At 50.2% G+C, this 285,937-nt stretch overlaps 4 protein-coding genes and 1 long non-coding RNA gene across 7 annotated transcripts; 2 read left to right on the top strand and 3 right to left on the bottom strand.

Moving 5' to 3' along the window:
* Positions 1-100,542: 100,542 nt before the first annotated feature.
* Positions 100,543-185,651, top strand: LOC114699722 (zinc finger protein 862). Of its 3 annotated transcripts, none has more exons than XM_028878985.2 (8): positions 100,543-100,996; positions 135,613-135,737; positions 136,065-136,168; positions 136,645-136,907; positions 156,588-156,655; positions 170,003-170,190; positions 175,218-175,832; positions 176,846-185,651. In XM_028878985.2, the coding sequence occupies exons 1-8, from the start codon at positions 100,808-100,810 to the stop codon at positions 179,008-179,010; spliced, it is 3,717 nt and encodes a 1,238-aa protein (XP_028734818.1). In that variant the 5' UTR covers positions 100,543-100,807; the 3' UTR covers positions 179,011-185,651. The 3 variants fall into 3 exon arrangements, with proteins under 3 accessions (XP_028734818.1, XP_028734821.1, XP_028734820.1); XM_028878987.2 differs by lacking the exon at positions 100,543-100,996 and adding an exon at positions 134,769-135,044; XM_028878988.2 differs by lacking the exon at positions 175,218-175,832 and having other exon boundaries at positions 100,544-100,996.
* LOC114699724 (myb-related transcription factor, partner of profilin-like) lies at positions 156,670-164,179 on the top strand. Its single transcript, XM_028878989.2, has 2 exons — positions 156,670-160,816; positions 163,788-164,179. Exons 1-2 carry the CDS (start codon positions 160,370-160,372, stop codon positions 164,088-164,090), a joined length of 750 nt encoding a protein of 249 aa, XP_028734822.1. The 5' UTR covers positions 156,670-160,369; the 3' UTR covers positions 164,091-164,179.
* A 6,460-nt stretch (positions 185,652-192,111) lies between the features above and the next one.
* LOC114699721 (40S ribosomal protein S13-like) lies at positions 192,112-192,646 on the bottom strand. The gene has a single exon (XM_037205028.1). It carries the CDS (start codon positions 192,603-192,605, stop codon positions 192,150-192,152), a length of 456 nt encoding a protein of 151 aa, XP_037060923.1. The 5' UTR covers positions 192,606-192,646; the 3' UTR covers positions 192,112-192,149.
* Positions 192,647-193,408: 762 nt separating this feature from the next.
* Positions 193,409-234,577, bottom strand: Syt13 (synaptotagmin 13). Its single transcript, XM_028878984.2, has 6 exons — positions 234,278-234,577; positions 208,177-208,402; positions 205,904-206,038; positions 202,916-203,217; positions 198,105-198,234; positions 193,409-196,100 (listed from the first exon to the last, which is right to left on the bottom strand). Exons 1-6 carry the CDS (start codon positions 234,458-234,460, stop codon positions 195,796-195,798), a joined length of 1,281 nt encoding a protein of 426 aa, XP_028734817.1. The 5' UTR covers positions 234,461-234,577; the 3' UTR covers positions 193,409-195,795.
* Positions 234,578-239,733: 5,156 nt separating this feature from the next.
* Positions 239,734-242,071, bottom strand: LOC119087777. The gene is made up of 3 exons (XR_005091258.1): positions 241,882-242,071; positions 240,999-241,285; positions 239,734-239,786 (listed from the first exon to the last, which is right to left on the bottom strand). It is a non-coding gene; the product is annotated as an uncharacterized LOC119087777 (long non-coding RNA).
* Positions 242,072-285,937: the final 43,866 nt, after the last annotated feature.

The raw sequence follows: 285,937 nt of genomic DNA, 5'->3' as shown, positions 1-285,937 counted from the left end.
TTTACAAGGAAGATTGCTGAAAGGACCAGGAGTCAGAATTAGGAAAGATGAGGTCTCTGTTTTGCTGCTCAAGGTCATTAATTTCAAACTGCTGTTCGGAGGAGGATGTCCTCCTCCCAGAGACCAGAAGCTGAGAGGCGCCTGTGAAATTTGCCGAATAGAGTCCTGAGTGTTGCAGGGAGGAATCTTTAACCCTCTATTGCAGGGTTGGGTGTGAGGGGGGAAATATCTGAATAAAATGGAGACGCATTCAACTTTCTAGAAAGGAAGTCCCTAATGGAGAGATGCTAATGTCTTAGTATAAATTAGCAAGCAGAATCTCATTCCAGGGAAGGTAGCAGGGGGACTGTAAAGGGTGTTTGGAAGAGAAATTGCTGGAGGGTAGCGACGGAAATGAGGGGGAGAAAGATAATGGAAGGGTAGTGAGGAGCCCTTCCCCACCAGGTACCGGGCATGCTGTAGAAGGACAGGAGAAGGAAAATGGGCCGCACTGGGAACCCTGTGCCTCAGACTGGAGGAATTATTAATAAACATGATGCTATGTCCTTTCCGCTGGGTGCTATAGGGCATCAATTCAGAACCATGTGACCCCTGTTTCTTAGGGGTTCTCTGCCTTCCCTGGAAGGCAACTGCCCTGCCTGGCTCTTTCTGAGGTGCAGGTCCCTAACATGGGAACACTCTGGAAGGAACAGAGCTGAGGTTTTCATGGCCTGCAACGGGGTGTCTGCAGTCAACATGGACTAGTTGACTATTCTCTTTCCCAGAAATGATTCTAAGTAGGCAGGGTGCTCATTGGCTTCTGGCCAAGGGCAGCCAGTTCGCCTTCTTCAGTTGCTGGCTGATGGGCTCAGAGCAATGGTGAGCAACGGTGGTAGAAGCTGAGCAGGCGGGGGGGGGTGGACCCTTTGAATACTGAACTTGGACCAGGTTCCTCAGCCCTCAGCTCACCTCTGGGTGGTTTTGTGGCGGCCTTCTGACGGCTTCACGCCTATCAGTCTTCTCACACCTGCTGGGTTCCCAGCTGTGGGAGAATAATATTTTCCCCCAAACAATCTGTACAGTGTCAGGGAAAGCTCCTGGGGAGTGACCTTGGGGTGGCTTGGGAAGGACAGATGCACAAAAGCATGGCATGGCCTTATGAGCACTGGCAGGTCACATGGGGTAGTCATCACAGCCATGCCTCAGGTAGGAGAGGGTCAACAGTTGGGAAATGTCCTAGAAGAAAGGTGCTCTGGGTGGGTAGGGGGATGGGTAGAAACTAAGTGTTACTGGCCAGGAGTCAGAGGCCCATCTCAGCCACTCCACCTCTTGGAAGCAGAAGCAGCATGGGTGGATTTTGTTACTAGATGGTCCCCTACTGAAGGGCACAGTAAGGTCCTGCTTCTCCAGGTCTCCAGGCCCATTAGGTGCCTTGTAAGCCCCCTCAGATGCTCCTAGCATTGAGAGGATGATAGGCAGAGGGACTTGGACCTGGGCAGAGTGACACCCACCTGACAAGCGACCATTCAGAGACACTGAATAGAGTCCGCAGCCCCTGAAGCTGTCACTGATTCATAGTTACTTGGAAACTGAAGGCACATGTTTCTGCATATCAGCAAAGCCAGAGCTTAGAAACTAGCCAGGGACAAGGGTTTATCTCACTGGGCTCTGTGTCCACTAGCCTATTAAAAATGTTGTGGGTTATCCAGTTGCCTGATGGCTTTCCTCCTTTCTAAGATACCTGTTCTGGTTCCCATGTCTCTCACCTGTACTGATAGACATCAGCATCCCCCGCCCCACCCAGGCAACATACACAGGAGATACCTACTTTTCTCTCTGGCCCCTTCCCCCATCCAGTCTATCATCAAACTAGTATAGCGCCCAGAGCTGTCTGGATCTCCTCTCGCAGCTGCTAGTGGCTCAGGCAGCCTGTTCCTGGCAGGACAGTGTCCCACACTCCAGGCAGGGGCTCCTGCTTGAGAGATTCTGGGGTTCACATTTAGGAAGTTTATTTTTTCATGGAGGTAAGCACAATTTTCTATTGTCAGCGTTCTCTAGTAATGGTAATATTACTGTCTTTTTTCTTAGTTGATCCAGAAGTCAGAGAAAATGGAAGGCATTTGGAGGACCCCTGAGAAACATCAGTGTTAAGGTTTTGTTTTTCTAAGAAAAAAAATAAAGTATTTTCTTAGTACAATATATTCTGATTATGGTTCAGTAATCTAAGTAAATCTAGAGACCAACCCAGCTCACCCCAGCTTCTCCCCACTTTCTTACTCACTCAAATTCACACCTTTATTTTCTATCACTCATTTGGATTTTGGATACAAACAGATAAATAATAATCATAATTAATAATAATAATAAATTAGATAAAATAAAGACAAATCAGAATAGGAGAGGGATTTGATGGAGACATTCCGTTGAGGACTGAGTGTTCTGAGGTTTCTCACTCTCTGCACATTGTCGAGCTGTGGGTCTCTGTGTTAGTTCCCATCTACTGCAGGAGGAAGCTCCTCTGATGAAGGCTGAGTGAGACACTGATCTGTGGAGATAGTGGAATGTCACTAGGAGTCATTTTATTGCTGTGTTCCGTTAGCAGACAGTGGTAGTGCTTCGTTTCTCCCCAGGTCCCTGAGGTTGTTGGCCACCCGAGCAGAACTGGGGACAGGTCCCATCTCATGAAGTGGGCCTTAAATCCAGTCAGATAGTGGTTGGTCAGTGTCAAAGCTTTGTGACGCCATGGCACCAGCACGTCTTGCAGCAGGTCACCGTTGTGGACTGAAGTTTGTGCCTGGGGTGCTGTTTACTTTCCCCCTTTGTCACATACAGAGTGCCTTCCGGTGCCGTGAACCAGTCAGCGGAGATGAAGGCTCTGGGTCGGCACCAGCCCGACTCCTCCTAGTCTGTGAGTTATGTAGGTGTTGTCTTCAGCAATAGGGCCTTACCAACGGCTTTGTGGAGAGCAACCATAGCCTGGGCAAGAGCCTCAGTTGTTTTGAGGTTCCCAGGGCCCCTTTGGCCAACAGTTCAATTAGATGTAACCCATTCCCAGAACTGGAGCCTTCATTTGGTAATGAGAGATGTCCAGTCCCCCATAATTTGGTGATTCCATTTAGATCACCTTCACATATGTATACATTTTAAGAAGCTTCTACTGTGTTAGATTTCCATATGACCCCTCACATGGCCCTTAGTTTTAGCTGTCCCTTATCCCTCGCTTCCATTCTCACTGTTTGATCCTCTCATTCCAGTCTTCCCCCACCTCCCATTCAGTATACTTACCTACTCTATTCCCTTCCTCAGGGTGATCCAACCCTCCCCACTGGTCCCTTACTCTGTACCCAATCTCTGTGGCTATATGAGTTGTAGCTTGCTTATTGAAGACTTAACAATCATCAGTATTAAACTTTGATGTCACTTTATATGTCAAAGATGTGTGTGTGTGTTTGTGTTTGTGTGTTGTATGTGTGAGCACACTTGAATGGAGGCCAGAGGACACATGTCCTATTCTAATTTTCTGTCCCTCTCCCTTGAGACAAGAACTTTCACTGAACCCGCAGCCAAGCTGGCAGGCAGGAAGCCCCAGCATTCTTCCTGTCTGTTCCTCACAGTGCTGGGGTTAGAATTGCTCAAAAGGCCGGGCCTGACTTTCTCCATGGGTGCTGGGAATCAGAATTGAGACCTCCATGCTTGTGTGGCAATTGCTCTTACCCACTGAGCCATCTCCTCAGTCCCTGAGCTCAGTTCTTACCAGCGCAATGTGGGGGAGGGAGGGGACAGGCCGTGTGGTACAGGTACACAGGGGACAGACAACATGAAGCAGTGGCAGCTTTTCTTGGTGGGGGACTGATGAGAAGGCTCAACAGGGTGATGGGAAACGTCCTACTTCTTGATTGGAGTGGTTGTGATGCCAGCCTGTCCATTTGTGGAAAGGCACAAACCTGAGCTTTGGGATTTGTGTATTTTATTACCTAGAACGTGACCCTGAGCGATAAAAAGGAGGGAGGTGGACCTGGGTGTCACTGGGTAATATGTTAACTCTTCCTGCCTCAGCTTTCTTGGTTGTGGAATGAGGAGAGCAACAGTCCTTGTTTCTCGAGTGCTTGTGAGAAGTAAAGGCATCAGTCCAGGCAAGCACTAGAAGCAGCATCTTGTGAGACACCAGTGAGCTTTAGGATGGTCCCTCTGGATTCCAAGAGCTGACAGGTGTCCCCACAGATGCTCAGAGCTGGGTGAACACGAATTCTTCCTTCAGCACAGCTGGGACCCAGAGAACAAGCCTCCCAGAAAGACTCTGGGGAAATAAACACACTGGCTCTTCAGGGCAGAAGTAAACCCCAAGCCGGGTTCCTAGACCCTGCTGTCTTCTGACTGGCACTAGGTTCGTCTCTACATGGAGACCACCATTTTATTGTTCACTCAGTGCTCACGCCCCAGGTCCTTCTGAGGATGTCCTCTTTTGGGGCAAGAGAAGGAAGCTCTGAGCCCTCTGCCTTCTACTTCAGCCTTTCCTCCTAGTTCCTGTCTGGGAGCCACGTTGCCCAGGTTGCTGTCCAGAAATGGTCTCATCGCCTGGGGGAGGCCCTGCCTCCTCCCTCCTGCAGGGGTTTAGCCTGGCAGACAGGGCTGTAAAATAGAAGTCTGGGCAGGGGCTGTAGGTTGCTGGTTCTTCCCAACCAGTTAGTCTTGGATAAGATTGGGCTGATCCAATCAAATAAGGAAAGGAAATAGAAGTTATCCATGAGGCCAAGGAAAAAGAACTTCAGTGGGGCCCAGAGCCCACTCCCTAGAAAGAGCAAAGGAAGAAATATTCTACAGCTTGCTGGGGCTGGAGCTAGCCTCAAGATCCTGAAGGATTAGTGCTTGGAGTTAAAATACACCTATCTCAGGCTGCCAGGAATAACGGGGCAGGAGGAAGGCATGCTGTCCATGCCAGTGGACTCACAGCTGCAGAGCTTTCCACAGAGTTTCCATGGGAACTTCTAGAAGTTTCCCAGCAGAATCCTCCAGTTCTCTGAAGCTTTCTGAGAGCCAAGAAGCAGCTCAGGAAGCCTTTGGGCATGGGAATGAAGGCTTCCATGGAAAAAGTCCATCTTTTCTCCATTGATTTGTCCTCCATCCATCCATCCACCTATCCATCCATCCATCTGTCCATCTATTCACCCATTGAACTATCATCTATCTGTCTACCAATCTATCTACTCAGCATCTATCTATCCACTTGACTACCCACCCATCTACCCATCCACCCATCTACCCATCCATTTACCCACCCACCCCATCCATCCACTCATCCACCATACACCCACTGGTCTACCTCATTCATTCATCCACCCACCCATTTGTCTGCTCATCCATCTATCACTCTACCTAAAAGGATAAATGGCACTGGTTGTTCGGCAGAAGAGTCACGAGCCATGGCTACCAGAGTTAGAATGGGCTTTATTTGAAAGAAGAGGGGATAGGACGGAGAGCCAGGCCTGGCAGAGAGGAAACAGAAAGAGAGGCGCAGAGAGAGAGAACATGGGGGTGCACGTCCAGCTTTAAGACTGGGACACAGTCACCCGTTGATGACATCATAAGGCACCAGACAAGACCCCAAGCTGCACATATACAAAATCCTTACACCACCCACTTCCACACTCATTCACTCACCCATCCAGTAGCTTATTATGCCATATACCATGGGTGCTCAGGCAAACACAGAATTCTACCTCCAGGTACTTCTGCTCTGTGTCACCACCCAAAGGCTCAGTATCCAGGCAGTTACAGGGCAGTACAACACCAAGAAGGATGGGATGTTGAATGCACAGGAGAGGGACATCTGACCATTGTGCCTGGAGGCTCAAGGCAGGCTTACTGGAGGAGGCAATAGTGAGCTTGCCATCTGAAGGATAAAGTGAAGCTAGCCAGAAGTGGTGGGAGTGGTAACTGTTCCCTGAATCCAGGCTCCCTGTCTATGGGTGGGAGTTGTCACAGGAAAGGGGTTCCGTAATGCAACCCACCCTCCCCCGACTGGTGTGGGCCAATGGCAGGATCTTGTTGGGGGATTTGAGTTGATCTGTGTGGTCTGTGGGCTGGGCTTTTAAGAGGCAGGTGTGTATTCTCCGACACCTCCTCCCTCTCCCCATCTGGAGGCAGATGATCACAGGCGCGGCAGAGATAGGCTGGAAGAATCCTCCCCGCCCCTCACCTCCAGCACTACTGAAGGACCGGCCACCTGCAGGGTGCGAACACCTGCTTCCTGCCGGCTGTGAGAACAATCAATAAACTGTTATCTTCAACCAAGGGTGTTGGGAGTTTATTTGTTCCAACTCTTGGTATTTCCTTAAAAATACACCATGAAGAGGAGAGATGTTTGTCAGAGGGAACCACAGTGAGCATGTGCCCCCAGGAAAGAGGGGGGGGAGCTGCTAGGGCAGGCTGGGAGGTAACTGAGGACAGCTATGGGGCTCTTTGGACAGCTGGAGCTCTAGCCTAGGTAAGTGGGTCTAACCAGGCTGGATGCCCAGGGATGAGTCTGTAGAGAAAGTAGGTTCTTTGATCACAAGGTCAGTGAACAGCGGAGCTGGACTTCCCCCAGGTCTTGCTGCTTCTCTGTCGAAAGCACAAGTCACAAGATGCCATACAGCGTAGAAACGGCAGCTGGGAGTCTAGCCCCTGCCAAGAATGCTGTTTTTCAATAGCCCCCAACAGGCGCCACAGGCAATCTCCACGTAGATGGAGGCTTTGCTTCCTCCAGGAAAACCAAATGGATACCTTGCTTGGTCTGGTCCCACCTTCTTGGGGAGCCAGGATGGATGGATGGGAAAGGCAGGAGCTGAGGCTGACCACTTCTGCCTGCTCTCCCATGCTCTAGTAGATAACGCAGGGGCCTGAGTTACCTGTTCCTCTCTGCAGCACCATGGACTGAGTAAACAATGGAGCAAAGCTTCAGATAAGGCCCAGCTCACCTCCTGCCCACCGTCAGGAGGCTCCAGCCACACTCCCGTGGACCCCTTGCCTGCACACCAGACAGCCAAATGATGCGGGTATATACAGGGCTTGTCTAAGACCTCCTACTTCCCTACCTTCCCTCCTAAAGATGTCTGCTCCTATATGTGAAGACAGAATGTTCCAAAAACCCCTTTGTCCATAGCCTTCTTGGTTTTGTAGAGTGTCTAGTTCTGTTGCAGAGAATGAGGGCTTGGGCTTGGCCAGAGCTTCTCGTACTCCACCTGTGTCCTTCCCTGATGCTGTCCAGAGCATTTCCTCTCTCAGCATGGTCTGTTGTCCACACCAGGCAGCTTCTGAAAAGAGGCTTTTACCACTCGGCACAATGGTTTGAAAACAGCAAACTTCAGACTTTCTGTATGGAGACTGTGAGGCTCAGAAAACCAGGAAGCTCCATGAAAATGTAAGTGCCTATGTTAGAGAAAATTTGTGTCTGTCTGTAATCATCTCTCCATCCATCTGTGCATCTATTCATTCATCCACCCACCCATCCATCTAGTCACCCATTCATTTATTTACCCATCAATCCACCCATCTACCCATTCACCTACCTTCCCTTACACCCTCCATTCATCCATCTATCAACTGATCCATCCACTCCTCAACCCACCTATTCATCCACCTACCAACCCATCCACCCATCCATTCACTAGCCTTCACAGCTATTGTCTATCTCTCCATCTACGAATCTCTACCCAGTATCCCTCTGCTCAACCATCTATGCATTCATTTGCCCACCCATCTATCCCTGAATCTATCCATCTATCCTCCCACTCAGCCATCCACCCACCCACCCATCCATCCATCTACCCAGCAATTCATTCATCATATATCCATCCATCACTCCATCTATGTACTCACCCACTTATGCATTCCTCCACTTACCCACCTATCCATCCACCATACATCTGTACATTCATTCACCTACCCACTCACATATACATACATACATTCATACATTCATACATTCATACATACATACATACATACATACATACATACATACATACATATATACAATAGGTACCTTAGGCTCCCCTGTTTTACTCTCTTACTTTTTAGCCTAGGTAACTACTCTTAGCTTTTTTTTTAGCATCACAGAAAGGAAGGCACCCGAGTTCTGCACAGATTGGAATTCAGGCTCCTTGTCTGGCAGCTCCCAGCAATGAGCTAATGTCAGTTTTCTTATCTAGAAAATAGAACCAGTGTTTTCTAGCTCCAGACCACCATGGGGATTTAAAGAAGCAGAGAGCATCAGCCCTGAGGAGCATCTAGAACACACCAGGGCCTCTGTACCTCAGTAGGCTAGAACTGGAACTCTGTGCTTGGGGTGGATAGGAAGTCTCTGCTGCTGCCTCACCCAGAAGGGTTCAGGGCCACTAGCCAAGGACAACTCTGCTCCTCTTGCAGAAAGCCTGACCCTGACTATCCCTGGGCTGTGACCTAATTTTGGTCTGGCCAGATCTGGCGTCTTCCTTTTCCCCTTATTGTCTCAGAGACTTCAAGTGCATTTGGCCCGGGCCATTTCTGCAGAAACAGCAGATGTAGGCCGCAGGCCACATTGTCACCTGACCTCTACATTGTGTCACACTTCCCTCAAGCAGCACGTGTCGCTCTGCAGTGCGTCCCCCAGAACTCACCCAGGCACACGTCCTGCCAGCCACACTTCAGCTATCACGTCATGGAGGATTCATCAGTGTCCTCTCTGCCACTCTCCTTTCCTTTTCTTCACATGATTGGAACAACTTGGCTCTCAGGCCAGCCTCTTACCACCCCTCTGTTCATTGCTTGCCTTATCTCACGAAAGCAGAAGCTTCTGGATTTTGTTATGACTGAGTCCTCAGCCCCGTCACTTTAAAAGGTCACCTCTCCTCTCAGAGGGTGCATAGACTCCTAGGTGGGAGTGGTGGGTGTCTGAGACACGGGAGAGGAGGAGAACAGGGCAAGGCCAAGCTTGCCTGGCCACACGAGGGGCTTGCCTGCGGGTCACACCTGCCCTCTGAGAGGACACACTAGAAGAGGCCAGAGCCAAGTTCGAGTCCTAGTTGTACCCCTTTCTCCAGACTCTGAGTCCCGGTTCCTTTAGGAGACAGGGCTGATGACTCTAACTGTGGGACTGAGCCCCTGACACAGCAGGGGAGCACTCCAGACACAGCTGGCCCTGGGCTTCATGAGGTTGTGGTCGTGAGCATGAAAGCCGCTCTTGCTGCCCCTGCTTCCTCGTTTTAGGATTTGTGATGTCTCCATGACTCACACATGTAAAGCATGAGGACCCGTGAAGGCCCTGGTGATGCTCCAGTTTTGTGTTAGTTCACCACAGTGAGAGACTCAAACCCAAGGCCTTGTGCACGCCAGGCAGGCCCTCCACCACCGAGCTGCAGGGTGGTGAGTTTCTGAGACAGTGTCTTCCTGTGCAGCCTAGTTTTGTTTGAAATCGCCATCCCCTTGCCTCAGCCTCTCGAGTTCTCAGGTTATAGTCTGAGCCACTCCTGTGAGAGTTTTACATTGTATTTACTCTCTGAAAATCAAGGTATGTTTTATGTACCATGAAATATACAATTATATGTATATATAAACTGCAAATTGTATAAGGCTTTAAAAGCCAGTGAGAACAGCCTTGTGCAATTATATGCATTACACATATAAATGTATATGCACCTATGTGAACATATGTACAAAGTATATAGTCTACATATACATTACATATGCATACAAGCCTGTTACATGTGTATAGATTATGGTTTTTATATATGCACATATTGTTTATGTATACATTATGTTTATATAGGTAAATGGTTCACATGTATATATTACATACATATAAATTATACTTATATAGGTATATATTATATTTGCATACATGTATATATTAACATCCACCCATACTGTATATTGCATGTGTATATATACATATACATTGTCGTTATATAAATAGACGTGTGTAGTGCATGTTTTATGCATGTATTATGTATGCCTATCTTGTACGTATTTATGCTATATCACATTATCTATGATGCACATGTATATAACCTATATAACTGCTGCCCTCTTTTCTCCAAGAAGCAACAACGACTCTGATACCTGTCTGTGTCAGTAAACCTTGTTACTGTGACATAACACCCAGGAGAAATCCACTTAAGGGAGGAAGGCTTGCACTGTGCTTTCAGATGTTTCAGGCCATGGCCACCTGGCTCTGCTGCTCCTGGGCCTGTGTGGTACATCATGTGGGGGATGTCCAAGTGGCCTTTCTAGCTATAAACAGGAGGCAGAGAGAGGAAGAGGTTGGGGACAAGACATGTTCTTTGAAGGCACACACCTAGCGGCTTTCATTCCCCCAACCAACCCCGCCTTTTGAGAGAGCCTCTGGCTAGGAACTCACTCATCCCTGAGGTCAGCACCATCATAACCTATCAGCCCTCTGAAGAGCCCCCAGCGGAGCCAGGCCTTCAGCCACCTGTCAGACCATGACACTAGCACTACACATAAGTGTCACCTGTGTGTGGCACTCATACCAATGGACTCACACCGTGCATATTCTATGTCTGAGTTCCTTTGTTTGGCTTGCTGTAGCTGATCTTTATGGGTTCAGCTATGCACGTCCACAGTAGTATCTCATCGTGTCCATCCATCTCCTTTGCCTCTCTCCCTCCTCCTCCTCGTTTGGTTTTGGGGTGTTTTTGTTCGTTCATTTGTTTGTTTGTTTTTTCAAGACAGCATTTCTCTGTGTGGCCCTGGCTGTCCTGAAACTTGCTCTTGTAGACCAGGCTGGCTTCGAACTCAGAAATTCGCCTGCCTCTGCCTCCCAAGTGCTGAGATTAAAGGTGTGGGCCACCACTGCCCAGCTTGCTTATCTGAGCTCTTATTGACTGACATGTGGGTCATTTACCCTTTGGGTTAATTAGAAAGAAAGCTACTAGAACATTCTTGTGTAGAAGTAACCGTCTTATTAAATAAGAAACACAGAGCCAATGTAAAGATAAAAGCCCAAGAGGTCAGAGCTAAGAGCCTTACCCTTCCTGCTTCAGTGATCCTTGTCAGCCAAGAGAGCCCTACTTCCTGTGTGTTTGTCTTTATATAGACTTTCTGTTCTGCCTCCTCATTGGTTTTAAACCCAACCACATGACCACCTCGTCACTACCTGTCTGTACAGACCTCCAGGTCTTCTATGGCTGGTGTTCAAGGCATGTGTCTCCAGTGCTGGCTGTATCCTTGACCCCACAGAGATCTACCTAGCTCTGCCTACCAAGTGCTGGGATTAAAGGCGTGCACAACAAACACCCAGCTCCGCTATGGCTTACTATTAGCTCTGACCCCCAGGCAACTTTGTTTATTAACATACAAATAAAATCACAATTCAGTACAAATAAAATATCACCATATTCTTGTGTCTTTCTCTCTGTACAGATGTTTCATTTCTCTTGGGCTCACAGGAAGAGGAACTTGGCTAAGATACAAGATAAATGTATGTTTAACTTTGTAGGAAGTGACTGCAGTCCTTGGAACTTGAGGGAAGCTTGTTCTTTTCAAGCCCATAGTCTCGATTCATGTTCCACACACTTGAAAAAGAGGTTGTCCTGCTGCAGTTAAATGCGGCACTCTATAAGCATCAGTGAGCACACACTGGCTGGTTGCGTTGTGGAAATCTACAATGTTTCTGGTTCTTCGTGCCCGGTTTATGGAGAGTAGACTGTTATATTTATTTCCTCAACAGTGTGATTCTTCGACTTCTCTCCGTTCTGTCAACTCTCACCTTACACGTTTTCCGGTGCTGTCAGTGGACATGCACACACTCAGGACTCCTGCATCTCTTTGACAACTGACAATTTAATCACTAAGAAATACGCACTAGTGTTTCTCACCCTGTATTTTGGGCCTGGTCTTCAAAAGGTCCTTCAGTTACCCTGCTGAGCATTTGCAAGGTTTATCACGGAAGTTCTACTTTTATGGGTCTTTATAACTATAATAGATTCTTTGTGGATGGCATATGGTAGGCCTTGCTTTTTTGTACAGTCTGATAATCTTCACTTTAATATGCGGTGTTATGAATCTATATTTAAGGTAATAGTGACCTTTGGGGAGTTGGGACGTCTGTCATCTGACTGTTTCCCTTACGAATATCATCATCTGAGCTTTGTTTATCCTTTCCTGCTTCTTTTTTATTACTCAGAGAGGTCTTCCAGGATGCCATTGTAGGCTTCCCCTCCCCCTCCTCTTCTCTCTTTCTCACTCTCTTTTTCTTCCTTCCTTTCTTTTGACGATCCTGGGGATCAAACCCAGGACCTCGTGCATGCTAGGCAAGTGCTCTACAATTGAGCCACATCTCACCCTTTTTTTTAAAACTCTGTATTTGGAGACAGTGTGTTGATAAGTTGTCCAGGCTAGCCTCGACTTGTTCTGTGACCCAGGCTTTGAACTTACTCCTCCTTCCTCAGGAGCTGGAATTACAGGCCTGTGCTACTGGACCTGGCTGGCCTTAGGTTTTCTAATGATCTTTACGTTATATTTTTGCTTGTTTAATGTTAAGGACATCTCTAAGGATAAAAGTAAAAGTTACATGACAAACCTCACAAACACCAGGGATAAGAAAGCTGGAACTGGGAGCTGCCGAGATGGCTTAGTGGTTGGAATGATTGCTGCGTTTGCACAGAATCTAAATTTGGTTCCCCAAACCTGTATCATCAGGTGGATTACAACCTTCTGTAATTTTAGCTCCAAGGGACCTGATGCTTCTGACTTTTGCAGGTGCCCAAGTGCACATGCGTGTGCTATCTCTCTCTCTCTCTCTCTTGCTCTCGCTCTCGCTCTTACACACACACACACACACACACACACACACACACACACACACACACACTGAAAAACAAAATAAATTTTCAAAACAAAAGAAAGCTAGAACTGGGTCAGTGTGTTTTGCTTACCTACCCACTCATCATTGTTTTTGACAGCTTTTAGCTTGTTTCTGCCTTTTGGATGTTAAGGATGTTGCTGCTCCAGACATTCCTTCTAAAACCATGTGTTTGTGGACCTGTTTGTATCTCTTTTGAGTAACTGCCCTTAGCAAGGCAATTGCTGGGTTCTGCAATGAGTGTGTGTTTAATACTTCAAACAAACAGCAAAACAAACTTACCAAACTGCTTTCAGTGAGGCTTGGCCACTTGGTTCTCTCATTTGCAAAGGACCGCAAACTTCAAGCTAGTTACAGAGAAGGAGATGGAGGGAGGCGGTCTTTCCCATTACATAGATTTTTTTTTTTTCTGGTGCTCTCTGTTTCTCTCTGTAGATCACCATCTTTTCCCTTCACCCTGAACACCTCATTCTGTAGTCTTGCAGCTGTGGAGTCCTCTCCATTTGGATCATCTTAAAGTGTCTTTATTTTAGACTGATTTATTTGCTGAGTGAAGTGTGTGTGTGCATGGGTGCACACTCAGGTCATGTGCAGAGGGGAAAGGTCAATGAGGTGCTTTAAGTAGGAATGCCCCCACCCCCACCCCCCCACCCCCAAGGCTCATTGATTTGAATCCTTGGTCATTAGGGAGTGGCAGCTGTTTGACAGGGATTAGGAGGTAGAGCCTTGCTGGAGTGGGTGTGGCCTTGTTGGAGGAAGTGTGTCACTGGGGGTGGGCTTTGGGGTTTCAAATGCTCAAGTCAGGTCCAGTGTTTCTCTCTTCCTGCTGCCTGCCTATCCAGATGTAGAAATCTCAGCTCCTTCTCCAGCACCATGTCTGCCTGCGTGCACCCAGGCTTTCAGCCATGATGATAATGGACTAAACCTCTGAACTGTAAGCCAGCCCCAATGATATGTTTTCCTTTATAAGAGTTGCCATGATCGTGGTGTCTCTTCACAGCAATAGAAACCCTAACTTAGACAGTTGACATCAGGAGTGATGGCTATTTTTGTTTGTCAACTTGACAACATTTGGAATTAACTAAAGCCTTAAACAGTTGAGCATACCTATGAGGGATTGTTCTTGGTTAGATCACTGAAGATCAGAAGATCCATCCTGAACCTGGACCACACCTTCTGGAGGCAGCCTATACAAAGGACATGGAAGAAGCAAGAATTTTCTCTTTGCCTGCTTTCCCTCACTCCTCTTGGCAAGTTCAGTCCTTCACTGGATCCCACTTCTTCAGGATTCTGATGCAGACTGAAAACCAGCAGAGACATTCAACCTTGTGAATGGAACTATAGGACTTTCATGGGGAGACAGCCACTGTTAGGCTAGCCAGGATGTAAGCTATATATTCTATCAGTTCTGTTTCTCTAGAGAATCCTGATTATATATCTGGTGATTTCCTCAGTCACTCTTCACCTTATTTTTTGAGGCAGAGTCTCTCACTGAACCTGGAGCAAGTCAAATCAGCTAGACTGGCTGGCCAGGTAGCTCCATGATTCTGCCTACCTCTGTCCCTCTGGCACTGTGGCTACAGATGCATGACAAAACACACACCATTTAAGATGGGTGTTGTGACTCCCAAATCAGGTCCTTGTGCTTATGTGGCAACCATTCTACCTACCATCTCCTCAGTCCCTACTTTTATTTTTAAAATGTAATTTTAATGTATATAAAATCCTAGGCGAATAGGTATAGTTGTATCAGCATTTAAAAGCTACTTTTCAGCTGGGCCTGCTGGCACACACCTGTAGTTCCAGCACTTGGAGGGTTGAGGCAGGGGATTGCAAGTTCCCGGCCAGACTACACTACATAAAGATCCTGTCTCAAAACATAAAAGCAAAACATTAGGCAAGCTCAGTGGTAAAGTGCTCAACTAGCAAGTGAAGACTGGGTCAACTCCCTGTCTCCTTCCTCCCTTCCAAGTTGTTTTCCATTGCTTATTGACTTTCACAGTTTCCAACTGTCAATCAGCAGTCATACTTGTTACCTTGTTCCTGTATGGCTTTTAAAAAATATATTAAAGATACAGCTATTTATTATTGATTTAAAAGTCAGTGTTAGTATAATATACCTTACCACAGGTTTCACTGTGCCTATATGGTATATTATATAGGATTATATAGTATTCCTTCTAGGATTCTAACTAGATTGAAAACTAGCTAATGCCAAAACCAGGGGGCTAATGCTCCATTAAGTACCCCCTCCCAGGTTCTTCCCCTGTTCAGAGCGGAGTTCCTTCAACTTTCTTCAGCCTTGATGACCCCCCCTTTTTCCCAATTTGAATTCTGCTACTTACCTGTCGTATTTTCAGTTCCATGATTTTAATTTTTATTTCTAGAATTGTCATTTTGTTATTTTTCCAAGTTTCCCTGAATAATCCTGCAATATCACTTCTGCACACAGTCCACCTATTTTTGTCCTATAAATCTCCTTGTAAATATTCATGCACATAGATGGCTTCATGTCTGCTTCCATTATCTGCATTTGCTCTTGGTCATGAGTCACATTTTCCCAGTTAGCTTCTAATGTCTCCACTGTCTCCTTTCATTATATTTTTGAGAGCTTGTATTAAAAATACAATGCGGTAGAAGTAATACAATTTCCCCTTTATTTTGTGCTTTGTTTGCTAAAGGTCTGACCCTTCCACTGCCTGGTGAGTGGATGGAGAAGCTGGGCACTGTGTTTCTCTTCACCTGTAATTCAGCTGGGGTTGAGAGCCAGAATTTACCGATAATCAGCTCCCCCTGGCAATTTCGGTCTTCTCTTGTCAGTACTGAGCTCCAGTTTCAGGTAGGTTTCATTATTGTCCAAGTTCAGCCGCTTCAGCAAGCCAGTCAGTTTGAGAATCTGGGTGACTCTTCTGGCCATCTCCATTTCTGTCCCTTTCCTCCACTGCTGCCTTCTAGGAAACCTTGAGTGGGATGGGTGGGAAGCTGGATGACAGAACAACACCTCTTGCCTCAGAGCATCTCCATCCTGCTGGCTTTGCTGACTTCCTGTATTCCAAACTCTAATTTGCCCTACCTACCGGAACTCCACTCCAAGGCTAAAGTGATTTCCGGTTGACCTTGCAGAGGCAGCCCCTCCCTGGGCCAGACATATCCAGTTGGGGCTTCCTTCTAGAACTCAGGTCTCTGGGGGCATTTGGATTCTACTGTCTTTTACTAGCACATTAAAGCCTGGTTTGGGGCAGGTAAGATGAGTCAGTAGGTGAGGGTGCCTGCCATCAAGGCTGACAATTTGAGTTCCACCCCTGGGACCCACAGTTTAGGAGAGCTCCAACTCCCATGGGCTGTCCTCTGACCTCACATGTGCACGTGGCATAAAATTGAAAGTCTGGTTTTAAAGTATTTCTGGGGTTTTTGTTGTTGTTGTTGTTACCTCTCGGACCTCTACATCATCACTAGGACCACAAGTCTCTGTAGAGTTAAATACCACGATCAGTAGACAGTTATTAATATGATAATCAGAGGAGAATATACTTACAATATGAACTAGTGCTTTGGCACAGGTGCATGGTTCTCTTAGAGTCTTTTCCGGCAAGTGACTGTGTTAGCCACTTTCCTTATTCCTGTGGCAAAATGCCCAAGGGAAGGAAGCAACTTTAAGAAGGAAAGATTTATTTTGGCTCATAGTTCAAGGATGCAGTCTGTCACTGTTGGGGAAGTCACTGGAATGTGAGATGATTGGTCACATTGTATCTGTAGCCAGGAAGCAGAGAGAGAGGCATGCTGATTCCCAGCTCTCTTTCTCCTTTTTATTCAATCTGGAACCCAGCCCATGGGGTGCAGCCCACTCCCAATTCCAACTTAATCTCTGGTGTCATCTTAAAGATCTCGAGACACAAAGGGAGACGGAGAGGTGGCCGAGTGAACCGCTGGTCTAGCATAAGGAGGCTGGCACCAGCTACCCTTCCTCCAGGTCAGGGAGCTAGAGACCCTGGACTCTAGATGGGAGAGTGGCCGAGCATCCTCTCAGAAATGAATGGACAGGGAGGACGGAGCTAAGGACACCATACTCCTACCTGCTCTTGGCTCTGGCTTCTTATAAAGAGAGGATGGTGAAGGGCCCTGGGTGGCTCAAATACGAAGTCCTAGAGGGGAACAGAACTAGAAAGGTAGACAAGACACACTTTTAATAATCATATGATCATAATTACCCAAACCCTACAAGAAAAGGTTATAATAGTCAAGGATTCCATGGGAACAAATGGGGAATTGGGGGAGGAAATGTCAATAAAACAGTAGAGAAGATCTTCTCAAGTGAAAGATGTGCATCTTAAGGTTGAAAGGACCCGCTTGGAGAGGAAGCCAGTTTCCCACTACAGAGTGTCAGTAGAGATGCAAGGGACAGGAAGCATGGGGGAGTCTGTAAGCTTCCAGAAAAGTAAGAGTAGCCTCAGGCAACTTCAGACTTCTCAGCGCCCTATGACTGAGAACATGATGGAACAAGGTCCCTAAGGTCCCAGAGGAACAGCACTCCTAACAGACTTCTTTCAAGAAAAAAAAAAAATGCCCTAGACATTCAAATATGATTTGCCTCCAGCTACATTTCCCCCCAGGAAACTACTGGAGAATGCACACTCCTAAATGAGAGAGTGACCCAGAAAGGAAAGATATGGATCGAGGAAACAGGACATGCAGCTGGGGCCTCACACAAGGAAGCCATGGCCTGCAGGTCCAGGCTGGCCCAAGACGATCTTAAGATGATGAACTGGAGAAAGGCCAGTGTGAACAAAAGTACCAAGAACAGTTTGGGCAAACTGGCGGAGTCTAGACAGTGAGTGGTTCACAAGCAGAGAAGCAAGCAAACGAAATAAACAGCGGTCATAACACCAAATGCCAACCGATCACCCACGTCATGGAAATGATGCCTGGAGAGGAGGCAGGAAAGGAAGGCAGAGGTGAGAGAAGGGGAGGTCCTGGATTGGGAGCTGCATCTCCTGAAGATGTGGTCTGAAGTGGGGATGTGTCATTATCTGAGCATGAGTGACAGGGAGCTGAGCAGACAGTGAAAGGTGATAAAGAAAGACGTGGAAGGTGAGGGCTGGAGACGGGATTGCTCTGAGTCAGGCGCTGGGGGAGACGGTAAAAATTGAAAATTAAAAACAGCATTGCAAGAGCGTGTGTAACCTGAAGAGATAAAAGCAGAGCTTGAGTCTGGTGTTTCTGAGGGTAGATCTCCAGATTCCATCAGGGTCACTGAGGCATTGGGGTGAGGCATGGGGGTGAGGGTTGATGGAGTCAGTGTGGGGCAGCAGGTGAGGGTTGATGGCATCTGTGAGGGACAGCAGGGGGAGGGTATCTTTGCAGGAATTTTCAGTATTATTTTTGCAACTGTTTCAAATTTAAAACCATCTCCAATTTAAAAGTTACATAAAAGACTGTTGTGTCACTCACTGGCAGAACACTTGCCTAGCATGCAGGAGGTCCTTGGTTGGAGCCTCAGCACTGCTCAAATGTATTAGTGACTATCAGGGGCCAGAGAGATGGCCTAACACAAGCTTTCAGGCCTAAATCTGAATCACATCATCTGTGTTAGAAATCTGGGTGTGGCTGTGAGCATCCACAACCCCAGTGCTGTGGGACTGGAGACAGGAAGATGGCTGGGACTTACTGGCTGCCAACCTTGTTCCAAGTTCAGTCTTGAGAGAATAATAGATATTATTAAATTATTGGAAGATGGTGGAGTAGGATACCCCACCCTCCTCTGGAATCCATATGTGCACACAGGAGCAAAAATTATCACACACACACACACACACACACACACACACACACTCAAAAATATGTAAATAACACAACAAACACCCATAGTAAAAGAACATCCTGTTCCCAAAGCCACACCTTGCCCAGGGAAGCGCTGTAGTGGCCACCTGTGCCCAGGTCCCCCAGTGGAGGTCTTAAGGTCTCTGCTGGCCCTCATGGGACACCTGATACAGCCACCAGCTGATCTTCAGTAAGAATCTGAGTCAAGGAGCACATGGTAGGCTAGCCCAGGCTAGCCCAGGCAGCCCTGCCCTGTGAGCCTCTGCAAAGGTCCAGGCTGCTGCCCTGAGAGATGGCTGTCTCCAGGATTAAGGGAACAGTTGCCCAGGCAGAGCTGTCCTTCCCCAGACTTTCTGCATATTTGTGGTAGAGAAAATAAAAATTAAACCATAAACATACCACAGATGCTAGCCTCTTAAAAGGAAATAAACGCCTGCCAGTCACTGCCAGGAGAGGAAGCCAGCCTTCATCACGCCCTGGCAGAGCGGCATCTGGACAGAGCCCAGCCCATTTTGTTGGCAGCCACCCCAGAGGGCTGCAGGGCTTGTCAGCTCCCTGCTTGGGCCTCGCCATCGGGAGGAAGAGCAGAAGGTACACCAGGGTCGCCAAGCTGAGCTGAGCCTGCCAGATCTTCTCCTTCAACTGAGTGGAACAGGCGAGCAAAAGGTGGGAAGGAAGAGAGAGAAAGTATGACTTCGGAGTCACATTAATCTGCGCTTAAATAGTAAAGCAACCTTCAAATTGTGGCTTGGAGCAGGCAAGACCCTTGTATTTTTCTGGCCTCTTTGTCTTCAGCTGAGCACAGATGTTCAGTCCCTGGGTTGAAAGTCAAACCCCAGCAAGGTGTGGTATCCCACACCTTTAATCCTAGTATGCAGGAGGCAAAAACAGGTGGATCTCCATGTTCAAACCCAGTCTGGTCTACTGAGAAGTTCCAGGTCAACCAGAGCTATACAAAGAAACCCTGTCTCACAAAACAAAACAAAAATAACACAAAAATTTAAAAAAGGAAGAAAGAAAAAAGAAGGAAGGAAGGAAGGAAGGAAGGAAGGAAGGAAGGAAGGAAGGAAGGAAGGAAGAAAAGAGAGATTTTTAAAAAACCTGGCCCTTTGCCATTTTGTGTAGAAAGACTGATTGCCTCAGATGCCACAGCTGACAGGGACCAGCTGGGATGGAAATACTTTGGTGTGGGTTTGAAGTGTGACTAGAGAGCCACTTGGCCAGTGTGGTATGGCTCTACACCTCCTGAGGACATAGACGGGAAATGGCCTGCAGAGCCCTGCACAAGTGGGTGAGAGAGAGGAGGAAAGGGGTGGTAGTCTGTTACTGGCATTGAGGAAACCTTGACTAAGCAGGTGCCGAGCCTAGAGCTGCAGGAAGCCATCCAGCCACAGAGTGATCACCAGGACATGGACGTCTTTCTTCACTGTGGGACACCCAACTTCTCTCAGAGCTAAAACTTCCAGGAAGGACTTTCGAAGGGACATGTGAGCTTGGATATCCGTGAAAAACATTCTGATTTATGTAAGTCTAGGCAGTGTAAGGAATGGGAGAGAACAGAGCCTCCTGGTTGGAGATCCCAGGCCTGGCTTTCTGACACACTGAAGCCTGATCAGCAGGCTGGAGAGAATGCGCTTCACAGAGTGCTTGCCTAAGATGGGAAGCCCTGGGTTCCATCCCCAGCATAGCGTGAACTGGGTGCAACAGCCCACATCTTTAATGCCAGCACTTGGGCGTGATGGCAGAATCAAGGTTTTCAAGGCTATCGCCCACCTCCTAGAGAGCCTGAGGCCCAACTGGTTTCCTCTGAAGTATCCCCAGTGCCTTCCAACCTGATGTTGATGTACCCCAGGAGAAAGGTAGCTTTTTGGGAGTGGCTCATATCATGGTCCTTCAGTGAACACTCTCCCTCCTGCTTCAAATTTCTTATCTTCCAGAGCTGTATGTCCTGTAAGATGGTGACCTGTTGTGAGAATGGATCAATCCTACTCACCTGGAGAGGGATGACCAAGTTCAGTCTCAGAGGGAGTGGACAACAGTTCTGAGATTCTCCCCAGCGTATCTCTTAAACCTGAGAAGTCAGTGAAGGTATGCGAGGCCACAGAGAAGGAGATCAGAGTGGACAGTGAGGTCCCTAACACCCGCTCTGTGGGGAAGGAAGGTGTCTCTATAGAGAAGGAATGCAAGGTGGTGCTTGACTCTGAGGCCTGGGCTTGCTGTCCACAACATCTCCCCTGACTGCACTCAGGACTGCATTTCTTCTCTGTTGCTGCAATAAACACCCTAACCCAACTCACCGAAGAAAGCATTTATTTTGGCTTATGGTTCCAGAGAGTTACAGTCCATAATGGCAGGGCAGAGGCGTCGAGCAGCAGTTCACATCTTGGACCACTACACGATAGAGAGAGAGAGAGAAAGAGAGAGAGAGAGAGAGAGAGAGAGAGAGAGAGAGAGAGAGAGAGAGAGAGAGAGAGAGAGAGAACATATAGGCTTTGAAACCTCTAAGTCCACCCCAGTGACATACTTCCTCCAGCAAGGCTGAACCTCCTTGACTTCTACAAACTGAGAAGCAAGTATTCAAATTCTAGATGCTGTGGGGAATATTTCTCATCCAAACCACCGCAAGGACCCAGTGGTCTCAGCCCTTGGCCCAGACAAAGCCAATGAGCCCAACCTGAAGGGAAAAATGAAGGCAGGTTGATGGGTTGCATCCAACAAGGATGGTCCCCAGAGTGGAGGGACAAGGGGCTTCTCCTCGGAAGACCCCTCAGGCTGCTCATGGTGTCACCTAGAGGCCAGCATACAGCTGTACGTGGTGCTTAGGGGGAGCTCACACTTCTTCAGACACGCCGTGCTCCAAGACCGAGCAGAGAACTAACGAGCGTTATAACGAGATGACAAAGTCAGCTTACACTAGGTCACCTGGAAGTGGGGAACTCTGGTTTAGACTGGTTTAATCTGGTTCCTTATGGTCTTCTCTCCGGTGTCTTACCTGAAGCAAACCACTGTGGCCTACAGGAGACCACAGACACAGTCGCTCCTACACCGTTGCCTCCCGACTTGCTTGTCTCTGCAGGGACTTTCCTCATAGCCAACTGCTTAGCTTCTTGGCCTGTTCTGAAGAACACATTGAAGACACGAAAGAGGAAGAGGTAGTAAGGGGTGAGGAGGGGCTAGCCCCAGCTCCTTGGAGCCAGGGAAGGATCCAGCTTCTGTCACAGGGACAGCCTGTGTAGATGCAGGCAGATGACACAGTAGCAAGGAAGCAAAGAATCCTGTGTCCCAGGGGCTGGAGGACCCAGGGCTGGAGGACCGAGGGGCTGGAGGACCCAGGGCTGGAGGACCGAGGGCTGGAGGACCGAGGGCTGGAGGACAGAGGGGCTGGAGGACCCAGGGCTGGAGGACAGAGGGGCTGGAGGACCGAGGGCTGGAGGACCGAGGGGCTGGAGGACCCAGGGCTGGAGGACCGAGGGCTGGAGGACCCAGGGCTGGAGGACCGAGGGCTGGAGGACCGAGGGCTGGAGGACCCAGGGCTGGAGGACCCAGGGCTGGAGGACCCAGGGCTGGAGGACCCAGGGCTGGAGGACCGAGGGCTGGAGGACCCAGGGCTGGAGGACCCAGGGCTGGAGGACCGAGGGCTGGAGGACCCAGGGCTGGAGGACCGAGGGCTGGAGGACCGAGGGCTGGAGGACCGAGGGGCTGGAGGACGGGGGCTGGAGGACCGAGGGCTGGAGGACCGAGGGGCTGGAGGACCGAGGGGCTGGAGGACCGAGGGGCTGGAGGACCCAGGGCTGGAGGACCGAGGGCTGGAGGACCGAGGGCTGGAGGACCGCTGGAGACCGGGCTGGAGGACCAGGGCTGGAGGAGGGCTGGAGGACCGAGGGCTGGAGGACCCAGGGCTGGAGGACTGAGGGCTGGAGGACTAGTCTTTGATCTAGGACATAGAAGTCTGAGCCTGTCTAGGATCTTTTCTCTGTTGTGCCTCCAGTGTTGTTTTCAGGGGAGGAGGAGGAGGAGGAAGAGGAAAAAATGTTACCCCTGAGACCAGGGCTCTGGTTGTTCTCAGGGGTGTGTGACTCTCTATCTAGACGCTGAGATAGCAGCCTGGACTAGGACTTCCGGAGTCCTGACCCCCTTACCCCATCCCTGCAGGAGTCCTCCAGATAATCTAGTCACTCAGCTTCTGAGTTTCCCTGTCTGTAAAGTGACGACATGCAGATCCTTCTCCGACTTCGAAGAGGAAAGGCTTGAAGCTCAGGGGCTGCACCTCATGCTCATACACTGGACCCAGACAAGCCAAGAGGTAGGGAGACACGTGGAAGAGGATCTGTGTCCAGAGTTCCCTACAGGGCTGCAGACTCCAGTGTCAAGAGTCAGGGAGGCTATAGGTCTGTCTAGGGGATGACTGTACATCTGAGTCATAGTTACGGTCACCAGAGACCTGTGGATTAAATATGACCTCCCTGCAGTCTCACACCCAGACATGATCTCTTCAGATGACTCTCGATCTGGGTTTGGCCTTGCAGTTTGGCCAGTGGTTGTAACAGATGTTCCCCTCCACTGCTGGTGGGTGGGGATCCAGTAGTCATATGGAAAAGTTGGAGCTAACCTCTGGAAAGGATACCGAGAGGTAAACTAAGGCCCAAGCCAGCTGCCAGACTTGTCAGTGGAGTAGTCAGCAACAGCCCTCCTACCAAGGGTCCTTCCCTCTTGTGTCCACGGAGCCTACCAAGACTATGGGAAGCAGAATGAGCCAGGCCAGCCAAATCCTGCCAAGTAGCCAAGCCCTGGAGGCAAATGGCCAACACCCACTATTTAAAAACAACAACCACCCAGTCAAAACAAAACCACTTGATTTTTTGTTAATTTATTTTTGTGTTATGGGTAAGCATGTTCTGTCTGCTGGTATATCTGTGTACCACGTGCATGCAGTGCCTACAGAGGCCAGAAGAGGGCTTCAGATTCCCCCGAAACTGGAGTTTTAGACCGCTGCAAATTGTCATGTGGGTGCTGGGAACTGAACTTGGGTCCTCTGCTGAGGCCAAGCTGCAGGATCGCCATGACACAGGACAGCAACAAGGATATCCAGAGGAGTCCCAGTGAGGGTCCTCGACAGGGTAGCAGAAACTAGAGGCCTCAAACCAAATCAATGATTCATTGCAGTAAATGCTTTCAAGTAAAGACCCTTGGCTATTTTAAGTCGCTACATTTTAGTACTTTGTTTCAGAGTGGCAGATGACAGATGGCTGTCACCTGTCTGCCAGCAACTGAGTCAGACTTTTCTTATTCTAATTGTCTCCTGACCCCTGGGAAATACAAAGACCATAAGCTGTGCTAGACACACCTGAGACAATCTAGACTCCCATGCTGGATGCTGTGTCATCCCACATAGGTCTCTCAACCGCTCTGAACACCGTCTTTCCTCGTCAGTAAGAGAGCTCATAAGAGCACATGTGTTTGGTGCTCTTATCATGAGTTTGAAATAAAACTCCATTCCTGATGCGTTGCTTCATGCTCAGCGGATGTACTAAGTCATTGCGATCTGTTGAGCAAATACTCCATATGGACCTTGGTCATATAACAAGAAGACATACAGGGATTACCTGGACAGAGCTTGTAGTTCAGAGAAAACAGGACAGTGTGGGAAAATAAGATAAGGGCAGAGAGATGCCTATAGGTGCCACAGAGCATGATGTGACAGAGATGTGGGATAAAATGGTGTAATAGTCAGGAGTCTCTAGACTGTAGAGTAACAGAACTTATAGAATGTGTGTGTGTGTGTGTGTGTGTGTGTGTGTGTGTGTGTGTGTGTGTGTGTGTGTGTAAAGGGAATGACTTACAGGCTGTGGTCCAGCCAATCCAACAATGGCTGGCTATGAATGGAAGGTCCTAGAATCCAGTAGTTGTTCAGTCCATGAGGCTGGATGTCTCAGCTAGTCTTCATTGTGTGCCAACATCCCAAAGAAATAGGCTCTAATGCCAGTGAGAGAAGGACTTGCTAGCTAGGCAAGAGCAAGCGCGCAGAGTGAACTTCCTTCTTCCCTGTCCTTAAATAAGCCTCCAGCAGATGGTGAGGCCCAGATGAGAGGTGGGGCTTCCCACCTCAAACATCTGGATTAGAAGTGGATCTTCCCTCTTCAAATTAAGCAAAAGCCCCTCCCAGGTATGCCTTTTCCTTTGGGGGTTTTAGTTAATTCCAGATGTAGTCAAGTTGACAACCAAGAATAACCATCACAGAGGGCTACCAGGATGGGAGACATGAAAGCCCGTGGGTGGCTGGAAGGAGCCGCCTTTAGGAAGAGCGGGAGTCTAAGAAGCGAGACTGCAAAGGCCTTGGGGTGGAGCTCTGGAACTCAAAGGAAGCTAGAGCTATTGATGCACCTTGGAGAGAGAAGAGTGGGAGGAGCCAGCCCTGACAGTCTGACGGGTGGCTGCAGGGTTATTCCTGTGAGTGTTCCTGACACAAGAACTGACTCAGAACAACGGCCAGTGTGTGAGGGCCTCCGAGCAACCGGCAAAACCCTCACCCCTCCAGTCCATCATTCGATCGTTCTGCATTCTCCTACCTCCTGGTCTCACTTGGGAATGTTCCCCTCAGCCCCATGTGCTGGGCCTCCCTTCCTCGTCCTCTCACCTTGGGCCCCAGCTGTTTAGGAAGACGTCCAGACAGTGGCCCGTAGCTCCTCCCTAGTGCTCCTTCCACACAAGGAGCCCAGCAGGCCAGATGGCCTGGGGCCAGGCCTTGCTGTGTCCTGACCCACGTCAACCCGAGCCACAGGATGCAGCTGGCCACCTTGGGCCCTGCAGCAGGAAGGGTCAGCTGGCTGACGGCCATGGACAAAGACGCTGTTCCAAATACATTCCTAGTGAGACCAAGTCAGCAGCTTGGGTTGTCTGTCCAGTGAGCTAAGGCTGTGTGTGTAGCACGGACCTTAAAAGTTCTTATTAATAAAATCAAACCTGGAGCCAGGTACTGAGGTCAACACTGGAAGACCAGAGAAGCAGAACAAGCCACAGCCACCTCACCTCACCAATTCCTCAGCTGATCCTGTTTCCCCAGACTGGAAGCCTCTGAGTCCTTATCCAAATGAATCTCAGCTGAACTGCGGCTAAAAGCCTAAAAGCTTAACCAGCCTAGTTCCGGGTTTTCACGCCTTATATACCTTTCTGCTTTCTGCCGTCACTTCACGGGATTAAAGGCATGAGTCACATGCCTGGCTGTTTCCAATGTGGCCTTGAACTCACAGAGATCCAGAGGGATTTCTGCGTGAGTGCCACAATTTTCTAGCCTCTGTATCTAGTGGCTGTTCTGTTCTCTGACCCCAGATAAGTTTATTAGGGTGCACAATATTTTGGGGAACACAATATCACCACATGTGTGGCCTAGAACCAAGACCCGCAGTTCACTAACAGCTGATGATTCAGGCATGGAAAGTGGAAGCCTGCAGCTTTCACACATGAGCACACAGGTACACGCATGTATAAACACAAACCCCGAATACCACAGACATAGCCCTGTATGCTTACAATGAACTCAGACACACCACACACACACACACACACACACACACACACACACACACACACACACACAGAGGTGCACGTACCAGCCAACCAGCAGGGCGGATATGCTGTCCCCTGAGGCCAAGCCACTGTGCACAAAGACATAGACGCATGCCTGCATCGCTGACGTCCCTGCTCTAGCCTCCTAGATAATTGTGCCAGAAAATAGAAACACCTGCGCCCACCAGGGCCCACACCACAGCAGAGCAGTAATTAAGTCCTAGCAGGAGGTACCATTTTCCTGGCAGCCTGCTGCCTCTCCCTGCCAGCCGGCCACCGCCTCGTGGTCTTTGTCATGAGCCCCAAGGGCACAACTGGCCCTTCTTGGGCCGTCTCTTCTCACACTGGTCACTGTAATGATTTCCTGCCTCACTCTCCCCAGGACCCTTCCTCAGCCAGTGACCTGCCAGTGACACTGGCCACTGCCTCGAAAGCCATCCTTGTGGAATTTCTAGTCCTCTGCCTCAAGGACATTTGAAGGACTTCTGTCAGCTGTGGGCATGAGAGAGGGCTGTTCTCTACCTGTGCCAAGGACTAATTTAGTTCTGGCCAGAGAAAGAAGCAGTTTCCCATTCTCGCCCTCCTGAGGCTGGGGCCCTTGGCTAGTTACACACAACTTTCTCCCACCCCAGGCTCCCTGATGCTTTCTCCACACACCAAGCTCATGCCTGCCCCGGGACCTTGGTACCAGCTCTATTCTCTGTTTGAACCCCACTGCCATCAATTTCTGCCTAACACCTGAACCTTAGCTCAAATATCACCTCCGGAAGGCTGGGCTGGCTCAGTTAGAATACCTCTCTAGCTAATCTAACTCAGTGACTCTCTCAGACCTGGCTACTTATTATTATTTCCTGCAGCATTAAAAAAAAAAATCTCATTGGATGCCAGGTCTCCTGTAGACCAATGAAGGATCTGGATGTGGGTATTGAATAAGACCCCCACGTGGTGCCGATGTGCAGTCAGGACTGAGAACTCTTGGCCTGGAGTCTTCACAAGTGCAGACACTGAACTCTGCAGTCCCTGTTCCTCGATGCTGCTGTTGATAAAGCTCTTGTCTTGGATGAAGTCCAGCCTGCCATGGATGCTCTCCTTCAGTATCTCAGCACATGCTGCCATCACAAGGCTGTCCAAACACTGCCTACAGCTGATCCTGGTCCTTGGTTACAGCTCACCACTCATCACACACACACACACACACACACACACACACACACACACACATCTGTGCACTAAATTTTAGACCAAGAAAGTGAGGCTCAGAGAGGGGAAGTAACTTACCCAAAGCCACACGGCTGCACCTGTGACTTTAACCTAAGCTACAATGGCTATGGAGCCCAGCTCCCAGGGTTGCCACCAAAAGCTTGTTCTGTGTAATCCTTACAACCCTGGTAAGTCACCATTTTCAAGGTGAGGTCCCAGCGCTTCAAGTCAGGAGACCTGACCAATGTCGCCCTGAGGAATTCACACTCCGGCCGGGCTGGTCCCACTGGATGAAGTGCTTGGCTATGCAAGCAGGAGGCTTGGCCTTTAGATTCCCAGAACACATGTAAGGCCGGGCACTGTAGCTTGTCTCTAATCTTAGCGTTCCACGGTGAGGTGCAAGGTGGCCTGAGTGCTCTTGGGCAAGCTAGCAAACAACAAAGAAACTCTACCTCAAACAAGATGGATGACAGGAGCAACTCCTAAGATTGTCCTCTGTCCTCTGACCTCCACACCATCACCACCTCTGGCTTTAAAAAAAATCTGGGTTCTAGGGGTTAAATTGGGGTCCTCATGCTTGCCCAGCAAGTGTTTATTCACTGAGCCATCTCCCCAGCCTCCTAAAAACAAACAAACAAAAACAAAAAAACAAAACAAATAAAACCCCGGGGTCTCACTAAGTTCCCAGGCCATCCTTGAACCCTGTGGGGCTCAGGCTGGCCTTGATTGGATGATGCTCTTGCTCCAGCTTTCAGAGTAGCTGAGCTCCAGGCCTGCACCAGGCCCAGCTGGAAGCAGGCACTGGCTGTAGCGTGTACCAGCTCACACCCCAGTTCTGGTCCCTCAGCAGCTCAAAGCTGGCTTTTCTGGACTATGAAATGGGGGAGAATTGTTTGCAAAGAAGGGGGTGGACATCTGTAAGGTTCCTGTGAGGTTGCAAAAGCCTCAGAACAGCCAAAGCCATTTCCCACCGCCGCTGATGCCTTGAAATGGGTACAGCCAGCCCTCCCTGGTGTGGTCAATAAAGGGAGAGGAAGGAGGCGAAGCCCCCATCAGGGATCCTTCTCGCAGATGATGGCTGAGTGTGACGTCATTCCTTCAGGGCCCCAAGGAGCCTTGTCCATGGGGTGTGTCTATGTATATGCCAGCTGAGGTGCAGCAGGGACACAGGTGGCCACATTTGGATGCCTCCGGCCTGCACTTACCCAGAGGGATTCTGCGTTCAGCCTACACTTGGATGCCTGGAGACGGCTGTGCGTCAGCATCATCGCTATTAGCTGGTAATTGAGACATTCTCTGGGGTCAGATCTGCACTGAGCAAGAAACAGTCCAGCAAAGGGCTGCAGAGGAGGTGAAGAGGGAGGAATCAGGCACGATGACGTCTCCAAGAGAGAAGCTGGGTTCTGGGGAGGAGGTACAGGGGCCAAGCAGGCTCCATCACTGCATGGGCAAGGCAGGCCCCAGCCTCCGAGCCATCAGGTCGGCAGGGCAAGGCAGGGCAGGGCTACAGACTCTGGATGAGTCTGCCATGCCCCCTCTGTGTGTGTATTGTCACCAAGACTCACTGGCGCAGAGGGGGAGAAGACCTTTTAAATCTGAAGCCCTCACCTCTCTCGGGGTCGCTGAGACCCCAACAGCAGGTCCTTCACTCATGACATCTGCTCTTCCAGAATCTCCAAATGTGTAAAGTGAGCTCTTGATGAGCTCCCCCTCACCCTCTCAAGTTGTCTTGGGGTGCAGGAAGATAGATCAGTGAGGGAGGAAACGATGGTATGCCACTTTCTCCTGCTACTCCCCTTTGAACTAGCTTTCTGTTCCTCTGCTAGGGATGCTCTCAGGGGCTAGCCTGCTGAACTCCCAGGCTTCTTCTCACTTAGCTGGAATAATGTTGCTCTGAGGAAGCCTGGCATCCCTGCTCCCCAGTTCTGGGTCACCCCACAGGAAGCCAGGTCAGCACTCTTCCAGCCATCTTCTTGTGTATCTGAGTTCCAAGGAACTTAACTATGATCCCTCCCTAGAGTCCTCCAGCATCAGCTCAAGCAAGAATTCTTCAGATTACGAACCTACTGAGCAAGGCAGACGCTCCCCTCCCTGACCACTGACATCCCTGAACAAGGGCTGCAGTGAACTCTGGGGCATGCTCAAGTTTGGGAAGCAGCGTGGCCGGGGTGAGTCAAGTTCATGGCTGTCGGATCCAGAACAAATGGGAATACACACAAACAGCCACAGAAAGTGTAGCCGAGAAAGAGCTGTTGATGTTTGGGAAAGAACCCAGGACCTCACCAGTCAAGGCAAATGCTCTACACTGAGCGATATGCCCAGCCTTCTACTCAATAGATCCACCAGTACTTTAAAGGAAAAGTACACTCCCAGGCTGTGGGGAGGGCTCAACCATAACCGGCATGCCTATCCAGCATGAGGACCTGAGTTCCATCCCCAGACAGAACCTATGTAAGAAGACCAGACATAGTGGCAAATACGTGTAATCTTAGTTCTGGGCTGAGAGGATCCAACCAGCCAGCCAGCCAACAGCCCTATTCAACTGGTGACCCCGGGTCCCCTGGCATCCTCGGTACTCAAGGCTTAGGTACCTCTTCATTGGCTTTAGACCTTTTGCATTGGTTTCTGTTGGACAGGAGTGTTTGCTCCTGTGGATCATCTGAAGACAGGCCTAGAAGGCTCTGGAGTCACGAGGAGGTCTACCACTCCATAAAGAGTTCTCCCATGAAAGTCCCCCAGTTCCAGCTTTGAGGACAAAAGACTATGTGACTCCAGCAACATCAGCCAAATCAGTATTCCAGCTTAGGTGTGCTCAGATTTAAGTGGCTTATATAAGAGAACATTTTATTTCTTGACCTTTCTTAACTTACAAAAATTTAGGACCAAGTCTAGGAAAGATAGAAAAAAATCCAGGATGGCCAAAGTCCCAGGCTGTGTCTACCTTGTTTTCTACTATTAAGGCTCTCAACTCAGGGTTCAAAATAGCTGCTTGAGATCCAGCCATTGTGTTGACATCCCAGGCATTGGGAGAGAATTCTCACTTCACGTAAGGACATTCCCGATAATTGCACACTTTGATTGATAAGCCTAACCTTAGTCGCACAGCTACACCTGTGGCATGCCACCCTTGCCTAGCTGAGAGCACATCATGGCTCCCCCAGTGTCTCTTCCCTCTTGCCTGTGTTTGCTGTGCCCTGGGTACCTCCCATTCCTCCACTGCAGGGCTCTGAGAGCACCCAGCCTCCTGGGAGGAGCCCTCCATTCTCATATGAAATGACAGTTCTCTGAAGAACAGTCATGGCCTCTCTGATGGTCTCACAGCCTTTGGGTGGTCTTCCTCCTGGCACCTGTTGCCATGGTAACCTGCTACTAACTTGAGTTTTTCATCACCCATCACCCTCTGTTGCTGATGCCGAGCTCCCAAACACGGTGCCATACCACGGGGCCATCTGAAGCCTAGGCTGTGTCTGTGTCTGTGTCTCTTCCTTCGGGGAATCCTCAGCATGTGAGCAGTGGGTAGCTGAACCTGGCTGCAGGAAGCAGGCCTGGGCTCTATGAGGGAAGGGCACATCCAAACCTGGCCCCTCCTGTCTCTCTGATCTGCTTCCTGTCACCTGGGACTTGAACAGCTCTGTACCCCATGCTGCAGCTGTCAGGACATCCTGCCTCACTGTGGGTCAGGAACCAACAGAGCATGAGAGTAGAACCGGTACTGCTGGAAGTCTGTGTCAAAACAAGTCATTGGAAAACTGTCCTCTGGGCGCATGTGGGTGGCTGGCAAACACAGGGAGCATGTCCCAGCTTCCCCCTTCTCCCCCCCCCCGTGTCTCTCTCTCTCTCTCTCTCTCCTCTCTCTCTCTCTCTCTCTCTCTCTCTCTCTCTCGGTTTTTCAAGAGAGGGTTTCTCTGTGTTACAGCTCTGGCTGTCTTGGAACTTGATTACAAAGACCAGGCTGGCCTGGAGCTCACAGAGATCCTTCTACCTCCGCCTCCTGAGTCCTGGGATTAAAGGTGTGAGCCACCACAGCCTGGCTCCCAGCTCCTTCTTAAACCTGTCTGACAGGACAAGACTTCTGTGTCCCTTACCATTATGCCCGAGAACAACTTAGAAAATCCAACTCTTTCAAAGGCTCATGTTGTGGCTTTGGTTCTCCGTGTGACATGTGACACCCAACCTTAGCCTCTTTGTCCCCACCTGATGCTCTCTGATCTACCTTCTGATGATGCAACTCTCTCTCTCTCTCTGTCTGTGTGTGTGTGTGTGTATGTGTGTGTGTGTGTGTGAGAGAGAGAGAGAGAGAGAGAGAGAGAGAGAGAGAGAGAGAGAGAACTCTACCCTGCATGCTTCTCTCCTTGGGCCAAGGGCTACAGTCCCTGGGGTTTTGTTTTCCATTCAGAGATCAAAGGAGTAGAAATGCTGGACTCTGGGTCCACAGGCGAAACAAAAGGAGACGGGTGTGGAGTGGAGGCACTCCTATTAACCTGGCACCAGAGCTCTGTCACGGGAATGAGATACTGTTTGGAAGAAAATATTTTGACAAGTGCTGGGGACGGAGGGAGAGCTTGTGAGCCGTGTGCCAAAGTCTCAGAGCACAGGAGGACAGGACTCTGAAGGGAGAGGTTTGCTGCTGGCCTAAGAGCAATACTGATATTTGCTGATAACCTGCGCTGCTCTAAGGGCCATGTGAGGAGTATCTAACATCCCCGGACAGTCAGTGTTCTTGATTACAGAGGGAACACACTAGGCAACTACCTCTGGCAGTCGACACAGGAGAAAACTACTGGCAGGCATGTGAGTGGGATCAGAGGTGCCCGGCTCCCAAAAAGCCCAGAGATGGCCATTGCTTCAGCTCTTAAACATTTCCCTTTCTCATGTGTTACTAAAATGTTAGGCTGGCAAAAGCTGGGGATGCCCCTCAACTGATAGAGTGCTTCCACGGCATTCACAAAAGGCCTGGGTTTGATCCCAGCCCTGCATAACCACAGGGTGGCACACAACAAATCCAGGAATGTAGGAGGTGGAGATGGGAAGATCAAGAGTTCAAAGTCATCCTTCAGTACTTGGTGAGTCTGAGGCCAGCCTGGGGTATTCAAGGCCCTCTTTCAAAAAGGAAACCAAAACGAAACATAACAAAAAATTAAAACATCAGGTTGAATTTCTTAGTCTATTTAAGTAACTATAACAAAATGCTTTACACTGGGTAATTTATAAGAAGCAGAAGGTTTTCTTATTGCTGTTGATTTGGGTTTTTGTTTTGTTTTGTTTTTTTCCTCCAAGTTCTGAAAGCTGAAAGTGCAAAATTTCAGAGCCAGCAACTCAGTGTCCACAATGTGGCACCCTGTGGCTGTGTCCCCACATAGTGCAAAGGCAGAGGGGTACAAGAGGTCAGACTGAGTCCCTTAGACGTTTTGTGAGGTCCCTAATCAGTACATAAAGTACCCCAACTGTTGCCACGGGTATTCTGCAGAGAACAAAGAGCTATTAAACACTGTGCTGGTGTTGTTAAAGCGTAACCACACACCTTTACTGTAGCGCTCGCTTTAACTTTTGTACTTTTCTCTTAAATAAGCTGTAGGGGCACTAGGGTACTTTGACTCCCCGGTTGACGGCTATGAGACACTGCCCTGGGTCCCAGCTGCCTGAAGAAGGGAGTCAAGCTAAATGGCTGCAGCTATAGGGCTGCGCTCACACCAGCCTGGCTGCATCAGGAATTGCATGGATGCCAAGAGGAAGCTACCCTACAACCCCAGCTTCCCCCAGCCAATGCATAGCCTGACTCCAGGAAGCCCCGACCTGCCTCTGGCTGTTCCACACAGTTTGCACTGGCTTTTTGCCATGACAAGCACAAGCTTCTATGAATTCTAGCTGCCAATGTCACCTAGACCAGACAGGGAGCTGTTGACCCAGGAGATGGCCTCTGGCTGTTGCAAACACATTTTTCCCCACTTTCATGACCTTGAACTTCTGATCCTCCTGTCTCCACCTTTGAGTGCTTGGATTACAGGCATGCACCATACCCTGCTTATGTAATACAAGAGATCAAGCCTAGGGTAGATGCTGTCAACTGAGCTACCTCCCTAGTCCCTAGTAGAAAGTTTAATGACTAACTTTTCCCATTCCAATTCATGCACCTGTTGGCTTTGTGGCTCTATTAACTCTCCCATTTAGCATAAAATAAAAACAAATAAATTAAAGAAAAAAACCCACAATGGGGATGGAGAGATGGCTCAGTAGTTAAGAGCACTGACTGCTCTTCCAGAGGACCTGGGTTCAATTCCCAGTACCCACATGACAGCTCACAACAGTCAGTAATTCCAGTTTCAGGAGATCCTAAGACCCATGGCAAAACACCAATGCACATAAAATAAAAATAAATAAAGTCTCCCACCTAGCAACGATCTAGTTTTCCATCTCTTTTGATCTCAGCAGGCCCAAGACTCATCCCACCAGTCAAAACTGGCAGATGTGAGATTATATGGATTTTGGAGATGAGGTTCCAAGAGGCCCTTGCTCTCTTAGCATACACATGAGGTCTGGAGCTGTAGCAGTCATCCTGTGACCATGAGACCTCAGGCATAATGAGGAGGAGGAGGAGGAGGAGGAGGAGGAGGACGACAACACAATAAGGTAAAGTCATCTAAGGAGAGACTCTGCAGCTCCAAGCAACTACTGACATTTTTTGAGGGCTACATAACCACCCTATCACATATTGTAAGATGAAAAAAAAAATTGTAGTGTTCTAAGAGTTTAAATTTCAGACCAGTGGTTCCTAGTGTGGGTCCCAGCTTGGGCCACAGCCTCCGCTTCATGGAGGAACTTTTTGGGGAAGCAGGTGTCTGTATCTCATCGAGGTGTGTGGGCTTAGCACCTCTGAGCTGTTTAGATGACAGGAACCAGAGACAGACAGACAGACAGGGACACACAGAGAGAAACAGAAACAGAGAGACACAGGGAGAGAGAGATGGACAGAGAGAGAGAGAGAGAGAGAGAGAGAGAGAGAGAGAGAGAGAGAGAGAGAGAGAGAGAGAGAGGAAGGGAGGGCAGGAGAGAGGTTTAGAGATGCTTTGTTTGGGTGCCTGTGAAACCTGGTGCCTGTCTGCCTGCATCCGAGCACAGAATCCATTGATGCCGCTTCTCTGAACTCCTGCTCAGAGCCATCCCCTGCCCAGCATGCCCATTTTCCTTCTTCTCTGCCAGATTTTCATCTAGCGAATTAATTTCCATCGCCGGAGCCCAGCACGGCAGGAAGTTCGGCGGTGGCAATTTGGCGAGGGAAATGACTGTTTTCCAGCTCAGGTCTCAGCAGTACCAGTGGGTTGGACATCAGCAAAGTGCTGTGAAATTGCCCCATTTACAAGTGCACTCCTCCGGTGGAAACCCTCCAGCGGTGTTTGATGCTGTCCTGCCGTGTGCCGTGTGAGTTCTGGTGTTAGTTCGGAGGACTGGCCTGTGGGCTTCAGGTCCTCCTGCTCCTGTGTCTGCAGACTTCCCAGGGGTCCTCTCTCCCCCAGTCACTAGCTGAGCATGGGGGTGGGGAGCTTATCCACTACAGGAAGCTAGGAGGTGATGCAGAATTGTGGAGAGTCCACTGCACACCAAAACAGCCCAACTCTTGGCAGCTTATAACACCCAGGACTTGTTTGTGAATTGCGTAGGTGGCTAGCTGAGCCTTCAAGGGTCTGGCTTGTGCATACAGCAGGAGGGTCTGCAGCTCCTGGGGTAGACATGATACTGGGCCCTTCTCTCTACATATAGCCTCTCAATCCAGCCAGGGTCCTAGCAGATCATGGAAGAAAGGACAGTAGATAGCCCACGAAGAGGGGAGTTTGAACTCTCCCTGGAAGGACCACTTTATTGCCCACTGTGCTTTCTCCCATCCCCCACATTAGCAGGTACATACTATAGTGATGGGATCTGGGAGACAGGCTGGCAAATCCAGGGCCCAGTATTTCCACTTCATGGGAGAGGCAGGAAGGGGCAGAGGAGTTATGTGGTGGCTGCAAAGGTCCTTGTCAAACAACCTTGGACCCGTATCTGGAGCCAGGGTTGCTGAAATCAACTCAGGACCCAGTGTGTTCTTAGTGAGTGTGTAATGAATGACTGTCAGAGAGTATAAGAACCCAAGAACCAGAACTCCCATGGCCATGATCTTAGGGGTGCAGGTTCACTGCACCCCACATCTCAATCTCTCCTCTCCTTCCTTCCTTCCTTCCTTCCTTCCTTCCTTCCTTCCTTCCCTCCTTCCTTCTTTCCTTCCCCCTCCCTCCCTCCTTCCTTCTTTCCTTCCCCCTCCCTCCCTTCCTTCCTTCCATCTCCCTCCCTTCCTTCTTTCTCAGGTAGCCCAGGCTATCCTTAAACTTGCTATGCAACTTGGTCGGCAGAGGCTCTGCATAGCCAGATTGGGAACGAGTGGACGCTAGTCCCTGTGAGCCTTAGCCAGACTGTGGTTCCCGGCAGGAGAGGAGCTGCCAAGTCCACTTCCCCAGAATCCAAGTGAGCAGGCAGCAAGCTAGGGTGTCCCAGCAGGGCAGGGACAGCTTGGGGGTGACTTGGGTATAGATGGGAGCAGTTCCCTGAATGACAGGGCCGCTGGGCTAAGGGATGCTTAGAAAGAACACACCAGAATATGCCACCACCAGCACCTCTCTGAGGTGAGGTCACCAGCCAGGCCCCCAAACAGACAGGATGAGGACGAGGGATGCTGAGGTCCAGGAAGAGAGGACAAGACCTTCCCCAACCTGCCTTCTCTCTCTCTCTCTCTCTCTCTCTCTCTCTCTCTCTCTCTCTCTCTCTCATTTATATTTTACATGTATGGGTGTTTTGCCTGTGTGTGGATATGTACTGTGGCCATGCAGTCCCTGTGGAATCTAGAAGGGGGAGGGTGTAGGTTTCCTGAAAGTGGAGTTGCAGGTGGTTGTGGGCTGTCCTGTGGGTGCTGGAAACAGAGCCAGGGTCCTCTGCAAGCAACAAGCACTCCTAAACGCCTGAGCCATCTCTCCGGCCCCGCCTTTCCCTTCCCTGTCTTTGTTCCGTGTTCTTCAGAAGCTTAGCTGTGGGAGCAGTCAGAACTGATGGCCCTCCCTGTCAGTGGCAGCAGGGACAAAGTCACAGTGCCATGCTGTCTCCTGCAGGAGCCTGAGGGGCTCCTTAGATCTTTTAGAGATGTCGACTCAGATCAGCACCCATCTTCAGCTGCAATATAGGGTTTCAGTCCAGGCCAGTGTGGCTGGGGTTTAGAAAAAGATGTTTTGACATCATTCTAGACCTGAGAGTTGAGAGAGAGGTGACCTAAAGGAAGCAAGGCGTACCCAAGAGTGGGGGTTTGCCGAGAGCAGCCGTTCACACATGCCGTAGCTGTTCGGTGTTCGCCACATACGTACTGTTTGGTGCCTCTGGAGCAACGCCTCAAACAAAGCGTTGCTGAGAAGCTGTGTTCCTCTTTTAGATAAATTGGAATTGTAGAGCGGCCCTGGAGAGTCCTTGGACAGGATCCCATTCTGATAAGATGAAGCCGGGAGCTGCAGGCTGCACAGGCAGGTTAGACGTGCCCTTTTACGCTAAGGGGGATTTCTGATGAGATTTTTGGAAAATGGGAGGTTTTTCCACTGGGAAGGAGGAAAGGTCGTGCACTCTCGGTCCTTAAGCAGGGCTCGGTGTGTTCCTGTGGGAAACCGTGCTAGAGAAAAGTAATCTCATCTCTCTGTTGGCATCTTCCGGGCCTTGACTGCGTTAAGATTCTTGACTCTCATCTGGAAAGGCTTCAGTCACACTGTGGGGTGAGTGGCTCCTTCCCTTCCAAGTTCCCACAATTTCTCTGTCTTTCTGTCCCACCTCAGGCTGGGCCAGTGATGGTGGTAGGAGCACTCTGCAGCCTAGAGGAGCAGCCTCAACCTGCCCTGCAGGAGAATTGCAGGGGTGTGGTTGTGTGTTTGTATGTGTACAGATGTGTGTGTGTGCATGTGTGTGTGTGTGTGTGTGTGTGTGTGTGTGTGTGCACAGAAACCAGCATTGAGTGCCTTCCTCTATTGCACTCCACCCTGACTTTGAGGCAGGGTCTCTCACTGAACTTGAGGCAGGGTCTCTCACTGAACTTGGAGCTTATCATTTTAGCTAGGCTGGCCAGACCAGCCAGCCACAGGGCTCCCTCTGTCTACCAGGAATTCGATTACAGGAAGCAAACTGCACCTTCCTTTTGATGTAGATGTTGGGATCCAAACTCAGGTCCTCTTTCTTGCACAGCAACCACTTTACTGACTGAGCCAGCACCCTCCCCACCCCACCCCTCAACCCAGACTTTAACAACCAGCATCGCCCCTCTGCAAATGCCTCACCTTAGTTAGCTGTGCCCTGGAGCTGGCAGTCACTCTTTAAGCTAGGAAAGCTATGGTGCCCTCTTGCCACACACATCCTTCCTCACACCCTGGAGCTGGCAGCCCAGACACTGACTCATGCCTTCTCCCCAGAGCGGGCAAGGGAGGGAGCAGAGTCTCCCCAGGCAGTGGGGCCAGACTCAGGGGAACCCCCATCTGGCAGAGGCAGTCTGTCCATCTGGGACAGGTGGGGCCTGCCAAACCCTATAGCAGTTGCCCGATGGAGGTGCTGAAATACTCAGAGACGGTCCTGTTCTGCGTGAGAGAATTCAGGAAATGCTCCTCTGAAGAGTCAGGCCTACAAGCGCAGAGTGAGTGCTGGGGCCCCAGCTTAGCTGGTACAGTGAGTGCTTCCCTAGCACACGCAAAGCCTGAGTTCCATTCCCAGCACCACATTCACTGGCCGTGGTGGCACAAGCTTATATCCCAGGACTGAGGAACAGGAGTTCAAGGTCATCCTCGGCTACATAATGAGTTTGAGGCCAGCCCGGGCTACATGAGACCCTGTCTTTATTAAATTCCAGGGTGAAAAGGCCTTGACTACCCCAGTGTTCTCTGTAGGACAGTCAGGTCCACCTTGGGAAGGACTGTCATGTATGAGACCCTTGCTTACCCCTACCAGGCTGGCCATGGTCATCCTGCTACCAACAGTGAGCATCAGGAAAGAGTGGAGCCAGGTCTGCAGAAGGATCCCGGAGGCCTCAGGGGCTTCGTCTGCCATTATGGATGATATCCTTCTGTGAACTCATCAAAACCAGTCCCCAGGCAATTCTAGAGCCTTCCTCCAGTAGGAAGGAAGGTGTGGAGCCATGGCTCAGCTCATGCGCACTAGAAACAATTCTGCTGTAGACGGTAGGTCTGTGGCACTCTAACTCACACCATGAAGCCCCACACAGATGTTGACACTAGGGGGGGCAGGACCTGTGGGAGAGGGTGGGGTTGGATGAGTTACATGGGAGAGGCCACTGGATTGGTGTTCCTGTAAGAAGAGGAAGGGAGCCCACCCAGATTTAGTCTGTCTTCCTGCCTCTATCTGTATCTCTTTTTTATGTATTTTATTTGTTTGTGTGTTCATGTATGTGCATGTGTGGGGGCCAGAAGTCAATGTCTAGGGTCTTCCTTAGTCACTCGCCTTGCTAAAATTCTGTTCCTCAAGACCAGGAGCTCACTGAACTTGACTTAGGCCCAGCAATGTGACGGGGCTGGGGCTGAAGGCCTGGGGACTGGAGCAGCTTCCAAGCAGAGCCTGGGGAAGCCAGAAGGGCCATTGATCCCAGGCTCCACCAGAAGGTTTCCTCTAGGGCAGAAATTCCTCACACACTCCCGGGCCATAAATGGTGTGACTGGAGGTGGCCAGGCAGGCATGCAGCTAGGCAGGTGTGCTGTCCTGTGAATACAGTCCAAACCCCTGTGGAAAATGGAAAAGACAGTCAGCCCACACAGAGTCACCCTCCCTGAGGCTGAGGCTGGAGGATGAAGTGTGGATGAATAGGGTTTCAGGTGGGGCCGAGGTCACCTGACCCCGGGAAGCTACGACATCCAAGCTCAGTATAGAATGAAAAACACACAGCCTGAAGGTTGTAGCGGCGAAGGCCAGGGGTCCTGGGTTCCCCAACTTTATATCACTGCTGTGATCACCTCCAGAGCTGGTGAATGTTCGTGTGATGGGCTCCCCAACCCATCACAAGCCAGAGTGTGCACAGTCCTGGCTGGCCTCTGCCACTCACCCTGGTGAAAACCAGCTGTCATAGCATCCTCCCAGCTAGCCTTCTACCCAGCATCTAGATGATTCCCCAATCTGAAAATCAAACCCTTCCCTTGCAATTTGGCTCCTACCTGAGACTTTTCTGTCACACCCTGAATCTTCCTCAGGCTGGTCAAGGCACCAAATGCCCTCGTCCTCTGTCACATGCTGTGTCTTATTTTTATCCTGTTTCTCCAGGCCAGCCTACCTTCTCACTTGCTTCCTTCTCCAGGAGAGCAGCCTCGCTAGCCCCTCAGGGCCTTTGCGTGTGCTAGCTATAGCTCCCTCTGCCTGGAGTAGTCTTTCTCCACATTTCTTCCTGGGGAGCACTTCTTTCCACATGCCCTCAATGCTCAATCCCCCTCCTCACCGACTCTTTTGTCCAAATAGCACCCCAGCCCCTTCTGCTTTTCACTGATCTCCAAGTGCCCACCTGATGCTCCCTGTCAGCCTCACTTCCAGCAGTGCTGTCTGGACATGCTCTGTGACCACAGTCACCTGCCACCTACTGCCACCGGGCTCTTGACGTGTGGTCACTGTGACGGAGAACTTGGGATTTACAATTTACTTCCTTTTGTAGGTTTGAGATATGAACTTCCATAGGTATCTGGCGGTTTTCACAGTGATGGTCCAGCTGTTGTTGTTTCTCCCCCAGAGGACACCAGGGTTACTAGGAGTTGCTAGGGAGAGGATGCCCTGTGTCCATGACTATAAACTACACAGTTGAAAGTGGTTTCTGGCACACACAGTAGGTGCTGAAAAAAGACTCATGGCGAGTAACTATTATCACGCCATTATGTTCCTATCACCCTTCCTCTTTCTCAGCAAATTCCTGTTAAATAAGCTCCCCCTGCCGCATTCCCATTCTGCTTCCTGGTGACCAGCAGCAGGGGCCCAGCCTGGTGTGTGTGACCAGCAGCAGAGGTGAGAGAGGAGCCAGAGCTTCAGTAGGGAGACTGGGATCCCCAGGGCATTTGAGTCACAGGCTGAGCATCCCAAATTGCTCTGTAGCAGCAAATGGAGCAAAGACAAAGAAAATCCAGGAGCCTGCAGGCCATTAAAGCTTTAAGCAAGAATGTTTCCTGGTGTTCAGTGGGCTAGCCTTGGGAAATTGAGGTCCAAGAAAGTCCAGCTGGAGTTTGGTGGGGAGCAGTAAACGCCTCCCAGTGCTGGTCAGGGACAGTGAGCAGGAAGTGTTATCTTTAAACAGGGAAGGGGAGAAAGGGCCCTGAGGCAGGTGATTCAACCAACAGCAAGCACACTAAACCAGGCTGCCAGGTCAAAGATGAATTTCAAATAGGCTGTAGCTTCTCAGTAAAGTGTACAGAGTGCACACTTTTTTTTAAGTGAGTGGTGGAGCTTCTGGGGGTAAGGGTGAGGGATGGGTTAGTTGTCGAGCTCTTGCCTAGCATGCACAAAACCCTGGGTTAAATTCCTAGCACTATGTGAACCGGATACAGTGGTACATGACCATAATCGTAGCTCTTGAGAGATAGAGGCAGGCTGATCAGGAACTCACGATCATCCTTGGCTACATAGAGAGTCTATGGTCAGCCTGGGCTATATGAGACACTGTCTCAAATCAAACAAATAAGCAAAAAGTGACCATTGTATCTGGAATATAAAGGCTGACTGACCTGTGATTTCACAGTGTCAATCAGACCCAAGCAGCCATGACAACTCAGGCTAGGCCTGACACTACCCAGAATCCCTCACGGTGAGCCCATTGCTTCATGATGGAGTTCAAGCCACCTTCCAGTTTTCCCAGCATCCTGCTGCTCCAGAAGCCACCCAGATTCCTGTTTCCATACCTTCGTACTAACTGTGGCTGAGGCTGGGGCATGTCTCACAGTGGCATCCTCAGTTGGATACTCACTCTCCTGAGAGGCAGTGCCCACCTCCACCCTCATTTCCCTGCCTCCCAGATGGATTCCTTTGCGATGTCAGGGTTTCTCCTCCGTCATATGCAGACTTCGTTTCCCATCATTCTCTAACCGCAAAGTCTGTATTGGCTCCTCATTATGCTCAGAGTCCAGCACCAGCCCTGCCCTGGTAGATACTGTGTAAGCTATATGAATGCATGAATGAATGAATGGATGAATGAATGAATGAATGAATGAATGAATGGAGAGTTAGACCAGAAGAGGCAAATTTGGAAGCACCCTGAAGTCACTCCCATTGCCTGCAGATAACCCAGAAGCCCATGGGCATGGCGCAGAGAAGGCCTGGAGGCTAACAGTAGGATCTTGGAGTGACTCCAGCTGCTCATTATGGACAAGGCCCTCTTGCTCACTTAGCAGACATTAATGTCCTTCCCAGCTCTGCCCCTGTGTGAGGAAGTTCTTCCTGCCCTCCACCCCCAGGAGGTTGCCACTGTGTGCGGCCTAGGATGTGGCAGGCAGGAGGAGAAAGCAAGAGAAAACCAGGAAGTCACCGAAGGCGCTCACCCAGCCGCCAGTTCCTGAGGATTCTCATAGTGCAGCAGGGGGGGCGGGGGGGGCAGCTGGAGGGTGCAGCACCGCCAGAATGTGTCTCTGGCACCTAAGCAGGGACCAGATTCCACCCAGCATCCTGGGTGGTTGGCAGTGTGTGAAAAGGAACCAGGAGGTGAGAATCAGTGCATTTTGTGGAGCAGGATGGAGGCTGGGGAGCGAGTGTGCCAGGCTGGGTGCAGCTGTTCTCTAAAGAAGAACTATCTGTGGCCCTTGATCTGGCCACCTGGAGGACTCCTGGTGCTCCTACTTCCCAGAAATCCATTCCCCCCATCTGGGAGCATCCTCCTGGACCCCCCTTAGCATCTACTTGACTTCACCCTCAGGTCCCCAGCCCGGGCCTAGACTACTGTCTGAGCTGCAGGCCTGCTGGGGGCTGGGTAGTCAGCCAGTTAGCCCTCAGCCTTTGGCTGGGATCCCTGGGAAAGAGGGGAGCACTCCCAACTGGGGGAAGAAGTCCTGGCGAACAGACTCTGTTTTAGGGAAAGGCCAGAGCCCGGCCAGAGCAGAGCGTGGGGCTCGCATCCCGAATTCTGGCACTTGGGAGGCTAAGCCAGAAGGGATGAAAAACAGGAGAGGCCAGAGCAGAGTGAGGAAAGCAGAGCTGGTGTGCACCTGCCAGGTAATCCCAGCATCCAGGAGGTAGAGGGAGGTGGGGTCTAGGAGTTCAAGGCCAGCTTCACCTATATGGTGAGATGGAGACCAGAGTGGGCTGTGAGACTCTGTCTCAAATAAAAACAAAAGGGTAGGAAGCAGAACAAGAAAGATGGGAAAGAATGGACCCAAATGACACGGGCTGAGTGCTTGGATCCACAGCTCCTGGAGCTGAAAGCCTGGCTAACATAAGTGGAGCTTTGGTGGCTCGAACCGATTAATTCTCTTCAGTGCCGCTCAGTCAGACAAGCCTGGTACAAAGCTCAGGACCCGTGTGACTCGTCCCACTCTAGACAGTTGCTAAGGTGGCACCCTCACCCAGGAAAGCCCCCTGCCCCATCTTGCCTTCACCTCTCCCTCTACCCTGTGATTAGACCTGCTCCTGGGAGCACCCCAAGATGCTTCCTCTCGCCCCCCCCCACCCCACTGTCGCTTTCTGGGCTTTTGTGATGGGCTCCTGCAGGGGCACAACTGTGGCTCCATGCTTGTATGCATTTAACCTCTCTGCATTGCGCCCAGGGCAGGCTGGGAGGACTTCTCTTCTGATGCCAGAGTCATTTATTTCCACCTCCCTCCAACAGGTGCCAGGGCCAGGCTGAGTGCACTTCCGGTCCAGAGGAATTTCCAGTGGCTGAGTGGCTGACCCAGTTTTACTAACCCGCCATGACCTTTCCCCGCCTTTTGCTGCAATGGTTGTTGGGAAAACTGTCAGGATAAAGCAGGTGCATCCCTTAGTCACCCCTGTGGCTTCCACTTCAGAACCCCCTCCCTGGCAGCTGTTACCCCTGGGACAAATTGCCCCTCTGCGCTCTTTTTCTCTGTGATGAAGCCACTTACCACGGCATTTGCCACTTGGAGCGTCTGTAAGTGTCCGGTTCTGTGGCGATAAGTGCACTTGCTCTGCTCTGCCGCCCACAGCGCCGTCCATCTCTAGAGCTCTTGTCGTCTCCCCGAGCACAAACTCAGTCATTGGATAATCCCCTACTCTCCTCCCTCAGCCCCAGAGCTTTCCCTTCCAGTCTCTGTCTCTATGTACTCGACCGCCCTCGTTCCTCAGAGAAGAGGAATGTCACAGCAGTTGTTCCGTGACGGGATAATTTCACTAAAGGTAGTGTTTTCAAGATCGGTGGTGCCATCCTTCATATCAGAACCTCTTCCTTTTTAAGTCTGAGTAATATTCCACTGTCCAGGTTCCACTTTGTCCTTTAAGGAGAGGTTGGCGCTGACTTCCACAGCAACTTGAGCCACTGGTACCTGGGTCCTGTGCAACCCAAGCCTCCTGCACCCAAGTGTTTTGCAGTGAGAGGGAGGGTAAGTCCTTGTTAAGTCCTGCGTCGTCGTCGTCGTCGTCGTCGTCGTCGACTCTGTCCCTTCCCAAACAACTGCCCACTGGGGAGAAGAAAGGGAAGGACTTGAAAGGGAGGATGGCTCAGTGGTTAAAGTGAATTTGCACCCCCAGAACCCACACACATGCAGAAACATGAGTGCGTGAACACACACACACATATACACACACACACACACACACACACACACACACACACACACGCGTGCGCGCGCGCGAAGGAAAAAGGCAATGGAAGGGCCAGCCTAGGCTCATGCTGCTGAGTCTCTCTCTGCTAGCTTTCCGCTTCAGCCCCTCCACTACCTGCTGAGAGCCGGGAGCTGAGCTGGGAGCCCACACACAGGCCCCCAGCTGTCCCCCTCACTGCCCAGGTGACTCACAGGGGAAATGGCAAGGTGGAGACAGGAAGAAAGCGACCTAGGTGACCACGGGAGATTGCACCTTCCCAGAGGACCCGCAGCGTTCCTTCTGCAGGGAATGAAATTAAACACCTGTTTAATTTCCAGGAGCAGCCTGCTGGGCCCCCAAGGAATGGATAGGCCGGAGGTTGCTGGGGCTGGAGAGGGCAGTGTTCACACGTGGCTCGGGACTCCTCGTGTTCTGTGTCCCGCCTCTGGGACTCCAGACTCTCTGGCAGGCGTGGGAATGGAGCAGGCACCTGGCTGAGTGCCTTGGAAGGTAGGGCAAGGGGAGGAGGGAGCTTCTCCACCACCAATCTCCCGGGCCCTATTTGTGGGGAGGACAGGGTGGGGGTGGGGGTGGGAGTGAGCTCAGCAGGTGCAGACACCTGCAAGATTCTGGAAACCCGAGGACCACTCAGAAGACACCTGCCCTCTTCAGAAACATTCTAAGGAAATCCTGGAAGCCAGTCTGCTTGAGGAGCTGCTGAGGACTGGTGGCTGTGGACAGTCACACCAACAGTGAGGGGCAGGGAAGATGAGCCCACACCTCTTCAGGCCACCCCTAGAGATGAGCAACCTCCAGCCACAGGAGACAGGACTGTCTCCGCCTCCCCACGGCTGCCTCTCTGGGTAGTATCCCAACCAGGCACTCAGCCCACTGAGCTGGGGCCATACCTGGTGACCTGCTTAGACTGATGTCTAAACACACACACACACACACACACACACACACACACACACATCACATCACACACCACACACCACACACACATCACACAATCAAATATACAAACATACACACATACACATACACACACACACACAACACACACACACACACACACACACACACACACACCCCTTCCCTCAGGATCAGTATCTCTTTCCTAACAGCATATAAATAGGTCCTGGTTTCCCTGCCTTAACTGGAACCCACCAACGCCCCACTCCCCCTGCACACCTGTGTCCTCTGCTGCCCTTTACAGCAAAGGCCTTGGAGAGCAGCCAGGCTGTCTGAGGGCAGTCCGTCCTAGCCTATTCTCATCAGGTTTTCTCTCCCCCTACCCCCTCCTCCAGCACCCTCCTCCCACCATCTACTTCTTCCTCCCCCCTCCTCCATTCCTGGCTCCCTTCCAGCCTTCCATCATCAGCTTCGATTCTGACACCAGAGTCCCGCAGCCCCTCTCTGGCCAGTGGTGAACAGCATTCCGGACTGGGCACTCAGCCAACTGTTGGCCCTCTGGTCTACGGTCCCTCCACCCCTATGTGGTCCAGCCCCGCCCCATCCCTGTTCTTTCACAGTCCCTTCCTAATCCACAAACCTTTCGCTTCCTCCCTTCCCAGAGTCATCCTTGCAAGTCATCTTGATGCCCTCAAAGTCCACGTCCCCAAACCAGGCACAAGCCTCTGTGCTCAGAATCCTTCATCCCCATTCCCTCTGCTTATTGCCAATTCTAGTCCCTCACCCAACTCACTCTTAACCCCACAAGGGGTGCCCTGCTCCCCTCAAGGGCACACCCCACATAAAGCCTCCTTGGGACTGTCTGCTTAGCTCTACTCGGGCCTCCTGACCCGAGTGCCAACCTCCTCCTGATGACGTGGTCCTCACACCCTTCACTCAAGACCCTCCCCACACCCTCCACCTTCTTCTCAACTTGTCTTTCTCTATATACAGTAATTATTTTTTTAAAGATTTATTTATTTTATGTGCATTAGTGTTTTTGCCTGCTTGAATGTCTTTGTGAGGGCGTCTGATCCCCTGGAACTGGAGTTACGAACAGTTGTGAGTTGCCATGTGGGTGCTGGGAATTGAACCCAGGTCCTCTAGAAGAGCAGTCAGTGCTCTTAACCACTGAACCACCTCTCTAGCCCCTACAGTAATTATTTTATTCCTCCTACCTCCCCACCCCCGACCCTCAGGATGGAGCCTGTGAATGTGTTGGTCATTGTTTCTGGTTTGTGAACGCTCTAGTCAGTCACTGACTGAATCTGAGCTCACACAGCCCAGAGACCCATGGTTGACGACTGCTGCTGCCATCACCTCCGTCACCTCCTGTGCCCAGAGGGAGGAAGTGGGTTTCCAGGGGCACAAGGCCTGGCTCAGGTTTCCAAGGACCTGGCAAACAACCACGGATCTGCCCACTTGGCGCCCTCTACTGTAAGACCCCGTACAGCAAGGAAAGTTCAGGAAAGCCTGTGGCCAGGATGGAGCCATTGTAGCTCTACTTAGTGGTTCAAACTTTTTTTCCCTCTGCTGCAAGGATCCTGAACAAACATGAGTCAGTCAGAGGGAGATGTTCCATTGGGTTCTAGAAGGGGCTGTCCTCAGCACACTAGCCCATGCCCTGGTGGCTTTGCCAATGACCATTTGAAGACCCAGATATTCCTCTTGCTCTCCCCAATGTGCAGATAAGAACCCAGAGAGACTGAAGCCCTGTCCCTGGATGGCAGGGGAGGACAGCTCCCACGGGGCTACTCACACCTTCATTTCCACCCGGTCCACGTCCTGTGCCTCCACCCAGCCCACTTAATTGAAGCCAATTATTTCCTACAAAGGGACAGAGAGGGATGCATCTATTCATGTCTTTGTCCCAGCTGAACAAGGAGCTGCTGTCTTTGTCTCTGGAGGTGCTCATTAGGGAGCAGCTGAGATGAGTCTGGGGTGCGACAGGGCAGGACTGGTCCCCCTGGTGTGTCCAGAGCCAACTGTTAGAGACTTCAGTCTGGTGGCCTGGAGGTGGGCATAGAGCTTTGACATGGCACAGAGCCTCTGGGGCATCAGCAGGCTGTGAACTATAAGAAAATAGGCAGTTGGCATATTGGGAAAGCCCCAATGTCCTGGCCTGCATGTCTGCGGCAAAAATGGGACGCGTAGGTTGATATCTACCGAGTGCTTGTAGCACTTAGCACCTATACTTGGTATATGCTAACAGCTACTGTGATTCATTGGTGATGGCTACACTATTATCATCACGGAAACACAGTGCAGTTAGCTGTGGGGACAGCAGACGAGGGTTTGAACCTGGCCTTGCCATGTCTAGGCTGTGTGACCTCTCAGAGTCTCCTTTCCTCACTGTAGAGTGGTACCAGGCTGAGCACAAAGCCTTGCCAAAAGGGGCCTGAAACGGACCTGCACTATCTGTGCAGGAGACAGCCAGGTAGAAGCTGGACCAGGCAAGATCCCGCATCCACGACCATCCACCAGGGAGGATTCAGTGCATGTTTCGATGGAAGACTGTAGCCCTGCTTCCAGGTGACTCGGGGATGCTCACACTCTTTGGGCTTCGGTCCCTGTTGTAGAAGCCAGTCCTCTGAGCAAAACAGTCAAAACTGTTGTCAGCAGGTGTTCCTGATTGCAAGAGGCCATTGCTAGCAGAGCTGGATGTTCCCTCAGAGAAAGAAGGTGTGGGCAGGGTCATGTTCCCTCAGAGAAAGAAGGTCTGGGCAGGGTCATGTTCCCGACCTTCACCCAAGAGTCAGGCTCTCTCCTATACCTCCCCATCATGCTTATGCAATTCTGCCCTAATATCATGTGGTCTTGGTATTAGGATCCTGCCCTCACCCCCGCACATGCGCAGCTTGGGGTCTTGCATCTTACATCATCAGCGGGCACAGGCGTACCCACCTTAAAAAGCGGGATGCGGACCCCCACCCTCTCTGTGTGCTCACTCTCTGTTCCCGCCATCTTTCTTTCTCTCCAGGCCTGGCTTTCCTCTCTGCTCTTCTCTACTTCTTTCTAATAAAGCTCCTTGTAACTCTGGTAGTCGTGGCCGTGGCCCGTGACATTTCTACCACCAGCGCCGTTTAGCATAACCATCACTTGGGGCCTTTGGAAGGTACTGGAGTGCACAGAGTGTAAGAGGTTGGTTGATGGATGGCAGAAGATCTATGCAACCATAGGGAAGCCATCATCCATGCTGGGTGAAGACGTTCCATGTGGCTGCTTTGGGGTTCCCCCATGCTCCTGTAAGCCCAACAAACCTATTGGTTCCCCAGGTTGAACTTCGGAGAAACTATGGGTTGGTTTGACTTTGGGGTCTTATAAGGAGGGGATACAGATGCACATCACTTACATTTCCTTATGGAACAAATCCTCTAAATTGTCCTTCATCTGGAAGGTGGGAACAGTGTTAATACCCACAGGAAGAAAGCATTCAAAGAGCTGGACCCAGACATGTTTACAAATACCTAGCATGGCTTCACCTCGACGGACAGCCCCCAGCCTCCACCCTATGCTGAACTTAGCTGACGCGCAAGCATCGAATCTTCCTGTTGCATTTCAGATAGAGAAACACGTGTTTCCCAGGAGGCAACTGAACTTACCCCAGAGTCTAAGAGGCACAGTGACAGGATGCCAACTGCCTGGTCAGGAGCGGGGGTCCGTTGCTCAGCCACAGCCGGTCTCCTCCACCCCACCCCACACTGATCCAGTTAGCAGGCTGTTTGCTGCCTGGCCCAAGGAAGGAAAAGAGTTTATCCACACTGGAAGATGGGGAATAAATCAAGCAGGCTTTCTGCAGGAAGTGGCACTTAAGCCTTTAAGGATGGGTCCCCTCATAACTAGCAGAATGGAAAGGCAGGGGACAGCATACAGAAAGCAGGAAGGACGGGAGTGTGGGGCATGCTTACAGACGAGCTTGCAGTCTCTATGGCCCGGTAGGATGGATTGACAGTGGGACAGGGGCTCACCCCAAACCAAGAGATTCTAATGAACCTTGGCCTGCAAAGCCTTAAATAGAATTGGTTTAGAGGGAACTTCTCCAGCGGCTTCCCTGCTCAGTGTCAGCTGTCACCAGCAGCGCCGGCATGGGAGCTGGGCTGTTTCCTTACCAGGGCCTTCACTACCGCCGGAGCCCCGGAGCCTGTGGCACAGTCTCCAGGACAGGGCTTCTCCATCGTCCTGATTTGGGCAAGAGTAACCTGCTATCCTATTCCTCTGATCTCTCAGGTGTTAACCCCGATATCTGGCTCCGGGCTTTTGTTTAATAAGACCGTTCAGCAATCCGTCTACAGGAGTGGTGGTCCTGCTTGTCCCGGGACTCTAAGTAGCATCCTTGGCCTCCTCCACCTACTAGATGCTAGGAGGACCCTTCCCCAAGTGGCCTTGTCTCCAGACATATTCAAATGTCCCCCCAGAACTTCACATCACCCCCAGTGGAAAGCCAGCACTCTCGGGCCCCCTGGACCCTTGGTGTGAAGAATCGCTCCCTCACCTGCTCTGCGGGCGGTCCTCCCGACTCTGCATGGCTCCTCGGTACACAACCAGCTGAGCTTGCACCCTGGGTGCTGGCAAGGCCGGCTACAAATGGCCCGTAATTGCCTCAGTGCAGTACACCCTGCTAAGATCGCCAAGCTTCCCTCCCTGAGCTTCCAAACACCCTCTTCCACGGCTCTGCAGAACACACACGCACTGGGGGACCTGTGGCATCAATTTTGATAATGACGATAAACATAATGATTTTCCAGAGGGTCAGCAGGCCCTGGGCAGAGAGGCAACTTAGCTGTTAAACTCTGATGTCATTTCTGTCGCTGTGGCCGGGGGAACAAAGCTTTTTTTTTTTTTTTTTTCTTTTTCTGTCACAAAGGCAGCAAAATCACAAAGTTTAGCAAGAGAAGGGGACGTGCGCCACCATGTCACTAGCTCTGATTCTTCGGCAGGAGTCTTAATGTTTATTCATATCTGTCATTGGGAGTCTCATCCTGCACAGCTCTGATTGTATTTCTGTATATTTGACGAGGCGACCAATTCTCCTGTTGACACAGACACAAGGCATGCATAATGGGGTATTCGGTCTTACATTTTTACTTAAATTTTATATAATGCCTCTGTAAGTCACTACACAAGCCCCGTCAGGCCAGAGCGACAGTGTTGACACAAAGGGCATCCCAGGCTAATAGGGGACCATCAGCAGGCATGGGCCCCTTGTAGGTCTTTGGCTTTAGAGACACAGGATGGAGTCTCATACAAAAGTAAGTTTTCCATGTGATCGGATCTTTGTGTGGACCCTGAAACTCTGCTGTGCCCTCATGAGAGGATGGTGCTAATCTAAAGGAGCACTTCAGGAAGGTGGTAATTTCCCTGAACCATGCCCTTGAAACTCTGAGGTTTTGAAATTATAAAGCGATGCAGGATACTCAAGGCGTGTGTTTCAGAATTTAAGAGCAGTAAGTCTTCTGACAAGAAGGAGTTGTTGTTTTGCTGTTGTTCACATCTTTGTTTTATTCAGGGTTAGACCCCCGCTGCTGCAGGACCTGGGATATCAGGAAATCCTGATGGGGGTCAGGCCTGGTGGCACACACCTCTCATCCTAGCTACACAGGAGGCTGGGGAAGGAGGATCAAAGGTTCAAAGCCATCCTGGAGTGCAGAGTGAATTCAAGCTAAACACTGGCTGGGACTCTAGCTCAGGGGCTAGAGTTCTTGTCCTGTGGGCACAAGGTCCTAGATTCAATCCCTAGTCTCTCTCTCTCTCTCTCTCTCTCTCTCTCTCTCTCTCTCTCTCACACACACACACACACACGCACACACACACACACACACACTCCTGATAAAAACACATTTCTCCCAGCCCCCAGAAGGGACTGTAAAAAAAATGTGTGGACACACCACCCTGGAAGCAGGCAGAGCACCTGTGTAGGGAAAGGCAGGGTGCTAGGTACAGATGGCCTCTTCAAGGTGGGCAGACAGCTGTGGGAGCAGATGGACTTGGGGCCCTCTCAACAGGTTCATAGGCCCAGACCCTCCTCCTGCAGCCCCTCCTCCTGCACACTCTCCTCCTGCACACCCTCCTCCTGCACACCCTCCTCCTGCACACCCTCCTCCTGCAGACCCCTCCTCCTGCACACCCTCCTCCTGCAGACCCTCCTCCTGCACACTCTCCTCCTCCTGCACACCCTCCTCCTGCACACCCTCCTCCTGCAGACCCCTCCTCCTGCAGACCCCTCCTCCTGCACACCCTCCTCCTGCACACCCCTCCTCCTGCCCCCCCCCCCCCCCCTCCTGCACACCCCTCCTCCTGCAGACCCCTCCTCCTGCAGACCCCTCCTCCTGCACACCCTCCTCCTGCAGCCCCTCCTCCTCCTGCACACCCTCCTCCTGCAGCCCCTCCTCCTGCACACCCTCCTCCTGCAGCCCCTCCTCCTGCACACCCTCCTCCTGCAAGCACCCTCCTCCTGCACACCCTCCTCCTGCACACCCTCCTCCTGCAGCCCCCTCCTCCCCCTCCTGCAATGCACCCCCCTCCTCCTGCACACCCTCCTCCTGCACACCCTCCTCCTGCACACCCTCCTCCTGCACACCCTCCTCCTGCACACCCTCCTCCTGCACACCCTCCTCCTGCACACCCTCCTCCTGCAGACCCTCCCTCCTCCTCCTGCACACCCTCCTCCTGCACACCCTCCTCCTGCACACCCTCCTCCTGCACACCCTCCTCCTGCAGACTCCTCCTTTCAAGGGGTCAGAGTAGTCATTTTCAACAGGTGAGTGGAGCCAACACTTTGAAGCCCTTGGAGAGATCACTGCCTAAAAATAATGCGGCTAATAAGCCATTAGGAATTCTACGCCATGGTGCACAAGAACCAGGAAGGTCGGCCTCTTAAAAACATGTCTGCACCACTGCAGTAGGCCAGGGACATTCTGCCTTCTTGTTTCCTGCTCTATAAGCATGAACCCTTTTGACAGGTATCCTTTCTGAAGAATATTTAGTGTCGTATTTTCCAGATGTTTATGCTTCAGGCTGGTGATTTCCCTGTTTAAAGTAGGGCTGAAGGGTCACCAAATGTCCTGGCCAAGCTTGTGCTTCAGTATTGCCGGCCAAGAGTTCACTTTCACCAAAATGTCTCTATACAAATGTGTACACAAAACAAGCTGCACACAGAGACTGGAAACACTGGGCAGGGCTTGCAGGCCCCTACTGCACTCCAGCACCATAGGCCAGTCTAGGCCGGGTCACTGTGTAACGGAGATGAAGCATTCCTGTAGCCTTCCGTTTGGGCCGGATTTAAGGCATGCTTTGACCAATAATGCAATAGGAAAACGCTGTGCCAGGGCTGGGGAGATGTTTCTGTGGGTAGGGTATTTGCCATGCAAACCTCAGAATCTTGAATACCGATCACCCATGTGAAAGCCTGGTGGCCATGGTGGCCCTCTTGCGATCTCAGTGTTCAGGAGGAAGAGACGGAGGATCTTAGGGCCAGCTGGCTTGTTAGGCAAGCCAAACTGGAAAGCCCCAGGTTCAGCTGGAGACTCTGTCTCACTCAGTAAATGAAGTAGAGAGAGATTGAGAAAGACACCAAGTATCAACCTCTGGTCTCCACACCCATGTGCACTCACACATGTGTAAACACGCACACAGCACATATACATGCAAAATAATAATAATAATAATAATCATAATAATAATAAGTAGAAAGCCATTCCTGTTCTGAGTTTTTCATTCCTGTTTCTGAGTTCTTTCTCTTGAGCTCTGTCAACTATCATGTAGGTAGCTAGAGCTACCCATGTGAATAGCCTGAGCTAACCCACTGCAAAGTAGGAAACTCTGAGGGGCATCTGGCAATCAGAGCCAAGTCAGCTCTGTCATGTTAGAGAACACCATCTGTGAGTAGCCAGCTGGTCCACTAACTGCCCGTCACTGAGCAAGCCCTGCAAAACTTAGCCAGGTGGAATCCAGAGAAGCTGAACTGCCTGGCCAGACAATACACTTAAAGAGTTATCATTCTGTCCTTTAAGTGACTATGTTTGGGGTTGCTTGTTATACAGCAAAAGCTAGCTGATACATTGAAAGTTTTAGAGCTTAACGTTGGGCCAGTATCCACCAGATTTGATTCCAACATTGACGCTCTGAGCCATTATGTTCTCTCATTCCCTTCTAGCCTACACTGACACTTAGAGCTCTGGGCTGAGATGGGGAGAACCAGGCTTAATGATGAGGGAGACGTCATCTCCCCTGCCAGCAGTATGAATGGCCATCCCATGCTGAGTGCCTTCAAACGGACCACCATCTGAGCTGTCGGTGCAGGATGAAACATTAATGATGGAGCTTGGCAGTGCCTTCCTCATTAGTGTTGATTACCTTCTTGCCTGTGTCTGTCTGAGGTCCCAGGGAGGAGCTGTATGTGGCTCCTTCTCAAGCAGCTCTTTCTCATTCCCCCGCTCACCAGCAAACTGTCTGCTACCTGTCCATCACCCAGATCATTAGATTTGCTCTAGGGACGAATCTGAAAGCCACCCTGATGACCTCACCAAACACATATGCCCACTTTCCTTGCCTCCCTATGAGCCAAGTGGGTGGGAAGCACTGGGCAGAGAGAGGCCAGGCATGGCGACCCCCCATCTCCACAAATGAGATCCACCCAAAGACGTTAGCTTGCTCACTACCACTCAGTCCCCATAGGTTCAGTGATTTCCCTGTGGACACAGACCATATCTCTCATAGTTCTGTGTGCAGCTGAGTCTGCTTTAGGCCATTAGGTCCTTCCCCCCCCCGCCCCCCGGCTATGAAGGAACACTCCTGACATAAACCGTTGGAAGGAGGAAGGATTGATTTTGGTTCACAGTTTCAAAGGGTTTGACCCTTGGTGCCTGGCCTCATGCACTGAAGCAGAACACCTCGGTGCTTGGACCTTGGGGCAGAGGTTGCTTTTCACTGGATAGCAAACAGAACTAAACAGAAAGGGACCAGAGACAAAATATTCCCCAGGACCTATCCCCAGAGATATATCTCCAAAGTCTCCAAACCTCCCTAATAGTGCCACCAACTAGCACCAAGCCTCCCACCTAGGTCCCTGTCAGGGATGCTCCGTATTCACACCGTGGCAGTTCTCACTGTCAGAGGTGGCCAGGCCTGCAGTCTTGACGGTTGGGGCAGAGTTGTCCCTGTGGCTCCAGGGCTGGGACGACAGTTTCCTCGTTGACACTTTCAGCTTCTTGTAGCCGCCCACCACATGGTCACTTCCATATGCCTGTCACACAGCTTGGTGGCTTGCTCGCCTAGCTCTGTCAAACAAAAAGAGAGCTACTCTTAAAAACCCAACTTTTTAGTAATTACATTTCTTTTTGTTTGTTTGTTTTTGAGACAGGGCTTCTCTGTGTAGCTTTGTGCCTGTCCTGGAACTCACTCTGTAGCCCAGGCTGGCCTCGAACTCACAGAGATCCACCTGCCTCTGCCTCCCGAGTGCTGGGAATAATTACATTTCTTTATTTAGTGTGTAAGTATGTGTATTTGTGCATGTGTATGTGTGCACGTGTACGTGTGTGTGCATGTGTGTGTGCATGTATGTGTGTGTGTGTGCGCGCATGTGTATGCCTCAGCACACGTGTAGCTGTCAGAGCACAGCTTGCAGGAGTTGATTCTCCCCTTCTGTCATGTGGGTCATGAATTGAGGTCGTCGGGTCTGTAGAAAGGGTCTGTGCACAGTGAGCCATCCTGCTTGTCTTCTCTCTTCCTTCTTTCTCCCCCCCCCCATCCCCAGTCAGACAAACGGTCTGTTAGCACAGACAGCAGGACAATGGAGTCTCAAGGATGCGCTGAGCCCACGCAGGGAGAACAAAAGGTGTTCTTTGAAGGTCCTTTAAGAAGAAGGAGGTGCTGGGGGAAGGGGATCCAAGGTCAGTGGGCATCACCAGAGAGGGCCTTAGCACCACGTTCTTTATGGCTGAGGCTGTGTTTGGAAATCCAGGGACACATCTAAAAAAGTGGAACAAGTAGTCTAGTTAATATGCAGCCTCCATAATCCTGGCAGGAAGTCAGGGAGGCTGGGGTGTCCCTATAGCGCCTGCAGTCTTTCCCGCCTTGCTACCTGGAAGGCCTGTTTCCAAAAGGAACAGGCTCCCCACTTGCTTGGCCTGATGGCCGGCACCGATCCTGTTGAACAGTAACTGGGAAGCCCTGCTGCTTTTCCTGCAAAACCCCCTCCCTGCTCTCAGCTCAAGTCTTTGACCAAATCAGGCCCAGGGCAGAGCCAGGCTAGACCTGCCGTGTTTACATGAAGGAAAGCCCAACTTGAACCTGACACATTTACTGATGGAGGAGATGCAGGGATGAGGACACAGGAAGCCACGGATGGGATGTGATGCCCCAAATGGACACAGGTAGCCCAGGCTAGATTCAGACATAGCAAGCTCAAAGGCCTTCAGCTGTGTCCTGTGAGGCTTGGAGTGGAGGAATTTGAGGGCCTCCAAGGTCTCAGGAGGGAACCAAATCAATGCAGTGTTCTCCTGGGGTCGACAGTGCAGAAGTCAGGGGACAGACAAGTGGTATTCCAGGCACAGGCCACCGTGCCTGGAGCACCAGGAGGGGAGAGGACCAAGAGGGCTAAAGACCGGCAGCCCTCACTGGAGGAGGGAAAGGCGCAGTTCGAGGAGGGTCAGAAGACTACGGCTGCTACAGCTTGAGTGCTCACATCAGGCTGAAGGCTGGAGCAGGCAGGAAGGGATGGGGAAAGTGAGCCCCGGTCCTGGACAAGAGAGGATCAAAACTATGCCACGGGAAAGAGTGCGGAAGGGAGAAGAGCGGGGAGGAGAGGGAAGGAGAGCTGGGTCCTTCGAAGTCTAGTTCAACCACTGCCTCTGCTGGGAAGCCCTTGGTAACTCTGCCAGACAGAGCCCTGTCTACAGCTGTCCCTGCTGAATCACTGGTTCATGGGAACTAAAATGTTCTGTCCTCTAGGGAAGGATCCTGAGACTTGGGAAGATCACAAAGTTAACAAGACTCACAAGGCCCCCTCCTTAAGGTTACAGGGAGTAACTGACGCCTGGGACGGAGGGACTCTTCAGTGGAGATGCCTACACATGGGTAGGAAGGTCTGGGGATGCGATTTTTGGCAAGTCACATACAGGGGTGGGTTTTTCTGTGAGGCAGCCGCTTGCCCACCCTCCTGTAAATAATCCCAGTAAACTCACTGGTTCACCAAACTGGTCAAGAATGGATTGAGCCAGGCAGTGGTGGCACACACCTTTAATCCCAGCACATTGGGAAGCAGAGGCGGGCGGATCTCTGAGTTCAAGGCTAATCTGATCTACAGAGCGACTTCCAGGATAGCCCAGGGTTACACAGAGAAACCCCGTCTCAAAAAAAAAAAAAAAATCAATTCTTTGGTCTATGGTCAGTTCCCTGCCTAACAAGGAGGGCTGCAGCGTGCTGAGCGGTGGCTCTGGGCCATGCCGCTCGCTCTCCTTTCTGCTGGGCAGACTGGCCCAGCTAGGCCCCTTCTGTGTCCCTGGAACAGGAACACTTCCCCCACTTTTGAGCTCAGGTGCTCAGCCTAAGCACTAGGGGAGCTCAGAGCCTGTGGATCGGCTGGATGACAGACCTGTCGACCTAGAGTCCTAACTGCGGCCCAGGAGGCTGGCCCCTCCCTGCCAGGTAAGAAAAGCTCAGAAAGCCGTCACCACCTGCCCAAGACGGAAAGCCTGAGATCTGCCTTGGTATGTCTCCTCTGTGTACTCCATGCGCAGCCCTGCCGACCTTGCTGAAAACAGTCTTGTTTAGGAAACAGAAGTCACTTCCTAGCTGCTGCGGTGGGAGCAAGCTGGACCTTACAGCTCAGAACCCGTGTGATCCAGTGGTGTCTGGTTTGAGGCTGAGCTGTGGCTCTTGCGGCAGGGAACACAGGGGTGAGAGAACGCCCTCCAGGGTTTGTGCGGGGAGGCTGTTGTCTCTGTGTTTTTGGTGGGGCCATGGAGGGGGGGGGCACCAGGGACAGCATGTAGTCAGCAGTCTGAGGCACGGAGAAGCTAATAACACATAATCACAGCGACACCCCATCTGGGGCCAGAGGGTGATTACAGCCCAATTATGCGCAGAACAACTAATGACAGCTTGGCTCACAGGATGACAGCCCCCCGTGGGACTCTCAACGCCCCAGGCCCCAGGCCCAGGACCCTGCCCGTCAAGCTGCCCCCCACAGTGGGGCCAGGAGGCTCCATAGCCCCCTGTGCTCTGGGGCCAGAGCCTCTGCAGCTGTGGAAACATTGGGAGCTGATGGTTGGCCGAGACCCAAGCTGAGACCTCATCCACTGCAGAGCCGGCCAACCAGGCTCCCTGCAACCCCAGGACCCCTTCCCACACCTGGGCACGCAAGGGGAGCAAGGCCGGATCACCCTGTTTCCAGCAGGGAATTCAGTTGGTCTGTGACCACAATGAATGACCCCCAGAACAACTTGGCCAATCTCATTTAGGGTCAGAAGACATGGGGAGAGAGGCTGAGTGGCATGGCCAAAGTGACACACACAGCCAGAGAACTGAGGGAAGCAGATTCAAACCAGGCCTTCCTGAGCCCAAACTTAGAGTCTTTTCCGGGTCCCCAGTAGTGGTGCCTTTGAAGATTAAGGAGTTCTCCGGAGAGCTAGCAGAAACAAGGTCAAGTGAAGAGCCCAACCCTTTCTCAACCAAAGATGGAAAGGTGTGCATGCTGGGGTCGGAGTGGCTCCTGGCATTGGCACAGGGTGAGAGGCCAGATGTGGGGCTCCTCCGCTCTTTCCTCCCAGAGGCAGGACAGACTCTGTGTCAGGAGGAGCAGGGCAGGCATGAAGGGGTCCTGCTCCTTCCTTCAGCTAGGAGGCCTTTGCTACCTCCCCCACTGCTGGGTTCTGCGGGCAGAGCCTGTGACATCACCTCCAGGACCCTTAGCACTCAGGTTGCTGACAGTTCCCACTCTGCACATGCCCACACTCCCTGCCACCTTCCCCACCTTGTGAGGCTGGGGTCCTCTCAGGAGCCAATGCCAAGCTCCAGGCTTCTGGTTTGTCTGGGGTCTCAGACAGGAAACTCTGGCAGTGACGACAGCCCAATCTCCCTGTGGGGCCACTGGGTTGGAGGGAGGGAAGCCATGGAATGCTGGACAGAACCATCCCAGCGTAGGATTGTCAAAAGGCCACTTTGAGTACAGTCTAGACCATTCTAGGAGGTTCGGAAGAAGAATCAGGAGTTCAAGGGGACACCGGGCCGAAAGGAGGTGTCTTCTGCCAGGCTCCAGGTTGGGCTGCTTTACCAGTGAGGGAAGGAGGGAACAGAAGGAGACCCAAGAGTCACTGAGGCTGAGCAGCGGGTCAGGGGACTGAGATACTCACCGCACACACGAGTGGCCTGGGACTAAAGAGGAAGAAGGGAGCGAGAAGGGATAGACGGGGTGCGCAGAAGCAGGGGCTCCCTGGTTTTGAAAGAAGGCATTCCTTTCTTTTCCTTTCCTTATTTTTAGACAGGGGTTCTTTGCGTAACTCTGGCTCTCCTGGAATGCACTCTGTAGACCAGGCTGGCCTTGAACTCAAGAGACCTGCCTACCTCTGCCTCACAGGATTAAAGGCGTTCACCACAATGTCTGGCTGAAAGAAGGCATTTCAAAAGGACCCCAAGAGGAGTCACAGTCCCCCACCAGTTCCTGGACGCTGCTAAGATGTACCTCTGCAGGCAGCCAGGGCTGCAGGATGCTGTTGAAATAGCAAACAAACCACCTTAGCATTAGGAGGGAGCAAAAAGGGACCCACTGCCACTCTCCAATAACGAGCCATCTCCCCATTCCAACCCTCCACTCCAGCCTGCCAGGTCCAACAAGAAATGGGATTAGCCGGCAGTGAGGCCCTGAGGCCCTGAGCAGCTCATCACGGAGGACAGGGGTGCTGGGGCCCACAATGCAGGGCCTGGAGCTGAGCCAGTAAAACTGGCCATTTCCTCAGGCAACTAGACCACAGGCAGTCCGGCAGTGCCTGTAGCATCTCCATCCAATGACCTCGTTGTTTACACAACCAGGTGCACCAATGAAAAAGCGTTTTGGTCCCATTATGCAAATGACCAAATGCTGATTGGAGATAAGACCAGCACAACCCTCCTAGTTATCCCTGTGAAGCCTGGGTTTATTAATCTGGAAATGCCAATCTCTGAAATGTGGGATCCTTGGCCATAACTGGCTATCCTAGAGTGCTGATTCACAGTAACAAACAGGATGGCTACAGCGCCCCGCCCTGAGGTTTCTCAAGTACTACCCATCAGCAGTTCCACTCTGACCAAAGAAAGAGCAAAGTGGGTGTGGTAGTGACTGTCTGTAATCACAACACTCAAGAGGCAGAGCCAGAAGGAGGGTCAAAACTCAACACCAGCCGGGTCTACAGAGTGAAACTTAAAAAAAAGAAAGAAAGAAAAGAAAAAAGAAAAAAATGAAATGAAAAGAAAAATTAAGGCAGGACAGGACAAGGGAGGGAGGGAAGGGAGAGAGAGTTCAGAACAAAGAGCACTTTCTGTGAAATCATGAGGACTGGAGTTCAGATTTCAACATCCATTTAACAAGCCAGCATCCCATTCATACCTGAAACCCCAGGTCTCAGGAGTCCAGAGATAAAAAGACTGCTGGAGCTTGTTGGCTTCCAGCCCAGCTGAGAAAACGAGAGCTCTGGGTTTAGGGAGAAACCCTGCTTAGAAGGAATAGACAGAGGGCAATAGAGGACAATAGGAGACACCCGACACCCTCTTCTGGCCTCCTTAGGTGCTGCACACACATGGGCACACACACTCACACAGACACATATACCACAGACACAAACAAATTGTAAAGAAAGAAAATGAGAGAAGGTTGGCAAAGCCCGAGGCTTTGAACATGACCTAGTTTTGGGATACTGTATGAGGGTTTTTTTTTTTTTAATGAATCTCCTTTAGGACTTTGGACCTTGACTCTGAACCAGACTTGCATGTTCATTTCAGAGTCTTGGCAATTTTATTGGTGGTTGCCAGGCCCCAAAAAATGACACCGAAGTTTACTTTGAGTTTAAGCAATTATAACTCAATTATTTTTTTTTAGATGTGTTGTCTTAGTTACTGTTCTATTGCTGTGAAGAGACACCATGACCAAGGCAACTTAGCAAGCATTTAATTGAGACTTGCTTACAGTTTCAGAGGACTGGTCCCTGTCAGGAAGCATGATGGCAGGCAGGCATGGTGTTGGAGCAGTAGCTGAGAACTTACATTTGTTGTTGACACACAGAGAGACTGGGCCTGGCATGGGCTTTTGACACCTCAAGCCCACCCCTAGTGATACATCTCCTCTAACAAGGCCATAGCACCTAATCCTTCCTAAACAGTTTACTAACTGGGAGTCAAACATTCAAATCTATTAACCAATGGGAGCCGTTCCTAGTCAAACCACTACATGGGATCTCATGCAGCCCAGGCTAGTCTGTAGCTCAACATGTAGTCAAGGATAACATTGAACTTCTGATCCTCCTGCTTCGACCTCCAGAGTTCATGTCCCACCACCACACCTGGTTTAAGTGGTCCTGGGTATAGAACCTAGTGCTTCATGCATGCTGGGCTGGCATTCTACCAGTTGGGCTTCATTCTGGGCCTCTGGAGTTCAAGCTATTAAGTAAAACTGCAACCTTGATTCTATCTTAAGCTTTCACGTTCGCTTACAAATCTTTTTCTGTTTATAGTAAGCAGGTTCCCAGCAACCGCTTGGAGGAGGCCTTGGAAGGAGATTCAGTTCTGTCTACAACGTAATGAATTAAACCTGCCTCTGACAATTTAGCTGGAATTTTTCATGTCAGATGTTTTGAGGCAGGGAACCTTGCAAGTTTTCAGTTACTGGCATGCTTCTTGCATTCTGGAGGGTCATGATATACCCCTTGTAACTCCAGGACTTTTCTGGGTGTGTAGCCAACCTTGGTGTGAATGTGAAAGCCTTCTGATATGTCTTATTGCCTCAATTGGCTGTTTTAAATAAAATTTCCTTCCATCTAGTAAATGAACCATTCCTGTGCAGTGGAACTTACCTTCTCCCAGCTACGTGGTTAGTGACTGTGAGCCTCAGAGGATTTCAGCGGAAACTCACACATCTAAGTTAATTACTCAATTGCGTTTTATATCAGAATAATTAGGTCTCTGTAATAGGATAAACCATCTCGGCATTACCAGTGAGCACATAATGAAAAAATAAGATCCTCTCGTTTCAACTCCTACACACCCAACTACTCAGAGCTCAAAATCTTCCTGGAGTGAGAATGTGCAACATGCCGCTAGGGAAACCTTGCACCTGGGAACTAGGGTCCTAGCTGCCCAAGGAGGAACTGTGAGATGAGGTGCTGTGTTTGAGGCAACTCAGAACAGTTTGGGTGTGTGGGGGTGGCCTGTGGAGCCTCCCTAGACCTTGTTTGATAGTTCTGACTCTTGGGCTCCAAAGGAAAGTATCTCCCAGCAGCTGACTCATTCTCTACCTACTGGTGAAGGGCACGGACCTTCATTCTGTCATGCACGTGCCCTGTCCTGTGAACTCTGACCACAGGAACTTGTGTTTGCTTTGGTTTTATGTTTCTGGGGGTCAACCCCCAGGACCTATTGGGCCAGTACCACCGTCCCTCATGCCCCAGCCTGAGTTTTTACCTCTTAATGTTTTTGAAAGCATGATACCCTGGCTGGTCTGGAACTTATGAACCCAACTAATCTTTTTCTCTCAGCTTCTCATGTACCAGCTGGTCATAAGACCAGCTACATGGAGGGCTTTTGGTGAGAGTGGAATCCTGCACCCTTAGGAGTTTGCACCCCTTGTAGGCTTTTAGGATCTGCTCTGAGTGCACAGGGAGCCCTTTGCTGCTGCCAGATGGAGTCAATGGACTGGGAGGCCCGGTGGAGAAGCAGAGAGCTCTATTATCAAGGAGGCAAAGAAGACCACAGACTCTGCCTTCCACGCACTCACCCTCCCTATGGCCCAAAAGGGGTCTTTCTTATGATTTTTCCAAGAGAGGTTTTGTGGGCTCCCAGGCAGGTGGGCAACTCAGCTCTTCAATGTTTTTAAAAGTAGACAGGTGCTGGGTACGGTGACAGACATCTGTAAATCCAGCCCTTGGAAGGCAGAGGCAGGAGGATCTTGAGTTTGAGGCTAGCCTGAGCTACATAGAAAGTTCTCAGCTAGCCTGTGCTACAAAGAAAACCATTTCCTTAAAAAATCAGCAGTCAACAATGAAAATGAGGAGGAAGAAAGGAGAGGGAGGAGGAAGGGAGAGGAGGAGTGTGACCTCAGGTAATTTGGAACTGGGGAGTTTCTGGAAGGAGGGCATGTAAGTTCCAGGCTAACTTCAGTGTGAGGTAAATCTGTGAGCAGTCCTTAAGCAATGGCAAGCGAGAGCAAGAAGAAACTTCTTTCAGTCAGGGCCAAGGAAAGCAGAGAAGAATCTAAGCCTTTCAAGGGCTGGATATGTTTCCTCTGCTCCCCTCCCTGCAGGCCAGTGTCCAGCTCAACCTGGAGTGGTCTGTCATGGAGACCTGCCTCCTCCAAGGAGCCTTCCCTGCTCATCCCCACACCCGCTGTCATTGCCCTGCCGCCACGCCCAGCTCTCTCATTGCAACAGGCTCCTGAAGCCACAGAGTCCCCCACACAGAAGATGGCTCAGGCAGCATCGGCAAGTGGCCAAGTCCGTGACAACCTGTGGGCCCAGCACAGCTGAGTACACCCAGGCAGGCTCTCCCTGGCAGGCTCCTCTCTCGCCTTTCCACCACAGGCAAGCCATGTCTGTTTGGAAGGCGCACTCCCAAGGCTCCTCATCATTTGCTCCCACGGTTTCCAGAGCCCATGAAGCCGGCAGCCCTGCCAAGGCAGGGAGACAGAAGGCAGGGGGACTTCCAGCCAGCCTGGCAGTGTGCTCGCTGAGCACTCACTGTGGGCTCAGAGTTTCCCATGCGTTTGCTCATTTCATCCTAACAGGAGCCCTGGGAAGTGGGCTGGCTAGTCCTTTCTAAAGAGGAGAAAGCTGAAACACAGAGAGGCGAAGTAAGATCACGCAGCCAATGAGCTAGCTGCTAGGCCTACTGGCATCCCCCCCACCAGTTTGCATCCCAGCATACTGCAGATGTGCAGTCGGAGCCGTTAGATGGATTTGAAAACCTTCAGGCTGCGGGCTCATTCTCATTTATTCTGCCAAGCTTTTTTCTTAATTAAAAAGGATAAAAAAGAAAGAAAGATAAAGAACTGATGCTACCACCTTACAAACAAGGACTTAACATCTCATGAGTACCAGAAACCCAGAATCTTCTCTCCAGGCCCTTCTCTGGCAACCTGCTTCCTGTGCCAGCCACAGCAGGTGGCACACCTTTCCACGCCGCTGTGGAACCAGCACATCAGCCAGGTCCCTGGATCTGGAGCCTTTGACAGCCTCGCTTCCAAGGTGGAGTGGGATGAGACTGTGGAAAGCAGCCCTTTAGGCCTGGGGACTTCCGGCTGACCAGCTGACTGTGAGCACAAATGGGCCCACGCCAGCAGGATCTCCTCGGCAGCACTGTGCCTGGGACTCCATAGGGAGGAAGAGTCTGAATAGGCCTGGCCAGACTGCTAGAGGACCCTCGCCAGGAGCAGTGTGTTCTTCCTTCTCTAGAATGGGTCTCTTCTGTGAGGGGCCTTTGGCAAGAGCTATGGGGTGAAGGACGGGAAAGAAAGGTATTTGAGTCGCAACCTAAGCCACATTTGAACAGCCCTGCCTGGATCTCTGAGGATTACAGGTGACTGTCACAGGCTGCACCAGCAGAGAGCCTAACTCAGTTACCATGCAGATGGACGGGGGATGGGTGAGTGAATGGAGCCGGAGCCAGAGGTGGGAGCTGCAGGGCGTGGAGTCTCCCTGGGGGAATATCTGGAGCTCCCGCTCTTTGCACTTGGCATTTAATAATCCCAAGTTGTGTCTTTTCTTTCTTCTCCTCCTACCTTCGTCTTCCAAACCAGCACGGCACAACACTACACCTCCGCATACTCACACACACAGACACACGCCCACGTGTACCAGGAACACCCAGACAACTGCACGCTCGCTCGCTCGCTCACAGACCCCATCAGCCTCCGGGCGTGTAACACTGACGTACAGTGACACCGTGTCCCTCCCGACACCACAGCACACAACATGCCTGCACACACAGACTCAGAACTTACATCTGCTGTGCTTGCATATGCACAACCTGCCAAGCAGGTTGTAAACATATGCTCACAGGCCTTCAGGCACCCCAACACCCCCAAGAACCTGCTCATCAAGACTCTTGCTTCTCGAGAAGCTTGTCTAGAAGGGTCTGTTTCTTTCCTTCCCTTGTACTCCATCACTGATGATGTGCTTGCCTTTGTGTACACCTGTAAATTTTCACTTCCCATTGAGACAGGCCAAGCTAGACTTGAAGCAGCTCAAAGATGACCTTGAACTCCTGATCTTCCAGCTTCTGCATCCTAAGTGTTGGGATTACAGGCTTGCACTACCATGCCTGGCTTATGTAGTGCTGGAATAGGAACCTAGGGCTTCATGCACGCTAGGCAAACACTGGGCCACACCCCCAGGTCTCCACCTAAGCATTTTGAGCACGTCTCAGGGGCTAGGTCACACTTACCAAGATAAAGAGGCACCGGAGTGTGGTGGTATTGTGTATTCTAATAAATTTATCTGGGGTCAGAGAACAGACAGCCACTAGATACAAAGGCCAGAAAATGGTGGCACACACACCTTTAATCCTAGCATTCCAGAGATAGAAATCCCTCTGGATCTCTGTGAGTTCAAGGCCACATTGGAAATAGCCAAGCATGGTGACATGCCTTTAATCCCAGAAAGCCAGCCTTTAATCCCAGGGAGTGGTGGTAGAAAGCAAAAAGATTATAAGGCGTGAGGACCAGAAACTAGAAGCATTTGGCTGGTTAAGATTTTGGCTGGTTAAGCATTTGGCTGGTTCAGTTCAGCTGAGATTCATTCCGGATGAGGACTCAGAGGCCTCCAGTCTGAGGAGACAAGACCAGCTGAGGATCCGGCGAGGTGAGATAGCTGTGGCTTGTTCTGTCTCTCTGATCTACCAGCATGGACCCCAATAACTCGCCTCGGGTTTGATTTTATTAATAAAAACTTTGAAGATTCATGCTACACCGGAGGCTCTTGATCTGCTAGAGGAAACATAGAAAGTGATGAAGAGAGTCCAGTGCTCACTAAACTCAAACGCTGTGCCCAGCACCAGTGATGCTGGGCCTAGGGACACAGAGCTAAGTAAGGGCTAGTGTCTCTGGCCTCTGGGAACTTTCAGACACCAGAGGAAGGAGACAGGTGCTAATATTCAGATTTTACCGAGTGTCATCATTTCCTGATAGTGGGCCTGAGACAAATTGGGCCGTGCCTGGGAGGTTCTTCAAAAAGGCAGGATGCTGGTCAAACAAAACAGCTGGCCAAGTTTGTCCCCAGGAGGTTCTAGTGAGATCCAGCCTCACCTCTACTTCCCAGGAGAAGGCTACAGACAGATTATGATGGTGTATGTGATGAGGTGGCTGTCTGAGGGAGGAGACAAGCTACAAAGTCATGGAGGTGGTTGGGGAAACTGAGGCTCAGAAATAAAAGTCACTGACTGTGACCTCTGCTGGTCATTCCCAGGCCCTAGGACCAGCAATGCATCCTAGAGTATTCCCTGAATAAGGCCAGGCTGCTGTCTCCTAATTGGGAAGGTAGGAGACCTAAAGGGTGGGGAGGGTGGGAGGGGATGTCGTGGTACCATGGCTGTACTTTGAAGTCTAGCTCGTCAGGGCTTCTGCTCTGGGGCCCAGCCAAAGGGGACTTGAACTTTTGAGGCTGAGCCTTCCCACCCTGGCCTAGCTCCTACCCTGCAGCTGCCTGGCAGGCTTCCCCTGCTGAATCCTTGCTTGGATTCCTCAGGTCCCACCCCAGCTTGTTTAGAGGCTATCCTTCCCTCTACCACCAATGAGCTATCCTCCGGCAATGAGGGGCTGGATCCCAATCTCCAAGCTTCTCCCCATCCGAGTCATTTTCCTAAAGGGAGCGGCCTCGGAGGAAGTAGCTGTGTGAGCTTGGCCTCACCACTCACCACTCTGGGCCTCAGTTTCCCTGGTGTGCTCAGGCACGTGGGTCCACAGCCCTGTGTGGGTTGGACTACACTCCTGTCCCGTCTGCACTTCCCTTTCTATCCCCGGAGCAGAGGAGGAGACCACAGGGATCACACCAGCAGTTTCTGGAGAAAGACCTGCTCAGCTGTACTGCTTGATCAACACCCTGTTTTCTGAAGGATCTGCCCCTCCCAGTCACACCCCATTTTTTCTCAGGTCCCCGCTGCCTCCTGCTGTTTGTCCCCAGCTACCTGAATATGGCACCCGAAGCATGTAAATCTGAGAGCCCTGGACTAGCTGGGTCCAAAGCTTCCATTCAGTCTTTCATCAGGGCTCGGTGGCTGGGAGTAAGAGGACAGGCCAGGGAGGCAGCAGGGCCGGCACACACACACACACACACACACACACACACACACACACACACCACTCACTCGGGGCCTTGCTTCCCAGCTGGCTGTCTTTCCTCAGTTGCTGGCCTGGGTCTGTCATTCAACTGTGTAAGCATACCCCCTGGAAGAACTGGGTTGGTTGGGGCTGGGCTCTTCCTGGCATTCAAGAACAGCCAGAGGCCAGGCCCCAGCTGGGGGCAGCCGCCCTGACCTTGTCATGGTTCACCTTCAGAGCCCAGACAGGAGGCTGCTCAAGGCGACTGGGAGAGGCTTCTTGTGAAAATACACAGCAAACAGATGTGCTAACCGCATTCTCTCCTGCTTGAACCCTCAGCCCAGCTCAGAGTCAGGAGGAGGGGTCTCAGCAAAGCCAGCCTCTCAAGGACTTCAACTCCTGTTCGCCAGCGTCTTACTGCTGACAAAATTACCAGAAGTCCTGGCCCACAACTCCTGTGGGCAGCTGCAAACATACATACACACACACTCACTCATGTATGCACATACACACACCCCAACACTCATGAATGCAAACACTCACTCATGCATGCACACACACAAAAAAAAACCTCATGCATGCATACACACACTCACACATTCTTTCTCTCTCTCTCTCTCTCTCACACACACACACATACACACTCACATACACACACTAGGAAGGACGTCTGGAGAAGCAGGGATCTCGGAAGCTCAGCCTCTCTCAATACGCTGGTCCCTCTGCCCTGACACTGTGGGGCCACCTCCCTCTCTCTTGGGTTCATGTCTCTGCTTCCCTCATGCTACCCAAGAGGAGTGAGCTGTCTGTCTGCTTCTCTGACTGCCTTTGTTTTTCTCTCCCCCAACCCACCTCATCCCTCATCCCTTTCTTCTGCTGCTCAGATCTCTGTCCACTTTCTCTACACTCAGTCTCTGTCTCAAGGCCCCATGGGCCATGGTGTGTGTGAGTGTGGAGTGTGCCTCAGTCAAGGAAGAAACTCTCTTTGTAGCTGCAGAAAATGAGCCAATTAAAGCCAGAAGGCTGCTCCAGCAACTGAACAAGAAGAAAGTAACAGTAGCTGCAGGGGAGCCTCCCGGGGAGAGGAAAAGGCAGAGAGGGTGGATCATTCCAGGCTGCAGTCTTCCTAGCCAAGTGGCTGCTAGGCCCAGACCTCTTGGTTGGACTCTGTTGGCACTTGGCAGGGTGTACCTGCTTCCCCTCTACCCCATTGGAGCCAGCCTCATGCTAGCAGACCTGCCCGGAGTCCTGGAAGTCGAGCTCCGGGGTCATCTGCCCTATCATGCTGTCCGGAGGGTGGAGGTGGGAGCTGCCAAGTACACAGGAGTCTCCCCACTGTAGAGAGCAGGGTAAGGGCACCTGCTCCACTAAGGCCAGCTGTCAGCCACCCTTTAATTTCACATGAGCTGGGGACACAAAGACAGTACCATGGTGAGCTGTGCAGACACCGTGCTGGTGAGCTGTGCAGACACCATGCTGGTGAACTGTGTAGACAACGTGCTGGTGAACTGTGAAGACACCACACTGGTGAACTGTGCAAAATAGCACACTGGTGAGCTGTGCATGCAACACCCTGGTGTGCTTGCAGACACCAGCTCCTGCTGAGCTCACAGCCCTGAGTAATCTACAGAACAGGAGACAGCTACAGCCTGAGTCACTCGGGGGTGTGGGGGCAGGGGTATGCTGGTGCTCTTAACACAGCTTGGGTACGCTGGGCCAGTTTTTTGTCAGCTCGACACGAGCTTAAGTCATTTTAGACGGGAGAATATGAACTGAGAAGATGCCCCCGACAGACTGGTCTGCAGGCAAGGTTCTGGTGCATTTTCTTGATTGATGATTGATGTGAGGGCCCAGCTCACTGTGGGTGGCGCCACCCCCGGGCTGGTTGGTGGTCCTGGGTGCTATGATAAAACAGCTTGAGGTTGAGTAAGCCATGAGGAGCAAGCCAGTCAACAACATTCTTCCATGGCCTCTGCATCAGTGCCTACCTTCAGGTTCCTGTCATCACTTCCCTGGATGATGGACTACAAGCTGTAAGATGAAATAATCCCTTTCCTTCCCAAATTGCTTTTGATCATGGTCTCTTACCACAGCAATAGAAACCCCAGCTAAGGCACTGGATGTGGTGGTTTGGATATTAATGGCCCCTGTAAACTCATTTATTTGAATGCTTGGTCCATAGAGAGTGGCACCATTAGGAGATGTGGCCTTGTTGGAGTAGGTATGCTCTTGTTGGAGGAAGTGTGTCACCGTGGAGGTGGGCTTTGAAGTCTTACACGCTCAAGCTACGCTCAGTGTGACACATAGTCTCATTCTGCTGCCTGCAGATCAAGATGTAGAACCCTCACCATGTCTGCCTGCACACTGCCATGCTTCTTGACATCATGATAATGGATTAAACCTCTGAAACTCTAAGCCAGCCCCAATTAAATGCTTTCCTTTATAGGAGTTGCCATGGTCATGGTGTCTCTTCACAGTAATAGAAACCTTGACTAAAACACTGGGGATCCTGGAAAGTGTCATCGGGAGCTAAAATCCATTCTCGACATGAAGTCTTAGAGTGGGCCTGCTTACAGTAAGGCAGAAGGAAACTAGGGACCCTTTGTGTTAGGAATTGTACTTGGCAGGACCCCCAGATGCAGCGGTGGGCTGGCGGGCGGCCCAGTCCATGTGGGCATGGTGGCAGGGCAGTGGGTTGAGATACACAATCCAGGTGCTGCATCCACGTAGAAATGGTTTATTATAATGGAGAGATGAAGAGGCAGAAAGACAGAAGGAGAGAGAGGGAGAGGTGGGGGAGATGAGGAGTTCAAGAGGTGCACACCTCGTGGGAGGAAAGTGGAAGAAGAGAGAAGAGAGAGGAAGGGGCAGAGATTTCCCTTAGGAATAGGTTTCTACGTCAGGGTATAGCATGGTACCAAGGGGGCGGGATCAGAATGTTAACACTTTGAGGACTTAGAAGACCTTCCCCATGAGACTTTGGAGACTTTGGATATGCATAATTAAGGGTCAGAAGCTTGGAGTCTATGCCCAGAGCCCTGGGGAGCCATGGAAGGTTTAATGCAGAGGAAGGGCCTCACAAGGGGCTTCTTGCTGGTGATTCCATTGCCCTCTGGTAGAGGACAGAGGCTGAGGCTAGGGCAGGAGAGCTGGTTAAGTGCTATGGCTCAGTGGTTAAGAGCACTGGCTGCTCTTCCAGAGGTCCTGAGTTCAATTCCCAGCAACCACATGGTGGCTCACAACCATCTGTAATGAGATCTGGTGCCCTCTTCTGGCATGTAGGCAGAACACTGTATATATAATAGGTAAATAAATCTTTTTTTTTAAAAAGTGCTACTGCAGACCTCCAGGGAAGAGGACACAAGCCCAAGGTGGTGGCAGCTGTGGAGACAGAGGGGGCCCTGTATATGGAGATTACCTGAAGTAGGGAACCTAGCCCATGCAACCAGGCCCCTCCTCAAGCTCAAACCCCTGTATCGACTCCTGCACAGGAGTGATGGCAGCCTTGTTGTCCTCTGATAACAGATGTCCGTCTTTCTCCCCCAGCTCCCCATTTATAGCCAGAAACTGGATCTTGGCTGAATGACTAAATTACTCAGTTGTTCCCCCACCCTGGCTCTACTCACCCTCTCCATCTCCTTCCGTCCCTTTCTGCCCTGCAGCTGGACTCACCTGGATTCACACTGTCCTGTGTCTTTCTCCTTTGATGGCTTCCTTCCAGAATGTTATCTCCTTGTTCTATATATCCAAACCCCACCCAGGCATCAAGTTCAAATGAGCCCTTCCTCACTGCAGTCCTCCTCCTTCTTCCTCAGGGGATCAGAGCATATTGTCAGAACCTCTACTGCAATGCCTGTTTATCTTCTGGATAGTTCTCTGTGCCAGTCCCAGAGCCCCTCTATAAGTAAGTAGTGTCTGTAGAGCAGAAGTCCCCAGAACAGGGCTGGGCCTGGGAGAGGGCCATGAGAAGACTCCATAGAAGAACAGTGTTGGGGGAGGGGAAGTGAGAGGAGACACTGTGGGCTGCAGCTTGAAGGGGAGGCTCAAAATGCCTCAGCTCCTGCTGATGACTCATCCCACCCTCATCTCCACTCCCTGCCTCAGTGCCCACACGCGGCTCTGACTTTGGAGATTGATCTATCCCCTCACATCAAATCTGACGTTCACACCAGAAATCCTTCTTCCTGAAATTGTGACTTACTATTGCAAGTTCAGTCTCACCATATCCTTCATGCTGCAGAATTGGCTGGACACAGACAGATGGATGGACACATGCATGCATGATGGTTGGAGGATGAGTGGATGGATGAGTGGGTGGGTGAGTGGGTAGATGGATAGATGTGTAGGAGGATGGATAAATAAATAGATTTATGGATGGGGTAGGCAAGTGAAGTGACTGGGGTGGGCAGGTGAATGAATGAGTAGGTAGATGAATGTGTGGAATGGGTAAATGGGTAGATGGATGGAGAAGTAGGGGAATGATGAATGGATGGATTGATGAATGGATGAATAGATGAGCTAGCTAGGTGGATGGATGAGTGTATCTATGTATGTGTGGATTGTGGGTGAATGGGTAGATAGATGGACTGAGAAATAGGTGGGTTGTAGATAGATGGGAGGTAGATAGATGGGAAGAAGTGGTAGTGAGGCAGATGAAAGAGTGGATGGATGGATGGATGGATGGATGGATGGATGGATGGATGGATGGATGTGTGATGTGTAGGTGAGTGAGACAGTGGTTGGAAAGATGAATGGGTGGGTAAACTGGTAGGTAGGTGAATAGATGGATGAATGGATGGATGGAGGGATGGATGGATGGATAAGTGGGTGAGTATATAGATAGGTGGATAGATAAGTAGGTGGCTAGATGAGGACTAAATGGCTGACTGGGTGGATGTGTGGATGTGTAGGCGAGTGGGAGGGTGGCTGGAAAGATGAATGGGTAGGTAAATTGGTCGGTAGGTGAATGGGTGGATGAATGGATGGATAAGTGGGTGAGTGAATAGATAGGAGACTAAATGGCTGACTAGGTGGATGGTTGCATGAATAGATGACTGGCTGGCTGGCTGGAAGAATGAATGGATGGACAACCAGGTGGATAGATTGGTGGACAGGTGTGTGGATGAGTAGATGGGTAGATAGGCGAATAGATGGCTGGCTAGGTAAATTGTTGGATGGATAGATGGGTGGGTGGGTGGACAGATGGATGGATGGATGAGTGGATGGTGGAAGAATGAAGGAGTGGACAGATAGATGATAGAGGAATAGGTAAATGAATGGATGAATGAGTGGGTGAGTAGATGATGAATGGCCAGGTAAATGGGTATGTGGATGGAGTAACTGACAAAGACAATGACTAAGAGGAATGCGTCCTAGAAGTGGCAGTGACAGACCCTGGATGACAGACTGTGAATGTTCTGCCACAGGGCCTGTCAGGTCTCAGTCACATTCTGCCCATGCATTGTTTTGCTCCCCTGCCACAAGCTGAGCACCTATCACCCTCTGACCTATGTTGACCACAGGGACCCCGCATCAAGCAAGCACACAATCTCAGCATCCCAGAGCAGACAGCACCGGGAGAAGACTGATAGGAAGTAGGTTCTCAGCTTCCAACCATGGGCCAAGTATTCTGACAGACAAAAATGGTGGGCAGCTCCCAAGCAAGAAAGAACTTGGCTCCTCCTTCAGGAGCACAGAGGAAGGCTTTCTGGAGGAGGAGGCCACATCACAATGTGTCAGTTGAGAAGCAGAAGGAGCCTAGCATAAGGCTGAATCAAATGACAGCTTTCAGGTGGGAAGCAGGAGTCACTGATGGGCCTGGAGCTGCAATGTGAGTGTAGGCAGCAGACAGGCTGGGCAGGAGGCAGGAGACTGACCCTGGAGAACCCAGGCCTCGGGGCCAAGGGTCCCTTGAGAGCCTTGAGCAGGGAGAGGTCTGATTGCAACCCCAGGGGGCCTTTTAACTAAGTAACAGCTGTGTAAATTTCTTCTGGAGATACAGAAAGATGTCTTTCTCCCGACGTCTTTGTAAATAGTGTCATGCTAAATCTGTATGTCATTGCAGACATTAGACGGCATGGAGTGATTTGAACCACTGTTCTTAGTGATGGCAAAAGCTAAGAAAGGGGCAGCATGGTCACCTCTTAGCCCACCCTGCATGTTCACGGTGACCAAGCTGAGACGCCTCCCCTTCCACGCCTTCTAAAGGTGACTGCAATTTTATTTATCAGCCCAAAGGTTACAGAGCCAGAAATCAAAGCTCACGACTGTCAACTATTCTCAAACTTCATTGAGGAAAAGTAAGCAGAGTGTCGGAACTTAAGTCTCCTGGGTAAATAACACATTGTCTAGAAAAGTTCTCAAGCGCTCACTGGGGTTGCTGTGAACTCGGTGAAGGTCAGGTGGCTCACATGGTATAGAAATGACAGTGAGAAACAGCTCAGGAGAATAAAGCCCAGGAGGCGGAGTTGCTTTCTCTGATGCAGCCGTAAAAGAAAACCGAGAGAAGGAATTTCCACATAGAAGGACGATGGCGTGTCCCAGAGTGTGTGCCATGCTGCCACTCTGAGGGTGACCTGGACAGCAAGCAGGTATCCACACTGTGGGTGCATCTCTTACCCCAAGATTAGGAAAAGCCCGGCTTGGGAGGTGAGAAGAATATGGACTGCTGGTCACCAGCGGAGCAAGAAAGGGTGTTCCTGCCAGGCACGGTGGCACAGGCCTTTAATCCCAATGCTGGGAAGCAGAATCAGGAGGATCTCTTCAAGTTCCAGGCCAGCCTGGTCTACACGGTGAGTTCCAGACCAGCCAGGGCTACACAGACCAGTCTCAAACAAAACAACAAAAGAATTGAATCCAGCAGGTGTCCGACCCACTCTGGGGATGCTGCCTTGCCACACACTCTGTGTTCTGTCACTGTTCAAATTGCAAGATGCACAGGGTGAGGGGACCCCAGGCTGCTGGGGAGCTGCCCATCCCAACCCCTCCTGGCCAGCCTGCCCTCTAGCAGCTGTTGGCTCTGGATATTGGGAAGCCTGAGGGTGGCTCAAGGCAAATATGTTTTTTAAAGTCTTCCATTTAAGGAGATACTGTCCCTAAACAAACACTCAAAGCCACTGCCTTCGTCCCCAGGGCTGGGAACACAGAGCTAGGGTCAAAGGCACCCAAAAGGAGAAGTGGGTAAGGTGTCTGTCCAGACCATGGACTCTTCAAGGCCTTGTCCTCAGTCCCCAAGTCCCACCCAGGCCATCAAGCCTCGGCCTATTCCTTGGCTGCCTGCCATGCTGTGCCAGGAAGAAGGCCAGAGTGCTCCCTTGACTGGCCAACAGGAATGCGGCTCCTATATTCCTTCTTGGGCTTCACTTTGTTATTTTTACTTTTTATTAGGCAGGGAACATAAGGAAGAATGTGCCGACATAGGCACATTTTAAAGACTGTGTTGATTCCTGAAATAACAAATGAAGACTTGCATCCCTCCCCTCAGCGTGAGAAACATTACAAGCACCTTCTAAACGCCCTGTGACCTGCCCCAGTCAGACACTGGGTTGAGTGTCCAGACATGGGAACAGCTGCCCAGAGACCCAGAGATGCCACTCCCGTGGGCAAAGAAGCCTGGTTGCACCAGCGCATGGCCACCACCAGGGGGCGTTCCCAGCAGGCCCTTGTGAACATAGCCCGGGATTTTCCAGGCTCGGGGGACCTAAGAAGTCAGTCTTCTGCGTACTGTCTGAAGTGGGAGCTCCAGGCCGATCTAATGTCGGTTGAAGGCTGAAACTGTGGCAGTGAGGAGTAGCATCGTTCTCCTGGGAAAGGGAATGGAGATGGGGCACTCACTCAGTCATCAGGGATGGGGGGGCTGGAGGGGGGCCAGATCTCTGTCTCAGCGGAGGGCTGTTTGTCAGCTGGTCTCAGCTTGCTCAGTGGTAATGGTGTTGTTTCTTACAGCTTGCCTGTGACATCTGTGTTAGCTGTGCCTACACTACGGGACAGTATGTTGGGAATCACCACCCCATCCCCAAACTGTGTCCGACCACATCTCTGCCATCTCCACCGCCTCTGCCCGACATCAACACGTCCGTGTCCCCACACCCCCGCAGCCTCGTGGGAGGTCACGTGTGCTCTGGGTGCTCCTCTGTGGGCGAGTGTCTGTGGGTGCAGGGCTGTGGTTGGGGAGCAACAGGAGGCTATTTAAAGAGTGAAGGCCTAAGAGCTGAGAAGCTGCAGAGCTCGGCTACAGGGGAGCGTGCTGAGGCCTGCCTGCCAGGTCCTGCAGGAACTTCCAGCCTGGGCCACCCAAAGGTGGGGGATACAGAGACCCAAGGGCCCAGGGGCTCAGAGCCAGAGCAGGACAAGGATAGACAGGAGGCCCACCAGAGGCTGGTGCTCAGAGCCTCTCCAAGCTGGTTTCAGGCAATTCTACCTCTCCAGGCCTCAGCTTCCCCAACTGTAAAATGGCAATAAACAGGAGATGACTCCGGACTCGGGAGAAGACCCACACCAAAGACAGGTGACTGTGTGCAGAGGGAGCTGGGGAGGCCTCAGTCCCTCAGCCCCCCTGGGGAGTGCTGGAGCCACAGGTTAGCAGGTACACACGGCAGGAGGTAGGTGCTGACCCCCCCCCCCAAAGTGTGCCACGACTTGACCCCTAATGCTGGACATGAAGTCAGAGAGGCCAAGACTCAGGTGATCTGCCCAGGTTGCCCTCTGTTGTCCTCTGACCCAGCGGGGTTCCCAGAGAGTAAGGTCTGGACTGGGGCAGGACAGGAGGGTTGGAGTGGGGCGGGGGACAGGAAAAGGAGTGGGTTGTTCAGGAAAGGACAAAGCATATAGGAGGGAGAGGGGAAGAGGGAGGACCAGGAGGAAGGAGGAGTGGGCAGGAAAGACAGACATTTGAAGGATTTGAAAGAATGGGATAGAGGAAGGAGGATGAGCCGAGGCCCTCCCTGCTCAGTGCCATCTAGAAGACAGAGTGGCCAGTCAGACCCACCAGAAACACTGCCCCAGTCTAGCTGACAGTACAGGGATGGAGGGAGCCTTGGGAAGAGACTGGACAGGGCTCTCCAGCAGATGGCAACCCTGCTTTCACCCTCTGCCACAGTGGGATCACATCAACCTGCTAGTCCTTCCGCTGGGAACAATGGGGAGCCAACTCCAGCTAGGTCCCTAGCCCCTGCTCCAGAAGGAAGAAGCAATGATGTGTCCCTGACCCAGGGCTCAGGGCCAGCTGCCACCCTCCATATTCACCTCCTCCCTCTGTTCCCTCCAGTCCTGGACACTTTCAGGCCCTCTCCCCAAGGGTACCTCCCATTGGTCTTTCTACTCCCGGCCATTTGCTGATCACACTGGGAGCAGGCACAGGGACTGGGCAGTAAAAAGACCCAAACACGTGGATGTCAGCCTAGATTTCATCCCCATGGTGGACACGGCCATCAGTTCTTCATTGTCCCTTCTCTCCTTCCTGATGAATGCCATGCCTGATTTTGGGGAGGGACATGGCTTCTCAGATTCAAAACTACATTTCCCAGCCTCCTTTGCAACCAAGTATAACCATGTGACTAAATTCAGCTAACACAATATAACTACAACTCTAGGGACATGTCTCTTCCCAAAGGACAGGCTTGATGGCTGTAACTGGGGTAGCCACCGTGGGCCACGAGGTTCTTGGTAGGCTCACTGGTGATTGTGGTGTTGCCCACTGCTCCAAGACCCTACCTCTCTTTGTTTCCTGGAGAGAAAAAAATAGTTTATGACACTGTCTTTAGTGATTTCCACCACTTGGATATATTCATAATCTTAACTGGCAGCATCTTGAGCTGGCATATGACTTTGGGCTTGCCGTTTTCTGTCTCTAGGTGCCAGTTGACCCTCTGAACAGTGGACAGTTCTCACGCCAGGCACCTCTGATGGCCCTGCCTGCTCTGATGTTTTAAGGCTGGTAGACTCTAGGCTAACTTCACAGATGAACAAGAGAATAGAAAGTCCTTAAATAAACGTACCTCACGGGGGCCCAGAAGGCTCAGCTCTGCTCCTCTCTGACATCCAGGCAGCTCCCTCCTTACTTCAGCCTCTCTGGCCTCCTTCCCAGGGCACCAGACTCCTGTCCATCACAGGACTTTCACACCTTCCTTGCCCGGCCAGAAAGCTCTTCCCCCACTGCACTTAGGCCCATAATCAACTCCTTAGGAAGGTCCATCCCAGATCCCCTCGAGCCTTGGCTCCTCTTTCCTTCCCTGCCATAAAGCTGGGAGTTGTTTTGTGACAACTTCTTGTAGCCCAGCCTGGCTGCAAACTCACTTTTTAGGCAAGGATGACATTGAACTTGGGATCCTCTTGTCTTACCATCACCAATCAAGTTCTGGGATTGCAGACATGTGCCACTGTGCTCAGAATGCACGTTGCTGGAGCTCAAACCCAGGACTTCACAGATGCTAGGAGAGTATGCCACCAACTAAGATACATCCCTAACCCTGGAAGTTTGCTTTTGTTTTTGTTTTATATTACTTGTTGATAACTAAAATTCTCCACCTGTTCATTGCTCTTTTGCTTTCTGACTTTTCTCAGTAAAATGACTTCCCGTAAGAGTCTAGCGCACATGGAGTCCATGGTAGAGTTGGTGAGTAGATACCACTGGACTGGAAGGACTGGACGGGCATGAGAGCTGATTAAGCCAGAGCTGATACTGTAGAAGACTCACCCCCTCACACTCCCTTCATGTCCTCGTGCCTTGGCACTCCCAGTTCCATAATCCAGATGTAAAGTCCTTAGATCACAGATCACACCACCCATGAGCCCAGATCTCTGAGCAGTGGGGCTGAGACCTGAATTCAGGGTCCCTGAATGGAATTTAAGGGGCCCCAGCATTCCAGCCAGACCTGGAAATGCTCTCAGATAGCCAAGTCCCCTCAGGTCCTTAGCTCCCTACTCAACCTTATCTCTCCCCACAACATCCCTGAAACCTCATGCCCCTACATGGTGCTTCTCTTCCTGCCCCCACCCTCACACCCCCATGGTCCTGCTTTCCCCACACATCCCACGCCCTCATTCTTCCCATGGCCCTGCTCTCCCCTTCATGTTCCAAGCAACCAGTTCTCTGGTTTTAGTGTTCAGCATCACTCATAGTCTCTCATAGAGATGGTGCTCAAAGGCTGCCAGAATCAGAGGGGTCACAGGTGTGTGTGTGTGGGGGGGGGGTGACTTCTTCAGAAGGAGGAAGGGGACACTGCCATTTCCCAGCATGCCCCTGAGAGGTAGATTTCTGAGCTATCTTCTCTCCCACCTTGGCACCTGCCAAGCATACAAGGAGACACTTGGGACCATGTCCTGAGCTCTAAGGTCTTCAGAGCATTGGTTTCTCATCCGGAAAGTGGGATATTGATGACAGCAACCTGACAGTGTAGTTGCAGAGAGAGGAACAGGAGAAGAGATGGGAATTTGGGGGTTCCAATCGAGGGCATGTCTTTCAACAAAATGGAAAAGATGGTGACCTCCAGGTTGTGGGCAGCCCCATGCTCCAGTTACATCAGATGTCTTTAACTGGCTCTGTCTCCTTGATTCTAACCCACCCCCTTGCATTGGCTGTGTGGCAGTTAACAAGTTCCTTCTCCTGGCTGCCCTCAGTTTCCCTGAACACAAACTGGGGTGCAGGCCAGATGCTCTCAATTTCTGAAGTTCTTCAGCTTTTATTTTTGGCAGAAGAAAATCTTCCCTCAGCTTTTCTTGTGAGACAGACACTCTCTAACATCAATGCCACGAGGATTTTAACATTAGTTCCACTTACCAGATGAGAAAACTGAGGTTCATATGGGAAAAAAATATAACCCAAGCTCACACAGGGGTGGTGGGACTTGAATTCCGGCAAAAGCTTGGGCCAGTTAACTCCTATGCATGCAGAAAGCCACGGTTTCTTTCCTCCCCATCCATGGTCAGCATTCTGCTTGGGGCCACAAGGAAGCTTCCAGGGCTGCTTGCAGAGAGTGAGGAGAGGCTGACAGGCAGTGGGGATTATGGCCTGTGATAAGGTCTTTTCCATCCACAGCTCTGGAGGAAGCATTCAAGTGTGGCAGGGGGCGCAGAGGTGGAGGGGTAGGGGATTGGCAGGACAGTTGTTCAAGGGATTGGGCAGGCAGGGGAAAGAGCTGTGCAGACAACGTCACATCACCGGCAGAGGGCCAGGGAAATGTCAGAACAAAATGTGCTGGCTGAGGCTGGAGATGAAAATTCATTCCTGGCTGCCCCAAGCAGATCTTTTTACTTCCCAGCGGCCAGCTCAGGCAGAGGGATTAGTCACTGAGTGCTCTTCAGCACCGCGGACAGCACCCACCTCCCTTCCCAGTGCTCACAGCTCCACGTTCAGGGACCAACACCTTAGCAAACACAAGGCATGGCCCTGCTCCGCTCCCCCGACTCAGCCTCTGGTTCAATGAGGAAAACTGTCGGGTCAGGCACTCTCACTCGGGTGGAAGAGTTGTTTCAGCCAGCGTTGAACTTGACACCCATTTGCCGCCTGGGGTGAGATGGAGGTGACCATCGTGTGTCTTCTCCCCCCAAGCCACCACGGAAGAAAGTTCTTTTTGAAAAACTCTGGTTGATGTCGAAGACTGGAAAGCAAAGTCTGACAAATAGCATAGTACTCGCTGCTCAGCAGATGTCAGGCGCTGGAGGCTTGTCCCAGCACGGGGTGATGATGATGGCTACTCCTTTGAGTCTCATTTTCTTTAAGTTCGAGTTAAGGGGTCACTGACCTGTCCAAGGTCCTGAATCCAGAAAGAGGAGTGGCCGGGCACTGTCTTGCAGTTGGACTCAGGGATTCTGTAATCACTACCAGGATGAGGAGGTCGGAGAGGGAGCCCTGGGTTCAGCTCAGAGGGGCTCTGCAGAGGTGGAAAGCAAGGAAGTTGGAAAGAGCAGAGAGTAACTGAAGTCCAAGGAACTTGGTACCCCACGGCAGGTGTGGGATAGTGACAAGGGGGATGTAAGGGCGGAGTTGGCAAAGGCGAGACCAGGAGGTCTTGGAAGGTGGGCCCTTGGGGGTGTTACATGAAGCTAGAGATTTTGGCTTGAATCTACCTCTCTACAGAGGAGTACTGGAGTGTGTGCTTCGGAGTGTGTGTTGAGAGGTGGATGAGTGTGCTGGGGAAGAGCCCATGGTGGGTGGTGTGTCCAGCAGGGGCCCAGTGAAGGAGGATCTGTGATAGGCTGATGTGATAGGCACTCTAGAAGCTGGTGTTCCAGGAGTGGGGTTCCTGCTTTGCCCTGGTCTCACAGCAGAAAGCTAGAGTGAGGAGCCGGGCTGCATACAGGGTGCTCCCACAGTGCTCAGACCCCACTTCTCTCACTTTACACACAACTCCTACAGAAGGAGGGTCTCGACCACGAGCTCTCACAGTGGTGCAGACTTGCTAATGGGAACAGTGAGGAGAGGAGCTAGCATGGAGAGCTCCAGGATTTTCTTTAAAAAAGAAAACCCAATGACATGGCATCATTTGGCAGATTTCAAAATTATCAGCACAGCTTACAGAGTGATCCTACTTGACAGGGTAAAGGATGGTCATCTTTAAAAAGTGTTTCTAAGCCGGGCAGGGCAGTAGCATACGCCTTTAATCCCAGCACTCAGGGAGGCAGAGGCAGGCGGATCTCTGTGAGTTCAAGGCCAGCTTGGCGTACAGAATGAGTTCTAGGACAGCCAGAGCTGCATAGAGAAACCCTGTTTTGAAAAACAACAACAACAAAGTATTTCTATCCAAAGTGCACATGAAGGGGTGGGATGGGGAGGTGGCAGACTCGGTAAAGTGCTGGCCTCACAAGAACAAGACCTGAGTTTGGGTCACCAGAACCCATGTAAAAAGCCAGATATGGCAGTGTGTGCCTGTAATCACAGCAATGTCAAGATGGGAGGAGACAGGTGGGTCCCTGAAAGCTTGTGAGACAGTGAGCTTGGCCTGTGTGGTAAAGCTCCGGCCCCGTAAGGGACCTTGTCTCAAAAAAAAAAAAAAAAAAAAAGAGCAACATACCCTGAGGACCCAATACCCCAGGTTGCCTTCTGACTTCTCTACCTGTGTGCCAAGTACACACACCTACATTCACTCATACAGGTGTATGTACTTATGTACTTACACACATATCACCACCACCACACCGGCATCATCAGCCACAATCAGCGTCAGCAAGACATTCCAAGCGAAGTTTGAGAGTCAGTAATTGAGAACTAATCATCAGCTGCCCAGATCTGCTGGTGGCTCCTGAGGTTCAGTGTGACTGAGGGGACCCAGCATGCCTACTCCAAAGTTGGGGAGAACTTCCTGACAAGGAGGGGTGCAGGCAGGCCACACAGCAGAGACCTGCAAGCCTTCGGGCCCTGGATTTCCTGTGGGGCCTTCTGGACCCGTGGGCTGGGAGTAGAGCCACTCTGACCAGGCTGGATGTAAGTCGTGGTTCCAGGGGTCTCTCCCATCCGAGTTCTTCCCCAGGTGGCAGCTGCAAGTGGACACAGATGAGAGAATTCCCCAGCCCTGTCCCACCACACTTTCCACGGGGAGACATGGAGCGAAGCACCACAGCCGGGGTCCATCCAGACACTCTTGGGGCCCCCACTGTCGGCCCAGTAATCGCCCCTGTCTGAGTCAGGCTGCTGTCTCCTGGCCCATCCCATCGCTTCACTGGGTCCCATTCGTCTGTTCCACACACAGGCATACAGAGACAGGCATACAGACCCCAAGTGCGAAGCGGGCTCTGCCCCTGGGAAGCTGGTACCTGACCCAGAGGACAGTCTAGGAGATGGAATCTGAGCTCAGACCACCAGGGACGCTTTCCTGGTGACAACTGAGCTCACCCTGTTACTGGGGCAAATAGGAAGGTGACTGTCGATAATGCAGCAGGGTTACCTTCTAATACAGGTCTCTAGTGCCCAGTTCAGGGTCCGTCAATGTCTGAGTCACGGCCTATGTGTCTATCCTCACTTCCTATCTGGACAGATCTTGGGACAGGGTAATCATGCATGTCTACTGGACCAGACCCAGACTGACACCCACTGCTATCCCCGCCTACCACTCCAGAGCCGGGAAAGTCAGGCCCAGTGTAGACTCCAGGGCGCGTATTTCGCACTTGGCCTTTTGGCACCATCTGGTGGTTAGTCTGTAAAATGACAACTGACCCATAGGGGAAGCATTCAAAGAGGAATTCAAAAAATAAAGAAGAGAAGAAAAAACAAAAAACAACAACAAAAATGTTTGTTGATTCTGTGGATTGCTTTGTGCTCTGAGAGAGGTAGAGTGTCTGGGTCATAGCCCTTAGCACCCGTGGGACTGTGGGGTGTCATCACTTCTCAGCTGAGCAGTGGATAAATAACACCAATCTGAAGCATCAAGTCTGGCAGCAGCTGGGGACAATTATGTCCATACCAAACACGTCCTCTCAATATTCCCGGAACAGTACAGAGGGACAATTATTTTCAAAGCACATACACTGTGTCAGGGTTTTTGATGTTTTGTTTTGTTTAGGGTTTTGTGTATGAGAGAGGGAGAGAGGAGAGAGGGAGAGAGGGAGAGAGGGAGAGAGAGAGAGAGAGAGAGAGAGAGAGAGAGAGAGAGAGAGAGAGAGAGAGAGAGAGTCAGAGTCTTTTGAAATCTAGGCTGGCCCAGAACCTCATTCTTGCCTCCAAAGTGCTTGGACTACAGACATGTGCCATCATGTCCAGCCTGGAATGTTGAGAAGTCTCAGTCTGTAGCCCAGGCTAGCTTTTCTGGGACTCACTATGTAGCCCAGGCTAGCTTTTCTGGGACTCACTATGTAGCCCAGGCTAGCTTTGACAAGCAGTAATTCTGCGTTAGCCCGTGAAGGCAGACTGTCATGTAGCCCAACTTGGCTTTGAACTTCTGATCCTCCTGTCTCCACCCTGCATGTGCTGGGACTATAACCATTTGATACAAAAATCAGCAGGGCATTTTGAGACATAATTTCACTCTGTAGCTCAGGCTGATCTGGAGCTCATTTATGTAGCCCAGGCTGGCCTTGAACCCTCCGCACTCCTCCTGACTCCACACCCTGAGTCCTGGGATTACAGGAGTGCCGCACTACTGGCTCATATGAGGTATCATAAATAATCCAGGGCTTATTGAAAATCCACAAAAAGATTTTCCAGTAAGCAATGCGTATGTGCAGACTTTGGTATCCCAGGGGGATTCCCAAAGATGCCTCCACCCTGTCATTTATTGAAGATTACAAAAAAAAAACTCAAAAAAGTAGCCCATGGTAATGTGTTACGTCAGGCTTAGTGAGGTGTGAGATTTGCAAGGGAGGGAGAGTTCTGTCTCAGAGCCTGATACAAAACCGCAGCAGAGAGAGGGTCGTGGTTTCCCCAAGGCTGTCCAACATCTTCAGATACAACCACCGAGCCTGTAAGCTGGCTGGCTTTTACAGCAAAGGAATAGGATACAATAAGAGCTTGCCCCTCTTGTCTCTTCCAGAACCAAGAATTTTCCACAGGCCTTGCCTTCTGGGCCCTGGACCAAGCCAGGTCCAAGGCAGCAGGGCATGGGAGCCATCCTGATGGAGGGCAGCATGGAAGTGTGTGTGGGAAGCCTGGGAGAAGTAGAGAGAACTAGGCTCAGGCTCCTCTGTGTGATCTGGGACAGGTGCTTCTCACATGTGCATCTGTCATACAGGGCAAGCATCTTTGTCCCTCCTGTCACTCAAGGTCTCCATGGAGACAAGCAAGATATAAAGTGAGGACACTGCACCTGCCTTCTGACCTTGCAAGGAGACAAGAGCCTCTCCATTTTACAGGCAGGGAAAATGAGGCTCAGACATGACAGGCTAGCTCCAGTCTACCTCCCACCCAAGACCTCAGCCCAGAGAAAGAATAAACATAGCCCAGAAAAAAAAAAAAAAGTGACACTGATAAAGAGGGACCCTACAGCCAGAAATGTAGGGCACAGAGGAAACAAGACGGTGGATGTGTCCAAAGACACTTATGGGACAGGGTTATTGCCCTGGTCCTCAGGCTGACTCAGACCAAGGTCTAAGATGAGACCTTGGGGCTGTGGTGACTAAGCCACTTTCTAGGCAGCCCTCCTCCCAGGAGCCCCGGGCCTGGTTCCTCACCTCTGCCCTCACTCATCAAGGCTGGCTGGGATACCACTACGGGGCACCACATGCCCTGGTCTGTTCAGATGTTACAGTGAGGCTGCATGGGAGGCTTACAGATAACATTCATTTCCATCACTCTGGGGGCTGGAAGACCAAGACCAAGACGCCAGTGGTTCTGATGTCTGGACAGACCCCGCTCCCCTTTCCGGCATAGGGCTATCTTGTAGCGCCACCCTGGGCTACCATGGGGAACAGGTCTCTGGGCCTGTCTCAGATTAACAAACATTAATTTCAGGCCTCTGTTCTCATCAGCTAACCCACCCCCGAAGGCTCCACCGCCTGACCCCATCACATCCGTGATTAGGATCCAATGTATCAGTCAGGCGACAGCATCCCCAAACCTCCCGAGGCCACCCAGCTACTACAACAACCTCAGGACCCAACTAACGCCTATCTTGTTTTTCAGAGAAGGAGATTGGATTCTTTGAGGCTACCAGCATCACTTACCCTGACACCAGGCCTCGGGCAGGGCAGGGACTGTGGGTGCTCAGCACTTGCTCCCTGTAAATGAGTACCCAGCTTCAGCCTTTATGACTGCCTCTGAGTCTACCATCTGTCTCCCCAGCTAGGACAGCCACAGAAGTGGAGGAAACCGGTGCTCCCCACCCAGGTTCCCCGAAGGACGGTCCTTCTAAGCCATCAGGCGTGGCTTAGCCCGCCACCTAGGGGACATGCTGAAAATCGTCAGGACAAGGCACCCTTCTCCGGGCTCACTCTACTCCCCTGGGTTAGACAAGTTTGGGGTGGAGCTGGGGGGGAGGAGCTCATGGCTTCCCCCCAGAAGTCCTTTATTCTGGTATACAGAGATTCTGAACCCCCTCCAAAGTGTCTGGCACTGAACCCCCAGGGCTTAGGGTGCACTTGATAGAGAACTCTCTCAGAATCAGGGTCGTTCTAACACAGTCTCCTTTGGATGTTACCAAGCCTGGGGCCCTGGGAAGTCAAATGTACATGGAATCACGTACTTTCACAGGTCCTTCCAGGTCTCCAGAGGGTGTCCTGGAACTGGGAGCCCTCATCTGGAATTGCACAAATTAAAGAAGGTATTTCTGACCCATAGGCCTCAGGCTCACTGCAGCCCTACTGACCTCAGGTCAAGGTTGGCTGTATCCACAGACCTGGGGCCCAGAGTCTCAGAAGCCCCCAGTGATGGTGTGATGGCAAAAATCTCACAACGGTGAGACGGCACACAGAGGAGCATATCTGAAAAGAACGGATACACTCGCCCAGGAGATACCAAGAGCAGCAGGTGCCAGGTCCTGGCTCAGATGCTCCCAGGCTTGGCACTGGCTGCCACCATTTCATCTGCATGGCCTTGAGTAGGTGCTAGCCCGAGAGCTACTTTCTGGCCTGCAAAAGGGGATGGTTTTAGCTGAGATGGTCTATTTCAGACCTGAAGGAATTTGCATACCCCATAGGGTACCCCAGTATGAAGACTCAAGGTTTTTGCAAAGAACTGTGAAGAGTAAGTCTAACAAATGCTAACAGAGACAGGACAATGGGGAGGCTGTAGCAGGTGTCTGTCTTTTAGGACACACCCACTTGCAGCTGATGGTTAAGTAGGGTGGGAGGTTGAATCAGTTGGACTTGCCAACTGACTGTCCCGCTCTGTTTAGTATCAGTCCTCTCTGCTCTTAATAGCGGCCATGGATTGTGTGCAAATTACATTGTTTTAGAGGCTCTGGACACAGTTCCTGGCTCCTAGTAGTTGCTCAGTAAGCATGCTAAGTTCGAGTTTGGATCTTGCTTGATCAGTCCTGATACATGGCTCATTTTCAGCTGGTATGGATCCTCTAGTCATTAAAATAGAATGTATCAGTTCCAACTATAATCTTAGTCTCCAACCAGTGCTCTCATTGCTCCAGAGTCCCATGGATGCTTATCATTCCGATACAATGAGAATGCCCCTTGTCCCTATGTCCTATGAGTCTCCTCTCTGCTTCATGCCTTGTGAGCACTCTCCACCACCACTGTGCCTTGTGAGTGTTCTCTGCTGCCCTGGTACCCCTGACCTCTCATCTCCCATGATCCATCCAGCACCTCAAGGGTACTCTGATCTAGGTGTGTAACCAGGATTGTTGTGGGCACTAGGCTGAGATCTTTTCTTTTTGTTGCTCTTAGGAGCATCTGGAGTTCCATATTTCCACAGTCACTCTTGAGCACATACCCACTGCTCCATGAAGAGACAGAGGAGCCAACACATGCCTCCTGCTCTTCTCAGCTCACATCTCCTGCAGGGACATGGTTCCCTTGTTCAGCCTGTGTTCATGTCTTGGACTGGGATCTTGGAAGGTTTCCTCCTTGCTGTGGGTTCCCACACATGAAAGGATGTGCTTGCACAGGGAAAGGAGAGACCTGGGTACAGCAGGTCCACCACAGTGGCTGTCTTTGGAACCCCTCAGCCATGGGCGTGCCTGTGGTAAGTGGAGATCATCCTGGTGCCTCCCCAAAATGCTTTCTCACTCTCCCAAGGTACCCAAGGGGGATGAGCATGCATGCTCACTGCAGGCCACCAGCCTGGAGCAACTGCTACTCTGAAGTCTTGTATTCTGTCTCAAAAATAGACCTAGGTCCGGCCTTGTCTGCCTTCTACTCCAGTCTTGCCACTTTGTACAAGCCTTAAAATAGCACACTCACTACACTGGTGCTTCGGGAAGGTGGGGCTCACCCAGTGACTTCACCTACACCCCAGGCTTGCAGCAGAGCCCACCGAAGGCCATGAAAGGCTCCTACCATATTTTGAGAGACAGATTTAATTTAGTTTCCAAGGATTAGGTTCTGTGTGGTCAGGCTGGAAATGCAGCAGTATTAAAGAGTTAAAATTGTGCCCACAGCCTTAGAAAAATGGACTTCACAAAGTCTGGATGCCAACCCAGACCTGAACGGAAAAGGGTAGGAAGTGGGCAGGTCACTGGTATTAAAAATTAAAGAGCAAGGTGGGATTTTTTTTTTGAGATAGGGTTTCACTGTGTAGTTCTGGATGTTTCTTTTTTTCTTTTCTTTTCTTTCTTTCTTTTTTAATTTTCTGGAGCTGAGGACCAAACCCAGGGCCTTGTGCTTGCTAGGCAAGCGTTTTACCACTGAGCTAAATCCCCAAACCCGAGGATGTTTCTTTTAACCATCCTCAGAGAGATCAGGTTACAAAACACCATAAAAGCTATGCACATCTGGGTTCCAAAAATATGACCAGATGTTCCCTGATCTGTTGGCCACAGTGCCTAGGAGGATGAACTGTGCTGCCCTGGATACAGGCATGGCTTCCTCATCTGAAGGATGAACTGGATACTGTGGGTTTGGAGATGCTGTCCTTATAGTTGTGATATTGTTCCATTTGCTCAGCAGGGGGCAGCAAAGCATCCTAACAAGTTTATCTATTTGTTCATTCACTCATTTGTATGTTTGTGTGTGTGTGTGTGTGTGTGTGTGTGTGTGTGTGTGTGTGTGTGTGTGTGTTGGGGGGCTGGAAATAAATGGGACAGGTGTCCAAACACCCGTGGGAGTTGAAGAAAGGAGAAAATGGACCCTAGAGAAAAGATATTTGGAAAACTATTGGTTAAATATTCTAAACGTGGTTTAAAAATAATGTGTGCACCCAACACGTTCCCTGAGTACCAAGATGTATACTACAAAGGGAAACATCTACACCTGGGCACACTGTATACTTCAAAACACAACGAGGAGGAAAATCTTAAAAGCAGCCAGTGAAATGCAGAGGAACGGTGGCAAGAATGGCTTCCCAGTACATGTCACACATGAGCCGTGCTCATGTATAGACAGCTGGGGAATTCCCAGCAGAGGTGGCAAAGGACAGATGTCAAAGGACAGATGTCAAACATGGGGAAATAAAAACATTTCAAGTTAATGATAGCTGAGGTGGTTCATTGTCAGGAAACCTGACATCCTCCCCTCCCCCCGCATCAAAAAAAAAAAAAAAAAGAGGCCCTGGACAGACGGACAGATGGCTCAGCAGTTATGAGCACTAGATGAACTCCCAGAGGACCTTAGTTTATTTCCCAGCACCCTCATGGCAGCTCATAGCAGATTTCCAGAGTATCTGCTGCCTTATTCTAATGTCCACAGGCACCAGGGACCCACATAGTGCATTAACATGCATGTAGGCAAAACACCCATACACACACAGATTTGTTCTTTGTTTTTTTTTTTTTTAATCGGGATCTCACTATGTAGCTCTGGCTGTCCTAGAACTCTCTCTGTAGACCAGGCTGGCTTCTAACTCACAGAGATCCACTTGCCTCTGCCTCCTGAGTGCTGGGATTGAAGGCATGTGCCACTATGCTTGGTTAAAAAATAAATAAAAAAAATTAAAAAACAAAGCTAAAAATTTATAAGAAGAAATAAAAGATAAAAAATAAATTCAAGTTTGAAGGGAAATTTAGGTCAGAAGGAAATTCCAACTTACAGAAGGAACGAAGAATACTAAAAATAGTAAATGTGCAAGTAGTTATTAAAGAAAACCTAATTTTTATTCTCTTTATTTAACAGATACATAATTGTTAGAAGCAGAAATTATAACCTGGTATTATGGAGTTTATAAAGCATATGATTAAAGAAATACGTAGTAGGAAGATTACAAAGTTTGTTATAAGATGACAGAATGATAAACTGTGGGTGTAAATAAGCATGCCTACAGCAAATACTATAACTATGTGCACAGAGACTGACCGAAAGTGTCAAAGGAGAAGACTGGTTTTTAAAGTTTAACTCATAAGAAGACAGGGAAGGAGTAACAGAGGAACAACAGCTGCCTGAGACAAGCGGAGTGTAGACGGGAAAGCTGATGGACGGACAGTTACATTAAATGTAAACAGATCAAATACTCCACTTAGAGGGCAGAGCTTATCAGATTGCATAAAGGAGTGAGAACCGACTCTATGTTCCCTAGCAGGGGCACTCTTCAGTATAATGGCAGGCTGAAAACAAAAGGCAAGACAAAGATATTCCACACCAGTCAACGTTAGGAAGCTGAAGTGGTGACGTCAGTATCAGATTTATATCTTTACATAGATATATAGTTATAGATATATAACATCACTTTAAATCAGGCAGTGACTACTAATGAAGAGCATTCTGTGAAGGCCGATTTATCAAAAAGCACAGCAATTATGCATGCGCATTTCCCCTACAGTTTTAATTTATGTGAAAATAAACCTGATAGATCTAAAAAGAGAAACTGACAAAAATCTACAATGACACTATATTTCTTTGTTTCTTTTTTGTTTTTGTGATAAAATGCCCTGATAAAGGCAACTTAAAGGAGAAAAGGTTCGTTTTGACTCACAGTTCGAGGTCCATTATAGCAGGGAAATCAAGACAAGAGGGGTTTGGGCCAGCCAGTCATACGGCATCTGATGTTGCTGCTCAGCTCTCTTTCCCCAGTGTCTCAGCCAGGGGATGGTGCCACCCACAGTGGGCAGGTCTTCCCATCTCAACCAATGTAATCACGATTGTTCTTTCCAATGCTCAGAGTCTGACTTCTGGGTGATTTTAGATTTTTTTTTTCTCAAGTTGACAATTAATACTAAACATTGCAACAACCTTCTCAGAAATGATGGAACAGACCAAAGATGAGCTAACATACAGAAGCTCTGAACGGCACTACACAGTATCCACCCATCATCACTTACAGACTATTATACTGCACTAGATTATTTATACCTATGTGTAGAACATTCTTACCCTTATTTAGGAGCCTTAAAATTCTTTGTAATTGAAAATCTTTCAGACTATGTTTTCTATCAATAATAGTTAAATTGAGTTGTCTTATATACTACTAATAAACAATCAGAAGTTTACATCTTAAATGTATTATTTATTAAAAAGAAGAAACTAACATATCCATGAGAATGTTAAAATTGTACACACAATCTATTATTTCATATAAAATATATTAAATTATTTGCCTAACCAATTACCAAAGACATTTTTAAATATCTCACATTGATAGTTTGCATACTGGGCTATATTATATACTTCCTTATTGTGAAATTATTAAAAAAAAGTTTTTCACAAAACAAAAAAAACAAAACTGGATGTCCATAATAATAAGAAATCTATAAAGTCTCGCAGATAACTAGAAATTAAAATAATAATAAAGCGCACGCACTCTTTTGTGTGTATGCACATATACATGTTGAGGCCATAGGCTGGCAACAAGTGCCTTCCTCAGTCTTTCTCTACACTATTTTTCTCTACACTCGCAGATCGGGTGCTTACCAGTTTGGCTAGACTGGCTGAACTCCAGGGATCCACCTATCTCTGTGTGCCCCATATCACATCAGTGCTGGGATTACAGACGTAAAGAGCAGTACCTGGCTTGTATGGGGTGGAGGCTGGAAATCTGAACTCAGCACTTTACCAAACGAGCTTCTTCCCAGCCCCTTAGTGTTTTCTATTTCAAAATTCTATGTTGAGATCAAGGTCTTGCTTGTAGCCATATCTGTCTTCAAATCAGTGATGTTCTTGCCCAGCGTCCCAAATACTGGGATTACAGACATGTCCTCACACACAGTGATTTACAACAGTTTCAATTTATTACTCAAGTCAGTTTATTTTACATAACCCACTAGAAGTTCAGATGCCCCTGCACAGGGCACCACACTCCAGTGAAGGAATCAGGATTCTTGATTTTAGGACTGCAGAAGGAAATACAAGATACAAACCCAGAAGAGCTTGTAGTTAAAAGATAAAGAGAAATCTCTCAAGGTGGTTAGACTAGGAACCAACTGAAAGAAATATAAATGGAGCTGGGCAGTGGTGGCGCACACTTTTAACCCCAGCACTCGGGAAGCAGAGGCAGGCACATCTCTGTGAGTTCGAGGCCAGCCTGGGCTGCAGAGTAAGATCCAGGACAGGTTCCAAAGCTACACAGAGAACCCTGTCTTTAAAAAAAAACTATAAATGGTTATAGCTGGAACAGCTCAACAATGAAATCAGTAAGATGTTACTGGATTAAAACAAAGGTGCAAAGTGAATGCCCTTGGATCCACACTGATACAACTAGTGGTGTGATAAGTTAGAAACTGGAGAGAGAGAGAGAGAGAGAGGTCTCATGCAGAATAATTCCAACTAATTGATAGACTCTTCCCTCCAGGAGGAGTGTGGCCTTGGCCTGCTTGTCAGTGTGGGGTACACATCCTGATGCCTTCTGAAATGCACTGTGGGAAATGAGTGCTGGGGTTAGCAAGTGTTGACTACCTGGTGACTTACACTATTTTCAATTCATGATATGACACGATTAACCAGTTTTATCCAGGTGGCATGTGTTCACCACCATACAGAATGACTATAGAAGGGTAACTGTTTGTTGTTCCATGGAACATACATCAAACAGACTAGACTGACAACTAGCAGAGACCATGTCAGCACAGTAGCTAGGGAACATTTCAAAGGCCAGAATTTCCGTAGACTATGCTTCCTCAGTGAAGTGGAAGGAAATGGTAAAGCTGTATGAAAAGGTTACAGCAAGATCTCCAAAATGCTTGCAAATTAACCAGCATATTGCTAAATAGTCCATGGGTGCAAGAAGACATCCTGCCATAGTAATCGAAAATATTTGAATGAGAAGATAATGAGAATCATGAGATATGTATAAGGGCAAAATGAAATTGGAAAATCAGAGCCATTAAAAGAACAAACCATCAGTAGGCAGATTGTCTAACTGACTGTGAGATCCTAGTGACTGACACCAGTCTGTCATACGCCAGGACTCTGTTGAGACCTTTATGCATGCAATCCAGTTGACTCTGTAACAACTTAAGTTTAATAAACACATTCCTTGAAAATATAACTTGCCACATGAAAGGAAGTTAAAATGTGGCAGTGTGGTGTGTGCTGAGAAACAGAACCTGTATTTGAAATTAAAATCTTCCTGCACAGAGAGTTTAAGGGCCATCTAGCTGTGCTGGGAGTTTTCAGTGCTAATCTTGCATAAATTTTTCAGAAAATGGAGAAAGAGGAAACAACTTTGAACTCATTTTGCAAGGCCAGCTACCCCTTACAACAAATATGACATTTTATTATTATATTTTAGAGGAAAAGAAAATTACAGACCCATATCTCTCATAAATATAAATACGAAAATCATATGTAAAATATTTTCAAATCAAATCTGAGAAAGAGAAGAACATGCTATGACCAAATGTGATTGATTAAAAAATATATATGTGTATGTGTGTATGGTTGCTTATCTGCCTGTACACCTGTACATGTGGGTATCCAAGGCCAGAAGAGGTCATCAATTACAGGTGACTATGAGCTGCCCAATGTGGATGCTGAGAACCTAATCCAGGTCCTCTGCAAGCAATGTTAACATCTGAGCCATCTTTCCAATCCTATCAAATGTTTTTGTTGTTGTTGTTTTAGATTGTTTTAACAATCTTCCAATGCAATTCACCACATTAACATAACAGGAGAAAAATACATAATCAACTCAAGAGACACAGAAACATCACAAGACAAAAATTCAACATTTATTCCATCACCAGCACACAGGAACAAAAGGGAACTTCCCTCATCTTGTCACAGATGTCTAGAAAAACCCTTGGAGAAAATATTTTAAAGTTCGACTAGCAAATGCTCTCTCCCTGGAGTTAAGGGAATACAAAGCTACTATCAGTACTTCTGTTCAGCATTGTGCTGAGGACTGAGTCAGTGCAATAGAGATTTTAGCATATGGTTTAAACAAAAATCATAAACCACTACCAATTCACATATGGTATGATGGTGCATATAGGAACTCCAAAATGATCTAAAAACAAACTTAGAATTAAAAAGCAAACTTTAAGGTGTTGTTTAAACAAGATGACCTCCAAATCAATTGTATTTCTATAAACAAAGCAAATGGAAAGGACTTTCATTTGCAACTGAATTGTTAAAATTGAATGCTTAAGAATAAATGGTAATATATACACATTGGATATTATGAATATGGCTAAGTAGAAGTAAAAATTATATGTTTATCAATTGGAAGACTTGGTACTTTGTGAACAAATCAAAGAGATGATTCTAGGACATGCACAGAAATGCAGAGAAGCCAAGCTGCCAACCTCCACTGGATGGTAATGCTGAGTTTCAAGCTATGGTGAATCAAGTTCGTGCAGCCTTGGTCAGGAGAATGGTGAACAGCGTCTTAGTTAGGGTTTCTTTGTTTCTCTTTCTTTTTTTCTTTCTATTTTTCTTTCTAGTTTTTCGAGACAGGGTTTCTCTGAGTAGCCCTAGCTGTACTGGAACTTGCTTCGTAGACCAGGCTAACCTCAAACTCACATAAATCTACCTGCTTCTGCCTCTTGAGTGCTGGAAATAAAGGTGTGCACCACCATCTCCAGCTTCACCCGGCTTAGGGTTTCTGTTGCTGTGATAAAACACCGTGGTCAAAAGAAATGTGGAAGGAAAGAATTTATTCCATCTTACAGGTTATAGTCACCAACCCAGGGAAGTCGGGGCAGGAGCTCAAGGCAGGAACCTGAAGGCAGGACCTGATGCCAAGGCTGCAAATGAACACTGTTTACTGGTTTGCCCCACATGGCTCGCTCAGCCTGTTTTCTTATAACACCCAGGACTGCCAGGCCAGGGGTGGTGCCACCCACAGAGAGCTGGTTCCTTCTACATTGGTCATTGACCAAGAAAATGCACTGTAGACTTGCCAGCAGGCCAATCCTATGGAGGCATTTTCTCAACGGAAAATCCCTCTTCCCAAATGGCTCTAGCTTGTGTCAAGTTGACATAAAACTAGCCAGCACAGAGTAGGATATGATCCAAAAGGACTGGCACACACATAGTTAATTTGATATGTATGGGAGGGGCACGCATACACAGTGGGTTGATAATATGGGAGGGGAGCGGCAGGCATGTCTATGGAGGTCAGAGGACAACTTTCAGGAGATGGTTCTCACTTCCCATCTTCTCTTCTTTTGAGGTGAGGGTTTTGCTGTGTAGCTCTGGCTGGGTTTGACGTAGAGATCCTCTTGCCTTGGCTTGGATTAAAGATGCGCACCAGCACATCCAGCTTTGTCTTTCCTCTTCTTGAGGCAGGGTCTCCGCTGTCTTTGCTGCTGTCCTGCTGCAGGGTGGCTGATCCGTGAGCTTCAGGTCCATTCTCCTTCTCCATTTTCCTTTTAGCCAGAGGAGTGCTGGGGTGACAGATGCACATCATCACCTCAGCCTTGGTATGTGGGCTCTATGAATCCAAACGTGCTTTTATACACCAAGCCATCTCCATGACCCTTTGGCTAGTTTTTGACAAAAGAAAATTAGTGGGGGAAACAATACCCTCTAAACACGTGTTCTAATACTCACTTTCGATGGGATAAACTAATGCCAATTATTGTAGAAAGCTGTCTAGAACTTTTAAAAATGAAGTTAACCATACATCTACCTATTATTGAGTAATCTGAATTCTAGGCTACAATATGCAAAAGTCAATATACATATATCTATCAAAAAAACATGTTCCAATGCTTATAGTGTCTGTTTAAAGGAGCCAGGAATTAGGCACAGCTCAAACATTTACACATGGCAAAATGGATTACTGTGTGCTCATACAATGGAATATTATACAGCAATGGAAGGAACATGTCTGCTCTTCTCAGAGTGGTAACTGAATCACACACATAGGCAGTGAGCAGGAGGAGAAAACTTAAATGATTTCCTTATAGGAAGTTCAAGATTGGCTGTAGTAAAGGTTACTGGGGTACTTGCTGGGTAAAGTGCAAGTCCTGAGTCTGGAACTGCTCTCTTCCCTGATTCAGTGTTGACTACATGGAGGTGTTCAGACTCTGAGAATTAGACATTACTTTTCTAGTTAGTATAGCCTAATTTTCTGATAAGAATGGAGGGGGCTTCATTTTGACTCACAGTTTGAGGGGATGCAGTGCATTGTAGATGGGAAGGCTGGAGGTCAGGCACCAGCTTCCGCCTGTGGCAGTGGGAATATAAGACTGCTTATTCACATCTCAGCAGATCAGGAAGCAGAAGGAGTGTTCTGCCCAGTCGCCACCTTCCTTGTCCCCTTTTCACTCAGTCCAGGACCCACTGGATGGCGTCACCCACATTCATTAAGCCTGTCTGGAAACCCAAAGGTGTGCCCTAGCATCGCACATTTCTTAGTTAAGAAATTAAGTATTTAAGAGGCCATTCATGTGATATTTTGTCCAAATATCTGGTTTCATTCTGTCCATGCCCTGAGAACCTGAATGAAGTTGAATTTAAAGGTAGCAAACTAACTTGTTTGGCAGAAAAACTTCAAGACAGCTTTCCGGCTGGTGCTGGGGAAGCAGCTGTAACTGTTAAAAAGATTAGGACTATTGAAGAGAAACTTCCTGACCTACCCTGGGAACGGTATCCTGGGAGCACAGCTCTGCCCATCAGAGGCTCCCTTTTGTGAAGATCCACTGACTGGATTCTTTTCTTCTGGAAAGCCATTGTCTGGACAAGTGTTTCCCTGGAACTGGCACACAGGAGTCAATACAGCTGTGACCCAAGGCAGGCAGGCTTCGTCTTAAGCAGTGTCATCCATGCAGTGCTTGCTGACTTTGCAGGTATGGAAAATGCAGGACGGAAGAGGTCATGGAGTCTTGCTCCACATTTTCAGAGAGCTGCTAAGTCCAGGCCCTGTGTATAGGGTTAGCATCCCAGCAAGGAGGCTGTGAGAGGCTACTATACAAAGGTAAAGTGGGGACCACAGAATGTTAGAGGTGTCGGGACCATGGGACACGCAAAGAGAGCTGTGGACATGGACTGGAGCCAGCCCAGGAGAGAGTCTGTGTGTGCCGGGGGCAGTAGAGCCGAAGGGTAACACTATCCTAGTCTTTTGGAGCCCCGCTGATTTTATCACAAGCTCCAGATGCCAGACATGGAGCTCAGGATTTGCTGTATTTCCTGTTCAATTTTGGTTCTTCTTTTGTGTAAATTTTTCCTTGTTATGCCCTGGCTTTTCCATTTTGAATGGGGAGGTTTATTCTATGCCGTTATATGTTACATGTATTTAACGTGATTTCATAATACCACACGATTTAGAGACTGTAAATAAAAAAATAAATTTATTTTACGTGTATGAATATTTACCTACAAATATGTGTGTGCACCACATGTTTGCTTGGTGCTCACAGAGGCCAGAAGAGGGCACCAGAACCTCTAGAACTAAAATGATAGGTGGTTATGAGCCACTGGACATGGATGCTGGGAACCACGACTAGGTTCTCTATAAATGCAGCTAGTGCTCTTAACTGCTCTACCCTCCACTCCAGCCCAGATACTCTGGCCTTTCGGGGGGGTGGGGAGTGGCAGTTCTGCAACTTTATTTGACATTCAGCAGGTTAGTTCCCGTCCACATTGACTGTAGCTTTTTGAATGTGGTAACAGGCACACAAGTTACCAATGTATAGAGCTTGTTTTGAGAGTCTTCATTGTGGTGGGTTTTTTTTTGTTTGTTTGTTTTTTTGTACAAATGTACACAAATATGGCATGGAACATTCCTAATTCCTTTGGCCCAGATGGCTTTATTGAGTCTGGTATCAGTGCACTTGCCTGCAGTCCCCATCTTCATGGCAAATTTTCAGATTTCTTTGAGTATCCTGGGGCACACTTCTTGAAGCCCACTCCATGGATGCACTTGTGCATGTTGATGGTCTGCTTTTAGGTCACCACCTCTTTGACAACAGGAAGGCACTTCTTCTTTTCGATACTCTCTTTGTGGAGCCATTCTGTTGGGCCCAAGTTGGAAAAAGGATAAGATTCTGGACTATCTTCCTTTTTAAAAACTATTTATTTCATGTATGAGTTCTCTAGCTACATGTACACCTTTACACCAAAAGAGGGCATCAGATCCATCCCACTATAGATGGTTGTGAGCCACCACGTGGTTATTGGGATTTGAACTCAAGACCTCTGAAAGATCAGCCAGTGCTCTTAACCTCTGAGCCATCTCTCCAGTCCAAGACTCCAGGCTTTTAAAGTGTTGGGATTGTTAGAGGCTATGGAGACTTTTAACATTGGACTGGGTGCATTTTGAATTATAACAATGTCATGAGACTTTGAGGACAAGGTGTAGATGGTTATGGCTTAAAAGTGATGTGTTTGGGTATCAAGTTGACAAGAAGCTGTAATATGCTAATTGCCAATTTGACAGAATCTAGACTCACCTGGGAGATGGGCTTCGGGTATGCTTTGTAGGATATTATCTTGTTTATATTAATTGGTGTGGGAACACCCATCTTGATTATTGGTGAGGCCATTCCTGGACAAGGGATCCTGGACTGTGTAAGACCTACGAAGCAAGCTGAGCACTAGTGAGTATTCATGCCCCTCTCCCGCTGACTGTGGATTTTATGTGACCCACCACTTCAAGCTCCTGCTGCGCTGACTTCTAGCCATAGTGAATTATACCGTAAATCTCAAGCTAAAATAAGCCCTTCCTTCCTTAAGTCCCTTCTCAGAATGTTTCCTCCCAGCAACAGAAAGGAGACTAAGACAGCGTGGCAGGTGGGAGAGAGCTTGTGCGAACACAGATCGGAGCCTGTGTCTCCCAGCTCTGAGGCCCAGTGCTTTCTCATGCTCTTCGAGCAAATCTAACTGGAGAAGCTGGGCTGGGCCCCCGCTGCTGCCCCACCCCTTCATCGACTTTGCCACCCGCTCCCATACCGTGTCCTCTGTCCTACCTCAGTGTCTTTGCAGTGAGTGACTGTGTCCCCTGCAAAGGACTCTGCCGTTGTTCTGCTCTTGGCGAGACTGTCTCTCCCATCTAGCACAACCCCCTGGAGTGCCACTTCCTCAGCGAGGTTATCCCTGCCCAAAGACATTCTCCAGTGCCCTGGTCCTCCCACCCCGGTCTCCCACCTGAACCCTGTGGTCTCTCCTTGCTTGGCACATGACACAGATCCAGTGACATTGGCTCCTCCAGAGAGAGTGGGCTGTCTCCAGCCATGCCTCCGTGGGACGGACCCTTAGGGGACACTTGGGTGCTGAGTTGGGGGTGGCGGTTTGTCCTCCTAGGGAGCTATCAGGAGAGAGGTCAGCTGCTTTCAGTAAGTACAAAATAGCACTGCTGACCTGCCCCTGGCTGTTTGATCTCAGCCTTTGCCGGCAGCTGCGTGAGCAATCCCTTGGTCTTAAGCCAGCCCCTCTTTCCTTCCAAGAGAGAGATCCCTCAGCTGTTGGGCAAGTGGGCAAGACCAGAATGGAACCATGCCTGGCCAAGTACATGGCCCATGGGATCCAGGTCCCTTCAGCAACTCTTCCAAATGTGGATTCGTTTGAATGATTTATTTCTTGCCACTAACAAAGGGAGACATCTTTAATGAAAGGCAGAGAAAACAAGGCTGAGCCAGTAGGATTAGGAGTGGGGAAGCAGAAATCAGAAGGAAGCAACTGCCAAGGCTGTTGGGAATGAGGATGGAATTTGGCTCTGAGCTTCCTGGCAGCCCATGCAAAAAGGGAAGCCTGATCAGTTACAGAGTTCCTCTCATTAGCAAGGAAGACGCTTGCTTGTTCCTCGGGGGAGATGTAATTTGTTCCAGTTTTAGTTTTTCCAGGCAATAAATCCTGAATGAAATTTCTCCCTTGAGGTTGTTGGAGATATCATTAATTGATGGGATAAGTAAGATGCTTGTCTTACCCTAGGTATGCAAATGACTCTCTAGGGACCTAGGGGGCACCTACCACGGAGTTCACTGGGTATGGGTTTTGTTTGGGAATCCTTATTTATTTGTTATTATTATTAGTGGTGGTTTTTTTTTATTGTATTTGCTTATTTATTTCATTTTGAGACAGGGTCTCTCTGCAGCCCTGGCTGTCCTGGACTGGCATTATTATTATTAATGTATCTCACACTGACTTTCCCTGTGAAGAGCGAAGATCTACTCTCAAATCACATCTTGACATCTTCACGGGGACATTTTTTTTTTCCCGAGGAGAGACAAGGAAGAACTTGGCTTCCTCTCACAAGACACTGGCGAACTCTTTGTGTGCAACATTTATGGAAGAAAGCAAAGGAAATCCTCAGTCACATTGTGAGAAAGAGAAGTGGAGAAGACGCTGCTCGATGGAGGGAGGCGCATTCGGCTCGGGTATCCCCCTGCCTCAAACTAGCGGTGTGATTTCAGGCAGGTTGAACCTCTCTGAGCATGTTTATCCTTGTTGGTAAAAAAAAATTTTGCCTTGGATGACTGAGAGGGCAGGGCAAAGGGATGCCATGCATTTCAGTTCCTGTCCGTGAGGGAATTCCTCCAGGAATTCCAATGAGCACCCTCCCACCACATTTCTGGGATTCAGGCCCAACTTACTCACAGAGGAGAGCTTGAGACACAGGCCTTGACCATTTGTCTCTCGGGGGTCCCACAAACCCTGTCAAATGGTTCAGACCAGAGAAAAGCAGTCTCCAAGGACTGCTCAGTCCCTAAAGAGCCTTCTGGTTGGTGGCCACACCCTTCCTCTTCCTCTGTCTTGTTCTGTCTAAGGTTTTCCATCCCATCCACTCTGTACCAGGCACTAGTCACTCACTGCAAGCCATGTATCAAACCCTAGGCACTTGGACACCTCCAGGTCTTTACAGTTTGCCCTCCAGGCACATGCCATCCTGTGGATTCCTGGCACACCTTTGATGTTGTTTCATGTATGGCCTCTTCCCCTCAGAAGAGACAACGGCTAATTCCTCGGCAGCTCTTTCTAGGCCTGACCTCTGCTGTGTGTTAGTTATGGATGGTATGAACTTGAGGTAGGCTTACAGACCTATGGCTGGACTGGAGCCTCACTGGAAAACACGGCTCCAGCTCATCATCTGTATCACCCGCAGTACCCAGTGCTTCAGAAAGCTACAGTTGTTGACTGTCGAAGAGCATAGCATCTAGATGTTTCTGTAGCACTACAGCTGCTTCTGGGTTCTTTACACACGCCCTCGGGGCACGCACTAGGGCCGGCAGCTGGACCTTACCGCTTTGCAAGATGAAGAAACAGGGTTAAAGCTATAGACACTCAAGGTCATAATGCAAGTGACAGACAAGGGATTCTAAGAAGCATTTGTGGTGTCAAGGTCAAGAAAAACAAGCTGTGATGTTCCCTCCTCTCCCAGCCCCCATCAGGTCTCCCGGGTGGCAGCTTCTCTTCCTTGGTAATTGGCTCCCCGTGAGATGACACTTTCTTGGGAGTGTCTGGACCTTCCAGGACCACCTGGCACTGGGCAGGCCTCCTAAGACCTCTTTACTGGGGTAGAATCCTTTTTGGCAACTCCCAGCCTGACATGAGCCCTCTGAGAGCCAGGGAACCCATCGGTGCACAGCCTCCCCTTGGGGAGTACAAGAAGGGGCTGTTTGGGGTATGGCTATCCAGGCTCCCCATCTCCCCATCCATAGCTTCTACAAAAGACCCAAGCCTCACCACATCCCTTCAATATCTTTCTTGCTGAGTCCCATTTCATAGACGGAGAAAACGAGGCACCAGGCAAGGAAGGGCTACTTAAACATCTTTTCCAAACCAGCTAGAGCAGTGGGTTCGTTTTTTATTCTGTCTCTGTTCGTTGTTCTGAGCAGCAAGTGAGGCTCACCCTTTAAGCCTGCAGCCCCACGTAAATAGTTAATTTTTCTCACGCGCCCCAGAGCCCTTCTCCTTGGTGTTCAGTGGGACGCACATCACCCAACTTCAGTGGATACTTCCAAACTGTCGAGCACCCAAAGGGTTAAAGGGGCCTGGAAGGGGACCCAGTAAGGGTTAAAATTATAAACACATTTATCGCCCTCTGACTATTTATTGGGTTCCAGACCGACAGCATCGAAGCTGGGCAGAGCCAGTGAGCACCCTCGGATGGGCTTGCGCAAACGCCACAACTTTCCAGCACGACCCCCCAAAAGTATCCCGGGCGCAAAGTTGGCGCAGCCCGCTCCTCCTCCGCAGCGTCGCCCTCCCCGTGGGGCGCGCGACGGGGACGCGCGAGCTCCCGCGCGGGGCCGGCTCGGGGGACGCGGGGCTCGGCGAGGCCCGGCTCCGGCCCCCTGAATTGGGGGGTCCGCGTCTGCCCCAAACGCCGCTTTCTTCCGTTTTCCATGTCATTTCCTGTACTAATAAGATGGTGGTCAAAGCAGGGGAGGAGAGCAGCAGCGAGTCGCCGCCGTGCTGCTGCGGGCGCTGAAACTTTGCCCGGCCGGGGACCCCGCGCGCGGCCGCCCCGTCCCGCCGCGCCCCGCCGCCCCGGCCCCGGCCCGGCCCGCCGCCCCGCGTGGGAGCCCGCGAAGGTGAGTGGGCCCGGTGGCCACCGTGGCCATGAACGCGAACATGGCTTCGGAAGGCGCTGGGCGGCTCGCCAACCAGCGCGGGACCGCGGCGACGCGCGCACGCGGGACACTGGGCGGCGGGGCGCGTGCGGGCAACGGGGCACGGGCCGGAGCACCGGGAGCGGGGCGAGCCCCGAGGTGGCCCCGGCCCGCAGGTCGCCCCCACCGCCGCCCGCCGCGGGCCTCGGGCGGCCCAGCCTCCGCCTCCTTCCTCCGCGCACTCGCCCGCCTTGTTCCACTGTAGCCTTTTCCTCGGCTCCGCCGCGCGCTGACGGACGCGGACGCCGGCCAATGGGAGCGGCTTCCCGGGCCCGGCGTTCGGAAAGAGAACGCGTAGACAGGGGGCAGGGCGGGGCGAGGGCGGGATGCGGCCGCTGGCCTAGTTGTGGGGACTTGGTAGCCGGTGCTCCGGGGCTAGGCTGGGGGCTTAGGGACCGCATCTTTCTCTGTGACCCGCCGCGGGCTGGGGCAGCAGAGAGAGGGCGTGGCTTTCATCTATTTTAAGTCTTGGTTACAGCGTGGACTCTTCGGGAAATCGTTCCCGAGTGTCGCCTCCACCCCCACCTCCTCATTCCCGGTCCCCAAGGTACTATGTGATGCAAAAACTGCAGAAACTTGGTGGCCAATGACCTTCCTCCGTCAAGGCCAGCGTGCCCTAGGCAAGTCGCTGCAGAGACTATGGAGCAGCCTTGGGCGATGCCGGCAAAAAGTTGCTGGTGTCTTGTGCACACCAGAATAGGAGCTCAGACCCTTAGGTTGAGTTGGCGACCTAGAGGAGGAAAACCTATTTTCTTTTATTTTCCGACCATGGCTTCTTGTGGAGGATAGCTGTGGTCTATAATTTAGAGTGATCCAGAAGAAGCACGCCCAGTCCTTTTGTGCATGGGGACCGCGCGCCAAGAAGGGAGGCTGTGCTTCATCTTGGGAACCCTATAAACTTTGGGAGATTTGTCCATCCTGAAGCAGAACAATTTTCCACTGAGTGTTAGTTATGCCTGTGGCACCCCAGCTTGCCTTGTCCATTGTCCCCTGCAGAGGAAGGCTGGGACTTTCCTGGGTCTTGGTTTGGTGGTCCAGTGTGTACGGGTCAGAAGCCCCAGTTCGCTTGCCTCATCCCTAGGGAGTGGGGCATGGACTCTGCTGGGAACCTTCTGGGCACATAGCCCAGGTCCCTTGGTTTATTTAGTTTCACGGAAAGGGCATCTTCAGGATCCTTCCCACAGGGCTTTGAACTTTGCAGGGCTGCAGCTGACCTCTTCAAGCGGTTTTCCTTCCTACAGTGGGCTTAGTGTGGCCAGTGTGGGAGTCAACCAGAGGAGCACTGAGATAGGAGCAATCGAGTACTTGGCCCAGGATCTGCCTCACGGTTTCAGAAGCCAGAGCTCTGAGCCTGGGCGATGCTCTGTGAAACATCTTGGGTATCACAATTGCTTGCCAGACCCCAGCCTGCTCCACCCAGACCCTAACTGACAGTGTCCCCAAGGAGCAGCTGTTCTTAGGGGTACCTTCTGAGTGTCCTTCTCAGGGATGAGGGGTTCTTGTCCCAGGAACCCTTAATCTGTCACCACAGTCACCACCTCACGCCTGAGTTGTCAGACTTTTCCTGTCCACGTGTTTCTCAGATTGCTTCTCTGAGTTGTCTGTCTGGTGAGAGTGTACTTCTGGCTTACTCATCTCCTAGATTCAACATGGGGATATCAGCAAGAGTGAAAAAGACAAAGACCATTGGAAGAGGAGCTGGAGGGTCAGGCCCATTTATTAAGCTGCCTCTGTGGTCTCTCGCTTGGGGATCGTAACCTATTCGTAACCTTCCTTCATAAGCCTCCTCCACCGCTGATCTCGCTCAAGGGCTCAGAATGTCACAGGTCCTTATGGGAAACATGCTGATGTTTCTGCCTCCCTCAGCCAGTTCACCCATCTCCAGGCCCAGGAAGCTCTTGTCAGCCAATCTATCCTGGCTTCCCAACTCTCCCTGCCCCGACCCCAGCATGTTGGTGAAGCTACACTGCCCAACTTCTAGAGCCCAAGAGAATGCACCTGCTCTTGCCCAGCAGCTCCCCACTGCAGTCAGGAATGGTACAGTTTAGATCACCTCAGGCTCCCCAGGCCCTGACCCTGCTCCCCCTCCGGTACATTTCTAATAAAGGACCAAGTCTGCCAATAGTCTGGCTCCCCTCGCCTCAGCCTCAGCCTCATCTCCTGCCCTCTCCTCCTGTGTCCAGCCCACTCTGCCGTGATCAACCTCTCTTGGATTTATGCATGAGTGAAAGATGGTGAGGGGCAGCAACGTGGTGTGGAATGTCTGGTGGTCTTTGTTGGTCTCCCAAAAGTATTTCCAGCGAATCAGGCATGCCCTGGGGTAGAGTTCAGGTCCTCTTAGTCTAGGATGAGGCCCTGACTATCTAGTGAGTTGAGACCCACAGAGATGTGTTACTTGAGGCTTAAAGCATTCAACTGTCAATGGGAGACTCTCCTAGTTTCTCGTTATTGGTAGTGTGGCATCTGATAGCATCATTGGGAGCTGCTTCCGGGTCACTCAGTGAGCAGTGTTCTTTGATGGTCCATAACCATGCAGTACAAGTAAGAGATAGACCTTTGCCGTTTTAAACCGCTGAGACCCGGGCTTGCCTATTCTTACAGGATAGCTTCTGTCACCTCCTCCAGGAAGACTTTCTGAGTTAGGCTAAGCCTTGGGTTAGAGGTGCCTCTGGTCTCCACATCCTTTTCCTCGTGGATTCTTCTTTCTGTAGCAACTCTCCATGTGCTGATTATTTGGTCACAGTCTTACATTGTCCCCAGACCACAGGCCCTGTTTTAGATAGGTGGCCTGTGTCTGTGAGCTGCCAGATGGGTGCCTTCTGTGAGTCCTTGACCCTGACTGAGAATCACCGTGGGCAGAGGCTGAGGACAGGCAGTAGGCTCCAAGCCTCCCTGAGCTGCAGTCCTGGCTGGAAGGTTTCCGGCACTGCGTTCAGTAACTTGTAGAGGGCAAATGTGAAGCTCCTGGTCTTTGCAGGTGTCTGGGCCCAGCAGTGCTGAGCTTCAGAGAACTAGGATAGGCAACTCCAGGAGAGTAAGGGGATAAGATTGGAGACCCCAAGGTCTCTGCTGATGTAAGGGGATGATTCGGTGCAAGGGCCGATGGGTGGAGACCTGGGACGCTAAACACTGGCCAGTGTTTCCTGAGGGCTTGTGCCTGTCAGACACGAGCTAAGCAGCCCCATCCTGTATAGGTCATTTTTTCATTATGATAGTGAGACACCCGAGGCTATATTCTGTCTGAGGGTCCCCTTGACAGTGTCTCATTGTGGTGGATGTCACCATAGAAGGGCACGTGATGGGAGATCACAGAGTAAGACAGGAAGTCTGGAAGGACCGTCTTCAGAGACCTCATCAGGGTTCCACAAAGAACTACAGTAGTTCCTTTCAGGACAGGGCCCTCAATTACCCAGGGACCTCCTAGTAGGCCCCATGTCCTCAAGTGCCACCACCTCTGCACTGTCGCAGGAGGGCCTTCACACGAACCACTAGGGATACACTCAAGTGCTGGCCACTCCATACCACATCCCTGTTCTGGAGACACCCACAGGTGTTTCCCAGATGGGGAAACCGAGGCTCTGAAAGGTGGAGTGAAGATGCAGAGCTAATGGCGTAATGAGAATTGGAAAGTGCCAGTCTGATGTCACCTCCTGAGAGCGGCCTCTTGGAGCAAAGGCAGAGGGTCCTGGGGCCTCCTTGAATCAGATGGGCAGGGTATAGAGGGAGAAGGAAGAGAGTCATTCTGTGGGGAAGGGGCCTGTGGCCAGCCTCGGAGAGACAGGAGTGGTGACTGGTGAGTGTATGGGCGTGAGAGTGTGGAAAGAGAATAATAGAGCAAGCTCTGTGAAAGTAGCGTGGGGGGTCAGATGACCCCTCTGGACTCCCCTCTGATATCGGGGTTGAGCAGAGGAGTGCCTGGCCCAGGAGTACCTGGCAGTGGGGCTTGAGGACTTCTTCTGAAGCTGGCTGGTAATCTCCACCTCTGACTGGAGCCTGCAAGTCCTTGGAGGCCCCAGAGCCCCATGTTCTCAGAGCGTGGGGCCAGGGAGGGGCTTCTCGGCAGCTGGCCCAGGGGCCATGCCGGAAAAACAAGCTGTGCAGAAAGCTGGGGTTGGGGGGGGGGAGAGAGAGGGGGAGAAGAAAAATGTGTGCTGTTATTTTTAAAAAGCCCATTTCCTATTGCAGATTTGTATCAGCTGATCCTGAGAGGACCAGTGTCTCACACACACAGTGTACCTACACTGGTGGTGCCCTCACCCCCCCCCCCCCAAAGACTGCAGGAGGGGAAGCCTGGGGCCTGGGACTGGGTGTCATCCTGCCCTTCATTCCTTCATCAAGCTCGTGTATTCTGCTGAGTGCCAGGCTAGGGCCACTCAGTCCTTGCCTCACCCAGCTCCCAGGCCAGCGCAGAGCCAAGCACAGAGAAACATCGTGGGTTATGGTAGATAGGAAAGGAGATAGCTGTGGAGTCCCATCTCAAAGAGGAAGCCTTCAGGCTGGGCTTTGAAGGATGGGCAGGAGAGAGAGGGAGAGAGGGAGGAGAGGCATCAGAGTCTGTGGACAGCCGTGGAAAGAGTGGGTCTGTGGTTGGTGTGTGTGGGTGCGAGAGAGTGCACTGAGTGTAACGGAGCAGTGTCCTCGTCCGGCCCTCGGACAGGGGCGCCATCTCCCTGGAGTACCGCACTCCAGTTTGCTCTGCAGTGGCTCCATCTCCAGCAGCAGGACTGACTGCCAAAACACTGCCTTCTGGGGCACTTCCCTATTGAGAGTTGTAACCGGCCCAACTCCGCATCTCAGCTTCCTGCTTTCTCTCTTGGTGACATGTCTTAGGTCTTACTTACCTGTTTTGTTTATTTCGTTCTCTCTCTGTTGGTTCTTAGAGAGCTAGCATTTCTGGGACTTGGTTCACTCCTGTGAGAGGAGTGTAGGGTTTAGTGTGTGGCCTGAATGGTGTGCGGTGTGAAATTGTGAATGAATGGAGTGCTCACCCCTCACACAGCACTTTCTCTGCATGGCTCCTCATCCTTGTCCCTCCAGTCTATAGTTTGGGACACTGAGGATCACAAGAGGAGAGGGAGTCCCTGTTGGTTAAGCTGTGCAACTGGGATTCGAAGCTGGGTCACCTGGCCCGAGTGCTCCTGCCTAACCCTGATCCCTAGTCCCCTCTTCCCCCACCCCCTCTACACGCCCCTCCGGGTTGGAAGACTTGTCCTGGCTGCAGAGGAGTCCACACACTGGTGGGCTGCAGGGAGCCTCAGAGGGTTTTTTTAATAAGACACAGTGACCGGATCCTTGGTCCAGAATGCTGGATAGAAAGGGTAGCAGAGGTGATCGGAGGGTGAAGCCAGGGAGATGGTTACAGGTCAGAGTGGACAGGCAAAGGCTGAGATCAAGCAGGCAGAGAACCCTAGTGTACATGGTTTGGCCTGGGAGTCCCTGGATCTGGGCCCTCGCCGGGAGAGGGAAGCGGGGAAGATACCAGTTTGGTGGGGTTGGTGTTGTGCCTTGCAGAGGACATGGGGTTCAGGTCAGGCCCCTGACTTGCTGCTTGACAGTAGGGGTGTCCTGACAAGAGGAGGCCACTCCTCCCAGGTTGGCTGTCCCCCGAATGTAAAGTAAGGGTGATAACAGTGCCCAGCTCGGCTGCCCAGATAGCACTGGACACCAGTGCCTGGTGTCAGGTTGACTGGGAGCTGCCTTCCTGGATGTACAGTCACATAACAATAAGGAGGTAATCTTGCATCCCTTACTGAGAACAAGGTACCCGCAAAGAGATGGGCAGAGGCCTCTGTGCTTGCCCGTGATCTGGTCATGCCCTCGGGCACTCATTTCACACCTGACTGCTGTTGGAGGCCATCAAGCCTGTCTGGCTTCAGTTTCCTCTTCTGGCCACCGAGATGTGGGCATCAACCCTGCCTCATAGTCTGCAGGAGAAAACCTTCCCCTCTATGCCGTCAGTACCGAACTGAAGATGCTGCTCGCTGGGAGAGGTCAGCTGCTAGAAGAGACATTTTTTTGAGTACCAAGGCCCTTGACAACAGTTGCTCTTCACACCCGTTTATGGAAGGGTACTCAGAGCTCAGAGAGGTCTCTTGACTGGCTGAAAGACGCACAGCTTAGACTTTCCCTGGTTACCCTGTGAAAGCTACATCACAAAGGAAGCCTTGGGGCCCCTCTCTGTCTTATCTAATAATTCCCAACAGGTTTCTTGTGCTTTGAAACGGATTTGATTGGTAGGGTCTTTGGCTGACACAGCTGTTTCCAGGACCTTCCCCACCCTGGGAGCCTCAGAGTCAGAACGTGGAGTCACATTTGGCTAGACCAAGAGTTTCAGATAAAGCGATGATGGGGGCAGGGGACCAGACATGGCCGGCTGGCACCCTGCCTCCTGGCATCGACCTCAGAGCAGAGTGGCTGGGGAGGCAGGTTCTGTCTTTTCCGTGAGACACACCTGAGCCCCTGGAGCTTTCTGTGGCGTGTGGAACTTTCTCTGCCCTCTGACACAGGAGGAAACCCAGAATTCCAGTCCCCTTCCCCCTCCTGCCTGCCCCCAAAATCCTTATTCAGATCCCCAAGGCAGGCAGGCAGGCCAGCCCACCCGACACTTCGTTGTGCCACTGAGGAAACTGAGGCTCAGAGACCAGAAGTGACTAATGGGAAGTCATGTGCTTTAGAGTGGCCAGACTCCAAATCCCACCTTCCCCTTGTGCCCTAGGACCTCGCTCCTGGATATGTTCGTAGTAAGCAGTGTCCATACTCAGGGCAGGATCAGAAGTAAGCATAGAGTGAGCAGGCTATGGGGGGTGGGGTGGGGTGGGGAGTGGGGCTTGGGATATGGTTCAACCCAACCCTGAGCCGAGCTGGTGTGGACATCACTGAGAAAGTCAATGCAGAGCCTCCCTACAGTGTCAGAACCCACAGCTGTTGTGTCCCATTTTCTCAAACTGTCCTGGAGGGAAAGGATGAGGGCCAAGAAAGAGTCCTGCTGCCCGTGTCCCTGGGTGATTCCAAGCACCTGGCGTGGAATACAAGCGAGGCAGGAACAGTGGCCGAGCAGACCCTCAGTGCCTGCTTGTTATGAGGGAGCTTGTTTTGGGGATAGCACATGGGGGACACATGCAATGGACCCAACCTCGTCATGGCCTGAGGTGGGGTGTGACTCTGGAGGGTGGGGAGCTGTTGGTGGGACCTCACTCAAACCTCCCAGCCCCAGTACAGCCAGGGTGACTTACCCTGTGTCTATGTGCCTGCCAAGCTCCTCTGTAGGGCGGCTGGGTTCCGGAAGGCAAGTCAGACTAGCCAGAGAGCTTGGTATTTGCAGAAGACTCAGTGAACGAGCGGAAAGGGCCATGGCGAGGAGAGAGAAGCCTGGCCTTGCCTTGGGAAGGGGAAGTGCAAGCGTGCCCAAGAGACCAGTGGCTCGGCAGCTGCAACAGGACTTACCCCAAAGGTCTATGACTAAATCCCAAGGCATGTTGAGCTTCCCGTAAGCCCCAGCATCAGCCATGCCTGCAGGAGGCACATCTGTATGCATGGTCCTGCCAACCTCAGCGGTCCCATGACGCTGCTCTTACTGAATCCATTTTGTAGAGGTGAAATGTAGCTCCCAAGAAGTGAAGTGACTTACCCAAGGTCACACAGCTACTCTGCGTTACTGCTGTTGGTGGCCTGGGCTGCGGGATCTTTGTAGTGGGTGACTGGTGGCTTCCTCATTTCTCCCCTGGGCTGCTGGGTAGTGCAGTGAAAACGGAGGGCACGAAGAACCATGGCCCAGGGCAGTCTGGGAAATGGGAGCTCTTGGCACAAGTGCAGCTGGATTATGGGGTGTTCGGACCTTCCCACCCAATGTTTTGTGGTCAGGTATTTGAGCAGTCCTCCTTGGGGACCTGGAAATGCAAACACCGCTGGATCTCCCTGGAATGCTAGGCTAACAGCAGCCCAGCCGGTGGTGTCCAGTGCATGCTGGGTGGACGGCTGGCCTAGGTGAGCTGCTGTGAGTGATTGTTCTGCTACAGGTCTGTCCCTGGTCTGTTCCAGGTCTGTCCCTGGTCGGTACAGACGTGGAGAACAAACTAGAGAAACTCTCATTGCGGCATGCGGTCCCCATGCCACATCCATCGTAGTTCACAGATGCAACCATGGGCCATGGCGTGGAAGCTGAAACAAAAAAGTCTCTTTATCACAGGTAGTTTGAGCAGCTCTGGCTCCCGTCCTGACTATGAGCGAAGGCAGGAAGTGTAAGGATTGGCCTTGGGCGGTGAGGAAGGGAATGTGGGTTCACTTCCCAGAGGTAGGCGAGCAGCTGGACCCCGCCCCACCCCCAAAAAAAAAAACCCAGCAGAATTGTGTCAGGCGGAGGGAAGGGAAGAGCATTTGGGCACTGAGAACAATGTATGCAAAAGTGAGCAGTGGGAGGGCCTGTGATCCACTGAGTGACAGGTGTCTTGGCATTTGGGAACAGGGAGGAAATGGCCCTGGAGACAGGAAGGCATTGCCCTGGAGGTACTGGCGAGCTCCTGACTGTTCCTTAGGAGAGGTGAGACGCAGTTAGCTTAGATGCAGTTGAGAACTTCTGCCCCTGTGGTGGGAGGTTGGGATGGGGATATGGTCATGGGCATTTTGAGGAGGGACAAGACCTCCCTGGTGTGCATTCCTTCTTTCCACTGGTCAGGGAGGCTGTCCTTGGGCCCAGGGAGCCGCCAAGAGCTATCTGCCCATTTCTACGAGGCTGTCCTGGCCACGGGCTGACGTCCGAAGTAGTTGCTGCCTGTGGGTGAAGCTTCATTCCCCGCCCCCCCCTGCAACACCAGAGCTGCAGAGGTGTGGCCTGGAGAACAGCCAGTGGGGTGTCCAGATTCTCTGGGGTCTTGTGGGACCATATGCAAGGAGGAAGGAAGTCAGGACTTGCTGTAGAGGCTGGGGTCCCCAGGAGACCTGGGGTCCGAGGGTAAGAAGGGACAGTGGCCTGAAGTTGCTTCCCATGTGGATCCCTCTAATGGCCAGGTCTGGGGCCTGCCTTCCTGCCACACCTGGGAGCTGGGCCCAGCCTGGGCCAGTCTGAGGGAGGGAGGGAGCGTTTCGTAGTGCTTAGAAGTTACTCCCTCAGCTCTTTCCCAGCCCCATTTTCTGAGTCGAGGGACCCACCTTGTCCTTGGGTTTCTGGGAACAACCCAAGGTGTGCCTGGGCCTGCATGTGGCCACAAGCCCAAGGAGGGGGGCTGCCCAGGAGGGAACTGTGGGAGCGCCCCTCCCGCCAGCACCAGCCTCACCCTTCTCCGTGGGGCCCTGTTAAGGGTGCCCCTGGCTCACTCTCCCTGTCAGGCTTTCAGACCAGCTGGGTTCTGCAGCAGCCGCAGGCTGGGCAGCTGCTCTTCAGAGGCGTCTCTGTACTCCTGCAGAATGGGGTGGGACAGGGCAGGCCTCCCTCGCTGACCCCACCTGGGCTTCAGGCCAACTGGCCCGGAGTCACTGAGGTGCCTCGGTGTTGACAGTGGTTCTGTCCACGCTGGGAGAGGGGCAGCCTGGGTGGGCACTCTGTGGGGGGAGCAGGCTCTAGGTCAGTGGCCGTGGCCTCAGGTTTCCCCCTGCCTCCCGCCCTCCCTGAAGCTGGCGATTTCCCTGGTGAATGTCGTCATGCAGGGGCGCCTTGCTTCTCCGTGTCCCTGTTTCTCAAAGGACACCCCCACCCAGAGCCTGCTCATTTGTGATCCTCTAAGGTTGCACCCAGGAGTCAGGGCGGAGTCAGGGGCTGGTTTTGTCTCAGGCAAATCAGTTAGTGCCTTCCAGTAATAGCCTCCTCTTCCTCACTTCTCTGTTTGGAGACAGGGTCTCACTATGTAGTCCTGGCTGGCTTGGAACTCTGTGTAGATCAGGCTGGCCTCAAATTCACAGAGATCTGCCTGCCTCTGTCTCCTAAGTGCTGGTATTAAAGGCATTTGCCGCCATGCCCAGCAAGCCTGACTGTCTTGGAACCCAGGCGTTGCCCATTTATTTTCTTGGTGCCTTGGGTCCACCTGGAGTGTGGCTGTGACTGCTTGTGTTAATGGAGCCACTGTTTTTCATTAAAAAAGTGGGCTGACGAAGGATAGACTTCAACTCCTGATTCTCCTACTTGTCTTCCCAAGTGCTAGGATTACAGCTGTGCAGCACCACATCTGGTTCCATGTGCTGCTGGACATCCAATTCAGGACTCTGTGTGACCAAGCAGGCACTCTACCAAAGGAACTGTTTCTCCAACACTGTTTGGAAAGACAGGGTCTCATTATGTCGTCCAGGCTGGCCACAGACTCTGGATCCTCCTGCCCCAGTCTCCCACACAACGGGAGGCACTTGTCACCCACACCCAACTTCTTGGGAATCTGCCTGCCTTGTGGGTAGATCCTTTAAAAGTGGGATCGCTGGGGCTAGGGATGTAGTTGAGTCGATGAAGGGCTTGCCTGGCACACAAGGCCCTGGGTTCAATCCCCAGCACTGAGTGAACTGGGCACGGAGGTGGTGCCCACCTGTGACTGCAGCACACAGAGACAGGGGCGAGGGGAACAGACGGTGAAGGTCGTCTTTGGCTATGGAGAGAATTTGAGGTTAACGGGCAAGACCTTGTCTCAATACATACATACATACATACATACATACATACATACATACATACATAATAAACAAAGAAAAAACTAAAAGAAAAAAAAAAGTGGGCTGACGATGGGTGGTGGTGACACATGCCTTTAATCCCAGCACTCAGGAGGTAGAGGCAGGCGGGTATCTGTGAGTTCGAGGCCAGCCTAGTCTCCAAAGCGAGTTCCAGGAAAGGTGCAAAGCTACACAGACAAACCCTGTCTCGAAAAACCAAGAAAAAAAAAAGTGGGCTGACATTAGCTCATCTTAGCCACAGCCGGCTTGGGAAAGGCCCATCTTTGGCCCAACTGGCATATGGACTAACTGAGGCTCCCAAAGGGTCAGTGAGGTTGGTAGAGTCTTGTGTGGGTACTTGAGGGCAGAGCTGAGACTCCTGGCTCTTCTCTCTACACTGGAGCTGATTTGCAGCATCGATGTGATCAGCATTCGATTGTTAACGTAGTCCCGACTTGGGGTTTAGCTGGGGCTGCCAGGTTCAGCCTGTTTGGGGTTAGGCTTCGCTGGGCAGTCAGGGCTCTTGCCTGGGTGCAATGTCACAGTCAGGTACTTGGCCCCATGAGAACTTGGTATGCGTGCCTGCTTTCTTCTCTTTCCTTTCTGAACTTCACCTCCATGCAAGGTCCTTCACCCTGAAGCACCCCAGAAGCTGGTCAGGAGCTAGGCAGCTTCTGGGACAGAGGCTGGAGGTCACTGAGGAACCTGGGTGGTGTGGGGAAGAGAAGGTTGCTCCTGATAGCCGGGCTGTTCACCTCTGCCTAAGTCACAAAGGGACCCACATTGCCCAGCCTCCCCGTTTCCAGGGTCTAATGTGTGCATGATGACACCAGGTGTGGGTCATCATGACTCCAGGTGTGGGTCAACAGGCCTTGGTCTTGGTTCCCGCTTCCCTAACCGGGCTCAGCAGAGACATCTAACCCACCTGTGTCCATGGGGTGTTAGAATTTTCTCTGATGCCTCCATCCCTATTGTAGGTGATTGTGTCACTCGGGGGCCTGGCGACTGTTTCCCACGGCAGATCTTTACGTCTTTTAAATTTTGTTGTGCTGAGTTTTAATCCTATAAAGACCATGCAAGTATATATTTCCTGTAAAAGTGGCATCTTGACAAATCAGGCTTTCCTTAGCAGCCTCCACGTTCTGGACTCCCCCACAAGGCTAGCAGTGGTTGTTGTAACCCTCCAGCGTTCTCTCTGTGCACAGACAAATAGCATATAGCACATAGACAGCAGTAGTTGCTAATAGTACTGAGTACTGGGTACATTAACTCTCACTTAACATTATACCTGGAAAATCTGGCGTGCGTGCGTGCGTGCGTGCGTGCGTGCGTGCGTGCGTGTGTGTGTGTGTGTGTGTGAAGTCAGCATCAAATGTCTTCCTCAGTCACTCTCTACCTTAGGACTGCTAGGGTCTCTATCTCACCAAGCCTGGAGCTCACTGATCTGGCCAGCAACCCCCAGGACACTAACCGCCTGCCCACATCTCAGGTACACACTGGCGCACTTGGCTTTTTTACCTCTGGGGTGGGGTTTTGAACTCAGATCCTCACGTCTGCATGACAAGCACTCTCCTGACTGGGCTTTCCTCCTGTCCTCTCCCGCCAGCCCCTCTTTGCTGTGTAGCCTAGTCTGGCTTCTAACTTGGGGATCCTCCTGCCTCCGTGTTCTGAGTGCTGAGATTACGAGCCTGAGGCATCCCAGTTGGGTTATGTCTTCACACGGAGAACTACCATCATTTAAAAAGCACCGACAGGCAGTATTTGGAAGTCACCCTTAATATTTAACCATTCCCCTTCTGCCGGACATTTAAGTTAGCTACAGTTTTATTCCAGAGCTTCCCTGGGCTTCTCTAGACTTTCTGGTGCTGGGTTATGGGAACCTGCTGTGCTTTAAAAAATGTATTATCTGATATTTTAAAACTTTCCCATTGAGAGTTTGTGAGGAACCAAACACCTTCCATTGTTTCCAGCTACCCTTCGCTCTCTTCTTTTGATCTGGATAGAAAATCTGCTTCCCTGGCTGCTTCTCTGCTTCTCCTCTCCTTCACAGTCTCCTTTTCTGCCCTTGTTCCGGTGGCAGCCTTCTGATGAGCTGGGGGCAGAGTAGGGGTGGTGGTAGTTCAGAAGATCAGTGGCCTCTGGAATCAGAGGGCCTTCGTTGGGATCCTGACCCGGCTCCCCCAAGAGCCGCCATTTCTAGAACTGTGGCACGTCTCCCTGTGGCTTGGCCTTATCCACTATGAACCAGAAATAACAGCACTCACGTCACAGAGCAGCCTTGAGTGCAAAGGGCTGGCCAGGCGAAGGGTAGGTGCCCGGTGGTGTCCCTGTCATGGAGTCCTGCCTCTGCCTTAGCTCATCGTCGCCTCACTGGGTGCTGAGCCTGTGTCCCTGGTGGGCAGCCTGGAGTGGCTCTCACCATTGTGACGCCTCCAATTCTCCGGTCAATGCATGTCCCAGAGGACACTGCTGCCTGGGAATGCACTGGGTGATCGGATTTCTACCCTGCTTGGCCCTGAAGGTTCTGGACAGGGGCCTGCAGAGAGAGAGAAGAGGCTGTCCTGGTCATTTGCCCTGAGGAGGTGGCCAGGAGCATAGTACCTAATGTAACCCCACACCTCGGACACATTTACCGATTTTCAATGGGTCTGTTGTGGATGTGGATTTGATCCCTGTTGGCCTGCGGGTGTGCAGGAGAAGACAGCAGCTTGGGGCCAGACTGTCCCCTGGGAGCTGGGTGTCTTGGAACCATGTTGGCCCAGGCAAGGGTTTGCCTTAGTCTCCGGGGCACACCGTTTTCCTGGTTCCATTCTGGCGCTGGGAGAATGGCTTCTGGCTTTTCCTTACATCCCTTGCGAACAGCAGAGCGCTTGCATGCCCCATCTGACCGGCTCGCCCTGCAAAGCAGGGACCCTGGCTGTGGCCATTGCCCAGGTGGAGAAAGCAAGGTTACGGATTCCTAAATGACATTCTCAAAGCCACCCACATGGTTGGCCGCTGGCAGAGCTGGGAGTGGTACCCATGCCATCTGGCTGTCCCTCCACTTCTTTCTTACAAGGCCACCCAATGTGATCATCCTGGCAGAGGTTGCCCAGGCGGGCAGCCCGCTTGGCCTTGTCTCTCTGGGCAGTGGCATGTGGTCCGAGAGTGCGGACAGCTGGGATTACAGTCTAAAAGCAGAGGAGTGTGTGGCTGGCCCCGGCCCAGCCCTCCCCAGCGCCAGGCCACACTCCCTCCTGGTAGTTGAAGTGGCCAGCTGAAGAGTCGCTGCTCCAAGGTCCCTCTGCCCTGTTGGAGAGAGGACTCTGGATCCTGTCTTAGGGGAAGGGAGCTTCAGCAACAGTGCGGCTCCCAGGGAAGCAGAGAACTGGGAAAGTACGTCTATGAAATACCAAGGGGCTGGTGGGTGCTGGTGGGTGGCAGGGCATCCGCCAGCCCCTCTCTTCTGGCCACTGGCTCCTGCTGCTCTGGGGTTGCCTCACTCTGAAGGTGCTGGCCTGACCCTGCTTGGAGTGAAGGTCGTGAGTACAGTGTCAGAGGGATTTGCACAGGGATCCGGTCTCCATCTCCTCGTGTGTACTGAGCACTTTCCCGAGCTTGGTGCTGTTCAGTGCCTCGTGATGAGTCTTAACACTCCATCTTCAGAATAACCCGAGGTGGCTGCCCTTGTGAATTCCCAAGTGCAGCTGGGGAAGCTAAAGGCATGGGGAGACCGTTTAACCGTGTAGCCCAGATTGGCCTCAAACTCCCAGGGATCCTCCTGCCTGGGCCTCCCGAGTGCTGGAGTTACAGGTGTACCTGTCTAGCCCCATACCTGTCTTCCAGCACAGGCTACATAACAGGAGCTCCATTAGACTGTGGGATAAGGGCTTTTCTGGCAGGCACTGGTGACCGGGAGGCTTTGAGCGAGCGACTGGGTCTCTTGGCACCCTGGCTTTGATGGGAAGAGGCCCACACAGTGCAGTTGGGAAGTTCTGTACTCAGGGCCCTGGCCACAGCAGCTGTGCTCACTCCGGGAGACCTGCAGCTGAACTGATTTGAACTACATCCTGGGGAGTAGGCAGCGCTCCCCCCAGCTGTCCACACAGCGAGCGGCTCCGCTGCCAGCCCCAGGGATAGAAGGACATTCTCTCTGCATGGGTGGCTGTGGGGTATTACTGGTGCTGGCTTTGGCTTCCTCTGGAGCCCGAGGGCCTGAGGGCAGACAGTGTGCCCACCTTCATGCAGGACACTTGAGTTAGCATTGAACTCTACAGCCTCCTCTACCCAGCCTACAGTGCTGTTCCGCTCCCCGTCATCCATGAGCCCATCTTTGATGAACTCGGGGAGGTGAGGTAACTTACCTGCTTCACTTGACTTCAGGTGAATCTTCCTCCACTAGCTTCTGGGCCCCCCATGGGTTCCATAAATAGGAACAGATGAGAACTAGAGCCAGGGTCTCTGTGGGGCCACCAAGTGACCCTGCCACCCAGGCCCCTGCATGCAGGGAGTCCCCCACTCCCACCCAGATTTACTCTCTGCAATGGTACTCACACTTGCTGTGTCTCTTTTTAAATCCCTCCCCCCGGGGTTAGTAAACTAATAAACAGGCTTGAGCAGAGCCGAGACTGGAAATACACCACCTTGACGACTGGAGATCCAGGAACGCCGCCGACATAACAACCTGGGCAAAGCAGGGGTCTGCGCTGCAATATCCCACTGTGTTACACTTCCTCTGCAGGGTAGCCCTGTACGATCTGAGCGGTATTTTCCTCACCCATGGAATGAGGAGGCAGTTAGGACGAAACACACATTGGGATTATGAGCACCTAGGGCGAGGAGTTACCCTGGCTGAGTAAAGGCCCCCCTCCACCTGTGCCAGCATAGAACAGCTTGAGCCAGAGCCTGAGACTGGAAAACACATAGGAAGTAAGCGGGAGCTGCTGGTCCCTGTCACACCCACCTGAGGACTGGAGATCAGGAGACCCGCCGCCGAGCATACAACCCTATGGAAAGCAGGGGTCTGGGTGCGAATCCCATTTTGTTACCCTCTGTAGTTGCCCAAGTAGCCTCTGAGCCTTATTTTCCTCACCCATGGAATGAGGGCAGTGAGACGAAAGGGTGAGCACCTGGCGGGAACCCAGGCTTGCGTCCCGTTTGCTGTAGGTCTGCTGCCAGGGAGGGGGACAAGGAGGGACTTAAGAAGGCTCTGGAGTCTGTGCCAGCAGCCCAGGAAGCTGAGGACAGAAATAGACGAGTCAGTCCGGAGACAGGGGCTCCAGATGGCCAGGCTTGCCCTCTGGCAACCCCGAGCCTGCGCACAGTCCTGCCTCCTGGGGCTGGTCGTTGCATAAATCATCCCTCGGCGGGGCGGACTAATTTTACCTTCTTGGTTTTCGTGATTCATATCTCATCCGGGAACCCGTGAGAGACATGGGAAGGACTCTTTCTGCTCTTTGGATGCGAGGTGCCAGCTGCAGTGGGATGCTGCGTCCGTGTGGGGTGCCACTGGGTTAGCATGATCTGGTGCGGATGAGCTGCAGTGGATCCCAGGGCTGGAATCCGGTGGTTTTACCACAGTCTGTTTTGGCCTCTGTGGTGGAGTAGGTTGGCAGGAAGATGCTTGTCACCTGCAGGTCTGGTGCTGAGAGTTTGCATAGGGCTGATTCCCCTCCCCCCACCCCCCAATTGTGGGAGTGTGGTCAGAGAATGCCAGAGCAATTGGGTGCTAAAGGAATTCAAGCCCAGTTACTTCAGCATACAGACACGTGTAAACTGAGGCTCCGTGCCTACGTGGAAGAGGTCAGACTCACAGGCTCACAGCAGCCCAGCTTGACTTGTGTCTTTTCATAAGGGGACAACGAGGCTTCCCTAACCGTGATCACACCAGGGGCTGCCCTACCAGCTTCTACCTGAGCCCCCCCCCCTTGCAGGGATCTGGCTCCCCTGCGTCTCCTGCACTCTGGGAGCACCCGATTGCGTCTGCTTCACCTCAGCATCTGTCCACAGGGTTCAGGGTAGGGGAGCCATCCAGAGGAAGGACTGGCAGGCTGGACGGTTCCCAAGTCATCATCTGGAGCTTGTCCTCAGTCTGCTTCACAGGTCACCAGCTCAGATGCCTCGCACGGGGACACAGGAGGTTGACGGGCTGCCTTTGGAGCTGGGGAGGCATGCTGGCCCATCTGAGCACACGGCCATCATGTGCAGCCACCTGCATGGTGTGACTGTCCCTTCTGACTGTCCAGGCTTTCCTGTGGACTCTTCTGTTTCTCTAAAGTTGGCCGAAATAAAAGTTGAGAAAGCAGCAGCCGCAGCCACCAGTTTGCCACCTACACTTCCGTCCTTCTTGTCGCCTCAGGGTGGAGCAGGTTCCATGGTAATTATCTTGTGCGATCCTCTCAGGAAGCCCTGTCTTCCCTGGGCAGGATCCCTTCCTCTCTGGGTCGCAGTTTGTCACCTGTCCTACAAGAGTGCCACCCAAGAACAGTGACAAGGAGGGTAGGCTTCGGGCTGGTTAGACTCCACACAGCTGCTGTGCAGCTTTGTTCAAGACACTTAAGCTCTCTGAACTTACATCTGAAAAGCAAAGGAAAACTGCTTCCAAGGTCGTAGACTTTATGAAATATCACCTGCCAGAAACTTAGCTGTCATGCAAAAATGGAATGCATGTGGCTCAGCTCAAGGTCCAAGAGGATGCTGAGAGCTTCAGGCACAGTTGGATCCAGGGTCTCGCACAATATCACACAATCTCTGTCCAGCCTTCTCTGTTCTCTTGTGTATGGGCTCCATTCACAGGCCGCTGATGGGTTGGGGTTGGGAATAGGGGAGGGGCACAAGCCTGCCAGCAGGTACCTCTGTTCTCTTTTTAGATTTTTAGATCCGTACCTCTGCATCCTTTTCCTCGTGAATTCATGTGACGGTCCATCTCTTCATCCATTGGCTGGGTCTCTTACCCTTCCTTGCACCAACCATTGGGTATTGCTGATGCAGTATGCTGATCCAGGCTCTGATTGGTTGGTCCTCACAGTCACACACCAGCTAAGAAGGGACAGGAAGCAAGCCCACAGGCATGGCTGATGACCCATGAGGATGGGAACCTTGTTCTCCAGGCTCCCAGCATGAAGGAAGGACAGGGCCGGCATTCAGTATAGGTACCGCAGGAGCACAGGTCAAGAGGGAGTGAATGGGCTTCCTTCACTGGGTTTGGAAGACGCCCCGGCCGGGGCACTGACATGTTAGAGCTTCCCCCTCACCTCCTTCCTGGAGGCCTGTGAGGAAGGTCACCTTCCTGGCAGTGTGACAGCTCTGCGGAGCCTCACTCTTGTAAGCTTGTCAGCTCACCAGAGCAGCCCAGCGACCCCAGTTTGTCCCACAGGTGTGACACACAGTCATCACAAGTGTCACCCTGAATACTCGGCCATCTTACCCGACATTGGTCTCCTTCGTCTGTGAGCTCCAGTGGCTCACGCTGCTTGCTTGTCCTCCTTTCGAAGGAGAGCTCCTGTCCCATCACCCACAGGAAGGGCACAGTGAGGAGTGAGATCATGCCTACCGCAGGTGCTTGTGAAAGGCAGGGCCTCTGGGCCTCCCTCCAAGCCACGCTCTGTCAGCACACGGGCCTGTCATGAGCCCTTCCACCTACAGGAAGGGCGCTTACTGGGTTCTTCATACATGGTTGCCACAGGCACACATGCACACACATGCATGCACACACACACACACACACACACACACAGAGAGAGAGAGAGAGAGAGAGAGAGAGAGAGAGAGAGAGAGAGAGAGAGAGAGAGAGAGACATGGAAGTAAGCCCAGGCCCATACTAAAGTCCAAAGGATCGGAACAACTTTTTCACCAGCAGCTCAACACACAGTAGGATCACCTGCATGGTAGACTAGTCACCAGGCCCTCAGATCACACTGGAGCATGGGTCGAGGCAGCAACTCTGTATATGGTGGGTTGCTGTGTAGGGAAAGGACCGAGGGCTGAGGGCCCAGCCCCTTTCATAGCAAACGAGAAGCCTGTCTTCAGGAAGCCAGCAGGCGCATGCTCATAGTCCCCTTGACTTACTTTATTACTGTGTGACCAGTGGCAGAAATGGTTTTGGAGACAGAAGACAGGAAGTCCTTACAGCCAGAGATGGTAAGCAGAGATGTTACAAGGATGCCCAGAACTCAGGTGGGCAGCCCTCCCCGGGGCATCTTGAACATGCACTTGTACAATCCCCTGAACAAGTCCTGTTAGGCAGACTTTGGCTCAGGAAGTCAGGGGTGGAGCCTAGGGTTCTGTATCACCAGGTAGCTCCATGTGACGCCAACACTTGAGGGGTGTGAGCTCATCCTTTGGAAAAGAGGATGGAGACACACTGGAGGTGTTTTCATTGTAAGATTCCAGGTCATGGCAATCAATACAGAGCCAACGAGAATGGCGAGGATGAGTGGGATGGACACAGAGGAGGAGACTGGAGAAGTGGAGGCAAGGCTGGGCCTCCAGCGGTCTGTATGTACCTGTACCTTTCTTCTCCACAGTGTGCAGGAGGCAGGGGCATGTTTGAGAGCTCTGCGTTAGCCAGCGTTCCAGTCTCAACCCTGTCTCGTGAAGGCCCTATACATGACTTAGAGGGGCACTTGCTCAGACTTCCTGCGATTCCTCATTAGCAGGGTGAGGGGAAGAGTAGGTGAGTCCAGAGGCCATGGTGTGGTATAGCACTTGCCCACCACAGGCAATTAAGTTAGCCCTTAATTATCCTCCAGAGAGCCCTCGTGTCCAGGCCTGGGCCTCTCCTGGCCTGCCTACCTTCCCGCTTTGCCATCAGTGACTGTGGCTTTCCTGGGCCCTAGACGGCCCAGCCCAGACACCTCTCACTCCTTGCATCCTGCCCCTGGCTCCTTAGCCCTTACCAGGCCTGGATGGCCCATATTTAGGATTCTGGAGCCCCAGGGGGTCTTGGGGAATTTATTTGGACCTCAGGGCTCTCCTCCACAGAGTGGCTAGGGGAGCCTCCACTACCTCCTCTCCCCATGCGTGGCTAGCATTCTGGGATAGCCATGGGGAGAAGATTTATTTTTAAATAAAGAAGCCTAGGATTTATTTTTAAAACACTTTTCTAAAATTTATTTTTATTTCATGTGCATTGGTGTTTTTGCCTGCATGTATGTCTGTGTTAGGGTGTTGGATCCTCTGGAAGTGGAGTTACAGACAGTTGTGGGTTGCTGGGAATTGAATCTAGGTCCTTTGAAAGAGCAGCCAGTGCTCTTAACCACTGAGCCATCTCTCCAGTCTCCATTTTTAAAACTCTTTAGTATTGATAAACATTTTTATTACCTATCAAAGAGTGAATAAGAATTTCTATGTACTTGTTAGCCGGGCGGTGGTGGCGCACGCCTTTAATCCCAGCACTCGGGAGGCAGAGGCAGGCGGATCTCTGCGAGTTCGAGGCCAGCCTGGGCTACCAAGTGAGTTCCAGGAAAGGCGCAAAGCTACATAGAGAAACCCTGTCTTGAAAAAAACCAAAAAACCAAAAAAAAAAAAAAAAAAAAAAAAAAAAAAAAAGAATTTCTATGTACTTGTCACCCAACCTCAGTTAATAATTCCTGAGCATTGCTGTTCTGTTTTAAGTTAAGAATACACCCTGCTGGTCTCAGATACAGTGAGAAGCACCTCCTCCCTGGCTAGTCACTACCACTGGCAACCGTCACTGCCCAGAGCCACCAGTACATAAGAAATCATCATAAGTACCAAACACATTCCGTGTATACTTCCAGTGTTATTGTGTATTTGAAAATGCATTCATTTATTTTTATGTGCAAGTGTGTATATATGTGTGTAGGTGCTCATGTGCCATGGTGTGTGGAGATCAGATGATAACTTTAAGAAGTCAGTCCGCTTTTTTCACTGTGTGGGTCCGGGATTGAACTCACCAGTCCGGGCAACAAAGGGCATTACTCACTGAGCTCTACATATATTTTGCCTAACAGCCTTACCAAGTCGAGGCTGCCTGTACCCACCGGCCCAGAAAGGTTCAGGCAATCCCCCAGTCAGTCACACAGCAATAACTTGAAGCATCATGGCAAGCACCTCTCATCGGCCATTCTGTTTCTTACTCAGATCCTGCTGTCACCATGGAGGAGGTCCTGCATCCGAGAGTCTGTTGTGTGTCCGCTTTGCACCAGGCCCTGTTCGGGCTGCAGAGGACACAGCAAGGAACAGACTAGATAAGCATCTTCACTTCCTGGAGTCTACATTCTAGCTGGGGAGACGGGGGCCAATCTTATAAATAAATACTATACAAGTTGGACTGTGACGTGGTCTACAGAAAGTGCAGCAGGAAGGAGAGAAGGAGCAAGGGTTGCTGCTATTTCATACAGGATGCCCAGAGATTTTACATCAGTCAAAGCCTGGAGGGCGGGGCAAGCCATGTGGACCTGCTGGAAAGAGCACTCTTTGCAGAGCCAATGCCAAGGCTCATGCGGAGGCTAGGGCAGTGGGAGAAGCATGAGAGATGAGGTCTCTGGAAATGGGGACAGTGTCCTGTGTTTATCTGTTCTGCATGAGATGGTCACTTTGTAGGGTCTGTAGCAAGGGGCCCCTTGTGACGGGTTCTCCTTGACTGTGGGTTGGGGGAGGGTCAGTAGGAGCCCTCAGGAGAGGGAGACTGGTGGCTGAGATCAGGAAGAGTAACTGGAAGGAGTGGTTTCCTTCTTTAGGAGGACGGCCTGGTGTGTAGATGTGTTACGGAGCTCACAAACCCTAGAAAGGCTCGGGGGAAAAGGAGAGAAATGGTGAGATTGAAGGTTATATGTAACTTTACAACTTTTTTTGTTTTGTGAGATCGGATCTCACTATGTAGAAGAGGCTGTCGTTCAAGGTCTGGATTACAGATGTGCGGCAGCACACCCAGCTTCTGTGCCTCTGGTGAGGCCCCAGGACCAGGCCCTCCTCACAGAGTACTTGGTGCTTACTCCCTAGAGAGGGGATGCATCAGAGCAGGAGGTGGTTTCCAAGGCCCAGGTGGAGTGCTGGAGCCATCAGGAGCAAGCCTATCCAGAGGGGGCCCCATACCTGCAGTGGGGCAGGGCCAGGCAAGACTGGGTGACAGCTGCCCAGAACAGAAACCCTGTCTGGACAGGCTTGAGAGAGGAAAGCAGAGTTCCAGGAAATGAAGAGGCGGCTGGCTTCCCAACCAGGGACAGGCACCCTGGCTTTGCCCATTGAATTCCCCCCTCGAGTGTGGTCGGCATCAACCAGTTCCCTGTTCCTCCAGCCCCAATCGTGTCCACTAGTCCACCCACCTCTGACACTGGCTTCCCAGACTCGGCACAGACCCCAGAGGACTGGGACTCAGTCCCACTGCACAGCCACTGCAGACTCCTCTTTCAGACCCTGGGTGTCTAGGCTTTTCATGTCTGTAGAGCAGAGGCTCCAGGACCTGTCCTCAGTTCCCATCATCCACTGTGTTGACGCACGGAACTCAGGAAATGGTGTTTCCCACCATTCCTGGCTTGTAGAAAGGGCGCAACCAAGACCCTGGCAGGTGGTGTACGGGAGGCCGAGGAGCTACTGAGCCCTCTCTGGGTCCGTCACCCCGACTAGTGAACCTCAGTGTGTTCACTAGTTCACTGACAGGTCTCTGAATCGTGCGTGTGTGTGTGTGTGTGTGTGTGTGTGTGTGTGTGTGTGTGTGTGCTATGTGCAGTACACACATACCCATACACTAGAAAGCACATGTGAAGGCTGGAGGTTGTTTTCTGTGTCTTCCTCTATTTTTCTCCACCTTATTTTTTGAGCAGGGTTTCTCACTGAGCCTAGAGTTCGGTGTTATAGTTAGACTGGGAAGCCAGCAAGTCCCCAGGATCCATCTGTCCCCTCCCTGTCTACAACACTGGCATTATAGGCACATGACCCTATGTTCAGATTTTATGTGGGTGCTGGGAACTGAACTCAGTTCCTCATGCTCGCACAGTAAACACTTACTAACTGGACTTTTCCCCACTTCCACATTTTACATCTTATTTAAATTTTCCGGTTCTGGTTATGGGGTCCAGTGGCCTGTATATGCTAGGCAAGCATTCTGCCATGGACTCACAACCAGCTCTGTTGAGGTTTTATAGGGTTTAATCTCCAGCCCTCATTCCCCTCTTCCAGAGGTCAGTGGGGGAGGCTGAAAGCTCTAGCCTTCTAAAGACTCCGGGCTTTTTAGAGACCAGCCCTACCCTGAAGTTCTCTGGAGTCCCCACAATACACCTCATTAGCATAAACTCAGGTGCTGGCCAAAGGGCTCCTTATGAATAACAAGAGACATTCTAGCTAGAGAGTGTGCCAGAAACCAAGGACAAGGCCAAATATGTTTCTTGTTGTACCCCATGGCCTTCTGCTCTGACAGTTGGCTTCATGGTAAGGACATGCCCCACAAAGTCCTCATCAGGGCTTGGCTGCCTTAGCAACGGTGGCTGTGGGCTTTCTCATCGAAGCCACAAAATAAACACCTTTCAGTCCCTTTGACTGCCCCAAAGTGCGTCGTCCGGTGTCTGCTCCAGAGGGCAATGCCATGTGTGGTGATATTCTTAAAGGCCAGGCTCTGGCTAGAAGTGGTGGCAGACACCTTTAATCCCAGCATTCAGGAAGCAGAGGCTACCCTGGTCTACAGAGCAAATTCTAAGACAGCCAGGACTACACAGAGAAACTTGTCTTGAAAATCAAACAGAACTGGAGAGCTGGCTAGCGAGATGGCTCAGCCATCATTTAAGAGCAATGGCTGGCCTTCCAAAGAACGTGGGGTCCATTCCCAGCACCCACATGGCAGCTCACAACTGTCTGTAACTCCAGCTCCAGAGGATCCGACACCCTAACACAGGCAGGCAAAACACCAATGTACATGAAATAAAAATAAGGAAATCATTTTTTTTAAAAAAAAAAAAGAAAGAAAAAAAAGAAAAACAAAATAAAAAGGCCAGGCCCCATGTCCAGTCACAGTCACTGGGGAGGCCATGGGGGTGCACCATTGGTTGACATGGGCAGCCCCAGTTTCTGAGACTGAGAGTAGGCCAGATGCCCCTGAAGGGAAGTGTGACAGCAGAGCATGTCATGTACAGTGGGAAGCAAGCCCATGAAAAACGGTACCACTCTGAACCACCTTCTCCAGGACCTGCTCCAACCTCTGCCTCTCCAGTTTCGACCGACCAACCGAGGAGTACACGTAGTACATTTTAGAAGTCCTGCAGGAGGGACCACCCTGGAAGGACCACAGTGTTCTACCAGACCCACCCCGCTCTGTTCCACGGATGCGCCTTGGAGGAAGCCCTGATCTGGCCAGAGCTCAGTTCCACAGCTGTTTATGGGGTTTCTTGCCTTGGGGCCCCTGCAGAAATATTTCACCTTTGTTCTCATGAGCATGCTCGTTCATACAGAAAAAACACACGTCTTACCAAAGCATGGCCTGAGATACTTCTACAAACACAGCCCAGCTTGGAACCAGCAGCCAGGCCAAGAAATCAAGCCTGACTTCAGCACCCCAAGAGCCATTTTCTGCCTATTCCAGTTGGTTCCAAGAAGAGCTCTGAACTTGACCTCTGTCTCACTTCCTCTTCACGTAGATGTGACTCCATACCTGACCGAAACAGTCGGAGGGAAGAAGGTTTTATTTCGGCTCATGGTTCAGGGGTCACAAGCCATCATGGTAGGGAAGGTATGGCGGCTGGTGCTCCATCTGTGACAGCTAGAGTGAGGCCACATCTGCGACAGCTAGAGATGTGCCACGTCTCAGTGACACACCGTGTTGCAGAGAGACCTCAGTGGGAACTGGTAAGCCCTGGCTTTAGGCTCTCCCCTCTCTTCAGGAGCCCACTGTGAAAGGTTCCATGCTTTCTCCGAACAGCGCCACCACCTGGGGACTAAATGTCCAAACCTGTGAGCCTTCAAGGGGGCAGGTCTCAGGGACCCGGCAAATTAAACCATACTGCCTCATCCCACAGCTGTACCTGGTTGTTTGGTTTCTTAACTTTATCAAAATCAGACTGCACAGAAAATCCTCTCTAGTGTCTGGTTGCTCTTCTCAGTGTTATGATTCAGCCATAGTGTCCATGTGGCCATGGTTCGATTACTCTTTCTGTGTGGTCTTCTGTCCACTAATTGATTTTATTTAGTGCGCTGGCACGTGCTTGTCACCTCAGCTTTCAGGAGGCTGAGGCAGGAGGATCAAGAATTCAAGGCAGACTCAGAAACAAAAAAGGAAGGGAACTCAGTGAGGGGTGTGCACCCCAGGAGGAAGCAGGGCAGAGTGAGTGTGCAGGGTCCTTTGAGGCCTTTGCTTAGGATGCCGACAGCTGGCCAGCCCATTGATCTGATTGACACACAGCACTGTGAAGAGGATGGCTGCAGCAAGCAGGCAGGTCTTTGAAAGTAGGATCATAAGGCAAATAAAGCCAGGAATGCTTCCTGTTGGAAATACCAGCCCGCTTTGCTCTGTTATCCCTCACCCATTGAGCATAGGCCAAGCACCGCTTTTGTGTTCAGCTTCTAATCTGGATCCCTTCGTTTGTGAGCCTGGGGTTGGATCTGAGTCTATTGATAAATGCGAAGAAGTCCTTTAAAGCAGTGGTTCTCAACCTGTGGGTCTTGACCTCCCCCCTTGAGGGTCATATATCAGATCTCTTGTATTTCATATATTTACATCATGATTCATTGCAGTAGCAAAATTAGTTGTCAAGTAGCAACAAAGTAATTTTATGGTTGGGGTCACCACAAGATGAGGTAGTGTATTAAAGGGTCACAGCATTAGGAAGGTTGAGGACACTGCTTTAAAGGTTTCATTCTCCTGGCCCTTCCTTCTTTCCCTCCCCCTAGCCTCCCTCTTCTTCTCCCCCCTCCCATCCTCCTCCTCTTCTTTCTCCTCCTCTTGCTCTTCTTCTTCATGCTGAGGTCCTTTTCCAGATCTTCAAATGGGATTACTTTATCTTTTCATATTGCTTCTGGGCTCACTCCCCCCTCCACAGCAGTTTTAGACTCACCCCAAAACTGAGTGGACAGTACAGAGGTCCCATATGTCTCTGCTCCTTACTCGCCACAGGGGCATGTGGATTTGTTTCAGTTAATGACCTCACAGTGACATCATGGTCAATGTCCACAGCTAGCATGAGAGTTCCCTCTTGGGACTGGTGGTTCTGAACAAGTGGGGACTGGATGTTGACCTGTATCTGCTATTAGAGTCGCTTCATGACCAGTCTAGGGTTCTGCCACTTTGTCCCTCCCTCCCTGTTACTGTCTCCACAGATTTCCTCTCCCAGAGTGTCACCTGTGGCAATCGTACAATATGTAACTTTTCCTCGGTGACCTTTTCCACTTAATAACAACATTTCATTTTCCTTCCATACGTAGAGCATGTGTTTCGTGTCAGTCATGGCCCAGAAGCCAATGTTGCATCGCATGCTGTGTCAACTTCTCTCTGATTTGGGAGGTTTAAACCACTTCTTTGTTTTTGCTCTCATGGATCACATTGTAGAGGACAGCTCTGCAGATCCCTGTTTGCTAGAGGCTTGATTGTATCCTTACAGGGGATTCCTGGTGGGGGATTTCTCACGCAGAGAGCTGGCCTTTGGGTTGCTGAACCGCCCTCTGGAAACACAGCCCCACGTCATACTACAGCCCATAGCGTTTGAGTGACTCTTTCTCCTCACTCTTGGCAATTCTCAGTATCACTAAGATTTTAAGATTTTTGTCAGTCAATTAATGGAGACATGATACTGAAAGGGGCTGCCTGTACCGAGAAAGATCCTGACCATAGTCCAAGTTCAAGCCAAGAGGGAAAAGAACTGATTGATTAGTGATGTTTGCCATGGGTGCTACGTCAGAGAGTATGGGAGACATACACTTGTCATCTCTGACACCAAAGCCTGAGTGTTAATAAGCTTTGATACTTTTCCATTGAGCATTTTAGTCGTTTATCTTTTTTTTTTTTTTTTTTTTTTTTTTTTACAAATTGTTCATGGTTTTTCTATTGAGCTGAGCATCATTATAGCCTGATGAGAAATGTTTTTCTACTAGGTATAGTAACTTCTGTGAAGCCCCTCCCCCAAGTGCTAAAGATAGAATAATTTAAGGTTTCACACATGATTGACAAACGGTCTACCTCTGACCTATATCCACAGCCCAACCCCCCCTTTTTTTTACTTTGTAAGCTAATATAAAGATACTTTTAAATTATTTTTAAAAACTTTTTATTGATTTTTTGTGAATTTCACATCCTGCACCCCAATCCCACTCATCTCCTTGTCCCCCTATACCTGCCCTTGCAACTTCTCCCCCAAAGAAAACATAAAGTAAAAAAAATAAAAATAAGAATTAAAAAAATCTTGCTATGATAGCTGTGGTGTGTCACACAGTACACCCTTTTGCCTAAACGGTTTTACTTCACATGTTCACTGCGTGAGTCATTGGTGTGGTTCGAGGTCTCTGGCTGCCCTGTGTCATGGAGACCCCGCAGCTTTGGTTCTGCAGGACTGGCCACTTCACACGCTCTAACATTTCTTAGATGGGGGAGCTGTTGGGGTGGGCAAACTCAAAGCCCTGGATCTGGACCTGGGTGGTAGATGGGTGGTCAGCCCACCCAACTCTCCTGTGCCTGCCACCAGGGCCAGCTCTCCAGATTTTCCCAGGTTAGGAGCAGGGTTAACTCTCCTGCCTGCGGCAGCTGGCCAAAAGCAGGACCCAACCACATTTTAAACGTCAGAAAAATTTCACCAACCTCCCTTTAACATCTAATTACACACACACACACACACACACACACACACACACACACACACGCATGTATATGTGTGTTGTGTATTGAGACATGATCTTACTATGTTCCATGGCTGGCCTTGAACTCATGATTCTCCTATCAACCTCCTAAATAGTTGGGTTTACCCAGTTTATTATATTTTTAAATGATACTAACATTTAAATAATAACAACCAATGTTAATAAAGTGATTATTATGGGCTAAACATTGTATGTGTAAACCTGACCTATGAAACAGAACTGTGCATAATCAGTCATTTGTCATTTGTCGAAGTTACACAACCTAGTGTGGCCATGCTGGTATCAGCAACAGTATATATGCTGGTGTAAGACTTCCATGAATTTAGTTGGGTGTAGTGGCACACACCTTTAACCCCAGAACTTGGGAGGAAGAGGCAGGTGGATCTCTGTGAACTTGAGGCCAGCCTGATTTACACAGTAAATCAGGCCAGCCAGGACTATGTAGAGAGATCTTGTCTTAAAAAAAAAAAAAAAAAAGGCTTCCATGAATTCAGCAACATCTTTTAATACATTTATCTCATAGTGGTATTCTCTAGTAATCCTGGAGAGACAGACAAGATTGTAAATTGGAAGCTAACCTGTGCTACAGCAGCTCTGGCTGTCCTGGAACTCACTATGTAGACCAGGCTGGCCTGGAACTCACAGTGATCCTCTGGATACCTTTGCCTCCCCAGTGCTGGGATTAAAGGTGTAGTCCATTACACCTGGCTCAGACTCTCTCTCTCTCTCTCTCTCTCTCTCTCTCTCTCTCTCTCTCTTTCTCTCTCTCTCTCTCTTAGATAAATAGGTTAAAAAGAGCCTTTTGAATGTCATAGCAGCAACTACCTGCCTTTGCAGGCTTATCTTACATGTAATTCAAGGAATATTAATTATTCTGCCCACAGATAGTGCTTGCCAAACATATAAACTCGAAAATTCAGGGACTGGAGAGATGGCTCAGGGGTTAGGAGCACTTGCTGCTCTTACAGAGTATCCAAGTGTGGTTCCCAGGACCACATCAGGTGACCCACAACTGTCTGAATCTCCAGCTGCAGGGGATTTGATGCTCTCTTCTGGCCTCCATAGACACCTGTACACTCGTGTACAGGTGTGTATATATACACAAGCACACAAATAAAAACAAAAATTTTAATCCAACTATTCCCTTTAATAATTCCACAACGTCTCCGTTCCTGTTCCTTTGATCTACTGTTACCACTACTAGTTGGTGGGTTGTGGTGGTGCACATTCCTCCTCGGGAGATCGAATAAAAAGGATTGCCACAAGTCTGAGGCCAGTTTGGTTTGCACAGCAAGTATCAGACTACGTAGTAAAACCCTGTCTCCAAAAACAAACAACTTGGGTTGGGGAGTTGACTCAGCAGTTAGGAGCAACTTGTTGCTCTTGCAGAGGACTAGGGTTCAAGTCCCAGCACCCACATGGTGGCTCACAGTCAGTCTCCTGTAACTCTAATCTCAGAGGATCTGACACCTTCTTCTGGCCTTCATGAGCACTGCACACATATGGTGTGCACATATTCATGCAGGCAAAACACTCATACACATAAATTAATAAAGTAAAATAAAAATTTAACTCCTGACAAAACAACCTCAAAAAAGAGAACCCTTAAGCAGATCCTTTCAGGAAGAGGAAACTGAGGCTTAAAGTGTAGGCAAAAGTTATCTCAATTTATGGCACAAACAAGCCCAAGCCCCCAAGGCTCGGGATCCCTAGCCCAGGTATATAAATGTCTGGCCTTAAGTTTTTTAGTTATTCAAGGAGACATCAGAAGATGCAGGGTGGATCCCAAACAGAACTGCAGACTCTCATGGTGCCAGGCTTGAAGGAAGCCAAATGGGCACAGTCTCCTGATGCTCCAGCCCCCTGGCTGCCAGGCATTCTGGGATCCTGGCTCTCTGCCAAGGGTGAAAATGAGCTGCAGGCCTCTGGCCACTCTCTGCCCCTCCTCTGGGGTTTGCATCTCATTGCTGAAGGTTGCACCAGGCTTAATCTCTGTAAGTGCAGACTCCGAGGAGCCCGGGCGCAGGGAGCAGTGCCAGCAGCTTGAAGTGCTCCGTGAGGCTGCCCTCTGCTTGGGCAGGGAGGCCAGAGCAATATGCAGAAGTGGCTTTTCGAGCTTCACCTGGCCTGAGCCTTCCGGAGCCTGCTGAGACTACTATGTTGGACGTGGTGAAGGTCACCGGCCCACATTCTCTCTCTCCAAGTGTAGGTTCACTTAGTGACATCCTCTTCTCACCCATGTCCCCATAAGCCTTCAATTGAGATAGAATCAATTCCAAAGTAAAGGTTCCAGTGATCCACTCCAGGATTTAAATCACAGCACTCATACGAGTGAGGCTTGATCATGGTCTCCAGGCAGCTGGGCTTTCCCAAGAATGGAGAGGACCAATAGCCAGTAAGTAGATGTAAGATAGGGACAGCAGGGACACCCTTTTTGATTGGTTTGCCAGGAAGCTCAGAACTGAATGGATGCTCCATCCATCACTAACCATCTAACAACAGATTATGATCATTTTGATGCCTCATGGGTGCACATGGGAGAGCACAGTACACATAGGACATGCTTGTCATCTCTGACACCCGAACCTGAGGTCTGACATGTTCTTTGTTCCCTAAGCAACCTATTTTGTACAAGTGGAGTATTCCTAGTCTAAAAATCCCAAATCTGAAGTAAGTCAAAATCTGCCATGTTCAACAAATGATCAAATTTAGGAGCTTTGGGATTTGGTAAAGAGTGTGCCAGCATTCCAGTGTTGGGACACTCCCAGGTCTGAAACACTTTTGGTCAAGCATCTCAGACAGCAACATCTAACCTGGGCATGATTCTGTAAGAAAATGTGAAGTACCTACCACATGCAAGCAAAAGCCACAGCAGGCCTCTCTACTGGGAGGTGAGAACGCGGTCTGGTGACCATCGGAATTGCATTGTGTGCCTCTTGTCCTAAGTAGCCATTGTGTCTCTCTCCTTCTCCATCTGACCCCTGCCTTCCTCTCTGAGCAGCCAGTGAAACAAGTGGTGGTACGAGGCTCTTTCCAAGGCCTCCCCTCAGTCTGTACCCTGTTTTCTCCCCCTGGGATGCCCTAGCAGTTATGATTAATTCTGGCTTGTCCATGAAGACTCCTTAAGGCTTAGCAGGCATGTCCAAACCTTTTGATGTTGCTACTGATGTGCTACTTCCACAAAGGTCATACTCCAGAGCCTTGCAAATCAATTTAAAAACAAACAAACAAACACACAAACAGAAATAAGTAAAACCGGGCTGGAGAGATGGCTCCGTGGCTCACACTGCACTTTCATGGGACACTCACTTCCCACTTCTTAGCGTCTACATCAGGTGGCTCACAACCACTGCACTTCCAGCTCCAAGGGATCCTACAACCTCTTCTGGTCTCCATGGGTACCTACACTCACACGTAAGCCTCTCTCTCTCTCTCTCTCTCTCTCTCTCTCTCTCTCTCTCTCTCTCTCTCTCTCTCTCACACACACACACACACACACACACACACACACACACACAGACACACAACTAAAAATAAACTAAAATCTATAAAGCGTTCTTAAACTATTTTAGATATATTTATTTTTATCTCGTGTGTGTGTGTGTGTGTGTGTGTGTGTGTGTGTGTGTGTGTTGCATGCCTCTGTGTCTGTTCACCACATGTGTGCCTGGTGCCCATGGAGGCCATAAGAGGGCACTGGATTCCTAGAACTGGAACTATAGATGGTTGTAAGCTGCCGAGTGCTGGGAATCAAACCTGGGTCCTCTGGAAGAGCAACACATGCTCTTAACTGCTAAGCCATCTCTCAACCCATATAAAAATTCTTTAATAAGAAAAGAAAATCTCATGATGTCTTAAGTGAGTTTATGGTTTTGTGTTAGCCATCTTGGGATTCATGTCCAGGAGAAAGGCACAATGACTGTCTTGAGTGCTCATACTTTGAGACTTACTGTAAGAATTGGGCTCCCACATTCCTGAATCTGATTCAGCTGTACCTCTCATGGCCCTAGACCCTCAGTGCCAACCTCTTCTCCTCGTCATCGTCGTCGTCGTCGTCGTCGTCACCCTCCTTACCACCCTCTTGTCTGGCCGCATGGGGAAGGAGAGTCAAACAAAACTCCCCGAGCTGTCTTTCCTTGAAGTCTCTTGTGGAGCTGTCTGTGGGGTCACTGGGACACAGAGGACAGTGCATTTTGACCTGGGTCATTTGATCATTAATTCATTTGACAGATGTGTACTCTGATGGGGGCGGGATGGGGCTGAGACTAGGGTGGGACAAGGCAGGTGCTTAGGGTGCAGAATTCACCGAGGTCCACTCCCATGCCTCACAGACTCCCTGGGAATGAAGGCCCCTTTAAGTTCATGTCCTAACCCCTGGTGTATATTTTCCTAGCCTCCACATATTTCCTAGCATTTTTTCCTGGCACCTGTTACAGGTGTTAGGAAGTCAGTGGGGAGTCAGAGAGCCTGTAAAGCCATTTGCCCTGCCCTTGGGGACTAGCTAGAGGCCGTTATACATAAGGCAGGTATTGTCAGGTATGACCCAGACTAGCAGAGGTGTTACTGGGGTCAGAGGGCAGTGAGGAGATGGGTGGGGCTGCATCTAGTCCCCGGGCATTGTGCCTGGTGGAGCACCCAAGAGTCGGAGCAGGGGAGCACACAGGGGAGCACAATGGTCCTAGGCTGTGTGCTCTCAGAAAGCACCAGAGATTGTCAGTGATTGGCTGAAAAGAGAAATCCAATCGAGTGGAGACTCTTCCAAGCTGCTCTTGCTGGTGTTGCCTGGCTATGTTCCTGACAGCCTTCTTCCTTGCTTTTCTTTCTCTTTCCTTCATTCCTTCCTTCCTTCCTTCCTTCCTTCCTTCCCTCCCTCCTCTCCCTCCTCCTCCCTCCCTCTCCTCCCTCCCTCCCTCCCTCCTCCCTCCCTCCCTCCCTTCCTATTGTTTTTGTTTGTTTGTAGTTAGGGTCTCACTATATAGCCCTGGCTGCTCTGGAACTCACTTTATAGACCAGGCTGACCTCTAACTCACAAAGATCCGCCTTCCTCTGCCTCCTGAGAGCTGAGATTAAAGGTGGGCATCATCACTATGTGTGGCACCTGATCAGCTTTCTGTCCTGGGATTGTCGCCTCCGCCAAGCGTTCTTGTCCCTGTCACCCACCACATCTGTGATGGAATCTGTCATTAGCGACATTTTGGTGGAAGGAGAGAACCGACTCCTTCAAGTTGTCTTCCGACCTCCACATGCGTGCTGAGGCATGGCCCCACTCCACATTAAATTAAATAAATAGATATACTAAGAGAAATGGGAATGTAGAGAAGTCACAACCTTCGTGATCAGTCAGCCTGGCAGCCATGGTCAAGTACCACAGACAGACCACGCGGCTCCAGCCTCTCAGTTCTGAAGGTTGAGAGGTCAAAGGTTAAGGTGCACTCATTCAGTTCCACTGAGATGAGAGGGCTCTCTACCTTGCAGATGGGACCTTCCTGCTGTATCCTCACAGGCAGACAGCCCTTATGAGGGCACCTGACCCTAAACACCTTGTCCAGTTTCTCTGTCCTCTCCAAATACACACAGTGGGATTTAGGACTTGAACATAGTGGAGCGTCCAAGGGCAAACGTTTAGCCGCTAACACCTGTCCCGTGGCTGCACAGTGTGTTATTGAGACTTGAACTTGGTTCTCCGGAGTTCAGACTGCTCCCCGTCGCAGGGCTTGTGGGACTCCTGCCCGTGCAGCTGCATCCCGGTCAGCCTGCGTGACCTTGGGCCGGTCCCTTCTCAACTTCCAACCCTCGGCACCCCTTTCTCCGCGGGTGGCTGGGCAACCATCGCCGGGGCCGGGAGGTGGAGCAAGACGCGGTGCTCGCACCCGGGGCGGCGCAGGTGGCGCAGGGCGCGGGCTGCAGTGGCCGAGGTGGGTGTCGGCGGTGGCGCTGCGGAGGCTGCTGCGGGCCGCGCGCGACCGTCCGCGCGTGAACCCGGGACTGTCCCCTCGGCGGCCGCCCCCTCCCGCCGCTCGTGTCCTGCGCGCCCCGCGCCCCTCCCGGCCGCCAGCCAACTGCGTGCCCCGGGGCCGGCAAGAAGCCACATGCCCCCGCAAGGAATGCCGGGCTGCCGGGAGGGCGGGGGGCGGGCCGGGCCGCGGCGCCCCGCCGCGAAGGTGGGTGACGGCCGGGGCGCCGCCCCCGCGCACACTTTCCCCGCGGGTCACACGCGCGGCCGAACGGCGGCCCCCGGGCTGGAGGCAGGGCGCTCTGTCCCCTGCGGTCCCCTGCGCGCGCCCCCCGCGTCCCGGCTCGCAGGAGGGGCAGGCCGTGCCGCTCCCCCACCCCTCCCGCCGCCGCGGGCTTTGGGGCCCCCGGTGGGGAGCAAGGGGCTGGTGAGCCGAGGAGCAGGGGTGTGGCCAGCGGGGGCCCTGGGGAGTGAGTCACACACACACTCTGCTCGCCCAGTCCCGGGGCCCAACACGGTCCCAAGGCCGAGCTACTGCACAGCCCGCCCGAAGAAGAGTGTCCCGGGGTCTGGCATGAGGACCGTGGGGAGGGGCTGCAGTCGGGTTCTGTGGTGCGGGCGGTAAGCATGCTCTGGGGACACTCCCCCCCCTGGAGAGATGGGTGGGCTTGGAGTCAGGACTAACCCTGGCTGGCACACAACCAGCTCCCCAGGCCCGCCTGTACCTGCTACGAGCTGCCCAAGGGGCCTGGCTTCTTCCTCCTGGCAGCCCCTCACTCGGGGCCTCACACAGCCAGCCATGCAGAGCTCATTTCAGCTTTCCACTCCCTCGGGCCCCCCTTGGCAGAGTTTGTCAGGTTCTTGGGGGATCCTTGTGTCCTTTGGACTTAGTGTTCAGGCTGTGCTTCCCAGGCCTGTCTCCTGGCCTGAGCTGCCCCTGGGCCCTGACCCCATGGGGCTGGTGGCTCCAGTCGTCCCCAGGACCAGCCCTGGATAGAAATGGCATTTCCTCTTGGCCAGGCTACAGCTGTTTTTGTTGTCTGAGTTCTCAAGCGCTTCCTCTGGGGATGGCAGGGAGGGTAACCAGACTCCTAGGGACCCCTGCTCTCCCTCCCAGCCACTCACCCCTCTTCCCCTGTCTCTTTGATCTTCTTCCTGTGCTGGTCCGGCCTCTGTTGCCTGTCCCCAGGACAGAATGACCGAGAACATGAAGGAGTGCCTGGCCCACACCAAGGCGACTGTAGGGGACATGGTGACAGTAGTGAAGACAGAGGTCTGCTCACCACTCCGGGACCAGGAGTATGGCCAGCCCTGGTGAGGCCCCTGGGTGGTGACTTGAGGAGGGAAGGGTGGGTGGCTGGGCTGGATTGGTTGGGGATCCAGGGGATGGCCACCTTCCTTCCTGGGCAGCTCCTGGGGTCAGAGGTGAGCAGGCCTAGATGAACTTGGGCAGAGTTGCTCAGGGCCCAACTCTGAGGAATTCACATGCTCCCCGACTCCTGCAGCGGACAAGCCGCCTGTTGGAGTTCTTTGCCCATCTGCAACCCCCCTGCCTCCTGGACAGGTGTCCAGCCTGTCTTCCTCCTGTACTGTCTCTGATGGCTTCTTTGCTTTCCTTCTGTGGGCCCTTGCCCTGGCCAGCTCTAGGAGACCGGAGCCCGCTTCCATGGAAGTTGAACCCAAGAAGCTGAAGGGAAAGCGTGACCTCATTGTGACCAAAAGCTTCCAGCAAGTGGACTTCTGGTGTAAGTGGAGTTGAGGCTCTAGGAGACTCTTCCCTTCACCCCATACCCCACCTGCCCCTGGTCTGGAAATATTGTGTCAGAGTTCCAATGAGAGGCATTCACCCAGGCACACCAGGCTTCAGCAGCCTCTCTTAGGTCTTAAAGCTCACAGATGTACAGTGGCATTTCCAGCTCAGGCCTGTGGCCCCAGAGCCATTTTTTTTTTTTTTTTTTTTTTTTTTTACTTGAGACAAAAGCCTTGACATTGGCAGTGTGTCCTTCAACCCCCCAGGGAGGATCATGGGTTATTGCTGCTGATGGCCCTGGGCCTGCAGCTGGCTGAGCAGATCTAGGGCTGGGAGGCCTGAGCTACATGCAGTGTGGTTTCCATTGCTCTAAGTGGTCCTCAGTGTGGCCTCCGGTAATTTTCTCAGCCACTGCGGGACGTCTGATGTGGCACCACCACTGAACTTTTCCTCTTCTTCACATCCCTCCAGTCTGTGAGTCCTGCCAAGAGTACTTCGTGGATGAGTGCCCGAGCCATGGTCCCCCCGTGTTTGTGTCTGACACGCCAGTGCCTGTGGGCATCCCGGATCGGGCGGCCCTCACCATTCCACAGGGCATGGAGGTGGTAAAGGAACCTGGTGGGGAGAGCGATGTGCGGTGTATAAATGAGGTCGTCCCCAAGGGCCACATCTTTGGCCCCTATGAGGGGCAGATCTCTACCCAGGACAAGTCAGCTGGCTTCTTCTCGTGGTTGGTGAGTGTCCCCTGTACTATTCCTTGGGAGAGGTTTTAAGGGACTTGGGGGGAAACCAGCAGGGGATAATTTGTGCCCACACAAGTGCTCTTCTGGGGTTACCTATGGCTATATGGATGATGGGTCTTGCTGTCCCCTTGCCCCAGCCATGTGGCCTTTGTCTTTTGGTGTCCAACGGTCATGCTAAGGGATCCCACCTCGGTAGCAAGCAGGTTAGTCATCACCAGGTAGAACTTAAGGCTAATTTTCCCAAGTATCCTTGTGTGTCCTTGTGCATGTGGACATGCCTCTGTGTGTGTGTGTGTGTGTGTGTGTGTGTGTGTGTGTGTGTGTGTGTGTACATCCATGCATGTGCATCTGGCTGTCCATTCAGTAGTATTTACAAAGAGCTCAGCAAACCCCTCTTCCAAAGTGGAAGATTTGTAGCTGGGGGCTGCAGGGCCATAGAACATGATATTCGGCTCAGAAAATGGGCATGGCGGGTGCTGGAGGGAAGGCTTTCCACACGACAGACATGGTTCCCATTCTTGGGAAGACAAACATTGAACAAGCATGTGCAAGTGGTTATTGACACCCGAGAGGTAGCACAGCATACTCGGGGACACTGTGCTTGTGGTGCCTGGAACCTGCATCCGGAATGTCCGCGAGCTTTGTTGTTCACTGTCTGATGACTTTGAATGTGTTGCTTTCTTCTCTGGGCCTGTTCTGTGGCACAGGGTTAATGAGAGCTGCTGGTGAAGATTCCTGTTGGCCTGGCACCGTTCTTGGGAGGGCGATTGCTAAGTGACTAGGACACTTGTCATTGCTTGATATTACTGCCGTTGGCCTGTGTGGTGGTTCGAATAGGAATGGCCCCCATAGACAGATGGGTTTGAGTGTTTGGCCCTTAGGGAATGGCATTATTAGGAGGTGTGGCCTTGTTGGAGGAAGTGTGTCACTGTGGGGGCAGGCGTTGAGGTCTCCTATGTTCAAGCTGTACCCTGCGTGGCATAGTCTCCTGCTTCCTGGGGATCAAGATGCAGAACTCTCAGCTCCTTCTCCAGCACCATGTCTGTCTGCATGTTGCCATGCTTCTTGACATGATAGTAGACTGAACTTCTGAAACTGTAAGCCAGCCCCAATTAGATGTTTTCCTCTATAAGAGTTGCTGTGGTCATGGCATCTCTTCACAGCCATGGAAACCCTAACTAAGGCAGCCTGGTTGGGTTCCTTCAGTCTAAGGATTGGAGAATGAATCACAACTGGTCCTGGAAGGGGGCTAGAACTTCGTTCCATGCAGACAGAAGGTATAGGGAAGAAGTCTGCAGTGGTGGCATTGGAAGCTAGCAGAGGTGGTATGGGATCATTTCCCAGGCCCAAGGACTGAGGGAAGCTGGGGATGTGACCGAGCAGAAGTGTGGCTAGGTCAGGTTGTGGCACCGGAAGTCTTGGTCTCAGGAAGGAGGCTGGGGAGAGGGTTCATGTGAGATGAGTATGGTGATGGCTTGAGCTGAGGTCTGGAGGTGGGCGACTCTGAGAGATTCAGGAGGGAGAGCCCTGGGGTAGGTGAAGTGGGCAGAGTGCCAAAGTGAGGAGCAGGGGCTTTCGAAAAACATGAGGAGGGATTCCTGGACAGCTCATGGAGGAGGGGCAGGGGGGAGGGGTGTCCTGGGATGGTAGAGGAAAGCAGCAGGCCTGTTCATACCACATCTCTGCCTCTCCCTGAGCATCTCCTTGGTGCCAGGCCCAGTGGCAGGACAGATCAGATGTGAGTCGTCCTACCTGCATGGGCAGGAGATGGAACTAACCAAAAAATACGGAAAATACACATAAAACTACTGGCAGGTGTTGGTGAAATAAGAAGCTGAGAGCAAGTAAAGAGCCAGGGGAACCCATGTGGCCAGAGGTCAGACGAGGCCTCCTGACACTGAGCTGGGGTTGAAGGAGGAGCGTGGCCACCTGTGTTAGTCAGGGTTCTCCAGAGTAACAGAATTTATAGAATTTATAGAATGAATGAATATAGAATTAGTCTAGATAGATAGATAGATAGATAGATAGATAGATAGATAGATAGATAGATAGATAGGTGGGTGGGTGGATGGGTGGATGGATGGATGTCTTAGCTGGACATCTATATATGTCTTATAAGCTGGATGTCTTAGCTGGTCTTCAGTGTGTGACAGGTCCTGAAGTAAGTAGTAGGCTCTAATGCCAGTGACTTGCTGGCAAGGCCAAGGCTAGCAGCAAACAGCAAAAGCTTCCTTCTTCCCCGTCCTTACGTAGGCTTCCAGCAGAAGGCATGACCCAGATCAGAGGTGGGTTTTCCCACCTCAAAGACCCAGATTAGAAATGGATCTTACCACTTAAAAGTAAAGAAAAATCCCTCATAGGTGTTTCCTTCCACATTTCGGTTTGAGTTAATTCCAGATGTAGTCAGGTTGACAATCAAGAATAGCCACCACACCACCGAAGTACAGATTGGTGAGGGGTGTCAGATGGTGGACTTGCGTGAGCAGGAAGGGGCACACGGCATGTCGGAGCAGCAAACGTGGGGCTGGAAAAGGGATGGAGGTGTACCGTGTGGGGTCCAGTGCTGACTTCATTCTTTGAAGGGCTGTGGGAAGGTTCCAAATAATGAGGACTGACCAGATCACATTAATTGGTTTGTTTAGTTATTTGTTTTGCTATGTATGTTTATGTTCAGGGTCGTGGCGCGTACGTGTGTGCGCGCCTGTGTGGAACCAGAGGTCAATGCCAAGTGTCTTCCTAACTATTCTCCACCTTATTTTTGAAACGGTCTCTTTCTAACCTAGAGCTCACCAATTCAGCCAGACTGGATGGCCTGTAACCCCCGAGGGCTCTCCTGTCTCTACCTCCCAGCCTTGGGATTCCAGGTGCATGCCACAGCATTGGGCTTCCAGGTCCTGGGGATCAGCTCAGGTCTTCATGCTTGCACATCAAACACTATCCACTGAGCCATGTTCCCAACCCCACGTTAAAGTTGTGGATGAGCAACTTTTGCGGCAGCCTACAGAACTACTGTGGCATTGGTTAGGAAGCAGGTAGAGAGTGATTTCAAGCCTGCAGTGGGGCTGACGTGGGTGGAGACAGGGAAGAGACATGGTGAAGGGAAGGCCAGCTTAGGACCGGATGGGGGATAAGGGCCAGTCGGGATGGAGTGGCTTCACTAAGGGAACCACGCATCACGGACAGCTTTGGTCCTCCCTGCCTCTCACCCAGCAGGGAGGTAGAGGTGCCTTCACTTCTGAAGACTTCCAGGTGGAGAAGAGGTTGAGTACGATTGGGACTCCAGTGTCTGTCTTGTTGAATGTTGATGCCAGCAGGCAGGTGGATGTACAGTTCTGGATCCTACCGAGGAAGTACGGAGATGTTACTTGTGCTTGTAGATGGCTAATAGAGGTGGATGGGACCCAGCCTCAGTGTCAAGGGACTTCAACAGTTCATAGTCCAGAAGGGAGCATGGGAGAGCGTGTCACTGGGGGAGAAGCAGGCCAGGAGAATGGCCTGTCTGCACAGCAAGAAGAGAGCTCTGAAGGCTACAGGACCAGTGAATCTCATGTGGCTGGGAAGCCCGGGACGACAGGGCTCACAAGAGTCTGTTGGATCTTGTGCCTTCAAGAGCATTGTGACACTGGCAGGAGCAGTAGGCCTCAGCCTGGGATTTCTGTACCCACATGGTATTGGGCAATATTGACAGCTCAGGGTGGGCGTGTGCTACTGGTACCTAGAGACAAAGGCCAGGGTCAGTGCTAAGTGATGTGCACTGCCTGGGACTGCAACCCACAACAGTGGCTTATCAGTTGCTCCTGCAGGAGAGTGCTGGAGCTGGGCACCTGATTAGCATAGAGGTGGCCAGCAGAACAGCTTCTCAGAAATTTGCTTAGAGCTCAGAAGTGGAAAAGAGAGATAAGAGAGGCAGATGGTGATTGGAGGAAGCCGCTGGGGTCAGCGGAGCTGTTACTAGAGAGAAGTTAGCATCAGCATCCTTAAGGCCAGCAGGAGGAGCGCTCTGGAAAGAAACTGGGAGGATGAGGGAAGAACACCAGCCATATGCATCTGTAGCACCTCTAGAAGGTTCTGAAGAAGCAACTGGGTATGGAAAGGAGTAGGTCAGCATATTTTCCATCACCTAAGGGACAGCCCAAGTGGGTAGGTGTGGGAGGCCGAACAATGGCTCTGTGAGGATTAGTGTTAATTGCCAACTTGGCAGGATCTGGAGTCACCTAGGAGACAAGCTTCCAGGGGATTATTGAGCCCCTGGCATGCCTGTAAGGGGATTATCTTGATAGACTGATTGATGTGGGAAGACTCATCTTAATTGTGGGTGGCAACATTCCCTAGGCCGGGATCCTGGATTGTATAACATGGAGAGTTGAGCACAGGCGTTTGCTCCTCTTTGCTTCTAGACTGTGGATGCAATGCAGCTAGCTGCCTCGACGTGAGCCAAAGTGACCCTTCCTTCCTTAAGTTGGCTTTGTCAGAGTATCTGATGACAGAAATGAGATTAAGATAGGTTCCGTAGTGCCCTCGTCCCCAGAACTCGAGGCCCTTTTGGTGGTAGAAGGTGGTAGCATCTGTGGTCACAGTGAGCATCTTGAGACAGGGAGACCATCTTAGGTTTTCTGGCTGGGTTCAAGGAAATTACAGAATTCTTTCTTGGAGGGAGACAGGAGGGTCAGGGTTAAATCAGACGCGGGGACATGGTGCCTGCTGGCTTCCCAGAAGTGGTGGAGGCTGGGAGTGGTTGGGACAAACAGCTGAGGTGCCTATTAACACATCAAAGCAGACTCTGGTGGCCAGTGTCTCCCTCAGTCCCTACCTGTTACAGGGTCCTCCTGGCTAGCATACCCTACCCCCATTCTGAACTCTCCAGCCCAGGGCGTGGGCTGGGCCCCTTTTCCCAGCTTTTCTTTCCTATATAACCCAGCCATTTTGGCTAAGTGGACCTTTTGGTCTCTTGTTCTCCTGGTTCAGTTCTGGCCTCTTGGTTCCTGGTTCCTCTCTCTTTCTTTGCCTCTGATCTCTCTTATATCTATAATAAAAACTTCAATCCCTTAGGAGTAATCATGTCCTTTTATGTCTTTCTTCCCCCATGCTGATGGCCTATAGATGTGGAGAAATAGATGATGAGACAGGTTCTTGATTGGAGGAGTTCTGACCTCCAGAATTGTAAAAGAATGTATTTGCTTTGGTCAAAGTGTGAGAGAGAGACACACACACACACAGAGACAGAGAGAATGTGTTTTCCTGCAGCAATAGGAAACAGACTGATGGAGGAGGTATGTGTGTCAGGAACATTGGCTTAAAAAGTGCAGGGTGGTAGATGGAGGTAGATAGGTCACATGGCAGGGATTTGACCTTCAGAATCTCTAGAAGTGAGTAATACCAAAGACTTGAAGGGAATGAATGGTCAGGAAGGCTCAAGAAAGCAAGAACACGCACGTGAGTGTGCGCGCGCGCGCGCGCGCGCGCGTGCGTGCGTGCGTGCGTGTATCCCACATATGTCAGGGGCGGCGACTGTTTGGATCTCACTGGGGAGCCCAGAGAGCAGCTTGGCCTACTTAGATGATAAATGAGAAAGGAAAGAAAAGATCTGAACCATGACACTGATTTGGGGCTGGAATTTGGAAACCCTGTGTCGTAAATAAACTCCACTCATTCGTCAAATCCTGTCCCCAAGCTTTCCTTGCTGTTAGCTTTTCCTTGACCATTTTCCTGGTTTCAGAAGTCCTGGCCCCATCCAAGAACACATGTTTGCAGTTACAGAGATGGATCTCTTCAAATGCTTGCTGTACAGGCGCGAGGACCTGAGTTTGAGCTCCAGAACTCATGTAAAAGAGCATGCTGCGGGGGCTAACTCTTGTGATCCCAGCACTGGGGAGGTGGAGGCAGGCAAATCCCTGGATTTCCCGCTCTAGCCAAATGAGTGAGCTGTAGGCCAGTGAGGGACCTTGTGCAAAAAAAAAAAAAAAAAAAAAAAAAAAAAAAAAAAAAAAGTAAGGTGGAGTGGTTTTGGGGAAAGACACCTGTTGTTGAACTCTGGCTTTCAAAGCCACTCATATACGGGTGTGCACGCGCGCGCGTGCGTGTGCACACACACACGCACATATGCACACACACACACACACACACACTACTGTTTTGTGCACAATACCACAATGATATGTGCACACAGCACTCCAATGGGAATGGAGCCTGGTCATAACACACACAACCCTTAGTGCTTACTGAGCCGCTGACACCTGGCCAGGGGTGGACTCGGCACTGAAAATATTGCTCATGCTTCTGCAGTGTTCTTCCCGTGACATCGTGTATTTATTGTCATCCTACTGGGGGTGATATGGACCACTGCATACAAGACTAAGCCGCTGGGCAGAGCTCCGGTGGGTTTCAGGCCTGTTGCTGTCCAGCTGCAGAGCCTGCCTCATCTCACAGCTCGGTCCTCTCTATCTCCCTTCCTTCTGGGCCTTTCCCTTCCTGCTTCTCTTGATTGGGTCTTTTCTCCTCTTTCTTGCCCAGCATCAATTCTCTCCCTGATCCTACTCAACTGGAGGAGAGCTGGCCCCACTGTGTGCTGACTGCAAGTGAGGCCCTGGGTTCCCAGGGATGGAAGGCCTCCCTCCACAGCCTGGCCGCCCTCCACAGCCTGGCTGCCCTGGCATGAGTTGTACACTCAGTTCTGACTGCTTTGACAAGATACGCCCCTTCCTCTGCTCTCTCAGCCCGGTGGAATTTATCCTGCTGTAAATCATGGATCAGACGCCCTCCCCACCCCCAGGTCCTGCAGGCCAGGCTAGTGCTGTGGGCACTAGGTACTTGGAGTCACTGTGTGACCCTGTGGTTTGGAAAAGAGGCAGAAGAAAGAGGAGGCAGCAAAGGTTTCTATTTTAAGTTTGTCATCCAGTCCACGTTTTGTTCCAGAGAGGATATAGGGCAGCCTAGCCAGGTGTGTAAAATAGACCACAGTGGGGTACTACAACTGAGAGAGAGGAAAGAAAAGTGGGGGTCTCACGATGGGGCCAGGAGTTCACAGGCTGAGTCTCAGGGGGCTCAGAGAAGCACAGAGCCTCAGGCTTGTCCAGCAAGTAAGGAGGGGACATTTCAGACAGATTGGAGTGTGTGTGCATGGGTGTGTACAGGTGAACAAGTGCTTTGCTTGTGGGGTGCGTGTGTGTGTGTGTGTGTGTGTGTGTGTGTGTGTGTGTGTGTGTGCACTTGTGTGTGCCCCTGCCGAGGCCAGAGCTTGACTTTGGGTGTTTTCCTTGGTCTTACATTTTGAGACAGTGTTTTCTCTTCCTGAACCCAGAGTTCCCTGATTGGCTAGATTGGTTCGTCAGTGAGTCCTAGGATCCTTGGTCCTGGTACCCCAGCACTACCATGCACAGCTTTTCTGTGGGTTCTGGGCATTCAAACTGAGGTCGCGAGGCTTGCGCGACAACCGCTTTACCAACCGAGTGTCCTCGTCCTGAACGAGTGCTTTTTTTGTGCTTGTTTATTTAATGTCTACTAATCCTTAACTATGAAAATTTAAAAGAGCCTGGTGTGGTCACGCACACCTGTAGTCTCCACACCCGGGAGGCTACGGCAGGAGGATCACCGGAGTCTGAGGCCAGCCTGAGTTACATGCTGTGATGTTGCCTGACAAAACCCAAAACCCCAAACCAAACCAGAGAGCTCTGCAGAAAGATGTAAGAGTAGTGTAGGGAACACTTGGCTCTTAGATCACCTGTTGCTACATCTTATAACATTTATGCTTGTATTCATAGTCGTGTGTGTGTGTGTGTGTGTGTGTGTGTGCGCGCGCGCGCGCTCGCGAGCGTGCATATGTGTGTGTGCGTGTGTGTGCGTGTGTGTGCGTGCGTGCGTGCATGCGTGTGTGTGCATGCGTGCGTGCGTGCGTGCGTGTGTGTGTGTGTGTGTGTGTGTGTGTGTGTGTGTGTGTGCAATCCAAACCTTTTCATACCGTAGTTTGGGGGCAGGAGAGATGGTGTAGCAGTTAAGAGCATCTGCTGCTCTTCCAGAGGACCCAAATTTCGGTCCCAGCACTTGTCTAGCCGCAGCTCACAGCTGTCCATCACTCCAGCTTCAGGGGCTCCAGCACCCTCTTCTGGCCTCTGCGGGCAACCTCCCACACATGGCACCCACATGTGTGAAACTAAGGGTTTTTAGTTTGTTTGTTTTTATCTGTACGTGCTTGGAACCCACGGAATGCCGTCTCTGTCCCAGCTACCGTACTCTGCCCGCCATAGCACAGCAAGATGACTCGGGAACCAGGGAGTGCAGATTGTCTTCCAATAAAATGTTATATGGGGCCTCAAAAATCTGATTTGTATGCGGTTTCAAATAAAATTTGAATTTCATATAAATGTAAAAAACCATAGAAGTGAAGTTACACGAAGAAAAACATTTCCATTTTTTTAAAGGTGCGCAAAACATTCTTAGTTCACAGGGGTATGTGAAAACGGGCTGGGGGCACACCGGATGTGACCTGCCATCGGGAGCTGCCTGACCTCTGTCATGTGCCACTCTGGGTTATTACTCCAGGCATGTCTCACGTGTGTAATGCTGTCTTGCCACTACTTTGTAATCAGATTTTCCCAGCTGTACGAGAAACGCCCTTAATGAAGGTTCCTGCCTGGAGCCTTTCAGTGGCACAAGCGACCGTGGTGGTCACGCTTCCTGAGCTCCTCCTTCTCCATCCTGAGAGTGATGCTCACTAAAGCATCGGCCAATAGAATGTCTATAGGATGGTCCACAGTCCCCATTGATCCCATTCTTCACTTCCGGCCAGCTCAGCTCATGCATTTTCCCGACAGCAGTGCTGCATCTTTCTCATTGGGTGGGAAAGGCAGCATTAAAAATAAATTCGCCAGTAGAGTGACTGGAACGGAAAACCCTTGCCCCGCACAGTTGAGACCAACCCAATTGCTTGAATGTGACACGCCGTAGCTTCATAGGTAGTGTGTTTCTGGTGAGGCTGGGAGAGTCTCTAGACACCCAGGTTCTCTGGGGTTGGAATACTCATGACTTTGCACACTTTGCATGTCATGCTCTCTCTCTCTCTCTCTCTCTCTCTCTCTCTCTCTCTCTCTCTCTCTCTCTCTCTCCTTCTCTCTCTCTCTCATATGTAATGTGCATGTGTATCTGTGCACATATGTGTGCATGCCTCTGGAGGCCTGAAGCACACATCCAGGGTCTTCTTCAGTAGCTCTCCACGTCATTGATGGAGGCAGGGTCTCTTGCTGAATCTACGGCTAGCTTTTGTCTGGAATCCCCTGTGTGTGCGTCCTGAGTCCTGCCCCACATGCCCAGCCTTTACACGGAGTCTGGGGATGTGAACCCCACTTTCTGAATCTGTGCAGCAAGCGCTTTTATTCACTGAGCCACGTTCCTAGCTCCAGTGATCTCGTTATTTCCCCGTGCTTATCTCGGCCTTGAGGGGACATCTTTGGTTACTATTTTACAATTACTGTTACTTTCTCAAGTTTTGCCAGAAAGGAGTATTTACTTAGACAGTGTGCATCTGTCTTTTGGTCACTGTCTAGTGACAAGTAGTAGTAATTGATAGTGCCAAATTAAGTCTTCTGTGACACCAGCTTACTCGGTGGCATGAAACGGGGGCATTTAGTGTTTTCTGTAAAATGCCAGATGGGTAACTCTCCCATTGTGTGGATCACAGTGTCTCTGGCAAGGACGGGTGTCCTTAGGATGGTGCTATGTCCTGATAAACCCGGAATGGACTCAGGTCACCTCCTCTCCCAGCATCCCAGCTCTGTGGCACAGTGCTCTGTGCAGGATTGGTTGTCTCCTGTGACTGCAGAGGTTCCAGGGTATGACTCACTGCTGGTGCTCTGTGTGGAAAAACCCTTCTAAATGGCAGCATGGTATGTTTTCACATTCGTGTTTTACTTTTCCTCTGGCCATTCCAGTTTACATTTGTGTTGCCTCTAGGCAGGCAGGTCCTTCTAGGTTTCTTTCCACCCTTGCTCAAGGCCCTTCCTGCTCCAAACTGTCTTTCCAGTCCCATCTTGTATACTTCCCGAGGTCCACTGTAGGACCTGAAGATGCCCTTTGCTCCCCCAGGAGGAAGGGATGGGTGGTTGGTCTTGAGACTGGTTCAGTGGGGTCAGGTGCCCTTCCCTGGCAGAACCATGGGACTCTCAAGCGGAAGCACTGTGTGGCATGGCCAAAGGGCTCTGGACGGTTCAGATCCTGGCACTTCAACTGATGGAAGCCCGGCTTTGAGTCCGTCACCTGTTCTTTGTGTGCTCCAGCATCGATATAGGAAACAAGCACACAGCTTCTGGAAGACACCCCGGAGTTATGAGTATTGATGTGCAGCCGGCCGGGGGTGACAGGTGACAGGCTGGTTTGATTGTCCCCAGCCAACTTCACAAGGGATAGAGAATGTGAATATGTTGGACTTGGCTGTAAGATCTAGATTCGAATAGGCCTCATTTACTACATCTCCAGGGCTTTTCTTATTTTTTTTTATTCTTCTTATATTTCTTATAATTTTTTTCTTCTCTCATATATTCCATCCCGACCACAGTTTCCTCTCCCTCCCTTCTCCCCATTCTCTCCCCGACCTCCCCTCTCCCCTAGATCTATGCCCCTGCCATCTCCCTTCAGAAAAGAGCAGGCCTCCCAGGGATGTCAACCAAACCTGGCATAATATGCTACAATAAGCCTGGGTGCATAGCATCAAATCGAGGTTGGACGAGGCAACACAGCCTATTTATGGCGAAAGGGGCCCAATAACTAGGCAAAAGAGTCAGCGATTGTCCCTACTTCCAGTTATGAAATCCACAAGATCGCCAAGCTACTCAGCTATAATATGTATGTAGAGGATGTAGGACAGATCCCTACAAGGGTCCCTGATCTCTGTGAGCCCCCATGAGTCCTGGTCAATTGATTCTGTGGACCATGTTCTCGTGGTGTCCCTGATGCCTCTGGTTCCTCAGATCCTTCCTCCCCCTCTTCCATAGGACTCCTCAGACACCACCTAATGTTTGACTGTGGGTCTCTGCATCTGCTCCATCAGTTGTTGGATGAAGCCTCTCTGGTCTCTTTGATGATGATTCTGCTAGGCTCCGGTCCCGGAACACTCTGCAGGCAGGACAGGCTATAGGTCGAAGGTTTTGTGTCTGGGTTGGTGTCCCAATCCCTCCACTTGAGGCCTTGCCTGGTTACAGAAGATGGCCAGTTCAGGCTCCGTGTCCCCCACTACTATGGGACTTTGCTAGGGTTACTCTCATAGATTCCATGGACCTTCCATTGCACTAGGTTTCCACCTCGCCCCTGAAATGCCCCCCAATTCCAGTAGTTTCCCCCAGTATTCCCCTAGTTGATCCTTCCTATTCCCAACCTCACCCTCCCCTAGTCCACCCACAAAACCCTTTTGTTTCCTCTTCCCAAGGAGATCCTTGCATCCCCCCTTTAATCCCTTCTTGTTACTTAGCCTCTCTAGGTCTGTGAATTGTAGCATGACTGACCTTTATTTAACAGCTAATATCCACTTATGAGTGAGTACATACCATGTTTGCCTTTCTGGGTCTGAGTTACCTCACTTAGGATGATTTTTTTTCCATTTCCGTCCATTTGCCTGCAAATTTCATGATGCCATTGTTTTCTACAGCTGAGTAGTACTCCATTGTGTAAATGTACCACATTTTCTTTATCCATTCTTTGGTTGAGGGACACCTAGGTTGTTTCCAGTTTCTGGCTATTATGAATAAAGCTGCTCTGAACATCGTGGAGCTAGTGTCCTTGTGGTAGGATAGAGTGTCCTTTAGGTATATGTCTAAAAGTGGTAGAGCTGGGTCTTGAGGTAGATCTATTCCCAATTAAGTATTAAAAATAAAGAAGCCTGGCTGTTGTTTATGACAGTGAATGCACAGAACTAAAGAAACCCACCCTGATGGCAATTCTAGGAAGAATCTGCAATCACCAAACTCCCAGAGGCAGAGATAGAATGGTGGGCAGTTGCTGAGAGCCAGGACACAGGGAAGCACTGTCAGAGAGTGCCAAGTGTTTATCATGTGAAACAACAGGTCCTTGAGTTACCGTAGAGCTCAGGGCCTGAAATACACAGTGCTGCATCAGAGCTGCCGAGGGCAGTGTGGACACTTGGTGGAGTCATAGTAACAATGCCGTTAAGGCAGAAGCAGCAAGAACCTGAGGAGGCAATGGGCATGGGCTGTGCTGATGTCTCGTGGTGTGTACTTCTTCCCAGACACATCGAGGGCTGTCTGTTACACATACACACCGGCAGGTGTGCCAGTCAGACCTCAGTAGGTGTTTTTGCAAAAAGAAATTTGATAAACAGCATTTGAAGAGCAGTAAAAGGAAATACTCATTGCTTTATTGGAATGATGATAATGGACTAAACTTCTGAAACTGTAAGCAAGCCCCCAATTAAATACTGTCTATTTTAAGAGTTGCCTTGGTCATGGTATCTCTTCATAGCAGTAGCACAGTGACTAAGACAGAAGTTGGTACCAGAGGCTGTGACAGGCCTGATGATACTGTTTGGTGGAGGAATATGGAAGACTCTGAGACTTTGGACTAGAAAGGCAGTTGGGTGCTTTAAGGGGGTGGGAGTGGGGCTTAATGGGCCATTCGAGTAGGAGCATGGAAGACAGAGCTGGGGACAGTTTGTACTGTGGAGGCCCCAGATCAAGAAGTTTCATAGAGGAAGTGTTGGTGTTTTTGCTCTTTTGGGGGGCCTGCCACCCAGCTCCCAGATAGACACACACACTAGAGACTTATTCTTAATTATAAATGTCTGGCCTTAGCTTGGCTTGTTTCTAGCCAGCTTTTCTTCAGTTAAAAGAAACTCTGGGCTTTTCCTTTTTCTATTCCTGTATATACCTTTCTCTTTTTTACTCCATGGCTTGCTGTGTAGCTGGGTGTCTGACCCCTGGAGTCCTTTCTCTGGCTCCTTCTTTTTTCCTCCCAGATTTCTCCTTCTATAAATTCTCTCTGCCTGCCAGCCCCACCTATCCTTTCTCCTGCCTTGCTATTGGCCATTCAGTTCTTTATTAGACCTTCAGGTGTTTTAGACAGGCACAGTAACACAGCTCCACAGAGTTAAACAAATGCAACATAAACAAAAGCGACACACCTTAAATAATATTCTACAACAAAGAAGAGCATTATTAAGTGGCCTAGAGACTGTTCCTGTGGTATTTTGACAAAGAATGTGGCTGCTTTTTCCTCTTGTCCTGGAAATCTGCCTGAGGCTAAATTGAAGAGTTTTGGGTTAATGGAACTGGCAGAGGAGATTTTTAAGGCAGTCCAGTCTTGATTGTGTCCTGTGGTTATTAGTAGTCATTTATTCAGACCTGTCATGAAAAGAAGCAAGCTGGATAAAAAGAAATACAAATGTAACGTTGGAGCCAAATCCTGTGCTCAGGGATATAAAAAATTTAAAGAAAAGCTTGATGCTAAAAGTCAAGTCAACCTCAGAATAAGACTCCACCCAGCTAAAGTTCTAACCTGTGAGAAGGATTAAAGTGAAGGAAACTATCAACCACAGACCCCAAGATGTTGGAGATTCCAGAGTCACGGGATACCTGCCCAGGAAAACTGCAGACCACGTGTGGAACCAGCCCACATGTGGAAAGAAGTGTGTTGTAGTCAACAGAGCTGGAAGGAGCTGGACATTTGAAGAGTGCTTCAATATCAGACATGGAGATGCAGAATTTGGAGTTTGCCCTGCTGGTTTTCAGTCTTGCTTTGGTGCGGTACTTCCTCACTGTGCTCCCTTTCCTCCCTTTTGGTCTGGCAATGTATATCCTGTGCCACTGGGTGCTGGAAGTACGCGTTCTGCTCTTTGGTTTTGATTTTGCAGGGGGATTGCATTAGGAGATTGCCATGAGTCTCAGAAGAGGCTTGGAACTTTGGACTTTTAAACAGTGTTGAGACTGCTAGACACGGGAACTTTTGAAGTTGGACGTTCCTGCATTATGATGTGGCTACAGGCGTATTGGGGATGAGGAGTGGAGTGTGGTGGTTTGAAAAAGAATGACCTCCATGGGCTCATATATTTGGATGCTTAGTCACCCGGGAGTGGCACTGTTGGAAAGGACTCAAATGATTAGAAAGTGTGGCTTGTTGAAGGAAAGGGGTGGCCTTTGAGGTTTCAAAAGCCCATGCCAAGCTTAATCTCTCTCTCTCTGTCTCTGTCTCTCTCTCTGTCTCTCTGTCTCTGTCTCTCTGTCTCTCTCTCTGTCTCTCTCTGTCCCTGTCTCTCTCTGTCTGTCTGTCTGTCTCTCTCTGCCTATGGAGCAGGATATAGCTCTCAGCTACTGCTCTAGCACCTGCCTGCATGCGACCATGCTCCCCACCATGAGGATAATGGACTAAACCTCTGAAACTATAAGCCCCCATTTACATGCTTTCTTTTATAAGAATTGCTTTGGTTGTGGTGTCTGTTCAAATGAGTAGAACAGTGACTAACACAACTGCCTTCACCACTTTGTCCCTCGAGTTCATCACTCTGGCTGCTCTCTTGATGGCATTTACTGAATGACTGAGTGCTTGAATCAAGAAAATCCTGAATTGTAGTAAAGCTAAGCCAAGGAACACCACCCCCCCCCCAGCCCTGGACACCTTGAGGCCTGAAGCAGCCATAGAGGCTTCAGGCAGCTTCCATGTCAGCCCCAGCCCTGCTTTTCCCTTCTGCTCTGTAAGGGACAGAAAGGTAGTACCACTCTGCGTTGGCCGGCAGACACCACCCCCTTGTCGTTAATTCCTTGTTGAATTGACAAGGACCATTTGGTCTTTTCTTATTGGCACTCACAGTCGTGATGCTGATAGCCACCATTAGCATCACGCCTTCTGCCGTGGTCAAGGCTGCAAGGGCGCAAGGGTGCTCTGGTTTTACAGAGAAAATTGAGGTCTGCCCAGTGAAACCCCTGCCCAAGGCCACACCTGCAGCTCCTGAACTGTGAGCTGAGATTTCAGCCCACTGGGAGCTGTGACAGAACCGTGCAGTGTTGGCATAAGGACCGGACTCCGGGCCACTCCATGGAGGTCCCCGTAGACTAGGATGTCTGTCATCTGGGGAGATGATGGAGGAGAGGAAGCCTGAGCCGCAGCATGTCTCACCTTAATTTGTGTGTGTTTGCACTTGCCCCTGTGTGTGCAGGTACGTGTGTTCATGCATGTAGAGGCCAGACTTCAATCTTGGGTGTCATACCTCCGAGGCCCATCTTACTTTTGTTTTGGTTTGTTTTTAAAACAAGCTTTCTCACTTGGCCTGAGGCTTGTGGATTGGCTTGACTGTCTGGCCAGCAAGCCCCAGAGATACTCTCGTGTCCATCTTCCCAGTGTCAGGATGACAAGGTTACATCGCCATGCCCAGCTTTTTTTATTCAGACCCTGAAGGTTGAACTCAGGTCTTCATGTCTGAACAGCAAGCACTTCGCCGCCGGCTGGCTCATCTTCCCGGCGTCCTGTTTCTGACACTGTCAGAAGCACAATGGCTGGTTAGGCTCATCCACAAAGGAGAAACACCCCCGCTTCTCTCTCCTCCTCTAGAGGCAAAGTGGAGTTGAAGGTTTGCAGGGCGCGCCCCATCCTCTGATCCTGTACACACAGCCATAGCTGCACTGGTGTGTGACCACCTGCGGGTAATACTGGGGCGTGCATACTGGTTTCTGGGGTGACAAAGCTCCTGATGTGCCTGGATTCCCTGAATGCCAGGTTGGGAAGGATGCTTTGAATGTGGTACTTCATTGCACAGAGAGTATGGTGCCGGTTAGTGTTGATTACTCCAGAGAAGTCCCGAGTAGTGTGAGTGTGTGGTACTGGGAATGGAACCCAGGGCCTTGCATGTCTTAGCTGAGGGATCCACCGTAATGTTGCATCCCCGGTGCCCATTGCTGTATCAGAATATGTGAGCCGGTTAAGTTGGGAACTGGATTCATAGTTTCAGCTGTTTAAAACCCTGACCACTTGCCTGCTTTGCTTTGAGGCCTGCTGCAAGGCAGTACGTTATACTGGGGAGCATAGGGAGGCAAGCTGCCACACCACACAACCCCTGGGAAGAGACTAGCATTCCAAAAACACCTCCCAATAGGCCCCGCCTCTAAAAGGTTCCATCGGCTTCCAATAGTGCTGAGCTGAGGACCAAGTTACTAACTCAAGGGCTTAGGGGACTGTTCCCCAGGTCCCAGCTGTAGCCACACAGATAACCAGAAAGTGTAGTGAAAGAGCTAAGAGTGGTAAGTTCGGAGTGGGTTCTTCCCTCTTAAAAGTGTGAAATATGATGTCTCGAGAGTTTTGATGGTGGCTGTGTCTCCCAGCTGGTTTAGGAAAGTCCAACAAGCTAACAGCTGGCCCAGTTAGAAACCCTTAGACCCTGGCGAGAGAGCCTCTCCCTCATCACGGCTAACAGACATGATCTTTGCCGCCAAGGATCTTGGAAAAAGTGATGGGATGTCATGGAGCTAATCCTGGGGTGACCAGGGCTGTGGATGCAGAGAGTTTGCTCAGATCAGGAGGGCCTGCAGAGGTGACACAGTCTGAGACCCACAGATGGGAAAGGAGCCACCATCACAGCTCAGTGAGGAAAGTTTTAAGAGGATGTGGTCACTTGGGGGCCATTTCTGTGAGCTCCCACCATTAGGTATTGTTACTATAATCAAACAATTATATACTATAATTGTTACTCGGTATTAGTTACTATAATCAAGGACCCAGTAGAGAAGGGGAAAGGAAGGAGGACTTACTTGAGCTCAGGGTTTCAGAGGACTTTCAGACCGTCATACTAGGGAAGGGCTGGCAGAGTTTGTGGTGGTGGGAGCGTGTGGTGAAGACGCTGCACATAGAAAGCAGAGTGAAGGGCCAGAGCCAGAGTCTGCCAGCCAGGCCCCACCTCCTAAAGTCTTCACACCCTTCAAAATAGTGCCACCAGCAGGGGACCACACGGTCAGAACGCGAGCCTGAGGGGAACATTCCAGATGAAACTATTCCATTTTCTAAATTTTTGCAAAACAGTGTTGCATGTTGTTCATAGAAGAGGATCATGTGTGTGGAAAAAATGGGGTGAGGGTCCCCAGCTTCAAGACGTGGTTATCCTTGGAGGGGGGAAATGGGGAAGGAGTTGGAGGCAGAGGTGGTCTTTACTTGGGGTTTGTAATTTTTATTTATTTGGTGTGTGTGTTGTATACGTGTGTGTGCATATGTGTGTGTGCACATGTGTGCGTATGTGTTCATGCCTGTGAGTATACATGTGTGTACATGCACGTGTGTGTGTTCATGTGCATATGTGCGCATGTCTGTGTGTGTGCAGGTATTTGGTCAGAGGACAGCTCTTGGGAACTGGTTCTTTCCTGTCTCCATTTGTGATCTGGGGATGAAATTCAGGTTGCCAGGCCCATGTCCTTGTGCCTGTACCCACCGAGTCATCTTCCTATCCCAGCTTGGGAGTTTTTTTGAAGCCAAGGGAAAGATCTGAGAGGAACATGACCAGTGTGCGTTCTGTTGGTTCTTGCGTCAGCTACTTTATCCTCTTACTATTTCGGAGTGTTTGGAGTGCTCCAGGAGTATGATTCTTTCAAAGGTATGGAAAAGAGATTCTGGGCATGGCTGAAAGCTGACTCACTGCCCCTCAGAACAGGCTGCAGCAAAGTGAGGGACAGAGAGAGACTGGGTCAGTTACCTTTCCCCTTACCGTGACAGAATGCCTGACACACAGAGCTAAACAAAGGAGCGTTTATTTTGGCTCACAGTCTTGAAGGTTCCAGTCCATAGTCTTTGGCTCTGTTAATCCTGGGCCTGTGGTGAGGCAGAACATGGCAGTAGGAGCCTGAGGAGGAGGATGTTTACCTCATGGTGGACAGGAATCAGAGAACAAGGAAGAGACAACCTAGTACATCCTTCACAGCACTCTCCAAGTGGATCTTCCTCTTGGAGTTCTCAGCACCTCCTGAAGTAGCACCACCAGACAGAGACCGTGTGCTCAGCACAGGAGCCGGATGTGCACACTTCATGTTCAACCCCAAATAGGCCAAGGTCAGGCAGACAGGTTGGCAGGACTCAGGTGCACAGGCCTGGAAGGCTGTAACCGTAAATGTGAATTTCATCATAAGCTCAGTGGATAAAACCTCGAGATGGAGAGCGGCATGGTCTGATTTCAGTCGACAAACACTTGGTCTTGCATTTTGAGGAGAATGGATAGAATCTTAACACTAGTGTCAATGGGCTTGTGGGGTTGCTGTGTACCACCTAGTCCTCGGGGAACTAGCCTTGATCTAGCATATTTTTCCACAATTAGGAAAGTCTGTGTTATATGCTAATTATATCTCATCTAAGCTGTGGAAACAAGAAAGAAGGAACATGTCACTGTGAAACTCAAAGAGACAAATGAAAAAAGGATCTTCAAAATAATATTGAAAGTGAAAAACGTTTATTAAATGAAGGATACTCATTAAAAAGGAGGCGCAGACCCTGGGCGTGGTGGTGAATGCCTGTAATTCCAGCACTCAGGAGGCTGAGGAGGAGGATCGAGAGTTCCACTCAGCCTGGGCTACCTCAGTGAAGCTCTGCCTAAGGCAAAATGAAAATAAAACATCAAAAAAACAAGTGAAGTAAGAAAGGAAAACTCTGATAGATAGAAGAAACGAGTAGGCACAAAGAGACGACGAGTGGATGGGAATAGAGTTCTGAGAAACTTTCCTTGACACTGCTCCAAAAGACAGAGTAAACTATGAAGAGGTAGTTAAAAGACACGGAGGATTGAGTAAGCTATTCTGTTTATTTAAGAGAAATTCTACCAGAAGAGATTAGAGAAAATGAGGGATTCTACTAAAAAACAGAACAGCTGAGAATTTTCCAGAACTGAAACGTGGACATGATCATTAAGTAGTGAAGAGAATTTTATTATCTCTGTTTCAAAAACCACAGTGCAAAATGGTGGCAAGGACTGAACAAAGGGAAAGACAGTGGACTATAAAAGAGCCGCTGTAGACTAAGGCTGCTCATCACCTGGGTCAAGAAAAAACCAGAACCATTGTGAGAGAAGACAACACCCATGCTCTTCCCTTCCGTGTATCTTCCTTTCTGAGCGCTTCTCTTTCTGTCCTAACCTTCCAGCTTCAAATCTGTTCCAGATAATGTCTTTTAATGACCCCTGCCCTCTGAAAGGAAAGTCAGGGACAGCCTAGAATCCCATGTCTCAAGGGATCCTGAATCTCAGAACGATGGTGGAGTGTAGACATTTGGACACAACCCCACCCCAAACCCCAAGGGTTTTGAATATTTGAAGTTTGAGGAAAGGAGGAGCCCTTTCCAATCACAAGAGCCCGGCCCCCAGTGACGGCCCCCATCTCCCACAGACAGTGCCGAGAGAGAAGGGTGGGTTCAGCTTTTACTGCATCAGCCCAGTGCCTGTGGGGAGTGGTGCTCCTGGGATGTCGCCAGGATTCCATCAGTACAGATGAGAGGGCTGTGACCATTTTCTCTCTGCTCTTCTCCAGGGTCTCTGAGGGAATGGGAGTGGGTGGAGAGAGGACAACAAGGATCCTTGACGCCATCTGAGGTGGGATAGTGGGGACAGTGTAGGAGGACGGGGGAGAGAAGTGAGGCTGAAGATGGAGCTGGGCCCTGGCCTTAGTGAGAAGGAGCCCCCTTCTCTAATGTCCCCTTCTAGACAGTCTCTCTGTTTTACAGATTGTGGACAAGAACAACCGCTACAAGTCCATAGATGGGTCCGACGAGACCAAAGCCAACTGGATGAGGTGAGTCCCATCCCTGCCGTCTCCAGGGGGCCCCACCAGCCTCTGGGATGAGCCAAGGGAGTGTCTTGAGCTTCCAGGCCCTCCGAGCTCTCTCCAGACTGCTCCAGAGCTGCTGCCGGCAGGGTTTGAGAGAACTGCCCTCTTCCCCTAGGATTCCATCACAGGCTCTAGGGAGAGCCTGTGGCCAGACCAGTAGGTTGAAGGAATCCTGGAGGCCATAGAGGCCGTGGGCTCCTGGTAGAATTCCTGCAGAAGAGGAGAATGGCCCCAGCCTAGAATGGACCAGCGGCATTTCTCCCAGGGCAGATTCCTGCTGCCCGGGTGGCATCACTCCAGGGAAGACCCACAAACCATACCGTGGTTGTGTGAGAGAGTCGGGGCTCCTGACATCTCCAGCTCCCTTTCCCACGGGGCTCACGCTAGGCCTGGCAACAGTGGTTCTGCTCTGGCCCCAGGCTCTGGCCTAGAAGTGTATGCCAGAAGGGTCCTGAAAGTCTAGCCAGCGAGAACAGAGAACTGAACAAGGGTGGCCACACAGTTGGGACCCAGGCTCGTGTGGGTCCTACTCATGGATATATGTTAGGAGAAGGGTCCATTCTGTCTTCGGTACCACTTGGTGGTCTCTATCTGGGACCCAGAGGTGGTGACAGGAGATTTAGATCTGGTTGGGGAAACAGGGATGCCTTCACAGACCCAGGGGCCCAGCCACATCATGGGTCAGAAGCCTCGTCGCTGTGTCGTTCTGTGAGTCTCGGATGGGTTTCTTGGGGACTGATGGGGAGACAGGAGGTGGGGACAGCAGGGATGTCTCAGGGAGTTGGAGCACGTGAGGAGGAGCTGGTTGGAAGTGGGGAGTCACAGGAGGTCCCCTGTGTCCCTCTCTGTGGCCTCACGGCCACCTGTATGTCCTGGGAGCGGCAGCTGGCTTGCAGGGCAGTTTGGGTTCATCCTCTTACTGAGGGGTGCAGCTGTCCCCACTACCGCCGGACAGGTGCAGAATCAGCACCCACACATTGCCTCCTCTTATACAAGCTGGTCAGCCATCCCTGAAAGCGGCACAGGAAGTTGGGCTTGACACTCCCAGCCGCCTTCTTCTCCCTTGTCCCAAAGGTCCAGGTCAGCTCGACAGTGTCTCGTATCCCTTATGCTGAGGACTGCTTCTGCTCAGATACAGACTGGGCACTCGAGAGTAGGCCTCCCCAGCCCTGCCCAGTCCTGCCCTCTGCCTCCTTACAAGGCTCACACCTGCCACTGCATAAATGACAGAGAAGAACAGACATGGGCTGTGAGGGCCCAGGTGGAATGGAAAGGACACATGAGTCTTCAGAGGGGACAGGGCTTGGTTGAGGGCACCTGGAACAAGCGGGCACAAGCCTTGCAGAGATGCTGTTAATGGACAGCACAGACCAGACCCTGTCTGGGTCTTTGCGTGGGTCACCGCAGCCAGGTCCAGGCCAGCTGAAAGAGTGTGTCTGATGCATCCTGGTGTCAGGCTTTTGCACTGTCACTTGCAGGGCTCCAGGAACCATGGTATAGAGAGCTGACCTGTCCCTTGTTGCCTCCCACTTCTGAGCTTTTGTTTGGGGAAAGGGCTTCCCCACAGCCCCTTAGAAGACATTGTCTCATCTCAACTAACTAAGCCATTGTTTAGCATGCCAGAGCTGCTGATGTGATTTGATTGGGGATGGATCTGGGACATCACAGTTTTGCAAGCTTTTTATCGTGACTCTGATGTGGCCATTCAGGCTGACAGCCATTGCTCTGTGCTGGTGGTCCTGCCCCAGTGGTGAACGGAGACCAAAGCAGGGCAAAGTCTTGCTCAAGTTCATGTCATCCAATGCAAAATGAGGACTGGGGCCCCATGTCCCTGGACCTACAAACCAGGCTTCTTGATCTGCAAGCCAGGGTTCTCTCTGCTAACACACAAGGGACCAAAGAGAGCACGGCTTCTTGTGGCTGTGGGTGGGTGCAGTGGCTTGGAGTCTGCTCCTCCCGCCTTGTTAGCATGACTCTGTCCTGTTGTCCCTAGCCTGTCCTGACCCCAAGCGGCTCCTTGGTGGTCTTAGCGGATGTGTCCTGGCTTGGAAAGGTTCCAGGATCCAGTGGTTGTGTTGTGTGTGGCTTTGCTTTTGGTAGCGCTTGCTAATTTACAGGCACACTTAGTTGTGCTCTCATAGACCAGGGGTTTGGGGGTGATTTGATGGATAGATGTCTTTATGAAACTAGTGGTGGGCCAGGCAAGGGGTAGGTATTCATGTTTTGAGTGTTAACCTATGCAAGCTCTGTGTTAGGTGCTCCGCGTGCAGTAATTTTCAACCAAGGGCTGTTTTGTGCCTTCGGGGGGCACTTGAGACATGTGTGCCTTTGGCGGTGCTTTCCAAACACTCTAGATGAGCAGAGCTTCATGCATGGGTGCCCCTGGTTTGCACTGGGGTAAAAGGTAAGCGTGTTATTGGACATTCCACGTTGTACAGTAATCTCCTCGTCTCCTAACACAGACTCTGTGAGCGCCCACAGGGGCATAATTAAGGCCCTACAGGGTTCACCCTAGTTTTACAGAGGCCCCTGTGGTCCCCACCCAAGGATAGTTGCAAGTCTGTCTGAATGCAAGGCCTTGTCCTGAGCTGGGTACCAGAGCCCCCAACTTTCCTTTATCTGAGTACACTCTATTGGCTGAGAGGAGAGAAAAAAGGCAGGAGGAACTGAGTACTGCTGATCTCCGCTGTGGTTTTGGAAGCATCCATAGGTATGGGTTGGGATCCGAGTTTCCCTCCGTCGGATCACCCTGGTTCCTCCTTCTGGGTGGAACTTTCAGAGCTATAGTGAAAGGTGGATAGAACCACAATGTGGAAAGATTGGGTTCCAAAGCCAGAGCAGCTGCAAGGTCAGGTTGAAGAGCCACCGAGGCTATCCTAGTGTCCCTCCAAGGGTAGTGTGTCTCTTGGTGGATGCTCGTGGGTGCCTCACATCTTAACCAGAATGCCACAGCAGCCACTCCATGAGGAGCCTCTGGTGGCGCCCCTGAGGGGGAAGAGCTTGTTTTCCTCTGCACATGTACAGGAACAGAGGGACACGAGGGACGCTGGGAAGGGAAAATGAGCCACAAGTGACAGAATAAACTTCCTGTGCTTGCAACATGATGGACGCTAGCAGCTAATGCCACAGACCACTGCAGTCCACTGTAGGGCTACTCTTTTTTATTTTCAAAATTGTTATGTTTATATGTATGCACACATGTGTGCAGATGCTCACAGAGGCCAAGAGGGGCAACAGACCCATTGGAGCTTGAATGACAGGCGTTTGTGAACTCCCTGATGTGGTTGCTGGGATACGAACTCTAATCTGCTGTCAGTGTTAACCATTTCTCCAGCCCCTTAAGTCATTAAGGTTCATAGGTAGATGGAACCCACAGAAACTGCTGTGGTTGGTATCCCCACTCTGGATGGGGAGAATGGGGCAGCAAAAGGTCAAAAGAACTTGAACTCCCTGGTGCTCAGAGCAGATGAGAGGTAGGGTAGCCCTACCCTGCCTGCAGTTACTGGACTCCTTCTACCTCTTCTTCCAACCTTCCTTCTGAGGAAGAGGGAGGGAGAGGCATCACTGTAGGAGGAGGGTGTGGTGGAGCCTAGGTGGCCGCAAGTGTTCCCCGGCTTCCCAGATGGGGCCTGTGATTAGGAAGGACGACCACCCTCGTTGACGGTCATTTACCCAATTATGCTTTGTGGGATATTCAACCCAAGGAACGTGCTGCCCCTGGCGGAGCGTAAGAGGAAGCCTAAGTTCTCCAAGGAGGAGCTGGACATTCTGGTCACAGAGGTGACCCATCACGAGGCAGTTCTCTTTGGGAGAGAGACCATGCGACTGTCCCATGCCGACAGGGACAAGATTTGGGAAGGCATAGCTCGGAAAGTCACCTCCGTCAGCCAGGTCCCCCGCTCCATCAAGGACATTAAGCACAGATGGGATGACATGAAACGCAGGACCAAGGACAAGCTGGCCTTCATGCAGCAGTCGCTGTCGGGCCCAGGGATCGGGGGCCACACCCATCCCCTCATGCTCACTGCCCACGAGAGGGCCATCAAGTCAGCACTGCTCACTGCCCAGGCTGGCACAGCTTCCCCAGGGCAGCACTGGATGGTATCGACAGCCCCTCTACCAGCTGTGAGTATCGCTGCCTGTCCACAGCCTGAGTGTGTGTGTGCGGGGGGGGGGGGGGGGGGGGGGGGGGCGCGGCTTGCTCTTCCTCGCGTGCACACCCCTCTCTTTCTAGCTCCCAGCCCTCCCTGTCTCCCAACTCTTTCCTCCATCCTACTTCCATCATGCCTCCACTTCCTGTGCATCCATTCTGTGCTAGAAGCTGACTTGGAAGCAGAAAGGACAGGGCTGCATCTAAAACCTACACAGACGACACTTGTAGGGATAAAAAGCTTCAGATGTATCCAACGTCTGGCCCGAGGGCTGCAGGCACATCGCGATGAGTGTGGCCCTAACCCAAATCATAAGCTTATTTAAAACATTACAAGCTATTGTTTATTTGTTTGTTTGTTTGTACCTTGAGCCTGGAACTTTGTAGTGATCTCGTTGTGTTGCGGTGCCCAAAGGTTAGACATGCTTGAATTAGACCATTGCTCACACTTAGAGGAAGGATCAGGGCTGAGCCAGTCCAGGCAGGGCATCCCAGCTTTCCAGCCTTAGACTTGTGTGGTACCCAGGGCCCACACGGGGTCTGCTCTTCTGCAGCCAGCTGGGGCCCAGCGTCTTCAGTCTGTGCTGGGTCTGCAAAGCACATGACAGGAGGTGCTGCAGCTACCAAGCAGATCGGGCCAAGCCTGGCTGAGGAAGGCGTCTGAAGGGTGATGAAGAGTTAACCAAGCCTGGTGCGAGGCGCAGAGGAGGGGAGGAGAGAGGAGGGGAGGGCGAGCAGGCTGGGAACAGCATGTACAAGGCCCACATCAGGAAGGCGCTTGGCACGTTCCAGGAACTGCCGAAGCCAGGGAAGCCCCAGCATAGCCGGCAGGAGGAGGGGCGGTACCACAGCAGCCAAGCGGCAGAACCGGGGCCGGGGAAAGACCTTTCCCCGTGATCGCCCGCTCGCTTTGCCTTGTCCTCCGCACTCCAGTCTTCTGTGTGTGATCTGCTTCTTTCCAGTTCCTGCGCGTCTTGGTGCTCACCTGAGGCTGGCCGGGCTCCCTCCCTGCTCTCTCCGTTCAGTTTCCCTGTGGCCCCTCCTTCTTGCCTCCCAGCCTTTCTAGTTCACCAGAAGGGGGAGCCATTGGAATCCCTCCCTGAAGAACCCCGCCCCTTCCCGCCCACCTCTCCACACATCCACACCCACCCTCATCTGACGTCCTCACTGGAGGCCTGTGAGCAGGGCAGGAGAATCCAAGGAGGCTGTGGGGGCCAGCACCCAGCCAGCAGGAAGGTGGTTCTCAGAGTCCGCCTTCCTCCCTGGCCCCTTGCCCAGGGGATCTGCTCATTTCCTGTTTGGCTGGGGCCTCTGACAGGTGGCCACTCACAGAGTCAGCCTCAGCAGTAGAAAAGAGTGTTCACGATGAGGCGGACTTCTTGTTAGCCAGCTGAGGAAAACAATCTTCCAGAAAATGGAGGTGCCCCTGAGACATCAGAACCGGACTTGAGCCTGGGTCTGCCAGGGTTTGCTGAAGCCTGGGGTGTGTGTGGGGGTGGGTGGGGCAGTATCCAGAAAAGTCTGTTTCCTGAATCCTGCCCTACTCACCCCTCCATCTCCTAGACATCAAAGATGATGAGGTTAGCAGAGGTAACCTGGGCTGCAGCAGCCTCCATATCTATTAATAGTCACCAGGTTCAGCCAGGCTGGGGTCTTAGTGGCCTGAAGGCTTGGAAAGGGGGTAATAGCAGCTCAGAGTGCTCCTTCCCACCCTTTCTGGCATCTGCTTACTGAGCATGCTCAGGAAGCCCTGGGCTTTCCCTGTGCCAGCCCCATGAGACCCCAGGAGCCTTAGGAAGGAGGAAGCCACTTAGAGGAGTAACTTTTTGGGAAGTAAATGACTTTTAGTCCCACACCACAGGCATGAAGTCTCTTCCTTACAGCAAGATGAGTCTGTCACAATTTTTATTTCTGCTATGGGAATCTACCTGTACTGTGACCACCTGAAAGTTCGAGACCCCTATGTTCAGGGTCTAGGGCCCTGAATCCCTTATCAAGGAGGACTAGCTGTCTGTCTCACAAGTCCTACATAATCAAGCACTCATGGGTGGCTCATCCTACCTTAGGGGACAACGGGGTTGGTAGCTTGCCCCACATAATCCTGCTGATTCCTGCATCAGCCCTTCCCTCCCATCTATAACCATTTGGCATCCTGGGCTAGATGACTCAGTGGTTAAGAGCATTGGCTACTCTTCCAGAGGACCCAGGTTCAATTCCCAGCACCTACATGATGGCTCACAACCGTCTGTCACTCCAGTTCCAGGAGATCCCATGCCATCTTCTGGCCTTTATGGGTACTGCATGTATACCGTGCACACAGTACACAGTGCACAGACATACATGCAGACAAAATACCTATACATAAAATATAGAATTAAGATCTTTTTTTAAAAAAAAATACAGCCATTTGGCATCACCCTGCGTTAATTTTTAGGTTAGGATTCCACAAGGTGGCCCCAGGCAACTTTGAAAGCGCCTCCCTTGTGGAAGCTGGAGCTCACAGAGGGTGGCTTAGAACTTCTGACAGGGTAGTACTTTCCGCTCGGTAACGCACCGCAAGCTCTGGGATCTCATAGTCCAGCCAACTGCCCAGCCAGGGGCCCCAGCAGCTCGGCAGAGTGGACATTATTGTTCCTCTGAATGCAGTGGACTGCAGAAATGCCGAGACACAGTCAAGGTCATAAGCCATCGCAACTGGGGCCTCCAAGTCCCTGGAATGTAGCCGCCACCTCTGTGGGAAGAAGGGAACCAGCTCCTGCTCACCCTTCGCCCAGTGCCTGGCCCACACGCCCCGGGGACTTAGGAGCAGGCATTTCTCCGTGGGCGGCGCCCTTGTAGGCTGGGGTGGGGTGGGCAGTAGGGAGGGTTCAGAGGTGGGCCCGTGACCAGGGCTGCCCTGTCTTCCCCGTTGTAATCGTCTGCCCTTTTCTCCTTGCATGCCCTAAGACGATGAAGATGAGGAGGCTCCTGGGCCCTCCCGGCAGCCTCTTCGGATGCCCCCACTACATCCTCCAGAAGAAGAGGCCCACCTGGCCAGGCCCCCGCTGCTCTGTTCATCTTCTTCCTCAAACCAGACCCAGCTGTTGGGACCTAAGCCAGAGGTCCTGCCCCATCCCTCGCCCCAGGCCCAGGCCTGCAGGACCCCAGAGCCTCATCCCAGCTCACCCACCATGGGCCTGGACTGGCATCTCCTCCATGCCCATGCCCACCAGACTGAAATGTTCCAGCAGTTCTGCCAGGAGCTGGTGACTGTGCACCAGGACATGGCCGACAGCATGCGGGTCATGAGCCAGGCTATGGCTGAGCTGAACAGCCGCGTTGGTCAGATGTGTCAGACGCTGATGGAGATCCGGGATGCGGTTCAGGCATCTCAGCAGGGGCCACGAAGGGCAGCAGCCCCCATGGACTCCGCTTCCCAAGCTCAGGCACCCCTGCCGGACCCTACACCAGATCCCCCAGAACCAGCCCCCACGCGGACTACCAGGTCTCGGAAGAGAAAGCACAATCTCTAACCTGGCCAGTTTGCACAAGGAGGAGCTATGGCTTTGAGATGGGGGAGTCTCTTGGGTCCAGAAACAAGACTGATGACCCCGGGGCCCGGTCATCCCCTCACCTGGTGCAGTCCAGCTTCCTGTGCTGTAACAGAGCAACGGAGCGGGTGTACAGGTTCACCCCCTACCTCAGGAAGATGCTCAAGACACAAGAGGAGCTGCCTGCTTGACGCTTGCTTGGCCTAGAGGGTTGCTCTCCCCACGGCCTGTATCCTGTATCCTGTGGAGCAGGCCTTGCTGGGGCAGGGGGGCAGCATCCGAAAGAATCTTGCTTCCAACTCAGGGCTGCAGCAGAGCTGACCTCCCGGGTCCTGATTCTGCTCCTTCCCAGGTGGTTCGGCCTGTGGGTGGGTGGGGCTAGCTCAGCGGGGTGGGTGGGGCCTGGCCTTGGCCCTGTGCTTGCCCTGCGTTGCTCAGCTGCTGTGCTTGCCTTTTTTGTGGAAGGAAGGAGAGTGGGGCTGTGCTGATGAGGGGAAGGAGACGATCTTGCATTCTTAGCACACTGTAAGCTTTTTTTTCCCCCAAGCCTGTGCATAGCAGGCCATCTCAGGGAGCTTTTCTGAACAGTGAGGAGGCAGCCAAGTCAGTCTTTACAATCATCGATTGCTGGTCATTCCGATCATTGTCATGTACCTCAGGGGTCAAAAATGACACAGCCATGTAGAGGTGGACCAGGACTGTGGGCCTGGCCAGCTTCCTTCAAGAGGCCAATTCTAGAGTGCTAATAGATGCTCCTTACCTAAGTTCTGCCTCTGCCTCAGCTTCTGCACTTGGAAGAGGCAACAGAACCAGCATGGAGATAGATGAGTGTGCCAGCCTGCCGTGGCCCCAGTCTCAACAGCCAGTGGTGGGGAGACCCAGGGTCCAGGCCTCAGGAGCCAGCAGGCAGACTGTCCACTCACTGGCTCCTAAATAAGGCCCAAACCCAGTCAGGCTGTGTCCAGTCCACCTCCCAGCATGCCTTGCCCCTGCTTGCTTGGGCTTGTACTCACTTAGCATACACACTTCCAGCTCTGTGGTTTGTTTAGGGGGCGTGGTCAGAGAGCTGGGTTCTTAGAGTTAGGCAGGGAGACCAAGCAGAAAGCTTAGCTCTGATCTAGGTGCAGCTTTGTCCTCGCTCCTTGGCCTGAGGCTGATCCCAGCAGACCTTTTGCACCCCCCCTCCCTTTCCCCTAAGAGACTAAGTGGGCCTGGAAGCCTCCTGGACCCAGTGCCTGCTGAGGCTGTTGCTAGAGCTCTTTACAAACACACACCATACTTTGTCCTACATGAGGCGAGTAGACGGATGGCACCTGCCGTGTCCCTGGACCCTGGGCTCCATCGCCCCAATTTGTGGTTCTTTGGGGGGGTTCCTGCCTCCTCAAACTGAACATTGTCTTGTCCAGTAATAGCCCAGTGCCTGGAATTGCCCTGCCTACCCACGCTGGAACCCAAGAGAGCCCTCTCAAATATTTTTGTTAAGATGGCAATAAAGCGAAATGGATGTCACACTTCGAACACAGCCAGGCTCCAGGATCTTTTTTTGGTGTGTATTCTCTTTCTTCACATCCCAAGGAAACCTGCAAGCCCCCAGAGCAGGGACTAGACGCTTAAGGGGAAGTGTCTGGGGAAAAGGGCTCTGTGACCTTGCACTCCCTGGATTCCATAGGCTCCCCATGGGCATGCCCAGACCCATGCTTGGCCCTCCAGAGGAAGGCAAGGACTTGTAGGCCAAAGGCAGCTAAGCATCCATGGATGCTGGTCAGCTGTACTTCATTTTCCTGCACATCACAAGTGGCATAGTACTCAGTGAATTTAACCTCATGCTCCCCCAAAGTGTTAGGGTTTCCAGGGAGAGAAATAATTTCTGGCTGGAGACTTGAGAGGCTCCTGGCTGTGCAGGGGGGCGGGGCATCCTGAATGAGACACACCTTCGTAGTAGCTGCATGCCCACTGATCTTGGTAGCTGCCTGTGAAGGGCAAGGCCCTGCCTACCGAGACCCAAGACTTCTCAGGGGAACAAGAATGGCTTCCTCTGGCATTCACCAGGAGTGTGTCCACCACAGAGCAATCTTCTCACTTGTCATCAGCCTGGCTTACCTCCAGTTATGGGGAGAGCTCCCTTGAAGCAGGAATCCCCAAACTGTACCCTATAATATCCTTTCTGGATAGTTCTTAGCTACATTTGGCTTTGGAATCTAGACCATTCTCTAAGTTACTGGCCAAAATGCATAACCTTGGAAATCAAGTTAGCAATTTGCAGGAGATACAAGAGACTCCTCTGAATCACAAGGTCGGTGTGACTGGTTGGCCTCTACTCCTGGTCTTAGAGGAAAAGAAGCCAAATTAGAGGCTGTAAACTGGGAACAAGGTCAGAGTTCAAGGGACAATGGTCAATTTGAGATGGAAATGATTTCTGCTTTGGTGTCTTGGTGGCAGTGGGGACCAGGAGGCTAGCATATTCAATTGGAAGAGGAAATACATGGGAAGCCTGTGCCAGCTTCCCAAAGGGAAGCCTTGAAGGAAGCCCATAGGATATAGGGACAGTGCTTTACAGAGGCTGGGTGACCTAGATGGTGGGTACCAGAGACCTAATCCAGTGACATCACAGAGCCCAGTCAGGCTCTTCTCAGCCAGTCTTCCCATTTCCGTCTTTCTGGGCAACTTCCTTTCTGCTGGAAAGCTGTCTTGGCCTAGCCTGGCCTGTCTCGGTCCTATTAAACAAAGTGGACGCCCCCACAGGCCATTTTAGTTCTTGAGTCGGAACCCACAGTCATTTCCTGACCAGCTAGAAAATATGGTATACTTGATAAGACCCAGTGGGTGAGGCCTGAGAATTGTCTCCTGTGCTTATCTGTCGAGTACCCAAGGCCTGTGAGGAGACAGGACTGAAAACAATGTGTTATCTTCTGGAAAGATTCAGTCCAGAGCCCTGCCCTCACCACCACTGCCAGTCACCTTGCAGTTACTTCTAGGGTGCCTAAGTCTGAACAGACAGCAGTGAACCCTGTCTCTGCAGGACAGCCTGGGCCAGGCCTTTCCCATTCTGTTCTCCCAACAAAGTCTCAACGAAGGGGGACTGGGAACTCAGACCCTCTTGCAGCCAACTGAGCTTGGCCACAAGGAGGAGATGGTTCCTAGAAACCTTGGGATCCTCAGCCATGTGACCAGGACAATAACTTCATAAAAATGAGGACAACAGGATTCTGGGCATGGGCCAAGCCATTGAGCATTACCACTTTAAAGTGTAGGGATCTAATTAGGGGTGATGGGTGCTGGATCTTAGCTGCATGCAGTTAACTTTCTCTTGAAAGTTCTGTCACATAAATATGTCTTGTCAGGGGACTAGGTGGCTGTGATTCACCCATGGTTGCCATATGTACCTCATTTCAAAAGCCAAGTTTTAAAACAACCCAATGCAAGATGCTCAACACATTTTGATCTGATGTTGAAAATACTTTGTGATCTGTACCAAGACCGAGGGTGCTCTTTCTAAATGCTGGCTCTTGTTGGGTAGAACCCACACTGTTGGGGGGGAGGGGGTGCCGAGGGAAATGGATGCAGATAGTTTGAAATGTTTAAACCCATTCCAGACATTGCTGTTTTGATTCAACAAACCATCATAGGAACTTGTTCCTCGTTTACCTTTTTTTTTTTTCTAGCACTTAGTATCTGATGGCTGTCCATAAACCAAAAGGGGAAAGGGAGATGGTACTCTTAATGTGTTGTGTGAACCCAGTGGTCCTGGAGAGAAATCAATGGGATTTCTGCCTCTCCGATGTATCTGGAACAGAAAAGCTAGGAGCCATCTTCGTGCTGTGCCCTGCTGACCGTTAAGCTGGTTGTTTTTGGACACCAATCTCAGACTCTTGCTAGATTGGAAACTTGGAGATATTTTGCACATGCAAAAGAAATTTCGGGAGTGGAGTTGAGGCTGGTCCTTTGAGTGGAGAGAAGAGACTGAGCATGATTGCTGCAGTCTTGGAAGCCTGTCTTTTGCCTTGGCTAACATGTTATACCTACTTAGAGATCCCCTACGAGATTTTCACAGCTCAGGGGAGCTCTCTGGTGCCCATATAAGATACTGAAGTGAACACAGGTGTACTGAGGCTAAGGTCCCGGACAAGATGTCTGACCCAGGGCTGTAAGCACCGTTGACATTGTCCAGGAGCTCGGTGTTTGCTCTCTCATTGGTCTTCACCCCTCCAGCCTATGATAGGATCTGTCACCAGAATGGATAATTTCCTGGGCTTCAGAGGATGTGTTGGTAAGGTGCCAGCCTCCTCCAAGGCTAGGTCGAGATGACTCTGTAGGGACCTTTCCAGATAAGAGCAGGGTGGATATGAGGACTGCAGGCACTGCCCTAGGGTGTCTCCTTGGAGCTGCTGGCTCCCATTGTCACCTTGCAAAGGAACTGATATCTGTGTGAGTACTTTGATAAGTAGCATAAACTTTATGGAGCAAACATGGAAGGTACATACCATTCCAGAGGTGACCCACCCAGAATGATGGTCATGGTTAAAACATAGGTGTGCTTACTTCAAGCTGCTCTTACTGACTAGAAGCATTGTTGAAACACGGTGTAAATAGCTTTGGCTCTGACCCATCTCACTTTCCATCACAGCAGCACTGTTTTGGAGATAGGTAAGGAGATGCCAGGATGTTGGAAGTGTCATTTGATGGAAGCTGGGTGAGGGGTGTGAGTCCTGAATTGGACGGAACTTCAGTGGTGTCTTGGGCATTGCTGAGATGGTGCTCTCCATGCCCACGTGGAAGCCACAAGTTGTAGTGGGGGAAAGTATAGGCTGCAAAGCTGCATCATCCATTAATTAGCTGGGTCTTTGGGCAAATTGCTCAGCCTCTCTGAGTCTTTCTGTCCTTAGCTTCAACTATTTAGATTAAGCAGATGTTGCCAATCTCCTGTTGCCCTCATGGGACCAACTGTAAAGATGCTTCTCTTTAACCCTGACTGGGCTGTAATTAGTCACTCTTAGAGCATGGGTTATTTCTGATAAGCCCAGTGGAATACAAAAACAGCCCAAAGCCTCGCCCTGCCCCAGCTGCCATCAGAGGCCTGAGGTTTAAAAGTCACTGAAAATGGAGCTGGAGCAATAGCTCAGTGCTTAAGAGCATTGGCTGCTCTTTCATAGACCCCAGGCTTGATTCCCAGCACCCACATGGTGGCTCACAAGCCTCTGTAACCCAGTTCCGGGGGATCTAATGACCTCTTCTGGCCTATGGGAGCAATATACACACATGGTACACAGACATACATGAAGACAAAACACCCCTACACACAAAACATTAAAACAAAATACATTTTTTTTTAAATGTTGATGAAGAGAGAAGGTGGTGGCCACCTGCTGTTGAGTCTGGTGTTGACTGCGACCCAGGAGGTTGGCAGGACAGGTACCATTTCCAGTCTCAGATAAACAGATTCTTGAGGTCCAGAGAACTTGCTGGACATAATGCAGAATATGGATGTGAGTAGGAGAACCAGCTCTAGTTAGCTGTCTCTAGGTGGGACAGTAGCTTTGCCTACATGCCCACATACCTTGACCACTTGTGCCCTGCACTGGAGGCACCCAACCAGGTGTGGCCTATGGTTCTCACCTGTCCCCTCCCCACCAGGTACGTGGTCATTTCCCGGGAGGAGAGGGAGCAGAACCTCCTGGCATTCCAGCACAGCGAGCACATCTACTTTCGGGCATGCCGAGACATCCGGCCTGGAGAGTGGCTGCGGGTCTGGTACAGCGAGGACTACATGAAGCGCCTGCATAGTATGTCCCAGGAAACCATCCACCGCAACCTGACCCGGGGTGAGTATGGGCAAGGGAAGGAGCGGTCCCTGAGGACCACACACACAAACCTAAGTCCACAGGGCTAGGTCGGTACTTGTTGTGAAAGGACACACCCACAAAGCTAAGGTCAAGCCTACAGGCTCAAGACCACGCCCACAGGGCTGAGGCCATGCCCACCAGGGAGGGTTGCACCCACTCTGAGCCACCAAAGCCCAGAAAGCCCCTCAGGGAATCTTCCAAGCAAACCACTGAGGAATGCAATATCCAGCAGGCAGACTAGACCTCAGCACAGTAAGTCAGCAGCTACCCCAGGGAATTGTCTTCCCTAGGAGGCAATCCTGCGAAGATCAACAAATCCCAGCCAAGTAAATCATTGAACGAACACTGGCCCTGTTCCCCCAATTCCAACTGGTGAAAAGACACTTTCCACTCAGTACCTCAATAGATACTTCCTGTGTGCTAGTTGGGTTTCCTACACATTGCCACGTGATCAAGGTAATAGGAACTAACCCACCAAGATGCTCTGAGAATCCATGGAGCAATGTACTTACTACCATTAATGCAGTCTCTACCTTGACACCGTTATTAAGTGCTTGGTTGTAAAATTCTAGGCTGGTGATTCCTGTGGCATCAGCCCCATCATCATACAGATGACCACACTGAGCATTACAGAAATGCAGTGGCTTACCCAGGGTCACATGACTAATGAGGCCAGAGCTAGGTTTACAACTTGAGACATCTAGAGTGAAGGTCTAAGTTCTAACCAACAGTGGCCACCAGACAAAGCCAGCCTCAGGATGGTATTGCTGGACTTGTTTCTGTCAATCCAAATGATATAGAGCATGAAGGAATGATTTCTACCACAGGAAGTCTGGAGGACATGAGAAGATGGCCTCAGGCAGGGAGGCCCTGGTAGGTTGGGTGTCCATCCAGGCTCCATTGAAATGAACCGTTTGACAGGAGTGTGAGTACTCCCTGCCTCTGGCTCTTTACCTCTGATGCCATCCTCAGCCTGGCCAGGGTACACTGGTGCACCCAGGTCCTTTTTACAAGAGGACCTTCTTTGCACAGAAGCCGTACATCCACATGCCCAGAGTCCATTGGGTCCACAGAGCCAAAGTCAGGCCCAAGCCATACTCTGCCATATTTTTAACTAACCTCTTGGCTAGAGCCAGCCTTGTTTGGAAGATGATTGGAGGAGACAGAAGCAGATGCCTCACTGAAACGAAGCTGACTTGGAAGACAAAACCATACAGGCCTTTGGGTGCCCAGAAGCCATCTGACTTAGTCAAAAGCATCTGGCAATTGCAGGAGAGGCGAGAGCCCAGTGGTTAAACTCCTCTCCTGTCTCCTTTGGAGCTGAGCTTGGGCCATGCTGGTTTCATCAGGAAGGCATGTTTCTGTGATGAGAGGTGGCTCGTCTTGACCTCTTCCTGCAACTCCAGAAGTGTTCAGCGAACCTTGGTTGCGGGATGAAAGCAGAAGTGAGTGAAAACGGCCAAGGGGTTTCCAGAAGAATCACACTCCCCAAAGACAAAAGAAAACCGAGAGAAGTCTCAGCGGCAGCAGACTGCAAAACTTGGATTCTTCTGGAACATTTCTTCTGGTGTCTTCTCCAAAGCACCTGCATCATCCTCAGAAAATCCTGAGACCCAGGGACGGTTTAGAGAAAGGTGTGAGTTTGGGGGGCTGGGGGCTCACCAGAGGCCTGGCACCCAGACTTGGGAGAGAGCAAGCCTTGGAGGACACAGGCGGGAGGCATCTGTCATGACCAGGCTGAACTGGCGCAGGAGGACACTGACACCACGGGACCAGCCAGAGCTGTGATGAAAGTGATCCTTGAGAGTGACCGGGAGCTTGGTGGCTGACTGATGGGTGCTAGATTTTAGGTACAGAGTCTGCGTCCTTTAAGTGTGTCTTCAATGGCCTGTCAGCCCTGCTCTGGAAAGTCCCCTTTGCCCATTCATTCACTAAAGGTATTACAGAGGGGTGTGTGTGTGTGTGTGTGTGTGTGTGTGTGTGTGGGTGTGTGTGTTTGCAGACCAGATGTCAACTTCAAGTGTCATTCCTGGGCAGTCATTTGAGACAACTCTCACTGACCTGGACCCTGCCAAATTGGCGAGGCTGGCTGGCTAGTGAGCCCTAGGGAGCCCTTTGTCTCTGCCTTCCCAGTGCTGGAATTTTAAGTGCCTGCCACCACACCTGGCTTTTTTTTTCTTTTTTCTTTCTTTATTTTTTTTTGTTTTTACATCCCAACAGCAGTTTCCCCTCTATTCTCCCCTCCCAATCCCTCTCCTCACCTTCCCTCCCCCACATCTCCTCCTCCTCCTCCTTTCTCTTCAGAAAAGGGCAGGCCTCCTGTGGATATCAACCAGCCATGGTATATCAAGTTTCAGTGAGACTAGGTACCTCCTCTCCTATTAGGGCTGGATAAGGCAACCTGGTAGGAGGAAAGGGTCCCAAAAGTAGGTAGCAGAGTCAGAGACAGCCCCTGCTCCCTCTCTTAGGGGTCCCACAAGAACACCAAGCTACAGAACCATGTACAGAGGGCCTAGGTCAGTCCCATGCAGGCTCCCTGCTTGTCAGTTCAGTCTCTGTGAGGCCAGGCTAGTTGATTCTGTGGGTTTTCTTATGGTGTCCTTGACCTCTCTGGCTCCTACAGTCCTTCCTCCCCCTCTTCCCCAGGATTCCATGAGCTTCACCTAATGTTTGGCTGTGTTTCTCAGCATCTGTGTCCATCAGTTGCTGGGTGAAGCCTCTCTGATGACCACTGGGTACCTGGCTATTTTTTTTTAACATGAATTCTGGGGATTGAACTCAGGTCCTCATACTTGAAAAACAAACACTTTACCAGCTGAACTATCCCCCCCAGTCCCCATCCTCTTTGTGTATCCCAGGCTGGCCTTGAATTTGATTTGCAGCTAAGGCTGGCTTTGAACTCCAGAGGCTCCTGCCTCCACCCCCCCCCCCAAGCACTGGGATCACTGAGGCACCACCGTACCTGGCTTTTAGAGAGAAGGGCATCTTCATAATTGGAGGCTGCTTAACCAGATCATCTGTTGTTAATGGAGGTGTTACTAGGAGCCTAGAGCTTCTGGAGAGAATGTAAATTATTCATTTGTGGTTATCTTTGAAGGATAGGCGTCTACACGTTTAGGTGATCTATGTGATTTATGTGGGGATTTTTTTTTTTTTTTTTTTTTTGGCTCTGGTTTTATCCCTAAATGTCATGGAAGATTTGGAATAGAATTCATTTATTAAAGGTCATCTCTGGATCAGAGATTTTACATGGAAGCCATGAGTCTAGAAGGGTTTCCTGCTCGTCCTAGGAAACATGGACTGCTTTATCTTTGAACACTGAGACAATGGGAGTCTGATTGATTGTCACCCTGATCTCCCTGCATCCTCAGCTGTCTGATGTCTGATGAGTCCGTGAAAGCTGAAAGAGCACCCTTGAGTTTCAGAGGTCTAGCCTGGTGAATATGTCACCTGCTCTGTGACACAGACGCATTACATTAACATTTTTAAATTTCATTTTATTTATGTATTTTATGTGTATGGGTGTTTGTATCCATGCCTGTCTGTATGTCACATGTGTGCCTGGTGCCCTCTGAGGCCAGAAGAGGGCGTCTTCTGGGTACCCGGGAATTAGAGTCTCAGAGTGTTGTGGACTGCCATGTGGGTGCTGGGAATTGAACTCTGGTCCTTTGGAAGCGCTGCCAATGCCTCCGACCTCTGAGCCATCTCTCCAGCCCACACATTGCATTTTTAATGGGTCTTCATCTCATCATCACTAAGCTTTCTGTGGTTCTGCTGGTGTGGAAACTGGGGCTCCTGGAAGCTGACTGAGTGCCGGGAGCCTGGGATGAGGTTGTTACTTAAGCAGCTCCTGTGAGGACAGAATAGAGACCTGAGTGGCTTAGCCTTGCTGTGCTGTCATCTGTGGGAGCCTGAAGACTCGAGGAAAGCATCTGAGGAAAGCCAAACATAGAGCCTCCTGACCTTCACTGAGGGGCTATGAAATAAATCCTTCCACCAGAAGCCTGGACACTGTACATTCAGAGCAAGCCTCTGCTCAAGGTTACAGAGCCAGGACCTTGACCCTGACCCTGACCCTGATTCAGGAAGCCTTTGAGATTGCCCAACCCCACAGGCTACCTGCCAAAACTTTCTGAAAGCTGAAAGACTGCTTTCTCAGCATGCTTCCCCCTGGGCATACCAGCACTCTGTAGCAGCCTGTGCTAGTCTGCTGGCCATGTTAAAGAACCTAAAATAGCTTATTATTGGTGAGCTCACCAACCTTGCAAGGTAATTAAAAATGATAGAAGAAGAGACATCTGTATCTGAGAACGCTTTGGGTCTCGTGGCCACCTTCTCCTTATCTTGAGGGAGGCTGACATTTGACATCTTTAGGAATCTCTCTTGCATTTCCAACCGCAGCCATGACTGAGAACCACAGAACTTTGAACCATCTTTCTTTGTGTCCTTCCTGTCTTCAGGGGGGATAGAAAGACAGCAGCTGTGGGATGGCTGTTTCTCCCAGTTCTCCAGAACCATGAGCATGGAGTAAGGCGGGGCCTATGCTGTCCCCAGGCCTTTTACTGAGGCACACACAGCACCATCCTGCAGCTTCTAGAGGGCACTTTGTCCCCTGGTGGACGGACATTTACTCAGCTCTGAAGTTTGTTGCTTTAGTCAGATGGGGAGGGATGCTGTCCCCTAGGGTCATAGTATGGCAACCCCGTCTGTCTGTCCCCATAGGATGGTAACTTGTTTTTATTCTCCCCTTCAGACCCATCCCAACTCAAGGGGCAGCATTTATCCACATGAGGGCTCTTCAAAATTGCCTTTTTGTGAAGGCCTTGTCCTGAGACTCTGGCTCCCATGATCTGCTCTTCTCTCCATTTGGGTCTTACCCGACCCAGATGGTCAGAACCAGGAGGATGTGTAAGGCGAGTCCCTAGCAGAAGGCCCGTTCTGTTTCCTGTTGGTTTCTCCATTTGGGGCTTTTCCCCACATCCTCACACCCTGGTTTTCCTTCCTAGGCGAGAAGAGGATGCAGAGAGAGAAGGCTGAGCAAGCCCTGGATAATCCAGAAGACCTAAGGGGTCCTGTGTTGAGACAGGGCAGAAGTCCTTACAAGCGGAGCTTTGATGAGGGGGACACGCACCCTCAGGCCAAGAAGAAGAAAATAGACCTCATCTTCAAGGATGTACTAGAAGCCTCACTGGAGTCCGCTAACGTGGAAGCCCGCCAGCTGGCCCTGAGCACCTCTCTGGTCATCCGGAAAGTCCCCAAGTACCAGGACGATGACTACGGTCGGAGTGCAGCTGCCATGACACAAGGCATACAGAATATCCGCCGGACCCAGGGGGAAGGGGACTGGAAGGTCCCCCAAAGGGTGGCCAAAGAACTCGGCCCATTGGAGGATGGAGAGGAGGAGCCTACGGCATTCAAGGCTGACAGCCCTGCTGAGGCCTCTCTGGCATCCGACCCCCATGAGCTACCCACCACCTCCTTTTGCCCTAACTGCATTCGCCTGAAGAAGAAAGTGCGGGAACTGCAGGCAGAGCTAGATATGCTTAAGTCTGGGAAGCTGCCTGAGCCCCCCATTCTGCCACCGCAGGTACTGGAGCTCCCTGAGTTCTCAGATCCTGCAGGTAAGTTGCTGAGGATGAGGTTGCTGTTAGCGGGAAGAGAGTGTGGCGCGCTGTGTGGAGGGTGGCCCAGAGCTCTCTGTCTCAGCCACCTGCCAGGAGACCCAGTGAGTGCAACGCAGAGGCACCCACTCCCTCAGGTGCCAGAGGCAGGCTGGCTTGAAGTTCTGGGGGGCATTGCATGTGCCAACCTGTATCCTCCTTGTCAATAAAGGATGTCCCATTGCAGGAGGGCTGTGTGCTGTGTTCTTGACCTGCTGTTTTCTCTGGGGGTGGGGTCCCACTGTTTTCTCCCCCTGGCCTGACTTCTCACTCCCCAAATCTTGAACTGTGTCTGGGGGTGTCTGCTGGGAGCTCTCACAGCTCCCGGAACTCAGGCCAGGAGCACAGACTAGTCCACTTCTTCCGGACTCTGCCCAGACTACATAGTACTTGGTACCCAACCCGGAGTTCTAGAAGGACAAGGAACCAGAGGACCTGAGGCCAACCGCTGTGCAACTTTGTCCTGTTTCACTGGCTTCCTGGGTCTCTTCAAGTTGTCACACCAAGGCAGAACTGGGGATTGATTCCGTGTAGATCTGCAGCTAAGCTAGGTTGTTTCCCTCAGGTTTCTTTCTCAGCTACCCTCAGAATGGGATGGGGTAGACATAAAAATACATTTGCCTCAGTATCCAGGCTGCCTTCAGCCTTACCCTGACCATATCCAGTGCCAGGTCCTCCAGTATAACCTGAGTGTGTGACATGAAACATTCTGCCGCTTCTAGAACCCTCCACCCCAGAAGCACCCACAAGTCAAGACTGAGCTCGGGTGCAGGCAGCCTGGAGCCTGGGTGGTGTCCAAAGGCCACCACGGGCAATCCATGGGGAGGAACCATCAGTGTGGAGAGCAGGAATACCCTTTTATCTACTTCAGGCTGGAGCTCCACTCCCGTGGGGACCTGTTCTCCAGCAGTACCTTGTTAAGTCTATGTTGTCAACAGCACATGTGACTGTTTCCTTCCCCTCTTATCTTCCAGCCTCAGAGAGCATGGTCTCTGGCCCCGCCGTCATGGAGGATGATGACCAGGAAGTGGACTCTGCAGATGAGTCTGTCTCCAACGATGTGATGACAGCCACGGATGAACCCTCCAAGATGTCCTCCGCCACCGGACGCCGCATCCGGCGCTTCAAGCAGGAGTGGCTGAAGAAATTCTGGTTCCTTCGCTACTCCCCCACCCTCAACGAGATGTGGTGCCACGTGTGCCGCCAGTACACGGTGCAGTCCTCGCGCACTTCCGCCTTCATCATCGGCTCCAAGCAGTTTAAGATCCACACCATCAAGCTGCACAGCCAGAGCAACCTGCACAAGAAGTGTCTGCAGCTGTACAAGCTGCGCATGCACCCGGAGAAGACTGAGGAGATGTGCCGCAACATGACCCTTCTCTTCAACACCGCCTACCACCTGGCCCTGGAGGGCAGGCCCTACCTGGACTTCCGACCGCTGGCAGAGCTGCTGAGAAAGTGTGAGCTCAAGGTGGTAGACCAGTACATGAACGAGGGGGACTGCCAGATCCTCATCCATCACATCGCCCGGGCACTGAGGGAGGACCTGGTCGAGCGCATCCGTCAATCACCCTGCCTCAGCATCATCCTGGATGGGCAGAGCGATGACCTTCTAGCGGACACAGTGGCCGTCTATGTGCAGTACACCAGCAGTGACGGGCCCCCCGCCACGGAATTCCTATCTCTGCAGGAGCTGGGCTTCTCCAGCACAGAAAGCTATCTCCAGGCGCTTGACCGAGCCTTTGCTGCTCTGGGCATCCGCTTACAGGACGAGAAGCCAACCGTCGGCCTGGGAGTGGATGGGGCCAACATCACCGCCAGCTTGCGTGCCAGCATGTTCATGACCATCCGCAAGACACTGCCCTGGCTGCTGTGCCTGCCCTTCATGGTGCACCGGCCCCACCTTGAGATCCTGGATGCCATCAGTGGCAAGGAGCTGCCCTGCCTGGAGGAGCTGGAGAACAACCTGAAGCAGCTACTCAGTTTCTACCGCTACTCGCCACGTCTCATGGGTGAGCTGCGCTCCACGGCCTCCACCCTGTGCGAAGAGACCGAATTTCTGGGGGACATCCGTGCCGTGAGGTGGATCATTGGTGAGCAGAATGTCCTGAATGCCCTCATCAAGGACTACCTGGAAGTGGTGGCCCACCTCAAGGATGTCAGCAGCCAGACACAGCGGGCAGACGCTTCAGCCATTGCCCTGGCCCTGCTGCAGTTCCTCATGGACTATCAGTCCATCAAGCTCATTTACTTCCTGCTGGATGTGATCGCGGTGCTCTCACGCCTGGCCTACATCTTCCAGGGGGAGTATCTCCTGGTGTCCCAGGTGGACGACAAGATCGAGGAGGCCATCCAGGAGATCAGCAGGCTTGCAGACTCCCCAGGCGAGTACCTGCAGGAATTCGAGGAGAATTTCCGAGAGAGCTTCAACGGGATCGCCGTAAAGAACCTCAGGGTGGCCGAGGCTAAGTTCCAGTCCATCAGGGAGAAGATCTGCCAGAAGACACAGGTCATTCTGGCGCAGAGGTTCGATTCCCGAAGCCGGGTCTTCGTGAAGGCCTGCCAAGTGTTCGACCTGGCCGCCTGGCCCAGGAACAGCGAAGAGCTCCTGAGCTTTGGCAAGGAAGACATGGTTCAGATCTTCGACCACCTGGAAGCCATTCCTACCTTCTCCCGGGACGTGTGCCGGGAAGGGGTGGACCCCCGGGGGAGCCTGCTGATGGAGTGGAGAGACCTCAAGGCTGATTATTACACCAGAAACGGCTTTAAAGACCTCATCAGTCACATCTGCAAGTACAAGCAAAGGTTTCCGCTCTTGAACAAGATCATTCAGGTCCTCAAAGTCCTCCCCACCTCCACTGCCTGCTGCGAGAAAGGCCGTAGTGCCCTCCAGCGGGTCCGCAAAAACCACCGCTCCCGCCTGACCCTGGAGCAGCTCAGTGACCTGTTGACAATTGCTGTGAACGGACCACCCATCGCCAACTTTGATGCCAAGCGAGCTCTGGACAGCTGGTTTGAGGAGAAGTCTGGCAACAGCTACACACTGTCAGCCGAGGTCCTCAGTAGGATGTCTGCTCTGGAGCAGAAGCCCATGTTGCAGGCTCTGGACCACGGCTCTGAGTTCTACCCAGACATGTAGGGGGCCTGCACTGCAGAGGTCACAAAGCCGGTGAATATTTTTTTAATCTATACTCATAAGCTTTGATATATTATATAAATATATATTATATTATATTATATATATATATATAAACCCACACTGAAAATTTTTTAAAAACCAAGGTGATGTGTCCACCGGAAGCTACTGACAGCTTTCAGAAAGGAGCAATGTCGGCAATGGACTCTTGCCTCCACACTCGGCAGCTGCAGCCTACGTGGCAACTCATCTTCACTCACAGGAGCGTGTTTGGGGGCCACACGTGTCCCCACCAAACGGTCAAAGCGGCATAAGCTAAATGGCAATTCTCTTTGTCACTTTTAGGTGGCTTGGTTCTGTTTCTGTCCTCATGTATCGGTTGAGGGGCTGGGGTTTGGGTGACGCTCTCGCCTTCTCCTTTTTGGTATGGTTTTAGGACTACGGGATGGGGGCTTGTGGTCTCCTCGGTGACATTCTGTTCCGGTCCAGTTACATTGCGTCCGGGTTTCCATGGGGTGAATTTCGGATTTCTGGATCGGACTCTCTGGCCTTCCTCCCGTCACTTGGCTCCAGCTTGGGAGCTCTTTCTTTGTTCATTTGTCCAGATGAACACGTCACTTGTCCCAACAGCCAATGTATCAATCCCCCTCAACTGTGAACCCACCACACTCCTCCATGCCGCCCTCCCCTCCCTAGGCTGTCAGTTCCCTTCTCCGGCCTCTGGAGGCTAAAGATATCAGCAGTTACACTGAAGACAACTTTCCTTTTTCACATTTGAGCTTGAGATCTGGTGATCAGGGGAGGAGTACGTTCTGTGCCCCAGCAGAGGATAAAACGTTATATTTCCATTCAGACGTAGGGCTGTTGGGGAAGCAGCGAGCCGAGAAATCTAAACCTCAACGGGACTGCAGTTTTGGCTAAAAACAAGTAAGGTGAAAAGTGTATATTTAACTTCCACCAATTACTTGTATTTTGTCTTTAGAATTATGAAATGTGGTGGTAGGTGGTTGGGTTTCTTTTAGTGATCAAGGAGCAGCTGTTTTGTCGTCCAAGGGCAGAATCCGTCGGTGCAAGTCAAGTCCTGGGCTGTACAGAAGTCAGATGAGCGTCCATAGAGAGGCTGTTCCTTTTGCAACAGGCTGATGGTATGCTTGCTCCGCAGCCTGACAGAAAGGTCACACGATGCCGGACAGAGTTTCTCTGCCTGTGAACTCTTCCTGTTTTGAATAGAGTTGAGCTATCCTAAAGAAAAGGAGAAAACAGGAAGTGAGACAGGATTCTCAAGGTATAAACATGTATGCACACCTACACACACACACACACACACACACACACTCTGCAGCTACAGTATAAGCTTTAGAAATGGCCGCTTGCCTCCCCCGACCCTGGGGGCAGACAGGGGCTTAAGCTAGAGGAGTCTGACCAATGTTCACTTATCTACCAGTATACCTCGAAATGAGTTTTCAGAAACGTGCGTGAGCTGTCGTAAACCTCCTCCCTGATTTCACATCCAATCTGTGCAGTCTATGCAGATCCCAGAATGTGGATCTGGGTTGTCTATGGGGAAGGGAGGGAGATCTGAAGTACCTGCCCATGGTCAGTTCTGCAGAGAACTGTATCTCTCCTTCAGTGGGGGTATTAGAGAGCTAACCACAGGCAAGGCCCCCATGCCCTCAACCTGCCTAGCTGGGCCTACAACTCTGTGGTGGCTTCCTTCCGTCTGGGTTCGTCTGTCTCTGAGGCCTCATGGAAATGTCATTAACACTGAACATGTTGCTACCCTTTCCTGGTTCTGCAGTCTGTCCGTCCTCTCTCAGATCCTCCCTTTGCCTCCATGGTCTTGGTGCTAAGATAACTTTAGAATCATTGCTGCTAGCCAATAGCTTTTCATGATATAAATATATTATATATATATATATATATTATATATTATTTTTGAAATGTTTTTGTTTTCAAGAGTGATGTAGCATGTTAAAACAAGAAACAAAACTAAACAAACAAAAAGCTGGGTCTTTCCAACTGTCCCACTGCCAGGTCTCTTATGCCGCCTTCTTCAACCAGTTGAGATACCCTGCCTGGTGACCTTCATCCCTCACCTCCCTCTGGTCCCCATCTCAACTCCTCGCCCTCTGAGCAGGGAGAGTTAGCAGGAACTAGGGAAGGAAAACCCAAAGCCCCCTTTGGAGGCCGGGGAATCCCCAGCCTCATCCCACTTGCCGGCTCTGAGCTGGTGTCTCCCTCCATCTGCTCCTCCCGCTCCTAGCCAAAGCCTAGCTGGAGCCACATGGGCCGCCGTTGTGAAGCACAAGGTCTCCCACTTGCCCGGCTCCTGCCCTGGGACCTCACCTCCTCACAGACACAGACTTCGCTCTGCGGAGTTTTCATTGAAAGCCGAATGGACCGAGGTGGGTTCAGAATAGGAATGGCTGGCAAGGCAGGTGGGTCTCTCGTGGGCAGCCTGCGGGCATAAGTGGTGGCCTGGGCCTTTCCTCTTGCCAACAGTTGCCTTACATGTCTCCTCCCCCGCGCAGGGGGCTTCCTTCACCTGGGAAGGGTCCTCTCCAGGATGGCCCTTGGCCAGACATGAAACCAGGACTGACTGTCCCCTCCCAAGAGGTTGTGGCTGAGCCAACTCCAGGCCTCAGCCATAGAGACAGGTTCTGACATCCCAAGCCAATGTTACCTGAACCTCTTTAAGGCGCCCAGGAGCAGTGGACCTGCCTTGAGGCCTCCGTGAACGAACTGTTCCCACAGCACGTGGCTGCTAACAGTTGCCGATTCTCTGGTCCTCTGTCTCCCCCCACCCTACCCCTGTTCTCTGCTGCAATGGCCTCTGCCTCAGAGCCGCTGAGGGGCTGAGCTCTCATGCTGTCTTACATTCGGCTAGGTGCCTCTGAAACTCTGGGAGCTGGTGACTCTGGTTTTGCCTCAGGATGATGAGTGACTAAGGAACGATGTGGATGAACCCCACACACAGTCTTTTCTCAGCTTGGATGCTCCCTGGGAGGGCCAGGGCTTCTGCCTAGTGAATTTCGTTTGTGAGGCCCTGTGATTTCAGGCCTAGGCATTTCTCATGCGCCGCTTGGAGAAGGGCTCCGGTTGACCCACACTTCTGGTCTGCCCGGCTCTCCTCCTGTCTCGGCTGGTGTAACTGACTGTGGAGAGTCGGCCTAGCAGCATACATGCAGTTGTTTCTGATGGGACGGGGCCCTGTAACCCAGTCCCTGGTGCAGAAGTGAGAGTCATGGGCATAGAATGAATGTGTCTGTGGGGCTGGCACTTATTCACTCTGGGGTGACTAATAGTGACTTTCATTGGCTCTCGGTGAGAATAGGAGGTGAGATGGTATTGAAGATTGGGGCTGGTGGCTGTTGTGCCAACCTGGTACCATGCAGAACCATATGGTTGAAATGTTCTCCTGAGCAAAGGGAAGCAATGACCACTTAGCATGTGTGGGACAGGAGGCCTGCTCAGCCCCGTGGGCAGCTTCTGCCCAGGGAGAATCCCTGCAGGGACAGCCGAGTCCAGGCGTCAGAAGTGGCAGCACTTTAGTTTTGTAATGTCGGCTTGTGGCATCTCATGATGTCAGGTGCGTCCGCCTCGCCCCATCCTCACTGGGGGAATGAGAGCCCACCGAGCTCCAGGACCCTCTGTAGCCACGTTCTTCCCGGAGCCCTTGAGTGTGAGGTGCCTGGAGCGCCTGCCCCCTGCTCAGGCTCCGTGTTCCCAACTTGAGTTGGTTTGCTGAGGTTTCTCGTTGGCTCGTTCGTACCAGACCTTTGATTTTGCGCAAAGACCCTGGAGTGACTTAAAACACTTCCTAAGTGTTTTTCATTTGTTTGGAGGAAGAGAACGGAGGAAGGTGTGAAGGTGGACATGGCCGTAGAGAGATGGAAATGGACTTGAGATGTTACCCAGCCCGAGCTTGTGGGCTGCATCCTGTTGCTGCCTACCTGGAGCTAGATGGAGACCAGGAGAGGCCACATGGGTTGAAGTCTGATTTCTGTCTTCTAGAATACTCCTTTGTTTTTCACTTCTGCCTCCAGGGAAACAGGAATTTGGCATCCTAACCTGTTTTCAGGGTGTGGTCTGTGCTAAATCACAGGTCAGATCTGTGCTTTTTGTGTGTGTGTGGTCCATGCACCCCCTCTGGGCATAGGCCCCAGGTTCACTGGAGGGTATGTGTGCCCTGGGTGCCCTTTAAGAGGCAGCCCAGTCAGACTGGGCTGGCAACTGCAGCAGGGAGCGTGGTCCTCCAGAGTGAGGAAAGGCGGGCACAGCAGGCAGTTCAGGTGGGATCACTCCTTTGTGCACTGCCCTGGGTTCTAATCTGACCGTTCCTCCAATCCTTGAGGGAGAAAGTGCATCAGATGTACATGGTTCTTCTCGGAGGAACGCCCTTCTCCAGTCCTCTGTCAGTCAGGGCACTTTTAAGAGTCTTTGAGGTAATCTTTGCATGTTAGTCAGAGGGAGTTAAAGTGCCCTTTGGAGAGGAAAATAGTATGGCCCTCCTCTTCCATTAGCACGCTCTCCCCTTCCCCAATCCCTTCAAATAGTATCACCCTAGAAATACCTATGCAATCCAGTCCCCCTGGGAGGCTGTGCATGGAGGCAGGGGTATGTGCAGTGTATCATACTGATGCTAAGGCATATCAATTGTATATACTGACATATACAGTACGTATACACGGCAGAGTAAGAGTAAATCACGTCTATATATCTATAAATAATATCCTATATATTTATACATTTCTATGTTTTAAATAGATATAAAATAGTCTATAGAGCTGGAAAGGTGGTGGGGAAGCCTGGTGCTGGGTTGGGAACGGGGAGGAGACAGCTCTGGAGGGGAGGTGGGAATGCTCACTAGGCTGGATTGCTGGCCACTGCGGGGCATCTTCCTTGGGGTGTTGGAGAGGAGGGTGGCTGGGTCCCAGCTCTCTCCGTGCACTTTCTCTCCTTTCCAGCCAGCGCGGGCTGAGGTTGGAAGGAGATACCCCTGAGGTCCAGCTGCAGCAGCCCCTACCTCCCCCTACCGCTGGCCTGCACTTAGCTGGTCATTGCTGCTTGGCAGTAGGGGGTTGGACTTGGTCCCTGACGCCTAGTGGAGAGACCTCTGCACAAACTCCCCAATACCCTCGCCTATCAGGAGTGAGCGGCGTTGATGGCAATAGAAAAGGAGTACTGGGATGAACAGATGTCCAGAAAGATGTCATCCCAACCTCCCAAATGCTTCTGTCAACCCCCTAGAGGCCAAGCCTCAGAAGTTAGCCGTCCTGGCCTCCTCCACCCGTTCAACCACTGTCTCTAGAGCACCAGGAGTTGAGGAAGGCAGCGTGAGCTTTAGGAAGTGCTGCCTCTCCCCATCCAGAGGCCCCACCTGGTGGAAGAGATATATCTGCACACTGACATTTTCAATGGCAACTCAAGTTCAGGAGCTGGGCCTTGGCCCAGCCCACTCTGCGCAGCCGCAGCTGCTGGCTGTACTCAGGACAATCTGTCCCCTCTTCCCAAACCCACCAGGCAGCCCAAGCCACTTCTGCTGCGACAGCAGGTTTAGGTTTAGTTCACAAACACTGTTCTCATTCTGTGACTGGATGCTCAAGCCCACTCTCTCTGGGGGAGGGTATCTTCTTCAGCTTGTTCCCAGATACCCCCCTCCCCAGCAGGGTGGGGGTGCCTGGGACTCCAGGGAGTCTGGCCAGCTGGCAGCATGGCAGAGGGCTTGTGCAGCCCAGACGGGAGTCCGAAGCCGACTGCTCCCAGTGTCCTCTATCCCCTTCCCTCTCCTGGGAGCAGAAGAGGTCTGAGGACAGGTACCCTCCCTGCTCTCCAGACCAGCCTGCCTTTGGGCTCCACAAACACACTCATTTCCCATTCCGAGCCTTCGCGGGTCTTCCCTGCTCTTCCTCACCATCCTACCAACGGACCTCAGTCTCCAGCAGACCAGTCCCATACCACAGTTGAGACCAGGTCTGCTCTGCCAATGCCCACGTCCTTGAGCCACAGCTAGCTGCCAACTGGGCTGAACACCCTCTAGTGCCTGGCTCAGTGGAGTTCAGGACCAATGGCCCGAGCCTTTCTCCCACCACAGTGGGTCAGAGCCTGGCCAGGGGATAGGCATTCCCAGTAGCAATCCCACAATGCACTGTACCTCAGAGAGAGAGAACACGTTCCACAGGGCACCGAGGGGACCAGCCTCCATGCAGAGGGGGCAACCGCTCACCATACTGCTCATAAGAAGACAAAGGCCAGGATGTCCTAGGGGCATCCCTCCGTCTATCCTTTGGCCTCTCTGGAAGAACCAGTAGTCTTTTTTAGCCCTGGTCTCTCTCCTCCTCTCCACCCCCAAGCTGCTGAACCATTTTCATGTCAATCACAAAGAAAAAAATAAAGTGGGGGTGGGGGGGAATTCCTAGGAGCCTATTACTACATACATATTAATATGTTAATACTTTCTTTCTTAAAAACAACTCTCAATGTTATTATTTGGCAGACTGTGCTTTATAGTACCTGTGTGTCGGGGGCTAGAACACTGGATACAAATAGAGCTATGCTGGTTTATAATCTGTATGCAGAGTCTTTCCTTTTGTCACATTATCCTCATAATGTAAGAAGATTATTAATAAAAGCATTTAAATTGATGCATCAAGCTTGGCTCCTTGCCTCTGTGATGGGCCTCAGTGAGTCATGTGGACCCCATCAAAGACTCAGCTGTGGGGTTGGAAGGGACTTGAGTCCTCTTTAGCTGTTCTCTGCTGCTCTTCATTTCCCCACTACCATCCACTTCGGGCAGCAAGCCCCTGCACATATCAATCAGTCCAAAGAAGGTGTGACTGAAACCATGTAAAACACCTACCCCATGGACACTGGCCCTCCAGGAATCTCTCTGGGGAAGCATCCGGAGCCTCTGCAGACCAATAGGCTCCAGCTCTCCTGCTTAAATACCTTTGGGGACTCTCCACTTGCAGGACTGGTCCCTGCCTGCTTAGAAAGATCTTTTCTGAGTATTTTGCTGTTGGCACTGGCAGGGGTGAGATTTTTTCCCACATCTTTTGAGGAAGGAGTTAGGCAGGCATATAGTCAATCATGACATTGCTCTAAGTGCAGGCTTCCCCCTTGAGATGCTGAGGCCTCCGCTCTTGAGGCCATCCAACATCCTCACAGTGGTCTTCCCTCTTCCTTTCTCCTTACTTCTGCCTTCTTAGCATTAGACATTTTCCTTTCAGCCCAGAAGCACCATCACCTCCACATTGGTCACCTAGCATCTGTTGTGGTGGCACTATTTCTAGGAAGATGTGAGCAGAAGTCTTCTCAGTCCAGTGACAGACAAAGTAAGGATTCCACCCAAGTCCAACTTGGTGAGCCAGTGAGTTTATTGGCATTACTTAGGGGAATGTGGGTGAGGACTTACAGTCGCATGGATGACTCACAAGCAGCTACATTACCAAAAGATTGTTCCAGCATAGGTAATGACTCATAAAAGCTGGAACCCTAGCAATATCTTGGAAGTTTGCAATAACTTAACAGAAAGGAGATTCTGCCCTCACCACTTATATAACATTGGAAAGCAAGGGGCCTTGGAAGTCTGATTAAGTTTCAGGGATTTTCTGAGACTTATGTGTTATCCAGAGTCTTAAGAAGCCTCTCTTCAGAACCTCTCAAGTCCTAACGAGCATCCATTCAGGATGCAATGTTTCAGTTCAGAGGAAATTGCTACACAGCACTCTACCCCTTTCTCTAGTTCTTTTGTTGTGCTTAGATCGCAACCCTCTCAGAGAGACCACCAAAGACAAGCATGCCGGAAAGCAAAAGCATTTGCATTTGGAATATCCAAAAGCAATACAAGCCTAGGCAGGGACTTTGTCCAATACATCTAACACAGTGGAGGCTGGAGGAAGTGTCCGACTCTCTGCAAGCTCAGTTTTTAAAGGCAAAAGCCACAAGGTTACATCATTTAGGGGTGCTAGTACAAATACAATTCTGATTGGCTCACTTCTAGGGATTTTCTAGAAATCATGGCTTAATCTTACTTATAAGGGAGTGGTTGCCTGCCACCATTTCTCATTGGCTGCCCTCAGGTGGGGACATTTCTGTGGTCAGTTACCCTGGAAACCAGGGAGAGGACATTCCATAGTCCAGCAGTCATTACCCCGTGACTACCTTGTGACTCTGTACTTTTACACTTCCTGGTTTCTGGGATCTGAACTGACTGGTGTTAGTAACTCATGGCCTATTCCAGTAACTCATGGCCTGTACCTAAAAGGAGAAATCTTAGGCCTTAGTTTTAGGGTGAAAGCATTTTGGTCTTATTTCTAAGATGGCTCATTTTGGTCTCACACTTTTATTATTTCCACTGCTTGTCCATGGTGTTCTCTGAGCCTTGGAGGGTTGATGCAGATTTCCAAGCCTTGAGCTTCTCTGCTACTGCAACGGCCTCTTGTTTCCAGGCCTTCACTGGTGGTCACTAGGCTCTGCCAGTTCACCGTCGCTTGCAAAGGAAACATCCTTTTATGACCAGTTGCCGCTGACAGCATTGCCCTGTGGCTCATCCTAAGCATACGAGTATTTAGAGGAAAGTTTAACAAAGCCACATCACATCCATGTAACCAAAAACAGCAGTAGTTGCTTCCCTACTGGGTCCTGGGACCTTCTCAGCCACAGGTTTTTGTCCTAGGTTGCGGTATCAGACATGAATTCCTTCCTATGGAGTGGGCCTTAAATCCAACCAGAAAGCTGCTTGTTGAACCCCGAACAGCCTGTGCTACTGCAGTCCCGCAGTCCCGCCTCTCTTGGCACAGCCAAGCAAGACTGTTGGTAACAACTGTCCTCTAGGAGGCTGCACTATACCTTCCCACATTATAAAAGCAAGCCAGTAGGGAGGAATATTCAGTTCCGTCCCAGCCTTATTTCTCCATATCTTACAATCAGAGCATGCATTGTCTTTGCCCATAGGGCCATATTATTCAGTTCTGGCATACAGCTAGCAGCAGTGGCAATGACATTATTTTGGGGACCTATGGGACCTCCCTGGCCAGCAGCTCCCTCCTCTGAGCTTTTTGTCCAACAACCCTTTGACTCCCCTGAGTGCTCATTCCATTCCCATTATATGACATGTCTGTGTCATACAATGTCAACAATGGCCTCTACTGCTCTTTTACATGTTTTTTTTTTTTTTTTTTTTTTTTTTTTTTTTTTTTTTTTTTTTTTTTTTACAAATCCAAAAATGCTGAAAGTTTGGCATTATGCAACAGAAGCTTTTTTACAGAGAGTGGGTAGGATCTCAAAAGCCCACTGACATCCACCCTAGATAAGAAGTCCTAGTTGGTCTTGGACAGCTAAGGGGGTGATAAAAATAAAAGTTAGTAAGGCCTAATACAGTATAAAAAGATCTCATGACTTTTTATCAGTTCTTTAGTCAAAAGAGCAGTGCTGGGTACAGTGACATGGACAGGAGACACTGCCCCATTTAGCTTTCCATGGTCCGCAGACATTTCCCTTCATCCATCTGCCTCCTCATCCTAGCATGGTGCTGTTGTCATGGGGACACTGTGCATCTTCCAGCCCCTAATGGTCTCAATAGGGCTGGCTTGTATTCCTTGGCTCAGTTCAAATCCAAAGGCTTCACTCTAGCCTCCCAAGCCCATGGCTGGAGCTGGACCCTTGGTTCTGACAGACTACAGACCAGCACTGTGGAGCTTGCCTTTCCATCAGCTACACCTGGCTGTTAAAGGACCCCAGTCTGGGTGAACAATCTTTAATTCTGGTGTACTTTACAGTACATACTCAGCAGGGGGGGGGATAAGTCATTGAGGAGACATGTCACTCCATACCAAGCAGAGGAAGATGGCCACCCTGGGAATCCCTTCCAAAGATTCTCCATTCATAGACAGTTCATCCTTGTTGTGTACTCTGTCAACTGTCTAACGAACCTTGCAACCTCCACTATATAAAGGAGGTACAACATTCCATTCCTCCTGGGGGAAGGGTCGCCATATTGAGGACTTCCAGAACAGGTGTTCCATCTTCACATCCATCAGCCTCAGTTTTGTGTCTTGGCATCTACTTCAGGGGCCATGCAGACTCCACCACCACCACCACCACCACCACCACCGCTGCCGCCACCCCCACCCCCAGCTCATCTTTGGTTTTATCAGTCCCTGTTTGGGTACCAGTTGTACTGTGTGATACTGTTTTGGAGGAGACTCAAAATAAATACTTTCTCATCCTAGAGAGGGAGCCAATGACAGACCAAAGCAACAACAGTCCACCTTGGTAAAACAATTTTATTGGGGTTCCTTACAGGATTATGGGTGAAGGCTTACTTACAAAAGCATGGATAACTTGAAGGCAAGTTGCATCACTGAAAGCCCACCCCAGCACAGATGACAGCTTATGAAAGCTGGAACCCTGGAGCTTTCTGTGCGACTTGCAGAGTCCGGTCAACTCCTACTGTTTATATTCTCTTGAGCAGGGAGGGGTCTCGAGAATGTAGTCAGTTTCAGGGACGTCATGAAACGTGTAAATTGTTTACTTCCTAAGTCTAAAGGAGCCTCTCTATCTAGGGTAGAATGTTTCAATTAAGAGGACATTATTATACAACGCCTCCAGATCTGCTTGTCCCGGGATTGCAGAAGTTTCTGGAACGTGATGATTTTGTCACCAGGAAGCAAGGAGGGAAAGACCTGCCACGTGCCCTTCCCTATGAAGTCAGTCCCCCCAGAGTGACTCTCGGAGGATGTAGTAAACTCCTTCCATTCCCTTCCCTCTTTCCCCCGGTTTTCCAAGGTCCAAAGGACAAGTTGAAATCACCCCAGAGAGAAGACTCAGGAGCATGGCTAGTGGTATGAAGACCATCAGAGCTTCCTGTGACAGCATCTAGGGTAGTCTTTGAAAGCAGATCCAGTCAGTGTGCTCTCTTAGCATGCCACATGGGTTTCCCTGGGGAAATCATCCCCATGTGCTCCAGCCCCTGCCTGCCTCCTTCTCATCTGGTCCTCACTGAGTGGTCACACAGTCCTCCAACCCTTGCCAATTTTTTTTTAATCTGTCTGGGACAGCTCTTCCCAGCATGACAGCAGGTTGTGACAAAATGTCACCCTCTTAGTAGGGGACTTTCATGGCCACTTATATAATTCTCTCTCTCTCTCTCTCTCTCTCTCTCTCTCTCTCTCTCTCTCTCTCTCTCTCTGTGTGTGTGTGTGTGTGTGTGTGTGTGTGTGTGTTTGTGTGTGTGTGTATGTGTGTACCCTTTCCTTAATAATGCCCTTGAGGGAAAAATAAAAGCGTTTCATTCTGCAGTGGGTAACGCCTGTCACCAAGGGGGCAGGTGACAGTGTATGCTGAAGAGATGAAGGACTGAGCAGCTCCTCAGCGGAGCCCAATCCCAGCACCTGCCCTGGGCTCTCTAGAGTCCTGGATTCTTCCTCATTGTCCTCTCTGTCCTGGTTTCCTTGTGCAATCAGAATGGTGCTGTACTTGATCTCTGGCTGGGTCTGGCCTTGACCCAGACCCTTTTCTGCAAAGTGAGAGGCTGTGCACAGTTGGCAAATTTGCCTCTGCCTCTTGTTCTTGCCCTTGGACAGGCTCCCAGCCAAATTACCAGGCATTTCCAATACCCCCTAGGGAAAAAGATCCCCAGTTCTTTCTGGATTAGCCATGTTTGGACTCTGTAGTTCCAGGTAACCCTTGGGGTCTATGACCTTCAAGTAGTGCTGCATGGCTACTGGATGGATCTTAAGAGTCTTGACTTTAGGACTAGACAGTATCACCACCATTCCGTCCTTAGAGAGAACACTGGGGCTCCTTCCTCAGCTTGCATCTGCTCATCTCACCTGACCCCTCAAGGGAGGGGCTGGAGAGAAATTTGATTTGTTACTTTGGGCTGGAAAAGCAGGTTCTCCTCGCTTGTCCCTGTATGGCATCGGAGTTTCTGAAGTAGGACTTCTGTCACCCACATTTGCCAACAAGCTGTCTCAAAACCTCTGGAAAGAGTGTCAGGAAATTGGAGGCCACTTTGACAAGTGCCAAAGCCCAACTGAAGACCAGATGCCACGGGAGCTCTGCTTTAATCACAGTGGTTACCACTAGACTGGTTTCCACAACAACAACTATTTCCCAGTATCAAGAATGGCTTGGCTCCTTCACCTTGGTCTGGGGAAAGCTGTGCAGGTCCCACTTGGGACCATCTGTACTGATTCACCTGCAAGAGAAAAGGGCAGTTTGCGGGGGTGGGGGGCATTTTCCAGCATTAAGGTAGTGCTCAACCCCTCTATCTCTCAACTTTAGCCCTGGCAGATGTCTGCTGTGGAGGGAGATGGACATGTGCTCCAATTTGAATCTTCCAAATGGTGGCATCCAACTGGCTTTAAAAAAGTAAGAACTCTTGGGCAGAAAACTACCAGTGCCAAGCAACAATCAAACAGATGAGACCCAGCTCTCCCCGAGCCTTGGGTACCATGCTAATGCTCACAGGAGCATCAGTAGCCTTCAGAGGGACTGTCAATAGATGGCAAAGCTTTAATCCACCACGAAGCACAGAGGGCAGGCACCCACCTGTGTGTGTTTCCTTTTATTTCTAGATGAGACATGTGAAAACAAAGTTGTTACCAGTCTGTATTGGCTAGTTTTATGCCAACTTGACACAGCTAAAGTCATCTGAGAAGAGGAAACCTCAACTGAGAAATGCCTCCATAAGATCAAGTCTGTAGACAGGCAAGCCTTTAGGGTATTTTCTCAACTAGTGATTGATGGGGAGGGCCCTGGCCATTGTGGGTGATGCTACCCCTGACTGGTGGCCCTGACTTCTATATGAAAGCAGGCTAAGCAAGCCATGAGGACCAAGCCAGTAAGCAGCACCCCTCCATGGCCTCTGCATCAGCTCCTGCCTCCAGGTTCCTATCCTGTTTGAATTCCTGCCTAGGCTTCCCTAAATGGACGATGACTTTGGATATGTAAGCCAAATACAAGCCCTCTCCTTTTTAAGTTGTTTTTACCTATGGTTGTCTTGTCATAGTACTAGCCATAATTAAGACACATGCTAAACCACAGAATTAAAAATGGTTAAAGATGGAAGGGGCCTTAGGGTCATTTAGTTCAATTTTTTTTATTCAAAGTGATTTTATTGCTGTGTACACAAGAATTTATGCCACTAGAGCAGAGGCTGTGGATGATTCATATTTCCAATTGGGTGGGAGAACCCGCTTCGTCTTATAGTAATGAGCCAGCCGGTGAATTCTGCTCTCTATCAGAATCAGGCGGAATTTACCATCCTTATCCTGTCTGTTCCTCTCAAGATGCTTTCGGACAGCCACCGCTTTCTTAATCAAATGGTACAGATCCTCAGGGAGATCAGGGGCAAGGCCTTTCGACTTAAGGATTCTCAGGATTTTATTACCAGTCACAAAACGGACCTGCGCCACACCATGCGAGTCCCTCAGGATCACACCTATTTGGGAGGGAGTCAGGCCTTTCTTGGCCAGTTTGTAAATTTGTTCCTTCATGTCGTCAGATGTCAGCTTCAGCCACGTGGGGACGCTACGGCGGTAGGTCAGCACCGACTGGGACAGGCCCTTCCCGGGAGCATGCATGCGACCCATGATGGCGGAGGTCTGGCAGTCATTTAGTTCAAATTTATTTTATAGATATGGACACTGAGGCCCAGAGGCAATTGACTCATTTGGGGAAGTAATGGTGGCCAGAGACAGTGTCCCACAGGGTTCCGGGGTCTCAGCTCTGGCTCAGAGCTCCAGATTGAAGGTGACCTTTTCCTGTCAGAGCATGGTTTGTTGCTGAGGGCTCTTCAATGGAAAGCCCTTGATTCAGTAACCAAGGATCCCCACCATTTCTCTTTCATATACAGCCGTAGCCAAATGTTAGTCTGGGGCTTAGGTGGGCTGTCTTCATAGTTACCTGCCAATTATAGTGTATAATATTTGGCTCTGTGGCGTAAAGTCCACTTAGCCCATTTTATTGCAGAAATACAAGTGCCTCCCAGGTTCCATTAGGATGTAACAATGGTTGTGGAAAGTATAAAGTAAGGAGTCACATGTGAAAATACCACATGACTGTTTCAGAAGTCATTTATCTTGGTTAAGAACCTTCCATTCTTCTGCACACACTTTGTCCTAGCAGTTCCACTCACTTTTAGACACATCTCCAAGAGACTGCACATGTACATGGGAAAGATGCATAAGAATGTCCACAGCGGCAGTTACTATAAAATAACTACTGAGAAGGAGAAGAGAGACAGTGACTGGGGGAGAGGGAGAGGAGGAGGGAGGGAGGGAGAGAGGGAGGGAGAGAGAGAGAGAGACTGAAGAGAGAACATCAATAAAATGAAATATGGTAGATCCATGTAGTGGAATATTATATGAAAAAGAAATTAGTTAGAACCATAGTCTGCATGAAGCTTAAAATTTTAATGTTGAACAAAAACAATGTGGTGAAATTTAAGAATTTAAGTAAAGTTTAGAAACACACAGATACTCTCTAGTGCCAAAGGTTCACATGATTATATAGTAAAACCATAAAGAATGCTTGTGATAACAAATCAGAATGCAAGATCCTGGTCTTCTCAGTATGGGACACTAGAGGGGATTCAACTGTAGTTGTCAAGGTTTATTGAAGTTGGCAGTGATTCATGGGTACTTAATGCACAATTTTTTCTGAATCTTATATAACTAAAACATGAAGGAAAAGGAACAAAGAAAAACACTAGGCTGCCAACCCATTTGGAAATGATTTATTTACCACTGTAAGATTTGTGTTCCAAAGTGTGACCAAACATGTGACCACAATGTCTCATGCGTCTTTTTGTGCTTTGATTTGGGACTGCATAATGAACACACAGCATGTGACAACAGGAAACACTAAGGGCAGAAACACTCCACAGGACTACCATTCTCCTCCAAAGATCCCCACTTCACTTCAGTTCAGAGACCGCCACCTTCCCCGGGGTCCCTTTACGTCTGAGTTCACCTAAACTGCCTCATGATCCCATGATCTGCTGTTTCCATTAAGATGATCGTCCCCTGGAATCATCTCAAATCAGAATGGACAGACACATGCCAGGTCTTGGTGGGCAAACACTCAACAAACTGATACATTTATCCTGGTTGACATTGGGAGGGGACTCACAGAGGACTGAAGGTGAACTCCTAACTGTCCAGCAGCAGGCCAGCCTGAAATGGCCTCTCACTTTATTTTCGCCTCAGCTTTGGTCTCTTGCTAGAAAGTGTTCCCTGGCTTAGGTTCCTTCCCACTAGTCCCAATTGTTGATGCAGATTCAGCCGATTCAGAAGCGGCTTACAAGCATGGCTGGAAACAAGCTAAGCCAATGTAAAAAGTGATTGAAGGCTTTTGATTCACCAGTCTGACATCTCTGAGTAGTTTACAGAGGAGGTTTTGGAAAGAAAGCACAGCCCTGAGGAGCTAGGAGTGACATCAGGTGAGCAGTGACAACTTTTATGTCTGCTTAGACGCCTCCTTGCTTGCCTTCTGAAGCTGGGCAAGCAGGCTCCCGTGACATCGGTGCTGTGTTACAGATGGCCACACCGAGGCGCCGTCGAGCAAGGAAGTGACTGACAATCCAAATCCTGTCTCACAGGTATCCACGCCTGCAGCCACTTACACTTAATTCCCAGTGGGGGTAGCTGTTGAAAATATCAATGGAGGCAGACATTTCCAAACCTAGACTCTTCTCATTTCCCAGTTAAAGGGACATGTCTCCCAAGCTGGAGGGCAGTGCATTTCGAGAGGCCATATTTCCTCTTGAAGTTGTTATCCATCTCCCCATTCACATAGCCGGATGGAATAGGCCAAGCTCAGAGCTGCTTCCTTCTGAAGTACGGTCACACTGAGAAGGACGTATCTGTCCCACAGAGTCAGTTGGGGAGGGTGGTGGCACTAGAAGTGGGCAGGACAGCTAGCCCTCCGAATGCTCCAGTCACCCCAGAGAATGCCACCAGAGCTTGCCAGGGAAAGGGTTCCTTGGGTATGATAAAAAACAAACAAACAAAGCCCACCCTGATTTCTTAAATAAAACAGTCAAAACACACAACACACTTCAAGAGTGGGGCAGGAACAGCAAACACAGAAAAGGGAGAATTAGAGCAAGCAGAGCGTTCCCTTCTTCACACTGCCCTGGTGTGGAGCTCCTGGAGGACAGGGATGGAAAGCGGCCCCTCCTGCTCTGCTCCAGAGCCCCTGTGCTTGTGAAAGACAGATGCCCTGAGTATTCCACCCAGAGCATCAATCTGCCGTGACCCCCAAAGGCCCAAGGACCTTCTGGCCAGCCAGTGAGTGGGTCTCAACCTTTCTAAGGCTGAGACTCTTTAATAACGTTCCTCCAACCATAAAATCATTCATTGCTACTTCATAACTAATTTTGCTACTGTTGTGAATCATAATGTAAAGATTTTTGGAGATAGAGGTTTGCCAAGGAGGTCGGGACCCACAGTTTGAGAACTACCGCTTTAGACTAAAGTGAGCAAGGACTGCTGCCCACAGAGTGTACCTGACACGCATCTTTTCCCATAGCACAGATGAGAAAGAGGCAGTCTTCCGAGTGATCCTGACGCGCCAATCACACTCACCGCCTTGGTGACTCTGCTCACTTTTTAGTATTGGGAATAGAGAGAGAGAGAGGAATAAGATCCTGGCTTCAGCCAACACATCTGCATCTGTCTTCAGGTGTAGGCATGTGGACAGGGGTAGGAGCGGGCGACTGGCAGCTGAGCCTGGAGGATGACCGTGCCCGAGAAGGACGAGGTTGGTGGCTGGCCGCAACTACAGGTGCAGTTGGTGCCACATGGCGATCTGCCGGCGCGGGTTTTTTAGCATCTCCTCCCAGTGGCTGCGCTCAGAGCCCGAGGCATGCAGGCCTAGGCTGCAGTGACCCAGCTCACAGCTCGGGCCCTCCTCCCCCTGGCCCAGCACCTCCAGCTCCACGCTGGATGCCCGCAGCAGGTCATCTGGTAGCTCAAACATGATCATCTCGTTCCAAACGGGGTTGATCTTGTGTTTGGCCCGTTTCGTCTGTTTCTTCTTCAGCTTCTGAGCCTGGTGCTTCAAGGTCACCTTGACAGAGACATCTGGGCAAGGGTACATAGGAAAGAAAGACAGGGTGGGGGTGAGCTGCTAGGGTCTGATGGCACCTGGAATACGTCTCCCTCCCCCTACACCTCCCCTGGACGGTGCATTCACTCAATAGGTATGAAGCATCTACTAGATGGCAGGCACTGGCCTAGATTTAGGAAGAGAGGCGAAGTTGCCGTGTCTGTAACTTGCACTAGAATGTGAGAGACTGACCATCCAGGTTGAGTATCTTTATCTGTAAGGTTTGAGACCATAAACTTTACAGATCTGGGGTGTTTTTCAGACTTGGGGAATATTTGCATATATATTACAAGATATCTTGGGGATGGGATATGCTTGGGGAAGCATAAAATCCACTTCATGGTTCTTTTTTCTTGAACCTAGGGCCTTACACATACTAAGAAAGCATTCTACCATTGAGCAAAATCTCCAGCTTTCTTTTTCTTTTTGGTTTTGAGACAGGGTTGCACTATGTCACTCCAGCTGGTCTTGAACTTTCTCTGCAGCCCACGCAGGCCTGGAATTTGAGGTCTTCCAGCCTTCACAGTAGCTGGGATTCCAGGCCTACACATGCGTCGTACACACAGCTTGAAGACTATTTTATGCAACATAAAAGTTTTGTTTTGTTTTGTTTTGCGCAGAATTTTCCACTAGTGGTCAGGAGAGTTCAGATGTTGGCATTTATTGGATTTTGGATTTTCAGATTAGAGATAGATTAGCCTGTTACAAAACATATGAGGTCAATGGGTGGCTCAGACCTGGGCATGTCAGAGGGCCTCTGGGGAACCACGTTGACCATAAGACCTTCTAAGTGACTTGACAAACCAAGTCAGAGACAAGGGCTTATGTGTCCTCCAGTATGATTTCAAATCAGACCAGGAAAACAGTGTTCTCCCCACCCCCCCATCATTCTCCAGTCCATTGTTAAGATGATGAGTCACTTCCTGCTGGCCGAGTTCTGGTCACTTGTCTTTTTTCTAAGTTTTCCTTGAGGACCTGGATTTCCTGTGGAGAGGGTGAAGGCAGGCTCCCTGCTCCCAGGTCCCCAGGAAATTCACAAGTCAGCAGGCAAGCTTCCATAGCTTAGGACATTTTATTTTCATTAGTCAAGGTTGCCCAAGCTAATGTGAGAGTAATTGTTACTTTGTATTTATTGCTATCGTTATCGCCCCTGGGTGGTTAGTTTGTTATTTCTGCAGAGATATTTCAGACACAAAGTGCTCTTCTGTAATGGTCCTGATGGGAGCTATTTAAAAAAAAAAAAAAAAAAAAAAAAAAGCAAGACAGAATTGACTGGAAGGGATGAAGCGTGGCATCCCCTCTGACCTGTGGCTCAGGACTACAACACCAGCCCTTCTGGTTTCATTTGCCCAAGACCTGTTAGCAATGCACAGGCAAATCTGTGTTGTAACTTTTTATATATAATGATAATGATGATTTCTGTAGTATTGTTATCTTGCTTGGTGTGTAGCTATGACCCGTCCCATCCCTGCTGCTTCCCTGCTTTGCTAGGAGAGCCTGCTCGGTCTCCATGACTAGTGACCTGTGCCCAGGTATCAGAAGGCAACCCAAAACCTACAGGCTTTCATGAAGAGGCTTATGTGGGCATCCACGCTATAAGCTCCTTAAGCTCCAGACTTTACCCTCATAGCCACACATTATCTGCTGTCATCCATGCTCAGCAGGTGTGTATGGCGGGGTGCATTTGGCTGTCACCCATGCTCAGCAGATGTGTGTGTTGGGGGTGGTATTTGGCCAAGGCTTGGAACAGAGAAGAGAGTGGGAGAATGCAGGAACACTAGCAGAGATGTGAGGGAACTTAAAGGCATGAGTGTATCTGTCAGAACTGACTAGTGTATCCTGGGCCACAGATGTTGAGGTTGACTCTATAGCTGGATTCCTAGCACCTCCCTGTTCACCCACCTCCATTTTATGCCACTGCCTTCTTCATGCATCCCAGAGCTGGGGCACCCTGCCTGTCTCCTTGCAGCCTCACTTACCCTTGCCCAGAAGCTCCTTGGATTGGTTGGAGTGGAGGTTCTTGGCTTTAATCAGCACCACCAGGAGGCGATTGGCAGCCGGGAGGTAGCTGATGGACAGAAGGACCTCCCCGGTCCCTGCAGATGGTTCCTGAAAACAGGAGAGTAAGGGATTACACTTGGCTTCTGACCCATCAACTGAAGCTGAGACTAGAGTCACACTGCCCTCGTACCCCACAGATATTCCAGTCCATTCCCTAAAGGTAAGTTTATCTACCACTGCACAAGGCAGCAGGGTCCAGAGGAAGGGGGCTGTGTGTGATCAGGAGTCTTGTCTTCCATATGTCATCTTTCTGTGTTGTTTGTTTCTCTTTTCTTTCTTTCTTTTTTTTTTTTTTTTTTTTTTTTTTTTTTTTTTTTTTTTTTTTTTTGAGGCAGGGTCTCACTATATAGCCCTGGCTGGCTCAGAACTCACTATGTACACTAAGCTGGTGTCAAACTCACAGAGATTCACCTGCCTCTTCCTCTAGAGTTCTGGGATTAAGCATGAGCCACCACACCCTGGCACATGTTATCTCTTTACATCCAAATTACAAATAGAAAATAGCCTCCACTCAGGCTACATTGAGGTCAGAAAGCAGGGGGGACCCTCTCCTTCTCTACCCTTTATCTACACTCTGGAGGTGCTTTGGTAGAACTCTAGGGTCCTAGGAAACCCAGTTTTTGAGTCACAGTATGGACCCATCAGGCTCCTGGGAGAATAGAGAATTATTTCTGCCCCCTCTTGATTTCACTTATTTTTAAGCATGTGCTTATATGTGTGTCTCTGTGTGGGTATGTGCATGTGGGGGTGCAGGTCATCAGCTCCCTTGAAGCTGGGGTTACCCAATGTGAGTGCTGGGACTTGGATTCTCTTTAGGCGTGGTAGGAGCTCTGAATCGCGGAGTCATTTCCCCAGCCCCAAGTCTGCTTCTTTGTTTGAAAAGGTAGCTCCAGCTTTGGAGGTGACATTACCAATGAAGTGGCTGCCCAGATGCTTACAAGGACTGGATACACCCTTAGGAACCAGCGACATCAGCACAAGGCTGGAGCAGCAGGGGCGGCTGGGCAAGGACCTAGGAGCAGTGGTGTAGTTCACGGAGGCAGGAATCCTAGTCTCAGACCCTCCGTCTCTGTCCACCCCATATGCTGGGTTACAATGTCCCCCGTCGACCTCCTGCAGGAGTCTGAAACGTCGCCAAGACCTTTGAAGGAACCCTGCCCTGCCCTGCGGCACAGCCTTGGCAGCCAGCTTTTGTTCTTTCTTGGTGCACAGTGAGGGGACTCGGGGAGCCCCTTCCCCACCCAAACACTGGGGTCACTGGTGAGTGGTCACAGAGCCTTTTACCTCCTTCATTCGCACTGGCACAGGGCCCAGCTGCAGTTAGTGGAAGCTTGCTGTGTGTTCTGAGCACACCCTCTGGCTCAGAGCATGCCTGTCTGTCATCCAGGACAAATGTCTCCACCATGACCCCAGTGGCTCATTCCTCCCGGGGTGGGGGGGGGGCTCCTTTGGAATTGTCCTTTGCTCTTGAGGGAGGAGCCAGTTCTCCATCCTAATTGGCTCTGTTTTGTTCCTCTAAACTTCTCTCCTTTTTTTGAGGTGTTTCTAGTTCTAAGAATCAGGGAACCTGCAGGTCATCACCTCATGTTGGGAACTGGACCCCACAAAGCAGGAGCAATGCCCCTGCGGAGAAGAAGCACAATAATGGCGCCCACACCTTCGTCCCCACGGCTGCTGTTCCTGTATCATTTTGGAGCTACTGTCAGGCAGGAAGCAGACAGTGTTCCAGGAGGTTGCTAGACTTGCTACCCTCCTGACGTAGCGCGGGGAAACAAGCTTCCTGCCCTGCCCCCTTTGCATATTTGCTAATTGGATCCTTGAGGCAGCTGGTGGTCCAGCCTGGTCTGTTGAGGTGCCCAGAGACAGGCCATGGGCTTGAGATTCCAGTAGAAGTTTAATTGGCTATAGGTGGCTAGTCACGTGACAAATTGGGCTGGGAGTCTCGGGGAATCTTGGGATGACATGAGCACAGGTCTATTCAACAAGAGCACTGTGCCCCACACAAATGTGCTGCCTGCCCCCCTAGATGGCAGGACCACTGCACATCCCTGGCACCAGGCACACACTGAACACAAAATAAATGTTTGCCAGAAAAATTTCAGACATCTCTCTTAATCTTGGCAGTGACCTTGAGAAGGGCACTGAAATTCTCATTCTCTGCAGGAAAGCCAAGTGGGGCTTGTTACCACCTGGATCAGTGGTGACGACATAGCAAATCTATGGAGTCTGCTCTAAGGGAGCCCAAGTCCCAGGCCACTGCTCTGGCTCCCTAGGTGGACAGTCTCCCCTAGAGCTCTCGTTTTTACAATAGAGGCACTCAGGTCTGGGGACAGAGCTGCACAGCTGGCCTAGGCTGTGGTGACAGATGCCCAGGCCTGAGCCGTCTGCTCTTCACAGAGCAGGCTTGCATCTTTGCAAGGCTTCTCATGTGTGTGTGTGTGAGAGTGAAAACCAGGACCAGGCTTGTGGATGTCGTCACGCAATCCAACTGCAGGAACACCTGCCTGGGTTCAGATGCTCAGAGTACCACAGACGAAAAGCAACCCCTTGCCTCTCCTTTCTCCTGTCTCTCCCCACCTCCCTTTCTCTCTAGATGCTCAATGAATCACTCCAAGCTGCCCTCAGAGTTGGGTACTCTGTTGTCCCTAGTGACGCACATGCCACTTTTGGCTAAACGTCTTCCGGTTGGAACTGGGGCACTGCTGCCACCTCTGTTAACCCATTCGAGCCCGGAAAAGGAGAAACAGCTGCATTGCAATAACTGTAGAGTCCTTCACCAGCTTCAAATCAGCCTTCACTCTCCATCTGGGTGGGGCTTCCTGAGCTAGCCTGAAGCGTGATGTCTCCTCCAACACTGCTCAGAGGGAAAGAGACGTGCCTCATATCTGTGGAGTTGGCGACAGCCGCAGCCAGACTGATGACATTAAGATGGATGAGCCTGAGGACAGGACTCCACTGCAGCTGTGGCATGCTGCCTGGGACACAGCAGGGGTTAGGTGATGGGCTTGTGAATGAGTGATTGTTGTCTTCTGGAGGATGGACAGAAGCAGGCAAGATTCCCATGATTTCTGTCTCAGTGAGGTGTGTTTCAGCCCTTCTGGGGTCATACCCAAACACTCATGCCTGCTAGGGGGACCTCCCAAGCTCCAGAAAAAGCCAGCTTATCAGTTTAATAAGCCCACATGTCTTCTTTCCCATCAGGGACCCTGTCTGTGACCCCACACGCATCCCAAACCACATACTAATTAGAAAGTAGGCTTTGAGACAGCAGGTCTCAAAGGGTGGCTATAGTTTTTCCTATCAGTTTTCCAAACTGAGGAGGAAAACACAACAGATAAACAGGGTCCAGAAAAAACGACCCAAAGGAAAGCAAATGAGGAGTGGGGTGCTCTCTGGCCCCTCCCACTATAGTCCAGGCTTGCACAGGAAAGACCCACACCTGTCACCTCCTCTGGAGGTGCATGGCGGTTGAGAAAAGCATCCAGAAGGAGTCAGAAGGACATGCCACTGAGGCTGAGCTGTCTGCTCCATCTGGCGTGCTGGTGCTGGGGGATTCCTAATGAGGTCAGCCTCAGTTGCCCCTGTGTGCAGACAGGGTGGTCACAGTGTTGCCCTGCCCTGCCTGGGTTGGGAAGTAACTACTAGAAGGAAGATGACTCCCTGAGCTGAGCCACTGAGATGGGGAGCACAGAAATGGTGTCTCAAAGGGCAGGTGGGCAACTTGCTTTATCCAGAAAGGGTGATGGGAAAGGCTGGCAACTCTGTGGGTCCAGCCTGTGGCCCACGGTCTGCTGTGAATGCCACCCGATGCAAAACCACAAACTCACTTAAAACAGTCTAAGATTATTTTCTGATTTTTTTTTAAATAAAACTTGATCGTGTGGCTCTTGATAGTAATCTTTGTAGATGTCAACTTCATGTGCCAGTGTCAAAAGGTTGGACACATCTTAGTGCTGAAGACCAGCTAATTGACAGGTCGTTATCACAAGTTCCCCAGAGGCTCTTCAGTGGCAGGCTCTTGACTAGACACTGGGGGCTTATACACCATCCCTGTCCTGCCTTGACCCCATGCTGTCATGGCCTGTGGGGATCGTGGCTTGCTTCCCGAGGAGCCCAGCATCTCAGCAGCATCCTCAGCAGAGACCATCACAGAATAGTATCTGTGCAGACCACTCAACCGGGCCCTGGTCTTCACAGAGCCAAGATAGCTCATTTAGAGTCAGTGCCAGAACCCCTGCCTACCAGGCCTTCCAGAACTCTCCATAAGAGCATTTATAGGCCCAGCGACCTCAGGCTGTAATACATGTCTCAGACTGGCTGCCAGCAGCTAGCTGTATTGGTTTGCTCCAAGTTTGCATGCTCTGAGAGCAGAGGGGCTCGGTGCCTCCTTCCTCAGCTCGCCTCTGCAGGGCAAAGCTTGAGAGGAGCATAAGAACCATGACTGGATTTAGGTGAGGGCAGCTCTGCCATAGCTTGGAAGCTGTTGCCACCCTCATCATGATACTGCTCCTGGTGGTAGAGGTGTCTTTGGACAGTAAGGAGCACCCCTTGGAATGGGTGCCAGGAACCCCAACCAAGTTCTGGACCACAAATCTGCTGCAGCCCCTGATCAGGAGACCAAGCAGCGTTTTGTGAGCTGAGAATGTCTCTGAGCCTTGTTTCACCGTGTTAGCGTTCTGCTCCCACCCTCGACGAGCCCGCTCTTGCTCTGGGGTCTGAAAACCCCTACCTTTGCTGTGGTCTTCAGCTCACCCCACTGCGCCGCCCCCAGGGGCACAGATGCTCCATCCAGGCCCAGGCGGAGTTCCCCGATCACACTGTGGCGGGAGAAGCGGTCACAGGTCCGCAGGGTGAGCATCAGGGTGGCTGTGGGGAGCTCTTCCTCACCCAGGGGCAGCGCCAGGCCCTCCTCCCACGTGGTGTGCAGCTGCCGCTTCTTCAGAGCCGTCTGCGCCTCCACAGAACCGGTCTTGACAGCCACGCTGCCTTGGATGTAACAGTCACAGCCTCCTTCATGGTCACTGGTGACAGCTGCAAGCAAGGACAAAACAAGACAGACCTGGGACTTCAGACAGGACTACAGAACATGGATGACCTTGGATGTCTGCAGGACCCTGGGTGACCACTACATTCCATCTCTGTGCAACTGTCTTGTAGGGAAACTTTTCAAAATAGGACCTCATGGGGCAGGGGGATGGATTTTCATTGGATAATAGGGACAAGAGGAGGCACTTTCTAGGGCCCTTCTGACCTCAAGATTCAGAGATGTCTGCCCCCATTGGTGCCAAGGCCCTGAAGAGCTTTGGTTAGGATAGCTACCGATGCTGTGACTCATTTGTTTCTGTATTTTAAATATTTACCACACAGTCACTTGTGATCTGAATCATCAGGCTGCTGCTGCCACCTCATGAATGCAGCTTCCGATGCTCGACCTTGATGTTTGGAATGCGTCACACTGTGGATTGTGTTAGTCAGCTTTCTGACACTATAACAAATACCCGAGAGAATCAACTTATGAAGTGAAAAGGTTTACTTGGACTCATGGTTCAGATCCTCTAGCCCATGAGAGCAGTGGCTATGTTACTTTGAGAGGCAGTATGTCATGGAGGAATCACATGACTGAGCAGAACAAGTCATGTCATGAATTGAGGGTGAGAGAAAAGAGGCTAGGGGTTGGGGAGCAAGTGTCAGCCACTTGCACCTTTAGGAACAGTTAGGAATTCAACTATAGCACTTGTGCGAGTCCCTTAGCAGGCATTTGGCTAGTCCGATTGGCTTTGGTCTTTAACCTCACCAGGAAAGGAACCTGGGTCTCCCACAGTGTGTCCACTCAGTACCACTGAGCTCCTCCCCTGCGGACAAGTGTTTCTATGGTGTCACGGCGTGGGTGTGTCCTGCAGGTCTTCTCCAAGACACTCTGGCGACCGTCCCTTTGGTGTGGAAGCTGACATGTCACACAGAGAGATGCTGAAGGAGCTCTGTCTCCACAAATGAGGCCCGAGGACCCAGCATTCCAACAGACAACAGCTTCCTGTTGAGCTTCAAGGGGCTGTTTATACCTGGCTGGGTCACTAGCTATCAGAGTAACCTGGACTCCTCAGAGGAGAGGCTAGAACTCAGTTTCCTAACCTGTAAAATGGTACTTCCCTGAGGGCCAGATGTACTAAAGTACACAGAAGTGTTTAAACATCTTAAACAACTGTAAAAAGGGAAAATTCTCACCCACAAAAGGAAACCAGGGGCGAGGGAAAGCTCAGAGGTAGAACACTTAGTATGTCTGAAGCCCTGATTTCCATCCCCAGGACAAGTTCAACACAAGCCTGGTATATGGTATGTGACAGTTAGCTTTGTCAACTTGGCAACAAACCTCTGGGCATGTCCGAGAGGGTGCTTTCAGATCGGGAAGGCCCGCCCTAATGGTGGGAGGAGCCCCAGGGCTGAGATCCTAGGCTGAAGTATACACTGAGTCCCAGAATTCCTCACTCTCTGCTTCCTGTCTGTAGACACGATGTGACTAGCTGCCTCAAGCCCCGGCTGCCATGGCTTCTCCACCACGGTACGCGATGGACATAGATCCTCGAACTGTGAGCCGAAATGAACCCTTTCTCTTTAAATCACCCTTGTCAGGGTGTTTTCCCACAGCAAGGAGACAAGTAACCGATGCAGGTTTGGATCTTAAAATGTACTGCGGAGGCGGTGGCTGAGGCTTGGCTAAGGAGGTGGGAGGCAGTGGAAGAGAACCAGTGGCAGGGCACATCCTTGAAGAGGACACTGGGACTCTCCCACCCCACGCTTCCTTGTCTCTGTTAGATGAGTGGCTTTGCTCAGTGTGTGCTCTCTGCCATGGGGTTATGCCTACTGTGATGCTCTGCTCACCACGGGCCCACAGGCAGCAAGGAAGGCCAACAATGGACTGAGCGACACCTCTGAAACTGTGAGCCAGAACAAATCTTGCCTCTTTTTAAGTCCCCGCCACCTCAGGTATTTTGTCACAGTGATAGAAAGTTGGCTAACACAGACACAAAAGAAATCAGGGACAGACACACCGCACAGCTGACTCCATCACGAGCCCTCGTTTCTTTCCAAAGTTTTAGTTTTGTTGGCGGTAAGGTGTACTGTCTGTGTAGCAGTCCCCAGGACAAACTACCCGATTCTTGGGACAGTTCTCAGAAATGTTCCTGACCTTTGAAACACGGTCTTTGCCTAGCACAAACCCCTGTTCAAAGTCAAAGGCATTGCCAGCCATGGCTGCTAGCCATTCATCAATCACTCGTCTCCCCATCCTCTTAGGCAGCCTGCCAGGCCACATTTCCTAGGATCCCCTGCAAGGGAGTGTGGCCAAGTGAGGCGGTTCCAACCAATGGGATGTGAGCAGAAGTGGCTCATGCTGTGTCCATTAAGGCTATTACGGGATGGCTGTGCCCTCTCCTAACTCCCGTCTTATCAGCTAGAAGCAGCTAGCAGGAGGCCTGGGAGCTTATAGAACTACAGGTGGAAGGGATGCGTCCTTGGGTCACTGTGCAGAGGAAAGATGTCTGCCAGCCAGAAACCCCCAATTTGCATGGTTATAGGAGGAAGGCAGAAGAATCTCCGTGTCTGAGCATTGTGCATGAGGAACCATTTGTCCGAGTGCTATCCCTTGCTCTCTCCAGCTGCAGACCCTCCCATCCCACCGGCAGGGCATACACGAGTCCCTGCCAGTCACACAAAGCCGTACCTTCCAGGCTAGTCACAAATAACTCGGCCTTCTTCTGATCGTAGTCCAGGCGAAAGTGGAGTTTGGGTGCCTGGTTCCAGCTAGCAGCCTTCTCCGGGTTCCAGGTCTCCATGACACAGACATCCTCCACCACACCTGGGAGACAGACAGAGTGACCACAGTCATCATGTTGGGGTTCTGCTTCCCTGATCATATCATGTCATCTCTGCCATCTAAGTCATGGACCTAAGCCTGAAACTGTCCTCAGACAAGGCTGTAGGCATTGCCCCTCAAGGGATCGTTGGAGTCCAGTGGTCAATCTGTGGGCTTTGGTGCCATGGTTACACTGCCATATAGTAGCTGGGTGTCCTTTAGGGGATGCTCTAAGCTGGGTTTGGTCTGTAGTGGGCTTTCCACAAGGAGAGCTGTCACAGCCTGTTTGGTGGTTCTGGTGGAGAATGGAATTGTGGGCAAATCTCACAGGAATAAACAGGTGGAGACAGCAGCAAAGAACAACTCCAAGGTAGATGTCACTGGCGAGGATGGTGGCTTTGACTTTTACTTATGTGCTCGCAACATTTGCTGAGTGATGCAGGACCTTATCCTTAATCAAGAAGGTCCTAAAGCTGCCATAAACCTGTCAGGACTGCTGGCCCCGCCCTTGAGCTGGAGCCTAATGGATGAAAGAGTCTCACTGGTCAAGCCTAAAAGGAGAATTAAGAGGCCACAGTGGCTGCCGCAGATGACACTGTACGCAACCGGAACTGAACCACGGATCCCCGGCATGAATCAGAGGGCAGGACTCCAGAGGGCCATTAATGTCCCCAGGGGCTCATTATTAGATTCCTGCTGCAAAGCGTCCTCTAGGGAACAGATTGACCAAGATGCCCGTGTGTGCAGGAGGCACTTGGCTCCCAAAGCCATCCTGAGGACACCGCAGCAGACTGGGTGAGAAGGGACTTAGTGGTACCTAGAGTTCTCAGTACCTAGAGTCCCTACAGAACCCAGACCCAAAGCCCATTCATCTGACATCTCCTATCCCTGAACATCTTCTGTTCAGGGGCAGCATCTGCAAGCTCACTCTGCAGCCGTCTTTCCTGAGTGACCAAGGGACGGTGCCATGAGTGGCAGGGAGGACTCTTCCTCAGACATGGGGTGCTGAGTACTATGGTGAGGGGAGCGGCGGCGGGGCTGGGGGAGTCAAACATACTCAGTGCATCATGGGGATGTTGGCCGAAGCGGCCAATGCTGCTTACTAGCTGTCTGTGGATCAGAACCAGGCTGCTGCCCTACGGGATGGGAAGGAAAAGGAAGGAAGGAGCCCATGTGTGCTGAATTATTTGCAGCCAGGCGCTGCTTCCCTGAGTGAAGAGCTCTGCCCTGGTTCCATCCAAGCATGGAGCAAGCAGGGGCTCCTGAGAGAGGCTCCGACTGCGGGAACCACCCCCACGAGTACTCGTCCCCATCAATCTTGCCTGCCTTTCCACTCTCAAGGCTTCAGTTTTGAATCTACTTAAAATGTGGGCAGGAGAGCCTGGACACTGACAGCCCAGAGGATCGCCCATTTGCAGCACAGCTTGAAGTGGTTCCTAAAAGCCAGGCTAATGTACACCGCTGGCCCCTGTGGGAGGCCACCGCCCACTGGCCCACAGGAATCCACATGAACCCAGGTCATTGCCAAAGCTGCCGCTTCCTGAATTGCCACATGAAGCAAGCCTGGACCACAGGACTGGCCGCCTTCTTAGTCTTAGGATGATCTCCCTTAGAATCTTCTCTATTCCTGTGAGTTAAGGCCTGTGTCTCAGCTCCCCTGCGATCCCCCTGGATGCACCATGCTGGCCACCCATGGGTGCTGCCTTCTAAAGGCTGATGCTCACAGAAAGGAGAATAGGCACAGTATCAGTAGCCATGTGTTTTGATGCTTTGTGCCAAGTCCTGCTTCCAGCATTTCATTTGAGTCATTTATATACATTTGACAGTGGCCTTCATAGGGGTACTATGATCCCACTTCATCGATGAGGATGATGTCCCAGAGGAACTTAGCTTGTCCAGTGTCACAAAGTAAGCTTGTTTCTAACCTTGGTTTTTTTTTTAAATCCCTTGTGTAATCACACAGTGAGATCTGAAGGAGACTCCTCAGTTCTCACAGAAAAGCTGGGTGCCAAACAACAAGGCCTACCTACCACACCACACCAGGGCTCTGGGCAACCTTGGCAAGTCATGCATCATATCAGAAGACACTGGCAAGCCCCTCCCTATCCCCTGTGCTACCCTCCAGGGGCAGGGAACCCTACCATTCTGAGGAAGGATGAACAGCTCCTCTGTGACCTGCCTCTTGAGGCGACTGTCACTCTGGGCCTGGGGGCTGGCAGGTGCGGCAGACTCCTCTGTGGTCCCCAGAGTGTAGTCTGCGTAGTTGATGACTTCTGGGGCTGTCACAGCTGGCCGGGGACCATAGATGTCTGGGAACTTAAGAAGAGGTCGAGGCTGGACAGGCTCCGTTGACTTTTTAACGTTGAACTACAAATGTGAATAGAACTGATTAGTTGGTGTGAACAGAAGGGTGTGGTAGGGACCATCTCAACCCCAAGGAGGAGAAGTGGGGGGCCTGACTTCTTGTAGGAGGCAGGGTGGGAGGTCTGCTTCCATTCTTCCCCAGAGAGCATAGCTTGGAAAGAGAAAATGTCACTTCCAACCACACTTGAGAGTACACGTGTGTGGGGGGGTGTGTGTGTGTGTCATACTCCATCATTCACCCTCCCCCCCATCCTTCACCCATCCATCCCTGGCTGCCATCATGCTTTTTTCATACACCCTCCTTTGTGCTCTCTCTCCCTCTCTCTCTCTCTCTCTCTCTCTCTCTCTCTCTCTCTCTCTCTCTCTCTCTCTCCTGCATCTCTTCATCCCCTTCCCCTGGCTGAGATGTGCCAGTGGTTGGTCCCCGTCACACCTACAAAACCCAGACTCCCTGTGGTGACCTGTAAGAGCCTGCCTCGCCTCACCCACTGGGCTCTCACACTGCCCAAATCTGTTTATCCCTCTTCTCAGGCCCAATAGGTCATCTCTGACCCACCCATCGCCCATCTAAACTACACCCCCGCATCCGGTCTTTAGCTCTGGCCTCTCCCCTGTTACATTTTAGCTGTTGGTGGCCCGACTGTGATCTGTCCCCTGCCCTAGGGTGTCAGACCCTTGAGTGTAGCAACTGGGCCTTGCCTCACTCTTGATTCTAGAATCAGAGCTGGGCAGGTCATTTTGCCTCTCTGTAGGGGACACTGTCCTTTGGGGAGATTCCCAAACAGCAGAAGTAAAGAATGAGCCCATCTGACTGGGGTGGAATCATCACTGCAGCAGACTACAGGTCAAGGGCAGGGCAGAGGCATGTGCTCCACAGGCAATGAGAGAGCTGGAGCCAGGCTTGACCTTGACCTCGGAGGAGGGAGGTGTGGGGAAGGCAGAAGGACCATGTCCCTGACACCGAGCAGTAGGGAGCCACCTCTTACATCTCACCCAAGTGTGGGTTCCATCTGTTTTACTACTTCACAGTGGGGAAACCGAGCCTCAGAAACACAGCGCCACATGGATCCACTAGATCAGCGATTCTCAACCGTCCTGACGCTGCCCCCTTCTAATACAATTCCTCAGGCTGTGGTGACCCCAGCCATGAAGTTATTTCTGTTTCCACTTCATAACTTTAATTTTGTTACTGTGATGGATTGTAATATATCCACGTTTTCCGATAACCTTAGGCAACCCCTGTGAAAGGGTCATTTGACAGCCCCCCAAAGGGGTTGCGACCCAGAGGTTGAGAACCATTGCACTAGCGACTTAGACCAGATTTCAATACCAGTTACCTGTTGGTATCAGCTGTCATTTGGCCACTGCTATTGATAAAATGGCAATTGCACCACCCTGATCCAACTCAGATGTTCTACCTTGCTCCTCAGCCCTGAAGACTGAGCTCCCAGAGACTGCTCAGCCACCCTTGACTCAGAGCCACCCTGTCTGCCACATACTGGGACCAGAAGTGAGGCTATTTGGGTGGCCTGGGGAGTGTGTCCATGTTTAATTGGATTTCATTCCAGCTCAATTGTTACATAGAAGGTCTGAATTCAGTTCTTGGGTTTGATTCATGGCTGGCTGAGCTTGTGGTTTTGGTGGGCGCTCATCACCAGCTCCAGGAATGAATGAAGTCCTCCATGGGGCTCTTTACAGAGCCACTTTCCTGCCTACCCTGGAGCCAAAAGACTGGCACCCATCCTGACTCCCCTCCATCCACATCTCCACACATATTACCCCATTGTCTAGGGCCATCCTCACCCTTGGGGTGTGGTTGCTTGCTCTGATACTCCTAACCATGGAATTATCTTGGTGACTTTTCCTATTCTAGGGATGGAGGGCACCTGTCCTAGGGAAGCCAGTCCAGATGCCATGGTAGGCGTGTTCTCCACCAGACAGAATGCATCCCCACCAGGCAGAAAGCACATGGCCCTGTCTTGTGACTGCAAGGTGAGTCAGAGTTAGGACAAAGGCTACACCACACACTGAGGGTGTAAGGCCACAGAGCCTGTGTCTCTGATGTTACTATAACTTGGCCACCAAGGCCACCCACCCTGTGGCCACCTCAGTAAGCTCATAAATGATGCCCTTCCTATTCTTGGAGCTGCTTTGAGTTGGAAATTTCTGCCTTGCAACCCAGAGCATGACAAACGGATGCCCAGCACTGCAGATAAGACCCTCAGAGGTCATCAGCCCAGTGTCTGCTCAACCTTGGGCAGGACTCTGTCCCCGGGAATCTCCGTGTTTCCACACTTGGTACTGATACTTATCCTGAGAACAAACTGGTCTTTTGTAAGAATGATTAGTGGTCCAAGCTGGAAGAAGAACTGCTGTTAGTAACTAAAGTCTCCAGGACACAAAAGCACCAACAACCACCTTGTTCTGCATTTCAGGACCCTGTTTTCAGGGCCATTGAGATGGCTCACTGGATAAAGCTGTTTGCTGCCAAGTCTGACAACCTGAGTTCAGTCCTCAGAACCCACATGATGGAAGGAAAGAGTTGACTCCTGTGGGCTTTCTTCTGACTTCCACACATGCACTATGGCATGAGTGTCTCATACATACACACAAACAAATAAAATGTAAAAAAAAAAAAAAAAAAAAAAACCAAAAACTCCTCATCTTCCTGTTGCTTGTCAAATAGCTGAAACCTTAGTACCCAAGTAATAGAAAAGAGGTTGAGGGCAAATGGAGGGAACCTGGGAGAGGGGTCTGTGTAGGGAAGAAGAATGTCTGGGCGGAAGGAGATGTGGAGGAGCAGGCCCTGCAGGCACACCTACAACCAGGTGAAGGTGGAGAGGTGACACTCAGGACCAAGACTTCTGCCTCCCTGTCCCTGAAGCCCAGGACAGGGACTTGAGACAGTGGGTGCCAATAAGTCTGGAAAGGTGTCCAGAGGGGCTACTGTTCAGCAGATAGGCATGGATGTCTGTCTGTCCATGTGGAACCAGACAGGAAAGACACATTGAGGACAGACCCCACAGAGGAGCCCCTTGGAGACTCCCAGCCTCACCTGAATCCCAGGTTGTTAGCCTCTTACGACCTGACCATGGCCAGCTCTGCAGGTACCAGGCTGAGGCTGGGAGGTGGGGGACTGTACCCCAGCACCTGGAAGCCTCCTGCCACAGGACTGAATCGTCCACTCAAAAGCAACTAGGGTGTGCAGAGAGCTGAAACGCTATGGGGAAAGTCAATGTCAAAAGTCCAAACCACTCCATCCGAAAGCAGGGAAAGGACTTTTATGGTCTCCAAAGAGGAATCACAATTGACCACCTAAGCAAGGCATGCTGGGTAGTTTCTGTCCACTTGACATAAACTGGATCATCTAGGCAGAGGGAACCTCAGTTGAGAAATTGCCTTCATAAGACTGGCCTGTAGGCAAGTCTGCTAGGAACTTTTTTCATTTAGGATGGAGTGGGGGTGGCCAGACCACTGTGGGTGGTGCCATCCCTGAGCAGGTAGTTCTGAGCTATATAAGAAAGCAAGTGGAACAAGCCATGAAGAGCCAGCCAATATCAGCATTCCTCCATATCCTCTGCTGAAGATCCTGCCTCCAGGTTCCTGTCTGAGGAACAGAGAGAAGGAGGGAGAGAAAAAGAAAGAAAACTGTAGCGTATGCATTGAAATACTACTCAGCCTTAAAAGAGAAGGAATTCTGATGTGTTACTATCTGCACAAACCTGGGGAACACCACTATAACTGAAAGACACTAGCTACTAGACAAATCTGAGAGGCTCTGGGTAGTCAGAATACCATGGGGAGGATGCAGAAGGGTGGTAGCTGGGCAGAGGGGATGGAGGTACTGTTGAAAGGAGACAGAGTGCCAGCTTTACAGAAGTAAGCCGGGCGGTGGTGGCACACGCCTTTAATCCCAGCACTTGGGAGGCAGAGGCAGGCAGATCTCTGTGAGTTCGAGGCCAGCCTGGGCTACCAAGTGAGTTTCAGGAAAGGCGCAAAGCTACACAGAGAAACCCTGTCTGGAAAAACAAAACAAAACAAAACAACAACAACAAAAAAACAGAAGTAAAGTGGTACTAAAATGCTGGGATGCTGTCCAGCATTATGAGGGTATCTGACGCCATAGACTTACATATGCACACAACATGTGGCAGATTTCATGTCATGTGTTTTTAGCACAATAAAGCAAAGTGGGCCTGGTGTGGTGGTCAGGCATGATGGTACCCTATGTGCCTGTAATCATAGCAGCCGGGAGGCAGAGGCAGGAGGAGTGCCTGGAGTTGAGGCCAGCCTGGGCTACACATTGAGTTCCAGGATAGCCAGGGCTATGAAGTGAAACTCTCAAAAAACTCAGTACAGCCGGGCAGTGGTGGTGCACACCTTTAATCCCAGCACTCGGGAGGCAGAGGCAGGCAGATATCGTGAGTTCGAGGCCAGCCTGGTCTACAGAGTGAGCTCCAGGACAGCCAAGGCTACATAGAGAAACCCTGTCTTGAAAAACAAACAAAAAACAAAAGCAAAAACAAACAAACAAAAAAACCCAAACAACCCAATACATATATACATTCACATACACACAAACAAATACATATACATACATACACACATATATACATATACACATACATACAAATACACATATACATACAGACAGACACACATAAATTGAAGCTGGCATAGGTGTTCACACCTGTAACTCTAGCACTCAGGAGGCGGAGGCAGGAGGATCACAGTTGGAGGCCAGCCAAGGATAGAGTAAGATTCCTCCACAAAGGACATCTACAATTTTTTTTTTCTTTTGGAAAAAAAAAAGGGTGAAAAACCCATATCACTTGGGGGATCCTGAGCCCTGGACGGAAGCCTGATGTGAATTTCTGTTCTTCCTCCTGTTTTCCCCCTACACTGTCTTTGGAGCGTTGGGGTTGAAGGTGACCCCGGCAGCCCCAGCTGTCACCCTGGGTGCCAAGTGGAGGCTGCTCTGCTGTGTGCCAGCCTTGCCTCCTTCCTCCCCGCCCCAGCCCTGCCTTCCTGGCTCTGGCTTCCTAAGGAAGTGCGGTCTGGAAGCCTCAGGCGCTGTCTATATCAGCTGTTGCAAGCTGACAGATGGCTTGGGGGCAGGGCGGGAGGACCTGGACCTGGACCTGCATCTAATGAGCAAATATTGATGGAGCCTCACCTCAGGCCGGGCCTCACCTGAGCGTGAGGGTTCCAGGAGAAGAGACAGATGCCCTCCCAGGTGAGGTTTATGTTGAGAAAGCAGAAGTTAATTACGGAGCTAGCGGTCTGTGATGTGACAGACGAGGTGCTCAGCAACCCTGCTGGTTATTAATTTGGGGTTTTGTGCTGGGACATCTTTTTTAAAGTAACATTTCAGGGGACTGGAGAGATGGATCAGTCAGTAAAGGGCTTAGTGTGCAAGCATGAGAACCTTAGTTCAGATCCCCAGTGCCCACGTCAATAGCATGGTGTGGTAGCACACACCTGTGACCCTGGCATTCAGGGGATGGAGATACACAGATTCCCTGGGTTCACTGGCCAGACAGTGAGTCAGTGAGCTCCAGACTCTGACTCAAAAAGTACAAAGAAAGACACCCAAGGTTGATCTCTGGCCTCTACATTCACACATATACAAGTATACAGATACACACACATATACATGGACACAAATGTGCATGTACATAATCGCCATCTCCCCAGGGGAAGGCTACCTCCTACAGGCTAAATTTGTAGTGAGACTGGCCTTGCTCTCCTGGGAACTTAATTTGGTCAGGAAGACTACGGGCAAGCTCTGTAACAAATAGCCCTCCTTCTCCCCAGTTCGGTGGCTAAACATTGCGAAAGCAGACTATTCCAGTCTGAGGAGGACCCTGGTTTCTCTAAACTCAGGCTTACAGCCTTTTTCACACCATGGTTCTCCCTGCCTGTGCCCTGCATTGATCCCATGCAATTCCCTGCACCCTCTAAATCTCCGTAAAGGAAGTTCTGTGAGATCAATGCCATCCTACTGATAGAGACTGGTTCCTTGTTCAAAATCATGGTCTAGTAAGAGCAGTGGGGGCTCCTTCCAACCTAGACTAACACTTTAGAGTTTTGCTCTACTCTCTACCGCCCCCGCATAGCCTGCCGTCGGGGGACAGGACTGTTGGAGGAGCTAGCTGGCAGACATCACTCACACAGAGGGATTTACAATCAGATTCCCAGGTCCCCGGCTCAGGTGGAGTCTGGGGAACCTGCATGTCTAAGAAGCCTCCCAGGGGGCCACTAATGTGAATGGTGCTTGCACCTTATGTGGTACCCTAGATTGAGGTAGACCCTAGGACACAGGGAAGGGAGATCCTCCTGGCTGCTCAGGGGCGAGTCCACAGGGTCCCAGTGAAAGAGGTGTGCGTTTCAAACTGCTGAGCAGAGCTTCACTTTGAAGAAACAGCTGGTCGCCTTGTCCTGGCGCCAAGCAGTGTTTCCATGGCGACCTTCTCTTCTGTGTATTCCAAGCCTGTGTCCCAAATCCCCTTCTCTCGGTACTCACCTCTTCCTACTCTATTTTCTCTGGGAGGTTATTTTTAAACCTAAAAAGGCTAGTTTTGGAGGCTGGGAATGTGGCCCAATTGGTGGAGCGTTTGTCTAACAGGCATGAAGCCCTGGGTTCAATCAACACTACAGGAGCCAGGGATGGCAGACACCTTTGATCCTAACGCTTGGGAGGTGGAGGTAGGAGGATTAGGAGTTTAAGGTCATCTTTGGCTACATATCGTGTCTGAGGACAGTCTAGCCCAGTGTTTCTCAACCTGGGATCATGACCCCCTTGGGGTCACCTGTCAGATATCCTGCATGTCAGATATTTACATTACAATTCATAACTATAGCAAGATTAGTTATCAAATGATTTTAGGATTATACATCATGAGGAACTGTATAAAAGGATCAGTATTAGGAAGGTTGAGAACCAATGGTCTATTGGTTGAGACCTTGCCTAGGTAGACAGACAGACTCACAGATAGACAGATCGTGTAGTTCGTACTATACCTAGCCCCCTAGCCAATATCTAACACAGCAGACTAGGAGCAGGGTGGGGGTGGGGGGTGCCACCCCTCTGTCAGTGGCAAGAGGACGACATAACTAGAGAGGGACAGCCCTGTCTCTGTGCTCAGTCATCCATCTGGCCGTTCACTCAGCACCGTTCACTCAGCACTTGGCCCTCTGGGGGCCAAGAAGCAGTAGTGACATTATCTTCAAGTCAATGTCCTCATAGGGAGGACAGTCTCAGTAGACACAGATCTAGATGCTCCTAGTCACCAAAGACAATTTTGGTTAAAAAGTATTAAGACCGTGGCAGAGGGTTACTGAGTGAGGAAGAGAGTAAGTTATGTCCATAAGAACTTGAGTGTCAAGAGAACCTTCTTAAGCTAAAGTCCTGATTATTAATAATTAATTAAATCTGTGTGTGCCCCACTCAGGTGTCAGCTACAGGTCTGAGCATTCTGCCAGAGGGGTTTCTTTAAACCTCACTACCTTATAAGGAAAGTGCCATCATTCTGCCTGCTTTTCAGAAGAGGAAACTGAGGCACGGAGTGGTAAGTCTGAACTCAATGTGGTGGGTGAGACACCAGCTAGGATTTGGACCCAGGTATGTGACTGTAGGTGAGCCTGGCCACGTGCTTCTCTGCTGGCAGCGGACAGCATCTTCCCAAGGCTGTGGGAAGATGTAAGGAGAAGCCAGCTGCAGGGAACGGGGGAGATGTCCCACTTCTGTGTTCCTAGTCATTCCCTCATTCATCTCGTCAGTCATCCTCCACTATGAAGGGCATCTTCTGTGCCAGCAGCCATGGCAGCCGCCTGTCTCTGTCCTCACACATGGTCCTCACCTATGTGATGACAGGGATGGGGGTGGGGGTGGGGGTCCCTCCAGTGAAGCTGGCGGCCGAGGGAGGTCACTGGAATCACAGCACCCAGGGAAGGGAGGTGAGGGATAAAGGAGCCATGCAGGAAGATGCCCAGAGAACCTGACTTTGGACTAGGCACCCCAAAGCATGAGTGGAGGCTTGATAGACGGAGGCACTAGAGAGGAGCACTCTGGGGCAAGGCAGTGAGTGGCTGAAAGTTTGTATCCAGAGAGCATTTGAGTCTGCAAGTGAGTGATGATGAGGCCCACGTGGACCAGGAGGTTGAGGAGGCTGGGCCACGACATTCTGAGAAGAGACAGAACCAAAAAACAGAGCTAAGTGTGGCCTTGCACATAAGGAATCCCAGCACTTAGGATTTGGAAGCTGTGAGACAAGTTCAAAACAGTCTGGTCTACATAGAATGACCCTGTCTCAAAAACCAAACGAACAAATGGGACCAGGAGCCACAACAAGACAAGATCCTGCCCAGAGATATTTCTCCTCAGAGGCGATTCCTGCGTTAATTGGAACCCATTCGCCGAGCAGGAAAGGGCAATATGGCTGCTGCCTCCTTAAAAAACCCTGTGTGGGGGACACTCTGCAAAATGGAACACAACTTCATTCCATCCAGTTTCCATCTGCCCCACACAGGCAATATTTTCTCTCTTCTACACTGTTTAAATTTTAAAGTCACATTTATGGATTTATTTGTGTGGGGTTGAGGGAGTGCACACAGTGTGTGTGTGGAGGTGAGAGGACCACTCACAGAGTCTGTTCTCTCTGTCCACCGTGTCAATCCCTGGGACGGAACTCAAGCCTCATGTGTCTGCTGAGCCATCTCACCAGCCCAATGCTATATTTAGTATTAATAAGTAAAAACGGGGCTGGAGAAATGGCTTGGCAGTTAAAAGCACTGGCTGCTTTTCCAGAGGACCTGGGTTCAGTTCCCAGCACTTACATGGTGGCTCACAACCATCAGTAACTCCAGTTCGTCACAGGGGAATCGCAACAACATCACACGTTTGTCTGTAACCTCATCTCACGAGAAAGGCATCATGGAAGTGGTGGACAGACATCTATGCAGGCTCACAACCAAAAATACAAAGGCTGAAGCTTGTCCAAAGCTGCACATGTCGCGACAGAAGAATAAAATAAAGATGCGTCAACACTGCGTGCTTTTGTGATGTCAGCATGTCTGGAACCACGTAACGCTGAAACAAACAAGGCTGCTCTTGATCTCTCAGTATCAAGAATTTGACACTGTGTCCCATGGGCCTCCTTCTTCTGACTCGTTGTCTTTGTTTTTAATGGACTGCCTGGGTGTTTGCACGTCACCCCCTCTACTATTTGGTTTCTGTTTGATTCTGGGTTTGTCATTCCTTATGTGCCTTAGTGACCTTTGACTCCAGAGCCTTCTCTCCACCAGCCTTTGACCTCCGAAGTTTCCATGTGAGGCCCCTCCCTCAGCACTGTGTTGCATCTGCAGACACTCTGTTAAACTGAGTCCGTCTGTGGTCCAAGAGCTCAGCCAGGCCTGTGAGTGGCTTCTGTAAGACGGGAGTCTTACAGACGGGCGTCATACAGCCTGTGATCCACTTTAATCCTTTAGATACTTTTGCTTCCATTTCTTATCTGTGGTGACCATGTTTGTTTGTTTGTTGTGTGTGTGTGCGTGTGCGTGTGTGTGTGTGTGTGTGTGTGTGTGTGTGCACGCTTGAGTGCATGCACATATCTGGCACTCAGGTACACATGTGTGTGCAGGCATGTGGAGGCCAGAGGACATGCCTTAGCTGTTGTTTCTTAGGTGGCACATCTACTCTGTTCTTTTGAAGCAGGGTCTCACTGGCCTAGAACTCACCAAGTAGCCTGGGCTGGCTAGCAAGCCTGTGTCTGGCTCCTCATGACTGGGTTACAAGAGTAACCATGCCTGACTTTATTACATGGTCCCTGCTCACTTTCCTTGACATTGAATCTAGAACCTTCCTCCAGAGCAGCCAGAGGAATTGCTGATTCTATAATCCTTGCATAATTGATGAAGCCATTGGCCAGAACAACAGTTTTCAACCCTGCTATTATGCCAATTTATTGAAAATCACATGTTACTGGAGTAGGATTGTTTTTCACCGTGAAATGATGAGTACAGGCAAGATTATCCTAACAACGCCTTCTGCTCACATTTGCATCCTCAAAGCTTTTCCTCATGTTAGAGAAGGAAGTACATTTGCTGAGGCCCTCAAGCGTATAAATCATCCATCAAGGGTGACACAGGGTGGAAAAAGTGCAGAGGTGCAGTTCTCGGGAACGGCTGTCCTCTCTGCCCAGCCATGTGGAAGGCACAGCAGTCTCTTCCCTGGAGGTGTGCAAACAGCCAGGATGGTAAAGTGTGGTGCAAACAGGTGTGCATTCATTCTCCTTAGGTCTTGGGCTTAAGCCCAGATCCTCCTCATCTGGTTAGGGTTCAATTAGTCAGCTCCACTTGTTTCCTCTCCGTGTTTTCTCCCAGCCTCCGAAGCAAACAGGAGCAATGCCCTACTCTCAGGGAGTGGACTGAGGGGTTGTGTGAGAGGCTCCATAATCAGGAACAAGGAAGTACTTATGCCACAACGCCCTGGCCTGAGCTCATGGCAGACATGGCTAATCGATCAAAGGGTTCTTTCTCCCTGAGCTCAGGCACCCTTGTGCTGTATCAATGGATAAGAACTGATATGCAAGATGGAAGGTATTTGCTACCCTGGGTGCATCTGTAGAAAAAGATTTTTTTTTTTGGTAGTTCTGGAGGTGGGGCCCACAGCCTCATGTGTGCGGGCAAGCCCTCTATGACTGAGTTACTCTCCCAACCTGCTGAATGTGGCCTTTTATAAGTAATAGTTATTTTTATTTATGTGTATGTGTCTGTGTGAGTGTGTGCCATGTGCATAAGGTGCTCAAGAGTGCCGGAAGAGGATGTTGGACCACCTGGAACTGAAGTCACTTAGGTGCTGGGAACTGAACCCAAGTCATCTGCAAGACCAACCAGTGCTTTTAACTGCTGATCCAACCACTCCAGTTCCCTGAATGTGGTCTTAACAGGTCCAATGTCTGGGCCATGTGCTGCCCAAGGCCAAAAGAACACCTCCTCACCATCCGTGTGATCAGAAGGAGGAGGACTTCAACCTAGAATCTGAGGATACCAAATGGTGGGAGAGTCCATTCCAAATAGGAATGGCAGTGCCCTGGATCTGGAGGGGAACACGCTCATGGCATTGTGAGTATGCCAAGGAGGAAGGTGGGACTGGAAAAGAATGTGAGACCTTGAACATGGAACAAAAGGTTTAGAATTCTGTGTTGTAAGCAGCGAGAGCTTTGGACAGTTTGAGATCGGAGAATGACCTGAACAAAACCCATCCCGATGACTCACACCAGCAGGTGCATGCAAGAAGGACAGAAAGAGAAGTGAGAGGTGGAGGGAGGAAGCCACGTGGTAGGGTGGGAGAGGTCTAGGTGGGAGGAATCTGGGGCACCAAGAACCAAGAGGAAGAAAGGAGCGTCGGGGGAGACCTCTGAGGAGATGGGCGGCTTAAGGGGGAACCAGATTCAGGGAAGGGGTGTGTGTGAGAGCAGCACTCAGGAGGAGCACGTGCAGGCTTCTCTGTAGACTTTCCAGAGAGAACTATTCAGGAAGGTGCTGCATGGCTACCCACAACAGGGCCTGAAGGACAGGCTGGTTTCTCCCTTGGCCCTCCTGTCTAGTCAGCAGGGCATGGCCTGTAAGGGGCAGATGCTGGTTAAGGTAGGAGTTGGAGATGAGGTAGCCGAGGATGCTGGTGTATTGGCAGCTGTATTTCCTCGTGATCAGAATGCCCCTTTGTGGCCGTGGTGAGGTTTTTGCCATGAGATCACCCATTAGAAATTAGGGCACTCACCCAGTTCCCACATGTATGCTAACTAAGGGTGTGGTGTGGTGTGGTGTGGTGTGTGTGTGTGTATGTGTGTGTGTGTGTGTGTGTTCTTAAAGACTCTGGCTTTAAAGACACACATCGTTCACATTGTGGTTTTGACTTCTTACTCTTGTGGCTTTTCTAGAGCGTCATGGGAAGAAATACCCTAAAAGGGATATCTGGTCTACCACGATTTGGGAGCGAAATGGCTTACCTTAGCCCATGAATGTGTCACCTATTTCATAAATAGTCACAAAATGTCTTTCAAACGCATAATGCAGAACCCACTGGGGTGCTTGTCTCCTTAGGGAAGCCCATCCCAGTTTCTCTTTGGAGTGTCTGCTTTGCTTAGCTTTGCTAAAACAACAGCAGTAACAAAGTAGACCAAACCCCACAGCCTGTCTTTCCTACTAAGTTCTCTCCTTTGAGAGAATCCGGACCAAGAGACGTCCCCACGCCCAAGCCCCATAGCAGGGCCACTTAGCTCCTCCAGTCCAGCTGCCATTTGGAGACAGCTGTTCTTCCTTTTAAACCAAATGCAAGCCTATTACATCTCCCCCATCAAGGGGCCTGCAAAATATTGCAAAAATGTGATTAGACCATGGGAGGTGAGGAACATCAGAACAGCTGGTTCCCGGTTACTATAAACTTGGGGTGTTTCTCCTCAGGTCCTTGCAAGCTTCTTGAAATGAGAACCACCCTGAAGTGCCCCGTTCCCAGGTGTCGGTTGGCAACAGGTATTAAAAGCTGTAAGATGTACAAGGTATCAACTGGACATTGGACCAAGAGGGAAAATGAAAGTCTGTGCATAAAGGTTGGCGTCTTGTGTAAACAGAAGTGTCTTCACTGCTGGTCCCCACCTTGCCAGTGTCATTGGTACTTTCTCTCAACTGTCTGCTCAGCTTTCTCCTGGCCAATTGTCAGGGTCTGTGAGGATGGTTAACTCTGACTGAGCACCCACTGTAAGATTTGGGCAGGAGCACATGATACATTCACGCTAGGTGTCAAGGTGGAGGACTGGATAGGGGACCTTTCATTAAACATTTACACTACTGGAGGGTCAAGGCATCAACATGAAACATGAATGGTGGGTATCTTAGGGGCAGCAGGATCATTGGCATCCCCTAGGGACAAAGGGGCTATGGGTAAGGGAAGTCACAAGACCCAGGGCAGATGGCTGAGTGAAGACAGTCCCCTGAAAGGACCTGTGCCCTTTTGTTGTGGGTATAGCAACCCAACTCCAGCAACCTGGCAGGAAAGAGTCAAGGGAAGGTCTCCTTGGGCCAACACCACCTTGTCCTGCCAGTGTAGTTGACAGGAAGGAGCCTCTAGGGGCAGAGCATGAAGGAACAGAAAATAGGGGTCGCTTGGGGCAGGGTTGGGAATGGGGTGAGATTGGAGCTGGGTCGGGAGGGCTCAGAGAGAGGCCTCAGGAGGCACCAAGGGGCAGTTCCCACCTAACACTTACTGCATTCTGGGCACCATGCTTTGTGTGTGCATTTGTTACTTCTTGTTGTTGTGATACAATGCCAGAGAAGGAAGCTCAAGGAAGGGTTTGTTTGGATGACAGTTTGAAGGGCCAGTCCATTCTGGAAGAGATGGGGTGGCCGCAGGAGCTTGTTGGTTGTATTGTATCTCCAGTCAGAAAGCGGAGAGTTGGATGCTCTCATGCTTAGCTAGTTTTCTCCTTTTTAACCAGTCTGGGACCCATCCCTTGGGATGGCCTCACCCACAATTAAGGTGAGTCTTCTCACTTCAGTTAACCTAATATAGACAATTCCCACAGGCAGGCCCATGGGCTTGTCTCTTTTGTAATTCTACATCCTGTCAAGTAGACAGTCTATACTAACCATCACATCGTGCTACCCAATTTCATCTCCATGATGACGCAGTAACGGGGGCGCAGCTAACAGGTGACCAAGGCAGGTGAGGAAAGCTTAGGTCACTGGCTGGGGTCAAAGCAAACAGAAGGGTAGACCTACTCAGATGCCTCATCAACTCACTCATTCAAAGACTATAGCAAAACCACTGGAGAAGAGCTTTGAAGGCAGCTTAATTATTCATACTATTTATTAGCCCAATTACCAGTTCGTTTACTGTTGCAATTAACACAGCCTCCCAAGGCAGCCTGGCAGAGTCCCCAAGCAGAGTTTCCTCCAGCTTAGTCAGCCTCAGCCAGAGCCACCCTTCTGTGCTCCTGAGGAGACCATGGCCCTGAGGTGCCTCCCCTGGGGACAATCTCAATGCTGCCTGGATCCCTGCAAGTAGCCACAACCCACTCTTCCAGACTTCAAGGCTCAGGTATAAGCAGTCACAGATTGCCACTGGAAGTGCTCCTGGAGGACTCTTCCATGGGTTTTAGTGGCTACACAGCCAAGGTGCTCTCTGCAGAAGGATTCTGGAGCTTTCCTAAAATGAAGGAAGATTCTAGAAACACCACAGGTGAGGTTTAACAGGCATTTGCCTCCTCTGCTGCTGGCAGCTCATTCTCCTTTGTATGGGACTGCAAGTATTCCCGTTGTCCTCTGACACTTTCCCCTGCTGGCCTCATGGGGACCAAAAGGATGCTTTGTCCATTTAGACTCTGAAGGGTATGATGCTCTCAGTGCACCCTGAGACACGGTGCCCTCCATTCCCGGCTTTTCTTCATGCCGGCTGCAGGCTGAGCTCTCCTGCCTCATCCAGGAGGCCTCTGACTAGCTTCACCTCCAGCTTCCCTATTTGTCTCTGTGACCTACTGCTTCCAGAGTGCTGTGGAGTCTAAAGACCCCCCTGTTCCTCATCCTTGTCCTGATGTCGTCTGGCAAGCTCTGGCCTCAAGTCAGCCACTCCCAACACTCCTGCGCTTCTTGCCACTCCGTGTTTGGCACCAAAGATGCCCGTCACGGGGCTGCTTCTAAGATCCCCTTATGCAGAAGGAGCTGAGCTCTTCAGGGGACACACTTGCACAGCTCGAGGATGGCCCCGCAATTCGGGTTGGATTTTGTCTCGAAATGACACCACCACCTGTCTCTGATAGCCTTGCCCTTTCCTTCCAGGTGGAGGAAGGTATGCCGGAAATGGAGGCGTGTCTGATGCTGCTTCAAGGCTCCAAGAGAAAGGAAGACAGGAAACCAGGAAAGGCAGGGACAGCAAACACGAAGGAAAGCACATGGCCTGTGACCATCTTTGACAGTTCCCCTGCTGTTCCCTAGAGTGCTCTCCCCTGCTCTGAATCCTTTCCAGAACATTCTTCTTTAGTCATCACTATTTTGGTTTTTTGAGATACGGTCTCCTGTAGCCCAGGTCAGTCTTGACCTTGCTATGTACTCGATGATGACCTTGAACTCCTGCTCTCCTGCCTCTATCTCCCAGGGCTGAGATCACAAGCTTGCACGATGTCCTACTTTTTAACAATGAGTACTTTAGTTGAGTTTCATTATTACATTTCCATGCCTGTGTGTCACTTTTGTGCCTTGCTTCCATTTGCCCTTCCAACTAGTCTCCCCTCCCTCTCAGCCCATCTTCTGCTCCCCCCTCTCTCGGCCACTCTATCTTCTGCTCCTCTTCCCTCCCTCTTCTTTCACATGTGGAGGGAAATCTCCTTGTCATAGTCAGTCCTGTCATCCTCCGGTCATGTTGTCTGCTCCCTCCTCCTTTTGTGACAGCTGAGGACAGAGCCAAGGGCCTTATCCATGCCAGGCAAGCATTCGACCACTAAGCTACATCCCCAGCCTGAAAGTTGGTCTCTCTTCCCATCCTCACCCCCTTCTTCGGTTCTCCCTTTCTTTAGAGAGTTTTCTCCCCTGGCATAGTCTCCCTTCTACTTTCCTGCATACACACAACACACACACACACACACACACACACACACACACACACACACTCATGCACGCATTCACAAACATACTTTTCTCTCTTCCTCCGTGCTTCCCATCCCCTTCATGTTGCCTCAGCAGCACAGCCACCCTGAGCAGGTTGGACCCTTTGTCAGGTACAATATGAACTTTTGGATGTTGGAGCCTCATCCTCACAAGTGAAGATCTAGGCATGTTTGCACACGTTGGTGTGTGCAAATACACTTGCACTTGTGTGCATGTGCACGTGGAGACCAGAGGTCGATATCTGGTTCTCTGGCTCTCTGGTGCTGGGACTATAAACACTCAACACTCCGCCAGGCCTTCACACGGGTGCCGGTGATTTGAACACAGACCCTTCGGCTTGTACAGCCAGCACTTTCCAGACCAAGACGGCTCCCGAGCCCACCGGGGAAGATTTTTATTTTGTCCTATGCTAACCAAGTGAATGGAGGCCTACAGGGAGGGAAGCCACCCTGCTGTGGGACTGCCCCCCCCACCTCTCACCGCTCCCTGTCGTACTAAAAGGCAGGCGCAGAGGTTGCCCAGTCAGCCCGGAGCCCTCCTCTCCTGCTTCCCTGTTCCTGTGCTGTGAGTACGCCAGGCTGCAGGCAGCTGCTCTTCCATCACCTGTCCAGTCCCCATCCATTCACTCGCTGAGCCTTCCTCACTTCTCGCTAAGCAAAGCTCTGCGCCTGTTTCTAAGAAAGTAAAGTACACTCTGGCTTTAATGAGCAGAAGGGAGGGTAAAGAAAATCAATGAAATATATCAAAAAGCCCTGGGCCTTTGCCAGGTGGACTTAATCACACACAGTTCCCACAGGCCTTTCCTGTGGCTGTTCATCCACATGCTCACATGTGTAAGTGCTCCTCGTGGCTGGATCTTGACTCGTTCCTGTAGAGCATGTTTCAGAAGGCAAGCAATACTCCATCCTTTTCATGGGGAAAATCATAATGCGTGCCTTGTCCACCCTAAACCTCCAACCAACCTCTCCAGATATCTCTGAAATTACCCTTCAATGCTGTGTGAAAACCACCCAAGACTTTTCTGGACTATAAAGGTATGAAAAGCCCTTTAGCCAAAGAATTAGCACTTAGTGAAAAATCGTGGTGGGAAGGCTTGCATGAGTACCACACCACGCCCACCGGGGACGTCAAAGCTCCTCCTGATATTGCTCTGGCCTGTCATCATCAAGACATAAAGAAATTATATGCAAGATGAAGTTGAGCTTAGAGGACACTGAGTGTCTGAGTGAAGCGTCTTGAGATCCATGAGGGTCCGAAGCTTGGTGGGGTGGGGGACAGAGGAAGAGGACAGTGACAATATTCAAGCAGCAGAATGGCAGGTACAGACTTCTCAACTGTGTCGCACCAGCTCTTCTGAGACTCAAAGTCTCAGGTGTACCTGTGTAGGTCCATGTCAATAAACAGTCAGTGCAGACAGCAAATGACTGTTAAAAACCAGCTAAAGAATTTAGGAATCTAAACCAGAATAAATGCACAAGAATAATTTTAAAATGAGTGTTTCCACGACAGGCTTAGAAAACTCTGAAGTGAGATACACTTGTGTATTAGTTCCTTCTCTTGCTGCCGTGACCAGACCTGACGGGAAACAAGCTAAGGGAAGAAGGGCTTGTTCTGGATCACAGTTTTAGGGAACACAAGCCGTCATGTGGGAAAGGTGGTGTCATGAGGTGAGGCAGTTGGTCAGATTGCTTCTGCAATCAGGAAACAGAGAGCAGACAGGAAATGGGGCCAAGCTGTAAAACCCCAAGACCCACCCCTAGTGATCCACTTCCCCTGGCAAGGCTCCACTTCCTCAACCTTCCAATGCAGCACCAGTAGCTGGGGGCTACATTTCTTAGAGCTGGTGAGCCTGGGCAGGGTGTGTGGGTACAGTTTAAATCCAGCACAACTTCACACAGTTGCTAGGGTGGCTGTCTCAGAAGAAGAAGGGGGAGAGAAGGAAAGAGGGAAGGAGGGAGGGAGGGAAGGGAGGAGGGAGGGAGGGAGGGAGGGAGGGAAGGAAGGAGGAGGAAGGAAGGAAGGAAGGAAGGAAGGAGGGAGGAAGGAAATCAGAACTAATGCTCAAAGAGTTATAGAATATTGCTGGGGGAATAGAAAATGGCAGAGTGTCCAGGGAAGGCAGTTTGGCTGATCCTCCAAAGTTAAAAATAGAATTGCCGTATGACCTGGGAATTCAACTCCCATGTATATTGTGGACCTGAAAGAGCCAAAGGTAGAAACTCAAGTATCCAGCACTGGGATGTCCAGGACAGCAGGACTAAGGAAAGGACAACACCGTAGAAATGTTCTAAGTGATAGGGCTGGAGAGCTGGTTTGGCAGTTACCAACATTTGCTGTCCTGCAGATGACAGAAGCTGGGCTCACACGACCCACACCAGACAGCTCACAACCATCTGTACCTTCCCATTCGGAGAGACTCAGTCAGTCCCCTGCCTCAAGTGTACCTGCAGTACATGCTCAGACACACACCCATACACATAACTAAAAATAAAACAAATCTCTTTTTTAAAAAAAACAAAACAGACATTATGCTAACTGCAAGACGCCAGACACAGAAGGTCATTTGTTAAATGATTCTATTTATGCGAAATGTCCAGAACAGGCAAATCCATGGAGACAGACAGCAGATGGGTGGTTTCCAGAGCCTGGGAGGAAGAGGGACAAGGGGCTGCCTACTCAGTGGGTACAGGGTTTTCTGCTGAGGTGATGAAAATGTTCTGGAACTTGGTGGAGGTGGCAGTTACTTAACAATGTGAATGTACTAAATGGCACTGATTCCTAATTCATGCACTTTAAAATGGTTAGCTTTGTGTGTGAATTTTACCCTACTACAAAAACACACTGAAATTAAACAGAATCTGTACATCCTCCACAGAGGCGTCAGAACATACTGAGCATGTATGAGAGGACAAACCTGACCCTGGGCTGCAATGGACTGCTTGCCTGAGCCTCACTGACCCACAGCCTGACCACAGCTCTGCCCAGTTCACACACACTGAGCCTTCTGTTGACTCTGATCCTGCCCACAGCACCACATGTTTCATGAAGATAGAGAATAAGTCACTGTGTCACTGGTGAGGGAGCAGCCACAACTGTATACCCATTCTCTAGCACTGAGTCTGGAACACAGTATGTGCTCAATAAATGTAATTCAAGGGTAAGGAAAGGAATAGAGGACTGATATGGTAGTATGTACCTTTAATCCCAGCACTTGGGAAGAAAGGCGGGAGGATCTGTAAGTTCCAGGACAACTTGGTCTACATAGCAAGATCCAGGCTAGCCTGGGCTACATAGCTAGAACAGTGAGACCCTATCTGAACACCCCAACCCTCAGAAGAAGGAGGAGGAGAGACAGAGAGATAGCAGGAAGGAAGGGAAGGGGGGAGGGAGGGAGGGAGGGACATGCCTCTTCCTTCTGTTTTTCTTTCCCCTCTGCTGATGTGTTAGTTCCTATAACTTGGTTATGGGATATTTTGTGTGCTTGACTGTGTTGGTTCTGATGCCCACACAGAGAATTCCTTAGTTGTTAAAACTCAACTCTGCTGGGGCTGGAGAGATGGCTCGGTGATTAAGAACACTTGTCCTTGAGGAGGACTTGAGTTTGGTTTCCAGCACTCACATGGTAGCTCATAAATGCTTGTATCCCAGTTCCAGGGGACCCGATGCCCTCTTCTGACGTCTGCAGACACTTGCATGCATGCATATGGCATACATGCACTCACACAGACCCACAATACACACATAAAAACAAACAAACAAAAATCCTTGCTTCTGTGAAGCTCTTCTTCTCATCCTCAAATCAGGTTTCCCCAAGGCTAGCAAGGAGTAAGCTCTGTGGGTTCTGAGCACTGAGGCAGGATGATCAAGAGGGAGGTGAGCTACTGCTGCCCTTTGGTAGAGGATGGTGCAGAGCAGCTGTACTCACAGCAGCCAAGAGCGAGCCTCGGCCTCAGTGCCCCTGTCCTATACAGCAGGTGCCCGGGAAAGAGCTCATGTCTGTTCTGATAGTTCTGGGCCCTGGCTCAGGTGCAGCTTGAGCTTCCCTTGTCCTGGGTCCTCGCCTGTTGTCTCTACTTTCCCTTCTCCCTCTGCCTCAAGCCCTGCTGGCTTCTTCAGCTCTTCTCCCACTGAGTCCTTCTCCTGCATTCCCAGTTGCTGATGACCTGTTCAGCTTCCAAAACCCTGTGCAGGGAACAGCAGTACTTTCTGTACAGGCTCCGCTAGGGGACAAGTCATGAGCCTGACTGATTCTTAGCTACTTTTCCTATTGCTGTGATAAAATGCCTGGCAGAAACAATTTAAGGGGGAAAGGCTGTCCTTTGGCTCACCCTTCACGGGATAGCAGGGAGGTCAGGATGCAGGATCTTAGAGCAGCTGATCACACCACATTCATAGCAGGAAAGCAGAGGGCAGTGAATGCACAGTGCTGTTCAACTCCTTCTCTACACGTATTTCGTGTGGGATCTCAGCCAGGGAATGGTGCTACCCACAGTGGACAGGCCTTTCCACCTTGGTTAACATAATCAAAATAATCCCCACAGGCATGCCCAGAGGCCCATCTCCCAGGTGATTCTAAATTCTGTCAAGCTAATAATTAACACTAATCATCACACTAACTAATCTATATGCCATACCACAAAGAGAAACTAGGGGAGGAACCAGGAATGTGATAGGTCAGGACCTGCCATTGGGAAGTGACTGATGGGTCCAGATACATATATTCTCTCTGTATGTACTTTGAAAGGCAAAGCACTTCCTGAAGCTGTGTGTTTATCTCCCTGAAATAATTTATGCTAATCTCATGATGAAAAATTCATACTGTCTTTGTTGTTGCTAAGTAACCAGCCCAAACATGTTTACTGTTTAAAATCTCTCAGGAGGGCCCAGGGTTGTACCGAGTGCCCAGAGCTGATGGGTGTACAAAGCAGAGAATAACCCCAAGCATCAGGGGAGGTTTTTGGAAGCTGACCTTCAAAGATACGGGTTCACAGACACCTGTTCACCTGTCTGGGGAAACTGTGGCCTGAACAGAATTTTGACTAGCTTTTTCTTACTAAGCTCTAGCCAAGTGATCAAACATGTAGCACTAGAGCCAGACTTCATAAGTTTGGGTCCTAGCTCTACCTATGAATATGTTACATAAGCTCACTGGATTCACATTTCTCACCTGTAAAATGCAAGTATCTGGAACATATAAAGAACATGTGTAGATGGCAGTGCCAGCCCTGATGTTTATTACTTTGTGGAACTGGAACTTTCATTGTTGTTGTACAGATGGAAGGGGATTTACTAACAGAAATTTGGGAGTTGGATCCTGTAAAAAGCTGGGAACTGGGCTCAGGTGGTAGCTCAGTAGTACATGTACTTAGCATGTAGGAAGCATGGGGTTCAAGCCTCCCTCGTCCCCAACAACAACTAACAACAACAACAATAAGTAACAGGTTGAGACTCCATGGAGGTCATGCCTTAAAATAGGCAGATAGTCCAATCAGTTCCAGGAGTGGGGTTAGTAATTCACAGGGCCTCCAGTCATTAAGAGTCAACGAAAGAGATGAGCAGAGAGTGGCCACCTGGAAATGGAGAAGGGGGTACTTTGGACCATGGGTGGCCTAGCTTCTCTTTAGGATTTCTCATGGCTCCTGAATGTTGCCCATCATGCAGTACCATACCATGCTCTGTGGCAATTGCTGGCTGCACCTTCTGTGTCCTCAGGAGGAGCGTGTCTGCCTTTCACCACATGCTCTGCCTAGGATGCACTCATTAACCTTTAATGAATGATGTGATTAATATGTGGGACAACAGCTGTGCCTGGCCAATTTCATTCGTGGGTGTAATGGAAACAACCAGCCCGGGGGTAATGCTCTGAGGTCATGGGAAGCAGAACAATTAAAGCGTGCTGGGGCCCCACTGATGGCATTGAGACCCCATTTCCTAGAGTGAGTCTTTCATGTTGCAGGTGGAGAAAGAGCAAATGGATAGCACCAGGAGGAGGCTTGTGACAGACGATGTACAGGAGGATCCCAGGCCTAAAAGCCCCCATCATGAGAGTACTGGTCCAGTCCTCATAAAGTTCACAAACACTATGTCACAGTGAGATGGCTTCATAGGAACCATGTTGATACACTGTCACTTAGAGGAAAGCACACAAACCATAACCATAAGGCTAGGAGAATTTTAAAAGAAAGAAACCATGTAGCCAGCACTTACATGAAGAGGCAGAGCCGGGATCACAGTCTAGAGGCTCCTCACTCCCTCATCAGCCAGATTCACCCTGTTCCTCCCTTGTCTTGTGGGGCAGCTCCATGTGTGCCTCAAGCCTGGCTTCCCAGGTCTCCTCGAAGTGTGTACTGGCCTGTATGACCTCCTTTGTGGTTCGTCCCTCTACTCCATGTTGGATACAGTGTTTTCATTCAATATACACATCAGGGTGATCACATGCTCTGCTTTCCAGCAGACATTGTCAGGGACATGGAAGAGTGAAGGACACATTCCTGATCTTGGGGGAAAGGACTCTACTATGCATATATTATTTGACATAAATTCAGCATTTATGCATCCCATAAAAACTTGGAACTAAGCTTCCATCTGAAGCCATCATTTCAGTTCTGGGGGGGGAGGGGGAAGCACTGAGTGAACTGGGTGCTTGTGGCAGTGGGGAGCAGGGGTATGGACAGGGGAGCAGGGTGGCTATTGCTGAAGCCAAACAAGTTCGCTGAAGTCTCTGGCTACATGCTGCCTTGGAGAGGACAGTGCAGGTCCCCTGGGAACCTAAAAGGTCTTTGAAAAGATTCACTTAAGGTCACAGCCAGGTAAGTGCCATGTAAGGGGAAACAGAACCCTAAAATGAAAGCGTCTTGACCCCTTAGGGTCATGCAAGGAGATGATTTCAGGATGCTCAATAAGGAGGGCAGCTTCTCTGCCCACCAGGAATGCCAAAAAGGGCAGCTGCAACCTGAACCCCAGGAAGAGGAAATTCCAGGGGAAGAGGCCAGGGGTTCTGAAGGCAGCTTACAAATAAATTCAAAGACAGTTGTGAAGGAAGAGGAATGGTCATCAGGGCACCCCACCCCGGCCCAAGGTCACCTCCCTGACTATGCTTCAAGCCACAGGTCACTTGTAACCAAACTTCTTGGGGCGGACTGAGATGTTCTCAATGATCTCACCAGACCATGAATGGAATGGCCTGTATGGAAAGACTGAATTCTCTGCATTCCCCAAAGGCTGGACACAAATGAGGGGGGACCTTGTCCAAGTCTAACTCTAGGACAAAGTACTGTGACCTGTGACCTGAAGCCAGCAGGGCACAAGAGGGGATGCTGTGGAGAGCTTCCACCCTCTGGCACCTGGCCCTCAGCAGGAGCTCCTGATCATTTGTGACATGATGCCTTCCTTCCCTGTCTAGAGAAACTCTCAGATATGTCTCCAGGATGCTTAAAAAGCAGGAAGCAAAGTATACAGGCTGTAAAGGAATAGTCAACAGCATATATCCAGGAACGTGCAGTCTTTTATTAATGTAGTAAATCGCAGGATGGATCAGGGACTTTAATAAACACCATAACTTAGAATGGAGGGGAGTGTGATCAGCATGGGAAGTGTCTACAACCCCGGCAGCATATTTCAGACAAGCTATGATTTTCCTTGAGAACAAAGTCTCAGGGATCAGAACACTCCTGCGCTTTCTTGTTTATAGTCCCACTTATAGAAAATGCCAAGTTTCAGTTTGAGTTAATGACGAAAAAAAATGATCTTGTTCTCCCTATTCAAGACCCTGACCCCCTTAAATTCCATCTGCATACTCTTGGCAAGTGTTTAATCTCTTGAAAGACCTCCAAGCTCTTTTTCAATACAAATCTTAATTTTGTTTATTCATTTGGGGCATACACCAGATTCCCAGGCCTGCCCTATGACACCAAAGGCATTTCCCAGCAACACAGCCAATGAGATTTGGAAGCATGAGGCAGGGATGCTGCACCCTACAAACACCCCAGACCTCAGCAGGGACACAATTAGCCACAAGACCTCTGTTAGAGACAGATTTACAGTCCCCTCCCTCCAGCACCTCGTTCTTTCTCTGAGGAACATTTTCAGTGAACCTTGCTGACTGTCTCCTTGGCTTCCTTGAAATCAACTGCGTCGTCTTTGTCAGTTACTATATCTGGGTCAGTGGCTGAATCAGAACACAGTGGCCACCAAGACACCTTGAGTACTCACACCTATCAATCTAGACTTTGTTGCCAAATTCCCTGGCACCAAGGAACCAGGAGGAGAAACCTAGGTGGGTGGGCATCACATATCAACAGATATTCATGGGCAGACATCATCCAGCCTCCAGAACTGGCCCTGGGTTGCAAGGACACAGACCCTTGGAAAAGAAGGCTGGGTGCCTTTGTTTGCCAGTGGCTTCTTATTGCACAAATGCCAGTTTCCAGGGACTGGGAATAAATATTTTGCAGGTGGCCAATATGAATGCCAGCCAGGATAGGGAGTGTTATAAACAGCTTTAGAAGGAATGAGAGGGGACACAGCCACAGGGATGTTTGTTGCATGGGCCAGTAAGTAAAATCCTCCCTCGGAAGAGAACTAAAGGCTGAGAAGAAGCCATCTGTGTGGAAAAGGAGTGGGGGACAAGAAGAATAATCACCAAGCCAGAGAAGAAAAACTGCAGAAGGAGGCACTGGGGGGAGCCTGGCTGCAGAGACAGGCACCTTCCAGACAGAGGGGGTAGGGAATGGCTGGAGGGGCTACTAGCAAGGACTCTAAAATGAGGCCAGCTCAAGGACAGCTGGGCTCCAAAACTGGGTGGCCTTGGGCAAGTCACTGCGCTCCATGAGTTTGTGTTTCCTAGTTTGTGAGTTGGGCTACTCCCTTGTACCCTTGTTAAAAGCAAAACATGTAAAGGTCTTACCAGGAAGGCAGTATGGTGGTGACTAAGCCATGGCTGGTTTGCTGCGACTTATTCTAATGAGGTGTTGGAAGGGTTTTAAGCTGCTGAGATATAACCTGGCAGGTCCTTGGCTGATGATCAGCATTGTGTGGGCTACTGGGGGGTCAGTAGGACGGTCAGAAGGGAGCCTGGAGGCTGTTTACACTATCTGCTCCCCAGTTAGGGGCAGGGCAGGAGGGCCACCACTAAAAGGCAGCAGAATGGCCATCTGTCCCTCAGGTGTCTCTCAGCACCGCCAGATGGGAGGGAAAGGCAGCCAGCCACACCCTCACTACTGGGGAGCCCACTGTTCCCAGTTCCTGATCATTCCAGGCTGACATCCCACAGCCCACCAGCTCCTGTTTACCAGTGACAATGTCACTTGTATGGGATTCTAAGTGCCTCAAGGACAGCAGCCATTTCCCTTCACTCTCACTACAGTGACCAACGACTGCAGGCTCCACTCTGGGACCTGGGGGGCTTCTAAATAATTAATTTACTAGAAAAGGAAGGACTGCCTCCAAGCAAGATGCTCTCAGAAGGCTAAAATCAGGGAATCTTCATGGTCCTGGGAGGTCCCTGATGCATCCCTGACCCAGGGCCAGCCTTCCTCTGGCTCTCCAAGGAGCACTGTCCTCCACCTGAGAAGCATTCTGGAGGTCACAGATCATGGAGAAGGCTCTTCCCCCAGACCTCCCAGCCCCCGCTGCCCTTCCTGCCTGGGATACACAGCACATAGCCCATTTCCAGCTCGAGGGGGGCTCTGAGAACCACATATGACGGGATAAAAGCCCTCCAGTCTCCCGAGATCTACGGGGACGCTGAGGCTCAGCTGCTAGGCGTGGGGGTCCTGAAGGCTCCTCCTCACTGGCCACGCTTACACCCAGGCATCTCCTGTTGTCCATCGGGGGGACACATAGGGAGGATGTACCACCTCCCCTCTGGTTACTTCTCAGCTATCTGTTTGCCTAAGGTCTCCCTCTTTCCTCTGGCAGACCCCACTACCCTTGCCTCTCCTGATTCTGCAGGCTTCTCCTCAGTAACCCCCGAAGGGTGCCCTAACCTGAAGCTCTCCCATCTTCTCTCCAAGACTCACAGCCTCTCCTCCCTACACACCGTCCCCCCCCCCTCATTCCTTTCCCAACCCTCTCAAGCCTTCATCCCTCATTCTCCTTCAAGTCCCTCCCCCATCACTGAGGGCCACCGCGACCCCTGCTTGCAGGTCTGCTGTCCCCTTCCCGGTCTGGCAAAGCATAAAGTGACCCGGCCACCCCACCTGGCCCGCCGGCACTCACCTGTTGGGTCGGCCGAAGCACGCCGGGCCTCGCCTTCTCAGGGTCGGGCTCGCCGTCCCGTGGAAGCAACCCCTTCTTAGGGTGCATGTGCCGGCACAGGCAGGTGACCCCGCACAGCGCAAGGATGCTGGTGGCAGTGCCCAGCGTGGCGCCCAGCGCGATCACAGGCACCGACAGCACCATGGTGCCTGCTTCCCGCGGCTCGCCCGCCCGCCTCCCGCCGGCCTCCTGCACCTCGCGCTCCCGCCGGGCTCCAGCAGCTCTCCAGACTCCGAGGGCGGGGACGCAGCCAGCCGACAGGGAGGATGGCTGTAAGGACGTCAGAGGCGGAGGCTGACCCGGAGGCACGTCAACCGCAACCCCCTCCCCGCCACCATGTGACCCACCCCCTATCGCCAGGAAGGTCTTGGCAGGTGTTGCCTCAGGGTTGTGCGGGGCCATGCCTAGTGCTCTGTGTCTACAAACACACACACGTACATACATACATACATACATACATACATATATATACATACATACACATGCACACACACATTAGCATCAGGGTTGTTTGGGGTCAATCCCCCACCCCACCCCTTTACCCCACAAACACATACACACTGGTAGGTGATAACCTCCGGGTTGTGTGGTACAATTCCTAGAGCACACAGATACACACATACATACACAGATAGATACTCTGTATGCACACACATATGCATACACATGCATGGGCACACACACATTGGCATGTGATAACCTCAGAGTGGCTTAAAGCCATTCCTAGTGCTCTGTGTATACACACACAAACACACATGCACATAGACACAAGACAAGCATATGTACACACACACACACACACACACACACACACACTTCCTGGGAGGAGGGTAATCTCAGTGTTATCTAGATGCTCTGTGCACATGCATGTGTACACACACACACACACACACACACACACACACACACACACACACCTAGGCAGTTGGACCTAGGAAGGACTGGAGCTTAACTGAAGTCACACAGTGTTAATCAACCCAACAAACCAGGGCTTCAACTCAGACCAGGAACTCACTCTGGGTAAGCTGGTCTCCTCATCAGACTGCTAACCCTTTACTCATCACACCACCACTCACCCTATCCCAGGGCTGGTAAGGTAGAAGCTTCAAGCTTTGCAAGCACTCACACAGGAGTAGAGGTCTCTCATTCCCCGGGCTCACAGTAGCTTCCCACCAAGGATGGAACAGACAGAGGCTGGGAGAGGGAATGTGGGGGGAGCAAGCAGGGAGGTGAGGCAGACTGGGGTGTGGCAGAGAACTGACTGGCCCAGTGTGGTGTCTGGCTTGAAGGTCCTGTGTCCCGGTAGTTATCTTTTGGCTGCATTATGGCTCACGTTTATTACTTGATCTGATTGGCAGGGACCTTACCTTCTACATGGCTAAAGATGCTGAGGCTCACAGGGGACACGGGCCACTAGAAACCCTGTCACCATCCTGAATCCACACTCAATGATTGCTGGTTCCAAGCCCTGTCTTTGGAGGGCTGACAGTAACAGACACTGCTGCTGGGAGAGAGGTCTCACAGTGTGGAGAATATGTGTGCTTAAGAGTGAGGGAAAATGAGAATTTGTGCAGGAAGGCGACTGTCTTAGCTCTGGAAAACTGAGCTTTTGATATTTTCCATTATATAGAAGGTTTGATTCATTGAGAGCTAGATGTGGTTTGTGGGCTCTAAGTGTGCTGGGTACTTATGAAAAGGGGCTTGGTGCAATTTACTCCACAGCAGCTGATGACCCCAGAGCTGGAGATGCCCAGCAGCTCTTGTCTGCCTGGCTTCAGGTGTCATCATTGCCTGGGTCTCCTTTGCCTACTCCTGATTTATCACTTACCCACTGCACAGAATACCACCCAACTCTGTGACTTAGACTAGTTATTTTTCTACCTGGTGTGCTTCTGCAGGTTAGGTGGGCTAAGCTGGGTGGTTTCAGCAGTCTTCGGGAACAGCAGTTATCTAGGAGTCCAGCTGGGCTGAACTGTGCAATGGTGTACCCACACAGGCAGCAGCTGGTGCCGGGTCACCACAGGAGACAATCCAAAGCCTCAGATGGCACCCTTGGTTCTCCTCCACATGGCGTCTCTCTGTAGCCAGAGCTCCCAGCATGGCAGCCAGGTTGGAAGGGGAAGGAAGACCCAACTGTCAGTTCATCCAACATGTCCAGTAAGGCATGGGCACAGAAGAAAATCATTTCTTTACTCAAAGTAATTAGGAGCATCCTTCTCTGTTCCTTTCAGCATCTACCAGAATGGGTGTTTCTGAAGCCTACAGCTGATTCTGTCACAATGCACATAACCTTCAAAGGCTCTCCGTGGAGAGACCCCAGGGGCAACTTAGATCCAAACACTCTGCTACATGGTTGGCCCTGTTAATCCATCTATTCTTCTCTACAGTCATCCCCAGTGGACTGGAGATTCATTCAACAAACTAACATTCTTAGAGGCTCCACAGCACCCATGACTGCACACAGCAGGCACTCAATAATTAGTAACTCACATGATCATCTCTCTAGGCACTTCTAGCAGCTTGGAAGGGAGAGTTCCATTTTCAATACAACGTCTATTTTATTGCATTGATTTTCCACAGTTATTAGTTATGTGCCTGCTGTATACCAGGAATATTTTTCTACTAAGCCCTATTTGTTCACAACTGTGAACTGCAAACCTCCCCCCCCATCTCCTGCTTTCTATTTAGCTGCCCTTGGAGGTTCTCTTGGCTCCTGAGCCTGGCAATGCAAAACATTCTGGGGAGATAAGAGGCTTAATTAATGCAGTCAGCTGCAGGTCTCCCAGGCCTGGACTGCTCCCCTGGGAAACTCTTAATGTCACCAGTCAGAACAGAATCTAAGGGAGGCATGGATGGAAAGATGAAGAGCACTTAACACCAGAAAAATGTCCGATGGACATCAGACACCTGCCATGTGGTCCATTGTTGCTATGGTTACTGGGATGCAGTGGCCCCCAACCTAGGAAGAAGAGCTCACCTCTCATCTCTTTTATATGCAATGAACCTACTACAGAGTCAGGAATGGAGCCCAAGACCGCTGAACCCCAGGGGTTGTCAGGATACAGGGATGCCTTTGCTATCCAACCAGACAGCCTCACACATCCCATCAAAGGGGTAACTTATGCTTCCTGTGACTGATATCTTAGGAAGTGGCCTTTAATGAAAAGGCCTGGCTGGGTTTCTTTGACAAATGAAATCATGTGGTCTGATAAAAGTGGTTGACAGAGTCAGCCTAGAAGAATGGATGAGACAGTCTGAAGAAGAGGCCAGTGGATAATTGGGAATGCTCGGGTTGCCAGGCTGCCAAGGTCGGACAAGGGCAAGATTCTGGGGGAGCATCTCAATCAGAAGGAGGCTCCCTTAGGGCTATGCCCCAGCCTCAGGATGAAATGCCATTTGTTATTTTGATGGCTGCTTGGACGTTTCAATAGTGGGAGGAATCACTTCTAGTCTAGTCTCTAAGATCCTGAATACTTTCATCCTGGAGGAAAAAAAAATTTCAAATGCAGTCACATGGCTGCTCACCATGGGGTAGCTTCTGAGAATTCTTCAGGCCATAGTCCCATCATAGGATGCACTTACACAAAACCAGAGCACACAGGTCAGCTGAATCCTATGGTCCCTGTGTGCAATTAAGGGACACCATCACCATGGACTGCACAGAGGCTGCATCCAGCAGAATACAAATACTCTTTCACAGTAATAATTTTTTAACTAGTATAAGGAGTGTATTAGACAAACCGATAAGAGTAAGGGCAGTAAATACATAAACAGTAACAGTGGTTTGTTGCCATGACCACGTGTTGTGCTCTGTACGCAACTGTGTGCACTGTGTTTCTCTATGACTGATGGTGTAGTATGGCTGTTCTCACAAGCATTCCACAAGTGAGGGATGCATCACAGCAACACCAGGTCAGCCCCATTGCCATCTTATGGGCCTAACACAGGCTGTTGACCACAGCATCCCTGTAATAAAACACACAACAGTGTAGAGAGTCTGAGATGAGTGACCATGGCCCAGGAACAGGGATTCAGGTGCTCTCAAGATGCAATAACTACTTCATGGTTTCTTTTTTTCTTTCTTTCTCTCTTTCTCTTTCTTTCTTCCTTTTTATTTTATTTTATTTTTTATTTTTTGAGACAGGGTTTCTCTGAGTATCTCTGGAGCCTGTCCTGGAACTCACTGTGTAGACCAAGTTAGCCTTGAACTCAAAAAGATCTACCTGCCTCTGCTTCCTGAGTGCTGGGATTAAAGGGTTGTGCCACCACAGCCTGTCCCATGATTTCTTTTTATGCTAACAGAAGAAAATAAAGTCAGGACTGGAGAGATGGCTCAGAGGTTAAGAGTACTGGCTGCTCTTCCAGAGGTCCTGAGTTCAATTCCCAGCAACCACATGGTGGCTCACAACCATCTGTACCCTCTTCTGGCACGCAGGAATACATGCAGGCAGAACAATGTATATATAATAAATAAGTAAGTAAGTAAGTAAAAAAAAGAAATAAAGAAATAAATAGAAGAAAAGAAGTCAAAAGTCGAGATACTCTGAGAACCTTGGTGAGAGTAGCGGATTTGTGGGTTTTTGTAAAGCAGGTGCAGTGGTTTGAGTGAGAAATGTCCTCCACAGACCCACATATTTGGACACTTAGTCCTCAGTTGGCGGTGCCTTATTGGAGAAAGCATATCGTTGCAGCTGGCCTTGCCCCACTTCCTGTTCTGATCCCGCTGCTTCCTGTGTGCAAATGAAATGTGACCATCCAGCTTCCTGCCCTTGCAGCCAGGCTGTGCCACACTATACCTTTCCTACCATTATGGACTCTAACCCTCTGAAACCAAATCTCCCTCAAGTTGCTTTTGATCGTGGCAGATCTTGGTATGGGTCTCAGATGCTATCTGAAGGTGCGCTTAGCTTTCGGGTGGTCAGAAGCCAGTGTTTGTTACTATATCCCTAAGGATTTTTGCCAGATAGTCACCAGGATGTCAGATCAGACACAGAATTGGGCAACAAATATGACTTTTAAGAAAGACAAAGATAAGCTGGGCGTTGGTGGTACATGCCTTTAATCCCAGCATTCGGGAGGCAGAGCCAGACGGATCTCTGTGAGTTCAAAGCCAGCTTGGTCCACAGAGCAAGACCCAGGAGAGGCACCAAAACTACACAGAGAAACCCTGTCTTGAAAAAAACAAAACAAAAAGACAAAGATAGCTCAAGATAATTGTCTCTGGGTCTGAGATGTTCCAGGTCTCCACAGCCACGGAAGCTCCAATCAATTGACCTCACAGATGCTATAATGGTGGTACATTCGTTTCCTTTGGTTTGGTTTGGATTTTGTCTTTGTTTTCTGGGAACTTCAGTTCACAGCTCCCCCAGCTGACCAAGTGTTTCATTTGTGTGTAGAAGCCAAATGCTTTTTTTTTCTTTTGTCTTGTGGCACTAGAAAGGCTTCTTCCTAGAATCTGATGAAGATGAAGCTAAAGTGACAGGAAGACAGAAAGGGAGAGAGGGAGGGAGAGAGAGAGAGAGAGAGAGAGAGAGAGAGAAGAGAGAGAGAGAGAGAAATAGTAAAGTCACTAAGGAAGAAATTTCTAGACCACATCAAATTTTAACAGCTATTATAACTCAGATCTGGCCTTTCTTTCTTTCTTTCTTTCTTTCTTTCTTTCTTTCTTTCTTTCTTTCTTCCTTCCTTCCTTCCTTCCTTCCTTCCTTCCTTCCTTCCTTTCTTCCTTCTTTCCTCCCTCCCTTCCTTCCTTCCCTTCCTCTCCCTCCCCTCCCTTCCCATCCATCTTCCCCTCCCTTTCCCTCCCCTCCCCCCTCTTTAATTGACATAACATTTACATGTGATTGTACTCATAATAGTAGTATTACACCCACAGAGAACACAATCAAGAACACAGTATGGCCTGAGGCTACAAAGGCAGAAGATGAGGGAGACATTTTAACCAAATACAAGCCATATTTTAATATAGATTGATCATGTGTTTCCCTCTGTGTCTACAGCTCCTTGTACTTTATAAAACAGTTATTTAATGTTTAGACTATTCAAAATAATTCATTACCTTTTCATTTTAGTTTTTCTAAAATTTGAAGTTTGATGGTAGAGATAACTTTATGAGACATGCTTAGTTTTAATTTTAGGAATGATTATTTCTTCAATGTTTAAATTATTGTAACTCCTATTTGTGACTGACATTTTCATTTGTCCTATTATTTTGATATCACATCAGATTTCAGTTTGGGAAAGTAGATAGAAACTGACATTAGAGAAGAATCCAGATGACAATATAACATCACCTTTGAATTCTTCTTAGCAAAATCCATTTCTAACTTTTACATTTCCTTTACTTGCTTGAAGGCTGCTTCCTTCAATTATTTTCCTTATAAATTTTAGGAAATATTTCATTCCTAAAAATAACTATAGTTCACTGGGCGGCGGTGGCGCACGCCTGTAATCCCAATACTCAGGAGGCAGAAGCAGGTGGATCTCTGTGAGTTCGAGGCCAGCCTGGTCTACAGAGTGAGTTCCAGGACAGCCTGTTACACAGAGAAACCCTGTCTCAAAAAAACCAAAAACCAAACCAAAACAAAAATAACTATAGTTCAGTGAAACCCAAGAAAGCGCTGTCTGAACACAGGAAACGTGGACATCGCTCCCATTGTCAAACAGTCACAAACCATGTCACCTTTCTGTGTTGTCCCAGCACAGCCGACTCTTTTCAGGATGGAAGTCTGGGTCGAATGGTCTAGGAACCACCTTTGTAAAAGTACGGACTTCTTGTGTGGGGCAGAAGGCAACCAAGAGGCTTGGCCAGAGGCTGATGTTTCCATCTCGCCCTGTTCTTCATTTTCTTTACATTTGCATCATCGGTTTAATCTTTCAGTGGGCATCTATTGAAAACAGTTCAGTCCTCTTCAAAGCTGGAAGCTCAGAGATGAGTCATTGTCTCAAATGCCCTGTGCAAGGGTGAACCTAAATTATATTTAGGATGCGATGTAAGACATTGGTATCATTTGTACATGTCCTTATTTTTTAATTTGTAAGTTCTAAGCAGCCAAAGTAGGGAGTAACAGCTTAGTTTTATAATGACCTTTAAGACAAATCGGTCCTAAACTTTCAGAGTTGTATCTTACCTAGGCTTGAGCAAAATAAGGACCTTTACAGCACTGTTTTCCAAAAAGGGTTAGAAGCAAGAATTAGCCTGAAAAATGCTTATATTCACCTGCACACCTGCACACACAGGTGTACCAGATGCATGGATGCACACACATGCATGCACACAGGTATACATATGCACGAACACACACACACACATGCACACGCATATTAAATTAGACATGCAAAGAATAGTAACTCTAGTGCACAATAAATTACAAATGTAAATTGAAGTGTCCACAGATTTTGTTGCTCAGTTATCAGTTAATTTTACAGGCAGAATGGGTTTTGTCTCACAATGTCTTAGATACAAAAGAGACCCATAAAAAACGATCATGCAGACAGTGATCATGAACACACATGATATCAATAAATCAGAATCAGTCTTGGAAAGATGAAGCAGAGAGTCACACCACTCTGGGATGAAAGAAAGGCTGACCAGGACAGGAAGATCCACAGGAAGCTTGCCATGCAGACTCGGAGAAGTAACTTTCTCCATTCCATGGCCGTACTGTGGAGGAGAGGATACCACACAGGTGCAAAGTTTATCCTGGAGCTGATGTCACACCAGCATCTTTCCCTTTGGTTCAGAATTTCACTCTGTTGAAGATGAAGAGGGAAGAGGGAAGGTCAGGGAAGACTAGATGAGAGGAAGGGGTTGAGAAGAATTAGATTACTCAGAATTTAGTTCTGGAACAGACTCTAGAAATGTTTTATTAATTTCTTTTTCATCTTTAATATTTCTTATTAACTTAAATGTATTTTCACGGCACACTGAGGGCTTCCACAGTCCATCACTGAATCCTGCCCAGGTACCATGTGAAGAAGCCCAGTGGATCTTGAAGGACAGTGAAAGCTGAGCTGTGCTGATCATTCCTATGACCCCAGCCTACAGCAGGCCCATTCCTGAAGGAAAGCTGCCCTGCTGACTGGTTACTCACTTCAGACACACGACTGAGCCAAGCAGAAGCTAGAAGAACCGCCACACTGAGCCCAGCTGAACACCACCCACAGAACCGTGAGCTCCCTTAAGTAATGAGTCATTTTCAGTCAGCGAGTTTACTGAGTATTTGGAGTATTTGTTACACACCAAGAGCTAACTAATACAAAGAGTGTATTTTTCTTGGGTTCATGGTGAAGCAGGTAATGCTCTTTCTCTTTTTAATTTTATATTTTTTGTTTTACTTTTATTTTATGAATGTTTTGCTTTGCATGTCTGTTCACCATGTTTGTGGAGGTCAGAAGAGGGCATCAGATTCCCTGAAACAGGAGTTACAGGCAGCCAAGAGCCACTGTGTGAGTGCTAGGCATCAAACCCGGGTCCTCTACAAGAGCAGCCAGTGCTTGTAACCTCTGAGGCACCTCTCCAGCACCCTAATACTCTGTTTTGTAAATTACCCAGCACAGGACCTTCACAGTGCATGGGTAGTGCCTTTGATTATTTTCATACTGACCAGGGGCAGCCTTACCAACAAATGCACAAGAATCAGCCTTTCAGATCTCATTATTTAGGAAGTGGACAGCATCACTTCCCTGAACTGACCTCCACTGGACCAGCTTTCTAGATTCGTCCTAGCTCACCACAGCTTCTGGAGCAACTGGTGCCTGGCATCCTCATTCTGATCTGAAGCTGCCTCATAGTCCACAGCCCGTGCTCTAACTGCCCTCCTCCATCCCCTCAGAGCAATCTTCCAGCTACTTAGGGATGACTGTTTTTATATCTAGATCCCATTATCAAACCACATGTCTTAATCAACGAAGAAGTCAGCCAGTGAACTAGACATCTAGAGAGCATTTGCTTTATGGAATCTAAGATAGGTGCTTTGCCTGGATCCACTCGGTAACTGGTGCCTTTAGAGTTGCTAATGGAATAGGGTGAGTTATCCATAAAAAGGGGTAGGAGGCATGGCCCAACAGCTGTGAGAGCTTACTGCTCTTCCAGAGGATCCGACTTCAGTTCCCAGCACCCATGACAGGTGGTTGACAATTGCCTGTAACTCCGGGTCTGGAGGCATCCGATACCTTTTGCCTCTTTGGGCACCCACACTCATGTGCACACACCATACACACATAATAAAATAATAACAAGCCTTTAACGGGCTGGGGAAACATTCCAGCATTCTAGGATGCTGCCATTGGACTCCAGGCAAATCTCCACCTTCTCCCTTTCCTGTGAAGAGCAGCAGATAGTCCAGGAACCACAAAGGAGGCTCCGTGGGTGTGCGCCGGAGGTAAGTGCTTCCTACCTGTCAGGCACACCCTGAGCTTTCTGTCTCTGCTAATCTATTACATAAAATCTGAGAGGAATGGCAGCTCTTGCCAATGGGGGTCGGGGCCAAACAATGCAACTATGATTTAGATTAAAATAAAAGTTTAGGACGTGGGTGTCATTGGGACCTATTTTTGACGTATGATGCATGCAGTACATAGTCCTAAGCATGCCGTAGTGGGTTCCTGCAGTGTGGAACACCCCTGTTTACCAGATCACAGAACAGTATTCATTCACCCCAGTGGCTCTTCAGGTAGTTTCTAAGACGCCTCTGTTTTAGGAACAATTTTAGATGGAAGTTGTTCCTTGAATGAAGAGCTGCTTCCCCCTAGAGGCCATATTCAGAACTGTGCCCTCTCAGGGTCTGCTGCAAGCTGTGCCTTGTCTATGCAACCTTCTTTGGGGCCTGGTACATCTAAGATCACCAACTGTCCGCCCCTTGCTCCATCGCCTCCTGTTCCTCTTCCCTGCTTTACTTTTCCAAACCTTAGCACTTGCGATATTTAACCTTCCACAGCATGCTGCTCATCTGTCTTGTCTATCCTGCCGACATCCCTGGGAAATAAGGCCTTTGGAAGGCAGGGAAAAACAGGGGTCTGTGTTGTTCATTGGTGTATTCTGGTCCCCAGAATAGAGCCAGGCACACTACAGCTCTCTACAATGACACCAACTGGTCCTGAGAGCGCCTGTCCCTGCCCCACAGCCCTGCCAGGCTTTCATTCGAGTCCCCGAGCTCTGCCTGCTGCTATGCATAGCCCTTTGCAGGTATTCTCTGCTGCTTGGGGAGTAGAGGTGTCTGTGAATCCCCCAACACTGTCAGGCCTCTCTGGAGCTTGACTGACCAGGAGGAGTCTTGGCCAGAGCCCCTGGCCTCTCTGGCTTGTCTCACAGCCTGGCCAGTGGTCAAGCAGACTGGAAAACTGTGTTGTGCTTTTATCGAGCTAGAAGAAAGTGGTCCCCAGTCAGCCCAAGTGAAGCTGAGTCCCACAGGGAAGCCTTGGACAAAACACTGTCTTGAAAGCTCAGCTCAATGTATGAAATGGTGAGAAGCGGGGGGAGGTGGGGGGGATGTAACGGGCGTGGAGGTTACATTTAATACCTAGCACGGGATGGGCCCTGGACTGGGAATGGTTGCTTTCATTCAAAACATTATTGCTGAATGTGAACCGGGTCCTCTTAGGATACAGGAGGGATTTCAGTCATGGGGACATGTGGAGTAGGAGACAAAGGACAAACTGCTTTGGTGGAGGAGAGTGAGAGCGGAGTCACCCGGGCTCACCTTGTCCCTGAGCATCACTTCCCATGCACCTCTGGGAAGCACCAAAGCCACACTGAAGTATGTGTGAAGGCCCTGGTGGTGGTTTGTGCTCTCATTTTATGCATGGGGACACAAGGATGTTTGCTGGAGTATACAGACACCCTCTCCCAAGGGAGTTATCCTCAGAGCTTTGTCAACATCCCTGGCCCCAGCTGCACCCTCCGCTGGACTCCAGGTCATGCTGTAGAAATGTCTACTGAGAGGTCCCTGTTAAGTGGAATCCAATGGCCTCTGGGGAATCTTGCTCCAGCAGACACCGAGGGAAGTCTCCGCCCTGGTAGCTACTGTCTGAGTGCTTTCTGGAGGCTTCCTCGGATCGTTTGCCTGCTGTGGGCAATGTGAACCTGCCATCTATGATCTGGTCCTCAGAACCCACCCTGCGCCACCCAGTCTTGGGGACCCCCACCCCCCACCACCTCCTCTAAGATTTGGTGACAGAATTCATGCTGACCCGGCTTCTCAGACATTTGTCCCTTTGCCAATCTAGATTGCCGGTCATGTTAGTCACACATGCAGCAAGGGGTTCCTGTAGTTTGAGGATAGATCAGTAAACAAAGGAGACAGTGGAGGCTATGGAGATGGCCCGGTGGATAAAGTGACTGCTTCACAAGAGTGAGGACCTGAGTCCGGGTCCCTGGGACTTATGTAGAAGTCAGGCACAGAGGTGTACGCCTGTAACTCCACCACTACAGGGCAGAGGCAGGGGAATCCCTGAAGCTCACTGGCCAATCAATGAGCTCCAGGTTAAGAGATCCTGTCCCCAAATACAAGGTGGAGTGCAATAGAGAAAGACGCCTGACACAACCTCTGGTTTTCACACACACACACACACACACACACACACACACACACACACACTTTACAAAGACGGAGTGGATTCTCACGGGGCTTGTACCCTTGCTTGCACGTGTTACGTTGTGCCGGACAATCCTCTCGGTATAGGTAGGATTTCCTGTGCTCTGTGGAATAGTTAGCAGACTCTACTCTTTACCAGCTAGATGTCAGTAGCCACCCCTTTTCTTTGCTATGACTCCCCAAACTGACATGCTATCAGATGTCTCTGAGAGCAAAATTGTTACCTGCTGCAAGCCGCTGACCCAGGGACACAGGCACTTGGCATCTCCGATTTCCTTCACAGCTGGGCTGACCGCTCCCCAGCCCTTGGGACTCCCCAGTCACTCTCCTAGCCTGCATGCCACACTCCTCCTTTTGTGGTTTGTTTACTTTATTATTGGAGCACATCCTTACGTAACTTCCTCAGAAAAGGTGTGTGACTGGCCCGATTCCTGGCAAAGCTGAAAATGTGTTTTGCCCCTTGCTCACCTTAAGATTCTGATAAACCCTGTTAACTACTTGGCCACTGAATGGAGTCTGAAGGTGATTTCCCCCTCATAATTTTACAGACTTTTTTCTACTTCTCTCCACGCCCCAGTGCTCGGTATTTCAGATGCCAGTTGGAACTGTTCATTTGGTGGTGACATTTTTTGTTTGTTTTTCCCTGAAAGTTTCCAGAATCTGATCTTCATCACTGAGCCCCAGATGTCCGCCTGCTGTGTGGTGTCTTCTATTTGTTGGGTTGAGCACTCTGGGAACCTTTGGTTTAAACACCACTGTGTCATGTTGCCCTGGGGAACATGTTAGTTCTCTTCACACACACACACACACACACACACACACACCACACACACACACACACACCCGCTCCGTGCTGTCCCTGGAATTCCTACTGATCAGGTGTGCCTCTTGGACCAGCTCTTCGTGCTTCTTTTCTTTTCTTTTCCTACTTTCTGAGGGATTTCCTATTTCAGACTTTCAACTTAATTTTTATTTTCACAACCATATTTTTACTTCTCAAGTGCTCAGTGTATTAGTCTCCAAACAACTGGATTTCTTGGTTGCAACATCTCATAACTGTCCGAAGTATTGAAAACTACTGCCTATCACTAGCTCCCTTCTTGTACTCGGCTTTATCATTTGTTTATCTTTTCCTTTCTGTTTTATATTACATTTTCCTCCTCACTTTTCTCTGAGGACCACTAGTTTTTTGTTTGGTTTGTGTGTGTGTGTGTGTGTGTGTGTGTGTGTGTGTGTGTGTATTTGTTTTTTGGGGGGGGTTGTTTTTTTGGATGAGGCTAACTAACTAAACAGTAGAGCTAGTACAGTACTTAATTTTAGTGTTAGCTTGACTGGATTGAAAGCTATCCAACTAGTTGGTAAAGCATTATTTGGTGGAACTTGTGTGGTGGAGTCTGAATATATCCTCGGAATTTGTGTGCTCAAAAGATGAATCCCATGTGTCAGTGCAGGGGTCAGGGCCCTTTGGGAGGCAGGGAAGAGCCTCACAAACGGGTGAATTGCGCTACACCGAGGGCAGAGGCATGAATTCACTCTATACTCCATGTCAGGTTGGAGCACTCCTCCCCGGGGAATATTCAGTACCCAGGGTGCCATCCTGGAAATAAAGAGACTCCCTGACCAGGTGCTAGCTGGATTTCCCAGCATCTGGAATTAGGAGAAGTAAATTCCTGTTCTTCAAAGGTTACTCTGTCTCAGGTGCTTTCCCACAACAGCACAGACAGAATAAGGCAAGGTGTTTTCCAGGAGAGACTTATGTGTAAGTCCGTGGACTCACTGGGGAAAAGCTGCCTTCACCAATGTGGGTGGATGCCATCCAATCAGGTGAGGGACCGGATGGAATTACAAGGCCTGAGGAAGGAAATCCCTCCTCCTCCTCCTCCTCCTCCTCCTCCTCCTCCTCCTTCCTCTCCTCCGTCCTCTCCTGTCTCCCTCCTGTTCCTTTCTCTTCCATTTCCTTAGATTCTCCTTTCCCTACTTTGGGACTTCAGGTTCTCCAGCCTTTGGGACTCCAGGTTTTACACCAGTACCTTCCCAGTCTCTCAGAGAGACCTGCTTTCACAACTGAATTAGGTTCCAGTTCTCTGAGAAGGACAAACAGATGTTTTTTCCAACAAAGGGCCATTTATCCACAAGGCCCTCACAGTCAGGGTCGAGCGAGAGAACGAACACAGAGGTCTAAGTCGGCATCACGGTATCTCAAGGACAAACCCAGCGGCCCTCTCCTGAGTCACGGCCAAGCTTGTGCAGATGTGTCCAAAAATGATAAGACTAAACCCCACATGCAAACTGGTATAATAAACTCTCTTTGCTCTTACGTACAGACCCTGCACCACACCACCAGCTTCCCTTGTTCTGAGGCTTTTGAGTTTGTATGAACATCCTACCTACTTCCCTGGTGTTCCAACTTACAGATGGCTTACTGTGGCACTTCTTGGCCTCCATAATCATAGGTGTCAATTCCCCTGTTAACCCCTCTCCTGTCTGTTGGCCTGCCTACCTGTCTATGTATCTATCATCTTTCTGTTCGCCTATGTCTGTGTGTGTCATCTGTATGACTATATCTATGTATTTATCTATCATCTATCTATCAATCAATCATCTATCATCTATCTATTATCTATCCACCTCTCTATTGTCTGTCATCAATCTATTACCTATCTACATATCTATTATCTACGTATGTATCTATGTACCTATCACCTGTCTGTCTACCTATTTTCTATATATCTATCTGTGAATATATCTATATGTTAATGAACCTATCATTTATCTGTCTATCTACCTGCCTACCTATCATCTATCTATGTATCAATGTATGTAGTATGTAGTATGTATGAATCTCTATCGATCTATCTATCTATCTATCTATCTATCTATCTATCTATCTATCTATCCTCTTGTCTGTGTCTTTCTGAGAGCCCTGAATAGTACAGTGGTGCACATAACTTACACAGTGGTGAGCTTATCTCATGACCAAGGACAAGGACAGGCTTTTTCTTAGAAGGCTCTATGTGTCAGGATGCAGGGCAAGTCCACGTCAGCAGCTGCTGCGGTCCCAACAAATGGAACCCACCAGATGTGTACTGGCCTTCAGCAAGTGCTCTCCCCTGTGAAGGTCCCTTTCCTCTCCTGTGAATGAAGTGGGTGTTGACGATTCCTGCCTGCTTCAAGGACTGTTCAGATGAGTCAGTGAAGGCCATTACCCAGGAAACCACAGCCTGCTGTGACACTTACAGCTAGCCTTGTGGTGGCCCACCTTTTGTTTAACCTGTTTGGAAAGTAGCCTCTCTCCTCTCCTCCTCCTCCCTGTCTCTCTGTCTCTCTCTCCCTCCCCCCCCCTCTCTTTTTTTTTTTTTTTTTTTTTCTTCTCTGTCTCTCTCTCTCCCTGCTCCCTCTCTCTCTCTCCCCTGCCTCGGGAGGAAGGCTGGGCAGAGTCTGGTCTTCTCAGGGCAGGCTTGGAAGGTGGCTTTCTCACTTTGTTTAGTTGACTTTGTTTAGTGTTTTGCACCCATGGCGGGCCATGCAATCTCCAACTGAGTCTAGTTGTTATTGATGTTTCGTGGGCCATAAAACCCCAATTTCCTGGCTGTACCCCCAGCTATAAGGACCCATTTGCAGCAGCCCATAAACACCATTGTTCCCAGTTTTCATTCCCCAAACCTGGGGGCTGTTTAAACATCAAGTCTCTCCTGATCTTTTGCCTTGCTGGTTTCTCTGGCCTGCCCCATCCCATGGCCTCCTGGCCTAGCTTCTCCACGGAGCAGTGACCACAGCAGCAACACTGTGTCCCAGAAAAGGTTGAGAGTCCATGCTGGGAGCCTATGGTCTCGGGCAGTGGAGGGGGGGGCGGGGGCTGATGGGTGTGGCCCTGGAAATGCAACACTCCCCCCCACCCCCCCACCCCCCCACCCCCCCCCCCCCGCGCGCGCGCACACAAAGCTCCTGGAGACCTGTCTGAGAGCAAGGGGACATCAGAAGCCACCAACAGCAATAAAGTCACCTCCGCTGATCAGGCCTGGCTGAGGCTGCACCCTTCACCCATACCTCCTGTCTGCATATCTGCCCATTATACCTGCAGCTTCCAGGGCCTCCACGGCAGCCAGCCTGTCTCATCCTTTCCCAATAGGTAGGACACTAGCAGCCACTACAAAGAATGCTGGTCTAGAGACTCCTTGTGTTTCAGCTGTCCAGGTGGCAGTCACCCCAACAGGAGGAAGCATGTCTTATCTTCCCTATCCCTCCATAAACTCAGCCAGGCCTGAACCAGGTGCTCCGACCTGATGCTCTCTTCCCCACTCTCCTGGGTCTGTCTCACTATGCAGCCCAGGTTGGTCTCAAACTCTCAATCCTCCTGCCTCAGGCTCCTGAGTGCTAGGGTCACAGGTGTGCACTACCATACCCTGATGTCCCGGGTCTTCCTGAGGAGACAAGATAAAGCAGACAACCAGGCAAGGACTAGACAGAAAGAGCCCTGTAGGCTGGAGCACAGCCTAGTGGCTTGAATCCTCTTCACTTCCTGTACTCTAGGTCCCGGGGGATACAATAGAGAAAGTCCAGACAGGGAGTCAGAAATGCTCTGGGCAAGTCTCATTTTTCTTTCTTTCTTTCTTTCCCTCTTTTAGGGTTATTTATTTGGGTGTGTGCGTATGTGTGCTGTGGCATACAGGAGGAAATCAGAACGGCTTTCAGGAGTTGGTTCTCTTTCTACCTTGTGGGTCCCGTGGACTGAACCTTCACACACAGAGCTAACCCACTGCCAGGCCCTTAGACAAGTGTGGTCAGAGGCAGAGAGTCCACCTCTATTAAAGAGGGATAGAGCTTCCTGTGTCTAAGATACTGACAAAGAATCCACAGGGACGGAAGCCGGCCTTTACTGGTTCACCTGTTAGGCTGCTAATGCTTAGAAGGGTCTGAGGCTGTAGCTCTCAGCTCCAGGTCTTGATAGCCCTGTCCTCTGGCCATGGTAGATACCGGATATGCATCTACAACTGGCGGAGGGGAGCCTGCTCCCACTGCTGCCCACAGCACGAGGAGCTCCCTGATCCTTGGGAGTCTCCACCCAGGAAAAGCCAGATCCCTGACTTCCTCAGAAACAAACGTCCGGATGGTCTGAAGTTCTTGACACTCCTCAGGAGAGACTTCACCCAGACTCAGGAGTGAGGACCTGCCATTTTTTTTCCATGTCCCCATAGCTTCCTGTCTTTCCGGTCTGTCTCAATGGGAGTAACTGGGCACCATAGTAGTGGTGGGGAGGGGCACTGGACGTAAATATCATGCAGAACCTCTTACCTGCGGCAGCTGGAACTAGCACTGCTGTGTCTAATTTCTTGCAGGCCCTCAGCCCCTGTCGCTAGCATCCTTTGGCACCTTAGACATCAACAGCCGGAGGAGACAGTCATGAGGAGGTGGGCAATGGCAGCCGCCTTCCCCACCTGCCTAGGGATAATGCTGCCCTTAGTGGGCTCTGTCCTTCCACATCAATCCTCAAGCAAGACAGTATCTTACCACAAGGTGCCTGGGGCAAACCAGCAACTTGGCATCTGAACAGGAAGGGGGACAGTTAGAGGTCCAGACGGAGCAGTGGGACTTCGGATGTCACTGAGTCCACAGGACAGCTGTCTGCGGATCTTTCTGGAGACTGGAGAGGAGACCAGCTCTAGTCACCTTCCTAGGATCAGGAGGAAGTAGGGAGGCCATGCTGCTCCCCCAAGCCCAGCAGCTGTCCACAGGAGTCACACTACTTTGTGGGCAGTGAGATCCGCTGCTTTAAGAGACAAGGGGCAGGAAGCCATCCCCACACAGTTTAATCAAACCAGGGATCTGTTAGCTTAGCCATCCAGCCAAGAGAGACCCAGGCAGAGTTAGTCCGAGGGCCTGTGAAGTCCAAGGACTCATTGGGACTGAGTCTTTTCTTTCCTTCTCCCTGTGATTCCTCTCAGCTCCTGAGGCCCACATGGAACTGTGTGGTTTTAAAGAAAGAGGGTTCTCTTGAGCAACAGGCTTGGATACAGTTTCAGAGAGAGCGCTTGATTGGCTGATTGCTTCAGCTTCGATGAAGACAGCTATTCACAGGGCCTGAGGAGGTGGAGGTGGGGTTGGTCTGCTCAGAACCATAGCAGGTGGATGCGGTACTCGGAGAAGGGTGGCTGGAGAGGAGAACTCAGAGCAGGACAAGGACACTCCAGGGAATTCCTCCAGAGCAAGGACTGCCCTTGAGGCCCTTCCTGTTCTCAGAGCAGTCTCCAGCAGAGGGAAGCTGAGCCATGGTCCGGTCACTCACCCAGTGTTTCTGGCTCTGCAAGTGGCCCTTCTGTCTACCTGGCTGCGAGGACCAAGGGCAAAAGAGAAGGTCACTGGAGTCTTCAGTGAGATGGATGGCCAGGGGCAGGAGGAAAGACCCCAGGGGTGAAGTGGGCAGTCCTTAAACCCTCAGTGTCCCTGAGCAGCGAGGTGTGCCGAGTCCCCAGGTCCTACATGGAGGGGGAACAAAGGAGCCAGAATGTTCTGCAGAAGAGAAGGAGGTTCATGCCAACGCTGGGCCCCACTGAGGTGACACAGAAAAGGTATCAGCAGAAGAGGTGCCTGGAGTCCAGCAGGGGGTTCAGAGCCTCCACCGCCGTGGCGGATATGGCACGTGGATAATTTCCATCAACAGATGAACAGGCAGGTGTGTCAGAAGCCAGTCTCCTCCCCACGTCAACAAGGGCACATAGCACCTTTGAAGTGACCTGTGGGCATCTCAAGAAGCAGCAAGTGGTGGCTCTGTGCCTGAATGCCACACCTGCATATGACTCTATTTCCTGGCATCTTACCATGTTGTCCCTTTGGCCTTGTCCCAACAAGGCTGTGAGATTCTCTGCTCCGGCAATTTGCTTTCCACAAGCATGCTTTCCTCAACCATTCATTGCATGGCCTGGAACTCACAATGTAGCCCAGGCTGTCCTTGAATTGGTGGTAATCCTCCTGCTTCAGCCCCTGGAGTACTGGGATTGAACTACCACGAGTCATCATGCCAGCTCATTCAAAAAGTTTAGAAGGTTGTATTTCCCACTTAGTCCAACAGCTCACTCAGGACACTGTTTCTGTGTCTGGCTGCAGGTGGGGAGCACATCACAGGTTTCTACAAGGAGCACCAATTGTCAGCACATCCTGGACTGGCCACTGAAGCCTTCCACAACAGCTTGCAAAGCTTCCTCAGGCAGAAATGAAGACTCCTCACTCATTTGGGGATGTGAGGTTTTCCTTTGGTTTTTGGACTCTGTTCTGTCCTGTTAACCCATGTGTCTGTCCTTGCTCAGCTGCACAAAAATCTTGATTACACTGGCTTTAAATTAAGTCTTCCTACCAGCTGAGACAAGAACCACTAACTTCCATATGCATGGACCATATTGAGATTTAGAATTGTCAAGTTCAATGAAAAACCTTTTGGAGACTTTGGTTGGAATTAAATTAAATTTATAAATGGATTTGAGAGAAACAGACATAGTTAAGAGTTCAGATTTTCCCATCTATGAGCACAGTTTATCTATTACTGGGGACTTGAATGCCACACAGTAAAACTTTACTCTTTGCTACATCAAAATCTCCTATCATCTTCTGTTAGATTTATTCTTGGCTTATTTATTTTCATTGATGTATTTCATGGAATGTCACAATTTACTTTTCTTGCTCTGGGGTGCTTTGGTATAGATGTGCATTTTATCTTTGTTTACTGACCACTCATGTAGCACCAGCCCAGCTCTCTTAGGCCTGATAATTTGTTTGCGATGGAGGTAACTTTGTTTCTTCCCATTCAGCTCCCCTCCCCACTTCAGTACTCAAAAGGAAGTGAAAACACAGAAGACATTTTCTTCAGATGTCATTTCTTTTGAGGCAAAGGTTTAGGCTTTCCATTCCTTTGTCTTTCTCTCGGTTTTATTTTATACTTTTCTATAAGTACTATGCTTTAAATTTTTCCTTTTGGTTTTTGTCCTTGCCTTTGATTCTCTTCAGGAAAAAAAATCAAGCTTATAGAAACATTGATAGAATGACGGGTGAACACTATATACCTCCTCATCTACATTATTGATCTTTTTTCTTTAATTCATTTATTTTAGATTTTATTTTATGCACAAGAGAGTTTTGTCTACATCTATGTATGTACATATGTGCACCGTACATAAGTGTGTCTAGTGTCCTTGGAGGTCAGAAAACGATGTTGGATCCCACACAGCCACCGTGTGGGTCCTGGGAATGAACCTCATTTTCTCTGTAAAAACAAAACATGCTCTTCACTGCTGACCCATCTCTCCAGACTTCCATCTTTAACACTGTGCCACAGGTTTCCATTTTTCTTGAACTACACACAGTTCCTCTTCATCAAAACACTCAAAAAAGCAAGAGACTAAAACCTTCAGCCTGAAGCTTCCAAGACGAGGGCTTCCTTCCACACAGCCTCCTCAACACAGCCTAAGAACACTGATGTTAATTCAGTAACTCCTAACATACAATCCATGTACTCCAGCTGCTGCCAGTAAGCCTGGAAATGTAGCATTTAGCTTTATAAAAAAAATCTGGAATTCAATCACGTACGCTCGCTGCTTTCGGCTAGCGCGTCTCTTCCATCTAGAAAAGCCACCTTTATCTCCCTTGGCTCTTGACTAAATGAGTGTTGGGTTGTGAACGTCGTCAATGCTGCTGCACACAGCAGGAGCTCATTTGGTCTCACTGCAGTCTAATGTTCCATAGTATGCAACTCCATCACTATTACCTCCCCACGCCCCTGCTGCTGAGCCATGGCCACTCTCCAGTGTTTTGCCCCCATTAGCTGAACCAGTAATAACAGCCTTGTATGTGTCTCTTGGGAAATGGATGCTCACGCCTTGAAAAGGTGTCACTAGGTCACTGGTTAAATTGGTGCTCGGCTTTGGCAGACAGGATTTCTCCAAAGTAGTTTTACATTGACTAACTATGGGTTAATGTTCTGTTTGCTCCAGTGTGGATGGATTACCTTGAGAGAGCCTGGATTCATTAGATTGTCTTCACAGTTGGAGGCTGGGTAGTCAAACAGTGGCCATCTTTGGTTCAACAGTGGAAAGGCAGAGAACTCAGAAACTGCTCGGTTCAAGAAACGGAAAGCATTAGAACCAAGCCGTCTTAGTTAGGGTTTCTATTGTTGTGATGAAACACTATGACCTTGAGCCAACTGGAGAAGAAAGGGTTTATTTCACTTCTACATCCATGTCACAGTCCATCCATAAAGTAAGTCAGGACAGGAACACAAACAAGGCAAGGACATGGAGAGAGGAGCTGGTGCAGAGGCCACATAGAAGTGCTGCTTACTGGCTTGCTCCTCGTGGGTTGCTCAGTTGGCTTTCTTAAAGCGTCTACAATCACCTGCCCACAACAGACTGGGCCTTCCCATATCATTCACTGTATTTGTCAGGGTTCTCTAGAGCACACACACACACACACACACACACACACACACACACACACACTTAGGAGTGTGTGTTATTAGAGTGACTTGCAGGCTGTGGTCCAGCTAGTCCAACAATGGCTGCCTACCAACAGAATGTCCAAGATTCCAGTAGTTGTTCAGTCCAGGAGGCTGGTGTTTCAGCTGGTCTTCAGTATATGTCACATCCCAAAGAAGCAGGCTCTAGTGCCAGTAAAGGCATGAACTTGCCAGAAAGAATGAGGGCAAGGAGACAAAGAAAAAGGGCTTTCTTCTTCCATGTCCTTTATACAAGTTGCTACCAGAGGATGGGGCCCACAGTTAAAGTGGATCTTCCCACCTCGAAAGATCCTGATTTAGAGTGGGTCTTCCCACTTGAAATAATTCAATCAAGAAAAGTCCCTCACAGGTGCACCAAGGCGCTTACAGATTTAGTTAATTTCAGATGTAATCAAGTTGACAACCAAGACTAGCCATCACAAGCATCAAGTGTAAAACTTCACCACAGGCTTGCCCACGGGCCAATCTTGTGGGGGCATTTTCTGGAGTCAAGTTCCCTCTTCTCAAATGACTCTGGCTCCGGCTTGTGTCAACATGAACATAAAATGAGCCAGCACACAGGGCAATCAGTGGAATTGCCCGGAGTTATTGGTGTAAGTTTGGGTTGCAAGGCTGAAGAATCTGGAGTGGATGTCCCTGGATGATGGTAGTGGTAACAGCTGCGTGCACTCAAGAAGAACGGAGCCTGCATGAGCTGGCTGGCTGCCTCTTCCTTTCCCTCTGGGTAGGTGGTGCTGCCCACAGCTACTGTATCTCATGTCAATATTCTCTGGACGTGACCCCTGGACACACCTAGAGGAGTTCATCCAGTCAAGTCAACAATAATGATCCATCATACTTATTAAGAGTTCAGCACCTTTTCATATGCCCAATGATCAGGTTGGGGAAAACTTACATCTGCTCAGTTTTTAATTGTCAACTTGACACAATCTAAAGCCATCTAGAAAGAGTGAACCTCAATGGAGAATGGCATCATCAGATTGGCTTGTGGCTGTGGCTGTGAGACTGTTTGATTGATGGTTGATACGGGAGGGTTCAGCCCATGGTGGTCAGCACCATCCCCTTGCAGGTGGGTTTGGGCTATCTAAGAAAGCCAGCTGAGCCGTAAGCAATGCTGCTCCATGCTCCTGCTTCAGCTTCTGCTTGTGTTCCTCCCCCAGCTTCCCCCAGTGGTGGACTGGGACCTGGAAGTGTAAGCTGAAATAAGCCTTCCCTCCCAATGCTCTTTTTGGTTGCGATATTTATCACAGTAACAGAAAGCAAACTATTCAACCTTATTCAGCCATACTATTAAGCTGTTATTATTGCCTAACTGCTAAGGAGTTGATAGTTAGTCTATTTGTCGTTGATGACTAGCTTGACTCCACAGCTGTTCGAAGATAGGCTCTGAATGCTTCTAATATTCTACATTTTTTGAAGCTTCTTTAAATAGCCCAACATATGGTATTTGAGTAAATATTCTATGTGCACTTGGAAAATGTGTGGATTTTGTCACTGTGTTACTGTGATCGACATGAGCAATATATATATATTTTGGTCTTCACCCCAGTTTCTGGCAGAGAGCTCCTAAAATCCTTGTAAGTTCTCAAGCAATAGAAGTACTAGGAGAATCTTTAGTTCTGATATTAGGTCTCTGACCCAGTTCCAGGCACAGAGCTCAGACCCTCTTCAAATTTCCTAGGTGCTAAAAGCCATCATTGTTCTGACAAGGTGACCCTTTGTGGAGTCCTGAAGGGGGCTGCACCAGTAATATTGACTTAGTTACTGCTCTCCTGCTGTGAAGAGACACCAGGATTAACAGTTTATAAAAGAAAGCCCTCATTGGGGCATGCTCACTCTTTCAGAGGGGGAGTCCATTGTCATCAAGGCAGGAAGCTTGGCAGCAGGCAGGCCTGGTGCTGGAGAAGTAGCTGAGGGCTCATATTTAACCTGAAAATTGCAGGAAGAGAGGGGGGGGCTAGGTGGGCCTGGTGTGGACTTTTGGAATAATCTAAGTCCACCCCCAGTGACATACTTCCTGTAACAAGGCCATAATTTCTAATCCTTCTCAAATTGTTCCACTACCTGGGGACCAAGCATTCGAACATATGAGCCTAGGGGGGCATTCTCATTCATATTGGCACCACAAAGGCCAAGGCATGAATAAAGGCTTGAGGCCCTCCACCCCACTCTCCACCCTAGGCCTTCGCACCTTTCTGATGGACCTGCCACAAAACCCCCAGGACTAAAGTCCAGGGAGCCTTAGGTGGAAAAATGTGCTCACATTATTGAAGGGTGACACCCCAACCACATGGGGTAGAAGATCTTGTGCTCAGGACCCATGGGACCTTGCCCTATGTGATGATTTGAGGTGAGGCTTGTTGGAGGAGGTGTGCCACTAGGGGTGGGCTTCGAGGTTTCAGAAGACTCACTCCCTCACCCCTCCATCCCCACCCCCGATTCTTACTTGAAGATCAAGATGTGAGTTCTCGGCTGTTCCTGCTGCCAGCCTTTGCTCTGATATCATAGACTGTAGCCCTCTGAAACACAAATCACTTTTTTTCATGAGTTATCTTGGTCACATGGTCTTGTCACAGCAACAGGAAAGTAACCTTATGTGGCTCTTTACCTGGCTCCCCACAGTATCCAATCCCAGCCCCCCCCCCCCCCCCGCTAATTCTCCAGTGCATGTGTCTCCCTGATTTGGTAAACCGGTCTAGCCAACTAATTAAACTCAAAAGGAGGATCATGGGAGACTCCAATTTTAGTCAAGTTTGGGAGAAGCTGGGAATGACTTATTCTTTGTAACTTGGGTTTGAGGTGGGGGCAGTTGCTCTCTGAAGTCAGATTTCTGCAGTCACATGTGAGGTATGACTCTAACTCTAGGTAGAGAGTGTTGGAATTAAACTGTAGGGTACCCTGTTAGTGAGTGCTGGAGAAAACTTTGGTATTTGAGGAAGTTTGTGTATATTTTGGTGTCTAGAATGTTTTTTTTTTTAATGTTGTGTGTAAAAGAAAAAAAAAGCTGTTTCATGTTTTCTATCTCATGTGGTTACTATCAGTTGTGCATACATACATACATATATACATTCATTTTATATATATATAAAATCTCCACACAGCTTTGTCTGGGGACATCGATCCTACCTGCTTAGGAGACCGAGACAGGGTAGTCACAAGTTTAAGGCTGCCTGGGCTATGAGTGCGTTCCTGGCAAACCTGGGCAACTCCAAGAGACCCAGTTTCTAAATAAAAAGTAAAGAGAGGGCTGAGTTCTGTGGTAGAACACTTCCCTCTGGATCTGTCCTAGTGCAGGGTTCTGGATCTGTCCTGAGTGCAGGGCTCTGGATCTGTCCTAGTGCAGGGTTCTGGATCTGTCCTGAGTGCAGGGTTCTGGACCTGTCCTTAGTGCAGGCTCTGGATCTGTCCTAGTGCAGGGTTCTGGATCTGTCCTGAGTGTAGGGCTCTGGATCTGTCCTGAGTGCAGGCTCTGGATCTGTCCTAGTGCAGGGCTCTGGATCTGTCCTAGTGCAGGGTTCTGGATCTGTCCTTAGTGTTGCAGATCTTTAAGAGAGAAGGGATTCCTGTCCGCCTGGATGGACTTGACCCAGAAACGTCAGTGCTCAGTGGCCACCAAAATTCAAAGTGAGAGAGTGATCCTTGAATTCTTCATCTTCCCATCTCACGCTAGTAAGGAATAAAGATGTGGACAAAGGAGGAGAAGGTGAAGAAAAAGCAGGTTTTATGAAGGAAAAACGAGAAATTATGGAAAAGTGAGAGACACCCCAGGAGTGGGAGGGGCTTGAGAGAGGGGGAAACTGCAGCAGGAATTTTAGGGGCTTTTTATGGGACTTAAGGCAGAACCAGGCATAATCTGAGGCAGCCTTTTAAAGACTGATTGTGGGTGTGCTGTGAGCTGAACAACAGGAGCCACACACATTGTGCGCATGCCCTTCTGACCCAGCTGAGGAGGGGCCCACAGGCGCTGCGTGCTGCCCACCTGGATAAGGGTGGTGGTGTGTTTAAGTCCCACTCAGCTTATCTCTGACTGACTCCATTAGCCGCTGGCCCTGGCTGATCTATTGGCCACTGGCCCTGGCTGGAGTCACCAGCCGTTCAGGTGGGCTCTTTGTTTTTGTGGCTACATGGCCAGCTTGTGGTTTTCCTGTGGGTCTTTCCCCCTTGAATGCCTGTGGAAAATTAATTCCTGCCTTGTTAACAATACAAGAAACAATTAGTAATAACATGGATAGTATATATACTTGAATAATATTTGTATACTTCATGTATACACACATTTGAACATGTATTTACACTCCTGCTTCTATTTCTTTCTTTTCTTTTCTTATTTTTGAGACAAAGTCTCAAGGAGCCCAAAGGAATCTCATACTTGCTAGGTACCTTGAATTTCTGTTCTGCCTTCTCCCCAGCTTTATAGAAAGAGCAAACCACGCAGGGGAGGACTGACCAGCCAAGGGGTTGTGAGCAGATTCTTGGATCCGCACACTGTGCAGAGAGCTAGCTCCAGAGCTGCCACTTTTGTGAGGTGTCACTGGTGTTGGGGTGAGCTTTTCAGTGAGGCAGCTGCTTTTGCGAATCCTTCCTGCTCCTGTAAGTAACCCCTCACCATACTTCTGTTAGTACCCCCAATCAAAACTCGTCAGGTCACCACGCTAGAATTCGGTTCCATCATTACATTGTTCGGCCGTAGATTCCTTTTCTGAAGGACGTGTCGTGTCTCCCCAGGAAAAGCCTGCCACACCACAGTGTGTGTACTTGAGCATATCTGTACACGGGCAGGAGCAGAGTGCCTCGGGTCCTGCTCTATGACTCCCACATAGCCCTCTGAGGCAGGGTCTCTCTAAACATGGAGCTAGGCTGGCAGCTGGCAAACCCCGACAGTTCTCCTGTCTGTGACCCCCAAAGCGCTGTGACTCCAGCTGTGCACAGCCACCCTGGCCTAAGTGTTGTTCCTCTGGTCCTCACATTTGCGCTGCAAGCATGTGACCTCCTGAGCCGTTCCTCCGGCCTCAAGATCGTATCCAGGTTGCAGCCTTTGCCGAACGGAGGAGCTACAGGCTGCCTTTTGACTCTATTTATGGCACCATTTTTGGGAGGCAGGATGTCAAAAAAGCTGACCTCAATTTCGTGTCAATCCTCCTGCCTCGGACTCCAGAATGCTGGGATTACAGGCATGAGCCACCACAACCAAATTCTCTAGTGTCTTTTTTTTTCCCTTAGGAGAGAAAAATGTAGTATTGATGAAATTGACTGTCCTGTGTTTTTTTGTGGCATCGGTGTGCTTATACCTGACCTAAGGAAGCCTGAGGTGATTAGAATGTGAAATGTCTCCCACAGGCTCATGTGCTTAAGTGTCCTGTTGGCAATGCTATTTCTGGAGGTGTGGAACCTTTCGGCGGAGGGTCTGACTGGTAGATGTAGGTCACTTGTGTTAGCTTGAGATTGATAAAAGGAAGGAGACAGACCTCTCCAGAAGCAGAATGGACCTTCAGTCAGAATATCTGAAGGACATAGTCTCTCCGCAGGAGGGGAGACTATGCCGTGTGCACATGGTACAGGAAGCCTGGGATTTTACAGGCAGAAAAGGGGACTTTGAGGATGGAAGGTTCCACCTGCGGGTCAGTTCCCTGCAATCTCAGGGTAGCAGATACCAATGGAGGTTGGTATGTTGGCCTTCCTGTGAGAGGCTTCCTGGATTCTAACCGCCCAGGGGGTTACCAGTCAACTGTCCAGAGTTTCTCCGCCCACCTGAGGCTTTTAGGTCATTGACCCTTCAACTAGGATTGGGCATTGAGGGTTACATCTCAGCCCTGCTTCCGGCCCACCCTCACCTGCCCAGATGTGAACACGCTGCACAGCAAGCTCTTCCTGTCACAGGCTGAACTGCCACGAACTATGGCTCCCAACCATTGTGGACTCTGTCCCTGGAAACTGTGAGCCAAATCAAACCTTCGTCCCTGAAGCTGCAACAGCGACAAGAAAAGGAAATAATACAGGGCCTTTCATTCTTCTGCACTGCATTTGAGTTTTTTAAGCACCGGTGACTCCATTAAAACTTTAACCCATCTGGAAATTATTAGTGTATTGTGCATGCTATATGGAAAGGCTCGGACTTTTTCCGTGGCTGAACCACTCGGCCCTCAGAGTCCAACAGTTACCCTTCCCCTGAGCTCCAGTGGCATACCTCTCAAATGTCTGCCAGTCTGTTTGGGGGTTGTCTTCTGGGCCCGTGATGTTCCTCTGTTTTGGCTTCTGAGTCAGGCTGATTTTGAATGTGGTACCTTGAAATCTTAGCTTGAGCATTTGCGTCCTCCTCACTGTGGCTTCTCCACATTTGTTTTGGTTTTGTTTTTCAAGACAAAGTTTCTCTGTGTAGCCCTGGCTGTCCTGGAATTCACTCCGTAGACCAGGCTGGTCTCCAACTCAGAGATCTGCCTGCCTCTGTCTCCAAGTGCTGGGATTAAAGGTGTGCACCACCACTGCCCTCTCCACATTTTTTTCTTGGCACTTCTTGAATATTTATTCTTCTCTTTGAAATTTAAAATTGTTTCTTCTTTAACAAAGGAAGTTACAACCTTATGCAATTTGTTTCGCTAACTTAGAAACATCTTTCTTTCCACCTTCTTCTTTATAAACCTGCCCACTCCTGCCCTCCCCGCCCACTCCGCTGTGGCATGGAGCTGCATGGCAGAGTTAGGATGCTCTGTGTCTGCAGCAGCAGACCCTTCACACAGCAGTTCACACAATCCCAGTCTAGACGAAGGCAAAGGAAGTCATTTCTTCTGAGATCACCATGCAAGAGCAGTCAGGGCTTTGAGCCCTTATCTTGTATGCACCAGGCCGCAGAGTGATTGATACTCACTTCCAATGAGGTTGGATCCCTTCTTGGCCTGGAATTTCCTTATCTGAGTGCTCGGGTCAGTCAATAAGCAGTGGAGAGGACAGAACACCAGCTTTAACGCATTTTGGGGTGTAGATTTCATCGCAAAATCTGGATCAGCTACCTCTTGAGGTCTGGCATAAATTCTTCCCTTTGTCCAGCAGCTGTATGTGGGGGTACCCTGTGCCTGTGAGTACTGGTCCCTCACGTCACAGTAGAAACCTTCAGAGATTGTTCTGGAGCCATTTTGAGTGACCTTGTCTTGGGAGCAAAGATTCTTTTCCATGTTCCAATGTGGAAGCAGTTTCTCAGAGTTTTTATAGTTTTACCGGAAGTCACAAATCAAGGCAAGTTTAAAATACGTTGGGGGATCCATCAGAGACACAGGTACAGCGAGATGGGGGAGGTGCTGCTGTAAGTGCAAGATGGTGCCTGCTGGCATTCTTAGCTTTTGGATTGGTGGAAACTAGTTGCCTGCTAAGTTAATAGACTCTAAACATTTTTTTTTTTTAATCTATTGTCACAAGATGTTAGTTTCTACACTAGGGCAAGGAATGGCTGTTCTGGAGGGCTAGAACTCAGCCCAGGATAGGTAATTAACCTCTGGACAGACGTCCTTCCAATCTCCCCACAGTACTGAGATTCTAAGCAGCCAATCAATTGGCAGACACAGATTCCTGTCAGGAGTTTTTGTTCGGAGCCTCCTCAGTCTCCATCTCCTCAGCCTCTTCTCTCAGTGCTTCCATCAGCCTCCTCTCCTACCTCACCTGCCCTCAGCCTCCTTTAGCCTCAAAATTCCCCCTCAGCCCTCTCCCCTTACAAGTCTCTCTCACTGTCTCTCTGATTCATCATCCTCCCTCAACCCCCTCCATCACACTTGGCCTCCTCAGTCTCATTTAGTTTTCCTTGACCTCCTTAGGCTCCCTCAGCCTCCACAGCCTCTGTTTCCCATAGCTTCCTCTGTTCCCTCGTCCATCCTTCTTTGTCTTTTCTGGGCCTCCTCAGCCCCTTCAGTTCCCCTCAGGCCACTTGGACTCCCTCAACCTTGCTACACTCATCCTCTGAGCCAATCCATTCTTTTTTCTATTCTCCCTCCAACCAGACCTCTGTACCCCTGGCCCTTGTGCAGACCCAACTCAGCTGACCCAGGAACTGACCTCATTTGGTGACAGCAGCCTCCTCCCCTTCCAGAAAACACTACCTTGGCTTTGAAATCTGATGCTCACATCATGGCATGGCTGAAGCCAAGCTGGCTTTGGCCTGAGGTCCAGCAAGATGCTGATACAGCAAGAGGCCTCTGGGACCTGTTTGCTGTGCCCTCGCAGCAGGCAGCCCGAGCCTGCTTTTAATGGAGTTAAATACAGGTCTTATTGCAGCTGGAAGTTTCTGCATAACGCTTGTTTAAGGCAGAGCAAGAATGTGGCACATCTCAAAGCTGTGACAAGTTTGATCAAGTTGGGAAATGCAGCCCAACAGGCCAGGGTGCCCACCACAGGGACCTGTGGAGAAAAGGTGACCAGTGTTCTACCTGGTTCCCGTTCTTGTGTCATGGAAGTTCCCATAGCTGGATCTCCGGTGCAGACTCTGAGTCTGTACCATCAGCTCATGGCTATGTGCCTGGTCTAGCGCTAGCCAGTAACTGGCTCCTCTCAGCTCCTGTGGGGAGCTGAATGGTGGCCGCCACAGCTTGGTTCCTGTCCTAATCTATGGAACCCCACGAATGTGACCACACAGTTAGCCTTCTGCAAACATAAGCCCTGCTTCAAAGACTCAACAAACACAAATTGAAAATATTTTTAAAAAGAAAAAAAAAAAAGACTTGGGCCTGTACTGAATGGAACATGCACAGGCTTTTATTCTTTGTCATTATTAAACAGTAGACTATGACAAATATTTACAGTATATTAGGGTCATAAGAAATCGGAGATGTTTTAAAGTATGCAGGAGGCAGGATGTGTGTGAGCCATGCACAGTACTTCATCTCTTTATATAAGGCATAGCTCAGATTTTGGCATCTGAGGCTCCATGAGGCTATCTGAGGACTATCCGAAACACCCCCCACCTCAGATCACGAGAGACAGTGGCACTTGGAGAAAGGGTCTTTGCGGTGTAAGAACCCGTCTTAAATTGAGATTACCCTGGATTATCTAGGTGGAGCCCTCCTCCAGTGTCCTTACAACAGCCACAGAAGTGGTGCTGTGTGGTGGAGAGGGAGGAGGGGCCAGAGACTGGAATCTGCTTCCCTACAACCGTCAGCAGCCAAGAGTCGAGGAAGGACCTCTGCCAGGCTCCCAGAGAGAACGTGGCCCCCATGAAGGATCTTGGGCTGCTGGTCTTAGCTCTGCCCCTGTTGGGGTTGTAATGACAAGCTGAGGTGCTGGAGTCAGACAGACTCAGGTTCAAGTCCCCACTAGGCCCTTTCCAGACTCTGTAACCTTGGCCAAGTAGTTTTAGCCCCCTCTGGGGGAGGCGCTTTACGTGGGAAGACTCATAGTGAGGATGATGAGAGATCATGTCCCTGCCCAGGACGTGGAACACGTGGTCCAGGCACGGCCGATATCCTGCCTCTGGCCCGCTTCATTCCCTGTCTCAACTCAGCCCCTTAGGCCGCTCCTTAGTTTGGAGTTCTCGTCCCAGCTCGGTGAAAGCCCGGGTGCCTTTCATCCTTAAGCCTGAGGGGGAATCGCTGATGCTCAGCTTCTTCCTGCTCCCTCCTCCTCTCCGCAGCCCTCCCCACATTTGCTTCCCATTGCCCTGCACTTTAATAGACTGCAAGCTCTGTGGGGCGCAACCACATCTGAGCTGGAATTGGCGTAATGAATATCCAATTAACATTTGTTGATTTAATGATTCCCCGTGACCGGCTCTGGGTAAGAAACCTGATCCTTGGAGCATTCTGGTTTTGTTTTATTAGAAAAATAAGGATGTTGGAAACACAGGGTGGACGTGTTCTTCCTCTAAATCTCCACTCCTGTTCACCAGACCTAGGACTCAGTGAGGCTCGGCTCCACACATGTGGCCTCTTGCTGCCCTCTAGTGGGAAAGAGGATGAATGGCGCCCTCATCGCTTTTCCTGGTCTGTCCCGCACTGTTAGGAAGGAACACATTAAAAAAAAAAAAAAAAAAAAAAAAAAAAAAAAAAAAAAAAAAAAAACTACCCAATGAAGCAGAATAAAGCCAAAGAAAGGAAAATATTCAGCTGCTAAAAGGCCATGCTTTCTACACTGTGGCATGCTGTGGGTCACAGGAGTAGTTTGATATATCAGGAATGGTGTTGGAGGAACTGAAGCCACCGCCTTCAAACCCCTTGGAGGAATTTGGTCTTAGGGCGGCCCCTCACAGCCTGTGTCCTTATCTGTGAAGTGGACATAATAGCATCTGCCTCACGGCTGTGCGGAATTAAATAGCGTAAGGTGCCTAGCTGTGGGGGTCCTCGGCAAAGGTTGGTACCCTTCTGGGCCTTCAATGCATTTCTACAAATAGGCTGAATCCAGACAGGGATCTTTAGTACTCAGTTCTAGTTCTGTGGGAATTGTCTTGATCACGTTAGTTAGTGTGGGAAACCTACAGCCCACTGTGGGTGGCACCCTTCTTTAGACAGGGGACCCTGAATTGTGTACCTATAGAAAAGAACTGAACGTGAACAGGCTCACATGCACCATTCTCTCTGTGCTCTTGACTGTGGAGATGACGAGCTGCTTCAAGGTCCTGCCTTGAGTTCCCTGCCGTGAGGGTCTGCAACTTGGAAATGCAAGCTAAAATCCTCCCCTTCTCCTTTAAGCTCCCTTTCCCCGGGTACTTTATGAGCCTTTGAGAGACATTTCCAACCTAAACCGTAATGTACAGATGGCTCCATTCACGTCTGTCCAGTTCTCCTCCAGACACCTTCCTACATCACCAAACTGGTAACACTGAGGTCAGGTACCTCCTCCTCCTCCCTGGCAGCATGGTATACCCATGACCCAGATTCCATCAATTCCTTGTTCAAGACTCAATTTCTGGAAAATACCAAAACAGAGATGTTGAGCCTTCTGGGGAGTCTGGGGGGAGCCTTAACCACCCAGTCCTGTTATGGTTTGGGTTGGAAATGTCTCTCACAGACTCACGTGCTTGAATTCTTAGTCATCAGATGCTTTGGAAGTTATGGAACTCTTGGGACATGGGGTGTACCTGGGGGATGGAGGCCATAAGCCTGAGCTTTTGAAGGTTGTGCTGGCCTCTCAATCTGGCCCTGAGTTTCCTGTTTCCTGTGTCACTAAGATGTGAACATGGCTGGCCTCAAGTTCCTGCTTCAGTGGTCACCCTGCCTTCTCCACCATGATGGACTGGTATGTCCGAAACTGTGAGGTGGAATGACCCTCTCTACTCTCAAGCTGTTTCCATCAGGGATTCTGTCACAGCAGTAAGAAAATGGGTCAGAAGCAGGGCTTCTCAGAGAAGAGGATGTTAAGGACCTGGGACAGGTGATGACCCTGGTAGACTCCGCTGTCCAAGGCCATCTTGGGTCTGCAGACCATCCAAGCTTGCTTTACTGGTCCTCTCAGAATCCATAAGGCCCTTGAGCTCCAGCAGGCCTCCTTCAGCGTGGGCTTGCTGGCTGGGCCTCTTGTCCACAGCCAAGGGCCTTGGCCCGCACCAGCTGCAGCATGTTAGATTGTGACATGGCACGTGAGAGATCTTCAGTTTGCACCAGCAGTCACTCTGTACTGGCTGATGTTCTGTGAAAGGAATGTCGTGTCTTCTCAAGGACAGTGTGCACAGGTGTCAGAGTCTATCAATTGCTCTCCACGGGACGTGTTGGGGGCGGGGGGACATGAGTTCCGAAGCCCTCTCCTGGGAAGAAAACATAAAATCCTGCCAACTCCAGGGAATTCCTACTGCCAGGCTTTCCAAAGCGCAGTCAGTTAAGGCTTCTCCCCCATCCCTCTTGGCATCAGTGGTGTGGGGTACACTCGCTTCACCTCTGGTCTCATCTACAAGGCATCCAAGGATGGTGCGTTTGCCTGGCCTGGGCCTTGATTCCTGATGTCCAATTCTTCTGCACCCCTTGTTGCCTCATCTGCAGTTCTCCTCCATCATCAGATCCTCAAATGTCTCCCACATCCTCTCCCCAAGATGCTATGCCTCATCAGCTTCTCCGAACATCTCTCTGCCGTATGTCCCTCCCTGGGGTCTCTTTCCTGACACTCTAGAGTGAGGGTTTGGGGAAGGGTTTGTCTCAGACCCTCCAGTGGCAGCACCACCGTGGGTGACCTCACCAGGGCTTTGCCTGAGCAGGAAGGCAGAGGACTCTCCTGCCTCAGGCCTGTCACAGACCCTGGAACCTGAGTTCCAGTTCCCACTTCTCTGACCTGATTGCGGTCACTCACATCTGAGGTTGGACCTCAAAACTCCCTCCGGGAAAGGACATTGTTCTTTTGCTTACTCCGTGACTCTGGGTAGCTCACACACAACCAAGTTTTCTTCTCAAGAAAAGAAGACCTGCTTTCTTAAAAATGTAGGTAGGGTGTCTTACTTAATATGTGGGGCACTTACAGACAAATATTCTGTGGGGTGAGGAAGCAGGGTGGACAGACAGATTTGCACTCAGGTGGAGAAGTGAGCAATAATCACACCTTGCAAGTCCATTTTAAAAATAATTTGTAACTGTGCTATGGTTTTGTGAACACCGGAAAGGGGATATGGGGCAGAGTGGCCGGCCTCACAGGGCACAGGCCTTCTCCGGAGTCCAGTGCGTTTTGAGCTGTCCAAGTCCAACACGATGGGAGACTCACTAACCCTGAGTGACCTGAAGTGAGCTTGTTACCAGTGGGATGGCAGCAGCCTGGGAGGCACAGCGAGTTGTTCCCTAAGGACAGAGTCTCATCTGTCTGTGCCCACTTGCCATGCAGCCCAGGAGCCCCCAGAAAGCCAGGCCTGGAGATGACGTACCTGGAGAATCAGGATTTGCAGGACAAAGACTGTTCCCAGGAAAGACTACCAGCAGAAAGAGAAGAACTGGGTGGACCCAAGGGTCCTTGGAGAACTTTCTGTGGTGTTGTGTGTGGCATTGTGTGAAATGTGCAGGAAGGCTAGCAGGCACTCGAACCTGGATCTACAGACCATGGAGTGAGCTTGGCCATGGGCAAGCATAAGAAGGAAGGTCAATGGGCTTGTTGAAGGGTGACAAAAGAGTGGCCATCTCTGACCTCAATGGTCATCGGGCTGTGTTCCCTGGGACCTTGTGTGAAGTCACAGAAGCTGCAGATTGTGCATTAAACATTGGCAAGTTTAAGTAGGGAAGTGATTTGCATTCTAAGACTATTCTAATTGCTGTGAGAAAATGATTGATTGTAACAGGGTTGGGTGAGCAGGGCAGCAGGGAGCAAAGACAGATGCTAGAGGCCACGTGAGCCACGAGGGCAGCCTGGGCTCTGAGGATGGAGCTGCCTCGGAATACATTCTCCGGGATGCAGCCTTAGAAGTGCTGGTGGCAGAATGCAGAGGAAGACTTACCTGGATGGTGAGTGGTGCTTGTGCCTTGGTTAACCCCTGGGCAGCTCCTGGGAAGACTGCACCAGCTCACAGGAGAGGCAGTGCTTAGATAGCAAGCCATTTGCCCCATCCACACTAGAGGTGTGTGTGTGTGTGTGTGTGTGTGTGTGTGTGTGTGTGTGTGTGTTGACTGAAGTTGTCAGACTCACCCCTCTCCCCATAAATGCTGAAGTAAGACCTAAAAGGTTGAGCACAGCGGGGTGACACTCACCACCAGCCAGATTGGCACAGGCATACCTATTGCACCAGCTTATGGACACTTGCATTTACACATCTTGAAGCGTGCTGTGCACTTCTCAACATGCTCTGTCCTCAGCGTAAGCCTCAGAACAACAGCAAGGGGCAGGCACTCTGGGAACCCTCAGTTTACAGGAAAGGTGATGTGTGAAAGCAGAGGCAAGATCCCAAGAATAGAGAGGAGTTTGATGAACCTCCAGCTCGGGTGGGAAAGTGAGACGTGAGCTGCACATCCCTAGAGGAGGGAGAAAAGAGATGGAGGAAGGAGCGGGGAGGTGCCTGAGTAAGACAGCCTCATCCCTGCCCAGAGTGTCCCAGCCCAGTGTGCTCTGGCCATGTTCTCTTCACTCACCGGGACTAGAGCAATCCCAGCCGGAGTCAACATCAAGGCACCCTAAAGCAGTGGTACAAAAGGAAAAGACTGTGCCCGGGCCTGAATTAGACATACAACTCAGCCATGCTGGGAGCTTGAGCAGCTCTTGCCAACCATGGAAGTTGCTTTTCTGGGAAAGACAGGCTCGTGAAGAAGGGAGTAGGGGCCCAGCCTTAAATCAGGGGTCAGCAAGCTTAGCTATAAAGGGCAGCTAGTAAATACCCAGGCTCCCACGCTGAGGCTCTGGCTGGCTCTGCTGATATACTGAGCAATTAGCCAGCCAACCTGTACATGAGTCATGGTGTTTGTAAAAGTTTATTTAGGGACAGTAAAATGTGCATTTCTCTCTGAAAAGAGAAAGACAAGCCCTAGAGTGGGAGAGAATAGTTATAAGACACATGCTGTCAAGACAGGTATCCAAAGTACACAGATATCCAGAGCACACAAACAGGCCTGGTGTAGTGGCCCAGTCTTTAATCTCAGCATTAAAGGAAGAGGCAGACAGATCTCTCTGAGTTCAAGACCAGCCTGGTCTGCATAGAGCAGTCTTTGCAGCCTTCCTAATGCTGTGTCCCTTTAATACAGTTCTTCATATCATGGTGACCACCAACTATAAAATTATTTTCATTGCCATTTCATGACTGTTATTTTTCTACTGTTGTGGAATAATTTTTTTGTACACTGTGAAGATGTGTTGCTGTCATTGGTTTAATGAAAAGCTAAGTGGCCAATAGCTGGGCAGGCAGAGGTTAGGTGGGTGGGTGGGGGGAGAAAGCATTGAGATGAAGTGTGGAGTCGCCAGGAGACCTGGAGAGAAGGAAGATGAACATGTCACGTTTGACCCCCGTGAAAAGGCCATTCAACTCCCCAAAAGGAGTCACAACTCATAGTTGAAAACTGTAGACATAGAGAGCTCCAGGCTAGCCAGGGCTACATGGTGATACTCCGTCTCAAAAAAAAACAAACAAAAACATGGAGTTACCAAAGCACGGAACGACAATCAGGGACTCGAATGCAGGTTATTCTGTGAACGAAGCCCACGTGGGAAGATGGCCTCGGTCATTCCAGCTGTGGCTCATTTGGGGGAAAGAGTGCTTCGGAGACAGTAAAAAGATCAGTGGTTTCCAGGAGGGAGGGAGAGTGAGAGATGGCGGGGTGTCTTCAGGGCAGTGAATCTATTCTATGCAATACTTTAATGGTGCAGCACATTGCATGCATGTCAAAACCTACAGGATGTGCTGTTCAGTGGGTGAGCCCTACGGTGAGCTCTAGACTGTGGCTGATAGCAGTGAACCAGCGTTGGCTCACCCACTGTGACCAGTGTACCTCACTAATGCGTGATGAGAACTTTAGGCACAGGGCAAGGTGGGGAGGGGTATTTGGAAATTCTCCATAATTTCTGCTCAATGTGTTTGGTAGGCTTGTGCCCCCAAAGTCTGTTAATTTTTTTAAAAAGGAAAGAAAAGCTAGGTGTGGTGGCTCACATCTGTAATCACAGTACTCAAGAGGTCAACACAGGAGGATTGCTATAAGTTCAAGACGAGTGAAATTTTGCCTTTAAAACAACAGCAAAACAAACAAAAGCCCCAGGCGGTGGAGAGATGTCTCAGTGGCTAAGAGCACTGGCTGCTGTTCTAGAGGACCTGGGTTCAATTCCCAGCACCCACACAGTGGTTCGTGACCATCTATCACTCCAGTCCCAGGGGATCAGATGTTCTCCTGGCCTCCATGGGCAGCAGTACATAGTTGGTGCACAGATATAGATGCAGGCAAAACACCCATCCCCATAAACAAAACAAACAACAAGCACACAAGACAAACTAACCAAGCAACCAAAACACCAGTCACACTTAACTGTCCATACATAGACACATATGGGATTCTATGGCTGAATTACATGCTCGCAGGATGTAATTTATAACAGGTCTTAAGTTGAAGCAAAGCTTAAAATTTAAAGTTTAAAAGTAAAATAATATAATCTGGAGTAGTTTTTTTTTCTTACTTTAAAGAATTTCCTTTTGGCTGGGCAGTGGTGGTGCACACCTTTGATCCCAGCACTCAGAAGGCAGAGGCTGGTGGATCTCTGTGAGTTCTAAGCCAGCCTGGTCTACAAAGTGAGCTCCAAGACAGCTAGGGCTGTTACATAGAGAAATCTGTCTTGGAAAACAATAAATAAGCAAACAAAAGACCGAGAATTTCCTTTTGTAAATGAAAATTTTGTTAGGTTTAGTCAGTGTGGGGGGGTTTTGGGGACAGGACTACTCAGACCACTCCCCCTAAAGGAGACTCTCTCTCCCCTCACAGCAGCTGTGTAAGAAATGGCAGGGCCATACTAAGACTCTCTGTGACTCTGGAATCTTCATCTGTCCTCCAAAGGCTTACTAAGCTCTTGGGGGCCACAGGTGGCAGGTACTGCCTGATGCACATACACCCAACAAAGGAAGAACCCTTGTCCCTTCTCCTTCTGCCCAGATGAGCTCATCAACCTGAAACCTAGAAGAGAGGGTCCTTGCTTCGCGCCCTCAGAGTCCGCTGCCATGCTAGCTTCCTGAGATACTGGCAACTTTACAGAGAACTCTCCTACCCAGAAGAACAAGCTGTCTGCAGCTGCATGGTTTCAGGAGGTGTGCTGTTAGGTTCAGAAGAGCAGTAACACTCAAGGATGCAAACCCTGAGACCCAAGCAAGCACAGTCCGTTTGTTTCGAACAGTCTTGTTGGAGATGTGTTCAGGAGGACACGTGCTCTATCTGCAGGCAATCTTGGCGTTACTGGTTGTGTTGAAGTTTCTTGACCCTCCGCCATTAGCAAGGACAGACTAGATCCCAGTTGGAAGGTTTCTTTCTCTTCCATCCTTATCCTCCCTCACTAAGGCGGACACTCCATCTGCCTGGCGTTTAAAGTAGGACCTTTGGGTGGGGTGGGATTGATGAGATCATTAAGGCGGCGGTCACTGGGGCAGAGGAGGACAAGGTCAGGTGCAGGAGCAGCTCAGGACTCTCTTCTTGTTGCATCCATTGGCTGAAGCAGGCCGTGAGGCCATGCCCAAAGTCAAAGGCCGGGAGGTGGTTGTGCCTTTCACACATGAGGGAAAGCTGCTGGCAGATACTTCTGCTATCTGACCCCTTGTTAGATGATGAGCCACAGGAACCAGGCTCCCAGTGTTCTCGAGAATGCTGGCAGGTGTGTGAGGGAGACTGGCAGTCAGCACCCACAAGTCTTCTTGTGTGTTCACATGATCTGGAGAGTCCAGGGACCCTTCATCCCATAGAGGGGAAAAGCTGGACCATTCCCCTTACAAGGATAGAGAGACTTCACATAGCATGTGTCTCAGATCTGAATCACCCAGGTCACTTGTCTGTGGACCTCTCGCAGATCAGGAAGAGTCCAGATGAGGGGTCTGGCTTCATGTCCCTATTTGATCTGGATGGGACAGAGGCCCATGTTGACCTTAATCACCTTTCTCCATCTTACTGATTCATAGACACATGTCCCCCAACCCTACTATGATAGCCTTGGAAAATGCCACAGGAAGCTGGGTGAGGAGAAGGAAGGCAGCTGGGGTCAGGCCAAGTCCCTGGAGAAGCTACAGTTGAATTGAGCATGGAAGGGAAGCAGATGCATAGGAAGAGATGGGAAGGGTAGTAAACCAGAAAAGCATGCAGTTTATACCAATGTAGGGGATTCAGCATGGCCAGCCCTTCCAGGAACTGATAAAGCCTTTGGGATAGCACAGTCTCAAGATCAGGGGTGAGGACCTAGGTGCAGGGTCTAACTCTGCTGGTTTCTAGCTCATGGCCTGGAGCCAATGGAATAACACACCCATGTCTCCATCTCTCCATTGGAAACAGTATCTTAGGGCGTGAACTTCACCCAGGAGTCAGGGTTGCATGAACAAAGGTCTGCCAAGCACTTGGAGCCATGGTTGACATACACATTATATTATAATCGAGATAGGAAGGAGAGTGATATTCTAGTTCCCTTCTGTTGCTATGAACACTCTAATCAAAAACAATATGGAGGAAGAAAGGGTTTATTGGGCATTTGCTTCTAGGTCACAATCCATTACTGGGAGAAATCAGGCTAGGAACTTAGAGTCAGGAGCTGGGGACAGAAACCACAGAGGGATGCTGCTTGCTGCTCTCTCTCTGGCTCATATTCCATTGGCTTTCTTGTATAGCCCAGGCCCACCGGCCTAAGGATGATGCCACCTATAGTGGGCTGGACCCTCCCACATCAGTCATCAATCAAGATAATCATTCACAGACATGGCCGCAGGCCAATATGGTCTAGACAATCCCTCATTGAGACTATAACTGTGTCCAGTTGTCAGGTGACACAAACAAAGGCATGTGGGTTTATACGTGAGGCCGTGCATGGCCAGATTATGAATCCTGAGTACATCTGAGGAGCAGCAAGAGGAGCCGCCCTTTGGTGACAAAGCCAAGGCTCACCCTTGGTGGTTATGTACATTGAGAGCATCTCTGTCCCAGAAGCTCTGAGACCCTGGGGTTCAGGACCACCCACCCTTTCATCTTAAGTCCTGCCTACAGGCCATTTCACCCTATGGCCAGGTATGGTACCCGAACCAGATACCAAGGTAGCAAGAGGTAAACAATCCTAGCTAGTTTGAGCTAAAGTGATCTGGCTCCTCCTACAGTCCACACTGAGCAAATGGAAGCCATGGCTTTCTGAAGCGTGGCCCACAGGCAGAACAGGGAGAGTTCAAAAGAGGGAGGCCAGAGGATCTCAACCAAACCCAAGCAGGCACCTGGACCCAGCTCAGGCATTGGGAGAGTCCCCCGGATGTCAGAGGAAAGACACTCCATTTTTATTGAAATTGCTCTCATGGAACATGTTAATTTCAAAAGTAATACCTTGTCACTGAAGAAATACTAGAAAATTCAGAAAAGCAAAAACTACGAGAGAAATAAAACAAAGCATGTCCCAGCTCTGGCTTTTTAGATGTGGTGGTCTGGTAGCATCCTGCGGCCAGCCAGGGTCAACCTCAGAGCGTTGGACCTTGCTGTCAACTTCGAGCCCCTGGGGTGCACCTTCTTGGGGCTGTTCACAAAGTTGTGAAGATAACAGAAGAATTTTGTCCTCTGAGAGATGGAGAGAAAAGACTTGCATATAAGAGATCCTGCTTTCCCAGAAGCATCCCAGGACTCACATGCCTGGGTAGTGACCTCACATGTCGGAGTGGCCCTCATAGTAACTCCATTTACAGAGAGATATTTAACGGTGAGAATTTCACCCAGAAAAAGACAGGTCCTGGCGTCTTGTCCATAGACAATGCTGGACCAAACACAAGGCTTCCCAGATTGTCATCCTCGCTGCCGAGACCTGGAGGCAGGATGGCAAGCCTGTGGTCTTTGGGTCCCAGAACTGCAAAGCCAGCAAGAAGATTAAGGTTGCTGACTACAGACAACTCCAGTCCATTTGGCCTGTGCACATCTTAACCACCAGGCCCGAGCAGCTGCAGCTCAGCGGCCCCTCCCTCATTTCGTTCCAAATCCTCCAGCACCTCTGTGTTCTCACTGCTGTTCTCCGCCTTCTGCATTTTTCTTACTCCCCTCCAAAGTCTAGCTAGATTGCAGAATTACATTTATGATCGTGAATCAAAACTAAAGAGCAGGACTGAGAGGTGGCTCTGTGGGTACAGCGCTTGCCACACAAGTCCAGGGACCTGAGGTTGGATTCCCAGGACTCGTGTCTCAAGCCTGACCGGGTCTGTAATTTCAGAGACCCTACCTTGTAGGGCCTACAAAGGGAGATGAGGCAGAGAGAAGGGAGTCCCTGGAAGCTGGATAGCCTGGCTTCCCCCACAACAAACTAGAGACCCCATCTCTAAAGAACCCTGTCTCAAAGACAACAGAAGGCGGGTCCTAGCACTGAAGGTTGTCATCCACACGTGTCCCCCAGCATCAGTGTCTGCATCCACATGTGTGAACACACACGCATATCACACACACCATGATAGAAAAACAAAGTTAAGCTAAATACATATTTCTACTGCCCAGAGACACTCTTTTACACTGAATACCACCCGCCTTTCCCCTGAAACTGCAATGTGTTTATTTATACATACACCTTTGGAACTAGAATCCTGTACCACACACCACTGTAGCTTCTCTTCTCACTTGGCATTATATCATGACTACACTTTCCTGCCAATCATTAATGTTTGTATAACATTCCATTAAATGGACAAACAGGGAGTAATTTATCGGTTCCTACTATTAGCTCTTTAGGCTGCTTTCCAATTCTCATTATCCTGAACAACTCTGTGAAGAATTCCATCCCTGAAAGTATTTACCCACACGCTCATTGACTGACTGGGGTTATACACCTAAAGGCAGAAGTAGCTGATAAATGGGGGGGAGGGGGTAACTAACTTCAGGGAAAGTAGTGAATTATATCCCAGAGACACCAGATGGTGCTTTAAAGGGACATGCCGATCTGCCTATAGACCAGAGCCTTGTGGGGACAGGTGCCTACTGAACACACCCAGTTGTGATCTGAGCATGCTCAAGCCAGACTCTCCTAAGCAAGCTTTCTGAAGTTCTGGTCCTTATTCTGCTGTTTCTCCAAGACTTGATGAATGGGTCAGATGAGTAAGAGGGAGGTGAGAGAGCAGGAAAGGGAAGGGGAGGGAGCCATTAAAGACTTAGACTGAAATACAGGTGCTGACAGTCCAGTTACAAGCATGGTTATTCCAACGCAAATTAGATTGGAAACTATTTACATGGTCCCGTGTAGCCAGACCAGGGAAGGTCACGTGCCTGACAGACCTATTGCCTGCAGACATGCTGTTAGAGTTGAAGACTCTGCAGAAGGCATAGTTCTATGGAAGCCCAAGGAATCTGCTTGAGTTCCTCCTAGGGTGTCACACTGCCTTCAATAGGCAACGGGAACCCCTTAGGGAGCTCGCTTCACAGGAGTGAAGATGTGAATACAGGGTGCTCTCAGCTGCCATTCAAATCCACCCGGAGTTTTGATTCCTAACTTTTTTTTTAAAAGTTCTATTTGTTTGAAATCCTTGAATTAAAGGGCTTGGTTCATTTGACAGAACAGGATCATTGCTGAAAACCAGAGAAGGTTTTAGTTGAGCCCTACAATGGTTTCTGCATTAAGCTTCACAAATGAAAGCCAGATTTAACTGGCTTTACTCAACCTTGACATCAAAGAAAGGGGAACGAAGGGGAAATACATATTAAAACACACAAAATCATCTTTCTATAAAGCTTGACATTTATGAACATAACTCAGAGAAATACCTTAGAATTAATCTGGGGATTAGAGCAATTCGAACACAGAATGGGGAACGGGGAAACAAGCAAAGTGAAACGTATTGACAGCTGAAGTCTGTTTTCATTGAACAACAAACAGCTTCAAAGAACACAGGGTTCTCTTAGCTATTAGCAATTCATTTCCTCCCCACAGGCTTGGAGCAATTTTAATCATATACAATATATTAAAAGTCTGCTTTAGGATTTACCTGCACAAAATTGCAAAGCAAGAAAATATTGTAAGATTCTATGACAGTCTCAAAGCAGCATTACAGATGTGTGCATCCGGCAACGGACACAAAGGAGGAGGGCTTGAAAAGGAATGGTTCAGTCGGCAATCTCCCTCCAAGGACTTGATGTTAATTTCAATTCACTGCCAAGCAGCTTTGTAAAGGATTATTCAGGAAAACAAATAACCAGGCGGCTTGATAAGAAGGGAGTGGGGGAATTATTTCTCTGGGATTTTCATTTAGAAGGCGGGCGAGTTTCTGACTCATCCGCAGCCTCAGCTTCTCGTCTTGAAACCGGAAATGGCAGCACCCCCACCTTAGTATGGACAGTGTGAGCTGATGAGCTTGGTCTCCAGTGCAGGGCACACAAGGGGCACTCACATAAAGGGTAGTCACTTCTGAGCTGTGTGTGATGGCACCCCCTACCCTCCCAACAGTAGGGAGGCTGAGGCAGGAGGAACCTGAGTTGGTGGCTAGCCTGGCCTGTATAGTTAATTCAAGGTAAGCACAGGTTACATTTTTATTGCCATGGTTCATGGCAAAAATTGATTTTTTTAACGTAGCTATAATAAATACCGTCAATAGGTATAATATACCTTTCTAAAAGTGGTCCTTTTTCTTTATTTCTTCCACGTCTACAGTGTAACCTGGCAATAAGCTGTGTTGGGTGTTTTCAGATGGGAAACATCAAATGACAACCTCTTTTAATGAGTGCTTATCACACAAGAAGTGCTTTGTATTAGTAAAACAGTCCTTACCACGCCCCTAGCAGGCTGGTGCTGTGATCGAGCTAAATTCACCATTGGTAAAATTGAGATGGTTGATAGAAGTCGAACAGTTTTTCAAAGGGCAGGAAACAGTCGAGAGGGGCTGAGAATGAGCTGTGGACTGGTTGGGAGATGAGATGGGTGGTGTTTGGGGCTCAGGTTGCTGTCATAATTTTTTAACTCTGTGTGTGTGTGTGTGTGTGTGTGTGTGTGTGTGTGTGTGTGTGTGTGATGTGTGATGTGCACCACCTGCACACAGGTACCTCAGAGACCAGAAGAGGATGTCTTTTGGAGTTGGAGTTACAGGTGACTGTGAGCCACCCAATGCGGGTCCTCTGCAAGAGCAGCAAATGCTTTTAACCACCAAGCCTGAGGATGAGATCTTTGTTCATCAAGGATACTATTAAGTGAGGGGAAGGTACAGGGCAGATGCGATAGTTAGCTTATGTTAACTTGACACAAACTATACTCACTTGCGAAGAGTGGCCGTAATTGAGGGGTTTTCTCCATCAGATTGTCTGTAGACAAGTCTGTGGAGCATTTTCTTCATTGATTGATGTGATACGGTACTTCCCATGAAGGTAGTGGTGCCACCCTTGGGCAGATGGTCCTGGATGGTAGAAGAAAGTAGGCTGAATAAGCTGAGGGGAGCAAGCCAGTGAGCAGCATCCCTCCGTGGTCACTGTTTTAGTTCCCGCCTCCAGGTTTCCGCCCTGAGTTCCTGCCCTGACTTCCCTAAATGATGTAGAGCGTATGTGAAAATATGAAAATAAGCTGTTTTCTCCCCCAAGCTGCTTTGGTCACGGCAGTTATCACAGCAACAGGAAGCAAGTTAGGACACAGATTTAAAAAAGAGATAATCACAATTTATACAACAAGGGTCTGGTATTTAGGATAGATCTTTTAAAATTCTGAAAGTCAAGAATAAAGGGGCGTATAACGCCAAAGTCTGTGAAAGAATAGTCACCAAGTAGTGACACCCAGAGAGAGGGGTGAGTACAGGGTGACTGGAGCTGACAGGGGGTCACATACCCAAAAAGAGCTGGGGGAGGTGATGCTGTCCCCACAAAGACATGGCCTAGGGATGGAGCCATGATGTCTTGGTTTCTTTTCCTGTTGCAGTAATAAAACACTCTGACAGAAGGAATTAAAGGTAGAAAGCGTTTATTTAGTTCATGATCAAGGGACAGTCCATCATGGTGGGGAACGGAACGTCAAGGCGGCAGTAGCTTCTCAAAGCAGCTGGTCCTGTTGCACCCACAATCAAGAAGCAGAGAGCGACGAATGCATACTAGTGTTCTGCTCCATCTCTCCACTTTACCCAGGCCAGGATTCCCTGCTTAGGGAATTAAGGTGGGTCTTCCCACATCAACTAACAACACAAGATAATCCTCTTAGGCCTTCCCAGGGCCCATCTCCCAGGTCTAGTCAAGTTGACAATGAACACAGATGGATATGCTAATGACCGCATCACAGAAGGATGTGCTAATGACTCCATCTCATCATTAGTTGGGTTGTTGTTGTATTGCACCCCACCTAAAATATAACAATGATTTGTTTTAAAAACACAAATGTGAAAAGTGTGGACTCTAATTCTAGAAAAGATGATGTTCCAATAGCCAAAAAGCATGAAGTGAAAATTAAAATATGATGGATGAACTTACAAGGACTGGAGGAAATCCCAAATGCAGCCGAGATCGGGAGTGGCTAATTTCCTCAATGGTATTGGGGGAGGCATATTGGCATCACCACATGAAGGATGGATTTCCTTCCCTGAAAGTTCTGGAGCTTTCTCCTTTTCTCCTCCCTACTAACAAAGATGGAAAATTTAGCTTTAAAGCCCTCCTTTCAAAACGGGTAAAATAATGAGGTATAGAGAAAAGGGCCTTGGGCCCTGCACCCCAGGAGGAGCAATGGCTGTTAATTGAGCCAGAGGGAGACAACAGGATGAGAACAGGTAAGCTTCAAAGATAACAAAAACAGCGACTGACCTTTTGTAAGCAGACTGGTGGGTTCCTTGCAAGCCGTAGGGTGATCCTTTGGAAGCAGAGAGCCCTGCAGGGGTGTTTGTAAAAAAAATGGGCTGAAGTTAGCTAGGGATTGCTTTCACACTAAGGCATGAAACAATTTTCTTTGGGAAAAAAAGTGGGTCTGTAACAAACGCTCCTGAGGCATAGACTAGATCATGGGGAAATGGAAATTTGCAAAGCTTTGCTTGGGCCTTTGATTTTCTGCTCTGCCCTAAATCTAAAAGATAAGCGCTATTCTAGTCTGTTTTTGAAGTTTCTCTATAAATCAGGATGTGTGTGAAGCTCTGCTTCTGATTAGGGAAACTCAGGGGTGACTGTTAACATAAAACAGGAAACCCTGGATCGGCTTTCTCTCTGTCTCCCTCCAGGGCTAGCTGCTATTCCCTCTATGTCTAACCCTGGGTCCCGACGATTTTGTCCTTTTTTCGTAAATAGTGTGTGCGCTCGTGTGCATGCGTGTGTTTGCGCGCATGTGCCCATGCCTGTGCAGAGGCTGGAGGTCAAACTCAGTTCCCCATTTCCCGGGGGCTCACTGATTCAGCTAAACTGGCTGGCCAGTGAACCCCGGGACCTATTCTCCCACCTCTGCCTCACCAGGGCTGGGATTACCAGTGCATTACCACACTTGGCATCTTTATGGGGTTTGGAGTATCAAATGCAGATTCTTATCTTGCACAGTAAGGACTTTCCAAACTGAGTCATCTGCCAGCCTTCCCTAGTGTTTAGTAGCTTTCTGTTCTATGTTTACATTTATGATTTATTTCAAATTTATTCTTAAGTGACTGTGAGAACTGAGTCCCTTCAATTTTTTTTTAATTTTAATTTATGAGTATGTGTATGTACCTGAGTGAGTTTATATGTACCACATATGTGGAGATGCCCTTGGAAGCCAGAAGGTAACCTGGCATGTGTGCTAGGAACCAAACCCAGGTCCTCTGTGAGAGCAGTCAGTGCTCTTAACTGCAGAGCCATCTCTCCAGCCCCATAAGGAATTTTTGCTTAATTTTTTTTTAAGTGTTAAGAACCTCTTCCTTCCTTCCTTCCTTCCTTCCTTCCTTCCTTCCTTCCTTCCTTCCTTCCTTCCTTCCTTCCTTCCTTCCACCTGTTCTTTCTCTTTTCTTCCTGCCTATGAAAACCATGCTCATTCTAGTACCATTGGGACAGGACTGCCTTTGCTTGTGTGTCTTGCTCACAATCAGTAGGGCCAGCTGTCCCTGTGGCTCTGCTTCCAGACACTCTATTTTCTTCCGCTGATCCTGAGTCTGTCTTCCTCCCAATACCATACAACTTTGATAGTGTAACTCAAGATCAAGTTCACTGACTTTTCCCATGTTGTTCTCCTTTCTCAAAATTATATTTGCTTCTCTAGTTTTTTCATCTTGCTATGCACATTTTAAAATAGTCTTATTGATGTCTACAAAAATACTTCTGGGATTTAGATAAGAAGTTTATTAATATATACACACATATATACAAATATACATACACACATACATATGTGTATAGATATATATATATATATATATATCTCAACTTGGGGTAGAAATGTCACCTTTGCTGAATTTTTCAGAGTCATGTTCTCCATTTGTTCAGATTTTCTTTGACTTCTTTATTGGAGTTCTACCCAATTTTTTTTACCTGAGCATTTTGTGTGTCAGAGACACACATTCAGTGCATTCCACACACCCCTCCCCCAGGTTTCTTGAGATTTTTCAGTGCAGGTATTGATGTGAAAACAAAGACAGTTGTTTTTTTTTAATCTTCATGGCTTTTTTATTTCCCTTTCTTACTTTATTGCTTTGTATAAAGTTCTAGAATCATGTTGCATAAGAATAGTGAGAACGGACATCTTTTACACGCTCTGAGCTTAGGGAGAAAGCAGTCGCTCTTATATCGTTAAGGATGTTATTGCAGGGGCTGGAGAGATGGCTTAGCAGTTAAACTGCAATCCTGAGGGAGAGAGTCAGCACTGAGATGACCAGCTGGGGGTCTTGCAAGTGCGGGAAACCCCAGCTCCAAGGGACACAGAGGCAGGAAAATGGCTTGGGCTTACTGGATGCTGGCCTAGCTAAGAGAACTGGAGCCCCAAATTCAGGGAGAGACTCTACTTCAAAAGAATAGACAGAATGGCAGAGGAGGACACCTGACATCCTCTTCTGGCATGTACCTCCACACACAGACACACACAGACACACAGACACACAGACACACAGACACACACACACACACACACACACACATGTAAATAAATACATTAAAATGATGAAATGTGTTACTATGAGATCACAAGCCACTGGATTGTCTTTAGAAAGGAACACTCCAGAAGATGGATCAAGGGTGCCCTAGCTAAATAAATGCTACTCTGTCAGCTAGCTAGCGACCTGGAAAAGTGAACTCTATCGGCACCACACACAAACATTACTTCCATTTGTATTGTAGCCGTAAACTAGGAAACAATAAAAGTCATTCTGAAGATCAAAAGAAGCGTGTTACTATGTGTAAAGAAGCGTGTTACTATGTGTAAAGAACTATGTGTTTTTGTAAACGTTCTTTTCCAGGCTGAAGAAGTTTCCCTCTATTCCTGTTTTTCCACGCGTTTTAAGTATCATGGATGAATGTTGAATCTTACCACGTTCTCTGCAAGGATCGATAGGATCATGTGATGCTTTGTTAGCCTGCTACATATGGTGCATGTTGATTGTACTATTCAGAACTGGATTTGATTCCCTGGAACAACCCCCCAACCCTGGTTATGGCTTACAATTCTTCAATGTTGCTGGATTCCATTTGCCAACGGTTTTTTTTTTTTTTTTTGAGGGTTTGCATGTCCGCATTCATACAGGAGTATGGTTTCTTTTATTCAAAAATAATTTGTCCAGTTCTTTCTTTTTTCATCTTTCTTGTTGGGGAAGAAGAGAGCACATTTGCTTCATTCCCCTGGCAGCAGACAGCCAGCCTGCTGTGTTCTTGGTGTGGGACACGCTGGAGATGGAACCCCGAGCCTCACACATGCTGAGCACCTGCTGCACTGTTAAATTATACTCCCCCCCCCAATGAACATCTAAAGGCAAGCCTCTGGCTCCCCTTTCACAAAAGACGTTACCCTGTGAAACAGGCCCTTGAAAAGTGAAAGGTTTGCATTGGAAGATTAGCGCATTTGGACCATCCGGATCTCCCCACTTAGACACTACACTGGCAGCAAAGACCTAGCTCAGTTTACCAGAAACGTCTCTAGACAATGAGATAATAGGAAAGCCGATGGTTTTAGCTCCCGCAGGGGTTTCCAAGGGCATGTTTCTCAGAACCATCTCTGTTGTTAGCCCCACAGGATTTTCATTTAAGAAAACATTAGCATCTTCCTTCACCACAACTCTCACTCGTTCACAATTTCTTGGAAGACGTTTACAAGCTCATTTGTCCTCATTTTCCTACCCTTCCTCCTTGCTCGGCATGCCCAGGGCAGCTCCTCTTCCTAGCTGCAGTGAGCAAAGCTCTGGCTGATGTATCTATGCCTGTGTATCCGTGGCATTTCCTACTCTTCATCTACATAATTTCTCAGCAGACTGGCCCAGGTGCCTGCTCTTCCTTGGAACTTTCTTCTCTTAGTCATGCAGTGCCGTTTTCTCCCACTTTTGCCCCTAAGGCGGCCTGCTCTTTCCTTTCTTTTAGATTGATTATCTTTTTGATCTCGTGTGTGTGGGTGTTTTGCCTGCCTGCCTGCATGTCTGTGTACCACGTGTAGAGTTGGTGCCTGCAGAGGTCAGAAGAGAGTGTCAGATCCCTGGATCTCTGGAACTGGAGTTCCAAATGGTTGTGAAATGCCATGCGGGGGCTGGAAATGGAACCCTGGTCCTCTGCAAGGCCGGCAAGTGCTCTTAATCACTGAGCCATCTCGCCAGCCCTCTTCTTCCTCTCCTTTTAAGTGGGGGAGCTCTTGATGTTCAGTCCTGGGCCTGTTTTCCAAAGACTACTTTCCTCCTTGCCCCACTCCATCTTTGTGCTTACATCTAAGACAGACTTCTAACTCAAGCCTCTCACTAAAAGCTGCAAGGCATCCATCCCATTGGCCTGACGAGTCTCTCCACCAGCTGGTCCCTCAGGCTGGGTGTATCTAAAACCAAACCATTCCTGCAAATTGACATCTGTGTCCCTTTGTGGCATATGGCACCCCAGCATTCACAGAACTATCGACCTAGAACCTTGGCAGTTGCCCCCACTCCTCACATTCCACAAATCAATCTGCTACAACCCTCCTCCCAACCATTTCTCCATCCCTTCCTCTCCTAGTCTCCAGTGTGACCCCGTTTCAGGTTAATTATAAATTGAAGTTCTCCAGAGGGAAAGGCACACTCACGTTGAAGATTCTGCTGGTCCTAAAGTCCGAACTTCATGGTTATGGAGAATGCAAATGCTGCAGACCAGAACCGAATTATGCTGGGCTCTTTTTCATCCCCTCATAGGCCATTCATTGATCATCCCTGTCTGAACTGACAGCCCTGGGACTGTCAAAACTTGTATTCTTAGCAGCCCACTAACTTCCACAATCCAAAGGCTGAGAAGGTCATCAGATAGCATCTGAAACCTAGCAGAGTTTTCCCAGCTTTCCTGATCTGTGGCTTTCTTTGTTTTGTGATGAATACACTCTCAGATGACCACTTCCATAATGGAGCATGTCTTGTGGGGCAACCTGAATCCATTCATGTTCCTGGGCCACAGACACTCATTATTTGGCTCAAGAATGGTGAGGGCTATGTTTCTCCTTGACATAACCAAAGCCAGACAAGCCTCCTTTAGATGTACCGCATCAGCTAGGTTCCACACTCAGCCTTCCCAATGCTTCCTGCTGCAAACTGTTAACTCTTATTCCATGGCTTCTCCTGTAGTGTCCACTGCCAGGAAGCTTAATGGTTGGTCCATCTTGCTCCCTGATTTCTGGTGCAGAGCACATAGTGGGGTGCCGGTAAACACTGTGTGCCCAGGAAGAGGAGGGGTGACAGGTAAGGAAAGTGGAGGAGGGAGTGGATTAGCCCATCCCCTTTGCTACAGTGCAGAGCCTGAAGGTTGAAATCTTACTCACCACTCACAGCATGGTAGCCCAGGACGGCTTTTGGTTCCGGCACAGAGCTCCTCTAGCATCTTGGGTTGCCCTAATGCCCTCCAGAAGTTAAGAGCTGGAGATCTCTGCCCCGTTTATCTCTTCATTCTTACCTTGTGGGAAGTGTAGACTGAGTGAGGGGCTGGTGGTGAGGTAGCAGAGGGAAACAAAGAGGAAGGAGTCTAGAGGAGCCCCCCTCCCCAGCTTGTGATGGGAACCATGCTGGTCACGGGTGCAATGGGTGTGCAGAGACAGTCATGACTATGACGGGCCATCATGGTCACAGTGCCTTGACATCCACAGAGCTGCTTTCGTCTGCTTTTAGGTGTAGTTGAACTAGACCCAGCCTCCTCGCTCTCTGGCAAACTACCTGTATCTGGTCCTACATCTAAGAAAGAACTGGATAATGCCTATCAAGGTGCTCACTCTTCTCACCCTTTATTGAAATGGTAATGCAAATGCAAAGTACAAACAGCACTGTTAACCTGGCAAGGAGTCTACCAGAGGCCAGAGACACTGGTGTTTACTTTTAAAATGAAAATCTTAGAAACTTCCTCGAAAGAACTTAAGGATGTTGACATTGACATAGGCCTGTGGGAACTGAAAGCAATAAGAACTATGCCTTAGCGGATAAGCCCATTACCAGGGACCAGGGAGACAGGGGACTATGGCTCAGTGGTTAAAGCACTTTCTGCGACAGTGTGAGGAATGAAGTTCAGATCCCTAGAAACCCGAAGGAACGGCAGCTGTAGACAGGGCCTGCTGTTATCCCGTCTGAGAAGGCAGAGACAAGGTGTTGCAGCCATGGAAGCTGAAAGGAGTTGGAGATCTGAAGAACGCTTTGACATCAAACGTGAAGACAGAGTTTGGAGTTTGCCCTGCTGGTTTTAGGTCTAGTTTTGGTCCAGTGTTTCCTCACTATGCTCCCTTTCCTCCCTTTTGGAATGGTAATGCATTTCCTGGCCGTTGTATGTTGGAAGTATGTGATCTGCTTTTTGATTTTATAGGGAATTACAGAGAAGAGACCACTATGGATCTCAGAAGAGACTTTGAACTTTGTACTTTCAAACACTGTTGAGACTGTGACAGAAC

Source organism: Peromyscus leucopus, chromosome 4 (assembly GCF_004664715.2).
Source record: "Peromyscus leucopus breed LL Stock chromosome 4, UCI_PerLeu_2.1, whole genome shotgun sequence".
NCBI classification, from domain to species: Eukaryota; Metazoa; Chordata; class Mammalia; order Rodentia; family Cricetidae; genus Peromyscus; species Peromyscus leucopus.
Note: the sequence above shows the minus strand (reverse complement) of the source record. Positions and strands in the feature narration are given on the sequence as shown.

Coding starts and splice junctions, on each gene's coding strand:
- Syt13 (XM_028878984.2), bottom strand. CDS start 234,460: ATGGTGCTGTCGGTGCCTGTGATCGCGCTGGGCGCCACGCTGGGCACT. Junction 208,403..234,277: donor TGCTTCGGCCGACCCAACAG/GTGAGTGCCGGC, acceptor TCACATTTGTAG/TTCAACGTTAAAAAGTCAAC. Junction 196,101..198,104: donor CAAGGAGCTTCTGGGCAAGG/GTAAGTGAGGCT, acceptor ACCCTTGCCCAG/ATGTCTCTGTCAAGGTGACC.
- LOC114699724 (XM_028878989.2), top strand. CDS start 160,370: ATGCTTTGTGGGATATTCAACCCAAGGAACGTGCTGCCCCTGGCGGAG. Junction 160,817..163,787: donor CGACAGCCCCTCTACCAGCT/GTGAGTATCGCT, acceptor GCATGCCCTAAG/ACGATGAAGATGAGGAGGCT.
- LOC114699722 (XM_028878985.2), top strand. CDS start 100,808: ATGTCATTTCCTGTACTAATAAGATGGTGGTCAAAGCAGGGGAGGAGA. Junction 136,908..156,587: donor CTGGCTTCTTCTCGTGGTTG/GTGAGTGTCCCC, acceptor TCTGTTTTACAG/ATTGTGGACAAGAACAACCG. Junction 156,656..170,002: donor ACCAAAGCCAACTGGATGAG/GTGAGTCCCATC, acceptor CCTCCCCACCAG/GTACGTGGTCATTTCCCGGG.
- LOC114699721 (XM_037205028.1), bottom strand. CDS start 192,605: ATGGGTCGCATGCATGCTCCCGGGAAGGGCCTGTCCCAGTCGGTGCTG.